The 278,254-nt window shown below is 41.9% G+C and overlaps 6 protein-coding genes and 3 long non-coding RNA genes across 19 annotated transcripts in view; 6 read left to right on the top strand and 3 right to left on the bottom strand.

Annotated features, from left to right (window-relative positions):
- Positions 1-6,845: 6,845 nt before the first annotated feature.
- Positions 6,846-8,923, top strand: LOC127059748 (uncharacterized). The gene is made up of 2 exons (XR_007777879.1): positions 6,846-7,082; positions 8,630-8,923. It is a non-coding gene; the product is annotated as an uncharacterized LOC127059748 (long non-coding RNA).
- Positions 8,924-53,891: 44,968 nt separating this feature from the next.
- On the top strand, positions 53,892-54,405 carry LOC127059226 (uncharacterized). The gene is made up of 2 exons (XR_007776848.1): positions 53,892-54,064; positions 54,222-54,405. It is a non-coding gene; the product is annotated as an uncharacterized LOC127059226 (long non-coding RNA).
- Positions 54,406-55,301: 896 nt separating this feature from the next.
- AGPAT3 (1-acylglycerol-3-phosphate O-acyltransferase 3) lies at positions 55,302-141,669 on the top strand. Of its 9 annotated transcripts, none has more exons than XM_050970814.1 (11): positions 55,802-55,939; positions 83,943-84,014; positions 93,657-93,777; positions 124,841-125,067; positions 130,475-130,644; positions 130,832-130,993; positions 132,463-132,616; positions 133,018-133,120; positions 135,448-135,523; positions 137,662-137,860; positions 138,532-141,669. In XM_050970814.1, exons 4-11 carry the CDS (start codon positions 124,890-124,892, stop codon positions 138,618-138,620), a joined length of 1,131 nt encoding a protein of 376 aa, XP_050826771.1. In that variant the 5' UTR covers positions 55,802-55,939; positions 83,943-84,014; positions 93,657-93,777; positions 124,841-124,889; the 3' UTR covers positions 138,621-141,669. The 9 variants fall into 9 exon arrangements, with proteins under 9 accessions (XP_018769003.1, XP_030090070.1, XP_050826796.1 ...); XM_018913454.3 differs by lacking the exon at positions 55,802-55,939 and adding an exon at positions 72,994-73,257; XM_018913455.3 differs by lacking the exon at positions 55,802-55,939 and adding an exon at positions 73,281-73,377.
- On the bottom strand, positions 137,111-157,186 carry LOC115484833 (uncharacterized). The gene is made up of 2 exons (XR_007776847.1): positions 144,166-157,186; positions 137,111-137,302 (listed from the first exon to the last, which is right to left on the bottom strand). It is a non-coding gene; the product is annotated as an uncharacterized LOC115484833 (long non-coding RNA).
- A 1,775-nt stretch (positions 157,187-158,961) lies between these two features.
- TRAPPC10 (trafficking protein particle complex subunit 10) lies at positions 158,962-196,636 on the top strand. Its single transcript, XM_009089592.4, has 23 exons — positions 158,962-159,161; positions 168,429-168,510; positions 169,198-169,333; positions 170,421-170,617; positions 171,917-172,112; positions 173,248-173,359; positions 174,364-174,611; positions 176,830-176,976; positions 178,374-178,488; positions 178,990-179,066; positions 180,951-181,042; positions 182,157-182,297; positions 183,188-183,300; positions 184,300-184,814; positions 187,227-187,368; positions 188,626-188,784; positions 189,427-189,656; positions 190,226-190,326; positions 190,684-190,810; positions 191,519-191,689; positions 193,053-193,230; positions 193,600-193,794; positions 194,573-196,636. The coding sequence occupies exons 1-23, from the start codon at positions 159,083-159,085 to the stop codon at positions 194,809-194,811; spliced, it is 3,792 nt and encodes a 1,263-aa protein (XP_009087840.1). The 5' UTR covers positions 158,962-159,082; the 3' UTR covers positions 194,812-196,636.
- Positions 196,637-198,619: 1,983 nt separating this feature from the next.
- On the top strand, positions 198,620-214,261 carry PWP2 (PWP2 small subunit processome component). The gene is made up of 21 exons (XM_009089593.4): positions 198,620-198,707; positions 198,819-198,931; positions 199,649-199,743; positions 200,082-200,181; positions 200,663-200,806; positions 201,223-201,358; positions 201,794-202,014; positions 202,483-202,626; positions 203,341-203,411; positions 204,135-204,271; positions 205,360-205,508; positions 206,123-206,270; positions 207,298-207,448; positions 207,802-207,982; positions 208,939-209,086; positions 210,002-210,110; positions 210,410-210,475; positions 210,637-210,855; positions 211,928-212,078; positions 213,143-213,217; positions 213,367-214,261. The coding sequence occupies exons 1-21, from the start codon at positions 198,690-198,692 to the stop codon at positions 213,524-213,526; spliced, it is 2,736 nt and encodes a 911-aa protein (XP_009087841.1). The 5' UTR covers positions 198,620-198,689; the 3' UTR covers positions 213,527-214,261.
- A 705-nt stretch (positions 214,262-214,966) lies between these two features.
- On the top strand, positions 214,967-223,000 carry GATD3 (glutamine amidotransferase class 1 domain containing 3). The gene is made up of 7 exons (XM_009089594.4): positions 214,967-215,264; positions 218,418-218,470; positions 219,108-219,221; positions 219,559-219,678; positions 220,843-220,935; positions 221,261-221,417; positions 222,031-223,000. Exons 1-7 carry the CDS (start codon positions 215,151-215,153, stop codon positions 222,157-222,159), a joined length of 780 nt encoding a protein of 259 aa, XP_009087842.1. The 5' UTR covers positions 214,967-215,150; the 3' UTR covers positions 222,160-223,000.
- Positions 223,001-229,901: 6,901 nt separating this feature from the next.
- LOC108961930 (V-set domain containing T-cell activation inhibitor 1-like) lies at positions 229,902-262,377 on the bottom strand. 3 transcript variants are annotated; one of them, XM_018913463.3, is made up of 8 exons: positions 262,206-262,369; positions 259,684-259,807; positions 242,926-243,076; positions 242,227-242,303; positions 241,752-241,804; positions 235,823-236,164; positions 234,658-234,693; positions 229,902-231,549 (listed from the first exon to the last, which is right to left on the bottom strand). In XM_018913463.3, exons 4-8 carry the CDS (start codon positions 242,232-242,234, stop codon positions 231,446-231,448), a joined length of 543 nt encoding a protein of 180 aa, XP_018769008.2. In that variant the 5' UTR covers positions 242,235-242,303; positions 242,926-243,076; positions 259,684-259,807; positions 262,206-262,369; the 3' UTR covers positions 229,902-231,445. The 3 variants fall into 3 exon arrangements, with proteins under 3 accessions (XP_018769008.2, XP_018769007.2, XP_050837232.1); XM_018913462.3 differs by lacking the exon at positions 242,926-243,076; XM_050981275.1 differs by lacking the exons at positions 229,902-231,549; positions 242,926-243,076 and adding an exon at positions 231,557-233,823 and having other exon boundaries at positions 262,206-262,377.
- A 12,519-nt stretch (positions 262,378-274,896) lies between these two features.
- Positions 274,897-278,254, bottom strand: part of ICOSLG (inducible T cell costimulator ligand) — a 15,118-nt gene continuing 11,760 nt past the window's right edge. Inside the window, exon 7 of the mRNA XM_018913468.3 lies at positions 274,897-277,033. Coding sequence (XP_018769013.2) covers positions 277,023-277,033 — 11 coding nt within the window. The 3' untranslated portion in view covers positions 274,897-277,022. The remainder of the gene's footprint in view (positions 277,034-278,254) is intronic.

The following is a 278,254-nucleotide window of genomic DNA, read 5'->3' as shown; positions in this document are numbered from 1 at the left end:
AGTCAGGTGGCTGTAATATAGTAGGGATAGTACAACCCCACCAGCCCTGGACAAACTGAATAACTTAATAAAAGATGCCTTTTTAAGTAATATTTTTTTAGTGCTGAATTGTTAAACAAAGAAATATTTATGAGCAAACTTTCTATGTACTTAAAGTTTGTGTGGTGCTTTGTACTGACTAGGTGGACCTGTTATCTGTTTACACATCTTAAATGATTGTCCTTGAGGTGTGTGTAGTAATTCAACTATTTCTGTGCCAGAAAAACAGTGAATTTCTGTGTAATAGCAAATGATTTAATTTCTGATGAAACTGTAGGCTTTCTAGTGTTTGTGTATTTTTCTGGTTGGCCATTACAAGTTGTATCCTTCCTGCAGTAAGGCTTCTACCTTGTAGAGAGAGGCAATAGGATGGTAGATAACCATTGTTTAAAAAGAAAACCCTAAATATTGCTACCTTATCCACTTTAAAATCAGGTAAGCTTTGTAGCACAAGCCTGGAATTTTGCACTGGAAAGAAGTTTCAAATACATCTAGGTTAGGTTAAAAATTGGGGATGGGTTTGTTTATTTAACTAAATAAGACAGGGAGGTCTTAAAAGTGCTTAATAGCAAAATGGACAAGCCAAGAGATGGAACAAGAATGGCTTGTTCCATTGTATGGAGCTGACCAAGCAAATTCACAGCTTGTGCTAAACCTGTGCACAGACTGCTGAATAGACAAAGATTTTTTCCTTGTAGTTTGTAATAATGTGAAGAATTTCAGTTGTTTGTTTTGAATTCAGATTCATAAATACCTTTCAGGAGATCTGAGTTTCTGATAAAATCCCATTCAGTCAAAAGGCAAAGCTGCTCACAGGGTTCAAAACCAGAGCAGGATTTTTTCATCTTGCTAAGCATAGTGAGTCTTTTGTTTCTTATGGCTGGGAGACCAGGGCTAAAGCACAACTGTCCAGATTAATTTTTTTGATTGAACTTCAGGGTCTTTGTAAAAAGCATAAGGGTCTTCATCATAAAGGAGTTTTTGGAGCATTGTCCTATGATAAATGTCATTACCTACCAGAGCAGTTGATGATTTGGCAAAACTGAGCATCACTTGTTATGTCCCTTTTAATTTAACATGGCAGCATCCTCACCACTCTTGTGAATAAATCACCACTGCAAAAAGTAGAGGCGAATTTATCCTGAGTTTTTCTCCCAAGAGTTCCCAATTTCTGGATGTGTTAAAAAAGAAGCACTTCTGCTTTGCTAAGTTAGCAGTAGAAATGTCACTGACATGAATAATGCATTGCTGAGGGAGGCTGTGGCAGGGAACAGCAGTGCTGGGGGTTTGTTGTGCCTGGCTTTCCTCCCCTGGGAATCTGTGGGTGCAGTGTCCCTGTGGTGGTGGCAGAGGGACTGTTTTGCCTGCATCCTCCTGTGGGGGAAATGTGGAGGAGTTGCTCTGAGCTGAGGTTGCTGTGGAGCTGTTGGGTTTGTTGGGCAGTGCTGTCCCAAGGCTGTGGTTCAGCACAGCTCTTTGTGCTCCCAGAAGCTCCTGGTGTTCAGCCCCCTGCTTTCCTGGACAGGCTGTAATTCCCTTAGATTTCTTCTGCAGGCCATGGAGAGCCAGGAAACTCTGGAAGTGCATTATTCAGATGATTCAGGCTTGGCTTTTGTGCTTTTGGAAAAAAAGCACAAAAGAGAGAATTATCAGCTGCTGTGGTAGATCTAACTCGTCCATCTCAGCTACACCACAAAACTGTGCCCTGACCTTCCTCTCCCATCATCTCTGCTGCCCCTGATTTGCCTCTCCTCATAACAAGGACATCAGGGACCTAAAATCAATGGGGAATTCATCCAGTCAAAACTCCTGAAGTTTAAATCTTCTTTAGTTCCCTTAACCTCTTCATGCTGGGAACAGAAGAGTGCCCATGCTGCTGCTAGAGAGGGTCTGGGACAATGCAGCTGCTCAAAAGGAGGGAGAGTGGAGTTGCCTCTCCCTGGCAGTGAGGTGCTGGCTGAGCAGGACCTAATTGCAGAGCTGCATGGTTAATGGTAGAGGAAAGAAATCTTTGTGAGTGAAGTACTTGAAAGAAGAGCTGGTGATTCAGTAATCAGTTTGGTGTTCTCAATCCATCTCATCCCCTGTGTAGCAAAAATATTATAGTACTAAAAAATTTGGTGTGGCTGTTCTTAATGATCTGTGTGGTGCTTGTGCCTAGCAGAGCAGGAAATAGCAATGAATAAATCAGTGCTCTAAAGAGGGAATGTAATGGGGAGATCCAGGTGGAGAAAATGTCCAGTTTGGTTTCACAGCACTTGGATGGTGTCAGAGTTGTCCAGGTCTGCCTCTTTTCCTTCCCACCCCCTTTAAGCAAGGAGAAAATGACATCAATAAATCTATAAATAAATAAGGGCAGTTACCTGAGAATTTATGTGGCATTAGTATTCATTTTCAGTGGCAGGTTGATAAGGCTTTCCATCCCAGAGGTCTCTAGTTCACAGGGGCTTTCAGAGGTGTGATGGAGCCTGTCACAGCTGGCTTGGAGCACAGTCCTTGGGACACAGCTGTGACAGATGGCATTGGGATGCCACCTGCAGGCTCTCCTGTCGTGCACTTGGTACAGCCCGTGCCTGGCAGGTGCTAGGTGTGAATTCATGCCTTGGTAGGGAGGAAACTCAGGCTTGCTGCTGGAGCTGCAGTGATGGGAGGAAACCCTGGAGAATTCAGCACCATCCAGTGACCCTGCCATTTGCTGTCAGTGTTTGTTGGTGCAGTGCATCCCCTCTCAGTGTTGCTTTCTTTCTGGGAGGTGGGAGATTGGCAGCCCATACACTGCTTTAACTTGCTTTTATCTGGCTGAATGTGGAAAACTAATGGAGATTGTTAAAAATGGAGGGGAGGGGTAGCTATGAATTTGCCTAGGACCTATGTGAGTAGAGAAAAATGAGATTTGTCTCTAATTCAGAATAATTCAGTATTGACCATTGAGTGCCATGTCTTCAATGGGCAGTAGCACCTGGAAGAGGCCAATATTTAGGGTTTTTGCCCAAAGCACATTTAGCCCTGCTCTACTGTTTAGTGAAAACACCCAGTGCAGATGCCACCAGAGCCTCATCTCATGGAGTAATGCTGTAATAAAGAATGTGGTTTTCTTGTGCAAGTCTTGACCTCTTCTTATGAAAATAACACACAACTCAGTATTTTCATGGTGTATAAGTGAAATGTAATTTTTTTTTTCAATAAAATACATTTCCTTTCCTAAACATGGGTCTCTGTTTTTTCCCTTGGTGATGTTTCTCTTTCAACTCTAATGGAGCTTTGGCTTTTTGTGTCTTCTGAAGCCTGACCTTGCATGATTTCTTTTTCCTGTTGAGCTCCATGAGGAGTTCCCTGTTCAGCCAAGCTGGCCTCCATGTGCTTGACTCAAGCCTCAGTGGATTAGTCTGCTCCAGTGGTTCTAAAAGGTGGTTCCTAAAGTCTGACCTACACTTGTGGGCTCCCTAAACCCTCAGAAGGAGATTTTGAGTGTGCTCCATTAAAACAGCTCCTTGCATAGCCTAAAATTTGCTCTCCTGCACTCCAGGGTAGCAACTCTGCTGTCCTTTTTTCTCATTACACTGAATATTTTTCTCATTACACTCAACATTTTATACTCTGTCATTTTGCTGTGGCCATGGCAGCCACAAACCACCAATCCCCCAAAAGTCCTGTGCTAGCCACAGAGAGCAAGCCTAGGAGGGCATCTTTGCCATTGTCTCACTGAGTGTCTGTGATAAGAACTTACCTCCTACAAAAGTCAGGAATTTCCAAGATCTGGTCATCTTGGGAGAATGACATTCTCAGCTGATGTCTGGGAAGTTGAAATCTTCCACAGGGATAAAGGTCCAGAAGCTTCTCCTAAGTGCCTATAGAACAACTCATTGATGCTGGGCCATCAGTAATGAACACCCACTGCAAATTTCCTGTCTTTTCCATCCCCCCAATCCCCACTGCAAGGCTCTGAAACACATCATCCCAAACTGCAACCTCATCACATCTCCATGAACTGCAACCTCATCACAACCTCTCCCTTACACCTCTCCTGAGCCTCTACCCTCCATCCCAGCATTCCCAACGTGGGACACATTCCAAGTCTCACCAAAACAAAATATCAGAGCTCTGGGAGCTGCCCAGTGCTTCCACTTTATCTGGTTTTTTCTCCCATTTCTCATACAAACAGCAGCTGGGGAAGGATCTGAAAAAATTTGAATATTTTAGGGGAAAGTGCTGAAGCTGCTCCCTCTTCACAGCCCTGTGAGAATGAGCAGTTAAGGCACTCAAAGAGCCACTTTTGTCAGAGGTGTTGGCAAGAAGCAGGTTTTAATATGAATTTATGAGAGTGCAACTTTTATTAGAGTTCAGTGGCAAAGGGAACTCTATTACTTAGGCCATGGATGAAGCACATGTAAGAAAATCAGATTAGAGTCAATTTAGAATGATTTACACAGAGACCAGAGATGCAAAGGGTAAGGGGGTAAAAGATATGGATACAAAAAGATAAGGGTGCAGAGAGGGTTAGCAACTCTTAATCATCAACTAATTTAACACTAAAAAAGTGGCTCAATAGGATTAGCTACAATTATAACAGTGACTTAATTACAGATCCATGATAACATAATCAATTCACATGGGTGCACACAGGCAAAGAGATGCATACATGAGGTTTTATACAGAGATGTGCACAGAGCTCCATCCATCTGTATGGATGCTCAGGGCTCCATCCATCCAGTCTGGAAATGTCCAAGGCCAGGCTGGATGAGGCTCTGAGCAACCTGGTCTGGTGAAAGATGTCCCTGCCCATGGCAAGGGGTTGGAACTAGATGATATTTGAGATCACTTCCAACCCTAACCATTCTGTGGTTCTATAGTGTCTGTATCTCTCTATATCTGAATTTTTCTACATACCCCAGGGGGTCTGTGAAAAAAAAAAAAAAAAAAAAAAAGGAATGTCTCCTGAAAAAAAGGAGTTCACTGGGGCAGCCAGGTCTTTCACTGGGGCAGCTGGGAGAGCTGAGGATCAGGAGCTGGGTGAGAAACACTGCTCTTGCTGTCCCCTTGGGACAGGGTTGAGTGGTGCCGTGGTGATGCAGAGACCAGACAGCCAGGGGGAGCAAAATGTACGGAGGAAAAGACTCATGAGGTGGGTGTGACTCCGGGGAGAATTTTTGGATGTAACTCAGCTTCTGAACAGGGAGTTTACCTGCTACAGAAAGGCCCATTTTGCCTTTGAGCTCTGCATGCCCTGGTCATGCCCCAGGAGTGCTGCTGAGGATGGAAGGGGCTGGGTGCTCACATTCCCTGTCCCAGCCATGGACTGTGACTGCCCAAAGGCCCATTGAGCAGTCTGGTTACCCCCTGGGGCTTCTTTTCACCCCTCTTTTCCTTTGATAAATAAGTTTAGTTGCAAATACAACAGAAGATCATTACAGGCCACATAACCAAGAGGAATTTCAGTGAAATAACAAAAGCTGCTACCACCTTCCTATCCCATTGTCCCCCCCAAAGACTATCCTGAATAATAAGCATAAAGGCTGAACAGAAGGGTAATAGAGGAGGTTGGCAGTCTTTTGATTCGAGCTGAATTATGAGTCAGGTCCCACAAATGGCTGCAGGAGGGCTGGAAAGCCACAGCATTATTCATAATGCTCATTAGCTGCCTGCTAGGACAAAGGCAATTAAATCTGCTGTCAGCAATACCTCAGCTGCAGGGAAACCAGGGAGGGATTTAACATCCCCCTTCACTGGTACCAGCATCCAGCATTTCACACCTGGGTCCTGGCTGATGATGCAGCATCAACACTTTCAGGTGCCTTCTTCAGCCTGCCTCCTCCAGCTGGAGTTTTTGTGCTCTGCTAGTCACCAACAAGGCTGCTTGAGTGCAAAACCCAACTCTATTAATGCTAGTAAAAGCTGAGCTTTGTGTTTAATATTTAAATGACAGTTTGCTAAATCACTACTACAAAAAACCCAGGTGCCCTTATCAGTAAGAGCAAACACACTCAAATAATCTAAGGCACACTTTTAGAGGTCACCTGTGTTATTCCCTGGATCTGAATAATTCTTTAGTACTCTCGAGGCTTTTTCACCACCTTGACACAATTCAGGTTCTTGCAGCAGACAGTTAAGCAGCACTGGCTGCAGCAGAGGTGCCTTGGATGGGTCAGGGTGGCAGGGGTAGGGACAGACACAGTTTTCAGGTGTGTGGTGAAATTTCCACCTACTTCTGGCTAAATACACGTGGTTCAAAGCAGCTGAGGGGGTGGGTTCAGAGCTCTCCCTTTGGCTGCCAAGGAAGCTCACAGTGAGCTGTTTCAAGGAGCTGATCCTGCTGGAAACCACAGCTAGCCAAAAATGGGATTGCTTTTCACCTGGATCCGTTTCCTGAGGCACCAGACTGCCAGGAATAGAGCAGGGGCAAAGGGCTGGAAGGAGGGCACAGATAGTTAAGAAATTGCCTGGGGCCTTGTAAAGACAGACAGTGAGATCCTCAGTTCATACAGACAGATAAATGAGGTTTAGGAGTGGGTTGTTTCTCTTGGTACCAGGGACATGGGGATTTTGGAATGATTCTGGAGGAGGGAGGTGCCTTGTTCCCCAGCCCTGCCTTTGGGGAATCTTCTGAGAGAGTCTGGGTGGAGCTGATTTACCCCACCACACTCCACAGGGATTGTTTTATTGCCTGTCAAGGGCTTCCTGCAGAGAGAGGAAGGCACGAAGTAACAATGGTGACTAGTTAGGAAATGGTGCAGCTGCTGATTTGTGAGATCAGCAGGAAATGTCTGACATCACCTTGGCCACGCTGAAGAGCTCTGATGGTCAAACCTGGGCTAAGCAGCCCTGCAGAGCACCGGGCAGGGGAATGGATTCCCTGTCCTGTCCTAAGTACTCCAGGGAGAGGGAGCTGCTCTCTCTCTGCTCCCCCTCCCCAGAGACCCCCAGGAACCCCCCAAAACCTGGGCTGCTCTTCCCCCCTTTGAGCTGGGGGTGCTCCTCACTGCCTGAGCTGGAGGGGTGTGGATAAACCCAAGAGGTGCCTACTTGGAAACCCAGAATTGTTGAAGGTGAGTGGGAAAAACCTTTTGAAACAAGGGCATGGTGCACAGGAAATGTGCAGGAGAATATCCACAATGTTAATTGGACAAAAATGGAAAAAGAAGAAGAAAAGGTAGTTTTAAATGGAAAGAAAAGTCCGAACTTTGTTTTCAAATGTTCAAAATAAAGTTACCTTTATTGTGGTGTATTTAATGTAGAACATTTTTTTTTTAAATTTATTGTAAATAAAAAATATTTATTTATATTATTTACATTAATTATATATTATTAATTAATAAAATAAGCATTTATTAATAATAGTGATTTATAATTAGTTATACATTTATTCATAAATTTATAATTGTTTATTATAATAGTAATTTATAATTATGATAATATTTATGATTTATTATTTCATGTTAAAATTTTTTTGTTTATTTCAAAGCTGTAAAAAAATGCAGGGGAGCTATTTGCATTTTTCTGGTCTATCATGGTAGTGCTGCACTCCCTCCAGGCACCCCAGCTGGGCAACTCTTCCAAAGCAAAGCAGGGCAGTGCAGTTTTTTCCCTCCTGGTTAAGAATGGTCATCCCCAGGCCAACCCAACCTACCCTTTCTCCCTTCCTCCCAACGTCTCTCACAAACATTTGAACTGAAGCTGGTGAGTTTTTCCCTGAGAAGAGAATGACTTTTCCCACCATAAGAGAAAATTGCCCCAGCTGACTGAGGAAGCTGCCCCAGACTAAACAAAATCAATCTTAAAATGGACAATTGTCACTGTAATAAATATCACAGAATAATGAGGTTGGAAGAGACCTCTAAGACCATCGAGTCCACCCTATGCCCTAACACCTCAACTAGACTATAGCACCAAGTGCCATGTCCAAGCTTTTTTAAACACATCCAGAGATGGTGATTCTACCACCTCCCTGGGAAGAGCATTCCAGCACTTTATCATTCTTTCTCTGAAGAATTTTTTCCTGATATCCAACCTGTACCTTCCCTGACATAGAAAGTGTCCTCTAATGCAGAAACACAGGACAAATCAGAATAAAGCAAAGGGCTTCCCTCCTTTTGAGAAATCTCCCTCGAGTCTCTCTATCAGATATGACCTTGCTGAGCACAGCTGCACAAAGCTTCAGCCCCATGGGAAATCCCAGCTCCTGGTGGTGCTGCTGTGGCAGGCTGGGGATGCTCATCTCTCCCCAGGGTGCTGGCTACTCAATAATTCCAGGCTGTGCTTCAGCAATTAATGGGCCTTTTCCTAAAGTGCTGATTTTGGGGACACAGGACAGTCCTGGGTGCTGTCCTGAGCACAGGAGCTGCAGCATAGAATGAGAGAAGTTGGCTCTTGGAAAGCTCTTTTATCCTTTTTGCATCCCTAAGTGACATTTTTACTTAGGTGCTACAGAGCCCATGGGGGCTTGCCAAAGGCTAAGGAAAGGCTGAGAGAGATCTGCAAAGTGGCTCTAAAATTAGGGGACTCAACCCAAAGCATTACCTCAATAATTATAAATTGATTTTGGTCTTGATTTATTACTAAATGACTGGGGTTTTCTTCATCATTTTTCTGGAAGGCTCTTACCCCACCTCAGAATTGTGAGGTCAGCCTGGGAAAATCTTTTATAACCCCTGGGAAGGGAAGATGGAGCAGCCAGAAATGATCCCAATTTACATCATCTTGCCAGTGCCTGTGTGAGCACTTGGGAGTTTCTTCACAGATCCTTGTTGTTACTTTGATGATGAAATCACCCAAACCTCAGCTTTGCTGAAACTAACCCTGACAAGCTTCAACAAACAAAGCCAAAGGGAGTTGAAGATTGGATATCTGGGATCTTAAATTTATGACCTTTCAAAAATGTTGGAGTAACCAGAAGATGGAGAAGAGATAAGGGCCTGAAAAGTTGGAAACTCCCTGTTTGAGAGGAAGCTGATGAAAGGACTAAAGAATGTGGGCCAGATTAGCATGAAGAGCAAGAGATCAGGACACCTCTTGGAGCTCTCCAACCCTCAGGTTTTCATACTCAGAGGATGGCCATCCAAACTGACAAAGGCTGGAATGAAATTCCTCATTCCTCAAAGCTCCACCCTCACCCATTGAGAAATACCAAGAGATTTGAAGTATTTAACTGAACTCAAAGGGGATTTTTTAACAGGAATACCTTTATATTATATCTATATCTATATCTATATCTATATCTATATCTATATCTATATCTATATCTATATCTATATCTATATATAATTATATTATTATATATATTATATATAATATAATCCTTCATACATATATTTCTCTTTTTTTTTTTTTTCCTTTGTGTGTGTGCATGTGCTAATTGATTGAAATCCCTATAGCAGGTATAGTATAAACATTGGGATTTCAGATCTATAATTAAATCACTGTTGTGACTATAGTAAATCCTATTGATTCCCTCCATAAATGTTTAGTCAATGATTAAGTGCTGCTAAATAAAGTTTTTTAGATAAAAACTATTGATGAAGTCTGAGGCTAAGGTTGGACCTAGCTCACCTAAGCTTTATCAGGAGTTTAGAGGGTAAAGGAGTGTCCTTTCTGAGCAATGGGAAGGTTGCCTTTGACCTTTTGCATCTTCAATCAATGTGTAAATCATTCTAAGTCAATTTAAACTCAATTTTCCTTTGTGTGCTTCATCAGTGTAGTAAGTAATAGAGTGACCCTGGCCATCAGATTTTGTTAAGCCCCACTTTTACAAATTCATATTTAACCTACTTCTGCCAATACCTTTGATGGTGAAACCTCGAGCAACCTGAAACCACAAATGCATAACAAATCAGCAGAGTGGGCAGGATGGCAAGTGATATCCCTGATTCCTTACAAAAGCATGGAAGGAATCCAAGTCCTGAACCCTCAGGAGAGTGCACTTGTGATGGCTGGCATGACTGGGAAGCTGTGGAAGAACACCTGAAGGTGGCCAGGGATCACATACAGGAGGGAAATGGAATTGTTGGTAAAATGTTGGGCAGCCACCCAACAGCTGCTTGGCAGTTCCTGAAGGATGATAATAAAAGGGAAGAGGAGCTAAAGGAAGAAATGGAAGGCAGGAAAGCAGCTGAGTTATCACTGTCTTTAAAAACTGGGCAGAAGTAAACAGGGAGAAAAGGAGAAAAAAATGAAAAGTTGGAAGGAAGGTTTGAGGTGATGAATGTGCAGGGTCCTGATCCCCCACACACTGCAGAGATTAGAGAAATAACATCCCCTGAAGAATGGATGGAAGAATGCAGGAGCACCCTGACAGTAATAACATGAGGGAAGACTGAACATGGAGCCAAACTCAGAATAAAACCAGGAGAAACTCCAGGAGCTTGGGGTGGAGTGGGAGAATCAGAGCCCAAACCCCACCCCATTCCATCTGATAACAAGCAGGGTGACATCCTGCTTGGGCTGGTGGAACAGATAAGCTGGAGAGGAGAGCACATGAAATCCTTGAGTGAGCTCCCACAGCTGGTCCAAATGCTGCCTGAATCCAGGCTGTGCATGCTATTCCCTCTTGATATTCCCATTTCAGCAACTGTGGATCCTGACATGCTAAAGGCAATAATTAACAGCCCCTGCTGTACTCAAACCTTAACTCAGAGGCCCATGTTTGCTTCTTTCTCATCCTTTGTGGGATTGTTTGGCAGCAAAAAAACTCCAATCCAATGTTCAGCACAGCCTTTCCCTCATTCCTGAGATTCCCTAGGTTTGTTACCTTCTCCAGTAAGAGCCCCCAATGATGTAATAAAATCCCAGAGGGTCTCAAGAGTATTAGACGGTTACAGAAAAGGGAAAAGAATTGCAAGTCATGTTCCCTGAGCTTTGCTTCTATCTGTCAATAGAGAGCAGCATTAATGCAGCTCATTGTCCTTGTAATGTTGATATAGCCTGAATTTAAATCTGAATTTTTATATTCCTGCCCTCCCATGGCCACCCTTCAGCTTTGCCAGGGCAAGTGGGTGTATTTGGGGGCAGGGATTTAAAACCCTGTTGCCAAGCAGGTGCCCTGATGTGTGCTGCAGCTTCTCCAGCCTCAGAGGGGTCCCTGACTTCTCTCTTTGTGCAATCACCTTTGCCTGTTGAGGATGCATTTGTTGTCAGGCAGTGGTAATTCCTATGAGGAGCATTTAGATCTTGTTCTCCTTGAGTCACCACCATCCAATTTACTGTAATTCTTTAATACATTCCTGAAATTTCTTATTTGACATTCTCCACATACTCCTCTCTGTGTCCCAGCACTCATCACTTCTAATTCAGTGACATTTATTTGCCTTCCCTGCTTTGGGGAAAACACAGTGAAAACAGAGAGAAGTAAAGGCTCTGTGAGATGCCACATTTTTTCCCCCATTGTCATTTTGAATTAAAAAATAGCCACAGGGCAAAGAAATGGTGATTTCTAATTTAGTAGTAATTTGCTAAGGAACAAAAAATAGTAATTGGTGCTGTTAAATGTTAAATTTGTTATCTGTTTAATTACTGTTAGCTGGGTTTCTTGAGGACTTCATTATCTAAACATCTGGCTTTAGAGATGCAATTCTTAAGGTCTCAGATGCTTCCTGCAATTATCTGGCTATGACTGAAACTCATTAGCATATCCCGATAATCAGAGCGAGGCAAGTCAATTCCTTCTGTTCTGCAAAGCCTGAATGATTGATGCGTTATCTGGGCAAAGGACCACAGGGTGGGAGCACTCCCTGCCTGCCATGGGACACACATTGCTATTTGCTCCTTATCCTAACACAGTGCTGGGCTGCAGCTCAGGCAGGCTCCCAGCCTCTCCCAGGGCAGCCCAGGATCTAACCTGCAGTGTAAGATTAGCTACTTTCATCAAACCTCTCCAAATCTAGGCATTTTAATCACCCTTCCCTCAGATCTCCAACGTGCATGATGGATGAGCTTTATTTCTGGAGTCTGCACCAACTCATCCCATCACTTCCTGCCTGGAGAAGATGGGGCAGTGTTGGATACATTGGGGAATGAAAGGTCAGGTTTAATTTCTGCTTCTCCATCATTTCACCTGGTTCTCTTGCAAGGAAAAGGCGCTTTCTCAGTCACATTCCCTGCAGGGTCAGGTCACCATTTCAAGGCTCTTCTTTTGCATTGCTGTGCTCAGCCCAAGGGGCTGGGGAGTGCTGTGAGCCCAAACCAGCTCTGGGAGGCTTCTGGCACCCTGAGTGTTACTGACAGGCTTTGAAGCAAGAAATCCTTGGTAGCCTGAGCAGACACAGCCCAGCTGTCAGGGCTGGCTCACCTTCTGCTGGTGAGACTGTTTGTGTGCTGCTCTCCCTGCTTCATCTTCACTAGTGGAGCTGCTAATTACCTCCTGCCACTTGTTATCCTGGAAATCCTGACACCTTTCCCACCTGTCTTTTGGAAGTGTGGTTTTGGGGGGGTATAGTGAGAGACCATTTTGACATCCCAAGGACGATTTGACCCTAAATTAATTAAAAGTACTTTCAACTCTGCCCCCATTTTAGCAGATTTCCAATATACTTTAACGACCTACACCCTCTAATGATAATTTCCCCTAAGATTTAATTTACTGGAGGAACTTCCTTCAGAATGCTAATATGGACAGAAGAGAAGAGAACAGCTTCTAATCTGTTCATTAGCAGCAGCAATCAGTGGTAGGTAGCACAGGCCACTGCTCTGCCTCTTGATGCATGTGCTCATTAACAGGGGAGAGCTTAGACTTTCAGTATTCAGTGTTGTTATAGGCTGGATGGCTTCCTGACTTGGAATTCAAACCCTGTTATCATCCAGGGTTAACTGGCCAGACTGGGTCTGGTCCTCTTGATGGGCTTAGTTAAGGGAAATGTTGAGAATTCCAACCTCAACATTCTGCAGAACTGTTTTTAACTGAGTGTTTTTTGGAGGTAGGGATGTGTAAGTGTATGTACATGCAGATGTGCAAAGGGGTTGAACAAGCTTTTGTGACCCAAGGAACAGAACTCCCAGCTAGAGGAGATTTAGCAGGAAAACTTGATGATTTCTCCATCAAAGCAGGACTTTGTGTGGATTTGTTAAGAAATAAACTCACATCAAAGTCATCTGATGCTGGTCTGCCTCTCTCTCACCTAGAATAGTATAAACATCTCATTTGATCAAAAAGGACAGCAGATGGAAAAAATAACCTGGAGTGTTGGATATCCAACAGTCTGCTTTATTCAGTGATGAAAGCCCAAGCCTTTCCCATGATATCAGTCAGAGGAATAATGCAGAGGCAATGATACACCCACATCCAGGAGGGCTTCTTCAGCCAGCTGAGGATGGTGACTATCGCTGAGTGATTCAGGATTCAGCTGGGGGAAAGGCTGCCTTTTACAAAAAAATTATCTTTCCCAACCAAGGATTGCCTCTTCCCCCACAAATCTGCAGGAGATTTTTTCCCAAGGTGCTCTGAACTCTTGCTGTGAGAGCACAGACTGGGCACCGAGTGCCTGAGGGGAAAAAAGGGAATCCATTGTCACTGGAAATTTTCTTACCTTGTGAGAAATTAGCTGGACTTAAAATACCCAATGAAGCTGCCATGAAATCTGAAGCATTTATCACAAGAGCTCATTTTTTTATACCCCAGGCACTTTGAAATGAAAAGATTAAAGTAAAAGGTTTTGTTACATAAAATGAAGAGCTCTTTCATAACTGGTTTCAAGGTACAGCAGCTATGTTGGAAGAGCCATGGTGGGTTCCTCTTTTCCTTTTTGCCTAGTAGGAACCCTGATGACCCAGCCCTGGCTCCATGGAAAGTGGATGTCCCACCCTGCTCCTGCTGGCATCCCTGGGAGCCACAGTCCCCCACCATAGGGTGACCTGCAGCTTGTCTGCAAGCACAGACCCGTGACTCCAGCTGATCCAAAACCATCCTTCTTTTTATATCCCCTGCTTCCACACTCTTGACAGAGCCCTGCCAACCACCAGGGCTTTGTTTACCTGCCAGAAACCTCCTGTCCCTGCCAAGCTGCCCACAATGAGCTTTGGAGGCTGAGCCTGCCAGTGGTGCCTCGGGCACAGCCGCAGAGGCAGTGCCACAAAAACCTTTTGGCAGCTTTTACAGCAGGACAGCCTGGGCAGCTTCCAAATGCCTTTTTCTATGACCTCTGGAATGTTTAATGACAGGTCTTCTCATCAGTGTGCACCAATATGGGCTTTTTCCCTGGTGTTTTTTTTTTTTTCTTTATAAGCCCAGCCCGTGTGTTTGCTCTCAGAGCAAAGCATAAAAATGCAGAAGCCCACGGATGGCTGCTCACTAGGAAATGCAAAGGCTTGACCAAAACTGCTTCTACCTCTGCCCCCATCCCCTCCCCAACCCACCCTTCTCCCCTTCTATGCCCCAGTGGCTACTGAGGCTGCCAAAGCTGCAATGCTCAAGGCTGTGCCCAGACCTGCTCTGAATATCTCCCAAAGATTGGCATTTCCAGAAACTTCCCGAGGAACCTTTCCTGCACTCCACTGCATTTCACCTGGATGTGATTAGCAACATCTTTCTGTCCTCTGGACTAAAAGGGGCAATTCCCTTCCCTCCCAGGCCAGACTTTAAACACCTGAGGGGTTTTACATCTCTGCTTGCCTAGGCTAGAGACCTCAGAGAGTCCTCATCAACCCCTGCTTACTCTCCTGACCTTTCTCTGCTTATTTCTGCAGTCTCACACATTCTGCCTTCCTAATGAAGTGCTGCCTCTGGAGAAGGAGCTGTCATCATCAGGCCATTCACAGGGGACACCTCCCTCCCCTTTTCCCAGGGAATGCCCCTGCAGAGCATCTCCAGTGGATGTGAATGAGCAGAGTTTATGGCAGTTCAAGCCCCAGCCTCAGACACAAAAGGCTTTGTTCATCACTTTGCCAGGTGGCACAAACCTGATGCACTTCTATTCCTATTTTTTCCCTTGTTTTTCATTCCCCCCCCCCCCCCACCTTCTGGTTTCCTAAAAGCATCTGTCTTAAGACAGAGGTGCTTTTAGCTTGCTAAAGGCTGGCTGGATTTTTGATTTTTTTTTTTTTTCCTACCTGGAAATGAAATGTTGGTGCTATTATAATCTGCTGTGGAAATCTGCCATTGGATTCAGTGGGGCCAGAATGTTGAGCTGTATTTTATTATGGTTGAGGTATTTCAATGTACAAAATGATTTTTCTTTTGGTGGAGAGCTAGCTAAGTGAAACAAAACAAATCATGTTCTTTAAAAAGTGAACTGGTCTTGTGTGCATATGTGGTGCATATTGGAGAGCTCATCTTTCAAATGTACTGTAACTTCAAGCTGATTTTATATATGTTATATACTATTTTTATAAATTCACATTTGGCACTCCTGGGGGATAACCAGAACAAAAGGTAATTGTTCTCCTAAGATTAAAAATGTGTATCTCAGGAGAAGTTTTTGCAATACATTTAAAAGAAGAAGAAAAAAAAAAGAATGTCAAAACAAAATGTAAAATCAAATTACCATTTCAAAACCGTTTCCTAATTTCTGATTCAATAGCAGCACTTTCTTGTTTTCTCAAGGAGAGGATTTGATCAGGAAACTCTGCCTGAGTGTCTGTGGCCACAGCTGCACAAAACTGACTTGTGTCAATGGATGCTTGTCTAAACAATGAAAGATCAAAACTGACTGACCAGGTACAGAAATCTTTGTATAATGGACTGAGAAAATTCTACAAATTATCAGAATTTGTAGCTATTTTCTGATACTCCTTTCCATTACTAAAATATGTAGCAAGGTGAATGGAGGCCATTTGCATTTCAAATGACTTCCAGAAAATTCCTCTGCTGCTGTTTGGAAAAAAACCCTGAAGGTTCCCAGACTGCTAAAAGCAAACCCAGGGCCTGAGTCCCTGGAGCAAACAGCAAGCTCCAGCAGCTATCAGCAAACAAAGCCTGAGAAAATAACCTGTTTGCCAGACTTTCTCTGAGATCCATCTCTTTTATCTCAGGTAGGAAGTCAAGGAACACGTGAGCAGAGGCAGTGAGTCACCCTCACTGACACTGGTGGTTCTCATCCATCCTTTGGGGCACTCATTGATCTTGCACTGAGGGAAAGGCTACACAAGTACTGCTCTCCAATTTTCCAGAGCTATTCCTCTGACACCTTTCCCCAGCACTGAAATCAATGGAGTAGCTGCAGATAAATATGCCTGAAGAAATTTAAAAGTCAGGAGGAGGGCTGCACAATACATTTAAATCAGCTCTTTTTTGCCATTAAACCCCGAGGTGAAGGAAACAATCATTTGGTATCCTGTGTTTCCTTGCTGTGCTCCTTGGTGGGCAGCAGGCAGGAGGAACAAGGCTGTTTTTTCATCAGCACAGAGCTCAGCAAGTGTTGAACCAGTCTTGTATTAAAATAGCTGCAGGTTATTTCCCACACAGATCCTTTCTCCAGGCTTGGACCCACACTGGGTTCTGTAAATGGATGAATTATTCCCTCTGTCCCGTGGCTGTGCACAGGGAGCCAGGTCATTCATGCCTTTTACTCAGGGAAGCAGGATTTGTCCTGTTCCCTGGGAAATGATGTCTCATGGTAAGAACCATCTCTTTCCTATGGCTGTGCTGGTTTGGGCTGGGGGAGAGTTGATTTTCTCTGTGTTTTGGGTTTGTGCTGGAGGCAGTGGTGACAGCACAGGGCTGTTTCAGCTGCTGCTGAGCAGCTCTCACACAGAGCCAAGGCCTTTTCTGCCCCTCAGCCCAGCGAGGAGAGGGGAGGGGACACAGCCCTGACCCCAGAGATGTCCCACACTGTGGGAGCATCGGGGGTAGGATGGTCAGGATGGATGGAGATGAGAGATCTCTGCAGCCAGGGCTTGGAACTTGGGGTTTATTGCAAAGGGCCTGGGGGCAGGGCCCTGCTGGGAGCTGCCAGCCACAGCTCGGAGCAGGCCCGAGAGTGGAGAGGGGGAGAGAGGATGAGAGGGTAAAAGGGTAAGAGCATAAGGGAGTAACAAAGGTAAGAGAGTAAGGTTCCCGTTACAATACCATAAATCTTCTTCTGTGCTGAATATTCTAATTTTCACCAGCCAATCCAGTACAAGATACAAATCCTACAGCATTTACATACAGCCTATAACAATCATTACATGACCATACTGTGTTACATTTTAAACCATAAAAACTCCTCTTTGGGCCCCTTCTGCTAAGCTAGCAGTGTCTGCTCTGACCCTTGGAGCTGTCTGCAAGCAGAGGGTGTTGTTTCATCCAAAGGGGATTACCTTCAGCCAGCCACACCATTGTTTTCCAGTTGTTCAGTAACTAAGGGATCTCAGAGCTTGCTTTCATTTCAATCTCACTTATAGTTTCTATATTCTCAAAATCAGACAATCATATTTATAAGGCTTTCCTGTTTCACCTTCCCCAACCCCACAGCATAGGGGGCCATGACTAGCACAGGGGGAGAAGGAGGAAGGAGTGGTTAATTTGTCTTCCCAAGTCACTGTTGGGTGTCACTGCACTGTGATGGAGCCCTGAACTCCTGCCTGCCACGGCAAGTGGGGAATGGATTTTGTGCTTTGCTTTGTTTTCCTGAGCAGCTTTTCCTGTTGTACTGTCTTTATCTCAACCCAGGAGTTTTCTCTCTGCTACCCTTCTTATTTTCTCCCCCATCCCTGTGGATTCTTTTGTTACTTTTTTTTTTCCTAAATTCAGGATTAAATGTGTGAGAAGGTGTTTCTTGTTTGGACTCACATGTTTATTCGTTCTCCTCTATATTACAGTCTCACAAACTGTGAGTTCTATATAACTTCAATAACAAACTACAAAATGGAGACATATTTCTCTCTCTACAAGGCTTTTTAAAGATAAGTTGTTTAACTAAGAAATTAAACTTAAATTATTTTTACTTTTACTCAATAACTACTCATGGTTCACAATGCGGACTTTTTAATCTAATTACACAATATTACTTAAACCCATGGAGAAAAAGGTGAAGAAGGAGGACTAGTTTCTGTCTTAAAACTTCTACTTTGCTTTATATTTTACTATATTCTAAAACCTTAAACTCTAAGTTTTCTACCATGTGGTATTACACACTTCTATTTAAACTCCACACCCACAATCCCAGTTCTGTAATTCAATTTTGGTAGTTTTCTCCATGGCCTCAGGTCAAATGCAGTGTTCTCTTGGGGGTCAGTGCCTGGCAGCACAGAAAGCCCAAAATTCTCAGCTGCCAGGGTTCCAACACATCCCATCTCAGGAGAGTGAGCAGGTGGCTGTTTTGGGGCTGCAACAGACTCCACAATTCCTCCTCAATGTGACTTTTGTCCCTGGTAAGACACAAAGAAAACACCCTTGACACTAAATCCCAGCAGCAGGCAGTGCCTGGCACTCACTGCAAGCCCTTACAGTGTAGCTCACACTCTCTTTTAAATTACTGAATACTGACTACAACACTTAAAAGTAGGGAGAAAAACATGGGAGTATCATGGTTTTTGTCCCTACAGTGCCTAGTGGTTTTTTGCCCTAATGGTACCCACCTTCAGGTCCTCTCTTTCCTATCCAAATTTTGAGGCACTTAAGCAGGGTTCCCATCATGACCAGCCTAACAGGTGCATTCCTACAGAGCAACCTGCTTGTCTGCATTTCCCTCTTCTCCCTCAGGGAGTGCTGACTGGTAAATTCAAAATCATTGCTTTTTCTTTCTTTTCCTTCTCCCTCTTTTCTACCTCCTGATGCAGCACAGGGGGCCTGGGGCAGGGACCACAATTCAATCTCCATCCTCTGCTGTTCATGCCTTGTGTCTAGGTTTAAAAAGACAGCTGTTTGCTAAAGGAAGGCAGGAGCCTCCCCTGAAATGGAAAATGTTAACCCCCCCCCCCAGATTACTATAATTTTGAAACTAAAAGGCTCTTAGGCAAAGATATGGGGGTAGGAATGACAGTTCCTCACTAGGAAAACTAAAAATACAAATGTAGTGGTACAAACATCAACAAAAAATCACTGCCAGAGTCAGAGCATGCCCTGGCCCCCTGTGGGTCAGGGTGGTGGCACAGTCCCATCCCAGGGGGGCTCAGAGTGGTGGCACAGTCCCATCCCAGGGGGGCTCAGGCTGGTGGCACAGTCCCATCCCAGGGGGGCTCAGGGTGGTGGCACAGTCCCATCCCAGGGGGGCTCAGCCCTCCTGCAGTGCCAGCTGTGGTTCTGCTGGAGCAGGGATCCTGCACAAGGGGGGAGTTTTCCTCTGGAGCTCCAGGGCTGCTGGGAATTCCCTCTGGGAATGCAGGGCAGCAGAAAGCTGCTCCTCTGGGAATGCAGGGGGCAAAGGCTGCTGGGCTGTTCCCAGGGCAGGTTGGATCCAGGTAGGAATGCTTGGCTCCTCCCCTGGCCGGAGCATCTCCCATGGGATGGTGGAATTTGATCAGCCCTGCAGGGACACTCCCTGGCCATGGACAGCAGAGATCTCCTGGAGGGAGGATGGGCTGTGGGAGAGATAAAGAACAAACTGCCCCAGGAACAGCAGAGAACTGACCCAGCTCTGACAGATGGTGATAGAGCACACACCCCCATTTCCAACCTGAGACACCATGCCTTTGTGACAGGGCATTTGTAACAAGAGGGAAAGGAAAGGAATTTATCCCCTCGGTGAAAATAAGAGAACAAGATAAATAAGGACAGCACAAGAGTGGAGCTTTGACTGTCCTGGCTTCTGGGCATCTGGGAGTGTCTTTTCAGAGGAAATCTGTTTCTGAAAGGGGGAAACTGTACAGGAGTGTGGGAATAACTATCTCCAGTAGAAATACTCATTTCATTTGATAAACCTTTTATTTTTCAGGAATTTTGGGAGGGAGGGGTGGGAGGAAGAGGAGGTGTGCTCTGTGTGCTGATAGGATGGTTTCCAGTATCTGCACTGTATGATTCTTCCCAGGTGAGGACAGTGTTATGGTCATGGCATGCAAGCCAGGCACTCAGGGACTGACCAAGAAAGATTCCTGCTGCAGATGCTGCATGTGTGTCTTTGCATTCCTTGGAGGATCACAGTCAATTCCTCCAGTCAAAGCTGGAGAATGTCAGTGATATATTATTAAAAATCACTTGTGATTCTACTAAAATCACTTGTGCTCTACTAAAAAGTATTTTGGCTCTTTATCCTTCTGGGACGCTCGCCTCCACCCTTCATTTTGGTTTTTTTTTTGTTTTGTTTTTTGTTTTGTTTTGTTTTTTTTTTCCCCTAGCTTATTGGTTTGCCAATTTTCTGTTAAAAAAATAAAAAAAGAGAGGGAGAAAAAGAAGTTGAAAGCTAAAGCTGTGAGTTTCAGTTAACTGGACAAAACAATTGTTTATCCCTACTCTTTAGCAAGGTTCAAAGAATTCAATACAATATATTATATTGAATGTATTAAATACAAAATATTCAATACAATATTCAAAGAATTGAGTGAGGAGGGCATTAAGTGAGGTATGTGGAGGTGATGGGTAAATGGTTTCTCACTTCTTTTTATTTTTAAGTACTAAAATGCACCTGGAATACAAACATTCCAAAGGAGGGTCTCAGGAAATGACCTTGGGAAATTTGAGATGGGCACAGGTACATTCAATAATGAATGAAAATTCATGTTCTTGTTTGTGCTCTTTCTTGGGAATTGAGATGGGAAGGGATCTGTAAGAATAGCTGGAATACAGATAACACTGGTAACTTGTTTAACTAAATTAATGCAGGCATGGAATAAGAAGGCATTGATTTCAAAATTTCATAGTTGAAATCATCACATCTTTGCATATGTTTTATATCCCCTGAGTCACTCCTATTCTTCAAGCACACTAGTAAATTAAAAATCCTCCAAATCTGTGCAAAGTCTGCTTCAGTCTGGGGAAGATGTAGGAAGAAGAGGAATGAGGAAGGGAGAAGAAAAGGCCTGGGATAACATCCAGAACTATTTGGCTACAGGATTCTCCATCTGCAAAAGGAAGAAAAATGTCCTTCCAAAGTGAATAGCACACAAAATGCTGAATGAAGTGAGCATAAGAGGCTCTCTCAGATTAACAATTATTTGGTGAAAGGAGTCAGATTTTTCTGGGCTGGAGTGAGCTGGAATGCTAAAAAAGCCTGTTGCCAAATATTACATCTGGAAACTGCTGCTGAGTATTTTGTGGTGATCTTTACTAAGGTTCCATGGCAAGCTGCCTTCTGCTGTGAAGACTGGGATGCTCCCCAAAAACTGACTCTAAAAAGATGAATTCCAATGCTCACAGTCAGGTTTGGGGGTGCTCTGGGCACTGAAAGTAGGAGAAAAACAGTAGTTGTCCTGATAGTGAAGATACAGCTGTATTTTATCCTCCAAGACATGCTGGACATGGTGCTGCTGAGCAACTGGTTTGCACAGTTTGCACACTGGGGGTGTTTTTTGTGTGCACTTTTCCCACCCTAGAAAACACCAACATTGCAAAAAAAAAAAAAAAAAAAAAAAAAAAAGTGAATATACCCTAAATCACAGAGTTTACAGCCAAGCTCATTGCCTTTGAGACAGGTCAGTTCTATGGATGAAAAGTCAGAAGCAGCAAGTTATGTTTCTCCTTGGTATGTGTTACTGCCCCTCATCAGGATCTGCTGCTTTTCTCTGAGGAGCAAGATGATAAAATGAAGCTGTCCCCAGGCTTTTATTCACAAAGCTCTGTTCTGCTTTCAGTTGTGTCTCAAAGCCTGGGGTATGGATAAGAAAGAATTCCTGCCTTTCTCAGAGCTCTCCTTAGTTTTATTTAAACAATGAAGTTTCAGGCGCTGCCACAGCAGCTGCCCTGGCCCCATGCACCATCTCTAGGGCTGTGCAAGGAAGTGAGGAGGGAAAAGGGGAGGAAAAGGAGATTTCTGAAGCAGCTGCCTTGGCCTGGCTCCCCATCAGCTGCTCTTGGCAGCCTTCAGATGGGCTCAGCCTTCATGGAGAGCAAGAACTGGAGAGCAGAGTCTGAGCCAAAACCAAGGGGACAGGTCTCTGTTTGCATTGCAGGGTTTGGACAAAGCATCCTTTATCTCAGAAAAGCCTTGGGGTGAAACATGCCCCCCACTAAGGGGCAGGCAGAGCAAAGGCTGCAGGATTGTGTGTTCTGGCCAGCTTCCCCTCACAGCTCTGCTGAGACTCAGAGGCTGTGGCAGAACTGCTGCAATTGGTGCACTCTTGAAACTGGAGAGGCTATAAATAGCCAGAGCTTGAAGTGGAGGTCATGTCAGAGTTGGGGTTTCTTTTTCAGTGCTACTTGTGATGCATAGAATGCTAATTTGTCTGGAAAAACAATATTATTTGGTCAGAGAGTTCAGTAATTGCAGTGTACTGCCTTACCTTTCTCTACCCCCATCTAAAAATCTCTTTCTCCCCCTTTCCCCTGACTTGTTGATATGGATCAGCTGCCTATTCCAGGTGGAGGAAGTATCTACTTTATGTTTGTCTTCTGTGCCCCAAGTGGGTCCTTCCCTTGCCTCTTCCTTTGTTGATGCTCTGTCACTTGGGGTGATTTCAATGGTTCATGCTCCCCTCACAACCACAGCTATGATGCAAAGCTATGAGACTTAAATATATTGATGCATTTTGGTGTGTATTTTTATTTAATCAGCCTTCTGATTTTTATTTCCTCAAAGGCTTGTAACATTTTTTTCCAGGCTTTAATCATTCATTTCAGTAAAGTGAAGGTTTGACTTCTCTCTTTCCCTTTGTGTTACTTACAGGATTTGTTGTGTTCATGGTGCCTCCCACCTCTCATTGATGGACTCTCAAAAGTGCATGATAAGAGCCATGAGGTGCCTCAAATACATCCCTTGGTGGCCCCAGAACTGCTTTGTCTTCTCCTAGCCTGGCTTCTCTTTCCTCTGCCAGCATATTCATCCTGCCTCCCACCAATCCCAGTTAATCTTTTTGCTCCTGTATAATACAGTGAAAGGGCAAAGAAAAATCAATGAGAAAGTTTTCACAAGCTAATTTAAGCAAATCAGTAAATCAGATGAGAGTCTCAGCAAGGCAGTGAGTAAAGCATTTAACAGACTGTATGAGCTTTTTCTCCTGAATTAAAAACTAATGGGAAATAATAACTGGAAGACTCTAAATTATCTGTACTTACGTCTGGCCATAAAAATGAAGATGTGAAGGAGCCTCTTTACAAGGCACCAGGGAGGATGATGGCTTGGGAAGGAAAGTTAAAACATCTTCCTACAATTAAACAACCCCCTCAGCACAAGAGCTGGGACAAGCCCCTCTCTGGGGCTGAAATTTCACCACAGGAGAGAGGGCAGCTCTGGAGCCTGGAGCAAGCCCTGCTTGTTGTGGTCTCCAGGAGTTCCCTCAGCAGATTTGTTCTGTGCTGGCAGAAAGTCCCCCACCCAAAGCCATGGCTGGGCTGTGGGTCACACACATCCATGGGAGCTCTGAGCTGGAATCCTCCCAGGGAGTGGATTTTCTTCATGGAGCTATTTCTCTTTTAGGATGGGTGGGATGAGACAAAGTCAGCTCCTTTATTTCTCCCCCTTCTTCCCTCTTTCTCCCCGTTATTTTTTACTCTATAAAAGTCAGTAATTTCAGAGCTGTGGAGGTCACAGAAGTGTCTGGGCCTGAAGGAGGAATCGTTTCATTACTGGAGGGTGAAACAAGTGTTAAGGTGCAGGTTCAGCTCCTCTGTCTCCATAAAAAACTGCTTTATTGCCAGCTTCTGAGATTTTGAATGAAATTTTATGAGTCACGATACTTGCTGGTAGACATTACCTAATCTCAGTAGTTTATAAACTCACATCCCTTCATGTGGTTTTTTTCCCCCATAACTCTCCTCACAATAAGGAGCCATGCCCAGGAAACACACACAAATGTGTTCTGCAAAGTCTCTTTAGCCAAAAATGGACTGGACAATGAGCACATAACTGGACTTCAGGGATGATTTTCAGATTTGTTTGGTGGCCTTCTCTCATCCTGTGTGTGACCGTGGGGCAGCACCTGCCTGGAGGGGACATTGTGCTCTCAGCTGGGTGGGATGTGACCACAGCAGGGCCAGCTCTGACTGCTGCTGCTGCTGCTCCTCCTGAGCAGAACAACCACATCACTCGTGTGGTTCAACCACCCTGAGCTCTTGCTGAGTTTCTCAGGGCCTTCTGCATCCCAGGCTGAGTTTGGTGAAGGCCAGCTGAGGAGCTGCATGATTTAAAGAGCGTTATGTGTTGCAGTGCGCTGACCCGTAAAAAAACCTCAATTCTTCACAGTTTGCAAACTTGGCTGGGGGAGGAGGAGGGGGAGGCTGCCATTATTATCTGGTGTTTATTCAACCCCCATTGTGGTGGGCTTTGGGTCAGGGGGAGGGTCACTGCTGTGGTGGTGGCAGGGAAGGTGAATAATTGGTGACAACAGCGTGAGCAGGCTGACACAGGGGCGAGAGGCGACAGATGGTGCACAAAACAAGTTCCTGCTGTTGGATTGAGAGTAATCTGTTAAAGTCTGTAAGGTTTGCTGTCTAAGGGTAAATAATATGTTTTTACCTTGGGGCAATGAGTTCTGGCAGGATAGCAAGTGCTGTGTGATCATGTCTCTGATGTTAAGTGGGGTTCCTGGGATGTTTAATCCTTTTTATTTTTCAGTGACCCAACTCCAGAGAGATTTTCTGACTGAGCAGGCACTCTGACTCCTGTTTAGCATGATGACCTGTCAAACCATCAGCTCTCCAGCTCTGCTCATGTCCCTGTCGTGCATCTGCCAGCTTTTCAAGGCTTTGTTGCTGGGAGCACAGACCTCAGGGGTGCAGCTCTACTTTGTGAGCAGGTTTTCATTAGCAGCCCATTTTAAGGATAAAGCATGAGCTGTATCCTGGCTTTGCTTGGTTTGCTTCCTGAAATGACTGATTTTGCCCTGTTCTGTGCTACTTAATTAATAAGTTACTTCATTAATAAGTAACTTAAGTAATAAGTAACAGCACAAAAGTGTAACAGCTCACACTGCAGGAGCCAGGCACTGGCAGAATGCTCCCCAGCTTTTTTTAGGTATCCATGACCAAACATCCTGTAGCTCTCTCAATTTACCTGAAGATCTTTCCTGACCATATACAATGCTCATTAACATTCTTATTTTCAAAAAAAAAACCCAAAAAAACCCCAAAAAACCCCCCAAAAAAACACAACTCAAAAAACCAGCAGCAACTAAAAAAGATGGGGCTGAAGCTGATTAATTTAATGAGAGCCACAGCAAGGGGCAACCATGAGTTTAAAAAACCCAAATACTGATTATCAAAGCCAAGAACAAATAAATGCCAGCTTTTCTATAAAGCTAGAAGTACAAAATATAAATGGCTAGAGGCTCAAAATTAAAATGGATAGACTTTTAAATTAAGTTGTTGATGCAATGGACATACCAGAAACTTAGAAAACAAGCTGAGCCATGGGATAGCAGTTGTAGGCTGAAACTGATAAAGAAATTGCAGATTATGTTGTGCTAGTCTGTGTTTTAAAAAGGCTTGGCATCAAACCAGGTAAATAAGTCATCTGTGGCACACAGGTAATGAAGAATCCCTGTGGTTTGAAATAATGTGCCTAAGAGGGAGGACAGAGGGATGCTCTCAGCCACCTGACCAGGCTGGTGACCTTGACTGAGAAATGGCAAGGGCGATGAGAAAGTGGGAAATGGCAGAAAACAAAGGAGATTGGAGGTCTCAGTGCTGCCCTGCAGAGTGGGTAAAGGTTATGAGAAAGGATGAGGCAGAGATTATATTGGCAGATGCCATAAAAAAGTGCTTTTTGCAGCACCTGAATAGGGAATACAGCAGAGTTAAATCAGTCCCTGGTTCTGACCGAGCCATGAGCAGAGAATGGCTGGGGGCAGGTGTCACCCAAACATCTGAGCAGGGTGACCACAGCACACTCAAAATGCAGCACGTTCATAGGAAACAAAAAATCCCACAAAGACCCCAGTGCAGAGCTTCAGAAATGAAAAAAATGTGGAAATGAGAAAACATTTTAGAGATCAACTGCACAGTTAAAAAAAAGTAAATTGCATGCAGGTGCCATAGACACTTACTGACACTGGGAGTTCAGAGTAGGGATGTGCTTTGTGTTCAAAAAATACTTTCAAAGTGAAAAGCAAAGTAAAAGAAACCACAGGAAAAGAGTTACTCTACAAAATAGAGGGGAAGGTACAAATGACTAAAATAGAAGAGAATACATGTTCTGGGAAAGGAAATGTAAAAGCATAAAGAAGCAATGGGTAATGAAAAGGTTCTTGCTAGCAGCACACTAAATGCATTTAAGTAATAATAAGAGAATTTTCAAACATGTCAGAAACAGAAGGTCACAGTTAGAAACTCAGTATAGCTGATAAATGATCAAAGTGAAAAGGAAGGCAGAGCAATAGCAGGAATGCCAAATGGGTTATTTGTCCTGGTGTTTGTTCCCATTTAGGAGGTCAATGGAGTTGCCACACTGAAAACTTTAATTGGGCAAGTCTCATGAAAGGTCTCAAACTGAAATGACATTAAAAGCCTTTTTAAAACAAACCACTAAAACAGATAACAACAGATCAACAGGACCAGATGGCACTCATGCAGGAGCTTCAGAGCAGCTCTGATATGAAATTGCCAAACTATTAACTGTGGTGAATAACCTACTGCTGAAATTTGCTTTGCTTAAATTAGCCTCAAGGTCAGAGGAAGTGAGACACGTGATGCCCACTCCTGAAAAGGTCCCTAGTAGAACCCAAACAACTTTATAGACATAACCTTGATTTTCATTTTAGAGAAGAATTTTTTTCTTTTTAAATTTGTTAGAAAAATTATGAAAATTAAAATTAGTGGGCATATGGAGAAATACAAAATAATGAAGAAGAGTCAGCACAGCTTGGAAACCACAACTCATAAATCTGTTGTTAAGGGGGTTTTTTGAGATCAGCATGCACATAGATGAAGTTGGTGCAGTAAACTCCATGTACTTGGAAACCTCAAATCTTCTGGTGAAGTCCCTTCCTTAAATAAACCAAGTTTTCTTTAGGATGAAGGTTGTCTTGTGGACTAGCAACCAGTTTAAAGACAGGAAACTAAGGGCAGGAAGACCTGTCAGCTGCACAACAGGACAATGTCACCACCAGGGTCACTCAGGGACGTGTGGTGGCCACGTGGCAGCTCCATGTACTCAAAAGTGACCTGAAAAATTATTGGAGGTGACAAATCTTGCCCAAAACTTTCAGTGACTTGGAGTAATCAAAATGAAAACTAATTGTAAAGAGTTACAGACAGATCTCACAGTGCTGGATAGCTTGGGAATAAAATAATGGATGGCAGTTTTGTCAAGTAGGAGGAGTAGACTCAATTTAGGGCACGTAACTCTATGTGCACAGTGGTGGGCCCTGAGGAATTGCCACTGAAGGAAACCATCTTGGTGCTCAAGAAAGTGTCAGCTAAACCCACAGCAGCTGTCAAAAAGGTAAATGGATAATTAAAAAGCAGCAGGAAAGAAATGAGGGAGTGAAGTGGGATGTTTTGCCATTCTGCAGACCCACAATGTGCTATCACTTTGAGAGGTTCACGTTGGGCTGCTCATGGCTCTGCAGGAAAGATGTCAGGGGAACCAGAAAAATCAGAGAAAAAAGGGGCAGAGCTGGTAAAAGCTTTGAAGCAATTGCTGTATGAGTAGAAATGAAAAAGACAGGGAGAGTTCTGACAGAGACAGCTGAGAGAGGAGGTATCACAGGGGATGTGAAATCAAAGACAGAGATGTGATAAGGAGCCATCCCCTGCTCTGCCTGTACTTGGCAGCTGAATCACTCAGTGCTGCTGCCCCTTCCCAGGGCTGTGGGTGGTTTGTCAGCCCTGTGCCCTGAACAAGGGGGAGCAGCCACTCCTGTCCCTGCACTCAGTGCATCCCACCCCAACAAATTTACACCATCATTCCCAGCAGCACCTCAAAGGTCATTTCTTTTCCCCTCTCTTCTTTTTTTTCCTCTTCTTGCAATTCAGTGGTGCTTTAACTGGGGCTGTTGAGTTGTGAAGAGCACTGTGACCACCTCAAAGTCATGGCTCACAGGGTCACCACTGATTTTCCTGCATATTTTCAGTCCCATTTCTGCCTGAGGAGAGGACATTTTTTCTAAGGAAGAGATTTCAACTACTCACAGTATTTCCATTACAATATTTGCTGCAGGTTGTCTCCAGAATGGGAGATATTTTTGTTTGTTCTGTTAAGGTTCAGTGATTTATGACTCTTATTAAGCAAGAACAGTAATGTGAAATCCTGTTTAAGCAGAGTGTCTGATAGCATTTGTGGTCATTAGATGCTACCTTGTGTAGTCTTGAAAGGGCTTTTTTCATGCTGATTTTTTTTTTTTCTGTTCAGTAACATTTTATTTGTGCTACCTCAGCCTCCTGAAATCAGATGAAGATTTCCATAGCTGGAAGGGATGAAGCATTGTTGTGTGAACAAAACAGATTTGAGCAGTTTGGTCTAGTGGAAAGTGTCCCTGCCCATGGCAGGGGGGATGGAATGAGATGATCATTAAGGTCCCTTCTATCCTAAATCATCCCCTCTCTGTCCTTATTTCCCTTTACTCTGAAAAGAGCCTTACTCATTCAGGACTCTGTTCAGATCAGCACGACTCTGTGGGGGTGGAGACTCAGTTCAGCTCAAGGAAAGGCAGATTTGTTCCTCTTAGAAGTCATGTCCAGGTCCAAACTCAGATTTTCAGCAATTGAGTGATGCTGACACTTTTGATTGAGGCAAATCTTGGGCCCACAGAGTGCTGTGTGCATGATGAGAGGAGTAAGGAGCAATCAGAAACAGATGGGTTCCCAAGATACACTGCAAGTTATCCTTTTAACCAAGTTTGATTTGAATTCTCAAATTCCAGTGCAGCCTCTTAAGAGCTCTGTGACTTCAGATGTATCCAGATGTAAAAACTGTGGGATGCCCAGAATCAAAAATAAGTCTGACAAAGAGATTTTCCTCCAATAGTTCTGTGAGTGAATTACACACTCACACACTGAGTGTGAGTGTGTAATTCCACACTGATCTTTATTGTTTGTATGATTTCCTCTCAGAGAAGTTATGAATCATTATGATGTATTAATATGATAAGAAGTAGAACTAGAGGACCTTAAACCTAATATGTAAAACATAGAGAACTCTGAATAAAAAGTAGTTGTAGAGAAAAGGGGCAAACAATTCCGTTTCAGATTAAGCTATATCACCTTAAGGATGCAGGGAAGTGTTAGAATAAATTCTGGGGCCTTGCTGGAGAAGTTCCAAGGAATAAATATCCCCAGGTTTAGACCTGGATGAAGCCAATTCTTTCCCTAGGATTGTATGTATTCATACTACTGAGAGCTGTTGCTAACCTGACAGATTAAGGTACATGTTGGTAATTGTTGTAGGATCCAGATATTCTGGGAACAGAAAATCAATCTGTTATTTCCCATACAGCTACTGAACAAATTGTGTAGATACATTAAAATTTTGATTTGGTGAAAGATAAGAATATTATAATACACTAGTTCAAGAAATTAACTTTGGATCAAGTGATTTCATCAAACTAAATGAAAGGAATAACAGGCTTATCAACAATGCTTTTGATTTTAAAGGGCAAATCTTTGTGAAGTTGGCTGTCATGGTGTGCTCAAAAGCTCAGTTGAAGAGTGGCCTTTGAAAGTTTTTGCATCTTTTATTTCATGACCATGGGGAATTTGGATCTGAGTAAATGGGGAAAGGAGTTTAGGAAAAGGCTCAGGTCAGCAGGAGAGGATAACAGCCAAATGGCCAAGAACCAAGCTGAGATAGATATTGCAAAGGATATTAATAAAAATAGTTAAAAAAACCCAAACAAACAACAAACCAAACAAACAAAACCCAGAAAAAACCCCAATATTAAATATTTTTGGCATCAGTGAAGTGAAGAAGTGAGTCTGTCATTGGTGAGGGCAGGATGGAAATAAATGCAGCCACTTTGTCACCAAAAAGAGACAAATATTTTGCTTTTTGTTCTCAGAACCAGTGAGGTATGCAGAGAAGACTAAAGGGAGCAGAAGACTCTAATTTCTCAGATGAAAGCCAGTTAGAAGTTGCTCAGCCTGCTTATTTCCATAAAATGCTGGCAACAGTGGTGTCTGAGGTGGGTGAAGAAGTTGCACAAATTCTGAACATTCCACCTCAAGGCAAAGGCAAACAATAAGAAATTATCTGACCCTACAGTGCACAGGACCTGAGGAGGTTCAATGCAGCAGGGCTGGGTTGAAGGGGGAGCTGGGATGCTTTTAGAAGTGGTTTTGGAGGCTGGAAGAATTTCTTCCAAGAGCCATAGGCTTTGAGAGCCTAGTGCTCCAGGAATCCTCTCTGCAAGAGTCTAAAAACTATGCAGAAATATTTTATCATTGCTTCACATTTCATGATTTTTTTTTCAGCAGTCTCTGGAGAATAAATAGGTGTCAGAACAGGGGCCACACCACAGGGGTCACCACCAATCCCTAAGAGCATTTACAGCATGAGGCTTTATGGTTTGCATTCATGTTGGGAAATGTGATAACACAGCTTTTTCCCTTCCCAGAGGGGAGGAAAGCAACCCCAGTGTTTGGCTTTGACTGGATCAGGCTGATCCTGCTGGGTCTCAGGGTTCCTGCCTGGTGTCCCTCTCACTGGGTGTTACCCAGCTCAGCAGGATCTTGAAATGTTTCTGTTGTTCCATAATATGCAGCAGTACCATACATGATTTGCCTCTGCTCTGGTTTTTGGGGATTTTTAAAATCTAAATGATAAGGCTAATAAGGCTAGTCCCTCTGCCCCATGCCAAAGATGTTCCTTTTCTAGGCTTTAGTTAATTCCTGATGCATTTTAAAGACAAAATTATCTGTAATGGAGAAAACACTCAGAGGTTATGTAATGAGTCTCTCTTAATTTTCCTTTACCTGAAGAAAAAACCCTTATCTTCTCTACAGAGAATATAATTTTGCAAAAAATAGTGACTTTTCTAAGGTGCCAGTTTAACTGATCACAGAGGAAACCCAGAAGTTTTCTGTGATGGTGATGAGAGCTGGAGCAGCCAAGTACTCATTTTCTTCAGAGAATTGTGTATGGCTTGCACAGGTTCATCCTGAGAAATATTCTGATAGTCTCAATGTTCAAACTGTGAAATGGCCAAATTGTATAAATCAGTGGTTTCGGACAAGGTCACTGGTGGGTGATAAAAGGTGCTGTGATTGAGTGGGTTTGGTTTATTTAAAGTCAAATAAAACATGCACACACACCCCCATGTCTTTTAGGAAGTGGAAAAAACAGTGGGGAAAAGAGAAACAGGCACATTTTAGTTTTGCTAGAAATGAAAGATCCTGCCCAGGTGCTTGTTTGGTTTTTCATTGTTTGGTTGGGTTTTTTCTTCCCAGAAAGTGAAGAAGACTTTTAATTAAAAAATATTGAGCAACACCTGGGTGAGTCTCCAGTGAGAGAAAACTGATTTGGTTTGCAAATTAATGTGGAATATTCTGTTGCTCAGTGTAGCACATGGAGAGCAGGGAGGCAGAGCATGTTTGTGTCATGGACTTTTAATGTCACTGACCCTCTGCCATGCAGATTTTCCTGCAGACCACCTGTGATTTCTACAATAGCAAAGCCACCAACAACTCAGCTGCAGGAAGCATTCTACATCCAGACTTCTCCCATTTAGCATCCAAATGTTGCTTGGCAGTTAAAAAAAAATAAAAATAAAGAAACAAAACCCAATCCCTCAGACACAGAAGATGTCTCTCATTGTATCAGCAAGCCCACATTGTGTCTCTGATATTTGGAACAAGCAACTTCCTCTTGTGTGGGTTTGCTAACACATGGTGTGCAACAGTTGCAAGAAATAAAATATCTGTGCTATTATTCCAGAAATGTGAGTGCTGCAAGGATGATTTTCTCTTTTGTGGTTCAGAGGAGTTCTCACCTTCTAAAAATTATTGGAGAAGCACAAAGATTTTTTTTTTCCTTCCATACAACAGGAATAATATGTGAGGGAAGAAGATCTCAGTTTAGCCAGAAGCATAAGAGCTACCAGAGATGATTGCCTGGTCCAGAGTGACAATATGGATGATGAGAACTCAGTAACTTTATTGAGTAGCTGAACTATTCCATAATTTACACGGGTTCAGATAAAAGGAGGTAGAAGTGCCTTCAGTTTGCTGAGGCATTATTGGCCAAGTTGAGCCCTGGATATACCCTGGTTCTATAATATTTATCAACCTTTTCTTCTGAAGTGATGTATTATCACAGATACACATAAATATTTGAGATTAAATGTGAAAGTTGCCATTTTTTCAGGAATGTCTATCATTGTTGTGATAGAAATGCTCCTCTTCTTCTGAGCAGAGACAGGAATTTTCAAGGCCAGAACTTGTTCCTACAAAGCCCCTGGCAATAAAGCCATAAACCATTTCTTGCTGACTACTGTGAACCAGAAGTTTGCACTTACACAACCTTTCCCTCCACCAGGCTGCTCACATTTCTGCAAGCTCATGCTGGTTGCAGACCAAACAGCAGCTGAATTATTTGTCTCTTCTTACCAAAGGGGCGGCAGATGGGTGAAACAATCACAAAGCAAGCCTGGGAAAATCTACACAATCACAAAACAAATCTGGGGAAAAAGGAGGAATCAAATCAGGAGACTTTTCCCCTGCTCCTAGTATTTTAATTTTAATTTTAATGAAGCTGCAGCACAGATGTAGAGCTTAACATCCCCTAGCAGGCACACAAATAAGGATTTGCACAGGTGATTTTCTGCCTGGACTTTGGCTCATGTCCTCAGTGTTGTACTCCACTGGGCAGGAAGAGGAACCCTCAGCTTAAGTTTACAGGTAGGGCAGGAAACTGCAAGGTCCCAAATTAGTCATGGAAGTCTTCAAGAGGACAGGGAAGGATGGGGAGATGGCATCGTTCCAGCAAAAAGAGGAGAAAGGTGGTAAATTCTGGATCATCCAAGGGCAGGAGGGAAGAGGGAAAGAGCCATGAGGGACCCAGGGAGCTGTGGGTTACTCTGGTGAGCAGCAGGGCACAGAACAGTGGATTTTTACACTTTTGAGCTCTGCTAAGTACCTTTGCCCTGCTCCAGCTGTGCCATGACTCTAACTCCTTCCTTGTAAAAACACTTTCATGACTTGCATTAAGATATGGGGGGATGCCCAGCAAGGTGGAAGTTGTGTCTCTAAAGGCTCTGAATTTCCACTTCCTGAAGAACAGAGAAGAGCCACTGAATCTATGATTACACTGTACCCATTAAGTGGAGGAAAATAACTGATAACCAGATAAATGGGATTCATGTCTTACATGAATGGAATATTGGAAATGACATTAAGCATTAGTAACAGTCAGGTCAAAACAGAGAAGGCACTGAACATAAGAAGGGACTCTGCAGAAGTGCTTGTTTTGAAGGCAAGAAGAGAAGGTTTCAGAGGGATTTGACAGGCCACAGCCTGATGCTTCAGTCATCCTGATGGAATTCTGGCTTCTTGCTGCTCTGTTTTTTGCTGCTGTCACCAGATGGGGAATGGGAAGTGCTTAGGAGAAAAGGAACAGTTAGGAGAAAAGGATCAGTTACCCCATTTCTGTGACACTTCCCCAGCACAGTGTCTGTAGCTGGGATCAGGGAGGAGGAGCAGGAACAAGGGACACAGCTCACCCATTCCAGTAGAGCAGCAGGAGAAGGAGGAAGAGAAGACCTGGAAGATGTGAGAGGTGGATTTGGAAATCCACCAACTGTTAAACCCTTTCCACCTGCTCAGCTACTTCAAAAAGAAGATAAAGATAAGTGCTGATGAAAAAAATCAGCTGGTAAATGCAATCCTTTCAGGAGCACATAAAACTATGAGTGAGGGGGCTGAGCTGTGAGCAGATCAGGTCTCAGAGCTATGAACCTTTTTATTTGTTTGTCTCCACACTTTCAGGTGCATGAAACCAGAGCAGCAGAGCCCAGAGTGATGTCTGAGGGAGATGAGAGACACAGGCAGCTCCTCTTCATTGGTGATGGCCAGTTGGGTCAGAATGGGCCTTTAATACCTTTTAGAAGCCAGAAATTATGGCCAGCAATTTTTTTGCCTCAGAATTTTGCTCATTTAATCCTTCATGACTGTTAGCAAAACCTGCTGTGCTTTGTCTGTGCTTCCCTATTTTGGGATCCTTGGAGGTACCTGTAATCTTGCTGCCCTCCTCCTATGGGATCTGCTGTTGGGGAACCATCCCAGCTGTGCCTTTATCTGAGCACAGACCTTCTGCTCTTGGCATAAACATCTTCATTAATGTATCACAGCTATCTGTCTGACCTTGGGTACTGGCAGAGGCTGCTCTTTTAACCTTTGTTTTGCTGGGTTTTTTTCTGGTGATTTCAGACACCCATTTCCATTCGTGCTTCATTCTAACCAGACTTATTCCTGTTACAAATCTCCATGTAGGAATAACTTCTCCTTGGTGGCAGACATGCTGTGTACACTTGGCTTCCCTACCACTTCCCAGCAGATATTTTAAGATGTCCCTGGGCTTCTTGTATTTTGTGTGAGGTTTTTGGTTTTGGGTTTTATTTGTTTGCTTCTTTTGTTGGTTGATTTTTTTCCCCTGGTCAAGGATTATCACCTCCATTTCAAGCAGTGATTGCAGTGGCCCCTACCCTAAATTCAGGGCCCATCAGACAAATTACTTCCTAGAAGTGGTGCTGGTTTAAGCATTACTGCCATGAGCTCTGATTCTCCCATGCCTACCCCCATTTTGCCTTTTTTTTTTCCCTGCAGTCAGATCAGCTTCCAGTTTCTGTCTTTCACAAGGCTGTGAGGACACTTGAGCCAGCCCTGCCTGAGGGGCTGTTACAAAAGGACAGACATCACATCAAGGGCAGCTTGTGCAACCATGGCCTCAGAGGTCTGGCAGGTTTTTGCTATGGACACTGGAGCTTTTTAGCACAAAGGAGAGCAAGAGAGGCAAAAGAAAGCCAGAGAGATTGGCTACATGATGTCCCACAGCCCTGGGCCTTGGGGCTGCCCCGTTGTACCACCATAACAGCAAAAACCCTACTGCTTTCTCCACAGGTCTCCCAAAGACCATGAGATCACACTTGTATGCCAGTTTCCCCCTCAAAACCGACCAGTTTTGCCCAAATTTGAGAGGTGTGTTGAAGACATAGAGATAGTCAAGTTCCCATGTGTGTCCTCCTGTGGGAAAGACTGCAGCCTGTGCTGGCAGCCCCTGGGTCTGTTTGACCTTGGGAGGATCAGTCTGTGGTCAGATGGCCAAACAGTCAGCACAGCTGTGGCCACCACAGGAACTGCCCCTGGTACGTGGGAAGAGGTTGGAGGTAGGATGAGCACATCCCTGGGATGCAGTGATGAGATTGTGAGGTACATGGGAAGAGGTTGGAGGTAGGATGAGCACATCCCTGGGATGCAGTGATGAGGAGATTGTGAGGGATGCTGGAGAAATCAGAAAACAAGTATTCACCTTTTCAGGAGATAAGGGAAGGTAGAAGGGGATACTGTGTGAAGAGTAGAGAGAAAAGATGTAGGATTCAAGGCCATAGGAAACTGAGCTTCCTCAGCTCAGCTTCTCTCAGAGCAGGGTTCATTTTCCTTAATGTCAGCTCAGGGAGCTGCAGCAACACAGCCTGGGCCTCATTGAGGATGGTGACTCAGAAGCACATTGAAATGGAGGTGTTTGATCTCTAACATCACCAAGGTTTATCCACATGTGTGGAGCACCATGTCCTCAGTGGCCACACCAGGTGCCAATATCCAAATCTGAGTACCAGTTGGTTTGACCACAAACCCCCAAAAAACTCACTTCCTTTTCAAACCAAGGCACTCCACCCTTTGCCTTGGAGAACACACATTTCTAAAATTATTACCAAAATTCCATTAAACATACTTCTACTCAAAACAATAACTCACTAAACTTCTATCTCTAGATTTTCATTATCAATCTACTTTAACTTAGTACATGATTTGCTTCTATTCTTCTTTGATCTGTCTCACAGTTTTATTTTATCACTTGTCTAAAATTTGATTCCCGGTCAGGGAACCAAAAATGTCATGGTTTGATGCTGGTGCAATGCCAGTGCTCTCATGAAAATATATTCTCCTTAATGTCTGCTGTGACATGTGACCAGAAATAGAGCAAAGCAGGTTCTAACTTAGGAATAGAGGGAAAAAACTTTATTAACCTACAATATGTAAAAGAAACACACACACAGAACTCAAAATCAAAACCTTCTTAAAACATTCTTCCTCCCTCCACCAAATTTCTAACACAGCACAGTGAGACAAAACTTTGGATTCTCAATTAAGTTACTACTCTTCAGATAACCAACTCTCAGTTCATCACCACTTTTCAGATAATCAGTTCTCAGTTCATTTAGAAGCTTGTCTTGCCAGGGCTTGTGCAGGACAGGGTGGGTATAGAACTACCACTAACACACCTTCACAAGAAAGGAGTGATGAGATTGTGGTGTCTGTTGAAGAGCACAAATTATCTTAAGGAGAGCAGCCTTGAAGCCTTCCAAGAAAGCTGGAGAGGGATTTTTCACAAGAGCATGGAGTGATAGGACAAAGTGGGGATGACCTTAAGATGAAAGAGGGAAGTTTAGATCAGGTATTAGGAAGAAATTGTTTGCTGTGAGGGTGGCGAGGCCCTGGCACAGGTTGCCCAGAGAGGTTCTGGACAGGTCATTTTTGCAAAGATTGAGTGTCACTGTGGGTTGTCATTCAGCCTCCACTCAAACATTTCCACTGTTGGTAGTTGTTTTCTTCAATGAGTTATTGATTCACTATCAGCAGCACAAATTAATGCTGCAGTTTTGGAGATGAATGACCTGCTGAGAGTTAGAGTCAAGTTTTCTGCAGTTTGAAGTTTTTTGCTGCCAACAGGATGCACAGAGAGACATTTTACAAATATATAGAACATGATACATTGCCTGCACAGATTAACTGGTCTCCAGGTATCAAAAATATTTACATTTCTTATTGGCACTGTTGTGTTTTTATGACATCCTGCTCAATCTTTATAGCCTCACAGCAATTACTGTCACTGCTTTAGAGTTGAGGCTAATGAAATTCATGTGGTGGCCTCCACCACATATAACTCACCACAAAATTAAGCTAGATGTTTATGGAGTTATACCATCAGTGCTGTAAATAAGCAGAAATTGGAATGTGCACATGTATTTTGCCAAACTAGGTGAATTAACTCATTAGAAAAAAGGAAAAAAAATCAGTTAACCAGTTAGAGAAATTAATGCAAAATTATTTTAGTGCAAAACAGGTAAAGTGTAGAAGTGTAATCTTACTAATTACAGCTGCAATGCTTGCAGTTCAGGAGGGGTTTCTAGTTTGTTACTCAAATTTGGGAATATCTGCCACAGGACAGTTACCATCACAGATGAGCAAAAGATGATCATATATCATCCTGACATCCATCAGTTTTGCAGTTTGATAACTTTGGTGCCCTCTGGAGTTCTCTGATTCCAATAGTCCTTCAGTATCTCTTGGCATGAGGATGAACTATACCCTGTTGGAGTTTTTTATTTCTAGTCCCAGTGCAAGATCTTCTTTTTGGATTAACAAAGTCCCGTGTGGTTTTTACTCTCAATGTATCAGAAAACCTCCCTCTCAACACAGCGGTGTGACAGTAGGGGGGAGGCTGGTTTCCTGGGCATCAGAGATAAGACACCAGATGCACTTGTAGGAAGAGTCCAATGTTTTTAGAAGCAGGTCCATGTGCAGCCTAAACAAAACTGAGACTTGTGACCATCAAGCATAAAACCAAAAGTCAAGCCAAGGTTTGTTTGGATTTGGGTCGAGTATCTCTGGAAAAGAGGAGACACCAACAATATCCCACCTTCGGATTGCTTTGCCTTCACTCAGTCCCACAGAGGCAGTGGAGAATTATTATTGACTTCTGTAAGGCTATGGTTGTACCTGGAAAATTTATCCAAATTATAAGGTTTCTGCAGTAAATAGTAATACTAAATAAAAATAAATGGTCCCTGCCCTTTTTGGCTTTTGTATTTCAAAGCTACTTTGCAAAGGAGGGAAATAATATGCAGCTATAGCAAAACTAAAGAAAAAAATCCCTCAACAATGAAATTGTTCAGATATATATTTTCCTTTCCTCTTGAGACTATATCTGAAAAGCAAAGCAGGGAAATTCTCTGAAAAGCCTTGAATAAAAGCCGCTTTTAAAGCAGAATCCTCCATAAGGATCTACTGAGTTGTAGGCAGTGAAACCCATATTACCCTCAGAAGAAATGTCAGAGTAACCCCTTCATAGCTATTTAGCCCTCCCAATTCCACCCTCTCTGCCAGACTATGAGTGAGCACCTTATGCCAGGCATGTTAAACTCTAATGTGTGACTCTGCAACCCAACAACAGGCTTACATGAATATTATGAAATTATTATTTACATTGCAGTAATTCCCAGCTACTCCAGTCGAGAGCAGAGCCCCCATAGTGCTGCTCAATTGTAGACTGAAGTTCTATTTAAGCCCTGGAGAGCAGCTTTCTAAAGCTGAAAAGAGAGTCCCTGCTGCTGTACAGAAGGAAGTTTAATTGCCTTCTGCTTGGGTGTGCTGCATTGTCCCTGCTGAGGGCACAGCCCAGAGGAAGGGAAAATAATCCAGAGCAAGGATGAATCCAAAGGCTTGGGCTGCTTCTGGGCACCAGCCAAGTGCATATCCCCATCCTTTTAATATGCTACAGCAATCTCATCCCACATCAGCCCCCATTCCTGTGTGTCCTCCTTGGACCTCCTTCCTGAGGGTTCAGGTTGACCTTTAAAGGTCCCTTCCCACCCAAGCTGCTCCATGATGCTGCAGCTGCCCCTCATGGGTTCATGGGCAGCCCTCTCTTTATCCATCAGCTTCCAAATGCAAGCTCTCCTACCAAGGCCTCCTCCAAACAGGTCTCTGTGCCTTGCCCACAGTGGGAACCTTCTCCGGCTGATCCCTTTCCCACCAGAGCTCCTTCCAGCTGGGATTTTCTGGCAGCTGGGGCAGAGGTTCCCAAATCCCTGAGAAAGAATGGCTCATACCTGTGGAAGCCCAGGGCACCAGGAATATTTCTCTGTCTGCTCTGGGGTGCCCTGGCCCCCAGGGCAGCTCTGACTTTGACCCTCATCCATGGAGAAAGTTTAACAGACTTCAAGACAGACTGGAATCCACAAAAGTGTGAAATAGATTATAGAGAGCAGTGTAGGTGTGTCACTGGGTGAGAAATTGAGGGTTTGGGGTTTTTAGTGTGTTGTGGATGGAAGCAAGATGGAGGGCACAGGGTGTGGTCCTGGGTTTCTTCTTCACCTTTCTCCTCCTTCTCCATGGGTTTGGGTGGCATTTTGTAATTGGGCAGAAAAGTCCCCATTGCAGCTCTGTGGGATCAGTTATTGGGTTAAAAGGGAAAATAATCCAGGTGTCAGTTCTTCATTGGATAGTTTAGTCTTAAAAGCCCTTGGAACAAGAGATTGTTGGCCATTTTGTGCCTTCTATTGAAAAGCTGCCAAACTCCCAGCAGTGAGACTGTTTTCACTGATAAGAAATAATAAACACCTGAGTCTGAACATGAGTTACTGTCTCAAGTGCCTTCAATCCAGACCCAGAGAAACCCACAGCTGGGACCACCACACATACCCTAACAGCAGCGTGCTCTAGTGACATCCAAGAGAAAGGGATGGTGCTTGGGGCAAGATTTGGGGCAGTGAGCAGGGAGCAACTTGTCCTCATCAGCAGGGATTGCTGCAAATCACCTGTTAATTGTGCTGAATGAAAAGCAAATACCATGAAGGTGTTGCCCAACTGGCTCTTATCCTGGGAATCACAGCATTTTTAACTGAGACAGAAAAGGGGAAGTTTGACTTCACTTTCCCCCAACCCCTCAAATTCCAAAGAGCTCAGACATGACTGCTTCCACAAGCAGTAACCCCACAGTTTAAATGACAAGTTAAAGCTCCAGGGTTCAGCAGTCAAGGGCTGCTTAGAAGCACCATAGTGCTTGATTTTCATTCATGTGAGCTTTGCAAATGGAACTGGTAGAAATGTCTTATTCCCTCTTCTCTCCTTGGCTGTTGAAGCATAATGCTGTAAGCTGACTGGTTTGATGCAATTCTGGGAGATGAGGAAAGAAGATATGTTAGAAAATATCCCAAAATACAGCAGAGTGTACTAGGGTAGAAAATTAGCTTCAGTCTGATACAATGTTCCTTCTCAAAATCTGACTGCGATCACATTTTTGTCTGAATTTGTGAAAAGTGCATCATTTTTATCTTCCTAGGTGGCACAACAGCAGTTTCACTACAGTCTCAGCAACCCTGCAAAATCCTAGCCATGCTTTTGGCGCTGCTGCTGCTTGCTGTGGCTCACACAAGAGCTCTTCCACCAGTGTTCTTCACAATCAAAGTCAAAAATAATTCTCTCTAAAGAGAAAAAGATGTTGTCACATAGGAAGAGATTTAATTAAGCAATGGGGATTTATTTTGTTTTGTTTCATCTTTTTTTTCTTACTTTTTTTTTTTTTTTTTTACTTTAGAGATTTGCTTGGAGAAACATCTTTTGTACACAGTTTTCCTGGGGGCAAATTACTGCACTTAATTTGATTTTAAACCTTGCTACACAATCAATAACACCTCAAGTCTGGAAGCAAATCTCATGGAGAGTGACGTTAACCTGAGATTTCAGATCAGTTTCCCTAAAATTCAGATGTGAAATTCTTCTTACCCCCAAAAATCCCAAATAAAAGCAGTTTGCTTTTGACGTAAACCATGTTAAAAAGGCGGCTATTTATGTTTGTTAGAAGTGACCAAACTCTGCTGCTGTTCTGAAAAACTGCAAAAATAAGGTGTGGAAATAACCCAAGGAATTCTCTCCATGTCTTGGTAGTTTTATATGTGGGCATTAAATTCATATCCCAGTGATGGTCACTCATGTTTGCCCAAACCATTGGGCTCCAGACTCTGTAGCAAAGTTCTTCTACCTGCCTTGGGTGGAGAGGGAGAATAGGAGCAGAAATGGTCTTTTACTGGATCTCTGTCCTGATTTTTAAAATTAAGGCAGGTCCCAGAGAGGTTCCCACCGTGACTGGGCAGTGCTATTGCTCCATCTCAGTGGGTGACAGCATCATCCACAGGAGTCCAAAGATGTGTTCATTTATACCAGGACTGGATTAAGCTTCCTTCCTCTGAAACTCTTATTTTTCTAAACCACCAGATGTGGAGCTTTTAGAATTCTCTTCACTCTCTGTCCAATTTCATCAAAATTCTCTTAGCACTCACATTATGGTCTGTTTAGCCCAGACTGTCAATTCGTGACTGGTAGAAATCTGGAAGCAATTCTTGCTTAGTGTAAAATGCCAGGCTTAAATCCAAGATTTGATGGATGTGACAGTTAATTTCAACTACAGATATTTCTCTTTGTCATGTGAATAATTTCAGTTTCTTTCTGTTTATATATACTTGAGAAAAATCTCTCCAGAACATTGTCATTTTACTGGTGCTGGTCTGCATAGCTCTGGGTCTTTTTCTCACACACATTTGTGGTTTCAAAGTGAGGATTCCATGAGGATGCCATGGTAAGGGGCTACCATTGTTTCAACAAGCAGTTCCCACCAAAATTTACTCCTTTAACTTGTGATACATCCTGCTAAGCACCTTGAAAAGATGAGTTTGCACAAAAGAGGGATTTGCAGATTATAAATAACATGGAGTTTTGATTCTGTAGGGAAATCATCCCTACAACACAATCCACTTTCCCAAAAATCTTGTTTAAACCACTTATTTTGGGGGAACCCCCACTTTAAAACCCCAACGAACCAACAAAGAAACATAACCTTTGTGGCTTTTTAGTTTTAAGATTATCAGAAGTGGGAAATCTACTATTCTATTGCTACAGCTTCCTAATGGATTCAAGAAATGGGAATTCAGCATTAGCACAGCTTGGAAATAGTTACCTATCCTCACATTTCAGACTTTGCATGTCATTTTTAGTTTGAGTTTATAGCTTCATCTAGACAATCGGACTTTTTTGTTTGGTAGGTGGAAGAGCCCTCACTGATCAGATTTCTGCTCCCCTGCAGGTAGATATTTACAGCCTATTATATAATTATCCCTCTCTCCTTGTTCAGCTAAATAGGCTGAGCTACTTAAGAAATCCCAAATCTCATTTATTACCCCAGTCATCAAGAGCTGATTTATAGAAAATGAGACATTTTTCCTGTCATGTCCTTGGTGCCTTGGTTAAATTTCTCTTCAGACATGAATTTATGCTAACCCAATGCCTGTTTGATGGTTCTTCTTTGCCATTTGCCATTAGGTTTCTGTCTGCATGCAAGCTGGAGCTTTAGAACTGAATCCTTCACTTGCTAGGTGTGCATGGCTTCCAGAGCTTGTGGCTGCCTGCACTCCTGTTCCTGATTCAGAAATTATTTTTATTCAGTGCCTCTAAACTGGTCAAAATCCCGAAATTTTGTAAATGTCATGTGAGACTGCTGGTGGTGTGCACCAGTGCAGCTTGGGAGGCTGTATGGAAGACTTACCCCATGAGGCTCAGCCCCAGGAGAGGGAGAGCAGGACCTCTGTGGTCCCTGTGTTTGTCTTGGGAAGGAAATTGGTTTTCTTATTCACAGAGTGAGCTTTGCAACACCAATCACCTCTCCTGGGTGGTGAGATTGCTGTTTTGAAAGGAGTTGTGACTGCCCCAAGGTTTCCCTTGAGCCATCAACAGTTTTATCCCATTCCACTCTCCCCTCTTTTTGATCAAATGTATCATCAGTTTTTATTTTCTTCCTAATAATGACTTCTGTGCAGAATTCCCCAGACCACCTCAGCATGTGGGCCTCTGGTCACCCCCACCACAAAAAACCACCACCTTGTCCCCTTGGCTGCCAAGGCCACCTCCCTGCCCTCCTCTCTTTGAGATTCATTCCTCTGCACCTTGAATTTGGGAGGACGTTGGTGCTTAGAAAGGATCCTCTGCCCTTCCAATTAATGGGGACTTTGTCTTGATTTCAACTTGTGGGTGAATTTAGGGAAATGGCAACAAAACTGCAATATACTGTGTAGATTTACTGTAAATATTTTTGTATCTTTTCTGACATATTATAGGATTTAACACTACCATGCAAAGTCCTTAATGTACACAAAATGGAGAAGAAAGAAAGGGAGGAGGGGGAAAATTTTCTCTGGGGAGAGTTGTACTGGAGAGCTCCTCGGAGCTGCCTCCTGCACAGCCTGTGCTGTGTCATGGCAAGGCAGAGATTAGAGCTGCCACTGCTTGACACAGCTGCACAAACACAGCCAAATCAGAGCCCTGATTGCATCAGTTTCACTTAATTCCATTTCTGATTTAGGGGAAGAGGAAGCAACATGAACATGACATTCCCTTCCTCTCTCTGACAAGGCAATTACACTGAACTAAGCTTTCCTAAGACCTGTCTTAATTGTTTTCTGGCTGTATTGCTGGGTTTTAGTTGGTTTGGTTTTGTTTGGTTTGGGTTTTTTTTCCTGGACAGTAGCTGCCCTTAAACTCTCGACTTAATAAATTCAGACTACTCTGAACAGCAGATTTTGCAAGCAGCAGCTGTAAAATTTAATGCTGCAAAGGCAATAGTTAAGTCTGTCTATCTGTTATGATCATAAATGCTTATGATCTTAAGACAGTGAGGATAAAAACCCTTTCATTCAAGATTGCAGGAATATTCCCTTATCTTGGTGACATTTAAAAGCAGAACTTAAGGAAAACTCCTCTCTTCTGTGTCATCTGATGGTGATGGCCAGAAACTCCTGACACAGGTACAGCACTTGATAGTCCAACATTGCTGCTGAACCTTTGAAAACCTATTAAAAACCCAAACCCAAGCCACACAAGCCTGCTGCTCCTCCTAATCACAGTCAATGCCAAGGAGCAAGTTTGAGAAAAAAGCAGCTAAAGGAAGATAAAGGAAGGGAAAAAACAAACCCTTCCATGCAGACATCCATGGTTAGAGTGTCTGTATCCCCCCTTCCCAATAAACAAGGGCATTCTGTATGGACTGGAGACAGGGCCAAGGCTGTGGGGCACTGCTGGGGGACACAATCCAGCTGGCAGCAGCTGGAAATGAAAGGCAGGGTGGGCTCAGCACACTGAACATCCTTGAGTTGATGCCTTATGGAGGCTGACCTAGAACAGGGGCTGGACAGAGCTAATGAATAAAGCAGGGATTTATTAAAAGGATTTCCTCCATGGATCCACCTTGGGCAGCACCAGAGCCCAGCCAGGGCTGCACCCAAGATGGCCCAAAATGGCCCCAAAATGCCCGGCCGGGCACGGGGTCTCTCCCTGGGATCAGCTCTGCTCCATTCCCACCTTGCAGTTCATTGTCCCAGCCCAGCTTTAGCCCAGGCAGTCCCACCCTGCTTGTTTTTCTCTCTCCAGCCCACAGGGTTTGTGCTCCTGGGCTGAGATTTGGCTCATTTGTCCTTGGTGCCCAGCTGGAGCAGGAATTGTTTTGTCTCCCTGCTCTGTGCACAGAGCTCACCATCCCATAATATGAAGCCCAGACCCACACACTAAAGCAGCACAGAATCTGAAACATAGAAAAGGTGAAACCTGAGGCACCAGAGTGAATTTAGGATTGCCTTTCCATTTACCCAGTGAGACTGCCCCAAGAGGGAGACGTGGGAGGATTTACTTAGAAGTCACTCAAAAGGCACAAGAGGCATTTTTTCAGGCACAGACGCCTCACTGTGCTTTACAATCAAATAATTAACACCCACTAAAACCTAGAAAGATTGTTTACCTTCCTCTAACCAAGTTCAGAGGTAGGTAAATAAAAATTGAGATGCTGGTGTGCATCAGTCACTGATTTAAAGACTGCTACCACAGCAGAACCCTGGAGTCCTGAGCAATTAAAACCAAAGGAAAATTACAGAAAGCAGAGTAGATTTATTTTTAAAGTCTCCAAGGAGTAACAGAAAACATTCCTTTTGTTAAATATGTCTTAAATTTAAAGCAAGGCAAATAATCCATACTTATAACAGCCTACCTTGGGATCTTTTTGCCTTCTTCTTTCTCCCTCTTGGCATAATTTGAGCTGCTCTCATGCCTTCTAATGAGCTGTCTCCCAGTTGGAAATGGCAACTTTTATGGTTTTTCCCAAAACCCCATCTTCAGACTGTCTTGTGAAACACTCTAATCATCAGTACTTGTTCTGTAAGCTGCGTGGTGGGTGGGATATATTGTAAGGAGGCAATATCCTGTTGATTGGAAAAAAAGAAAAATCAAGATATTAATTTCTGCTCTCTTCCTTTTTCATACTTTCAGTTAGTCCTATGACTGGAAAGCTGGTCTGCACACTCAGGCAATAAATGCATGCTGATCTATGACATAAGGATTTTTTGTTGTTTCAGGTTCCAAACTAGAAGGATTTTCTTCTCCTTTGTGTTTTGTTGTCACTTAAATACATATTTTTTCTCTCCTGAACAGTAACTGGGCAGCTGAGAGTCAGGCAAAATGTACCTGCACATTTTCAGGGCTGTGTGTCTGTCTGTATCCTATCATTACATTTCAACAGCTAGAGTTTTAAAAGCTCTGCTGTGGGGAATATTCCCTTTTCAAGTTCTGTATGAGGAAAAAAAAGCCCTTTCTTATAGGCAAAAGTTTTTCATGGATTGGAAATTGTAGTACCAATGAATTCTAATTTTGAATCCACAGTCACTTCAATCATCACTTAAGTGGTTGGATATTCACTGATTTATATACTCAAGCTTTTTTCTTGGCCCTTCATCCATTTGCTATTTTCATTTGGAGAAGTTGGTTATTATTGCATTAAAGCCATTAAAACAGGTTGCTTTGCAATCATATATAATTTTACACTGTCAGCCATTTTTCTTGTAAACAAGATCTGTGTATGTACTTACTAAATTAATTACCTGCTCTAACTTACATTTATCCAAATGCTGAATGTTTGCATTCCTAATGTGCTGAGTGATCTAATGACAGTAAAAAAAAAAATTAGTTTGATATGAATTCATGCCAAGCACTTTTGATAAAGAATAAAACTGAAAAATATGTGGGAAGTCAATATTTCGCATCTGTGATTTATTTGCCTAGAACCTTCTCTGGTACCTGCCTACATTAAAATTATTAGACAAACAAATTATTCCTCACTCTCTTCCTCTAACTTAAAAGCTTCAGAAAGTATTTTTCAGATATTCTGACTGCTCAAGTAATTGGACTTTTTCATATTTTTAAAATTTTCCAAGACTTTATTCAGCTACCAGGTAAGAAAATCATTCAACTACACTTATTGTAGAACTGAACAGCTGCTGATTTTAATATTTTGCAGGTATTCACATTTTTTACCTGTTTTATGTTGTGAGGACATGGAATTCTGTTGAGATGACAATACAACTGCAGCAAAGCCAGAGCACTCTGCTTCTTTCTCTCTTTAAAGGTCATGCAGCCAGTGAGACAAGTTTGGAAATATCATCTTGGTACCACTGAAGGCAGAAAATTCTAGAGATGTTTTTTGGAGACATCCATATTTTTAGGCTTGTTTTAGATATAACCACCTTCTCTTTGTAGCAGTCTATCAGTTAGTAATTAATGTATTTATGGCAACCTCCTCCCATCACTGACAAATGTATTTGGTGCAAAAATGCTTGAGCTTCACATAGTTATAGTTAGAAGATAAAGTTGCAATGCAAGTACCAATATTCATTGATTAAATGCACCACAAGCAAATGGAGTATTACTCTTTCTTGATGAATGCCCATTATGTACATTGCAAGACACTACTATGACACAAGATGCATAATTCCAGCAATATTGTTGATTTTCTTCTCCTCCAAACTTTATTTGAAAATAACCAGTGCACACACTTCACAGCTGTCCCCAGATTCTCACTTGCAAGCACCCATTCCAGGCACACTGGTGACTGCTGTGGGGCAAAAGGTGTCTGGAGTTAATCCCTGTCTCCTGGCTCTCCCTGCACCCAGTTTGGCACAGGCAAGAGTCATTGCACTGAGATGTGGGAATGCCACAGTTCCTAGTGGGAACTGCCCTGATACCCAGACCTGCAAGAAGTCTGTCAGTAGCAGGGCTCCCAAGGCTCTGCTGACTGCAGAAACACCTAAAACACATACAAGCTGTGGCTCATCCCAAAAACCACTCATCAGGGTACTTGTATTACTGTTATTATTATAATTATTGCTGTCAGGGAGTTTTGCCCAAGATTGTGTTTCAGGAAAACAAGAAGAAAGCAGCAGCAGTTTCCCAATATTCCAGTGCAGCACAGCTCTGCTGAATCCAAGGCTTCTGTGTCTTCAGTGAGGCTTGATTTGGTCCCCCATCCTGGAGAATGTGTGAAGCAGCACATCTGTGTGTGTCTCCTGTGCTGATTTCAGGAGCTCAGTTTCCTCTCAGTGGTTTCTGGTGAGGTTCCATGTCTGGGACAGTGATCTTTGCCATGCAGCTTCTCACTAGAATCTTCTCCATTCTTAAGTGATGATTTGATGAATCCTGGATTGTAAATAGGGCTATACAACAAAGGTCTTTGTTCTCAGACCATGTGTCTTGCAGAACAGGAATTTCCTTTGCTTCTTGCAGTGCCTTTATTGGTATCTCCTGGCAGTTATCAAAAGCCATGTGAAATCTACCACTTCCCTTCTGGAGTGCTAATACACTTCTGGAAGATCTGCACAAATCCACTCATGCTTTTGATTTGATTCAGTTTGTACTGCACAGAGATTTCCTGGGATGGTTTCAGCTGGCCTCCTGTTCTCTTCTGTCTGTCCTTCCCCTCACAGTGATTCACAGGGTGTTACTAGAGAAGTCAGCTCTTTGCCATGATGCTGCTCTGCTCAAAAATCTATTGCCTCTGTGTTGCTTTGTGTTTGCTTGGTTTGAGCTCTGAAATGTCAGCTATGTTTTTACCAACAGATTTATCCATAGCAAACATTTTCCAAACAAGTTATCTGAAAGTAATTTTTTTTTCTGGCTTAACAAGGATGTTTGGTAGTTCCTCAAATTCATTCTCTCATTTACAATGGGAAGTGTTTCTTCCATCAGTATATATAAATACTGACTTATATATATATGATTTCACAAAGGCATAAGTCTCATTGTCAAGTCCGTCACAGTTCTTGCCCTTGGATTAATGGATATCCTATTTCTGACCAGAAAAATGTTTGCATTAAGGGCCATATCTTAATCTAGACTCCAGACTAACAGTCCCACTCTTAGTTTGCTATCATGACCTCTTCATTCTCAGTGTATACATGGGAGAAAGCACAATCACAACATGCTTTTACAGCCCTGATCTCTCATAGGAAACTTGGGAAGCACCAATTGTTCATTTCCTTTCCAGCAGATTCCTTCACTTGGGCACTTGGTCACTGTGCATTACACTTAACAGCACTTGAATAATCCTTAGCTCTTTCAAATATGGTTGCTTTGGGGGTTTTGTTTTGTTTTTTGGTTTTTTTTTTTTTTTTTTCTTTTCCATTTGAGAGGAGACAGGCTGCTTCATATGATGATGTACTTGGATGTGCCTCAGACTCTCTGTCAGTAATTGCTGCTTTTCTCTTCTGACACAAATACATCCAAACATTTCTTCCCAACTGTAGATGTGCTGAAGCACTGCTGATGACACCAAATCTGCCATTCCCAGCTCTGGCAAGTCCAGGCTGTAACGTGATGGTGGAACTGGCATTTCTCCAAACTTGCATTTTGTGAATGTAGATTTTGAAGCAGCAATACATCAGCCATGGGATTTCCAAGGCTGTGTGAATGACAGATACCTTCCATGCTCTTGTAGGGAGGGATGTCCACTGGCTCCTTTCTCTTCTCCTCTTATCCACAGAAATGTGACAATAACACTGAAATCTGCAATAAAATATGAGGAAAAATGCACCACTCTGCAAAACAGAGCATGAGTAACAGATGTACAGACCAAACAGACAGCGTGACATTCCATTTTCATTTCATTGTGTGGGGAAAATTACTCATGCATAGAGATTAACACATAGAGAAAACCATACAGATAAGCCTGACTAAGAGAAATGTTGCCACAACCTGGTTTTGTGGACACTTAATGTAATAACTAGTTGTTATAACTTAATGTAATAACTAATAAGCCCTCACCTGAGCTTGGGGGCTTATCTATACCTGTACCTACAACATGAATTGATGGCAGAAATAGGGGCTGTTTTTCCTCTTGGGTATTTTGTCACAATTCCAGTCTGACTCCAGAAGCATCATCAAACCACACCTGAGAAAACAAGGAGTCAGGCCCATAAATCAGAGATTGTAAACAATGATGGCAGATAATATTGGACAATCATCTCTGGCCTCATTCATTCATTAATAAATCAACAGAGATTTATGGTGCAGACTGCAGCACCACTAAATCTTTGCCCTTTTAAAACCATGTTTATTGAGTTTTAGGCTGGCAAAGCAATCGATTACTCCAGAAAAGCATTTTGAAGTAAATCAAAACCATGATGGGGAAGCACATCCCCTTCCATGTAACAGCAGCTCACTGAACTACAAATGCTTCCAAAAACTGGGAAAAAAGCAACTTCTGCCTCACAGAGGTAAGCAATCAAGTTTTCATCTATATTAGGGATCTGGCACGATGCAGTCTTTTATCTTTTTGTGGTTTACATGTTTATACATAACAGGGCAGCCTGCCAGCAGCTCTGGCCAAAAGAGAAGAGAGAGTTTAGCTTAGTTCTGAGTGAGGAGGCTTTTATTGGAGCAGTGCATGGAATAGGTGTGCTGGTTTGTCAACACTCAGCTGTAAATCTGGAGGCACTGCCTGCAGTGCTGACCAGCACCATAAGCACAGCAAAACCCAGCAGTGTGGGAGTGCCTCTGGCCAGCAAGGTGCTGGGGCTGGCAGAGAACCTTTCCTGATGCATTCCCAAAGCTGAGGGACCTAATTTGCACTCACATGTTGGCCCAGGTCCACCATTCTGGCAATGCAATGGGAAACCAATTGACCAAGCTTCCAGGATGACTTTAGAGACTCAAACAGCGTCAAATCAATTTCCTGTGTCGGGGGTAAACACCAGGAAATTCAGAATTAAGAATCCCCAGTGAACTTCCTTCTGTTTCCTTGACCACATGTGTTAAGTGGGGTTTTCATTACACCATCCTGCTTCTCTGTATAGATATTTTCTATAGATGAACTCTTTTTTACTCTGTGATCTGGGGACTGTGCACAGCTCATGATCTGTCAGAAGGTGGGTGATGGAACAGGACACTAAAACTCTGGATCAAACCTACATGCATGCAAGCAAGAAAATCAGTTCATTAAAGGAAACCAAGTAAAGAGTCACTCAAAGCTGAACCAAAGGCTTTCTACTGGTAAATTAAAACCTTCATGGGTGCATTTCAAGACTCCTTCATTTTATCTGAAGCGGTTATGTAGCTCCTGGGCCAGAAAAATGAGCACTGGGCTAAGTGATCTCCAGGGTCCCTTCCAGACCCAGGCTTCTGCAGCCACACAATGCAGCATGTGCTGGATTCATTTCCCCCTCAGCATCTTAACTACAGCCGTTTGCACTCCCTGGGCTGCCTGTGTTATCAGTGGGAAACAGGCCTGGCTGGGACAGTGAGCCCTGATCAGGCTCCTGAGGCTGAAAATAAACTTCTGAGAGAGGGGGTGAATAAATACTGCTAAGAGGAGTTAAACAAAAATAGTGTTTTTCCTGTATTTCCTCAGATTCATTTATGTATAGGATTGTGATTCTGCTTCCTCTGTATAGAAAAGCTCCTACTAACATTAATGAGTACTTTTTTTCCTTAAAAAGATGTACAAAACACAGCCCCTAGACTACAGGCAAAAATATGCAATTTCAGTATAAATCAAGAGTGCTTGGTTCAGCTCCAAGTGCTGCGTGAGAAGAACAGAACTAAAATTCACCTCAGGGCATCCAAAGACAACAAATGAAATTTGGAGAGAAACTGTAGGGATTGTAGTTACAGCAAAATGTCTAGTGTGTGTTTGTATTGGGCAAGGTTTTGTTCTTCCCTGAGCAGCATGACCTATTTCCCAGCATCATGTGATTTTTGTATTGGAAGACTCTTCTGTAAAGAAATAGAATTAATTTTCCAGTGGAAAAGAGACAATACTGATTTTCTTTACTTCTTTCCAATGAAGCAGTTTAACATGACATTACTTTTTATTTACCTTTCTAAACTTCATCACCCTTTTAAATGATACAGACAAGTAAAGCACATGCACATACTTATCTGTTGCTGCCAAGACATTTTTTCATTAAGATTTCATTCAAAGAAATGTACAAGGTATCAGGAAAATCCAAATTAAACTACACTAGGATTTAATATGATTTAAAGTCCATTTCCAACCACAGTAGCAGCTAAGCACTTAGGCCTCTAAAGTGCACAAAAGGAATTTAAGCTGCCTTCCACACCTCCCACCTCACAGAGGGGCCTCAGCTTCCTGCTTTAATTCTGCTTAGTTGCCTGAAGTTTTCTAAACTCTGCACACAGAGATGAAAATCTAGGGATGTCACCTCTGGCTAAAATCATCTGGCACTCCTAAAACAGGAATTCCTGTGTGCCAGTCTCATAAGCAACTCTGTCAGACTTTCGGAGTCCATTCCTAATTGAGCTAACACTAAATCTGAGAGGACAGAAAGAGAAAAAAAACCAAGCATATATATAACAGAGACATCTGGAAGGGAACTGTTTATACAAACTCAACAGCTTTTGAAAAGCTGGGCCCTTGAAGTGTACACAGGCACTCCAAATCAGCAGTCCCTTCTGAAATGCCCTCTATATATGTATTTTTAGCTTGCAGCTTCTTTATTTCTAGTAATTTCTTCTACCATACTGGAAGCCTTTGTAATTATGGTGACAGGACTTTTTTTAATGCTTAACTCAAAAATGGCCAAATGAAAGCTGACTACACTTTCCCAAAGGACAAAACCAAAAAGTTTTATTAAGAAATTTCAGCTCTAACAGCAGTGAGTTTTGAGGTAGATGGTAGAGAGCTGTGCTCATGTACAGATTTCTCATTTGTCATTAAAAACAACACAAGCCTGCCAGGAACATAGCAAAACATGGAATTTTGCAGCAATGAGTGGAAAGCAATGCTGAACATTTGGCAAGCTAAGCAGTTAGGTTGGATTTAAAGCATTAACCACTTCAGGAGATGAATTCTGGCTTTCTCCATCTTTTGTATCACATGCACAATAATGCATTGTGTCAGCCTGTGCTTTTTCTTGGGACCTCCAATTAATTGGAGCTTAAATTTAGGGCAGGATGTGTCAACACTAGAAAATGAGTGTTGTTGCTGTTGTGCTTCACACATGTGACCAAAGCTGTGCAGCTGTGCTTGTGGAACACCCCTGAATTTTTAAGAATAGATGAGACCCAGTCCAGTGTCAGCTTTAACTCTCCTTGACCCTTCAGCAGCTCGTGTAGGACCTGCTGTACCAATATTCAAGTGGATACCTGGATTGCCTGGATTCTGCTCACTCCAGAAGGGAACTGGGGCTTCTCTGCACTTGACTGGAAACGAGGAGCTGCCTTTGCACCAGGGTGTTGAACATGCCCTAGACACAGCTCAGGAATGAAAACTAATATGAAAACCTTCTCCAGTGATTTCTAACCTAAAACTTGGTTTGAGAAGCCAGAATGACATCTGGGGAGGGAGGGGTTCTAGCAGGTGAAATGGGTACTAAGAGAGTCTCTTCAGGTAGAAAGAAAATTTGCTTCTGATTATATTCACACTTTCAGAAAAATTGACAGGGGAAGATCTGTGCAGGAGACTTCTTTCCAGGATACCCTGCAGACTTGTTGGGGTTCTGTGAAATAGCTGCTTCACTCATGCTCTTAACACATCAAAGTAGTTAAAATCTACTTAAGGGGATTTTGCTCAGTTGAAAAGGTTGGTAGTGCTTTATTTGAAGTCTTGCTATATGCACACAGCAAACTCCTCTGTGGAAGAGTTTATTTTAATCCTGGAGATGATAATGGATGAATATCAGGACAGCTGCTCTCAGTTTCACCCCAGAGGTAATGGCCAGAACTTCAGAGAGCTATCTTAAGTGCTAAGAAAGAGAAGATCTCATTTGCCAGGAGACGTCAGAACACAGCAGAGCAGGAATATGGCAACTCATTTCTTGGCAAACTTTGTAAGTGCTACCTTTGGGGATTTCTAAAAAGCTATTAAAGTTGTTCCTGGGTTCACCATTTTTATTTCTAAACTTTAAAATTGCTTCTTTTTTCTTTTTTTTTCTTTATCTGTCTTATGCTAAAATACCCTGTGAATGCATCATCCTTTCAGGTTTTAGTTTTGATCATTTGATTTTTATGTGCACAACACTCTCACTGGACACAATAAGCACTGCAAAGTAGGACTGCCAGTATGTAATAATATAGGGAATTTATACTTTGCTGTAGTTAAAATTTGGGCAGACCAGAAACAGGTCAGGCAAGCTTGTCATCCTGTTGGTGATACAATCTGAGTATTTTTCTGACTGAAGAATTACATCATGCTCCCTTTCTGCAGTCAAACTGCCATGAGCTACTTCTATGAGATCATTTCTCTGAATGAGCTACTTCTTACCTGGAAAAAGTTTTGTGAGGTACACTAAAATTCACACAGAGAAAAAAAAAAATGAAGCTCTACTCTATGAGCATGCTTCTCCAAACACAAAAGTTGCAGAAAAAAATGAGCTGCAAATACTTGTGTGGAAAACAAAGACAAAGAGGAGGCTCAGGACTTGAGAGGAACTGCCTTTGTCCTGTCTCCATTCCATGGGAGGACTGAAATACACCTGTGATGTTCCCCAGGAAGCCAGGGAGGCTGCTGGAATTCATGGCAGCTTCCTGTAAAGCCACATCAGCACAGGAGATCAGCCAAAGGGTTTGTGGTTGGCCACGGCAGTGTGGGCTGAGCAGCATGACATGAGGCTGAGCAGAACTGCCAGGAGGAGGCTGTGCTGGAGGACAGAGAGGGAAGGAAAAGCAACACACCCACCTGACCTAAGGGCAGAAATCTCTGCCTCCTACTACAACTGGAAACCAGCTGAGAGTTCTGGGATGGCAGTAAAGGCACAGCAATAAAGGGATTTAATGGCACTTCAGGTAAACACAGAACATAAATATTTAGATATTCCTTGTGTGTACTTTTCTAAAGTAGCTTGAGTTATGATGTTCTGAATGTCATATATCACAGGCAAAAGAGGGAGGACATTTGGAACCTAAACCACAGTTAAATCCACTTTTTTTTTTTTTTATATAGGTCTGCCATAGCTGCTGAAGGTAACATTTGCTTTATTGTGAAGATTCAGAGAACAGTATGACCCTCTCTTTCCATGTTACTGCCTAATGTTAATCTCAAAATTTGTATTCTGGAAATATCTTTCAGAGGTAATCAACACATGTGATCTTGAATAAAAAGCTTTACGAGCTGCAAGCACTCACCATCTTGGAGATTGTACCTAATTATTTAGTGGCATTAGTAAGGTGTTTGAAGGATAACGCTAGGAACTGGTATTTTAAAATGTTGTTCTGATTAAACTTTCTTTTTTCTTTTCTTTTGTTCTTTTCTTATTTTCTTTCCCCCCCCCCCCTTTTTTTAAGGAAAGGTTTTGGCTTCCAAGCTTTGACACTTGCCATGCTGCATCCAAGAAAGCAGAGAAAGACCTCCCTATCTCAACTCATTATTGCCCATAAAAACCTCTTCATGCTGAATTTCTCTGGCCAGGACAGACCCTACACGTAATCCCGTCACACCCTGAAGAGAACGAGTATGAGTCCAAACAAAACCATCATGTTTTAACACTTACTCTGCAAAACGGAACGAACTTGTACAGCCTTTGATGTGTTCCGACCTGCCCCTTTATGTTTATGTATAGGAACAAAAAGGCACCGTCAGTCTCTTGGTGTCACATTTGCACCAACCAAATAGCCCAGGTGAGATCCTGCTCCTTTCATGGAGCGCTCCCACCACACCCGGTTCTCGGCAAGGCACGATTTACACCGTGCGGAGCGTCCGCAACCGAGCCCCCATCCCTCCATCGCTTCTCCTCCACCCGCCCAGGGATTGTGCCACTTTTTAACACCGCTACGTGTCCGTTTTCTGCCTCACTGAGACTTTCCGTCACCGATCCCCCACGGCTCCATCTCCGCCTTTCCCCACACACATCCCCCGCGCCCGGGAGCTTCGCCCACCCCAGCCGGCTCCCGCCCGCTCCCTCCCAGCCCCGCGGGGCGGCTGCGGCGGGGCCGGGCCCTTGGGCACCTCCCTCCCTCCTTCCCTGCCTGCCTGCCCGCATCCCTCCCTCCTTCCCTCCCTCCCTGCGTGCCGCGGGATGCGCTGCCGGGCGGGCGGGCGCACACGGACCGCGCTCCCCGGGCGCAGCGGCGGGAGCCAGAGCCATGTCTCCGGTGAGCGGCACGGGGCGAGCGGTGGGGCCGCGGGAGAGCCGCTCTCCCATCCCCAGGGCTGGGTAATGTCCCCACAGCCGCCACCGGCACGGCGGAGCGCGGGGTGATGGGCGCGGTGCGGGCGCAGGGGGGGCGGCTCCGCCGCATCGCGTCCCGCTGCGGCGCGGGCAGCGCGGAGCCCCGGCCGGGCGCTGCGGGGCGGAGCCGCGCCGGGCGGGAGGAGCGGCGGCGGCGGTGGCCGCTGCCGCCCCCGCTATCTGACCCGACCTTCCCCCTCTCCTCCTCCGCCCCCCGGCTCTCCTGCCCCCAGCGGCCCGGGAGGAACTGAACCATCGCCGCACAGGAAGTAGCGGCTGCGGGGAACGGCGGCAGCGACAGCCGGGGCTGCCGCACTCAATGAGCGACGCTCCCGCAGCCGCCCGCCCCGCTCGCCCCTTCCCCGCCTCCCGAGGGCAGCGGCGCCGAGCCAGCCCGCCGCCGCCGGGGGTTGGAGGCTGAAGCGGGCAGAGGCAGCTCCGACTCTCCCCGAGGAGGAGGAGGCGGCGGAGGAGGCGGCGGCGGGGACTGCAGGTTGGTGCCGCTCGCCGGCGAGGCGCGGGTACCGGGATGCAGGGGGAGGCGGGCGGCGAACCCTCGGCGGCCGGGGCAGCATCCCCGCCCGGCGGTGCCGCACGCCTGGGGCTCGGCCGGGAGCCCCTTCGGAAAGGCCCCGGCGCACCGCCCCCGCTGCGGCGGCTCGGAAGGAGCCGCGGCGGGCCCAGCCCGGCTCGGTCCGGCGGTGCCGGTGCCGCCGGCGGGGGCAGCGCTTTGTGCGCCGGCGGGCGGTACCCGGCGCGGGGGGACGGCGGCGGTGCGGGGAAGGGCGCGCTGGTCCCGGCTGGAACCCATCCTGCCCATCCCGGGTGAGATGGACGCCGTCCCGGGAGGCGCAGGCTGGCCGCTCGCTGCCGGGAGGAGGGCGGCTGGGATCCCCGCCGAGTGCGATGGATGATGGATGGACGGACAAAAAGTGGGAGAGCGGTTTAAAACAAAAAGAAAGAAAGAAAGAAAGCCCGTTTTGGAAGAGCCGGGCTGTGCCTGGGCGCCCGGCTTGCGAGTGCAAAATGGAGAAGAGCAAATCCTATTGATCTGAGAGAGGCAACCAAATGGGATGCTGTTGTGCCTGGATTCTGTTCAGAGGATGCTGATGGATATATTAAGGTGTTAGCCTAATGTGTAGGCATCTAAATAAATAAGCCCGCTGATTATCCCCTTAGAGCTTTTAATACACTGTATTCTGATGGAAATTTTTTGTGTTGAGATGGTTACCTCTTTGATGCCACACTTCTATGTTCTTCCCCTCCAGTATTTTTTCCTCTTTTAGTCTTCATATTTCCTCGTTGATTAGGCAGAGAGCCTGTGTGGTATGAGAAAGGAAAGTGTCAGAGTTTCCAAGAATCTTGCTGCTTATTCAAAGCAGCATAATATAATCTCATTAGCTCATCGTGTTATCTTACTCATTAATTTCAAGGCCACAATAAACTTCATGGCCTTTCCCTCTGTCCTGCTCTGAGGGAAACAGGCTGGAGTCCAAGATGGCATGTTTGCTGTCAGTGGATTGCTGATGTGCCAAGCGTGTTTGGGAGCAGAGTGGTAAAGCTCTCTTCTTGACTTGGCTCTGTTTCTCTTGTGATGACGCTCTTCACTTGAGACTGTGCTTGAACCACAGGTCATTTAGGTGAAGTTCAATGTAATCTCATATGTATGTGTTTTTTTTTTTTCAAGTTTGATACTGCAAGCAGTAGAACTTGTACGGTTTCCATTAATTTTCTTGCAAGACTGCAGCTGTGTAGGAGATGATGAAGTTAACTGGAGTTGTAGTTGAGCACTGGCCTGTTACAGGACTGACTCCTTGTGCTGTGAACAGTTTTGACCCCTGGATTTTAAACGTAAATGTTCTATTATTTCCTATATCTTTCACAGGAGCCTTGGCTTTTGGTTCCCTTCTGTGTACTCTAGTCTTCTTTCCCTTTCATGTCTCTTGTTACTGAGATTATGCTCATTACTTTCAGTGTGGTTTTCAGCCTTTTCTAAGAGCAGCTTTATGTACTCTTAAGAAAGTCTCATTATCTCTTTCTTGCCTGATTCCCACCTTCACCTCTCCACCCTTATAAACACTGTTAATTGGAGAAAGCAGGACAGAGAACAGTTGGTCTCCAAATATAGCTGGAATTCAACAAGCACAGGAAAAAAACCTGACCAGATTGTCCCCGCTGAGCATGATAAAAATGGCAGGACCACTTATCAAAACTTTATAGTGCTGTTTAACAATGCACTGCAGATAGCTCTGCTGAGAGTGCTCAGGTTGTGCCTGACAAGGGCTGAAATCAGAACGGGCTTTAGTTGAGGTAATGTTAGACAGAAAAAAAAGAATGTTATTTTCTCTTCCCCTTGTGGTTTCTTTTATCTCCAAAGAGGTGCATTAACAAACTGGACAAAATTCCACTTACAATTACAGGGAACTCTCCTAGCACAAAGTATATGTTCTTTTCCCAGCCAAAGCTAGAGCTTTCTGCTTTGTGTTAATCTTCTTACAAAATGAAATTATTGCATAGTCTTGTGCGGCCTTCATTATTTTTTTTCCTTTCTGCCTCTGTTAGCAGAAAGATGCATTGTTTTCAAATCCTAAATGGTGATTTGTTTACTTACAAAACTGTTGCAGAATAATTGGATTTGAGGCTTACATTTTGTGGGAAACCAGTGTGAATAAAGTATTGCTGTTAACTGCAATGAGTTCTGTTAACTGCAATGAGTTCACCTGTTCTAAATTTATGATAGCCATAAATTTTGGGACGCTGCTTCTACACTGCAAATTAAAAAAAAAAAAAAAAAAAAACAGGTTGCATTCAGTCTTGCTGCTTTGGCTTATGAGAACATAATTCTTAATAAGAATGACCAGGGTACTGATGAAGAAACTTAATTATCATCTGCACTGGTTAAAAGTGTCCTGTTCTTTCACTGGGCTTTTTAGTGCTCATGGTTGGTTAGTGCATGCATAGGCTGGTTATAGTCAGTGCCTGAACAAAGACCAGGTGTCTTGGCAATTGGTACCTGGAGTGCTGGGAGATAAAGAGCAAAAGAAATGACAAAACCCAAAGAGAACCTAGGACTTGTTTGTTTCTCAGACTGTTCTACTACCCTCTGGTGCAGAGACATCAGTAATAAGTACTCTCTGTCTAGACTTGCAATCCACGTTAGGGCCAGGGAGCTCTTGCTTGTGGGTAGCCCTTAACAAGTAATTGATAACATTTTTTATTACCAAAATGAAAAGGAAGGGAATAGAGAGATATTTCAAGGCGTTATCCAAATTTTTTCTCTACCATGATATTAACCAAGATAAAATAAGAAAAAGAAGCACTAATCCCCAGGCCTGTGCTGCATGCTTGATGAAGATACTCTTAAATGTGTTGCATGAAAATCAGTTTGACATCTGATGCAGGATCCTGGTCGGATTCCAGGCGTGAGTCAGCACCTAAGTTAGGGACTGATTATCACTAGGACACCTGTGGGAAAAATCAAGATAATCTAGGAAGTGTTTAATTTGCTGGTGTACCAAACTTGGTTTATTAATTGCAGAGGTCCAAATTTCAAATTGTTAAAGAGGAAGTGAACCCTTGCTTATGTATTTTTTTTGGATGCCTCCGAAGTCAGTATATATTTATGACTTATCTGTAACATTTCCTTGTGCCTGTGAGTCTGGACACATTTAGGAGTATGCAAGACATGACAGTGATAAGAAGATGAACACTTAGGTGGGTGACACACAAGTCATAGCAAAGATGAAAGACATATTTGTCTTTTCTGTAAAGACCAATCTACAAGTGCTGCCGTTGGATCCAGTCCTTTGCAGCAGCTCTGCCTTCTGCTGTGCATGTATTTGCAGCTGTCTGACCAGCACAACTGTGCTGGATGGGACATTTGTTTAGGGAATCAGGAGACTTGGGTTTTGTTCTTGTCCAAATGAGTATGCAGTGTTACTAGAAAGAACTGAGAGCCTATGGGGCTCTTTTGCAGATAAACCCAAGTAAAATCCAAATAGTTTTAGGAGTTCAGTGCATTGACCAAGGAATTGCTGGGTGGCAATTACAGTGAAGATTTCTGGGCCTTTTCCCTGGAGGGTATTGAAATAAATCACAGCTGAGGGTACCTGAGGATACTTTGCACTGGACTGATGGGCAGAGGAGACAATCAGAGTGACCTTTTTGTTTTGTGAAGGGTCAATGTTGTCTTGCACCTTGAACTTTCCACAGTTGTTGACCTCCATAAGACAATCCTGGGGAAAGCAGGAACTGGTAGTACATCTTGCTGTTGGTGAAACAGCCCAGTTGCTCCTGATGCTTTTTTCTGTCGCTCTCTTTTTTTTTTTTTTTTTTTTTTTTTTTTTTTTTTAGTTTTTTCTTTTCCGCAAGCCCTTGTGGCTGTTCTGAGGCATGCAACTTTAGGGAGAGCAAGCATGTAATTTTGGGCTTGTTTCTCCCCTGGGAATTGGGGAACTTGGGACCCAGGCTCTGTGAGACTTGCTACTGCAATGCTGCATTTTTTGTGCACCCAGAGGTGTCGGTTCCTCTGTAGAGAGCCAGCATGAAATAAAGAGAAAAGCTTTCTGTTCCCTCTTGGATGAGGAATGAAAGCTGGTGAGCTGACTAGTCTTCATATTGTCATTTCTCTTGCAGTAGTATCAATAATGTGGTGTTTACTTCCCAAACAAAAGATGTGGTTTGTGTCCCAAAGAGCTGAAAGATCATTTGAAGCTTGGTGTAGTAGAAATCAGTAATTTTCTCTGCCAAAATGGCTTGTGCCCTGGGTTGCAACTTTGTTGCCTAATTGTGTGATAACTGCTGGAGTTTCAGACTGCTCAGGAAAAAAAAAAAAAGAAAGAAAATGCTTATCCTTGAAGTAGATGTTGATTTCCCTGTATTTTATGAGAAAGAAAAGGCATATAGATTCCTTATACATTTGGACTGAAATGGTTAAAGTTTTCCGTAGCAGTGAGGTGGATCCAAGTGTATTGCAGAATGTTTAGAATCCAACAGCTCCTGTGTATTCAGGGAAAAACAAACCTATTTAAACTGCTACAGTGTTCTGCATCAGTGTTGAGAGCTATTTAATGGTCAGGTGTAAGCAGTGTGACATTGGACTCTCTGTGTGTAACAGCTCTTCTCCATGCAGACTTTCTCATTTGCTGTAAATGAAATGAGATTTCAGTGACATTTTTAGTTCCTTTTCTTCTCCTCTTGTTGTTCTTGTGTGTTAGCATTGCTTAGGTAATTATAGTGTGATTGCTAGAAGCCCTGACAGCCTAAACTGAGTTCTTTGTAAAAAACATGGTGTTTCCCTTAATTAAGAGAGACTAGAAACAGCACCTGAATCTATTAATTAAATAGTCAAAATTGATACCTATTTAGGATATATTAGCAAGCAAAACAAAATACATTTCTGACTAAAATGTTGCCCAGAGTAAATGAGCTACTGTGAGGCACTTTTTTTTTTTTTTGGTGAAGAAAAATAATCTATTGATGCTGCAACTGTCACACATGCACAGTCATGCAAAATTCATGTGAGATAGTTCCCAGTTCTATGGTACTGAGAACAATAGCCACTATTTCTTCTTCAAAGCTCTTCAGAGATGTTAAATAATCCTTGTGACAACCCTATGAAGTGGGTATTGTAGTAATTTTGTATGGATGGCAAAACAATTAATGGGCATTGTCTCCAGCTGTACTGAGAAAGTGGAATTTGCACTTGGCCTGCTGCTGGAACTCCTGCTTGTGGGAGCAAAGGGTGGGTGAGCCTGTCCTGCTGCCTCTTCTTCTGTCTGATCTGTGCTGATGGAAACAATCTGCAGATGCTGTGGTCATCAGCATGAAGGTGTGTAGGTCAGGGTGGAGCAGGCATGCCCTGGTGAAGGATGGATTTAGCTCGTTCTGAATTATTCTGACCACGTCACTGGCATCACTTCTTGGAGGAGAGGTGTGTGGAGCTGTTGGCTGTGTTGTGATCTGGAGTGTCCATCTGGATGTGAAAGTTGGGTTGCTCAGACTGGCTCCAGAGCACAAGTTCCCTCATCTGTGGGATGAGAATCTGGCCAGACACTTCCCACTGGGGCCTTGACAGCCTGGGCTTGCTTAGTGTGACTTGAGGGTGGTCTCCTAATTTCCTTTTGATCTGAAAAGGGTGCAGATCCCACTGTTCCCTCTGCTGCATGAACACCCGCTCTGTCTGCCAGCTGAAGGAGGTCTGGATAACCACTGTGAAAAATGCCTATTTTATGATTGGCTTTTTGCAAACATTAAAATGAATATTATGTGTGTTAAGTCAGAAAGTTATGCTGTATTAATTTGCTTAAGTAGAGTGATAAATATAGTTTTAGGTTATAACATAAGGTTAAAATAGAAACTATGCTATGTAAGATACTGTTTTTCAAGAAGGGACTTGCAGTGAGATAGCAGCCCCAGGACACCTAAATCTTTCAGAGAAAAATAATTCATTGCCCCATTATCAGAAGAAATGAACTTCTTCCTGCCTCACTCAACCCTGAAGACACCGTCAGGATTAAGAGGAAGAAGCTGACACTGAGCAGACAGCATCCTGTGTGTGAATGGAATTTATGCATCGTGTATGAATATGCAACAGGCTGTTGCTTTTAAGGGTTAATCCTCTGTTAACGTGGGTCCTTTCTTGGGCTTATGCTGCCCAGAAAGAGGTACCCAGACTGTCTGTAACTCTTTGTTTTTATTGTCTCCTATTGTCCTAATCCAAATTGTCCGAATTATTACTACTCTAATTAGATTGCTATTTTAATAGCCATTTTATTATCATTAAACTTTTACAATTTTAAAAACAAGTGATTGGCGTTTTTCACACCAGGACATCAGTTCTGTTTGGGTCAGCCCAGTGTCACAGCTTTCCTGTGCAGCCTGGCTGTGGCTGCTGAGATACTTGTGTCTCCTCTTTTCCTCCACCAGCTCTGCCTGCTACCCTTCCAGGAGTTATAAATGCCACAGCAGATGGCTTGGGGAGGCAGTGTCTGTAATTACTGCTGCAAGATTCCCCGAAGCTTGACTCTGCACAAAGAACACTTTTTTCCCCCTTGGAGATTCAAAGTTCTCGTACTTCAAATGCAGATTTGGTCTTTTCAGGGGAACATGATGGAGGAAATGTGTGATTTATATGCTGGTTCAAAAGAAGCCTGTCTTTCCTCTTGACATAATTCATATCATGCTTTAGTGTTAGCAGTTTTCAGTCTTCTCTTGCTAGATCAGCTCTCATTTTCTTGCTAGTGATATGGGCTACATTGCTTATGGACCCAAGTTTTGGTAACAGCTGACATACTGCTAAATAACACAACCATAATTTGTTTATTTGGTGGAAAGGTAACCTTCCAGCAGGTTTCAGTGTGGATGTTGTTCTCCCCTCTGAGCAGGGATGTGCAGCTCTAGGTTTGACACCTTTTTAATGCCTAATGCTAGAGCTCATCTCCCAGTTGACTGACCCAAGGTTATGCTGCTAAAGACCCAAGTGTCTTCTTTTCTGTTGACTCCTTGCTCCAGATACCCTTCTGAAGTCTTGATCTCCTTACCAGTGTGTCTGAGCTGAATTTTCTCCTCTTGCATCACTCTGATGCTGATGGCTCTTGGGTTATTAACTATGTAGCTAGTCAGGTTTGAATTATAAGAGGGCTGAAGTGAAAGGGAAAGAAAGGTTTTCATTTCCTGAGGTCAGTGAGGAGGCTGTGACCCAAATCACCCCCTGAGCAATGTTTTTTCCTTCTGGTGGTTACAGCAGAGGTGGTGCCTTGGGTTCCTCAGACAGCTTCCTGTGGTTACTCATAGTACAGAGGGTTGGAGCCCCTCTCTTTCTAAGGAGCACAGGAGTCTCCTCTCTGAGTTTGGTTTTTTTTTTAACTTGCTTTGTTTTTAAAGTACATTTGCTTAAATGTATAAGTAGCAATGGGACTTAGGTCCAGATTGCAGATTGTTATTGATCTCAGTTTTCAGTGAAATATCATCACTGGGATCATGGGATTGAGGTGGCTTTTGTGTTTTGAGGATTTTTATCTTGGCCACCCCATGGCAAGGGGACAGGGCCATGCCTTTTTGCAGTCTCTGCTCACAACTAACTCTTCTGAAACTTGTAAATGGTTTTCATCTTGAATTTGCCTGTGGTATTGCTCTTACTTGTGGAGAAGGCAACTATATGTAAATAGATGTATATCATATTTAGCTAGCACTGTAGCAAAGATGTTGTTTATATAATCTTTTAGGAATTGAGATGGCCTAATCTGAAATACCATGTGCTTTGAGTAACTCAGTTTGGTTTTTATTGTCTCGAGTTGTTTCTGTCAGTAGAAGCTGAACTGCCTGGCCTAACACTCCAGCTGCATTTTTTCCCCAGTGTCCTCTGTGTTGGTACAAGATCTATTTCTGCCAAACACTGCTGATTCCTTTCAAGCTTTCCTGCCCAAATATTCATTGGAAAGCACTCAGTGAGCCCTCTCCCTCTGCCTGCTCTGCAAAGACTGAGTTTGCATTCATTCCCTAACAGCAGTGATGTCTTAAGCTGAGCTTAAGGGCAGCAGCAGAGAAGTGCCTTGGCTGCAGATCACTGGGTGCTGGGCAGCAGCAGAGTCACAGTGTGCTTGCCCTGGTCCTCTGCTCTTCCCTGACCATCAGGGGCTGTCTGCTGCCAGAGATGTGTCATGAGGTGGGGTGGACCTCAGCTCTGACCTGCTACAGATGTGCTTGTTTGCTGCTTGGGTCCTGCTCAGCCCCCAGAAAAGGCATTCAGCCTCACCTTTAAAAACTGGTTAAAAATGGCATTGCTTCAGCTTGTTTGTTGCAGCTGGAGCTGTGAATTGAGAACCATCACTTATGGCAAAGGTTTTTGGAGCATAGAGTCCAAAAATGAAGACAAGTCCATTAAAAATGTATGTTTATGGTGTTAGATGTGTACTGCTGCTGGCAATCTCTCCTGAGTGCAGCTCTGCCTATACCAAAACCCTCTTGATGCTTTTTTTTTTTTTAACTTTGAAGCTTTTGCCAACAACTTTCCATTGAGAAGTTTCATTTTTGTGTGTGTACTGTAGTTTTTTCCCAGTGTATTCCAGTGCACTGCTGAAGTGATGTGTTGGCTCTTCAGAAGCAACGTCTGGCTGGAGAGTAAGAGCTGACCCAAGTGGTGGTGATGAGTCCAGGGGCACTCACAACATCACCTCAGTTACACTTCACAGTAAAAACCAGGTGGACTCTGATCATCTTTGAGATAACAGGACTGCTGTATGCAACCCGCTATGAACCTTACTTCATTCAGGTAATGAGCATTTACCTTTCTCTACAGCAAAAGCAAGTGGTATAATCCTTTCTTTTGTCTTGTACTGTTTGTATTTCATCATTTTTTAATGTCCTAAACCTTAAACATTTTCTAACATTTTCTATTTCTGCAGTGATCTCAATGTTTGTTGGTAGATCTGGTCTGGAGGTTGAACCTTTGGTTTTCCTTCAAGGCACTGAAAGGTGCAAAGGCTGTACTTTACATCCATCTACACTAACTCTTCCAATTCTAAACCTGTCCTGATGGCTCCCAGAGGAAGCTGTAAACTGCTGGGAAGGGTTATCTGTGGGTAACTTGGCTTGCTGGGCCTGAGAGAGGAGGAGGAGGATGTGGTTTTGTTTGAGGGAAGTCAGCAGAATCTTTACTGCACTTGGCATTGCATATGAAACTAGCACTGGTTGCTCTTCACACCATTGCTGCTGTGAAGGAAGGCACATCCTTTGAGAACATGATTGGGTTCATAATGGCAGTGAGGACTTCCTTCTCAGTGAAAGAACATCCAAAAGAATGTGGTTTCACATTGGTTTAACAGGCATTTCCTCTGTTGATTTATTTAAATAAAATTTAGCCTAGATGGCTTTTTTAATTGAATGTTTAAGCAAGCTGAAAGCAGGCATTTTACTGTCTCTCTCTAATTTGTGCTGATCCATGGTTTAGCATAATTATTTTTTAATGCCCTTTTTTAAAGTGTAGTGCCCTCATCCTCCTGACCCTCTTCATTCAAGAAGTGGATTTAATTTGGAAATGTCTGTTGTATTGCTGCCCTGTGGCAGGGAGGTGTGTGGGAGGGGTGGGCTTGGTAGAAAAAAAAAAGTCTGCTGGCTTTTAAAGAGATGGGTTCAGGCCAAAAAGCATTAAGAATGGTCTGAGGCATACTGTGGTGTTTGTAAGCTGCCTTTTTGAACTTCATGAATTTAGTTCTAAATGTGAACCTTGCAGCATTGCACAGATGCCTTGGTTTTACTGGGTGACCTAAAATAACCAACTTAGTTTTTCCTCCCTTTTCCCCCCCTCCATTCCTCTCACAGGCCTGTCCTTTCTTGTTGGCCAGCATTAACTATCCTGGATCCTTAAAGAGGAAACAGAGCCATGTTCCTCTCTTTTGAGGTTTCTGCCTGATCCAGTGTGTGGAATGGTGGAGTTCTCCTGGGCAGGGGGATTTTGTCACTGAGCAGATAAAACTGGCTCCCTCCTGCCTTCTTGGCTCCTTGCTCTTCCCAGTGCAGTAGGAATACCAACACTGGAAAAAAAAGGTTGGCACCATCACTTACAGTGGCATTACCATTTAGTCTGGAATGTAGGAGTCTGCTGGTACTCTTGAACCCTCCCTTTGAATAAAATTAATCACAAAAGCCTCAATTTTTGGTGATACTATTGCCTGCATTCATTTGTGCTTCTGTATTTACTCTGGAGGCTTTTCTTTAACACAGCAAGGTTAGCAAAACTTCTAAAGGGGAAAAAAGCTCTAGGCTGTCTTGTGTTCCTACCAAATACCTGTTTTCAAAATAACCAGAAATGTAGAGCTTCCACTTAGCAGTTGGAGACTTGAATGTGGGTCAAGATGCCCAAGAACCCCAAAGCCTTCCTTTCTCTCTGACTCCAAAAGAAATAAATCAAGCACCCCATATGAGGGTGCACACACACACACTTGCAAAATGTTTCTCCTTGGTATGAGCTGGACTGTGGCATGCAGCTGAAGGCACCTTTTCCTGTGGACCAAGCTGTATCAAAAACTGAGTGGGAAAAAAAAATCACAGAGATGTCTAGAAAACATTAATAAAGAGAAGGTTTAAAGAATCAAGATGGTTATTCATAGAGAACACCTGAAAGCCTGCTGCAGGAGCAGAAGGAAGTGAACTGCTGTCTGTGCCTGCTGTAGAAAGGACAAGTTAGGGATTTAAGATGCAGAATGGAGAGCTGCAGAACTTTGGAAGAAACTTTCTGTTGCCAAGCAGGAGTTGTAAAATTGATATTGCCGGAACTCAAAAAGAAAAGATCCTGGCAGATGCTGGGGAAGAGTTGGGGTTTGGTGTTTCTTCACTGGCTACTGGAGTGCCTGGTCCCTGGTGGGAAATGAGCCCTTATGAGATATGGCAAGGGGCAGGGGAGATCCAAAGAATGTGAGCTCTGGCCTTCCCTGCTCATCACTTATGTTGCTGTGCAAAATAAAGCTAGGAGAGGGTGGGGGGCAAGAAATTAGTAGTCATGATGAAGAGAAATAAAAGGTGATGGAGAAGCTTTGCTGTCAAAGGTTGGGGACAGCTGGGTTAGGTGACTTATGGAAATCTCCTTTAGCTGCACACTCTGAAATTTTATATTGGTAGAGACTTGTGTTCCAACCCTGTTCCACTCTTGAAACCTCACGTGCTGTGAATTCCAGCACAGGGCAACACTGACCTCACTGTCAGATCAAATGACCCTGGGAAGGATATTGGTATTTTTAATTTGCTTTCAAGTGCTCCTTTCAGATAGGGGCTGCTTCTTATCTTCCTCTCTGAGAACGTGAAGCAATTCACTTCCATGGAGAACGTGGAACAAAGCCTTGAAGGTGGTGACCTTGGAGAGCAGCCTCAAAACAGGTGCACCAGAAAGACCATAGTGCCTTTGGCTTGCAATTTTTTTCAGCCTTTGGGCTCTCAGTGAGTTTCTGTGGCACAGTTACTTCCTGATGACCAGCCAAAGGAGAGTTGTAACTACCAGGATTCCATGGAGGGCACTGAACAAAAGCTGAAAGGCTGGGGAAGTGCCTGCAGAATTTAAATGCAGGTGCTGCTTCTCTCTACAGCACAGTCCTGCTTGCCTTTTTGGTATTGCAGCCATTGCACAAAGCTGGTGGGTGCTGAAGGAGTTTTGCAGAGCCATAAGCACTGAATTAAAATCTGAGTCAAGTTCCTGGCTCCCTGCACCAGCGAACGCTTCGCTAGCAAGCATCTGAGATGAAGTACCAGAAAATTTATGGACTGTGATGGTCTGTCACTCTGTGTGAGCTGAAAAGAAATACCATCCAGCTTCCTGAATTGATTTCTTTGGTGCGTGGTGAGCCTAGAATTATTTGGCAGGACATATGGTCTCTGTGTGTTGGTAAAACACAGGCGATCTGGGAAGCTCCATGCAAGGAAGTGCAAGTGGAGCATCTTGTCCTTGGAGTTCTCTTCCCAGCAATGACCAGCATGTCACCTTGGCAGTGCTGAGCTCCCATCAGCTGTGTCTTAATAAAGCATCAAAAATGTGTGTATCTCTAGTGTAAATGAGGCACAACTTGGGTCTTGACCACAAGGAAATTCAGTTTTCCTGTTGCTGGCTATAGGGCCTGTGCCTGCAGAGAACAGGCAGAACTAAGATAAACTGAGCCTCTGTTTAGTAACTCAGTAGCTGTTGGGGCAATCTGTAATTTGCTGGCTTACAAAATACCAGATGCTCTTCTGAGAGGGGACCCCTGCTGTGTTTCTACCCTAATTCCAGGACAACATTAAGCTGGGGTTCTGTCCACTGGAAGCCTTTTGGGTGTTATAGTGAGGTAAATGGACCTTCCACCTCGAAAGTCTGTCTTTTGCAGATAATGCAGTGTTTGGAGTTCACAAATCTTGTGGAATGACACATATGAGAGAGGGTATGAGCAGCAGAAAGCCAGTTACCTGCACTCCACAGTACATGTTTGCTCTGGATAACCAGTGAGTCTCCATTAGCTGTGTGCTTCTAAACCTGCAAATAGTGGTTACACAAATTAAAATCCCCACTACACTGGTACAGGTCCTCTCTGCAGGAGTGTCTGGCTGACAACAATATATTTAACAAGTTCCAGCAGCATCAAGAAAATACAACCTGATTACAAATTGTTTTTTTTTTTTTTTCCTGGACTGAGATTTTTTGCTTGAAATTTTAACTTGCATGTCTTCTAGAGAGGGGTGGATCTTCTCAGACAGGTGAAACCGTGCATCTCCAACTTATCTTGGTATAATTTTCTCTTGTTCACCTCCTCCTCCTTTTCTTCATTGCTTCATCCCACTTATTGTGGGTTTTGTCAGGGTCCTTTTTTAGGCATTTAGAGTCAGTTGCCAAATTACAGTAACAAGCAGGTAAGTTTAATGCTGCACAGCGTGACAGATGCAGTAATTGTACTAGCAACACTTCATCTTTGTGGGTTTCATTTTTGTCCTTCCAGTATACTCAGATCAAGTTTTCTTCAGGTTGCTTTCCTGTACCTCTGACCATTTTTTGGTGCAAATTGTGTGTGGGGGAAAGAGGAAGAGGATGAAGGGGGTGAAAACGGCCTTGATTCCTGTTTTTTCTTGGGTTTAACATTTATGTTGCCATGAGGTGGGGGCTGCTGTTCTCTTCCAAGTCCATCTGTAGGCAACCAGCAGACTTGAATGTAGCAGGTCCACATTTGGGCAGCCACTGCTGTTTTTTCAGCTGTGAATTAATCCAGCAGGTCTAGGGGGTGGAGGAGAGGAATGTGTCGGGGAGATGCTGTGCAGCATTATCTGTTCAACCTGTTGCTTTCTGGGACTCCTGTTGCCTGTCTTGTTCTAAATTCCTGTGGCCCATCTCTCCTGGCCTTGCTTCCTTGGGATCTGTCACATCTTGAATATGCTGTTTGTCAAATCATATATTTTCTCCACTAGGAATTCATGGAGTTATTTCTGCTGCTTTTTCCCCCTGTGTCCCACCGGGGCACTTGGTGCTGCTTTGTCAAAGGCCAAGAGGCTCTTACAGCCATTTAAGAGCTGCTGCCCATTTTTTAGGATGCATTATCTCTTCCTTTTTTTTGGGAGTCCTAGTTTTCTGCCTCGGGTCTGGACACAGTCCTAATTTATGTAGAAATCCTATCTTGAAACTTGTTCAGTTGTTAACTTATCACAGGCAGCTTTGCAGTTCCTGTGCTGGAAGTGAGAGTTTCTGCATGTGGAGGGGGCTGTGCTAAGCACTAAAGATTTTGGTTATGTTGGCCGGTTCTTGACTGCTGCTTTTTTAGTTCTTTAATGAGAGGGTATTTTGGGAGGAAGAATGTAATCAGGTCAAAAATCACATTTCAGTCAGGGCTGATTCATTTTGTATGGGCATGTTTTGGTTGCTGGGCACTGCTCACAATAGAAGTCAGAAGAATTGGGAGTGTTCAAACTAATTTTTGTTTGGTCTTTCCCGTTGTCATTGATTGGCTTTCCTGACATGGTTTCATTTCAGAGTTCAGAACACTAATTTCTTTTTTGTATCAAATGTACTTTTGACTAACAGAAATGTGTTGGGGAAAGTAATAAAGCCCAAAGGGGAACAAAACCATTTCCTCTTGGCATAGTGTTTTTTCTATAGATTAGACATGGACATATTTTGTTTTGATCTGTTTCATTGCTAGCATGAACTTGAAATTTAGATTCTTGCCACTGAGCAGAGTAAACATATAAAGCATTCAAGTACATTAAGGCAGAGTATTTGGAGTCTACAAGATGTCACCTTTGTTCACCATATCATGGTGGTTCCCATTAGCAATCATTGTGGCCTTGGAGAGCAGGATGGCTCTGTGAGCTTAGAAAACACTTTACAAAAGCATGAAGTATATCAGGTAGTTAATATCTGTAATGTCTGATATCTAAAACCTGGAGGGGATCTGAGTTCATAATGTATGCTTTTTCATATTGGAACTTGATTGATTTTGTTTTTTCTTAAGAGAGAGAGAAACTGCCATGATCTCTCACAAAGTAATAAAGGGAAATCGTGTTATAAATCCCTTGATGTGTTGTGAAAGCCTAGACCTTTCCTGTTGTTACCTTCTCTTTTCCTCCTTTGCAGCTCAGGTTTTTATTATGTGCTCTTTCTCTCATGGTCACTATTCTCAAAAGTTTATTCAGATAGACTCATACCAGGCAAAATATTAAAAATATTTACACTGAGACAGCAGCTTTTTCCTGCACACTGAAATCATGTGTCCATCCACCAAATGAACTGTCTGGAAAGGAACAGGAGACCAGGCTGGTTCTAAATTATTATCTCTGCTTTAATTAAATGTTGTAGAGGCTTGTCTAGCTGAACATCTAATGTCCCTTTAGGTAGTTTAGAGCATTTTTCCTGGCCTGGAGCCACCACTCTCAAAGGGCATTGGCTTCCCAATGGTCTAGTGTGGCATCTGCCAGTCCTGTGTGGATGTGTGTTGGAAACATCTAAAAACATCTCTTGGTGCTATGTTTAGAAACCCAGATGTCTTCCATAAATGTTGGTTAGAAGTTCAAGGAGCAACTTTTCTCTGCCCTTTAACCTAGAAGCCTTTTCCTCAGCCATCTTTTCATCTCCCTGCCTCCCTGTGTGTGTTCAAAGCCAAATGCTTTAAGTTCCAATATGCAAATACACCCACAGGTCAGTGCATGAATTCAGTTTGAGATTATTTGACTGTCTTGAAGATGTGATTTCATGGCTGTAAGACTCTAAAATCACTCTGAAATTAAGGTCTCTGAGTAATCTATAATAAAGGAACATTGCAAAAATGCAGGTGCATAGGAATAGGAGTACTCTGCCTTGAAAGATAGATACTTATGGAACTGCAAGTGCTGTATGCCTTAGTATTTTCATTATTGTTGTGATCAAGTTTTTTATTATGCATTAAGCAGTTTATAGGCAGCTGAGCAATGCCTATAAAAGTGCTTGCTTACTGTCTGCCCTGTTTCTGGCCCCCAGTGTTATCCCCATTTCAATTAAATAGAATCCCTCTGCTATGATCAAGGCAGAAGGAATAAGGTAGTGATTGGTATGGTGAGATTTCCTCCCCCCCATACTTTCCCACTCTCTTTTAACCCCATACTTCCAAACTAAACACTGTGTGATAGCTTTGTGGTAGCTGTGATGGTCTGAAGAAACAAAATAAAACAATTCCAGTGATTAGCATCTTCAGAAAAATATTTGTCCTGTGAAGAGAGAAGTCATTCCCTAGCAAAAATTACTTGCACCTCTGTGCTTTCCACTCCTCTGTTATCCAGAGGACAAAACTCTGATAAATGTTTACGTCCTTTTGATTTCAGGATTCCTACATGTCCTGAATGAAGTTGCTTTTTTATTTTTAATTTTATCACCATTCCTAAAGAGTGATTTGGACTTACAAAAGGGGTAAACTGTTGCAAACTGCCTTAGAACAAAAAATATGACAACCATCCTGAGCTGTGGAAAGAAAGATGAGTGTAAGTAGTAGGGAAAATTGGGGTAAGGTTCAAGGAGTCTCTGAATGTTGTTATTCTTGTTGTCTGAATACCTCTCAGATGTTAAGGTGCTGCAGGTTACTTGGTCACTAAGACTCTGGTGTGTTATGACTCCTCTTATATAGGTCTATATAGGTTTAGTATTTTAGTAAGTATTTTGAGTTTAGTATTTTGAGTAAGTATTTCCTGTTTTTGAAAAACCCTTCTGGGAGGCAAGGCATAGAATAAAAGGGGAGAAGTTGGGGGGGGCAAGTTACATATATATTTCTTTTGTATTAGTATTTTTTATATGTCCAAGAGAAAGACAGGAGCCAAGTTGGCTGTTTTTAAGAATCAAGTGCTAAGCAGAGCTTTAAACCCAGAAATTACTAACCAAAAATGTTCCCTGCAGATCAGTAACTCGTGCCCATCTCTCTAGTGACCAGCATTTAAAATGATGGTCACTAGAGAGATGGGCACAAGTTAAAATCCAGGTTATTGCACTGCTGAAAGTAAATATTCTTTCCTTTAAAGTGCATCATATGCTCATTGCAGTAGTGGTTAATGTGCCTGATTTCAGAAGGCATTCTGCTTATTTTTACCTAATTTTCTTTGTCTAAAATTCAGCCACTACTTTGAATATGGGTCAAAACATAATCTGTTTGCCAGTATCTACATTGAAAAAGAGTCTCACAGCAGTGTGTTATAGAATTTTTATGTGTAAGTAATCTGTAGTTCGTGCTTTCTTAATTTTTCAAATGATGTTTCAGGGTTGTAATGAAATGCTGCTCTGTGGTGTGACCAATCACTGGCAGCAGGGTTGATAAAGATTGCAGGGGGTGGATTTAGCTTGGGAAGGAGGTGACAGCTGAGCCTGCAGCACTGTGGTTAGGGCTGGGCAGTGGGGCAGGACACAGAGTTGAAAAGCCAATTCTGGCTCTTGGCAAAATGCACTCGTGAGGAATCATAACCCTTCCTTGTGACCGAAAAAAAAAACTTGTCAGAGGTCCAGAGGGCAGCTGTGTGTTTGCTTTACCTGTGCCCTTTGGCCTGGTTGTGTGCCATTTCCAAGGGTATTTATATTTTAAGCAACATGAGATTGCAGCTGGGCCCGTGAAGGACGAGAGGGGCGGTTTGCATGTGTGCTCAGAACTCACTGGCTGTTCCTCCCTGAGCCTGCCCTGCAGTGACTCCCTCATCTTCTGACCTGCAGCTGGACACATCTGGAGACAGCAGGCTATGCAGGCAGCCATAGCTTGTGCTGGGGATACTGTGGGGCACTTCCTTGGTGAAAGATCCTGGATTTAGGAGAGGGCATGAAGGTGGAGCTGGCCATCCCTCTGGGGCACTGAACCTGAGGTGAGCTCTGGTGAGCTGTGTGAGCAGAAGGTGTTGGTGAGGCCAGGGAAGCTGCTCCTCTGGCTGTGCCTGAATTCCTCCTGTGGTTCCTCTCTCCTGGAGCAGCTTTTCCTGCAGTGGGTAAGCTGGGGTGGTTCCTGTGGATCTCTGCCACAGCAGGTCTTTGGTGGGAAGAATGGGGCACCTCATTTCTGAGCTTGCTAGAAGTGGTTTGGGATTTGAGATTTCAAGGTGACGATTGTGCTGGAGGGCAAAGTGAAGTTGGGAACCCGTTAAAGAAAAGCTGTAATCACAGAATCATAGAATGTTGGGTTGAAAGGGATCTTAAAGCTGGTCTTGTTCCAAACCCTCCTGCCATGGGCAGGGACTCCTCCTGCTAGGCCAGGTTGCTCCAAGCCCCATCCAACCTGGATTTGAAAACTTCCAGGGCATCCACAACCCCCCTGTTCCAGTGTCTGACCACCCTCACAGTAATGAATTTCTGCCTCATATCTAACCTAAATTTTTCCTCTTTCAGTTTATACTGGTCACTTGTCCTGTCACTACAATTCCCCTACATGTCATCTCTAGAATGTGTATGAGGTCTTAATCTGTTTATTACTGAATGTGCTCTACTTGGGATGTTCTGTCAGCATGGAATTTTTTTTTCCATGTGCCAGTAAATATTTTAACCTTTAGTTACTAATACTGTTTTATGGATCCCTGAAATAGCAATTACTTTTTAAATTTCTCATCCACTTAGGAAAAGTTGTCTTTACTTAGGTATTTCTGTTCCCTCTGAGGATAATAAGGAGACATCTTTTGCTTTCTATGTGGAAATAAATGAATGTGATAGATGTAGAGAGGCACCTCACTTCTTTTTAATTTCTTTGTGTAGGAAGTGGCTCTACTGTTCCATTTTAGAGTCTTGTTGCACCTGAAAAATGAGAGTCAGGGAAAACTTAACCCTGTACTCAGGCTGACAAGGAGGTGTGAAAAGAGGCTACTGAAATGTGGATGCAGTTGAGTCTTTTTGGTGGAGCTTGAAGGCAGTCAGTCTTACTGCAGGACCCAGATCTGTCAAATTTAAATGACAAGGAGAAATCTGATTTTTTGGGATTTGACTGTTCATTTTTTTTCCCCCATTGCCTTTCTTTGTGTTTAGAAATTTTATACAGAGAATGGGAAATAAAACCCAACTTGCTTATTTGGGTAGTGTTAGTTTCCTATGGTCAAATGTTGTGATTTCTTTTTTTTCCCCTTTGAATTTAAAACTTTAAAATCCATGCTGTGAAATGGATGTGGAAAGCAGTAGGTAGATTAAAAATGAGTACACTTAAACACAAATAATGGAGCTCCCAGGAGCAGAGAGACTGGAAGCACAGGGAGAGAGGCACATGGGAGAAGGAATAAATCTCTTTGACTGTGCTGCTGAATGCTCAGAAGTCTTTCTGCATGTGGTGTGAGTAAATTGCCAGCTGTCTGTAGTGCTCAGGAATAATTATTCCCTTCTCCTTGAGTCATTCTGGAGTAATTCAAGTCTATCTGTACATGAGCAGGGCTTTTTTCTGCTTCTGATGCCTCCAGAGTGAGCACTGCTTGGCACCACTCTGTTCAGTGTGAGGCTCACTGAGCTGATCCAGGGCAGTATTGCACCAGTTGCAAAGAGACTCTGTAGGATTGATGGGAGGCAAAACATATTTTGAATATGTCTGCTTATTGCAGGGACTTTTGTCTTTTGGGTTTTGTTTTTTTAGTGGGTTTTTGTTTGTTTGTTTGTTTGTTTTTTGTTCTGCTTTGTTTTCCTCCGTGGGTGAAGCAAATAGGTGGAAGCAAAAGAGAATGTAGTAAAGCTGCCTGCTTTTACTTCCTTAAGACTTTGAGCAGACTAATTTTCCCTAAGTTAGTTTGTGCCTGTGGCTTTTTGTGTGCATGTGATGCTGTGTGCATTTTCTGCCTTTCTCTGCCTGAGACAGGGCTTAGCTCCTGTAAGCTTTTATGCAGTGTTTATCCACTCTGAAGTTTTTGTGTTTTGCTGGATGTGATTTTTAGAGCAAAGGCAGAAGTAAACTTGGATCTGGTGAGGGAATTGATCCCTCTGTCCTGCACCCCTTGGAAGTTGCCATCCTGTGCCTGGCAGAAGTGAGAGGAGCCTGCTGTGCTGCCCTAAATAAACTTTCTTGCTGTGTTCAGGGAGGCTGATTGGTTTCATTGATAGAGCTGTAAACGAGACAAACCAGCCTGCTTTGAAGCCTCTGTGCCTAATGAATCAGTCAGGATGTTTTGATCTGTCCTGTACAGTTTTCCACCTGAGCTACTGTTGACTATAAAGACCTGCACTCACACCATTATGTGGCAAACCCTTTGAATTTGGTTGTTACTGGATCCTGTAGCTGTTGCTTAAAGAAGGCAGTAGAATGAGCCTGGCTGGGCAGTCCCTTGCTTTTGTGTCCCTGTTCCTGGTGTCCCCTTTCCCTCTGCATAGATCACAATGCCTGCACACATCTGATCCCCCCCCAGAGCTGGTGTCCAGGTAAAGTTTCGCTGCTTTCCCTTGTCACGGAGTTAAAAAAAGTGAATGAACAACAGCTGTATTGATCAGGGCAGCATGGAGAGGAATAAAGTGAGTTTAAAAGAGCATCTGCTCCCATATTTTGCTTGGAACAGGGGATTTGCCACCCAGAAGAGTCAGGGTGAATATGTAGCATTTTTCTGGCTTATTGTCATGTGGCATTGTGTACTGACAGCTCAGCTCAACACTGGTCAGTGTGTTGCATGGCCAGCTGGACCCAGGCTCCCTGTCTCTGGTACAGGAAATTTTGTGCTTGGAAAAGTCATCCTTGAAATACTGAGTGATCTGAAAGAAAAAGCAAATAAAGTTGTCATCTTTTCCCTCATGGCGCCTGCTTGCCCTGCTCCAGCCCTAGAACTGTTTTCTTTCTCAGAATTGTTTTCTCTTATTCCATTTATTTTCTCCCACACATCTTCTACTAAAAGAAATCCACTTACTGCATACCTACTTTTAGTTTATCTTTTTAGGCTGCTTTTACTCATTCTTCCTCATTATCAGTATGGTTTCTTTGTTTCCTTCTGTATTTTTTGCGTACTTTCTCTTACTTTCTTTTCCTTCCCCCTTTTCATTCCCTGATCCCTTTGCAGAGCCTCCCCTTGGCTACTCAAGTCACAGGCCAAAATTAGAGGGTGTAGGAATTATCCCAGGTATGAACCCATTTCTCATAAATCTGTGTGCAAACTGTAATTTCTCTCCAAGGAAAGCTTCCAAACTTGATTTAAAAAATTTTTGGTTACAGAGACTATCCTGGCTTTTGGGAATTTGTTCCAGGGGATGCTGGCCTTTGCTGAAGTATTTGGCTTGTGACCTCTTTGTTTTTTAGTTTCATCCAGCATCTTTGTTCACTCACGTTGCTTCTCCTGCCTCTCCAATGGAGTTTTCTTTATTTGCTCTTCTACCCCTCACTCAAGAACTGCCCCAAAACCTCATGTGCATGTTTTCCTCTTCACCATTTCTTCAGGACCTATTTTTTATGCCTTTTGGGTAGAGTTGCTAACTGGTTTGAAAGCTGTTGAGTGAATACTAGAAGACTGTTAGTATGGTTCTACTCTTCAGGCTGACTTTAGAGGAAGCAATCTCAAGTCCTGAGTCTCACCAGGCTGAGGAATTTGCTGTGTATGTAGAGCCCTCCCTTAGTTTTCAGTGGCTCAGCATTTATAATTAAAAAAAAAAATCTGCTGCTTTACTTTTCCAGGTCCCTGTCAAGAAGGCTTTTTTGGGGGAAAGTAGACCTTTTGGTCACATGGAAAAAAACTCATGAAAAAACTAGCAGGACTCCTTCACTGCACTCTTTTTTTTTACAGTCCTGATAGGCAGTGTCACAGTTGTATTTGTATTACAACAGTAAGGCCTTGTTTGCTTTAAGCCCTGTGTTTTGCAGGACTGGAAATAAGTCCTTGAGGCTGTTGGTTTCTCAATTCATGAAGGTGGTGCTGGAAGATATTTGAGGAGAACAAGTGGTTTTTTACCACCCTTCAGTTTGACAGTCAGACCAAGGCTTTTCTGTGGAAAACGGGTGCTTGCCTTGGAAAGGTCAAGTATGTGTTCAAATAACAGAGTGCAGGAACAGAAAACCCTTTCAGAGCAGGTGTCCAGAGATACAACAGAAGTTATCTGCTTGCTCTTATTATACCTGTCACCAGAGAAATCTGGTGAATGAGTCTTCAGTTTCCAGCAGGAGAAATAAGTTACAGTGAACAATAAGAGGCCCATGGGGAGTGCCCAAGGCATCGTCTTTCACACAGACTGAAAGCTCTTTTCTTCTGTGCAGGAAAAGAACAAATAAGGAAAACATTAGTCTGCTACTGATGGGACACATGTGAAGCATTAGGATAAATTATAAGGTCGAGTTACTTGCAGTTCTCTGAAGTTAGATCCTTATCTCTGTGCTGACAGAATTGAGAGAAGGTTTTTGTTTTACTTCCAAGAAAAAGGAGAGGACCAGTCAGTCTGGCACAAGAATATTAACCCACTTCTGTTCCTCAAAGTATAAAAATTGCTTAGTGGAACAGATTGAGTTGTGTGAAGATTCCCTTGGAGAACATGTACATTTGCAGTTGTAATTTTCTGTTACATGCTTCATAGAATCATCAATAGCATCTTGGAATGGGAGGGACTGGAAGGGGAGCTTGAAGATCATCTCATTCCTACACCCCTGCCATGAGCAAGGACACCTTTCACTAGACCAGGTTGCTCAGGGCCCCATCCAACCTGGCCTTGAACACTTCCAGGGATGGTTTTTGCCTTCACATGGAGAGGAGGACATTGAACTGCTGATTCTGCATCCCTTTCCTGTAGGAGCCTCTCCTGGAGATGTTTTTGCTATGGAAGTGAGCATGTATAGGGTATAGAGGCCCTACCTGGTGCTTTGTACTCTTGTTTTATTCTGAGGATTTTTAAGGGTTTTATAAAATAATTTTATAGAAAAGACTTGAATTTAATTTTGCATTGAACCTTATGAAAGATTAGTGAGTGAAGTTAACAGGACTGACTTAAGGCCAGTGCACCTCAAGGTGCTGTAAAAACTGTCCTCAAACTTGTACAGGTTTCATGAAATACAGATGTGGGCATGTGACAAACTCATCACTTTTGGGTGCACACAACTGCAGTCCTTTCAAGGACAGAATCATGGATATGTGTTTCCCTTGATATTTGCCATGTGTTACAGAATATTTTCTATCTTGTTATTACTTGCATGTGCAGTACCAAGAGCCTTGGCTTTTGCTGTGCCAGCACTTTGGAGTTGGAACGCCTGTGAATTTCCTAAGGGAATGTGCTTGTTCCTTTCATGCTGGAGGATGTGCTCGGCTGGGGATGAGGATTTTGGCCAAGAACACTGCACCAAAATGTTCCCCACATGATGGGCTGCTTCTGCATCCAATTCAGCAGCTGTTTCCTTGTATTGCTGTCTTCTGCAGTACTGTCCTCTGCCAATTCTCCCTTTTCTCCCTAAGGAGAATGCACACTGGAGAGCTGATTCATCAGCCCAGTGAAGAGCTGTGCTCAAATTAGTCCTTTCCCCAGGCTTCAGAGTATTGTTCAGACATGAACAGGAATGGATGGCACTAGGTATGAGTGTACAGCTCTGGTAAGGATTTATCCTATGTGCTTCTGAGGGTCTTGTTATCCCATTTGGAAGTAGAGGTGTTTCTGTCCCCTTCTGCAGGCAGCTGCAGATCTGCTTAGTCTGTTCCCTACCCTGACCTTTTTTATTCTTTTAATCCCTGTCCCCCCAGTTTGGCTGTTCTCTGTTGTCCAACCCCTGTAAGAGAAGTGAACTGTGTGATAAAGAGATATATTCCTTTTGTTCTGCTGCTGGTTCTTCTCTAATTGGGCAGCCAACACTGAGGGTTTACATCTCAGTGCTGATAATGTGAGTGCATGAGAGATCTGCTTTCTCTCAGATTTCAGTGGCTCAGTGCTTCTGGCTGGAGAATAGGCCAGCATCTATTACAGATAGAGCAGGAGCAGAGAAAGCAAAGAAACAGAACAAGAAATTACTGAAAAATTCTTTCAGTCTCTAAGATATTCATAAAGATTTGGGATTTCCCACACACACTTGAGTTAAAATATTGCTCCTCACGTTGCTAATGTCAGGATGAGCCTGGATGTAAGGAAACCTTTCCTCTCTCCTTTGATACCTCCTTTCTGTAGGTTCTGGGTACTTCTCCAGAATTGTGGAGGCAGGGGGAGTCAGGGTAGGAGATATCTTCAGAGCATGTCTGAAGCAGTGGGAGTTGGTGATGCTTCATGGCAAGTTGTAGAAGGGAGGTGCTTGGAAAGCAGTGGTTATTGAAGCTCTTGGTGGTGTTACTTGCTGCAGTGGCTCTGGTTGCTCTGGGACACAAGAAGACAACTCTGTTAAAAAAAAAAAAAAGGTCAAAAAAAAGATTTTAAGGACTAGCTCTTTGACATCCACCCTGCTTAGACCCTATTAGCTTACCCTCTGACTTGTTTTTGACCAAATTTGGCCTTCTGGCCTTTCTTGTAGCAGCACTGGTCAAGCTAAGAGTAGAACTTTGGGGAGCAGTGGCTGCATTGCCTGGCAGGGTGCGTGCCACAGTGGAGTCCTGCCCTTGCCTTGAGCTCCTCATGTGCCTTGTGAATCAGCACAGAGTCCACTGAAGAAGAAACTGCCTTCTACAGCAATTTGCCCTGAGCCCATGGGATTCATGTCCTGAGAGGCTGGTTAATACTGGCTCTGTGTGTGATAACCTCTGGGTGTTTGAATGTCATGCTTGGAGGAGGAAGGGGAGAAAATACAACCACGTGAAATGTTCAGACTCAGGGTATTGCTCAAACTGGAAATCAAAGGACTGTGTGGTGTGCTTTTCTGTCTTTATCAGTAGTTCAAATAGACATGCTAATCCCTTTTTTTTCTAGTAGCTGTGGGGTTTATAACCACAGTGAGAAAGGCACATATTGTAAAGAAGATTGAAAAAAAAAATTTGCAAATTTACCTGTCCATCTGAAGCAGAAGTTTATAAAGACAAGCAAACCCCCAAGCAACAGAACTGTACTGCAGTATGGCACATAATTCTCATAATGCTTTTTAGCAGAAGTCCTCTCCTCCCCTCAGTGCCAATGCTGGCCTTTGGCTAGGATCTTGGACCTGTTCTCTGGGGATTTTTTTCCACACAGGAGAGGATCTCTTTGCTAGGGGAGCTGAGTGGCTGTATCTGCTTTGATCCAGTGTGCAGTATGAGCAGGCCAGGAGATCAGATTTCAGTTTTACTTGCTTTATCTTCTTCATGTTCTTTGCATTTGAGGTATCCTACTCCCTCGACTGACCATCCTTCCTGGGCATGTGCTGCAGAGCTCTCTGAGGAAACCTGTCCCCTGGATCTCTGCTCCTTGGACTGTTGCTCCAGGAAGTGTCAAATTATCCTCTTCCCCATTGAAGCTACAGTGTCATTTCACTGATAGTGGTGGCTGTGTAAGCCTTTTCTGAGAACAAACTTTATTTCTCTTCCTGCTCACTTGAGTGAGCTATGGAACCTGCTGCCCTAATTCTCACTTGATTATTGAGATTAGGGTGGTGTCAGGGGGTGGGTGTTTTTCACCATCAGGTCTCCAGAAGCTCACCCAAAAGACCAGGGTCTCCCCTTTTTGCACATCCTGTTGTTTGGGGAAGACAGAAAAGGAGCTTTCTCACAAGTTTTGCAGCTGCTTTTTTTCTTGTCTGGTAAAGAAGTTTGATCCAGCTGGATGCCATTCCTCTCAATGTGTGAAATGATAAGGAGCAGGCACAGAGTTTTGCTGTGAGAAGAGGCAGAGTCAAAGCCTTCTTCCACCCTGTGGTGTCCTTGAAGGGAACTTTAGCAGATCAGGCCTTGCTCAAGAGAGCAACTGTCACCTGTAAAGTCTCATGAACCTCAGTCCTTAGAAGAAGCTGATGTGGGGTGAACAAGTCTGGTCTGGGTGTAGTTATGGTCAAGGTTTCCAAGGATGTCTTCCAGACTTTTACCACCATGTAGTGGGAGTTTTCACCAAGGTAACCTGGGCCTTTGCCTTCTGTGGATCCCCAGGCAGCGTGAGCAGTATTGATTCCAGCCTGGGGCCTTGACCAGGCCCACTGCCACATAAACACTGGGGGCAGTTCTTTGCTAGTCCTGCTGACTCAGGCCATGGAAAGGAATTTCCAGTCCAGGACCTCATGTCTTGCCTGATGGTGGTGACACCTTCTGCCTGGTTCTGCCTGCACAAAAGGCTGGATGCAAATATCTGCAGGGCCCTGGGAGTCACGGGTGGCTGCTGTGGACACTGAGGAGGTAATTTCAGCCTCACACATCTGCTCCAAAAAGTTGGAATCCCCAGCATGGGTCTCATCTAAGACACTTGTCACAAAGGAAAACCATTGTGATCAGTGTCTTGGAATGGATGTAGTGGAACAGGGGAACAAAACTTTGTGCCATGACTTCGTGTGTGAGCACTGATGAATAAAAAGCAAGAGATGGATCCTGAATCTACCTAACCTGCTCTCCCCACATTTTCATGCCTGTGCATGCACATGTGTGTGCACACTCACCTTTTGTTCCTTTTGATTATCCTATAGAGCATTTTGCTGGTCCTCCAACCCTTTGGATCCTCCTCATTTCCAGGTTTGTGCCTCCTGTCCCCTTCCTTGAGGAGCCCTCAAGGGGACTGGGCTTCAGGGCATTGAGACACTGCTCTTGGAGAGGTGTCTCTGCTTTGCTGGGCTGGGGAAGGGAAGGCAAATTTAGCAAAACCTCTGTTAGCTGTTGCCATCTCAAGGGAAGGAGTTGCTGAGGGAAGGCAGTGGTGCCTAGAGTTTTTAGGACTAGGATTACCAGGAGATGTAACAAACCACCCAGGTGTCCCATATCCCAGGTGTGCCTTTGGGGGATTTAGGCCAAGCTTATTTGGAAGGCACTATAAACCAATAGACCATGCTTCTGTGCTCATCTTTGTCTTGGGAAAGGACATTTTGAAGCAGAATGATACAAAATAAAGCTGAAAATAGTGGTGGTGTTCAGCAGTGATGAGGAAGATGACAGAAGGCAGGGCAAATATTGAGGAAAAAACAGTGACACAAGAGTCTGGATGGAGGGGCCTCAGTGGAAGGCAAAGCAGATCACAAAGGATTGAGAGCTGCAGAAATGGTGGTTAACATCAAATATAAAAGTGCATTACTTATAAAAGTGTAAAGGGAGCTACTTAGCCCTCTGTTTAGCTACTGCCTTTGATGCTGGCTGTGTCTGGACTTGGATGTGTTCTTGCTGGACTTCCCTTGTTGCTTTTTTCACCTTGCTTTTTCCATAGCAGGGGCAGGTGCCAGAGGTCATGTTGCAGTCTTAATTCCTCTGAAATAAGTTATTTTTGTTCCTTTGTGTGCTCATGGCTGGAGTGACCCCCTCAGTTTTTTGTGTCCTTGGGAGATTTGTGTTTGTGGCCTGTGTTGAGGAACCAGCTCAGGTTGGAGGGTGTCTGCTCAGAGGAGCACATCAGGGAGCTGAGCAGGATGTGTGAGCAGCTGTAATTCCAAATGGCTTATACCTGGCTGTGTGTTGGCTTTTCAGTGCACAGGTTGTATGTGGTCAGTTTGACACCCAAGTACTAAAAAAATCCACAGAACAGCCAAGTTTGGGCGTAAAGAGGAAAAGTGAAGATTGCCAAGAGGCAAACCCCATTTCATTCGCAGTGCAGGTTTCTGAACAAACTTCTCTTGACGTGCTTGTTCTGGAATTTAATCCATTTTGAAAAAGGGATTATGTCATTCACAGAAGATAGACAAACTGCCTCAGAATTTTCATGGGAGCTAAATAACTTTTAATCTAGGAAATAAGAATAAATTGGATGTGCTGCTTTATCCACAGATGAACTTTCTTTAAGCAAAACTAACTTCATTTTGCTTAGTTTTTTGTTTGTTGTTTGTTTTTAATAATCAGGATAAAAAGCATCTGATTTCTCACTGAGGTTTTGCATGCTTCTGCTTTATTGCTTTGGGGTATTTTACAGTGATAAAGAAACTATTTTTTTATTAGTAGAGGAGGAGAAACAGTGAGGGAATTGCCTTTTTTGGTGAATTTTATGTTGCTAGGAGAACAGGATCGTTGAATTCAAACTAGATATTTTCTTCTCTTCAGTTTTCTGCAGAAGGCTAAAATGAAATCACAGCTGCATGGGAAACATTTTAATCAGTAGGGAAAATATTTCACAACAAGATAGAGTTAGGTGGGTTTGCTCAGTTAAAAGCTTTCAGAACAGTTTGTTTTTAAATTAACCTGGAGTCATTCTGGCTTCCATAGTGCAACAGTTACTTAGTGCAAGGTCTTTGTAGACAAATATACAAAGGTCACTCTGAGATAGAGGTAATTAGGGCATGTATGTTTTTAACTTCCAAAGTGTAATGTTTTTTGAAGATCCATACTTTTACCTTGTGGAAAATCTGTGACTTGGGTGATTTGCACTGCATGAAGGTAGTAATAACCTGCCACTGACCAAACCTATTTATCTGATATCAGTGTGTGTGCTGAGCATGGTTTCATACTCTGGAGTCCCTCAACCATCTGTTGTTTACCCTGGGATTGGAGAGCTGTCTGTGTGCAGGTAATGCCACTTGGTAAAATACTTGAAGGGCACAGCTGAGTGATGGAACATGTCTGTCTTATAGGTAGGGAGTACCTGAAAGGAAAACACAGTTCTTCAAGGTCAGAGGAGAGAGGTTTCAAGTTAACACACAGAGGTATGTATTGGCTTTACCCACCCCATCCCAACTCCTGCTGTTTCAATGGGTGTGTTGAGAGATCTAGCATAATACAAAAATCTAAAATAGCTGTGACTAGATAACAGCTATCTTTCTAGAGCAGCAAATTAAAATCCTGTTGGCTTTAAAATGCAAGTTTTCTTCCCAGTTTTGTTAATGTAAGACCCTGTCTTAAACTATTTTCTTCTTTTTGTGAAAGTTTACTGCAACTAGCTTCCTTGACACAGTTCTCCTTTTCCTGTCCATTTGACATATCACTTCCCACCCAAATAAGCCACACCACATCTTTGATTAACTGTATCTTGGAAATAAATCTTCAGCTGATGTGCATAAGATCAGAGACACAAGGTTATTGGGGTAAATATATTGGAGGTAGAGGGACAGGAGTCTTTAGGACAAGAAGGTAAAAGCTATAAGGGAAGAGGATAAGGAAGAAATTAAGTAGTTTTTTATAGTTTGAGTATTTGTATGAGCTGAGCTGCTGCTCTTCCTGCTAACTTAAGGGTTTGTTGAAGTATGGTGTGTCCTGGAGTTTGGAGTTGTGGTTTGTGTTGTTTTTAACAGGAAATTTACAAGGTATCTTGAGGGGTTTTTTTTGGGGGAGTTGGACAATTAGAAATACTTGAAAGTGGCAGTTTTCAAGCTTCAGTCTGAAGAGTGGCATGTAATCAGAATGACAGATTATACTGAGGAGTTGGCTTTCTGTGTGGATGGGTTGGGTTTTGGGTTTGGGTTGTTTTAAGCATTTCTTTGGAAGTGAGGAAGCATTGTTCTGTGTGCTGTGTGTACCTTTAATCTTGTGTGTTTGAAGGGGTGGTGTGATGTACTTGTTGCAGTGCCCAGTAGCCAGGTGTCATAAAGCAGACTTCCCAGTAGGGTGTATTTTATGGCAATGCTTCATCAGAGATTGTGCTTCTTTTAGAAAGACATAAAGGAATAAATATAGAACAACTCAGATGCTAAAAATAACCACTTGCATTGACGTCTGCTTTTTTTTTTTTCCCTTTAATAGAGACCTTTTGGATATTTAGCAAGATGCATCATATCTGCTCAGAATCCTTTTGGCTCCAGTGATGTCTTGAGGGACAGACAAATCAGCTGATCTTAGAAAATAGCTTATCTTGGTTTGATTGAAGAGTGCAGTGTGGGAATAGAGCAGATGCTGAGGAAGAGACTTGATGTGGGTAATGGAATGAGAAGCTGGTTTAATTACTGCAGCTGTAGAAGCTGGGCATTTATGATCTCGAAGGTTACGAGACTGCTCAGCTCTTGTGTTTATGGGGAAAAAAAGGATACTAAACACTTCAGTCAAACCCTGAGATATGTAATGGATCTCACTGAAAAGATGGTTCCTTGATAGGAAAGCTGCTTTTATTGAATGGCTTCAGCTACAGTCTGGGATATAGTAATTCTGGCATCCTTTTAACTGTGAGATGAGGGAATGAATAATCTTCCACAAAGTTTCTAATCCTAGAAGCTGAGATTTTCATAGCAGGAGGATGACTTACTTGAGAATCCAGTAATTCTCAGTTTGCAGATGACCTGCTGTGGACATGATTCCTTGCACATACCTGGCCACTTGATTCTGTTCCAAATAGGGACCTTTGATCTGTAGTGTGAGAGTGAGCTGGTGAATCAGTTAACACTTGTAAATCAGTTTAAGATTAGATTATTACTTCAGTGCCCTTTGAAATGTAGGAATTCAGTGCCAGGCTCCTTTATTTACAAACTGTGCAGACATTTCAGTATCCACAAACCCTGAGATCAGCCCAGGCTCACCCCCATGGCCTGGTGCTGTTGGGGGTGGGGGGTGTGGTGCAGGGGGGATGAGGGCTCAGGTGTTTTGGGCATCTCACAGGTTTTGTGCAGCATCAGACAGATGCTGGTTTATGGTGATTGGAGCAGACCATTCCAGGGCTACAATCTGCTCATCCAAACCCTTCCTCCATGGCTGAGCTCAGAGCACATCCCTCTACCTTCCCAGGGGGGTTGCTGTGGCTGCTTCTCCCTTTGAACTTGAGAGCAGGGCAGATGTAAACTGCAGTTTAGACATAAAAATAGCCAGCACCTGCTTCAGTCAGGCTGGGCTGAGCTGGGGCCCAGCCAGCCTGGCTGGCCAGGCAGAGGGGTCTGGTGAGGATTTCTGTGCCTGTCACAGGTGGAGTGGTGTGGCCATGGGGAGGAGCATGGACAGACCCTTGGCAGAGCTGCTCCCTGGGCTCTGCAGGATTAATGAAACACCCATGCTGTGTCACCCTTTGATCACAAGTATTTTTTTGTCTCCTCAGCTGTATGCTCTTCTGTTTGACTTGGTTTCTTCCCCCCACCTCCCTGCTTTTAACCAAATTTACTCTCTCGTTGTGTTTGACCAAGGAAGGGCCGTGTAAAGAGAATGCTTCCTCCTAGGAATTAATTACATTGTTATTTTAGATTGCAAGCCTTGTCAGGCTTCTGGAAATCTAATATTTATGTATATTTCTGGTTAATTAAAAATGCTATTAAAAAACTTTCTTTGTATAAAAAAGAAAAAAGATGGTTCAGAACTCCAAGTCCCCCCACAGAAGATGAGCTAGGCCTTCTCCACCTCCTGTTAGCTCTATTGAAGATTGTATTTTGAATTTTCTATCGTTATTTTATTGTTAGACACTGTTCCCTGGTATGAGTGTGAGTATCTACACTATGAGTATGCAGATGTATAATTTTTCTAAGAGCCTGAAGAGGTGATGCATTCAAAATTATCATCTCATTCACTATGAAATTACTTCACCCATAACAAAGAATAATATTATTTTTCTCAGGATAGAGGTGTATTAAACTTTTTTTTTCCTTGCTTTGTCCTGGAATGAGATATGAAATCAAATGCAGCTTGTTTCACTGTTGCCTCTTCAGATCTTACCTGCAGCAGTTCAGAATTTTAAAGGTTTCTTTAAAAGACTTGTTCCTTCTTAGTGCAGAATGCTAAGGACAGGGAGCAACCTTCATTAGTTTAAGTGCTTTATAATAGATTTTATATCTAAAGTGCACTTCATTAAAGTTCTTAACTAGATTGCCATTCTAGAACCTTTTAATTTCACTCGAACTTGAATTAGGAATAGTGAATAAACAAATATTGGTGGTTAGTTCAATCTAACCAGGGGAATAGAGGAGGAGGAGGATCCCTGAGCTTCACACAGGTTTGTGCCCAGTGAGTGTCTCTTGGATGATGTCCAGGGTGAGGTGGATGACAGTGAGGCAGACCAGGGACAGTGCTGGGGGATATTTTTAGCCAAGCCTGCTTGACTTGTGACCCTGGTGACAGCCTCTTGCTAAAGGGGGCTGTAAGTAGGCTGGGAAGGGGTGTGGGTGAGCTCAAGGTGATGTGAGTCTGGCATGCTGAGATGTACAGGTGGCTGAGAGTTTTAATGCTGATGTCACTGACACGTCACCTACAGATTTTCATTTTGGAACTTTGCAGATTAAAAGCTGGTAAAGGAAAGATATTTCTGCCAAAGATTCCCTGCAGTTCTTTAATCCCATGAGACAGCTCCTTCCTGTTACCTTTGCCTGTGAGTTCCTAAGGAAATTATTAATTTGGAGTAACTGGAAAATCTGCTTGTGGAAGATCAGAGCATGAAAGTTAATGATCAATTGCTTCTTGTTACTGGGTAATTATGAAGAATTTTTTTTTCCTCCTGACTGAAGTCCACTTAAAGACCTTCAGCTCTAAAAGCTACCTATAAATCTATTGCACACCAAAGAAAACATCACAGCATTAGGAGAAAAGCTGATGCAGCACCTGGGGGCAGTTTAGGGACCCTCAGCCCCAGGGTTTGAGGCAGGGCACAAAATGAAGGTGGCAGAGACCACTGTAGTGAAAGGGATGTGCTGCTCAGCCAGAGGAAATGATGAGGAAGGATAGAAGCCAGAGGAAGGATGTTTGCAACTGATATTTTTGTTTGTTTGTTATTTAAGAAAAAGTAAAAGAGGAGGAGAAATTAGTAAATTAAGCTTTCCCCTTACTCTGCAGATCCCTCCTGTGTATGTGTCCCACACTCACTCCACTCAGGTCTCTCTCTCAGTAGTATTTCAATGCTGATTACAGCACCTCTCCTTGTTTCTGTGCTTTGCATAGCTCTGTGCTCTGCTATTGCCATAAACATTTTCTATAATGGGCTTATTCTAGACAAAAGAGTATTCCAGTGTTTAAAAGAAAAAAGTAAATCTTAGGATTACTCTGAAAGTGACAGACATTATATACTGCAATAAGGAAAAAAAAAAGTGTACAATTAGTGGGCATTTAAAAAAATAATTTAGGTTCTTTCTCAGAGTCTATTTCTTCCCAGAAGTCAGTTTAGGCAACGCTTATGGATGAGCTTGCATCAACATTCAAGATTTATTCACTCTTTAAATTTAAACACAAGGAAATGCAGAAACCTTGGCTAAGCCTGCTCAAATTCCCCTCTTACACTTACTCTCTTATGCTGTTTGTCATGTAGGCCTTTAATCAGGGATAAGTCATGGGAAAACCTCAGAAGTAACCAGGCTGCAAGAAACTGCAAGGCTGTAAGAATTTACTCTTGGGACTAAACCTGTCTGGACTGAAACTGGGATTAGATTTCCCAGGACAGGGCACACTACACTTGGTTCAAAGATGTTCTGCCCTGGTTGCTTAGGGCAGCTGTGTGTTTTCCAGCTTCATTTGCACGTGGCCATGGTTTCCTGTCCTGTATTTGAAATTCTCTCCCATTTGAAACTCAGAGTGAGATGAAGGTTTCCAGCACTGCAGTGCTCTACTGAGTTAACCTGCCCAGGACTTACCCTGATTCTGGGTTCTAGCAATAGGAGAATTACAGGCTCTTTCACCAAGAATAATTCAACCTTTCCAAGCTGGACCAGAGTTGTATCAAACCTGCTGCAATGACCTCAGACATCACCTCCTCCAGGTGTTGCCAACCACTGCAGAGAGGACCATGTGCAGCTGCTTCAACTCCTGCAGTTCACAGCTGGAAAATTACAGAGCAGTTTGCCTATAAAAAATGAATGATGATAAGAACCCACCTCCATCAGGGGGTTAAAGTGACACTGTGCTGTGGATTGGAGCAGCTGAGGTGAGTGCTATGGAGCAGTGATCCCTGGCAGAAGGCTGGGATGGACAAGAGAGGGCAGTAATGTTTTAGGCTGCCACAGCTGAACCTGCTCCAGGATGTTTATCCATCAGAGCCCTGGCTCCACATGGTTAGGGACAGAGTTAGATGAAACTGATGGGCTGCTGGAGCTCAGGTTCTCCTGATGAGTGAACACAGAACTTTGTGGAATTATGAGGTCACAGATATAGTCATCCATTTCATTCTTGCTTGTCTTTGAGAGAAGCTCAAAACTGAAGGGTTTTGTTGCAAGTTGTAATGGAAAATGAATAGCTTTGTTTGCTGAAGAAGTCTAATTTCCATCTTGGAAAGGAGAGAATTTGTCTGCCATTGGTCCATCTAGGTCAGTAGTCTGGTTTATAATGGATTTCCCTACTAAAGGATTTACAGTCAATGCAGTGGCTGGTATTTGTTCTGTTATTTCTGTGTCATTCAGGTTTCCAGTTCTCTTTTCTCTCTACTTACACTACCTCTGACAGCTGTGGCAAGAAGGTTCACAGGTCAGTTATGGGTTATGAGGGGGGAAACCACTTCTGATTGTTTGTTGTACACCCATCATAACTTACTGACATCCTCTCTGGTTTCCTGCTGTGAGTGAAGACTTATTTTTCTGAAAGTGCCTTCAAGTCAATAATTTCCAGTTATCTTTAGGGCAGTGTTTTGTTTTTAGAGGCTCTCTTTCTGGGAGGTGATATCAGGTCATAGTTGTAGGATGGTAACAGGAATGAATTTCTGGAAGTCATTCTGTTAGTGATGGATGATTCCATAAGACATGGAAAGAGGGGCATGCTATGAAAGCTCTGCTAGGGAGAAATTCAGCTTGTGATTAAAAATAAATTATCATTTCTCCCCCTTTTCCCCCTGACATTAGTCCATCAATATCAGGTTATTATATAGAAGATGGCCTTTGGAGATGAAACCAAGCTGGGGAACCAGGGATTTAAAGATATTGATGCTTCCTGTAGTGAGGAAGAAAGCTGACCAGAAAATACTTTCAGTAGTTTTAATAAATTATTTAAGAATAAGGAAAGAAGGGGTGGAGGAAATAAAAGGGAATGAAATGTTCTCCTTGTGAGATGGTGCTGAAGATAGAGTTGTGAATGGCCACTTTAGAGTCTTGTATGCCTTGATTGTTGGAGCACTGAGAATATTTTCAAAGCTGTGGTATCACAAAGTAGCTAATGGAAACATGGGTTTGAAGGTCATGTTGAATTCAGTACAAGGTACTGTGCAAGAAAGAAACTGTGTGTTTAAGTGCATGCACATTTATATTTAATTGCAGGACTTTTTTGAAATGGAAAAATACTTGTGTGTGTATGCTTGAATGTGATTCTCATCCTCAATGTACTGCCTAATTCTGTTTGTTCCATTTTAGAAGACATCAGAAAAGCAATATGATACAGCTTGCAGTGTCTAGTACATAGTGTTATATATATATATATATATATATATATATATATATATATATATCTATCAGTACTTTTTTTTTCAAACTGAGAAAGGTGAGGATCTCAAATGGGAAGAGCTTCTCTCTCATTCTTTGGAGGTACCTCTTAGCCAGCAGCAGTACAATAAACAGTGCCAGATCAAAACTTGCTTTCAGATCCTGTTCTCTTGCATAACACTGCTGTGCTTCAGTCTTGAACCAGAAATTATTCTCTTACCAGTTGCACTCTTTAATTCTGGGAACTTTGACCTCGGTTTTTTCAGTTTAACTAAAATGTCTGCATGAGAGTTGCTGTACACAGGCAGTGAAAAAGGCAAAGATCCTTTTGATAGCCCATGGAGGAAGTTTTCAAGAATTGCTTCAAGACCAGAGAATGTGCTTGTTCCAAGGGACAGCTCATCTTGTGTTGCATTGGTTTTAAGGATTCCTTAGTTGTGGGATGATGGGAAGCAGGGTGAGATACTGCTCCTGACTTGCTGAGCTTTTTTAATGAACACTTTTTATTGCCATAGTTGCATGTGTGGATTTTAATGAAAACAAAATGGCTAATGTTATTATTTTAAATGTAACAGTGTTTGTTGTATAAGTATGCAGGAATGTTATGGTAATTTTTTATGCTTTAGCCTGTAAGCTAGCTTTTCCCCAGCTCTGTAATTCACAGTATCACCTTCCCCACCAGCACTGACAACTGAACCACCTGCTTTTGGTGATACTTTCATAGACCCTTTGATAAATATTTAGATGGAACAGCTACAAAACCAGTCAGAGCTAAAGAAAGCTGGTAATTTGTCATAATAGGATTTCCTTAAGCATGTAGGTTTATTGTCCCCAAAAACTTTTCCCAGAGATTTGCTGTTCTCAGGGGTTCAGGCCTGAACTTACTCTTGACCAGCTGATACCTGTTTGCTCTGGTTTCAGCAGCCTTTTTTGCCTGAAGTGGTTTATTTCCCTTCCTAGAGATTGTCTTTACTGTTTCATGGGGAATAATTGTATCCCAATCCTGTGGCTCCATTCTTCATGGCCGTGGTGCCTGTGGTGTTAACACCTCAATGCACCTTCATGTTCAGATTGCTTCCCAGCTTTGTTATCAGCTGCCAAAATTACTCTTTCTTTTGTATGCAAGCCATTAATCAGTTAAAAATGAACCAGGAGATTGATTGTCACTGTTTGTCTTTCCATCAGTTACTTCCAAGAAGCCTGCAGATTTTTCTTTCTGTGCTGTCAGGAAACATCTCTTTTGGGCAGAATCTACTGCTGTCATAATTCCTCTGTCTCAGAGTTCACACTTTTAATGTGATACCACATGGAAAAGTATGTTTGTTAAATATCCAGATAGCTGAGACTTACTTGTATTTATTTTAAACACACTCCAAATAACCAACCTGTCTTGTTATGATCTCCTTGTAGTTTCATGTTCTGATTCTTCTTTGTCAGTCTTTGCTGAAATCTAATGTGCTGTTGATGAGTTCTGTAGCCTTTCTTACATGTGGCAAGTCAAACTGGTTTGTGAAAGTACTGGCACTAAAATTTTGAAATAAATCTGCATCTTCTGCATTTTTAGGGATTTGAGTATAGTTGACTTTTAATTGAGTGAACAGTTGCATGTGTTGGTTTTGTTGGATGATTTAGAAAGCAAAAAGTTGCAAAAAGCACTGTGTGTTTTTCAAATATTTGCCTGGTCATGTCTTCCTTCACTTTAGTGGCAGTGGTGGGAGGTGATGCCCTTCCAAAAGCCAGGAAATGTGTTTTGACATAAAACTGGCCTTGGACAATGTCCCAGCCTGGATGGATGGCATTAACTGTCTGCAGGACAAAAGCTGAGCTGGGTGGGTAGGAGTGTCCAGGGTAGCTGGTGTTTCCTGGTGCAGTTTGATTTCTACAGCACAGTTTTATCTGAAGTAGGTTGGAATAGAGCAGTTTTCCAATGGCATCATGTCCAGGGTCAGTATGCACAGTATGAACCTACCTGCCTGGTCCCTGCTCTGTTCCTCTGCTAACACTGTCACAGAATTCTTTAAGTGTCTGAATGTTTTATCACTGGTTACATCCTGTGGCAGGTACCTGCTGGGCATCCTGATCAAACATTTATATTTGCAGACTTTGCAAATATATTCTGGTTAAAATAAGTTATAAATGAAGTGATCCATGTGAGAGGAGCACTCTTTGTTCCAACAACTTGCTAGAGGAGTGGTGGGTTATAGAAATGCTTTATGTTGGCTTTTCTGATACATTAACTTGCTGGGCACATGTTTGGAGAACTTTTTTTTTTTTCAAAGGAAAAATGGGTTTGCAGTCTGGTAAATCTTGAGTGTCTTCGGGGCTTTTCTCATTTTTGAAGTTTGGGTTGTAGATTTCTGCATGAAACTTTCATGGTGTGAGGCTTGTGAAATTAGATAACATGCTTTAAACAAGCCACCTCTGGGTAAAGTACATCTCTAATTACAGAGACTAAATTATGTGGAAAGTGAGCTTGTGTCTGAAGTAAATCTCCAGTTCAGTAATCTAAAATTAAATAATGATTAGCTTAATTGCTTGAGGATCATAAAAAACACTCTTAATAAAATATAGGGATTAATTGTGTGTTCTCAGAGGAGATAATTGCTTCTGCTTCATTTTCAGTAACTTCTCTCAAGACAGGGTTTGGAGGTAAGAGAAATAAAATCACCTTTTGTTATGCTGATTAGTAAAGCCAGGAAAAGTAGGCTAGTTCTTATGTATGCAAGCCCTTGCTGCTGTCTGAATAGAAGCTGCAATGTCACTATTAGTGGCAAATTTAGAACACTTGCTTTTAATTTCATTGATATGTGCCAGTTAGTCCCTTTGAAAGCAATAGTACTTGGTACCTGTGGAGCTGAGTGTAGTAATATATATGTGGAGAAGGATCAAGTAGGGGTTTTTTTCTTCAGAGAAAGGAAAAAGACTGATAATTTTACTAAGAAGTGTTTGGGTTATTCATTACCTGGGTTGTCAGCTGCTTGTTTGCATTGCTTTTTGTTTCTAAACAAAATACTTTTACCTTCATTCACTGGAGAATGTCTTTTTTGCTTATAGGCAAATGAGAAAGCAAATCTCTTGAGACATAAGCAGTGGTACTTCCCTGGAGGGAGGAGATGGGGATTCTCCTGTTGCTCTGAGTGTTGCCAGGCGCCAGAAGTGGTCCCCAGTGGTGGTGGTAAGAAAGAAATCTTCCCCCACATTTCTGTATTTGTGTTTTGTCTGTAGCAATATGCTTTTGGTGGGAGGGTGGGGGGAAATGGGTGTGCAAATCCTGTTCTTTTGATAGAGCTGCATGAACTCCTGGGAGAGGTGTCAGATGTGTCCCACTCAGAGAACTTTAGTTTAGGAATGAAATCAGCACTTGACCTTGTTGCTGCTGCTGTCTCATGTATGCTGTATCTGCTGGTGATCATTGAAGCAGAGATTTAACCACAAATAAACCTCCCTGGGACTCTAGAAATACTTATTTGTGTCCTCCTTCCTTAAATGTAGAAGAAGGGGAACTATGTCCTTATAGTCCTTGAAGGACCTCCTTTATGGGGTTCATAGAAATCACATCAATGCTGACTGGGGTCATCCTAGGCTGCCTTTCATCTGAGCACCTTGACATCTCATCCAGTAACTGGCTCTGAAAATGTTAAGTATCTCAGCAATCTTCCTACTTTTTGCCTTTTTCTGTACTCTGTCCTACAAACAGTGACAGGGAAAGTGGAAAGCTGCTGAGACCCTGCTGACACAGCAGTAGAACAGTTTTTTTCAGGACAGGATCTTAAAACCTGTGGTTACTGTCAGATGTTAACATTTTCATGATGATCTCTGATACCCTGCCCCTTCAGGGGCTATTAGTAGATTTTTTTTTTTGTAAGAAAATAATTTAATCTTGGTGCTTTTGCAAAGACTTGAATTATTGCTTTGGTGTTCTATCACCTTTCAAGGTCTATTGTAGGACATGTCGTCTCCCTAAAAATGGTAATTTCTGTGAGATATTTCTCAGAGCTATGTTTCATAAAGCAGCACATTCTGGAACAGCCACAGTCTGTGTTCAGGGCATGTACTGACCCTGTGCAAAGTTGCATCCCTTTAAAGATGCACATTTTCCTGCTGTAGAGGAAGTGAAAGCATTGATCCCAGTCATTAGGTGGGCAAATAGACACTTCCTGCAAGCCCAAAATATCCTTGGGTCAAAAATTTTACCCCCAAAAATTAGCTATTGCAGCTGAAGCTGGCTGACTGCCTGCAGCTTTGGTGTGTGGAGGGACACCCAGTAGTTGATTCATGAAAGTAGCCTTGTCCCCGTGTCATGGGGACCAGCTGCTTTCAAAACTGGTTGTGTCAAATGTTTTTGCCTGTTCTTGTTGACACTGGTGTAGGAGCAATGCCCCAGAAACACAAGAAAGCCCTTTTTTATCTAGTTGCTGTTTTGTAGGATACTTTTCAACTTACATGGCTGCAATCTTTGTGTATAAAGCTTGAAAAGGCCATTGATGGGTTACTGAGAAGCTAAAATATGCTGGGGTGGGAGGGAGCAAGATTTTGGATTGTGACAGATAGTGACAGTTGAATTCTCAAGCTGTGCTTCTGTTCAGAGAAGAGAAAATCTGAGTTTCTCATACCCAGCCTGCAGGGTGCCAGGCCTGTTACCTGTGTGGTGCTGCCTGGGTGTCTTGTCTTGGGTCACTAGAACCTGAAATGAGGAATAATCTGGAAATGAAATGTTCTGAGTGAAATGAATGGCCATGCTGGAAGCTGCATGGATTGAATAACCCCCTGAGTAATTCCTTCAGCCTTCACTTTCTTGATTGTCACCCAGATGATGAGAGGGCTGGAACACCTCCACTGTGAGGAAAGGTTGAGAGAATTGGGATTGTTCAGTCTGGAATAGAGAAGGTGTCCTTATTGTGGCCTTCCAGTGCCTAAAGAGAGCTGGAAAGAGAAAGAAAGATGGAGAGAGACTATCTAAAGGGCCTGGAGTGACAGGACAAGAGGGAATGGCTTCAAACTGAGAGGGAGCAGGGTTAGATCAGATATTGGCAAGAAATTCTTCCCCCTGAGGGTGGTGAGACCCTGTGAGGGTGCCCAGAGAAGCTGTGACTGTCCCATCCCAAGTGTTCAAGACCAGGTTGGATGGGGCTCTGAGCAAGCTGGGATAAAGGCAGGGGTCCCTGCCCATGGCAGGGGAGATGGAACTGGATGATCTTCAAGGTTACTTCCAGCCCAAACCGTTCTGTGGTTCTGTGGTCTGTCATCTGCTGCTGTTGTCTTTATTGTGTGTCTTACTGGGGGGGGATTTGTCTTCAGACCTGTCAGTGTTATAATTTGTAGAAATTGCTGGAAAAGTCAATTTTTATGAAAACTTAGTTGGGACCACAAAGAGGAAAACAAAGTGATCTTTGGATTCATCAGGCTAGACCTGAGAGCAGCTCACAAAAGCAGTCATGGCAGTCACAGTTTGAAGAGTTTCTACAGTTCAGGCAAGGTGAAATGTAAATTAAATTGGAAGACCAGTTACAGACCCTGTTTTCATATTTAATTTACCAGGGTAGAGGCTGTGGTGAGGTTTCAAAGCCTGTAAGACAGGCCTCTCCACTGGCAGAGTGATGCTCTGAAAAGCTGCTCCCAGAGGATGATCCCTGCTGTTAGTCTGGTGTGGTTTGGTTTTCAGGCAGTCTGCACAACTTACAGAAGTAATGTTTTCTCCTATCTGTTTCTAATAAATAGGCACTGAGTTGTTGCACCTTTAATTTGGAGGAAGGGAGCATGACAGTGTTTTTTTTTTTCTGTAGCACTCACTTTTACTCTTCAAAAACTGCACCCCATTAAGCTTGGAGCCTCTTTCCTAAGGAAAGCCAGCCTTGCTGAACAATGCTGGATATGTTTATGGCTGGAACCCAGCACTGTTCAGCCATGCCAGGGTGGTCACTGCTCTGGGCCAGCACAGGATCCACTTCTAGCTGGGGGTATCTGCTAGTGGAGCTCAAGGGCTAGGCTTGATCTCCTGGGGATGTTTATTTTGAGAAGAACAAAGTAATCCAAACTGAAAGTGCTTTCTTAGAAGCCATAATGGCATTTACTTTTTCATAATTGTTTTGAAAATGTCATAGTTGCTGTGGGAGCAATTGTTTTCACATGTGGAAGTTGTGAAGGCCACACATTCAGGACCTTTGGCAGTACTTTCCAAAGCAGCAGAAGGCACAGTTTTAAATACAAATACTGTCACAGTATGTGCTTCAGGACAATATTACTGTGCCTTAGCAGCAAGGCCACTTTTGATTCAAGGCTTCATTTGCCCAATCTCTGTACCTATCTCTTCCACTGGAAAGAGCCTCCCTTTTCTTCTTGGTTGTGGTGTTCAAGTTTTGTTGTAGTTGATATGGAGACAAAGCAACACACTCCATTTTCAGAAGGCTTCAAACAGTTTTTATTCTAGCATGCCTGCTTTTTGTACATTCTTACAAAACTCAAAAGTTTACACTTTACTCATTGGTCACGAGAGACAAACAAAGTGCTTGCTGGAATAGGCAGTTGCAGGTTTCTCTTATTTATCTTTCTTGGTTTCTATGTCAATGACCTTGGTAGAAAATTCTTTCAGGGGTAAACATGGATCCTCTTATCAAACTTCTCTCTGGCTCACAGAAGTCGCTGTAAAACCTCTTCCACAAAGTTTAATGAGATAAGTGATGCACAAGAGACTGAGACTGAGGAGTTAAAGATTGCACAACCAAGTTGTGATTGCAAAGGGCTGATAAGGAACACCCTCTAAAAGCTGAACAAGCCCCCTCCTGTGGGATGTATGAAAAGGACAGAGGGAAGAGGCTCAGGGCAGTGTGAGCTGGAGATGTGGCTGCTGGGTCCTTGTGTCACTGCAGGACCTGGCTGTGCTGGGGCGTTTTGCAGGTCCCTTCTGGATGCTCTTTGCCATGGCTTTGTGAGCTGTCAACTTGTTCAGTTCAAAGTCATCTGGATACTTTGGATCCATGTTGCAAGATGGGAACAAAATGCCTAAGCATCACAGCTCTTTTTCCTGTGCTGAAGATATAATAATGCCTCTTATTACTGTCCTGTGTGCCCTGGGTTAACTGTTCCCTAATGTCTATTGAAATTACCTACTTTATAAAATACAAAACACCTCAAAACCCAACCCAAACCTCAACAAAAAATGTCAGACCCAAAAGTTTAGCTTAAGATATATCTTGTTGGTAGAGATGTGGGATGAGTAATAACTGTATAGGCAGTTATACAAGCAAACCTTGAGGACGTGCTGACCTTAAGCTTGAGTTTAGAGTGAGCCTGTAGTAGTGCCTGGGAAGAGAGGCTTATGAGCAGTCAGTCAAACTAGGCATAGAAAAAGCTCCCAGTTGCCTGGAAGTAATGAACTTACTGACAGTAAAATACTTCTGATTAAGGCAGTGAAGTTTCAATTATTCCAGTTATTTAGAAATCTGGTTTATTACAGTTAAGGTAAAAAGAATTTAAATAGAACTAATAAAAAGTAGTTCATGTTTAATGGGCTTAAAAGTGAACAAAATCTGCAGATTCAAGAAGTAATTATGCATTGCTGAGTAAATTGCATGAAGTTTCTTGTTCTATGTCTTGATTGGGGAAATATTGATTCTTTTAGATTAGTTCTGGTACATAGACCAGGCTGCTTGTTTGTTTATTTTAAATTAAGCTAGTCTGGTTTGCTGGATTCATTGTCTGTAAATGTGTCCTATATTAACACATTGCATTGAACTGCAGGCAGTTTGTAATACCCTTGAATATCTGATTTTTTGGGCATATAATTGCAGATGAACTGAGGGTTATTCTGGCAGATAAAAATGAATCATAAGAGCATAAATGCTACTTCTCAAACTGCTACTCAGCCTGACTGAGGAGCTTTTGTAAAGCAGTGCCAAGCTAGCAGTGGTGACATCCATAATTCCAGTTTGGCACATAGGGTCTTTTGAATATGAAGCTTTGGTACAGTAAACACCTCTCTTTACTAATTAGCTTCTAATTTTTCAAGTGATGGGGAGCAGTTTTTGACTTGGCAGTCAAACTGTTCAGAAATGCTGCAAGCTCCAAGAGAAATGGATGCTCACTTTTATATCAGTAATTTCACATTCTGCATTTCTTCCAGGACTTTATAACTGTTCCAGCAGGAAATCTCTGCTTTGGTGATTTTTTTTTGTCTCTGACAGAAGTGGAAGGAATACAGAGGAATGTATGGAGATGTAGAAACTTCACTCAGGCAGCTGTTCACCTGACTGGGGTCGTGATCACTGAGAGATCTCCTCTGGTCACATTAGTGTCAGTATTTGTGGCACCTCTAGGACTGAAGAAGTACTCACGGTGGCAGAATATTTGAATATCCTTTTGTCTGGGTCTGTCAGAGCCAGTTTAACATGAGACCATGATAAAGAGAGCATCTGTGAAAACTCCCAGAGTTTCACTATAAGCTGTGTTATTGTCTAAACGTTGCTGGTGGAGGGCAAGTGTGACTTTCTAGTGGGCCAATCATTCCTGGGATTCCTGCAGCCCTCAGTGAAAGGGTATTTAGGTCACGTCTCTCTCAAATATTGCATTAAAAGGCCACTGTTTAGAAGAAGCTGAACAAGGGACATTGAATCGTGACAGGGCTGACCACTCATGGATTTGTGATCTTTGTTGGCAGCATATTTCAAAGACTCTGTGTGTTACCAAAGAAGGGTCCCCTGCTCTCTAGAATCCAGATGGCCTAAATTAACTATATTTGCTGCTAGAGGCCTATTTAGCAATAGAATGCTAAAGCCACCCAGGAGATGGGAGATACTAAGAAAAGGTGAGAGCTGTAGATATTTCTTTTCAGGTTTTTGTCTGATGTGGATTTTAAAGACAGAAGGCATGTTTAGAGAGTGGCTGCTGTTTATTTTCCCAGCTGAATGGCCAACAAAAGCCTGAATTTGCACAATGTGCAGCCTTCCCACTTACAAGTTAATTTTTTTTTTTAATTGTGAGCTACTGCATTTGTAAAGAATTTTGGTTGTAATTTATAAAGATTTCACCACAAGCAAAAACGCACATTTATGCAGTTCAGCTTTGTGTTCAAAATGTGATCTTCAAATTCACACAGGAGAAAGGTCTTTTTTCTTTTATGGTGACTTGTTTGGGGGTTTGAGGGTTTTTTATTGTTGGGTGAAGAGGTCAGTGTAAAGGTTGTGTGGTGAGTTGCTGCTGCCAGTATTAGTACAGAGACCAGAAGGGGCTGGTGTGATCTTGACAGAAAACACAGAACAATAAAACTTTGTTCAGCATATATTTGTTTTTGCTATCAGTCTGCTTGCTAAGTCTGGTCTGTGTTTTTAGGAAGATACCTGCTTTTGTGTATATGCAAAAACAGATCTGACCACAGGGGTAATTATGGATTCAGGCTGATAACAGCCTTGTGCAGTATTTGTCAGTGAAATAATCCAAAAGAAGAACAGATGTCTTATTCAGGAATGAACACACTGCTGTTGGCAGTCAGGGTGACATCCAAGAGAGGAGAAGTTGGATCCCATAGAAGGAGGAAGGGGATGATGTGGGTCCCTGCCCTGCTGTACAGCTCTTCCTTTCTTGCTTTTCCCCCCTTTGGGCTGTGATAGCAGATGCACAGCTCTGTATGAGCAGTGTGAATGCACTGAGCAGGATCCAGCTCCCCACCCACTGTCATTCAGGCTGCCAGTTCAGCTCACTGAACTTTCTGAGAAACTGTTGGCTTGTGTGCCTGCTGCATTTTCATAATTCACCTATTTGTTCTTGACTGCAGAACAGTGGGTTTTATCTGAAGCTGCCTCAGTGACAGTAACTCAGCAGAACCCAAATTCGGTGTTTGGTTTTTTTGCTTCTTTGTCTCCCTTGTGATGAAGATCTGAAACATCTGGATTTGGAAGAATGATGACTTTTGTATTCCCTCACTCCTCATATGGCTTCTGTCTCCCTCCAGGCTCAAACCATGGAAAATGTCATGGTGAAAAAAATGAAAATTTATAGACATTTTATGTATATAAAATGTATAGACAAGGTGTCTTTGTCCATGTGACAAATGTCAGCCTGGTGACAGGAGGCTAGTTGGTCTTTATCACTTGTCACAGATCTGTCAGGAAGACTGGGGACTGTAAAGTCAAAATTGCATGGCATACATTCTGCTTCTCAGTTCTAGAGCTGCCTTTCTTCATTGCTGGTAAGCTATGAGCAGTTCCTGGTTTGGAGGTGCATTTGTAGGTGAGATCATGCAAATGCTCCTCTGGGGATTTTTTAGGTTTAGTATGGCAGGGCACTGGCAGGGGAAAACTTTCCTTCTGTCTCTCTTTGGTCTTGCAGCTGTGATTCCCACAGCTTGTGAATAGCTTAGGTGTCACCTGAGGCCTTTGCTTTACCCTGTCCCTCTTACTTATTAATCATAAAAATAATAAATAATCCTATTTAATCTTTTCCAGCCAGGCAGTACAGCTTGTGGTAGCAAACTCTGGAGCAGAGGCATAAATGAACAAAGGGGGTGTGCTGAGCCCTGCTCTGTCTCCAAGCTGGCTCTCAGGAAGTGGTGGCTTTTCCTCTGGACACATGGATTCAGGGGGTGGTGGCTTTGTCTCTGGACACATGGATTCAGGAAGTGGTGGCTTTGTCTCTGGACACATGGATTCAGGAAGTGGTGGCTTTGTCTCTGGACACATGGATTCAGGGGGTGGTGGCTTTGCTACCAGACAGCCCCAGGAGCTTTCCTGCTCCAACCTATTCACTGGCATCAGAGATCCTGCATTACTATGGATCAGAGAGCAAATCACACTGCTCCTCTTCTGCAGAAGGCAGTGTTTAATACCTGAAATTTAAAGCAGCTCAGCACTTCTTGTAAGACAGTTTCCATTTCTTGCCAATTAGTGCTCAGTACTTCAAAGGGAAGCTTTGAACCTGGGCAGGGGCTTGCAGGCATGAATACTGTGCTTGCTGAGACTGTGTAGCAGCAGTCAGAGCTTCTTCTTGCTCAGCCACAGCACATTTGCATGCAGACAGATGTCTCCTTGCTAGCTCTCTGTCATGTGTTTGAGGCTTAATTTTTTTTTCTTGCATAGTTTTTCATCCAGAAAGCAAAGTATTTCTTTTTCCCTATAACATCTCACAGGTGAGACTCTTTTGTTTATCCTTTCTTTTACATCCCTGTTTTAACAAGTGATAGGCCTGTGCCACAAAGCATTTTCCAGATTGACCCAATCTGTCTAGCAGGTGGCTCCCTAGGTTTCACAGCTTGGAGTGTAAATGCATTTAAGACTCCTGAAGTTTCTTTTGTAGTTTATTTTTTTCTGAATACAAAGGATGAATTCCCATTTGTCTTGAAAATTCAACCACTTGGAGTGAAGAGGAGCATTTTATATAGTCTTAGAGATGAGTAGACATTACTGAGGTTTTTTTCTTAATAATCAGAGACTAAGATTGGCAGCATTTTGTAATTACATAACATTGATCTATTTTATACATTGCAAGAGGCCTATTACTCAAATAATTTTGTACTAATAGGGCTTCTGTTAGATAACTCCTTTTCTATTTGTTATGTAAGGGCTGGTATTATAGAATTGCTGTTTGAATACCAGCACTATAATTTTAGAATAGCTTTTATCATAGAAATACCAAGTAAGCCTTGTTCCAAATATAGGCAATTATTCCAATATCATAATTATTTTTTTTTCCAAATGAAGACTCTTGATAATTGCTACTTTGGGTTCTGTTTTCATTATAAAACCATGATGCTGTCCTGTGCCCAGTCATAATCCATTATGTGCATTTTCTGTAATGAGTGTTGTGCATTGGAAAAGTATTGATTAGCAGTCCTGGAAACTGGTGATTGAGCTTCACCTATGAAAACACTGCAAGTGCCAGTTTAGTGACTCTGCATGTCTGAAACCCTCCTGTCATCTTTGAACTGTGTTTCTGTTTGTCTCTTGGGCTTTGGGGTTTATTTTGATGCTTTTTGATATAACCCAGTTTCTGCAATTGAGAACTGAAGCAGTGTGACCAATCTCAAAATGAGATTGGGGAACAAAATCAGTAAAAATTCCTTTGGAGCCCCCAGAAACTGATTATTCCTAAGCAAGGAATTTAAGGCTTGCTTCCTAAGCAAGCCATCTCCTTCATTGACAAAGATGTAGATAGTAGTAAGACTTTTACCTTGGAGTCACTTGAGAAATGGGGTTGAGCTGTAGGTGAGGTTGCAAAAGGTTTTACAAGAGCCCTGGACTTTGTGCAGGATATAAGAGGACAGGAGGACCTATTGACTTGGTGCATGGAGAGCACCTGAAATTTTCCTTTATTTCATGAATGCTGTGGTGCTTCTATCCTGGTTTCCACTAGACCCTTACTCACCACACTTTCTGGAGGATGTTGTATTTAATTTGTGTGTGCTTTAAACTCAGAGGCAGCTTTTACATTCTTATCCTACCCAGCTCTGCTAAATCAGATAGAAGTTCCTATTTGTCTGTAACTTTAACATTCACAGCCTCCAGCCTCCTTTTTTTTATTTTTTCTTTTTTCTTTCCCCTTTTTGGCCAAATAATTCCAAGCATTGTCTGTTCTTTGAATGTAAAAACGTTCTTACTTGTTTCATCTTAAGTGATTTTGTGCTGCCTCTTTCAACTTTATTGAAATCTTCTGATATGACTCTACCTCCAGGGCAGCCAGGGTTTTAAGAAGATCTTACACCATGACTTTGCTCTCTTTAGTGCTGTTGCTAAAGTTTAGTCAAAAAATGGGAGTGTCAGGGGCCTGTGGCTACCACTTAAAATTTTTTTTTTTTTGTATCTAAGCTAGATTTTGATTGGATTTTGGTTCTTTAGAGGCTCAACTCTGACCAGGTGAATTGTGCTGCATCTTCACAGAGGGCTGTGTTCATAAATAGGAATCACTCTGCAGTCCAGCTGTTGTGTCCTGGTACAGATGTGCCCTCAAGTCTCTCTTTACCTGGACTGTCCATATTATGCAGCAGAGCATCTGGATGGGGCTGATGCCTTGTAAAGGCTGATCTAGAACAGAGGATGGAGCTAAAGAATGAAGTAGGGATTCATTAAGAGGCCTCAATAGATCCACCTTGGGCAGCACAACCCAAAATGGCCACAAAATGGACAACAGGTCATGGGGTCTCTCACTTCTATAAGTTCTGTTCCATTTGCATATTGGAGCTAATTGTCTAATTATAGCTTTTGGTTATGAAGTCCCATTCTTCTTTTTTCTGTCTTTGGTCCACATTGTTTGTGCTCTTGGGCCTGAGATCTGGATCATTTGTCCTTGATGTCCAGCTAGAGCAGGAATTGTTTTGTCTCCCTACTCTGTGCAGAGAGCTCACCATCCTCTAATATGAATTCTAGACTTACACACTAAAGCAGCACAGAATCTGAACCATAGAAAAGCTAAACCTGAGGCATCAGGGCCCTGAATTTTACCCCATCAGCACCATGTTCCTGCACCGGGTGTAGCTGCTGCCACCTCCTTTCTCCCCTCTCCAGGCTCCCATATCTCCTTTTTGTTAACCAGACTCCTGGACTGTGCCTGCTCCGGCCTTCCAAAAGCCCTGATTTTGGAGCAGGGAGAAGAGAAAGGAAACATCATTGTCATCTCTTGGGTTCTGTGATGGGAGGTTCCTTTGTGCTGAAATCTAGATTTTGTTAAAATCTTTCCTCAGGTCCTGCAGACACAAAAAGTGTCGAGTGGCCGTGCTGAGCACACGCACGACCACGGGAGCGAATCCGGTCGATTGTAGCCTGGTAATTTCCTGTAAGGAGCTTACTGGATTAGAGCAAAGGCTTGGCTTGCCAGCAACACCACCTGACTGTAATATTTATTGAGCAGTATTACCTGTTTTAAATATTAGTCCACTTCTGCCCCATTCATGCCTTCATTCTTGAGGTGAGAGGGGCTTTTTTAGTTCAGTGGCTTACAAAGCCATGTAGTAGAGAGGACACCCAGCTGATTTTTCGGGCTGCTGAGCAGGCAGTTTTAGTAGCTGAAGCACTTCCAGATTTACCTCGATGTGCTTTTGTCACCATAATCCCTCCTCCATGTCAAGACTGATTCGCTTTCCTAGCCAAGATTCACATCGTGCGTTTTTGCTGTTCCATTTCTTCTCCTTTGTGTTTGTTTGTCTGTCTATTAATCAATAACAAATTGGGAAGATGTTGGTAAACCAGTCAAGTATATGCTTGTTAGCTGGAGTCTGCACTACACTGATTGTCCTGGCTTTAGCCTATTACTTGTATTGGTAAGTTGGATTTTTGTACTGCTGCTGTGCTGGTGGTGGCTTGTCCTTTAAAATGCTTCCTTGGGGTGAGCTGGTGAGTGGTGGTAATTTTTGAAGTGCTCTGGAAGGCTGGTGTGTACTTACTGATGTGTGGCTGGGGTAGATACCTTCCCTGATTTGCTCTGGTGCCCTTATTACTTGTTATGGGACTCGGTTTTGTTGCCTTCTGAGTTTTTTGTGTTTTTATTCAGTTGAGAGCATAGTGGCTAAGGATGCCACTTGGGCAAGGTGGTGACTGTGTATTTCCAGCCTTTATAGAGCCCTTTCAATCTTTATTTTGTGCTCCTAGTGTTCTCACAGCTGTCTCTCAGCACATAATACAAAAATTAGGCTGACATGCTCCCGATATATTAGGGTGTTTATGGGACACATATATCTTCAGCATGGAAAAGGGATGTTTCAGGCAGGTGAAAATGAAGATTCTGCCCCTTGGGGGTGAGCAGCACTTGGAGGGTGGTGGCTGGGAGCAGCAGAGCAGGAGCCCACACGTGCCTGGGTGTTTTGACTGGGTTTGGGAAGGGTAGGAGCAGGGCAGGGCTGCCCTACATTTCTGGGCTGGCCTTGTTTCTCTGTGTCTCCACATATGTCCAAGATGTTCAGCCAAAAGAAGTCTTGAAACTATTTAGAACCTACTCTGGAGCAAACAGTGACTTTTAGAAATGCAATCTGTTGACTGGCTTTAGTGAAAAAAGACACATCAGCTGTAAAAGGAAAAGCTTGCTGGAGTTGGAATTAATACGCCTGTGCCTGGAGAACTTTCCAAGGAGTATGACATTGCTGGGAACAAGTTTCCAGCATGACACATGAGTTTGTTTGTTTGTTTAATAAAGTGTTTAAAAAACAAAAGAAATGAAAATCTATGTAGGATCATCTTGGTTTTACTTTGCCAAGTTTTTCCTCCAGGCAGTTATGCAGTTATGCCTGTACTATTTACAAGCCTACAATCCTCTGTGTGTGTGTGTGTATGCCCACAATTGTAATATTAATGAGTTTATTTACATTTAAGCTTTACAGTGATTCTCTGCAGATATGTAAACTCTCAGCTATGTAGTGTGGCAGCTCAAATTAAAATGTGTGTGATTACTAGTCCCTGTAATCCTCAAAATGTGAAACAAAACAGATATGTGTAAGTAATTTTACAGTTTCAATGTTAAAATCAGGAAACCTAGAGCTTAAGGACATCTATAGCTGCCCTGCTAAATGTTATTTTAACAAAAGAAAGTTCATGTGGTAAGTACATACATGAACCCAGTGTAGTTTTTAATAAATCCTACATATCTTAACTCAGTATTGGGGTGTGCCTCTGACAGCACATGTGTGATGTGTGCCTCTGACAGCAGTTAGATTTTGTACTGATGCAAATACAAATTTGCACGCATTATGCATACAGAATAACATGCACACATCTCTTAGAATTCATTCCTTCCCCTTATTTTGTTCCCTCTTAAAATTCTTGACTTGAATCCAGGTCAAATCTGGTTTGCAGGAGAGATTACAATTCTGCACAGAGCAGGAATTAGCTGGTATTAGGTCAGATCCTCTTCTTCGACAACCTCAAGGTTCAGGAGAAAATTAATTACATTACCTGCTTGTTTGTGAGAAGAGAGCTGATTCAAACCTCTTGATTAGATGTAGATGAAACTTAATGCAAGTACCTTACAGCATTTTTTTGCCTTTGTTGGTTTGGGTATTTTTAACTCTTTAGTTTGTTGTTGCTTAAAGAAAGCTGACTTTGATAAATATTTTAGTTCATTAATTTTTAATGTAAGTCTGCCCTGTAGGAAGTAGCTAGAAAGACTAATTATTTCCTTTTTCTTCTTAAATATGTTAGTTTGGCTGCTGCAATTCCCTTGGAATATCCTCAGATGGAACTGGGGGGATTAAGATCAGAGATCACCAGTTCAGCAGGGAATCAACCTTGAATATTGAGAGATTAACTCGGGGTTGTTTTTTTTTTTTTTTTTCTGTAATTCCATCTGATCTTTTGCCTCTCCTGGGTTGGAGCACCCTTATTAACTTGCTGGACCAGATGCATTTTGGTCACTTTCTGGGCTAAATTTAATTTGTCCTCTCTAAGGAATTCATCTAAGAAGTGAATATTCTTTGTTCCACTGGAACTTGTGGCACCCTCCAGGCTGGGGCTCCCTTGCTGCATTTCTCATGCAATATCACCCCAAGCCTTGGAAATCAGCATGTCTCTTCTGCTTCCCCCCCAAGGAAAAAAAAAAAACCAAAACAGAAAGAGGAAGATAAATATGCATTTCTTGGATATGTGAAGGCTGGTACTCAGGCAGTGGTGAAAGGGTGAGGGACCACCAGAGTCTCAAAGTTACAGGCAGCTGTGTAGGGAATAATCCAGAGGGTTCCCCATTACCCAGCCACATCCCTGCATGCAGGCTCTTTCTGATACCAGGTGTGAATCCTCACAGGATACACTCAGCAATCCAGTAGTGCACAACCAAAGTAGACAGAAATTATAACAGCATTAGACATCACATTTTGTTCTTTGCTCAGTCATTGCCACTTCAGAGAGTTTGTTTGGTTAAATTCTCTCCACCACATGAGCCCCTAAAAGAATTGTACTTTTTCACCAATCAAGAAGTCTCTTAGCCCATAAATAATGGATTATCATTCTGTGTAGGCTTGTCATCACTTAATATATAGGATAAGCTCATAAGAATAATTTTTCATTTTTTTGGTGTGTTTTAATTGACCATTTCCGAGCTACAAAATATTTGAAACAAATGCTTTTCCTTTCTTTTTCCCCTGCTGCCAAATCTGCCTTCTGTTTCAGCTTCTGGCCACCAAAGCAACCTGGAATATTAACATGTATTTAGGGTGATTAATTGGTGTACTTTCTATTAGAAGTGAAGGCAATTTGACACAGTGATTTGACCTCATTCCTAGAGCTACCTTGTTACTTGAGTGAGGTGCCCAAATGCCTGAACTTGCCACGAATACTTTGATTTTATTTATGCACCTTAAGAGCAAAATAATTCAGATCACAACATTTTGGCTACTGATGTATTTTGTGCTGCAACAGATTAATGTTTTTTGAGAAGGGACACCTATGCTAGACTTCTAGTTTTAATGAACTACATAATTTCACTACTCCATGTTTTGTTGGTTTGTTTTTGGTTTTTTGTAGGGTCTTTGTTTGGGTTTTTTTTTTTTTTTGTTGTTGGTTTTTTGGGGGGTTTGTGGTTTGGGGTTTTTTTTGGGGGGGGTTTTGCTTATTGACTGAAGTGGTGCTTTGCTCTCTCTTTCTAGTGTTTGAAGCAGTAGTTTAGCACATGATGTCTGTCTTCACTTGGATTTTATTAGCAATTCCTACAATGGTGTTTTTGGACTGAATGTGTTATCTGTTATTTCAGCCACAATAATTTGGAGGTTCCTAATTTCTATGTGCTGGGGGAGTGATGCACAGACAATGGGGCCAGGTTGTTTCCATGGGAAGCCCCTGGCCATGGGAATGGTTTGGAGCTCTGGGAAGTGCAGTGTAAACACTAAACTGGTGAAATGTGAGCACTGAGCCCATTCCTGTCACGTTAGGGCTGGGTTTGTGATATCTGTCATCTGTGCATAATGTACCCATAATCTAGCAGCCCGTGCTTGAAATATAACTGTGTTTGTGTAAAAGCCACTGCGTGCTCTGCTGCTTTATTTAGGCAGCTTAGAGTGAAGCACTGAGCTGATAGGTGTCCTACATTGACTGAGTAGTTGTCTATGAGATAAATGCCTGGAGATTAAAGCAGCCTGTGCCTTCCCAGCACACCCGTAGCACCAAACCACGCACTTTGAGGAGTGTAGAGTATTCCTCTAAATCAGGAGTTTGCTGAGAAGTTGGAGCTCTGAGCAGTGTTCTCAATGTGGATTTCAGGGGGGTTGTTTCTGTGCTGTGGCTGCTGCTTGTGGAAAATAAGGAAACCTTGACTATCTAAAAGCTCATTACCCAAAGAATTCCGTGGCCATGCCCACATGCCTAAACCATGAATTTATCTGGGCTAACATAGCATTGCTGTGTCTTTAAATGTGATTAGCTGAAGAGGCAGACTTGAGCTTGGCAGACTTTTCAGCCTGCTTTGCTATGGAAATAAAACTTATTGTTGTCCTGTTCAAATCTCTCTCTTCAGTGATATGTTTTAAACTCATGGAGGAATTTCCAGACACACTTAGCTGGTGAGTGTCTATGAGGCTGTCTCCAAAATAACTGGAATACAATCATGGAAATATCCTGGGAGAGGAGAAAGGGGCTGCTAAGAGCCTGTTATGACAAAGCTGGATGTTCTTTGCTACCCATGTCTCTACATGGATGTGAGCACTGTCAACACTAAAATCTAAGTTCATAAGGAGCCAGGCTTTTGGAATGACATGCTAAATTCCATTCTCTGGCAGGCAGCTCTCTAAGCTACTTAAGCTCTTCTCTGCAGCCAAAGCCATTGTTATCCTGGAACTAAACAGAGATTCCTATATATGGGTCTGAGTTGGAGGTTAGATAAAACATGAGATGTTAAAGGCTGGAGGAAAGGCTGGAAGAGCAGCTGTTGATACTGCACAGGCTGCTTTTTCCTTTTGAACACAAACCAGGTTGACCTCAGGGACTTGGCTGATCCAACCATGCAGTGGTTGCTCTGCCACAGACCTCTGGCCCAGAGAGGCAGCAGTTCCCCTTCCACTGAGGATGTGCAGCAGCGCAGTTCCCCAGGCATTTGGTCCCCCATGGCTGATTTGCTTGCCCTTTGAAAACAAATGATGTCAGACTGCAATGTGAGAGAGATGTGATTTAGTGCTGTGAAATCTGGAAGACACCCTGAGAGACACCCATCATTTCAATGCTGGCAAAGGGATTAAAAGGAGCAAAATAAATGTAAGTAATATGTAAACTTAGGTCTGCCTTAAGAAGGATGAATGTGTTTCAAATCACATCTTAGATTTAGCTGGTAGAGTTAAAAATGAATCTCTGACTGAGTTACCTGGTGGGGTGTGTCTGTACTGCAGCTGTGGGATGTGATAAGTTTTAGAGGGCTGAAATGCTTGTAATAGTAGCCATGACAACATAAAGCTTATTGCAGGCTGCAAAAAACACCTGGGAAGTGGAGTGAAAACTCAGGCAGTTTGGACTTAATTATTATTGCACCATGTGCAATGCCTGCCTTCCTGTACAGCCCACTGATGACATTTCAAGGAGAGAGGTCTCAGGATGGCTTCACATGGTCAAGTGAGAGATCTGAGCATCTTTTTTTGAATGGAGGTTGTCATTGTGGGCTTGTCATTAAAAAAAAAAAAATCAAACATAGGATATAATTGGGTGGGTGTGATTTGAGTATGAGGCAGCTTTCAGCCAAGCTTATTTCAGAAATAGGTTGGTTTGCTTAGGGCTGTGTCCAGTTGGGTTTTGAAAATGTCCAAAGATGGCATTTCCTCAGCCTCTTTGCACTCAACTTGTTGCAGTGCTGAACCCACTGTTCTGTGTTGGTAACACAGCTGGCAGTAATATAAATTGGTGTCATCTTTTAAAGAGAATCTTATTAGTCTGTGTCCAGAAGGGAATGATGAGTCACTTTTTCCAGATGTGGCTGGTGGGACAGGCCATTTGAAAATGCAAACATCTGAAGTTTGGTAGACTTTGAAACTGAAGTAAACCTGGGAGAAGCCTGTGGGTTTTCCTTTTTTGGTGGCCCTTTTTTGCCTGGAGAGATTCAAACCAATGCAGGTGTCCATGGTTTGGCCTCGTTTGTGTTAAGTGCTGATTTCTCACCCTGCAATAGGAGTGTGCCAGGAAACAGATGCTATCAGCAGCTGGAGTCATTCCCTTTCTCCTGTTTGTCCTATAGTTTGAAATAGATATTCACCTGTAATTGTTTGAAGATGCTTTCCCTCAGATCCCTGTCATAAATGTATTCTTTTTGCTTTTACACAGTCCAATACATTGATAAAACCTGAAGGTGAAAGCAAAACTTTGATCTGTAGCAAAGATCATAAAGTGCTTGTAGGAGCTGTCATCCAGGGAAGGATTAAGATCAGCTGTGTACATGGGAGCAGGTAGGATGGCAAAAATGAGTACATTAACACAGAGGAGAGGAGGAAAGTTTGCAGAGAAAACTGATTAGAAATGAAGGTATGAAATGTCAGGAAAAAAATAATGTTCTTAAAATATAATAGCCTTGTTCTAGACTTCTTTTGAAAAGAAAACAGAAAACATGACTGGGGAAGTGACCTGTAATATCAGAAAAATTAATGGGTACTTGAGTTCTTGTGAAATTACTGTAGAAATAAAACTTGCAAACCATGAAGATACTGTTTTGTGTCTTGAGTTCAGAAATAGCATCAAATGCTCTTTACTAAATAGACTATCTTTCTACTTGGTGCACATATTGCCATGGTGAGGGGAGAATTAAAACCAAATTGTTTGTTCTCGAGAGATCAGTAATAGAAGCTACAATTCTGAAAATAGATGTTTACGTGGAGAAGGAGATGCAGCAAGGATATTTTAGGTTTACTACCCTCTTGATATGTCTGGGAAGTTTTTGGATTAGCTGGTGATTGCTCTGCTTGTCCAGTGGGAGCAGGTCTGGTGGAAGGAAGCTGATGAGCAGGGCAGAGCTGCACCAGGGTGTGTGTGTGGGGATGGATGCAGCTTCCTTCTGTGCTCAGTGGATTGGGAGACAAATAGCCCAGTTCAGAGGGGTTTTTCTGGGAGCTAGTAAGCTCATCTTGTCTGACTAAATCCAAGTGTTAGAGTGGTTATGGTTATTAATATAATACCCTGTGTCTGGGCCATAATAGTAGTTAGCATCAGATTGATGGTGTCAGGACACCAGATTGTCATTTTACTCAGTGGATTCAGCAAGTAGGGGAAAAAATAAAGTCAGGAGGGTTTCTTCTGAGGTATAAATAACTCCTGTAGTTGCATCTAGTGAGGGGAGGAATATAGCATGCTGAATATTCTGGCATGGAGGTGGAGAGTGATGGATGGAAGACTTGTTTATGTTGTGGATTCAGAGGGGAGCATGGTCTGTACTCCTCCTCAGTTTCTCAGCTCTTAAACCATGTTCATTTATCTTCCCCTTTCTCTTCACCTGAGCAATTGTGAATCAGGTTTGGGCCCCTTGCTCCACAGGGGAAGTTGCTGTTTTGCAGGAGGTTTGGCTGTCCCTGTGCACTTCTTGGATTTAATTTACTGGTGATGTTGGTAGTGGCAGCCCCATGGGTCAGGTTTTCAGTTCAGCAGTTGTGAGGCTCACTTTGGAAATTGTTCCTTCATCCAGGGGAGTGACTCCAGGGCACACCTGGAGCTGTGCAGTCTGGTCTTTGGGAGAAACCACACACCCATCTGGAAACAGGCAGCATTTTCTAAAAGATGCCTTTCTGTAAAATATTTAACTGCTTTAAAGCCATTATATTGGCTTTGTGGTGTTACGAACTTTATTGGGGCAACCTGGAAAAAAATCCAGTATAATTTACTGCGTCTAATTAATTTGTTGTGTTCCATTTAATCTGGTTGCTCCATAGCTCTGCTCTGGCCACTTGCTGTCAGCGAAACTCTGTCTTCAACAAGAGTGGCAAAACTGAAACTTTTTGCAACCTGGGAGGTGTGCAAAGCAGAGCAGGTGACTCAGGAAAGGGCACTTCACCAAATTTGCTGTCAAATTGAAAATTCCTGCATAGAAATACAGAAATGCTGAAGTTAGAAATGCTAAAGTTTCTCTCTGAAATAGTTGTATTTCAGCCTGGTTTGTTTGGTTTGGTTTGAGTTTGTCTTTTTTAACAAAGAAAACTTTTTTTACCTGATTAAACTTCAGAATTTGGGACCTAATGAGAGGTTTAATTACCAGATACAAGGCAGGTGTTAATCTCAAATTAGAAATTAGGAGTCAAGGTGATGGCATATTATCTAAGCATGTTACTCTTGAACTATTTCCTAGTATTTTTCCCACAGTGTTCAATTAATGCTTTAAAAGTGTCATTATCAGAGTCTAGACATAAATCTGGCTAAATCCTGTTTTATGGTGCCAGTTGTAATTGTGGTAGCTTCAGGTTTTTGTATTCATAAAAATGCATTTTCACCCATGAAGTCAAACCATCAGTCTTAATAACTTCAGAAAGAATGAAAGGCTTTGGAAAGATATTGAATTACTGTGAAAATCCACTCTGGGTAGTATTCTTCTCACTAAAGAGCAGCCAGAATGTAAGGGAGGAAACAAGACCTAAGTGCCAAGGAGAGTCTGGCTGCTTTAAAATTCAGAGACCTCATTTTCTCCCACCTGCTTTTTATTCATAGATTGCAAGAGGCTCTTTTTTTTTCAATTCCCAGTTGGGTTTTCAACTTTGAATGAACTAGTTGAAATGAAGAAAATACTCACTACACCTGCTAGCTCTATCAAAACCAGAAGTAATTAAGGCAAAAAGTCTTTCTTTGCAAGAGAAATGGAAAATGCTTACATTTGAGGGGGAAAATGTCAGTATCAGCATTTGCTCCATGGGAAACGCTGAAAATAATAAAGCTGCTAGATGCAGAATGTGATTTCCTGGTGGTTAAATCTTGACATGATTTCCAGTCAGGGGGTGCAAAAGCCCTGAGTTCTTCCATTCATCATATAGAAGAACTGCAGAAACTACAGCTCCACTACTTGTGGATACATGGTTGTAGTTTTGGTCTCTTTTTCATTTAGCGAGTTGTTTGGTTTTTTCGTGTTGTGTTGTGTTGTTTTGTTTTTTTAATCAAACTAAAATCCTGGATTGTATTTTTGACCCACAATATGTACTTTATTGCTGTTTTTTTTCCCACCATCATGTCAAGTGGAGGGGAAAGTTGCAGCTCCTCCTGGCCTGTCGGAACCATGGGAATTGTGTCAGCATCCAGCCTGGTCAGGGTTTCACAATACTCAAGGTGTTTGTGCAGAAACAACAGTGACCTGCATGGGGAATAAAAATGGAGAAACAAAATATGTATCACATTTTTTGCATTTGAGAAGTTAAGCTCAGGGCAGGAGTTTGTTCCAGTTGAGAACTGGGAAGAATTGCTTCCTTTTGTCTGTCCTTTTTGCACAAGTGTGATTAAAATGTTCATCTTAACTTTCTTACTACTCTCTACTGGTTGATCTATGCATGGACTTAACAGGACAAATTCAACTGGAAGCAATCACTTTTGTGAGGAGGGAAGAGATTTGATGCTCTTGCCACATTGCTTGTGAAAAAGAAACATCAATGCTTCTGTCCAAATGCAAATTGTATCACAGATTTGTGGGATTGCTGACACAGTGTAGCACTTACAAAGGTGCTCAGAGTGCAGCAGGATGGAATAAATGATGAGCTGATTTGAGAAGAGCATTGATTATGGCCAGCCATAACTATGGCATTACTTTTCAATCATGAGATCCATGCTCTCCTGGTTTCCATTTCCCACCCTTTCTCTGATTACAGTGCTGATTTTCTAAAGGTAATTTCTTTCCAAATACCAGCATAACTACTGGGTTAACATGAAGTTCCTTCAGGCCTACAGTTCCTATCCTGGAAATTGCTGGACCTCAGCACGTTTTTGTATCTGTGTGTATATTGATATATGAGCAAAGTGATTTTCAAATTCAGGGATTTCTGCCCCTGTTAGTGAGACCTGCCTTTGGCTGAGGGCATTGTTTGGTGTGTCAGTACAGTGCTACCTACTGAGTCTGTGAGATCCCCACAGTACCCACACTGTGAGCGCTACACATGTCTGAAATTGGTCATTCCCTCCACCCTACTCCTTCCAGGGATAAACATTGCTTCCTGCTCCCTCACCCACAGCTCCAGAAACCTCCAAGGCACACCAGTGTGGTGCTGAACACAAACTGGTCAGTCTTGGCTGCAGCGAGCAACAGGAGCACAAGTGGACAATCAACAGGTCCCTCTGGGGATGTTTTACATCTGCAACATCCTAAAGCTGTGTGTTGTCACTAAGGAAAGGATTTCCTTTCCCTAAATACCCATGCCTTGGCTACAGCTTTGGGAGTGGGAAGCATGCAAAACTCTGTGGTTATTGGAGATTTGTTGGCTTGTTTTTCACGATGAGCATTCAAAACTGCTTAAATGTCTTGTGGTGCTGCTGGTGGTGATTTTGTTCTCTGCAAGTGCAGCATGAAATGATGTGTGGGCTGTGCAGGGAGCTCCAGCTGGCTCCTGGCTCTGCCAGGTATCTCTCCCTTTCTGTACAGGGTTAAAGGGGGGCATTGTGTTTGCCAAAGGTGCTCTGCTTGCTTCTCCAGCCAGGATTTTCAGCTGGAATGCTGTGTACAGTTCTTGTGCCCCCAGCACAAGGAGGGCATGGAACTCCTCCACAGAGGAGGCCACAAAGTTCATAGGAGAACTGGAGCACCTTCCCTCTGGAGACAGGATGAGAGATTTGGGGCTGTTCAGCCAAGAGCAGGAGGAGAAGAGAAGGTTGTGTGGAGGCTTCAGAACAGCTTCCAGGATCTGAAGAGGCCTGCATGAAGTCAGAGAGGAACTGGAGTGACAGAACATGGGGAATAACTTCAAACTGGAAGAGAGTAGGGCTAGATTAGATGTTGGGAAGAAATTCTTCCCTGTGAGGGTGGTGAGGCCCTGGCACAGGTTGCCTAGAGAAGCCCCATCCTAGGAGATGTCCAAGGCCAGGTTGGACAGGGCTTGAAGCAACCTGGGGTAGTGGAAGGTGAACCTGCCCATGGCAGGGGGTGGAATGAGATGAGCTTCAAAGTGCCTTCCAACCCAAACCATCCTGTGATTCTGTGATGACCTTTCTTATTTATCTCTGGTGAGTGAACTGTCTGAGGAAAGAAAGGGAGTGTTCAATAGCAGGACTATCCCAGTGCTGCCATAATCTGCCCAGCTTTACCTCAGGCAGGACACCCTGCCATTGTGCTTGGGGTGAGATTCCAGAGAGCTCAGTTGCCAGGACTGAAAATATTTGCCTGTCCTTTAAAGAAGTGCAGTGGACCTCCAGGACCTGCTGGAGTGTGCTGAGTTTTCCAAGAGCTTCTCCCAGCCTGCTTTTGCTCTCAGAGCAAGCTGGAAACTTGACAGTTGTTCAGAACTTGGGGTTGACACACAACCTGAGCACCAGGTGGGCAGGCAGTGCCTGCAGACTGCCCACAGTGATGGGATGGGCTCAGGTCCACTGTGGCACAAGCAGGGCTCTTGCTCAGGCTGGGAAGGTGTTGGTGTGTGTAAAAGAGGAGAGTCTGACACAAGGGAAGGAATAGGGAATTAAGGAGCTAGCAAGGATTAACATCCTGCTTCTCCCTTGAGGGAGTTTTATCCAGAGTGGCAAGTGGGGAGAGTAGCTGGCACCAAGCAAACAAGGCCAGGGAGTAGTTTAAAAGTTCCCAAGAGGAGGAACAAGGCTGGCAAAAGGTGTTTGACAGCCATTCCTGAGTGAGTCACGCTAAGCTGTCTGTCTGGAGCCAGGAGGAATTTGCAAAGCTGAATAATTGTTCCTATTTATTTCTTAAAATATACAGAATATGACATGTTCTAGCTCGTGCATCTCAGTGTAAATGTCTTGCAGTGGGCTGATATTTTCCCCTGGTTTTAATCCTTTTTCCTTAGAAATTGCAGTCTTGCTTATCTTCTGCTGCTCCATCCTGCTGTGTCTTGCTGTGCTGGTGGGAGCATGGATCCCCCTGCCTTGGCTCATGTCTCGTGCCTTCCACTAAAGATGAAACCAGGAGTAATCTGTGTCTACCTGATTTTGGTCTTCAAAATCAGGCTAATTATGTGGTTGTGTGGTTTGTAGAACAATGTAAGTTACAGGGTGTTTATTTTTCCCCCTGATAGCAAGCAGGTAAAAGAAAACTTGAGCTCAAATGCTTGCAGTTGGGTAAACCTTGGTGATCACTAATATTCAAGTTTGGGACAAGATTTGTTAAGGCTGAGTTCTGCAAGAACTTCTGTAAATATGCATGTACACACAAAACCCATCTGAATCTGTGAGAAATGAAGCAAACTTGCCAAATTCACAATTATTATCTAATCTAAATTTAATAGCAATTAAGGTTTTGTAATTATAGTTCTAAGAAAAAACTAATTCTGCATTGCTCATACTGAAACAAAAGTGTGAGACTGCAGACTTCAGGATGACAAATGTGTGTATCCAGGGGAGAGGCAGCACACAAACACCAACCAGAAGTTGTAAGTGACATACTCTAATAGAAACTATTGTAAGTTTATTAAAACATAAGGCAGTGATCGTCTTCCTGAAGTAAAAACAAGTTGTGGGAGTGCCTTCCCTGGAAAGCTCCATGCAGGGCCCTGTGGTGCCTTGTGAGAATGGGAGGCTGTTTTGTGGGAAAAGTGATGTCAGCCTGCTTTGGTGAGACTCAGCCATGGCATCAAAGTTATCTGAGCTGGTTTTACCCAGGGAACTCGTGACAGAATGTCCCTGTTGTGAACAGAAAATCCCTATGAAAATACCATCATTTTCTTTGTCAATAAAGAGATGCTCGCAGTGAGAGAAATACTGCAAGGAGTTTTGCTTCCTTGTGGGGGTTGCCATGCAGCCAGCAGATTTCTAAGCAAGTCAGGGTTCATTTTGGTTACCCAGTCCATTTGTTCAAATAGAGGCAATGTTAAGTGAAGGGTATATGCTAGAAGAAATTGAATTTGTGCACACTTGCTCTCTCTTTTTTTGTGCCAAGTCTGATACAAGGAAATGGTCGAAATTAAATTTGGAAAACAGCCATTTTAATATTGCTGGTGTTTTCAGCTGTAATATTGTAGCAGAAGTTAGAGAAAATATAATTTCATCTGTAATGGTGGCACAGGCACAGTGCTTTTTGCAGCTGTTGAGGAGGTTCAGTCATGTCAGTAACATTACATTTAAGGCAGGGAAGAGGGAAATCTGTCCCTCAGTGCAGTGATGTGTAGTATTGAGAGCTTGTTTTTTCCCTTCTGGCTGCACTGAGTTGTTTGAATACTTTTCTTTGCTTTGTTGTTATATTCTGTGATCTTCTCACTACAAAATGCAAGTTAAACAACTGGTTATCCTGGTATTTTTTCTAAGAGCAACCTGTATCTTGAAGATAAGAATGAAATGTAAAACTTCTCATTAAGTCTAATTCTATGTGCCCATGAAATGATCATGAATGTCAGAGCCATATGCACAGCTTCTTTTCTTTCTGTCTTTTTTTATTTATTTTTTAAGCCTCAAAGTATTAGCATCTCATCAGCATGAGGAGTCAAACCAAAGGCTTTTTATTTGATGGAAATAGTCTTATCAAAAATCTCTACAGATACTGAGCCAAACCTATTGATATGAGTGGAAGTTTCTGTGGCTTGAATGCCTTCAGATCAAGCCCAAAGTAAGGAATATGTTTCAGAAGGTAGTGGTGATAATCTTTCACTCTTGGCCTTTTCTGGAAATGGGCTGTGGTGCTGTTTCAAGCCAAGATGGACAACATTTCAAGGAATGAGTTTTCATCTGATTTCATGGTTGTACCGTTTTTTTCTTTTTGAGATCTCATTCCTACTTCTTACAACTCAAAACCAAACTTACATCTCTGTGACTTCAGTTTAGCTTAAGCTTCTTTTCCATACCCTTCAATTTTAAAAATTCATGACAAGCAGGATTTTTAATGAACTCTGAATCAGCCTTGCACCTCACTGAGGCACGTTCAGGGAAATTAGACTTATATTGTGTGAGAAACTAAGATAATCTTTCTGTCATGCTTAGGTTTAAAAGGCTGGGTCTGTAGTAGATAGTTTGTAATGCTGTGTGGGATGCAATTGAGTAGCTGTCTATTTTTACAGCTTATCTGGAGAATCCCTGGTACAGACTGTTCAAATGGGTACCAAAACTGTTGTTATACCTTATTTGCTTATTTGCTTATTCTCTCTGACTCACTGCTGTTGATCTAACCTCTGTTTTCCAGCCTACTCAGACACCTGTGGTTGCCAGTGCTGGTTCTAAAATAAATGAGGCCTGAGTGGAGATTGCTTTTAGTGGTGGCTTGGCAGAGGGCAGGAGTCCTGGGATGCTTTTTTAAAGTCTGGGGCAAAGCCCTGGGTAAATACTCTCTCCATGGGTTTTGTGTGGCTTCTGCATCAAGGGGGTCAGGCTCCCAAATTCCTCATCCCAGAAGGAGATGTGGTCCAGTGCAGGAAGTGGGAGCCCATCAAGAACCTGTTGTCTTCCTGAATATTTTCCTATTTTCTATGAATATTTCATTTAGTTTTTAAAAGCTGGATAGCCACTGCACTTCTGTCTTTGAGCTAGAAGAGTGTTGTGTATTCTTCAAGGAAAAATTATCTCTTAGTGGTAACTGATTACTTCTAAGCATTAATCATTAGTATAAGATGATCAACATATTTTTGTGTGGAATGTCCCAGAAATGTCCAGAAAATAACTTGCTGCCCCAATGTGGTAACGTGGTGTTTGTGAAGGATTCTAAAATAACCAGATTGGGATCTGTACTTTTATTGATCTGACAGAGAAGTATAGGCAGGGCCACTGGAAGCTGTCCCTCATATCTCTGCCCTGACTCTTGAGTAGCTGCTGAGTATTCTTGGGGTTTCTGATCTCAGGAGAGGTGAGGGAACAGACACTTAGACTGGTGATTTTCATGCTTTTGAAAGAGAAGTAGCCTGAGTTGGGTCATCAGAAAAGTTAGAAGGGTAGAAAGTACACTCAGAAAAAGCCATTTTCTTGAGCTCCTGGTTTCTGCTGCTTTTATCTGTCCCCATACTCATGACGCAGCTCATGCAACAGGTAGATCTCACTTTGAATAAAAAATATATTTTATTTTCTGTGTGTGTTTTTGATGAGCAGTGTTTGTAGGATTCTGAAAAATCATCAGGAAACTCTTGATGGGCATCAAAATACCCTTTTTTGTACTGCTTCTGACTTGCAACATCATTTACCCTTCCTCACAGGCAGGCTTTGCCAAGTTTATACAGACATCAAGGAGGCTTAGAAAGCTTCATTTGAAAAATACAGGATGTAAAAATGTGGTGGTAAAAGGTAAAATTCAGTGATCTAAAAGTTTCACTCATTTCTCAAGTAGCAAAAGTAGGTAAAATACCAGATTTCAGGGTGGAGACAAGATTTCAGGGCAAAAGATATCTGTAATTGGTTTCATGGGTGGAGGAAAATATGGCACAGCAGAGATGGCAAAAACATGTTCAGAAAAACTGAAGGCAAAGTCATGAAGGTGTAAATACTGCCTGCCACAGTTTTTGTTGTTGACAAGCAACAACACTGGCTTGAATTAATTAATTCTCACTGGCTTGGAATACTAGGATCAGTGGACCAGTTTCTAATTTCATGCTCATATTCATGCAAACATCATGAACTTCAGAGGCATTGCACATGCATGACAGCAAGAAATTAATTAAAATCTGGAGTTCAAACTGAATATATTGTCTTACAGAATGATTAGTGGCTTAATTTTTAATTTTGAGTTCACAAATAGCTATGTGCCATTAAATGCTGTAATGTGCACATTGTGCATTTGACTGATTCCTTAATGAATGCAGTCACACTTCTTTGTCATTCTCCCTTCTAATGGCTTTGAACTTGGTGACAAATTCCAGTGACATTTGGCAGAGGTAGAAGTCTCCAGGAAGTTTAATCATTAGGACTTCGATGAATGTAGAAATCTGGGTCAAAGAGAACAGTTATATTCTGACTTCTGCTGAGGGGCACGTTGTATCTTTTGGAAGCCAGAGGATCCATGTGAACATGGGGCTTCAAGACACAGCTCTGTCCTCGGATCCAGGACTGAGCCACTGGCCAAGGCTGAGCCCATCAGAGATGGTGGTACCACCTCTGCGGTAGTGTACTGAAGAAGGAAGGTGGGAAAGAACTCCACAGCAGAAATTGTGGCCAGAGAGAGGAGTGTGAATATGTGGGAGAAGCCCAGGAGGTTCCAAGGTCAGTGCAGAAGGAGGGGCAGGAGGTGCTCCTGGCACTGGAGATTCCCCTGCAGACCCTGTCGAGGCAGCTGTGCCCCTGCAGCCCATGGAGATCCATGGGGATGCAGAGATCTACCTGCAGCCCCTGGAGGAGCCCACATGAGAGCCTGAAGAAGGCTGTGGCCCTGTGGGAAGCCCAGGCTGGAGCAGGTTTGCTGGCAGGAGTTGTGGCCCTGCAAGGGACCCACTCTGGGGCAGCCTGCTCCTGAAGGAGTTCACCCCATGGAAAGGAACCAGGCTGGAGCAGCTGGTGGAGAACTCATACTGGAGAAGTCCATGGAGGACTGTCTCCTGTGGGGAGGGACTGCCCTCTGGAGCAGGGGAAGTGTGTGAGAAGTTCTCTCTCTGAGGAAGAAGAAGCAGAGATGAGTAATGGACTGACCACAGCCCCATTCCCTGTCCCCATGCACTGCTGGGTGAGAGGAAATACAGAAAATCAGGAAGTTGAGCCCAACAAAAAAGGGAGGGGTTGGGAGAAAGTGTTTTGAGATCTGGTTTTATTTCTCATTACCATACTGTGATTTGATTGGTAATAAATTGAGCTGATTTCCCCACATCAAGTCTGTTCTGCCCATGACAGTAATTGGTGAGTGATTTGTCCCTGTCCTTACCTTCACACACAAGCCATTTGTTGTGTTTTCCCTGTCCAGGTGAGCAGGGGAGGGATAGAGCAGCACCAGTGGTGGGCACCAGTCCTCCAGCCAGGGTCAGCTCACCACACCAAGACATTTTTCTCCTGGCCCTTTTATCAAGAGGCACAGAAATAAGGGAGAGAGCCCTGGAGGATGCAAAGCATTGAAGAACTTTTTAATCAGAGCAGATAGATCAAGGCTGGATTGGGCTCTGGGCAACCTGGTCTAGTGGGAGGTGTCCCTGCCCGTGGTGTGGGGGTTGGAAGTTGGTGATATTTAATGCTTCTTCCAACCCAAATCATTCTCTGATCCTGTGAAAGCAGGAAGAGTACTAGAACTCCCCACAGTTCTCAGTGTGGCTGTTCAGGAGGAAATGAAGGTTTGGTGGTGAAAGGTCAATGCTGGGAAGTGACAGTGTTTCCTCCTTTAAGGAAAACAAGGACGAAAATAAGATTTTACCAGCAGGTCTTTAAAAAAGCAGATGATACGGACAGGTTAAAAAAAAAAGGAAATAGTTCTTTGCTGTCTTAGACTGGGGCAGCTGTTTACTTCCTAGATACTTCACTAAGCTGATCTTAATACATACAAATGCAGAAGTGGTGTTTTTCCTTGTTTCAGCAAATTCTGATTTCCCCATCCTCCCCGACCCTGACCCTGGGATACAACAAAACAGCTGCTGACCACCTTTTGCCTGCTGTCCTGTCCTTAAGTTTCCTGGCTGTCCTACATGGGCAGGGATGCAGAAAACAAAATAATTCCTAGATTAAGGTTAACTTCTAATGATCTTAAAAGTCAAGTACAGTTAAGTGAGGGATTGTCAAAACAGAGACTGGCAGGTTCTGTATCCAGCAGTGAAACTGGAAGGATCAGACAACAACAGGACCAGAGGAAGTGGTCTCAAGCTGTGCAAGGAAGGCTCAGATTGGACATCAGGAGGAATTTCTTCATGGAAGGTGTTGTTAAGCATTGAAACTGCCTGGGGGAATGGTGGAGTTGCCGTTCCTGGAGGTGTTCAAGAAGTGACTGATGTGAGATTAAGGGCTGTGGTTTAGTTGATAAGGTAATGGTTGGTCAAAGATGGGACTCAGTGATCCTGGAGGGCTTTTCCAACCTTAATGATTCTATGGTGCCCAGCATGTGGGGCAGGATGCTGGTGCAAGAGTGAGAAATCCTGTTTTCCATGTCCAGCAAAGCTGGAGAAACCGTCTTGCTGCTGTGTAAGGAGGGACGTGTCCTTTGGGGTCTGTAAAACAGCAGCGTCCTTAATGAAGAGACAAACACCAGCCACAGACTCTGCTCAGAGCCAGGAGCTGTGGAAGTGGAGCCAAACCATTTGATTTGAGGATGGATAAAACCTGACGTTCCTGTTTCTCCTTATGCCATTTGTGTGCTTTGTGCCCCTGTCTGAGAGGGGCCAGGCTGTGTGGAAGAAGGCGGTAAGTGCTGCTCTAATGACTGTCACAGATAAAATCATGTTGGAAGAGCTTCCAGGATCCTCATGTCCAGCCTTTGAATGGTTTGACACTGGACACAGTCATCAGCAAAGCTGCTTGCATGTGGCTCTGCAGAGGGCAAGCAAGAACTCAAGAAATAGCTTGCAGAAGTGGAGGGAATTGTTCTTTTCTTGTTTGTTGGAACTGGCTTTTGAGATACACCAGATGAAGAGAATGACTCTTGGAAGTGAAGAACTTGGTGTTTAATGTTTGGCAGTGTTTATTAGAGCGTGCCAGTGGAAAAGACAAACAAGCCCAGTGCTAGGGAGGCACTGGATGCCACAGCTGCCTCCCACATGACAGTGTGTGAACATGGTGTGGTGTTTTGGCTGTGTGAGACAACTGCTGCCTTTTGGGGAGGGAAGAGGAAGGAGGGCTCCACTTGTTCCTTTTCAAACAGAAGTCTTTGCTTCTGTTCTGTTCTTCTTTAAGAACAGCTGTTCTTAAAGTAATTTATCAGTGGAAGAAATGTTTCTTTCATCCTTACAGAAAAACACTGGGAGAATTTAGATTATTTAGCATGAGCTCCAGTACTATTCATCTTGCTTTGCTTTGCTTTCTGTGGTAGGCACAATACTGGCTGTGTTCAACCAGGCTTTTTTTTTGCCTCTCTTATGTGCCTCTGAAGTGGGTAGGTTACTAATGATGCAAATGGATGTTAATTGTGCAAAAACTAGACACTGTGTGCCTTGAGAGACTGTACCTGATTGGCAGAAGAGAGGATAGAAAACAAGCTTTCACAATAAAATTGCTGTAGAGTTTTATAAATTGCAGCACACCATAAGCAGGTGGTGAGTGAATATTATTTTATTCTTCACAGCTGTCAGGGACTTCATTTTCAGACAGTGGGTCCACATCACCTTGGGGTGCCTGGTTTGTCAAAAGTATTTGTTTCCATCTACTGCCTGATCTGGTCATTTGCCACACTTGCAAAAACTGAGCATGGAAACCATCAGCAAGCTGTGGCTGTGGCAGAAAATCAGGGTCAAGCTTTTATTTTTTGGGTGAGACCTCGAGGCTGTGGTTTCCAGTACCCAACAGGTCAAACAGGCCAGTGCTGGATATTGAGGGGTTTGCAATAAACTCAGTTTGGTGGCTTGGTAAATAGAGTTTGTTGGGATAATTTTGTGCTGGCAGGATTTATATTGGATCAGGCTTGTCTAAGCTCCTGTGGCATTCTGCTGGTTCAGACCTTGCCAGTCTTTCTGCACCTGGTATAAATATGGCACTTGCTCAGAGTTAAGTGCTAATTTGGTGGGATCAAGATTCTACACCAATGCCCTTCCAGATCAAGTTTGTACTGCTACATAGCCTAAAGCCTTTTTATAATTTTATATTTTCCCCCACACTAACTGGTATATTTGATCACAGAACTGTGGTTTGACAAGGTGAGAAGTTATTAAACCTGCTCCAGCTTGGATTTTGAGTGTGGGAATACCTCATTTCCATTTCCATGCCTTAATGTTGGCCAGACTGATGGTGTGTGTGACCAACCCTGCTGTTTGCAGGGTGAGGCTCCTGTTCAGGACAGCATCCCTAAAGACAGAGCCCCTGTTTGCCCACTGCTCACTGTGAGTGCAGGGCTCTGTGTTCCCCCCAGCATTAACTCCCAATTATGTGGTATGTGTTTGAAGAGAGGTGTGAGATTAGTGTCTTCAACGAACAATAATCTTCCTGGTGGGCTGTAAATTGTAAATAATGATTCCTTCCTATTTTGGGCAGGGATTTGCACTCTGACCAGTTTATTGTGTGAAGACCTGCATGAAGCAGTCTTGGAGAGCACTGTGTTTATTGGGTTGGGTTCCTCTTGATGAATGAGCCTGGACTGTTTCAGGGCTTTTGCTTTGTCCTTCCTCAGAGCTTGCAAATCCACTCCATTTGACTCTTTTGTTGTTTTTTTTCCTGTTTCAGGACAGTTATTCTGAGTGACGGCCCTTGCACACGCTTCTGAGTGGTTATCATGGGCTTCATTGCCTTCCTGAAGACCCAGTTCATAGTTCACCTCCTCATTGGGTTCGTCTTTGTTGTCAGTGGACTGATCATTAACTTCATCCAACTATGCACGCTGCTCCTCTGGCCCATCAACAAGCAGCTCTATCGCCGAGTGAACTGTCGCCTTGCCTATTCCCTGTGGAGCCGTGAGTATGATGGGATGGGATGGGATGGGATGGGATGGGATGGGATGGGATGGGATGGGATGGGATGGGATGGGATGGGATGGGATGGGATGGGATGGGATGGGATGGGATGGGATGGGATGGGATGGGATGGGATGGGATGGGATGGGATGGGATGGGATGGGATGGGATGGGATGGGATGGGGCTTTTCTTGGTTTTTCCTTTGTTAACCAAAAGAAATATATATATATAAATATATATGTATCAATGCAGGACGAACCCCAGCCAGGAAATAACATGCTGTCACTGTGATATTTTTTGAAAAATCCCTTCACCAGCATTTCTTCTGCTGGGAAGCTTTAGCTTCTCCATGTTTTGCTGCTCTGGAAGGCGGTCTGGAGATTGTTTATCCAAACATGTGAATTGCTTTTACTTTATGACCAATCACCATCAGCTGTGTTGGACTCTGAGTAGTCAGTCACAAGCTTTCATTTTCATTCTTATTAAGCCTTCTGATGTATCCTTTCTCTTTCTTTAGTATAGTTTTAGTACAGCATTCTTTTAATATAATATCATAATAAATCAGCCTTCTGAGAACAAGGAGTCAAAGTATCATCTCTCACCTTGTCCTGGGAACCCTCACAAACACCACAAATGTCCAGTGACTCCATGATTCAGAAGGCTGAACAAATGCTTCATTAAGTTATATTATATTATATTATATTATATTATATTATATTATATTATATTATATTATATAGATTATATTATATTATATTATATTATATTATATTATATTATATTATATTATATTATATTATATTATATTATATTATATTATATTATATTATATTATATTATATTATATTATATATTTACTAAACTGAACTAAAACTATACTAAAGAATTAGTATAGTTTACAGGCAGTCACAACACAGCTCTGACCTAAATGGTCAATTAGTCCAAAACAGCCATCACCAGTGTCCAATTAACAAATCCCTTTTGGGTTAACAGTCTCCATAACACATTCCACATGTGCCAAACAACAGATGCAGCCAGTAGAGATAAGAATTATTTTTCTTCTTCTCTGAGCTTTCTCACTGCCTTCCCCAGGAAAAATCCTGGGGAAGTTGTGTCTGCTGCTCTCTGTGAAGAGAGCTGCAGCCACATATGCACATGTATCTGTTTGCACACAGGGATGAGAGAAATGGTAAGTCAGATGTAGATTTTTTCAGAGCCGGTCAAAACAGCATTTTTTTTTCTGGAATAATGGGAAATCACACAGAAGTCAAGGGTCTAAAGTGTGTTGTCACTCTGTCATTCAAAAAAGTGGAAAGTAAAGCTCCTCTGCACCTCCAACCTTATCTGGACTGATAGGACTTGTTACTTGTGTCTCAGTGCCATCTTCATCCAGTATCAGCAGCTGTGCTAAGGGACCCTTGTGAGACTGGCTCAGGTACTGAGCATGTGAGCAGTATCGATCATGTAGGAGCCCAGGTTTATTGTGGGGGCTGCAGAGGGAGAGGTCTGTTCTAAAGTATCTCATGTAGATGTGTCTGCAGCTGAACTGTGTGACAAACTTCAGAATCCACTTACACCCTTCAATGTCCATGTGTGAGGCCAGGGTCTCCTTTTGTGAGCATTTTTTCAGTGGTTCTTCTGCCCATGGATCAGCTCTGTACTGAGTGCAGCTTCTTCTCCTCTGTCAGAGCTTTGCAAAACTTCCTCCCTGTGGAAGCCTTCTTCTCACAGAGCTGGATTTCTGAAAATGTTTAGAGTGTTTAGGAGGCTCCTCAGCCCAAATGTCACCTCCTGTTTCAGCAGTGAATCACCTAATTGGTTTCCATTCTCCATCCCTTCGCAGTATGCATGGCCACTTACCTTAGTGCTCAGCTCAGCATCCAACTCCCACTTTGGGTAAATGAGTCACCAGAATGAGCACTGAAATTGCACTTCAGCAGTCCACTGACAGGCACCCACATTTTATAAATCATCCATGTGAAGTATCACCAACAAAAACTCTCTGAGGTGTCTGGTTCAGTCTCTTTATAAGCTTGTTGTTCTTGCCTTTACTGTGCTTTTTGTCCTGCCTACTGAGAAGTGCAGGAGAGAGGAAATTAAATAGACTACCAAGCAAATTGTCAGGAAAAAAAGGTATTGTAGTAGGAGAGCTTAGTAGAAACTTCAAAATTAGTTTGGTTGGATGAGAGTGGGGACATATAGGAGTTTTTATTTTTAATTTGCTTGTAAGAAATTCTTTGTGCTTTTAATAATATAGAATCTGATCTCACACTAAAAACTATTGCTGCATTAATAGTTAAGGTTTTCTGAGGATAGGAGCTGCTTGCTCCTCTAAGGGTTTAGGCTCAGCCCCTAGTTAGCATTGTGCATTAAAAAAAAAAACCCCATACTTTAAATGCTGCTGTCTTACATCCTCTAAACACTGGAAATAGCCCACACCATTGTTCAAAGAGGTTTGGAGAAGCTGACTAGATAATTGGTTGTACATAGGATAACCCCTAGTGTGTAGCCTGTTATAAATTAACATCTTGGGAAATTAAACTATGAAAATCAATGTAAATGTTATGTGGGATTGCAGAGAGCTGATGGCCTGTAATGGAAGAGCTGCCAGAATATGCTCTTCAATTGTGATTTATAGCAATTTAGGTAAGCTGTGTAAATGCAGTAACTCCAGTGTTGCCATTCATAATGGAATATATTTCAGCATGGAGAAGCCTTTTGGCCAGGAACCTGTAGGTTGGTGCTGTGCCCTGGATGCTATGTTTTGCTCACTTTCTCCAAGCTGTTGGTGGTTTTAGGCTGAGGGTCTGTAAGAGAAGCTGCTCTGCCCAGCTGGCAGAGGATCAGTGCAGGGAGGGATACAGAGGTGATCCTGTGTGTGGCTCTGTACTGAAAACCAGGCTCTGTTCTTACTGTAGCTCCTCTCAAATACATAAAGCCCAGCTTCTATCTCTCTTCTCTCTAGAGAGACTCTATCCAATGTTCCTGACAGACATTTGGGGAAGGAAGCCTCTCAGGCTCTGGCCCCAACATAAACCTATAAATTGATGACAGGTAGTCTGTACTTGCAGCTCTCCCACATCAGCTCCTTTCAGATGAATCACACCCTTGGAGAGTGCAGCATGTTTGGGTTAGTCCTGTTGCAAAAATAACCTCTCAAATGTTGGTACTTCCAACGGAGGGATGTGCTGTGCCCCTTGCTTGCTTTGTTTCTGGGGGGCTTGTGAGGCTGTAAATGCACCTGCTTTGGTGTGTGGGACCCCCAGCTGCAGCAAGGGGTTGATGCCAGGTGTTGCTCATTCCCTACATGAAATGTCCTGGGCAGTGCAAGTGTTGCCATTCCTTCATTCAGAAGGATTTCTTGTGTAGCGTTGATAGGATCAGTGCCACGCAAAGGAGCTGTAACCCACACACTGAAAAAAGGAAATGAGCCCACTCCTGTTTATAATTGCATCATTTGTCAGCACACTTGTTAAGGACAATCTGCTTCCTCATGTTAATCCTTTGGCTTGTCAACCCTTCTCTCTCAGTATGAACTCTGGCAAATCCTCCACTGTTTTAGGGAGGAAGGTTCTGCAGAAAGTCACATCCACACTGGCCTCTGCAGATTTTTTTTTTTCCTGATTTTGAAGAAGAAACACATCCAGGTGATTATCATTTTTATAAGGAAAATGTAGCAGGTACTGGAGATGTTCCTCCTTGGTACACAGTCAGCAATGGAAAGGGAAAATGGCTCAGAGTACCACGATGTGTTTGGTACCACTGCTCCATTCTCCTGGCCACCGGCTTGGAAGGTGATCTGAGGACACTCTTGCTGTCCTCTTTCCCCTTTTACTGAGCCAGGGTAACCAGAGAAAGGAAGGTGAGTGAACACAAAACGTGCAAAGCTGGGAAGCAGTGATAAAAACCTGTACCTGGTGTGAAGGAACAAGACAATTCTGTCTTTCCTCTGCCATATTTCCAGTTGACTGGAGTTAAGCTCTCTTGGCCAGCAAGGTACATAACTTTGTCATACCTCCAAAGTGATAGAAAGTGATACAGGAAAATAACCTGGTGGGTGAGTAAGTGGTCATGAGTGAAAAAAACAGTGCTAGGTGAGCTCTGTACCCTCAGCACACCAGGACTGGTTTTTCCCATTACTCACCCAAATCCTGTGTTTGCCTTCTCTCTGGTGTGGTGCAAGATTGGATCCCCAACTCCTGTTTGGCAGTATGGATATATGGCCTTGTCTGATCCCACTGATCAGAAACCCTTCTGCAGGAAGATGCTGCCCTGTTTGGCAAAACCAGAAACTCCCAATGGGAAGCTGAAAAATCTCCTGGCAGAGCCTGATAGAGGGAACAGAGGGGGAACCTGCAGGTGTAGTCACGTGGGAAGGGTTGGACTCTTTTTAACTACCATATTTGTGCAACCACATTTTTGTTTCAACCATATCTCATTGAAATTAAAAAATACCAATAACTACAGTTTGCAGGGAAGCAAATCTTCCTACTGGGAGGATGAACTATTCTCATACTTTTTATAGTTGTCCCATGATGCAAGCAGTGCCTTCCATCTGCCTCGATGTACTGAAATGAGGGAAATAAGCTAACCATAGCAACTACAGTCAGTGCATGCTGAATTTAAGTGGAAGGGGGTTTTATGATGGAAAAAGGGAAGGTGGAAAATAAAAAAGGGTAACAAATGTTCAGGGTGGAATAAGAGTTGCTGTGATACTTTAAAGTTGGAGTAAACGGAGGGGAAAAGGCTCATTCTTTTGCACTAAAAGAAGGACAAAATTTACCACTCCTGTTTTTGCCCAGGTATTTTGATAAATTAGCTCAGTTTTCTGCTGTTTTTAACTCTGTGTTGATGATCATAATGCAGAACAATTAAAGCCCTGTGTTTTAATATTAAAATCTATCACAGAAGATCTATGTCACTGCATCCCTTTAAAAGACCTTTTTTGGTCTGTTTACCTCCATAAGGCTTGTTTCATGTGGAGTAAAAACATTAGGCTGCATCTATGCATAATTTCTATTCCACCTGGGAGGAACTGTGCTCATTTAGTGGAGCAATCAACAGCTCCACTGTCTGTTTTCAGGCATAAAAGTCTTCAGGCCTTTTTTCCAGTGGTCATCAAATTTTGCATTTGTAATGCAATGCCCAGACTTGTCACTGGTAAAAACTTGCTGAATTATCCATAATGCATATGTCTGGTGCCCTAAATACTGCTTAGGGATGGTAATATGGTGTGGTCTGTACCTTTCCAAGCTTCTGTTTCATCTCTGCTGGGTGGGCTTGGGAAGGTGATGGTGTTGGGAGTCAGGAGAGGCTGGGCAGTGAATGGGGCTGAGGAGGAAACTCTAAATGCTTTCTGTGAGGGGTACCCCTAACTCCTCTCTTCACCTTCATCATGTTTGCTAGAGTTGGTAATGCTGCTGGAATGGTGGTCAGGCACAGAGTGCACCCTGTTCTCAGACGAGGCCACGGTAAAAACCTTTGGGAAGGAACATGTCATCATCATCCTGAACCACAACTTTGAGATCGACTTCCTGTGCGGCTGGACAATGACGGAGCGCTTTGGAGTGCTGGGGGTATGTGGGCCATGAGCTTTCCCTTCCTCTGCAGGGTGGCAGATCTGCTTAAAAACCATCTATAAACAGTTTCTTTGCATTTAAGTTCCCAGATCCAACTCCATCATCTTAGCTTTAATGTGTTTCACCTCGTTGCACAAATCAGCAAATGACATTTTTGGATTGTCACTTTCATTTTCTCTCCAAGAGTTCCAAAGTTCTTGCCAAGAGAGAGCTGCTCTATGTGCCCCTAATTGGCTGGACGTGGTACTTCCTTGAGATTGTTTTCTGCAAAAGGAAGTGGGAAGAGGACAGAGATACAGTCATTGAGGGATTGAAACGTTTGTCTGATTATCCTGAATATATGTGGGTAAGTGTTGATTCTCTCCTCTGCTGTTGGCTGCTGGAAGTGAAGCAGTGACAGACTGGTGCCTGTGGCTTTGTGTGTCAGGAGAAGGTGTGCTCACTTCCAGCAGTTGTCATGGAAAAGCCATGCTCTGTTTCAGGAGGTTTTTGGGATATGCTGGTAGAAAAGTGCTATTTGCCTGTTGGTAAGGGAAGCCTTTGGGAAACAGTTCAGAAGCTTGAATAATTTATAAATCAGGCTTGTGTGAGACTCACGATTCTGTCCAAACTTATTTTTGCCTATTTCAAAAAAAACCTTATATTTGATTGCTGCACCTGTATAACATTTTCTCAGGTAGGCCGAAAAGACACATCAATAAAAAAGTCTTTTTTAGAGAAGTGAGAGAATTTGACTGCACAGGCCATGGATTTTGATAGAAAGTTCCCGTTAGTGTGTTCTTTGATCTGTCTTTTTGGGAAACCTGCAAATCTGAAATTGCAGGTTTCCCAAAAAGACTCTGTGAGAACATATGGCAAGCTTATATCTGCTTCTGCAGTTACATTTTTTCCTTTTTATTTTGACATTATTTAAAATCAAGGGTAAAACATCTCTGTTTCATTGTGTGCAATGCTGTTAAACTTCACTGCAGCAGCACAGTGGTGTAATCAACCCATTAACCTTCTCAGAGCTTTGAATGCAAAGGTTTTGATAAATTCTCAATTTTGCTTTTATAGCAGCACATGTAATGTACAATTATTTGGCTCATAAAACATTAAGAGGCTTTTTATGCATTTTAAGTGAGTTTTCAGTATTATCCAGTACAGCTTGTTAAAATGAATAGTGAAACATTAAGCCTTAACTAGAATATTGTGAATGCATTGTAACTTTTTACCATTACAAAGATAGAAAAAAGTAAGAATCTGGAGAATGTATTTTAAGCTACTTAATTGCTTGTATATTTAGATATGAATTATATTGAATATATCTTTCTGATGAGTGTGGGAAAGAAAAGAAAAAACAGAATAAACCCTACCAATTGGAAAATCTCACAATTGAACTTGAGCTTCAAATCTATACATTTTAATGATTTTACAACTGAGAACCAAGGACGAGTCTCTAGGGAAAACAACTAGAAAATATAAGTGCAAAATGTACTTAGCATTGATTATTTAAATCAAGACTTCCTGCTTGATAATTGAAATCATGATTAAAATTGACTTGAGTGGATCAACTTCCTAATTTCTGTGCATTCTAAATGCCACAATTAGGGCTGTCTTTCTGTCACCTTAAATTTGGTACAAGTGTTGTTAAATGTAAAGGTAATGGTAAATGAGCTGGGAGTTGGTGCTTATGCCTAATACTTGGTGAAGAGATGAGACAACTGAAGTGTGTGCAAATGTATGTTTATCTTGGACATATTTTCAGTATACTGCTGGATTTCTTTTGATATCTCAAGATATCCTTGGGGTTTTTTTTGCTTTTGTCTTGCACAGTTTCTGCTGTACTGTGAAGGAACTCGTTTCACAGAGACCAAGCACCGCATCAGTATGGAAGTAGCTGAATCCAAGGGGTTGCCTAAACTGAAATACCACCTGTTGCCCAGAACCAAAGGTTTCACCACTGCTGTCCAGTGTCTCAGGGGAACAGGTACTGCCAAGCTTTGCAGCACTTGTAATGTGTTGTTTAGCACCAGCATAGCCTGCTCTGTTGTTGGTTACAATTAGTGAGCTGGCAGTAATGAGGAATCCAGCATGTCAGTTGGTAATTTGTAAATTGCCACAGAACTGTCAGATACCAGTCTTAAGAAATACTAAAAACCTTTTTATGTTGCTTAGTTCATCAAGTCATCTGGTGTTTTACAGATCTGGGAGTGTCAGGGGGCTGGTGCAGATAAATGTGATGTGTAAACACAGAATAGTGGAGGACTCTGACACATCATAAATGCATGGCTTGCACAAGGCTCTGTTGCTGTCTCAGGCAAGGATGCCAGAAGGTGCTTGCTAGAATTGCTGCTATAACAGCCCTGTTTTATTTTTTTTTCCCAACAGTTTCAGCAGTGTATGATGTAACACTAAATTTCAGAGGAAACAAGAACCCATCTTTATTAGGAATTCTTTATGGAAAGAAATATGAAGCAGATATGTGTGTAAGGTGAGCATTTACTGATGGAGGTGAGCCATAAGATGCATAGTTTAGCATGTTGAAGTGTATTCAGATTTTACAGGGTGATTTCCTTTCCTTGTCCTTCAGCTTCAGTGGTCCCTTGTAGTAAGAAGTCTAAAGCTCCCTTACATGCCAGTTTCTCTCCCTCACTCACATGGTTTGATCAGCAGATTAAAAATTTAAAAATGCTGAAATTCAGACATCCTGTGAATGAGGTGGGACATTGCTCACATTCCTCCCTGTTCCTTTGCCTCAAAGAGTAGCTGTTAACAGCTAACCCCATGCAGCATGTACACATTTGCATGCACACACACCTCTTCTCTTTCTTGCTTTCTCCTTGCTGCCTTCTGCTTCAAAGGCTTCCTTGTGATCATAAAAACTACCAATCCTGTTGAGTTTCTTCTTTTCCCTTTTATGTTTGTACCTGAGACATGACCTGGTTATTCTTTAGACAGTTTGCTTCTGCTTCTCTGGGGGATTCCCCCACCCTTTGGAAAACATTGCTGTATTCTGGTCATGAGGTTGATGCTTGGTTTTTAAAAGTTAAAAAAAAAAAAAAAAAAGAAAAAGCCTTTTTACTTCCCCCCACACCTTTCCCCTCTGGCTTTCGGTCTGTGTGTTGCTGCAACATCCACAACATTTTAGTTTCTCGGCTGAAAAGATGACTGTGGATCTGTCCATGGAGAGGTGGAGTTGCTCATTTGCAAGGGGTTTCATTTTCACTATTTACACTTGCCAAACATATTCCTGATGAGGAAAGTGAGCAGACAATTTGCCAGCCAGCAAAATAGCTGGTCAGGCAGTTCCAACTGTAATTCCACACTGATGGCAAGTGCATGTAGGATATCTAGCTGGATCTGAGGTGCACATGCATGGATGCACGTCTGTATAATTATTAATTATACACTGAACTGTGGCAGCCTTCAGTTAAATATCCTTTTTTGCTAATAGAGGTGCAATTTTCTTTCATTTCTTGGAGGGGTAATGGGAGGAAAGAAGAGAAATGTAGTTTTCAATAGAGTTAGAAGAGGTTTGGGTTTGTAAAAGTCTGTTGAGGATGATGTTGCCAAGTAAAATTACTAATTGTACCCTGCAAATGGCTGTGCTTAGATTAACAATATGTTTGTGGATGGAATGAATATTCTCAAGGTGCTTTTCTACATTTTTTCTCTGTTTTGGGGAAGAAGCTATGAGAATAAGGAGACAGTTTTTACAGATGTTTTGCTGAAAATGGAGCATGTCCTTGTTGTGCTAACAGACTTACTGTAGCTCAGAGAAGGGAAGAACATAAGCTCTTGTTCTCGTATGTGCAGACATAGTTACCTGTGCAGAGGTAAGCAGCTTAGCTCTGCAGTGGATCCAGTCTTTATCCTGACTGCCTCCAGAGGAAATAATCAGGAAGTCACCAAAAGTGATTGCTGTGAGTCCCCTCTAGTGGTGACAGCAACACCAAGGTGACTTCACCAGAAAGCTTTCAGCAAATGACTTTTCACTGAGCTTTTATTGAGCATTATTTATATGAATTGAGCAGCTTCTCTTGTTAGAGCTCATGTAAGTAAATAGGCCAGATCTGGTGTTCAGTTGGCTTATGGGATGCAGAAATCATTAGAAATGTGTTAGAACAAATTCACAGAATCATAGAGGGGCTGGGCTTGGAAGGGTCTAGAAAACAGAAGAGTGCAGGGGAATGGTTGGCTCTTCACCACTATAGAGAGGCTCTGACAAGGCACCTATTCTCAGTGAGGTCAGGTCAGGGCTGGCACTGGGCAAAATTGTTACCCCCAGAACTGTGTGCCTCAGTCTGTGAGGCTGCAGAGGCAAGGAGGGGCAAGTGCAGTCACTGTAGATGGTATTAAGTGAATGTTTAGTTGCCTCTCCCATTGCTTCCAAAATAAGGTTTTCCCTACCAGAATGCAACCAACAATTACCCTTGGGTTTTCCACTTGCTTTTCTTTTCCCAGCTTCGAATGCCTCAGTCTGAGCTCACTGGAAATCAGCCAGTGGTGGATCTGGTAAAGGAGGAACGGTGTTTGAATGGGAAAGATGATTTTACTGATGTGCTCTGAAACTGACAGGAGCTTGTACAGTTTCTTTTGTCTAAATTAGCACCCAATTCCCAACCTAAAACCTCAGATTTTAAGTCCCAGTTCTCTGTGTTTAAGACTTCTGCCATCAGTGACACTATTGCCTGTGATTTCCGCCCTTTGCTGAATGGAAGATCTTCCCTAGGAGAGGCATAAAACCAAATACCTGGATTTTCCCTTAATTCTTTTTTTTTTGGTCTTTCCATTTTTTTAATCTCTCTACTAAACTAGGAGATTTCCTCTGGAAGATATCCCTCAAGATGAAAAGGAAGCTGCAAACTGGCTTCATAAACTCTACCAGGAAAAGGTAAATAGCTTTACTTTCTTTTGTGCCTTTTGGGACTTTCACAGGGGAGTGTATTAAGGCAGTGAGTAATACACACTCTTGCACTGGATGGAGAGGATATTATGTATAACTAGGCAGCCATCCCTCTAAGTGCTAGAAGGAGCAGGACTGAGGAGCCCCTTGGCAGCAGAGGGCTGGATAGTGAGGTCTCAAATTGCCAGGAAGCACAATAGAATTCAGAGATATGCCTGAGCTGTGGAAGACTAATAGCAATCCAGTGTCTTTTTACATCTTTCAGCACTTGGATCTCTGTCATGCATTTCTAAAGGCTCCATTTTCCCTGTGGGTGTTTTTAGGCACTTGAGAAGAGTGATAACTGTCTGTCAGGGACAGCCGGTCCCAGCTTTCAGCTGCAATTGTTCTTTGCTTTCATTTTTCTTCCACTGTCACTTTCCTTCTGCCTCCTGCTAATACTTCTGCAGTGTTGTGTGACATGGGACAGACAGTCCCTGGAATCTGCTGCCATGGACTGATAAAACATGTGCCCAGCATGCCTTCAGATGGCTCAGAGCTTTTCCTTGTGTCATTTCTTTTTCTAACCTTAGATGGTTAGAAAAATCCATTTTTCTCAACCACAGATTTAACACTTCTGTGGGGAGTAGGAGAGAGCTGTAATTGTTGTCCAGCCCTAAGTGGTGGATTATTGAACTTGAAAAGTGTATCTTGATTTCTGTGTTGCTGCTCTTTTGGGAAGACAGCAGAGCACAGAAAGGTAAAGTATCCTGGGCTTTCCCCAGCTATGATGACCTGTGCTGCAGCATTGCCAGGCTTATGCTCAATCTCTAGGTAGGCAACAAATTGTTCTGAATTTCTTTATATTTGTTTCAACCTAATTTGTTTGAATATCTGAACTCTGATTTAGTTAAGGAGAGAGGTTGTCTTACAAAGAGCAGTAGCTCATCATCTTTTCCCCCCACCTCCCCTTAGCAGGTCTATAAAACCCAAGAGTCTTGGAGGTTGAGAAAGGCTTCTAAGAACAGAGAGTCCAACTGTCAACCCAGCACCAGCACCATGTTCACCACTAAACCATGTCAAGTGCCAAATCCATAGGGTTTTTTTGAACACTTCCAGGGATGATGACTCCACCAGTTCCCTGGACAGTCTTACTGTTTTATGACCCTTTCCATGAATTTTTTTTTTCCTAATGTACAGCCTAACCCCTGGTGCAATGTGACACCATTTCCTCTCATCCCTCCTGGTGTTGGCTGTACCTCTGTTCAACTTTGTTGTGAGTTGTTGACAGGGAGGTATTGCTTATGGACAGGAGTATTATACATATTGATCTTAGTGTTAGCAATACTTTGTAACTGGAATCCTCTCATTCCATTTATTGCAATGACTTTGTAACTGGAATCCTCTTCACGCACAGAGGATGTGTCCTCCAAAGGCTGATTTTGGCAAGGAATGTCTTGCACTTCTCAGTCCTTTGTAAGGGAAATTTAAAAAGTAAGAAATAAAAATAAGAAATAGCCGGATTTGAGCCATCAATGGTAATGGCTTGGAAACCTTAAAGAACAACCTTACAGACTGAGGGAAGGTGGTGGGTACCTTGTTCCTTTGAATGGTCTGTTCCAGGATTGCACCTCTGCAGGCTCAGCTTGGGATGCAGTGGCTCTGTTGCAGGGTTGGGATTAGGGCTGGTGTGGTGCTGTCTCTGGTCTCAGCTCATTCCTTGTCCTCCCCTCCTGGCTGTCCGTACAGAATTTTTCTGCTGTGCTTTGCTGAATCATGCTGACCTTTCTGGAAGTAAAAACAGGAAGGAAGAGAACCCAGCTAAGAGGGTTGGTAGTGTCTGAACTAGTCTCTGGTCTGAAGCTGCCCTAAATTCTTAAGCAATTAACAGGCAAGATGAAGGTATTTGGTAGTGGAGAGGACAATAAGGTTTCAGATTTTGATGGTGCCAAAATTGCCTTCAGAAGGCTTAAAGGTCATGTGGATGGTCAACAGAAATGCCCAAATAAGTGACAGCAGCTTCAGTTGGATGCTGTGGACTCTTGATGAGTTTGTAGCACAGATACTGTCCTGGATGTTGTCCTGGAGCTGACTAATCTTGGGCTGCTTGGTGCAAGCATTATAAACCTGTTTTCTGTTTCCCCCAGGATGCTTTGCAAGAGATGTATAATCAGGAAGGTGTATTTCCTGGCAAGCAGTTTAAACCTCCTAGGAGACCATGGACTCTCCTAAACTTTCTTTTTTGGGCCACAGTTCTCCTCTCTCCTCTCTTCACATTTGGCTTTGGAGTTTTTGCAAGTGGATCACCTCTCCTTATCCTTGCATTCCTGGGACTTGTAGGAGCAGGTAATAAAAGCAGAGAAGATGCTAAGCCCAGTGTGACACAGAACAGGAGCCTTTACCTCCAATAAGTTCTGTGTGTTAATTAATGAGAATGGGGCTTGCAGGAAAATATTTGGAGCTCACTCATTAGTCTTTCTGTTGTACAGCATTTTTATTGTTTCAAAAGATTTAATCTGGGCAAATTTGCCTTCATATCTTAAACAGAAACTGTAGTAGTAGCAGGTGAGTCTTGTAGCCCATTATTATGGGCTGAAGGGTGTCTGAAGGAAAAAATACTTTCACCGGACAACTTGTCTGTGAATTTAAAAAAAAACCCAAAAAAACAAACAAAACCACCAGTACAAACAAAAAATACATAAATACCACCAAATTCCCCCCCCCCCAGCCCCGCAACAAAAAAACCCTAACAATCAAAGAAGGAGAAGGGGGAGGGGATATGCTTCAGTGTTCATGCTACATGTACTGTTAATCAAGAGAAGCAGTAATTATATTTTTAAATCTGGATTGTCCCTTTCCTTGAGTGTCATTTGACCTGTGATCCCTGTGCAGCCTCGTACAGCACACTGTTGGTCACTGCTGACGTGGGGATTGGGTTCTGCTCATGCTTACATGTAACTTCCTGGATGCTTGGACTGGTTTTAATGTGCCTTTCATTTCTCTGTTATATTTTAAAGCTTCCTTTGGAGTTCGTAGACTGATAGGAGTAACTGAAATAGAAAAAGGCTCCAGCTATGGCAACCAGGAATTCAAGAAAAAGGAATAACTGACGGCTGCAGTTCAGCACATGTAACCAGACTATGGTATCCGATTAACTTCAGTTAAAAAACAACAACAAACACTTAGAAACTATCTTTTTCTTAATAACTGATGACTAATATTAATGAATAAAACTTGAGCCAAGAATGAAGAAGTTGGAGGCATCGACTGAAGAGAATGCACCAACCTTCTGCCAGTTCAAGGATTACTGTAGTCAAGCTGTGGGAGAAAATCTGGGGTGGGGTGGAAGAAGAAACTAATTTTTCTTGCTTTGTTGGGGGACTTGGGGTGGGGAAGAAAAGAGGGCATTGGCCATGGCCACGTGTATCTTCAGATGACTGAAAACTGGTTTCTGTCAAGAGCACTACACTCACTTTTACCACAGGAGCCATTGAATGTTTCCTTTTGCTAAAGCCAACGTAACATTTATTGATTTCCAGCTTCTCTTACTAATGAGCCAGGAAAAAACACCCTCCTTAAATGAATTGACAGGTGTTCATTGGGTTAGAGTCTTTTTGGCTGTTTTGTCATGGCTACAGATGAAATCCTGTTTGTATGTTACACTGACACTTTTTATTTTCAGGCAACATCTTAAGACTTCTGTAACACAGGAGACAGTGGAGTTTGGAAGCAGTGTGTTATCCATCAGCACATCCCATAAAACAGATCCACTAGGATAACACTCTCATCCTATCTCCTGCTAACTGCTCAAGGCTGTTTAATTGCAAAATATTACTTCAGTCTTGAGTGCTGTTTGCCCTGTTTCACATCAAACATGTTCCATAATTTTGAATCTGCTTGGGTCTGTTTGAATTTTTGTTTGTTTTTTTTTTTTAATTAGTGGCTGGCCGTGGGATTTAGAGTTGTGCAAAGAAGGAATTTTTTTCAATTCTCCTTTTATTTCTGTTTGCATCTCTCATTACCAAAGTCCAGTTCAGCCAACCTCTCTCAGTAAACTGGGAGGCAGCACTAGAAATCAGCACAATAGTTTTCAAAATGTCTTCTTTTGTAAAAAAATGTGAAAAGAAGAGGGCTTTAGCAGTCAAATTTAGAATGCTGGTATCTCTTGAACTTCTAATGAGAGTTTCAGCACAGATTGAGATGGGGCCAGGACTTTACCCTGTGTCAGGATAGGGTGTACTGCTCTTTTGACTTGGTCATGCTTTAGATGTTCATGTGAAGTTTTTTGCAAGGTGAGCTGTGCTGTTGAAGCATTAGAAAGAGTATAAGGTCTCTTCAGGGATTTTAAGTATCTTTAGTTTTGCTTGTTGCCATTTTGGTCTTTTTCACTGAAAATTAGAGCTCAGAATCATGTTTGTACCTGTCTCCCTTTTTTCCTTTCTTCCTTTCCTTTTTTTACAAACGCACATTTGGAGGTTTCTGTAGGTTGTTGCTATATGCATAGCTGGGGAATTATTTGCAAACAGATGGTAACTATACCTGTATGTTCAAGTCTGAAGGTCACAATCTGCATTTGGCTGCTCGCAGAAGTGGGTGAAATGAGTTGCAGATCTACAGCTGAGGGCAGAAGCTAACCCTCAGGGTCTGTATCTTTAACCCAGCTGCCACTAGAATATTTATCTCACTTTTGTAAAGAGCAGATTTTATCAAAGCACTGGTTGTTGTTTTCATCTTTGCTCCAGTAACCAAGATAAGAGAGTAATAATTTACCTTCTTTCTGAATTTGCTCTTAACTGTTGGAATGTAACCTCTTCTCCCACACAGGTTTTTCTGTTTTCAAACACTGGAAGAGCAATTTTGTAACTTAGAAAAATATTTCACTTGGGGTCATTAATCACTTGTTCTGTCATGCACTTGATTTTTATTTGTGGTCTTTTCAACAAGAGCATTTGAAGGCTGACCTGAGTTCTGTCTGTCTCCTGTTAGACTCCACCTTGCTGAATCCTTGTACCCAGACCCCCAACGTTAGTGTGTCATCTTTGCCCCCTCAATAAATCCTCCCTAAGAGAGGGGCTGCAAATCTGTTGCAAATGTTAGTGGAATTTGAAATATGCTTTGGGAACTGAGGAGAGCAGGACCTAGCCATAACTCTGTTTTCCTTGATGGATGTTTTTGAAATTTTTCTTCAAATACAGTCAGACATCCAAATGCTGATAAAGTTAATTCTGGCTTTTCCCTGTTTTTAACCAGAGGACTGAGAACAGTGGGGGGGTTCTTTTTTTTTTTTTCCTTTTTTTTTTTCTTCTTAAGTAATTCAGTAATGGGTATAGTTCTTGCTTCCTAGAAAGATGTTACAAATGCTGTATACTTGCTTCCTGAAGATGATATTGAGTATATATAAATTGTACTGGCTTAGCAGAAGAGGCTTGCTAAGCAGGCTGACCACTGACTATGTTTTATACTTACATTTTGAGCAGTATATTAATGGGCATGACGAGAATTTCACAAAATAAATCCCTTCTTAATGCTGAGAAGAGGGGAGCTGCTTAGAGGAGAAAGGAATTAATAGCCTTTCTCTTTACAGGATCCTTGTCTCCTCTTAGTGCATGTAACTCCCTATTCAGGATCATGGGATTAGTGCATGTACATCAAGGGGAGAATAATCAACATTTCATATTTTCTTATCATAACTTATTGGTCATGCTTTCTTTTTGAAAATATAATAAATACATCATCAGATACTTAAATTTTGCTTTTCTAAACAGGCATATCAGTAACCACTTGAAAAACTGAAACCTACAGCAGTGCACAAAGCAGTACAAAACCAACACAAATCTCTTCATTTTGAATTTTATCTCTCAAATAGGGGTTTTTATACTCACGCGCGCACACGTACACAATGTATCAATTAAAATGACTGGAAATAGCTGAAGTTAATGTCACTAATGAAGATTGGCAGGTGGATTGGATTGGAAAAGTGAACATAGATTTTATATCATATTTTCTTCTGGTTTAATAGAGCATAGCTTGTATATTTGACTACCAAGCCCTTTAAGAGCAATAATAAACAAAAATGTATCATGTTTTTTGTCTTTTGCTTTTCAACCATGCTAGGTTTAATAAACTTACAGCTGTGGGAGTGTTTTTTCTCTCCATCTTTCAGAATTTTCATTTATTGCTTATTTGTTTGGAGTAAATAGAGTTTTCCAGTATGGACTTGCAAGCTGACTGCCATGGAGTTCAGCATTGACTCCGAAGAGGAATGGTTCTCAGACTAACATGGACAGATGATAAATGTGTGCTCTTGGCCTTGGCAGCACTTGTCATTGTCACCAACAGCAATGATGCTGCACCCAAGTAGGATTTGCAGTTCCAGAGAAGCATCACATTGACCTACATCTGAGAACCTGGTGAGAGAGCTTGGGGACTGCTGGCCACGTGGCATCTCTGAGTTAGGAAGGCACAAAGAGCTGATGCTGAAGAAGGATGTGGTATCCAGAGGCCTTGGCTCGGTAGGATTACAGTTCTCTCTTGCTCATCCTGGGCTGAATGTGCTCTTGCAATTGACTTTGCATCACTGAGCAAAATACCTGTCTCTGGCACAAAGAGCATGGGCAATGTTCCTTTGTTCTGCTTTAACTTATCTTGAAGGGCTCTACTCTTAACTGCTGACCAATGAATCTGACTGCTGCCTGTGTCCTAATTGCCTGGTATTCACAGGAAAAGTGGGTGTGACTGCTCACTTCCACGTAGTACCTCTTGTCTTCATCACTGATGTCTGTATATTTGCTCACTTGTATCTTCTGCAGATGGTTTGGTTACAACCTCTTAGCAGGAACTTGGAGTTCTCCAGTTCAGCCAGTCCTACAGCAGTTGTCCCATATGGCTGGGGTCTTCTCTTCCTGAATTTTGTAACTGGTTGACACCTCTAGGTCTGAAGTGACAGGGTTGTGTTTGTGTTACATGATAATGCAACTTTGCTGCTTCAAAGCAAAACTTTTAGCAGGGAAAAGAAGAGGCCTCCCTCACACAGGCCCTCCCTACCTGGCAACAGGTCCCTCTGGTGAAAGGGAGTTGGGACAAGGTTTTTACTAAGAGTTGGAATAATGAGAAAGCAAGGGAGTCACTGTCCATGGGATATTTGCTGAAAGTACTGTTTCTGTCTTGGGACTACCCCAAAGCCTGGTTTTGCTTCATGTACCTTTCGAAGAAATGTGGGGTTGGAGGCTTTTAATAATGCTGACTTGACACTACACAGAGTGTTTCAGATTGAAGACACAATCTGATGTATTTTGGCATCTTGGAGAAGTATTTGCTAAGAATCTTAAAGCCAGACTTGGGCAGACTTCACCCAAGTGTTTCAGGCAGATGCTGGAGGCCAACACAGATCAAAGTGAAGAACGCGTTCATTGATCTCCTTTGAAGATGGGATGCAGAGGATAGCTCACAGCATCTCCTGGATGCCATGTGCTTCTGTGCCCTGGTGTGAGGTTCTGATTCCCAGCAGATGATTGCTGCAAGTTCTGCAGTGTGCCTGCACAGAGAAGCTCATCCCTGTGATGGGAATGCTGAATTGGTACTCCCACCCAGTGTGTCACAGCTGCTTGTTCCCATATTCCTGAACCTTCTGATCATAACAGGTGGTGCTCCAGGGCTGCTGGTGCTGAGTGAAGCTGGGATTTGAAGCAGGTGACAGCCCTGCTGGGAGCTGTGAGGGAGAAGGAACACAGCAAGGTGCATCGCTGGGAGGAGCAGGAGCACTGACAGGTTCGGCCAAATTCTTGTTCTGAGGAAACTGAGTGATCACCAGGAGCTTTGCAAAGCAGAGACAACTGTGTGAGAGGCAAGCTCTGACTAATGTGGATGTGAGACCTCTGTGTAACAACTTACAAAATAAGCCTTGCCATGTTCACTTGATTTGGGTCAGAATTCCTCCTGAGGGCTTGTTTCAGATGGGGACTCTCATTCTACCCTGTTTGTCTTTAAGGCTGGTTTATGTGATTGTCTCTGCAGCAAGATGCTTGCAGGCTGTTGGTTGTGTGTTATTCACCTGCTGTGGTTTGGAGTGAGAACATTCTGGAAGTCAGCATTACAGGGTCTGTGCCATGTGTGTTAGCCACCAGAAAAAGTCTTGAAAATATTTCATACTTCAGAGTTGGGAAGACATGGGATTGGCATCTAAGACAAATGTGTTTCTCTGATCCTTGGCCTCTCTAGGCTTGCTGTGTTTCTTAAAATGTTATACCTGTAGTTACCTGCCACTGTTCAGTTTTTGAAACTATAAAGAAAGATTTTTTGTGCACTTTCACTGTTGAGAGCACTTGAGTGCAGATAGTCTATTTCTATAAACCACTAGCAGAAGCAGCATTTTATCTTTTTAGGAGAAAAGTGTATTTTAAAATTAGACACTTCAGCAGCAATCAGAATATGATAGTACTTTTAAAATTTAAATTAAAAGTATTCCTTAATGTGGGGGCTACCACTACCAATTTTCAGTCTTACACAACTTTTTTCATTTTGGCCAGCCTGCATTCTCAAGGAAAACACTGAGTTACAAATTACTAAAATACAATATGCGAAGGAAGAGTAGGTAGCAGAGCCTAATCAGGAATTAAATTTTACACCCCAAGGCATGAGCGGGTTCTGTGTACCTCCTTTATTCCGTGCATGTGCATCTGTGCAGAGAACCAAGCTGTGTCCCTTCGTGTCCCTTCGCTTCAGCTGTGTCTGAGCTGTCCCTTGTGACATCTGAATGCTGAACTCGTCTGAACGCCCGGCGGCCGCTGCCGGCCGGCGCCTCGCTCACTCCTCAGATCACCAGCAAGTACTGTAGCTTTAATCCAAACCTTCTCTCCGAGGAAAATCACCCTCCTTGAGCTGATTGATGTGTTGCAAACCTGTCATTTGGAGGGAAGTGTAAGTCACCAGATGATCATTATTAGCCAAATAACGAGTAATAAAACTGTATACAGGGTATGCATTTACTGTGCATGTGTATATATTTTTGTACATTTTTATAATTGTTTCCTACACTTGATTTTATGATGTTCAGAAGTATGTCTGAATCTGGTGAAAAACAAGAAGCTATTAAGAAAACCTGACCCTGTCACCTACTGTAGTTTTTACAGAGAACTGTGCCCAAACAAACACGCAGATTTACAGTGCTATGCAAATTTTACTTTGTAAGTTGTCTCTTAAATTTTGCTTAAGTAGTTTATGCTGTTTTTACTGGGCTTTCAGAAAAAGATGAACGCAAAAGCCTCGTCTTGTAAAATAAAATAGCTTTGGCTGTGTGAAAGTACTGTATATTAGAATCTCATTCAGTCTTTCAGTTGTTTATTTAACTGTATGTGATTTTGTACATACCACGAAGGAATACAGGGGGTTTAATTGTGCTTGAATGAAATAGTGACTGCCCAGCATCTGGCTTTTTTCCAAGTGTTTGTTGAGCAGCCCATAATGTAGCTGGGAGATCTGCATCCTTTTCCTACTTACCACTCTGGTCTTTGTAACTAAACATGTACTAAGGGCCATTTTCTTTTTGCTTCGGTTGGTTTCATTTCCATTGATGCTTTTTGGTCTCAGTCCTGCAAACTGACCCATGTGAGTGCCACATGTCTGCAGCAATTACCTGGATGGATCATTTTGTGGGGATGGGAGGCAAAAACGAGGTTAACCCAATGTGCATTCCCTGCACAAGGCCAGTCCTTGAGAACTGTAGAGGGATGGTTCACTACTGAGGCACTTAAAGCAGCAATGTATAAAGTTTTTCATGGCTCCTCCAAAAGATCAGAATAAGGAAGGAGGTATCTTCCTTTCCTGAAGAATCCTCCAAAGTAACCCCAAAGCTAAGTTGAGACTGCAGCAAGGTAGGGTGGCTGTAGCAGACATGCTGTAGATTAAACCAATTTTTCAAATCTGACATCTTAAAAGTTTTTATTTTTCACTAGAAGATAAAGCACTTCCTCTGGTGTACTCCAACATCGTACACTGTCTCTGTCTCCTGGACCATCAGCTCTTCTGTAATCTATGTGATCCTTTAGCAAATGACATTTGTGTCACAATATCACATTTCTGGGTCATCTTTTTGCTACCCTGCAAGGATTGGGTTCTTGGTTTCTCCTGTAGGTTTTCTCTTTCCTGATCTGTTCCCCTTTGAACAGTCTAGGTTGGGCTGAGCTGCCTTAAAGTGACAGATGAATGGTGTCATGTGTCTGTGTGGGAGGACCTATTTTTTGTGGAGAGGATGGGCTTCCATTCTAAGTGTATGCAGGCAGGAACTTTTTTATCTTCCTTGTGAGTTCTCATGAATAGAGCTTTTCTTACCTCAGTGCCTCTATTGGATCTCCCTGGATCCATAATTCATTTTTAAGGATGATGATTTTGATCTGGAACGAAGCAGTGTCAGACATCACAACCACACCTGTAAGAAGCAGCCAGCAGTGGGGGTTATGGGCAAGGGGAGGTCAGTGGGGCAGTGTGGCACTGCAGTGTTTGACAGCCAGCACTGTGTAAGGGAGCTGTAGAAAGGGAACGTTTGCTCCATGGATGAAGGCACAGGGAATGTTGTTAGGTGGTTTGTTTCTGTGCTAAGCAGTCCACATGACAGTGACCTTCAGGCTGTGGGAGCTTCTTACACACCCTCTCTTTAAGTTGCAAACACCATTGGAGGCTGCTTATGGTGGTGGCATTTTCTGTATGTACTTCCATCTCACTAATTCCACTCTTTTTCTTCCAACACTGCGTTAATGTATTTGGGAAAACGGCCTGGAATTCCATAAAAGCAATGCTGTGTTCTCAAAACCAGATACAATCAGCTGCTGCCTGGGAGCAAGTTCATAGTTCAGATGTGCCACCCTACTGAGTGCTATGTTGGACAGAGGGTTTTTGGGGCGAGGAACACGATGCACTTTCTACATGCTTCTAAAACTGGAATCCATTCCTGACAAGCTTGACAGAGTGCCTCTGTGAAACAAAACTTTGTGTAACAGGATTTTGTAGGTAGATAAATGTTAGAAGCTGTGGTGTGGGTTAACAAAATAATCTTCTGGATTTCATCACATCCTATATTTATTTATATGTCAGAGTCCAGTGCTCTCTGCCCATGTTCTTTTAACCATCCCACATATGAAAGGGATAATGTTTAATTCCCCCTCTCCTCGTGTGACTGGGGGAAGTATTCAGACCACCAGTTGATCCAGCTCTTTCTTGGCAGCTGTTGATCTGAACCAAAGGCCACCCCTGGTCCCTGTTGTGCAGAGCTGAAGTCAGTTTGCAGTGCCGCAGCTGTGGTGTGCCACACCCCACAGCAAGGGACCTTGGCAGGCCAGAGAGGTGGGGCTGGTGGGAACTTTATGAAGTTCGACAAAGTGAAGTACAAGGTCCTGCACCTGCGTTGGGACAATCCCAGACACACCTACAGGTTGGGTGGGGAAGGGATTGAAAACAGCCCTGCAGAGAAAGACCTGGGTTGATAGCTGAGGAAAAACTCAACATGAACTGGCAGTGAGCACTCACAGCCCAGAAACCAACCTTGTCCTGGCTTACATCAAAAGGAACATGGGCAGCAGGTCCAAGGAGGAGATTCTCCACCTCTACTCTGCTCTGGTGAGACCCCACCTGCAGTGCTGTGTCCAGTTCTCATGTCCCAAACAAAAGATGTAGAATGGTTGGAACAAGTCCAGAGGAGGCACAACGTTGCTAAGAGGACGGGAGCACCTCGCCTTTGAAGACAGGCTGGGAAAGCTGTGGCTGTTCAGCCAGAAGAAGAGAAGGTTGTGTGGAGACCTCAGAGCACCTTGCAGAGTCTGAAGGGGCTACAGGGAAGCTGTAGAAGGACTCTTTGTCTGGAATTGCAGTGACAGGACAGGGGGAAATGGGTACAAACAGAAAGGGGAGAAATTGAGGTCAGCAATAGAAAGAAATTCTTTACTGTGAGGGTGGTGAGGACCTGGCACAGGTTGTCCAGGAATGTTGTGGATGCCCCAGCCCTGGCAGTGTTCCAGGCAAGTTTGGATAAGGCTTGAACAACCTGGTCTAGTGGGAGCCTCATCATCAGAACTGGATGATCTTTAAGGTCCATTCCAACCTCTTAAAATTCTATGATTCCATTATTCATCCCCCACACACTCACCACCACTAATCTCTACTGAGCCTTCTCTACTGCTAGGGGTTACAAAAATAACATATGATACCAACACATTACATGACATCCGTGCACATATGGAAGTCCCCTATACTGCCAACATCACCATGTCCTGCTGTGATTAAGGTTTCTGCCAAAGGGACAGTGCTGCTATCATGAGGCTGCTGGGGCTGGAGCTGTAGTTGTGACACCTGAGCTGACAGGGCTGGAGTAGGCATTTCTGCTCTCCACTGGAAAGACAAAGCACATTTCCTTCCTGAAGCAATTGCTAGAGAGCAGAGTGCCAAAAGCAGGTGTCCCTGTGCCACCTGTGGTCACTGCCTCTGTGCAGACATGGCATGTGACTGATGGGATACAGAGAGCTCACTCTGAGGACAGGTTCTTTTACTTTGTTGTGACTTGCGGTGTGAAAATGAACTGCCTTTGTTTTTCATCTTGCTGATGTCAGGCAACATGTGCAAAAGCCAAATTCAGCACTCGCCTAGTTGTGACATCTCTTTTTTTTCACTTTAATGAAGTTACAAGTAGTTCAGTGCTAGTGGTTGCTCCATTTATAAGGAAGATCAGTAGAAGAAAGAAACTAATTCGTTTAGGAACACATACAAATCTCCTCCTACCTTTGCTGCAATGAAATATTTTCAGGAAAATGCTAATTCTTGTTTGCTTCCTATCAGGTCAGAGCTCCTTGTCAAAGGTTGAAGACTGCTGCCCTTTGTGCAGCAAAGCTGCTTTGTAGGCGATAAAAGTAGGGTCCACTCTGCCACAGAGCTGAACCAATCCCCTGAAGCTCCCTAGGAGAAAATCCTTCTCTCTGATGTTACTCCTCTCTTCACACAACTGCTGCAAGTGTTGTGTTTGACCAAACAAGGCTGACTTCTTTCAGGCATTTCTTTCTCCCAGCTGTGAAAGGCTTTACTTTAAGCAATTGCACAAAACTGAAGTATAGGGAAAACATAATTTATGCTGGATGGGCAGGCAAAACTCTTTCTGTTTTGCTTTTTTTCTTCTCATGTTTCACCTAGAACATAATCATGTAATTTCCATAATTTGCAACGTTTTATGGCAAAATTCTGATTTTTAAAAAAAAATATTTCTGTTCTGTTATTTAAAAATTTGAACGTTTTCAGTACAGAGCATTTATTGGAATTATAATGGCATAATCTGCCAGAAGGATGCCCTGCTTCCTCTCTGTCAGCAGGTAGGTTCAGAGCAAGATTCTAACTGAATACAGTAAAAGAGTTTACATGGCAAATCCCATATTTCTTTTCTGATTAATTTAAGGATGGAAAAGACCTTGAACTGTTAAATGCTTTTATGAAAAAACTTTTGAATATTCTTCAGCTGTGAAGACACAAGACACAACCCTGTGCTGCAGACAGGAACTCTGTATTTTTGGGGAGGGAAGCTTGCTCACACCAGAGTTAGTTCCCCTGCTAGATGGGAACAAAGAGACTACATCCCCCCAGCACCCCTGGCCCAGAACTCCAGTAAGATTAGAAAGGCAGGCAAGGGAAACCTGCAAATTTGTTATTTCCTGAGAGTGTGCACTCTTTTGCTGGCAGCCATGCAGGAAGGCAGCTGGCCTATCTAAATTAAGTACTGCACATAATGGAACATAAATTATTGCTGTTAACTCCAAAGCGATAACGTGGTTAGGGAGAACAAATTACAGGGAAGCAATATGGGGGGTTTTGCTTAACTCTCAAAGGGATCTCAGTAGAGTAACCTCTGGGGCTAATGTTAGGTCTGGGAATTTTACAGGCACTAATAGGATTAGGCACATGACTTCCTTTTCAGTCTGATGGGAGTCAGGGTTTAATGTCCTTGGGCTTCTCAGAGATTTCAGCACAGGTTCAGAAGTGTCACCCAAACAATCAGTACACACAGATTTTCCCTTCTGTGTCCCCCAAACAAGGAGATTTGCTATTCCACCCATCAGAAGGGTCAAGGGCCTTGTACTTGGCGTGCAACCTGTGACTAAACAGTACTCACTCAAGATACAAAACAAAACATCGTAACTATATAGCACCTTTACAAAAATGAAATATCAGAATTCTGTTGTTCCACTTGCAAGAGGAAACCTCACTTCTCAACAGCTCACTGAGGAGGGTTCAAGCTTGGTTTTACTCTGCTTCAGTTCGGGTGCTCAAGCTGAGGCTCTCTACCTTTGTGTGTTCAGGCACAGCTGAAAAGGACTAACAAGGTGTTAAGAGCAGTGAAGGTTTGTTTGCAGTGCTGCTACAGGACCTGGATCTGAGCAGCATCATCTCTTTGAAATATTTGCTGCTGTATTATTTGGGGATCAGAGCAAGAATTGATAAGAGATTTCATTGTCCTTTCTCTCCCATCAATGATGTATTTTGTTTTACAGCTGTCTCAGTAGCTTTATTCCCAAGAGTACCAGGGTCTAATAGGATCAAAGCCTGGAATAGAAACCTGTAGTGGAAATATCCTTTGTGGCCTGAATGTCTTTATGATCTCAAAACCTACACTACTGTTGAGTCTCTGGTTGTTTAACTGTCTTCCTTGTCCATGAAATCACACACACCCTGTCAATTTAACTCTCTGAGAGGGTCCTGCTGTTATGGCAGGATACAAAAATAAAAAGAAGTATTCTGAAGGGGAGGATTCTCATCAGAATATTAACTTCTGTGCTTATTATGGATGGCTTTCTGGGCCTCTTCTTCAGACTTCATTATTCTTGTAGTACTTCAATTTTGCCACCCAGGGAGGACCTGCCCAAGATAAGCTTGCAAGGGAATCTAATTTCTAATTAATAATGCATTTTAATTTAACATCTAATAATTTTACATTCTAATTTGGAATTGAGCTTTCCCTTGATGAATGTAGAGAAGAGTATTTAATATTGGTGTAATTCACTCTTAAGATTTCCTCCTTCCTTATTCCCACCAGTTTTACATTATCCCTTGGACATGTGTGAGCTCTTCCTCAGGCTGGTGTGAGGGGCAGAGATTAAACAATCATCCTTAGACAATCTTTAGAATAGATTCTTACTGTCTAGAAAATTGAATTAGAAATTTTATGGTCTCATTCTTACCAACTTCAGTACTCTTCAGAAGCTACTCCTAAGAAGGATGATAAATGAAGTAACAATCCAGAACTACTATGATATGTTTGTACAAAAGCATAATTACTAAAGGTGTATTTTAATAATGTTTACTGTAATGTGTTTTTTAAAGTGACCACACATTTACATTCCTAATCGTGTAGTAAGCAGAAATTAATAGAAATTAAGATATTGTGGAGGAAAGGGTTTTCAGTCCCCAGCTGAGAGAGTCCAGGTGCAGACTGCAGAGTACAGCTGATAAATGAACAGTGAATTATCTTGTGAGCTGGGAGCAGGGAGCTCTCTGGCTGTGCACAGGTTAAATACACCATGCTCCCTCCAGGCCCTCATGGCAGACCAGGACAGGTTTCCTGTGTCTGGTGATGAAATCACCTTGCTAGTGGTGGTACCAAAGCCCCTGCAGGTGAGTTGTGCATGGAAACATCCCATGGGGGTGTCCCTTTACCTCCCCCTTTCCCAAAGAACAGCCAGTGTTCAAATGTTTATCTTCCTGTGCATCTAACTCCTCTCAGATAGGGTAACTTTCCAGACAAACAACCCTTTTCTTCTAAGGTCTCCAGTCTCAAGAGGAAGTTCAGAATTATGTTGGTATGTGACTGCCCTGGGACTCTATCTTGGGCTCTCTGCCACCCATACTCGTGGCATAAATGAGAATGAAACTCCTGACACAAACCTCTCTCATGAGTGAGGAGAATTGATTTCCATTTTCACACAGTTTGAGCTGATGTTCTCATGACAGCTACCACAGCTCCATGCTCAGCAGGGCTGGATTTCAGGGAAAAGATGGGTGCTCAGGGAGCAGAGGCAGGTGATACAGAGAAATAGCATCCATTTCTCTAAAAACCAGGGAGAGTGCTGGATGCTCTCAGTTTGACTCTTGCTGTTCAAGACCTGCTAATTAGCCCTGTGCCTCCCTGCTGGCAGATGAAATGTTTCTGTTTTGCAGCTCGGATCTAGCCTGAAAATAGTCCAGAGCTGCAGGAACTCCTGGGGCTTGAGGGCCTTCTCTGCCTGCTGGCACCTGACCTTGTTTCTGCCCATACTGGTTGAAAAGTTGTTTGGATTTCAGGGGGCTGTGAAAGGCTCTGAGATCACTGCACTATTTCTAGTTAGTTACTAAACATGTTTGAGTGGCTTGGGAAATGGATCTAAATGACATGTTGGGGGAGAAGAAAAGCAGGCAAGGACAGTGGTAGCTCAGCTGCAGATTGAATTCCTCTGGTCTTCAGAATTAGCTTGGAGTAAGGGCTGTCATGTCTGCTTTTTCCTCTTTCTTTTATGTGGTTCATGTGCTACAGGGGGAGCAAGAGCAGTTGCTGACACCATTAGACATGTAAGATTAACATCCTGGTAATGATGTTTATACTTTCCTACTCAAAATTTCACACTTTGAACTTGTTCCTCTTTACTAAGGTGAGTTGGTGTGTTTGTAACACACTCAGCACTTGATCTGAGTCCAAATGCCTTTCTCATGCCTGCAAGGTAGAGCTGCTCTGATAACTCAAATGCACTGCCTTTTTGTGGCATCCTCCCTGGATGAGTAGGATTTTAAGAATTATTCAAAGCAAACTGTTTGTTGGAGGAGGAAAGTCTGTCTCAAGGTGTGCTGGAAGAGAGGCATTGCCAGGAAAGGAGGTTTCTTAGAGTCCCAGAAGGCACAGACTGGTGTTGAAAGGGTTGTGAAGATTATGCTGGACAAATAGTAAGGGACTGATTCTCCCTTCCAGGCCAGCATCTCTTCCTCCTCCTTGCTCCAGCTGCTCTGCCCTGGCTTGCTGGCCAGCATTTCTGTAGACTCCTTTCTTAAATATTTTCAGCATTTCTATGATTTCTCTCTTTTTCTCTCCCCTTTTAAAGGCTCTTCACTTTTCCTGACCGTTCTTGAAGGGCTTTGATTGCACATTTCAATTTTGAAATGGTTTTTCCCTCTGGTTTGTCTGTGGTCATTTAGAGGTTTCAGAACAGGGACACACAGCAGCTCTTCCTCTGCATTCCCATATTTTCCTAACTCTGGTAATTTGCAACAGCTCACAATACACAGCAGATTCTGCTGCAGAAATCTACGGATGGAATGAAAATACTCTTGAATAGTGCTTCTACTGAAATAGGTTCCCCATGCTGGTTTTATTGCTATTAAATACATTTCTGTCAAAGACTAATTCCCAACAATATGAAATAAAAAGCTAGAATTCTGGTTATTTTGTATCACTAATGATTTGTGGCTGACATATTAATTCAAAAAGGTGGCTTTTGAAGTACTCATTTTTAAAAAAAGAATTTACAATCTTATAAAATTATTTTCCCAAATATAAAAATCTTGTCATTTTTTCCTGTTTCTGCAGGTGGCTGTGATTTCATGAAATTAGTTAATTAAAAACAGAATTCCCTCAGTTAAACTTTCTGTGCTTTTTGGTGATAGTTTTCTGACTGCTGCCACAAGTCAAAGTAAAAACACAAAATTATGCATTTGCTTCTCTCTTGACTCCTTGAATAATTCTTCCTTTGGGGAAGTAAAGTTTCCATCACTAATTTTGTAAAACTTAGTTACAGTTACTATGTTGATTTATTTTTAATCCCAAACACTGTATAGAGTGATGGTCATCTCAGTGGAAACCCATGGACTTCCATATCCATTTCTCCCTAAACATTAATTACCAAAACTGTCAAAGGAAAATGTAAGAAATCCCTACAAGCAAAGATTTATCCTTTAACCCCACTGGAAAAATTTGTTTGAAGTTTCCCCAGAGGTGAAAGTTAAAGCTCAACCTGAAAAGAGAGGCTTTCTCTAGAAATTCCTTCAGTTTTTCATTCCAAACCTTGCTACTGTTGAACATTCAAATATTCATCTTCCCCATAAAGTTTCTGTAATCATTTTCAGGTCAGACAGAACTTAAAACTTTGGTAAAGAAGCACACCTATAAGCTCTCTTCTACCACTCCACCCAGGACTGTCCATCTACAGGCTCAGTTTTAAGTAGTGGTGACAATATGTCAAAGTCTGGATATTATTTCATGAATATCTCTGGTATAATCCTACACTAAGTCATCACAGGGAAGCAAACATGATCTGTTAAATGAGATTATTGTAAAAATAAGCAGACCTGGACACTCTTCTCCTCCAGCAAGTAGGTTATGATAGGCAAGACATTGTGAGGGGACTTTACTGGGCCAGCTGACCCCAACTGGTCAAAGGGCTTTTCCTTACATACAATACAGGGCCACAGTCATCAGTAAAAACTGCAACAGAGAAAGGGAAACTTCTGGCTTCTAATGTGGCTCCTGCTTGGAGAATGGCTGCTCTGCGTGTGGGAGGTGGTGAGTGATTTCCTTTGCTTCATTTCTGTCTCTTTCCTTCACCTAATAAACTGTTTTTATCTCAAACCACGTGCTTTCCCATTCCTGTTCTTCTTTTCTTCCCTAGTCCCGCTGGGCATGGGAGAGTGAGTGTTTGGGTGGCTGCTGTCCAGGCTCAACCCACTACATCCAGCAGAAATGTTAGAGTCTGGTCAGATATTGAGAGTATAAAGATAAAATTTTTCGTGGCAAATCTTTACTTGGATTTTATATGAATGAGAAGCTACAAGAAATTCATGACTGCTATTACTAGCAAATCCTGTGATCCTAGGATCTACCATGATACCCCTGGGCCCTGGTTATCTTACAGTCAGGTAACACTGGAGAAGGGAAATCAAACTGTTCTGTAGACACTGCTGGTTTTGTCTTCATCCTGACTGAAACCTGGCATAAGAATTTTACTTCCTCCTATCAAACCTTTGCTGGCTGGTGATCGTTTCCTTTCAACACCATTCTTTCTGTTTATCTTTTCTCTCTCTGCCTCTCCAAAACAGGATGGTTGTCATAATTTTCAAACTCAGCAGGAACATTTTCAAATGTGGATTTTCCCCTGTAATGGACATTGCATCAAAACATAAGGCAATTAGGGATACATTTAAAGTGCTTTCCTTTCATTTTCCTGCTGCTTAAATATTTGAAAGAAATTCACCAAGAGTTGTCCCAGTAGAGACCTGAAGACAGACATAATATTTTAGGATTTAATGTTATAACAAAGAGCCAGGATTTAATTAACCTTTTTGCTCTTTGGGAGACCTGAGACATGAGATCCAGTTCTTCAAAAAACCACTGCAGCTTCTCTTGCAGTTACTGAGCTCATTAATCTCTGTGATATGGTTCTTAAGGATACAGCTATGTTCCATTTTGATCAAATGCCAAATATTTTACAATTTTAAATTCCTTGTCCTGCCTTGCAGAGTACATAATTTAAACAAAACAGTAACAGAAAAGGAGCTAGGGAAAAAAAGAAAGAAATGGAAATTCAGGAGCAGAAAAAGGTGTGGGATATGCTGACTTCCTCTGTTTGCCTGACACCCTTGTCACTGCGTTGGTTTGTTCACATAAAATATGATAGGACAGTGAGAAATTTAACCCTTGGTTTACATTAACCACCACATAATATAGACAAATAGCACCTCTGAAACCAGTCTCTTCCTCTGAAACAATTCCCACCTTTCAAGTCAGACTTCATTCCTCCTCTAGGAGGGAGAACTCCCAAAAGCCACAGAAACTGCCCATGAAGCTAGCCTAACTCAAACCCAGCCAGGTAGTACTGATGGGACTACCTGGTGGCAGTGGCTATTGGGTGTATAAATCTCTAAATTATCAATAAGAAGGAACATCACAGAAAAAAAACTGTGCAAAATGTTGATGGGAGACAATTTTGAATTCTGTAAAAATGCTATTGCAGAGAGAAGCTGTGAACTGAGGGAGAAATGACGAGGCTGCACAGAGTGCTCAGACAAAGTGAAAGTTTTAAGAGACACCAACTCCTGCTAATGAAACAGTTAATGAAGTGCAGTTAAACCCAGCGAGAGTGATGTACAGAGTCTGGCTGTGGAAATATAATGAGTTCATGTGCCTTGTTTTGGGAGAGAGTCTGTTTTTCTGAGGTTGTTTGTCCTGCTAGAGCCCTGTTCCTGTAAACACCCCAGAGTGCTGATGGTGTGTGCTATGGGCCTGCTCCATCAGCACACCTCTGCTCTGTCCAGAGGCCAGGCTGTGGAGTAGGGATGAGAAGAAAGGCTGCTGTGCCCTTCTGTTCCACACCAACCTGAAATCCACATGAAAATGAGATGCATAGACTTGGAAGCCAGGAAACTCTTCCTGGTTTAATAATATACATGCAGCCTTTCCATCCAGTCATACAAATGGCTCTTAGATTAATCTGCTCCTTTATACTGTGCCTTAAAGTCAAGATCCATCCCAGAGGTGACCTACTTGGGCACTAAGCCTGTGGCTGGAATAGAAATGATAATGCTGATACGTAAAAGCACTTGTACAGGCTCTGCCTGGCCATCAGCTACCTCAAATTCAGCTCCTCCTCTTTACTGACTCCTCATTCAAAGTGCAGGCATCGTTCTGCCCTGCTAATGTGGCAACAGAAAAATTTAAGGCACCTGATACCCAGCAATCTGAAATGGTGAAGAGAATCTGCTTGGCTAAAGAGACTGATTGGTAGGCAAGAATTAAATTTTATCTTGCCATGCATGAGAGGTTGAAAAATTGGAGTGAACTGTAGCACCACAGTGGCCTGGTGTCTGTAATGATTAGTTTTGTGGATATAAAACTAATATTCACTTAAGACATGTAATGATTTCTAGTGGAGACAGAGAGTATTTAGCTGGTGTATAGGTAAAAGGAAAACAAAATTCTAGTTACCCTTCAAGAGGTCCCTTTTTCCCTTTTCCACATTTTCCCCAGAAGGAAAATTCCATCCATTCACTTCAAAATGCAAGACAGAACCAGAAAATTGTTGAAGTCCCAATTTCCTGGCTATAAAAGACCTACTTTTCCCATCAGAGACCAATTTCACTTTCTTGTCAAACTGACTTTCAAGTATTTTTGGCAATTAAACACCTGAGACACAATGAAAAGTTGTTTTCCTGAGTCTTCTTGCCTGTGTTAATGAGCCTGTCTTGTTTTTTGGGAGGGAGAAGATGGCTTAGGAATAAACCACAAATGGAGATGTATTTGCTTCACTTGCTACCAAAACAGCAAGCAGGGCTAGGACAGGGCTTTTCTTTTGGTTGGTTTGTTTGTTTTTAATAGAAGCAGCAACACTGCAACATAAAAACTATAGAGGAAATTGAATTGTTTATCAAATTGTATAGTTAATAAAATGTTAATCCCAATGAACTATTTGTCTTATCTCTAATCTCTGAGAAAAGGGGATAAATACATTTGACTTGGGCTTACCTGTTTCCCTCCCTGTGCTGTTCAGGACCATTTGACAGATGCACAAAATTACTTGGCCATCTGAATTACTTAGGAGCTTACTGGGAGGAATTTTTAATTTTTTATAAGTGCATAAAGAGTGTTTTTTCATTTCTGTTTCAGTGAATAATTTTTGCCATACACTTTTACTGTAAAACAGTGTTTAAGTGCTGACATTTTAAAAATAAAATTGTACTATATGTCTTGACTGTCACAGCACTAAAAAATGTTTGTGTCCATCTGCTCACCTAAACCTGAAAATCAGATTTAAAAATTTTATTGCGCTATATAAGATTCTTAAAATTTGACTCTGCCAAGGAAACAAGTTACAACCAAGGTGAAAGCGAATTTCTGAGCAAATGTTGGTGAAAATATTCAAATAGGAAATAATCAATAATTCCCCCAGTACAATGGTAGAGATAAAATTGGAAGTATTTTATTAAGGGATTAAATATGTTACAAGGATGCTGTAATTTTTTTTGAATCAACATTATAAGTCCAGAAAATAGGATCAAGGTTTTACTGAAAGAAAATTCTAAACAAATTGACTTCTGTGAATATTTGAACACCCAAATCACCTGAGCACAATGTCACGGTGAAATAAAAAAAGATGATTAATTCACAGATTATTTATAGTCCTACCTGAGGTGACATTTGGCTTTACACATGTACACAGTGTTTTCCATTTTTTACCCCTTATGGTAGGCTACTTTCAATATGTTCTTCTAGATCTTACTCACTTTTATTTGAGCCAGTAAGTGCAAACCCTCTAAGTTTAGGATTCTCGATTCTGCAGAAAAAGAAACTGCAGATGACCAAGGTGAACAGCAGATTAATTTAAAATAAAGGAATAGCATTTCAGTCTAAAGTAAAACAAGGGTCAATTTTATGGTTCTAATACCACTAATTAGACCCAACAGAAGTGTAATGGAGTGTTATTATCTCTATGCATTTAAAAGCCTACATAATAAACCATTAAACTTCAAGGGCCATATTCACTTATATATTTTAAGTCAATGGAAAATATGATCCGTAATGCACTTACTCCCACTGAGCTAACCAGGAACAGCCATGGGAATGACACATCAGGCCCACGAAGTCCTTTGGTGCCCATGAAGTCCACCAAAGACTCACAGAACTCCTGAAACGAATTTAAATAATATTCATTTTAATAAAGAGCATCTCTTTTATGAGGAAAGCCTGCGGGAGCAGGGCCTGTTTAGTCTAGACAAGGCTGAGATCTCACCCATACATATAAATATCTCCCAGGAGGGTGCCAAGAGGATGGTGCCAGACTCCTCAGTGGTGTCCAGCGGCAGGACAAGAAGCAATGGGTATAAACTAAACCACGAGAAGTTTCACCCCTACACAAGGAGGAACTTCTTCCCATTGAGGCTGGCAGAGCTCTGGAAGAGCTGCCCAGGGAGGGTGTGGAGCCTCCCTCTCTGGAGACATTCCAGACCCATCCGGACACGTTCCCGTGTCACCTGCTCTGGGTGACCCTGCCTGAGGGGGACTGAGCGAGCTCCGGAGGTCACTGAGAGATCTCCAGAAGTCACTGAGCGATCTCCAGAGGTCACTCCAACCCCGACCATTCCGTGACTCACGCCGGCTGTCACCGCTCAGGGCGGCCCGGGGGCTCTGCCCCTCAGGCGTCTCGGGCCGTCCCTCAGGGGCAGCCCCGCCCCGGCTCCCCGCGGCTGCCGGGGGCGGCAGGCCGGCACCCTCCTCCCCGTCCCCGGGCCGCGCTTCCCCTTCATTCACCGCCGCATTCCCCCTTTTCCGGGTTCCCCGGCGGCGGCGCTCCCCGGAAGCGGTAATGCCTGCCCGGTGATCCAGGAAGCGGATGAGCCTCTCCCGCCCGCCTTCCCCTCCGGAGCGGCGCTGCGGGGACGCGGGGAAGGGGGGGGGGGGAGGCGGGGGGGGGGGGCGGCAGCGGCGGCACCACCCCCGCTCCGGCCCGGCTTGTCCGTCCCGTCCCAGCCCCCGGCGGTGTTTCCATGGCGCCGGGCGGGCGGGGGAGCCGGGGCTGACGACCCCGCCCGCTCATGGACCCCGCCGAGGAGGAGGAGGGCAGGGAGAAGCCCCCCGTGATCTACACCATGGAGAACAAGCCCATCGTGACCTGTGAGTGTCCCCGCCGCTGCTGCTCTCGGGGCTGGGGGTCCGGCCGGTGTCCCCGGCGGGCCCGGGGGGAGGCAGGAGCCGGTGGCTGGTTTTGGGGGGCTCCCGCAGCTCCGGGTGGGGACAGGGCGCCTGCGAAAGGGATCTGATGGCGGGGTTTGCCTCTTCACTGCTCCCCCCCCTTTCTGATGCTAGTGGGCAAACTTGGGGTTGTTTCTGTAGTAAATAACAAGCCGAATATCGTGCTCAGAGGTGTTTAGGGGAAGAGGGTAGAATATGAGAATAAATGGTGAACCCCAAACTTCCTGCCAGCGAGCTCTGTGTGGCTTTGCTGGTGCTAAGAGAAGTTGCGAGGAGGCATCCTCTGCGGCGATCCCACTGATGCCTGCCCACTGACATTACACTTTAATCTTAAACTGCTTTGGTTCCATCCCTGGGAAGGTTTAGTTAACTAAAACGGGATCTCCTGCTTCCAGCTGTGAATTAGTTCTTTCAGGTATCAGAGACAGGCAGGTGGTCCTGATGTAAAAACGTGATCCCTCCTGCTCTTACAGGTATAGAGGGGTGCACTCAAAGTTCTCTTAAAACAAGCACGTGGACTAGGCTGGGCCTTAGGAAGCATTTCTTTAACGGGAGAGGGGTCAAGCAATGGAAGAGGCTCCTTAGAGAGGTGTCTAAGTCTGTCCCAATTCTGTCAGTGTCTAAGAGATATTTGGACAGTGCCCTTAACGTTCTGTAACTTTTGGTCAGCCCTGAAGTGGGCATGTGGTTGGACCAGACGATCCTGGTAGGTTCCTTCCAACTGGAATAGTCTTTTTTATTCTAACTACATCCATAATGTTGTTAATAAAAAGGTAAAGGGAATGAGATCAGCAAAGAGAATTCTGCTTTTTCTTTTTTAACAAAAGGTAGCCAGTGGCTGGTCTTAGAAAGAAGTATCTCTGCTGATGATGTAACAAAATACATATTTGCATTTTATCACTGGTACACTAGGAATGCTTTATGTGCCTGTGAAATAGAAACTTGTTTCACAGTTCTGTGTGGTCTTATTATAGAGTAAGCATTTATTGGTGATTAAGGTCTTAGACCTTACTTAGAAAAAGTATCCATCTGTAACCTTGTAGCTGTATAATTGTGGAACTCTGTGTGTATATATTTTGTCCAGACTATTTTAGAAATGTGCTTTTTTCTGTCTTAAACTTTTTCTCCTTTTTTTGAATGCAGTTCATAAGCTGAAGTGAACAGGATCTGTACTGAATCTTCTCTACTCACCTATTTCAAGAATTTTGAAATCCATTTCACTTCAGATTTAAAGTCAGAAAAAATGTGTATATCAGAAACATATGGAGGATATAGTTGCTGGTGCTAATGCTACTGTTCAGGCTGTGGGAGCATGCCTTTTAGATTTTCTGGCTTTATGTGTATTCAGCATTGGAGATTCTCTATGTGTGTGGCAGGGGGACTTGGTGGTGCAGGTCAGTCTGCACTGTTCCTGTGTGATTTAAGTAACATTTTAGTCTGTTGAAGTACACAGAATTTTACCTCTGGGTAAAATCTTGGGGTTTTTCTTAGTGGGTGCTGAAAAGAACTCTGGTCTCTGTACAAGGGAATTTTCAAACTTCCAAGCACGAAATTTAACCAGGTTTCAATCAAGCCCAGTTGTCTGATATTGAAGACAGTATTAATTTTATGTGGTGAGTTAGCATACATTATGGTTGTAAAATGTTTTGTTCTTATCCCCATCCAGTATGGTAGCAGCAGACTTAAAAATGAGATAGGAGGTGAGCATTATGTGTCACTTGTATGCCTCACTCCTGGATTGAGGAAATAATTTCTGTTGCCCTGGACAAGCACAACAGTAATATCTTTATGGGTATGGACTGGAATGGCTTGGTCTGAGACAGCCTAATTCAGGAGTTAAAGTTAATTCAGCAAAAGTGCTCAGAGTTTAACTCTCTGGTGAATGTAGTACAGGTGACTTGCTACATTTTAAACCATAACATTTGATTGCAATGGGGAATGCATTTTACTGTAACTGCTTTAGTTTCTCTTCTTCTCTGTTCAGAGAAGTGGAGTATTTAGAGACTGTAGTGTTTCAAGTAAGTGCATTCACCAATAGTGACTTACTTGAAGGGAAGCTCCTCTGAGCATTGTATTGCCAGAGATTTACAGAGAGGTGAGGCTTGGCCTTCCAGGGAGAGGATTGACTAGGTGTTGGGTTGTTGCAAAACACATTAAAAGCCATGGTGTTACAAACACAACAAAGAGAGTTTATCTTTTGTCTGTGGTTCCAATTTCAGGCAGTTGGAGTTGTCTGGGATAAGTGTCCCACCCAGGAGGGGCACATGGGGTCAAAACAGACTGTGAGAGGATGGCTGGGTTCTGATGTGTGAAGTAAGAGTGAAGGTGAAATGAGGGTGCTTTTCAGAACAGAAGTATTTCCTTTTGCGACAAGATTCAGATGAATCTCTGTCAGGTCAGCTTTTGCATCATGAAATAATTCCTGTTAACTCTTAGGGTTTGTTCTTAATTAGAAAGAACTGAAGAGGGAGTTTTGTTCCTAGTGAAACTTCTTTTCAACGTTGTGCCTACCAGAGTTGTTTTGTAAACTAAAGTTTTTACCCACTTGAAATAAATTTGACAGTGCTCTGAAAGGAATGCTACTTTGGTAAAGAGAATTATGCTTTCAAGTCAATGAGTTAGTCTATATTCTAACAGTAGTTATTTGCTATATTGGCACAACCCTGAATTCAGCACCCTGTGTACAGGCTTTGGCCTATGGGAAGAAATGGCAGGTTCCATGTGTCTTGGACATCTGATGCCAGTTGCAAATGCAGTTTTTGTCAGTACCTTTTTCATGTTGGTGCTGTAATTTGATTACTTTGCCCTCCGAAGCTGTGTGTAAGTGAATTAGCCTTGTTTTTATTGTGTTTGCCTCACTGGAAACACCTGAAGTTTTAACAGAGAGTTTTTAGATTCATAGAATATGGCAAGGCATGACAAACTTCTGGAGACCCTTTCTCTAAGCATGCAGACAACCATATTTTCCAAGTATGGGAAAAGCAGTATATTCACCGAAAGCTGCTGTTCCTTTATGTGTTTTCCCTTTCCTCAGTATGGCAGCACCCCTGAGTGTTAAATCACTCTTGTCAGGTAGGACTGAGTGCCATGATGACTCAATTCCAAATTAATTTGAGCCATATTTTTTACACTGTCAGTCCTACTAGATTGCAAAGCCGCTGGGGAATTTCGCTGTCCAGCTGTGGTTCTGCTCTCTCTGGCAGGTTACTTTGTAAACTCTCAACTCATTTGTAGCAGTTTATCTGCATTGCCACCGGACCTGGAAAGCTTACAAAGTGTTTTGAGTCATCTTAATGCTTTCTCACTCCTGTAGAAGGATTATTTTTAGCTTCATTAATTTTTTTTTTTTTTGTTTTTTTTCAGAGGCAAGTTGAGTGTTTGCATCAAACATCTTGAACTTCAATAGTTTTTGTAAAATGTTGACTTTACAAAATCTCTAAGCCAGTGCAGCTTGCTTTCCTAGGAAACCCAAACAATGTTGTTTTCTTCTCAGGAATCCTATTTAAAACTTTGAGAAAGTCTTTGGAGCTTCAATATTATGTTGTTGCGCATATATATCAGCCAAAGAACTCATCCTTATGTAGCTGATTTGCACTTAAATTATTAGCTCTATCCATATGAAGAGGAGGCTGGAGACTAAAGGCAATTCTGAAAAATGAAGTAATTATTAGGTTTTTCGGAGCTTTTCTAACAAGTTGTTCTTTTGTAATTATCTTCATGCAGTTGTGGAATATTCCATTATCAGCTCATAGTATCTATTTATATTGTCTTCTGTCTGTTTATATTGTGTGCTTGCATGTTTGCTGTCACTGTCAATAATCTTTTTTAGCATTAGGGACTCTGTGTATAATCTTTGGAGAGAATGGTGTGCATCATTTTTATCTGGTCCATGTTCAGAATGTGCTGTGATACAGCAATAGAAAAACCATCAGCAAATGCTTTGTAGGCCCAAGAAGAGAAAATGTTTGCAATTATCTACAGCAGGAACAGAAAGATTAATAAAAGTAAGGGGTAAGGAGCGAAAGGGAAGAATTTTGCATCTTTTTGTAGTGAAAATAAATACTTGCAGTTAAGAATATTGTTCTGGGACTAGAGGAGCTTGATTCAAAAGTTCTTCTGTTACTTGTAAATAGATGTAATAAAAAGATGTGCCAGCAAGAAGCAGGATGTAGCCCAAGTGATTAGAGTGATTTGCTGCTAGTGAGACCATTTAACAGCTATATCCTATAAATTCATTTCCCCTGTTCTCAACCAGAACTCCTGCCTGCATTGTAAGTCATCACTGTTGTGTAGCTGATACATTGTTCTGTGCTTAAATATTAAACATTTGTCATGAGAAGAAATGGCATATTCTTGTTAGTTTAAACCTGTTTTAGAGATTCAGAAGTGCAGCAGTGGAGTTTTGCTAAAAGGATTTTCTTCTAGTGAATCAGCTATAGTTTTTATATAGCAATTTAGCTGTGTTTTGTTTTGGTTTTTAGACCTCTTTTGAGTATGAATTTGAGTTAGGAGAGAAGAGGACCTTTAAAATATGTAAATATAAAAACCTCACCAAAACTTCAGGTAAATCCACTTCTTACATGCTAGTGATTTAAGGAAAAAGATTCATAGTAGAACTTTTTACTAGTGGAAAAGTAAGTGGGGTCAGAAGGCTTAGCTGTGAGTGATACTTGGAGATAAAACCCAAACGGAACTACACCAAAGTGTAGTCTTGGCTCTGCGTTCTTTTAAAGGTATTCAAAGCCTTTTATCTCAGTTGACTGGGCTTGTCATTGGTATCAAAGGAAAATATTTGTCTTCTTTAGTCATCTGACCTCAGGAGTTTTTGTTTTAAACAGCCTGTGTAGTTAGTGGGTTAGGGTAATTTCCTCTAGAGAAAAAAAAAATCACTTTGATGTATGTAGATACTATAGTGACAAAGTCTCTAAGCATCTAAGAAGTTTGGAAATTGTTAGGAAAAAATATATTGGGGGTTTTGGTGGTTTTAGGCCGGCATGAACCTAAAAAATGTCATTATTTTATGGTTCTTTGGTATTAGACAGCTGCTACAAAGAATGCATGTTCCCCTTGGAAGTCCTGGTTAGGTGGTCATTCTGGTTTTCACTGTTCCTGTATAAATTTAGAGTAGAACAAGTGTCCTAGATAGTGAAAGGGGAAAGGGAGGAAGGCTGCACTGATTTGATCTACCAAAATGTCAGGAAGAAAGACAAGGAGGAAAGAATCACAGAATTGTTTGGATTGGAAAAGACTTTAAAGATTGTCCTGTTCCAAACCCCTGCCATGAACAGGGACACCTTCCACTCTCCCAGGTTGCTCCAAGCCCTGTCCAGCCTGACCTTGAACACTTCTCAGGGATGAGGCAGCCAGAGCTTCTCTGGGCACCCTGTGCCAGGGCCTGCCCAACCTCACATGGAAGAATTTCATCCTGATGTTCAAATCTACCCTCTTTCAAGAAGCTGCTGCCTCTTGTTCTGACACTCCAGGCCCTTGTACAAAGTCCCTCGCCAACTCTCTTGGAGGCCCCTTAGGCACTGGAAGGGACTCTGAAGTCTCTTCTCCAGGCTGAACAAGCCCCTCTCTCAGCCTCTTTCCATAGCAGAGGTGCCCCAGCACTCTGAGCATCTTTGTGTCCCTCCTCTGGTCCCACTCCAACTGGTTTATCTTGTTCTCATGTTGGGGATGCCAGGGTTGGAGGCAGCTCTGCAGGTGGGGTCTCACCTGAGTGGGGCACAGGGGCAGAATTCCCCCCTCCCCTGCTGCCCACGGTGCTTTGGATGCAGCCCAGGACACTTTTGGCTTTCTGGGCTCTCAGTGCACGTGGCCTGGCCATGTTGAGCTCCTCCTCAACCAACACCCCCAGTTCCTTCTCCTCAGAGCTGCTCTCGATCCATTCTCCACCCACAGCAGGGGAAGTGTTTAGATAAGTGCCAAAGGCCCTACCCTTTGAACTTTGTCATGTAGAAAGAAAGGAAACAGGTGCTTTGTTCTTCTCTTTCTCCTGGGGTATTTCTTTTTAACATATATCACTTGAACATTACTGCTTTCTGTATTTGTGTGTTACCACTTAATGTGCAGAAGCACCCTGTATTTGGTGTGGTATCATTGAAAGAGTCTCTGTGTTCTTTCTGTATTTGTGGGCTGTCTGTTGACATCCAGGTGGGGAGTAGATTAATTCAGGCATACATGGTTTAAAAGCTGAGGTAGGTGTTCCAGGAGGTTGTCAGACTCTAATGTTACTCCCTAGTTATCATCTCTGTGAGGTATTTCAGTCTTATTTGCTAGTAGGTTCTGAAATATGAAAACCCTTCTCTAGAAGGCTTCTTGATTTTAATTATGATAGGATTCCAGAATTACTTTTCCTTCCCATATATGCACATCCTTCCTTGTCCCTTTCAGTTGTGTCTGATAATCATTTACGCTCTGGCCCCATTACTGACAGCCATAGCATGGTTTGGCTTGGATCTTAGTGTTGAGACCAGTCCACTGAAATGAATTTGATACGGTTGAGTCATCATTTTTTTTTTTTTTTTTTTTTTCTCTCTTTTTCCAAGACACCTCAAACAAAACAACCTCCTCACCAACTCGCAAAAAATGACAAAAAGTCCTACAACAAAATCTTTGAAGTAATTCTCAGACTTTTGTGCAGGCTCTTTGGGGTTTGCTCTAAGTTTGAATTCTAGGGTTACTTGGGGCTTTGGAATGTTTCATTCTAAATTCATAGAATTCAGTAAGATGCAAGCAGAAATTCCTGTAGTGGTATTGTTTGTATTTTATCCTTTATTTCTTCTTTATTTTCCATCTTACTGGTTTTCCTTTTTTTTTTTTTTTTTTTTTTAATATTTTGGAAAGTAGATCATAAATATACCAGCTACTGAGGCATCAGAGGCATATATACATAGAGAAGAGAATGAGACTTCTGCCACACTTGGGGTCTGTTGAGCTGTAGGAATCTTGTTCAACAACACTCCAGAAACAGTGATCTTTTGGGACTTTCTATTCTCTTATTTCTACAGGTTGTGCTCTTGTCTCTCTGCAATGAAGTGCTCCCCTCCCTCCCTGCAGCCCAGCAGCACCCAGTTCAACTGTCAGATGCACAGTTTATTGTGCATCTGACAACCCTAACAATTCCTTGCTATACTTACTGGTATCAGTGCTGGTCCTGTGTCAGTGCTGCGCTGGTGTTGCCTGCTGATATCTTCATTTTACTGTTCCTGGCTTGATCAGCTCAAACATGCTGATTACAGTAGATACAGGGTCCAGTTGAGCAGAACATGAAATGTTGCAGCCCTTTGGGTGTGTGAAATACGTGGTAGCAGCTTTGGTCTGTGTTCAAAGACAGCCAGTGTATTTCACATTGAAGGTCTGTTCTCACTTTTCTTCTCATCCTAGAGGGCTGTGTTGCCTTGATCATAAAACACATTCTTCTGTGTATTTGATATGCCCTCAAAACCAATGCAGGAGGAAAAGCTGACTGGTTTTAAAATGAATATACCTGTTTTAAACTGATAATGTGATGTGTCTGTCTGAATAGCAGGGTGCTTTCACATTATCCTTTAGTTCCTCTGTATTCAGTAGTAGTCCTTTTTACTTAAGATGTTGAATTCTAGATTATTTTTGTGGCAGTGTAGAAAAATTACTTTGCTATACTCCAGAGATAAAATATGTGGCTTGTTCTTTCCAGCAGATTTTGAGCTCTCATTTTGATGTGGTCATCGTGCTGCTGCTAAGTCACTAAGCCATGTTTCACTCTCTGTGGGCAGTAATGAGTTGCAAATCAATAGACTGTTCTCAGCTTGGCTCACAGAGGTGTAGCTTGGTATAAAACAGCATTAACACTATGACTAACACTTGTTTCAGTATTCATTCAGGGCATTTGTTTGTGGTCTTAAATAGCATGTGGTATGGTACACTTAATTCAGATGGCATGAAGGTGAAGGATCAAGCATAAGGTTCTTTTCTGGAGAGACAGGACTAAAGTACTAATTGTTTTTGTTTTGTTTTTTAGCTATTTTATGAAATTGCATTGTTGAATAATAGCTAATGTGGTCAGACATCAGAAAAGCTGGTTTTGTTTGTTCTTAATCAGACTCTTAAACTTTAATTTTTTAATATACTTTATTGTGTGGTGATAGAATTCTGCTAGTGCTGGTAATCAAAATGCTATATGGGAGAATAATAATATAGATAAGAAAATTGGGGAGAATGGACTGGAAAAGTATTTCTAAGATGAGCTTAAGAATGTTAAAGGAAGGTGGAGGCAATGCCTGACTTTGTGCCTGGATGTGAGACTGGGGGGTGGGAGGGAGAAGAAAGGATGTCAGGTATTTCTGCAGTTTCCAGTTCCACAGGAAGGGGAGAAGGTCTTCCTGTTCTGGTGTGCAGAATGATTGTGAAAAGAAAAACCACCAGGAAGTAGCAGAATTGGCTGTAAGGCTGTTAAAATCTTAATTAATGTCTTGTCCTTGTCATATCCTCCCTGAACCTAAGAGAATTGAGGAATTATGTTGAAAGGTTACTGGTAATACATTTTTTTTTCATGTGGTAAACACTGCATTTTGTTCTGACTTGTATCTAAGTAGCTCCTGCAGTGGTGTTGTATTTAATGTCGTTGTTTGGGACCTGCACTGTGTTAACAGACCTCGTGTTTCTGCAGAACAGTGGGGTAGTCAGGGAGGTGTTTTGTAGTAACAGCAGTCCCAGCAAATAAGGAGAGAGGAATCATATCCAGTAAAACACAGAACATGTGCTAAACCAAATTTTCTCAGTGTAGGCCCAGCTACAGAATTATGGGAACCACTCTCTACCCTGTCTTCTGGTTTGGGAAGTCTAAATTCTAGAAGATTTTTAAATACACTTTTTTTTTCCTTTTTTCTTTTACCAATGACTCCAGCTAAGGAGCTGTTTGTTTTGTTTTTGGAGTTGGACCAGCTTTATGATACTCTCTTTGGTATATAGATTATGTGGCTCTGTGGAAAATCACAATAAGAGGTTTGTAACAGTGTCTGCTTAAAAGTGTTGTATTAGGTCTTGAGAGTGATTTAAAAAAATCTAGTTCAGTGCTGGACTCCAGTTTCCACATAGCAGACAAAATTAAATATTCTGAATAACAGCAGACCATTAGTAGAATAGCATATTAATATACATTCTATAATTTGCACATGCTAATATATTAATGCCTTTCATTTTCAGGTGCTGGAGATCAGAATTTATTTACTTCCTTGTATCCTACACTTTCTCAGCAGCTTCCTAGAGAACCCATGGAATGGAGGAGGTAAACTTACATTTTATTTTGTGATTCTGTTTCAATGTCTCGTTTTGACCTGGGTAAATGTGTATTTGTTGTGTTCTGAGGAGCTCTTACGATAAATTGAGTTGAACAGAGCAACTGACTTGAAGAAATTGGAGAAATTAGATAATCAAAGTGAATGTTGTGCATTTCAGGATGATCTTTTCAAACCTTCAGCTTAGCCTAAAAAAAAAAGATAGTAATCCTGTGTTTCTCTTCCTGATTTTGTGGTTTGTGGGTTTGTCTTGGTGTGCTTTGATGTATTTAGGCTGCTGTGTTCTGAAAGTGGTATGCTTTCTTCTCAATGAGAATATAGGTAGAAATCACAGGGATTTAGATGCATTTCCCCTCAGAAATGCATTTAATATATTTGGATGTTTTGTGATTGGAAAAAATTTTTGGGGAATTCTCTTATTTAGTATTTTCAACTTGTCCGAGAGATACAGAAAATCTTTTACTGAAAGAAAGCTGAAGAGCTTCTAACTGCTGTTCTTCAAAAAGGAGCTTTTTTCTCATTTCAAGCAATACCAAATTTTATTTGACTTTATACCAACTGCAGTGAGTGTAGTTTGTGGGTTTCCAGTGCCAGAGTATTACAGTTTATTTCTCTTCCCCACAACACATGTTCATTTTTCTAGTCTGTCCACTAATTTCAGTTTTTAAACTCTGTAGGTCTTACGGCCGTGCTCCGAAGATGATTCACCTGGAATCCAACTTTGTTCAGTTTAAAGAGGAGCTACTACCCAAAGAGGGGAATAAAGCCCTTTTGACTTTTCCCTTCCTTCATATTTATTGGACAGAATGTTGCGTAAGTACTCGGAAAAACTCAAATTTAAAAATGAAATTGTTCACATAAGCATGAAAAACAAATGAAAATAACAGCACAAGCAGAAAGTCAAACCAATGAAGTCTGGGTTGCATAATCATCCATACCTGATATATTGCTTGAAACAAAACTTAGCTTGAGCATTTCTTGCCACGAGCAGTATCTTTTTGTAATGCTACTTGACACTAAGAGGACAGGCATTTGAATAACCTGTTTTCAGTGCTTTGTCACAAAACTCCCCAGGATCTTACAGTGATACTGCAGTGGCACAGTGCACTTTCTTTGTAACCCAGAAATGTGGCCAGGGTAGTTCAGTTCTGATCTGTTGGTGCTCTGAAATCTAAAGATACATTTTTTTTCTTTAGTTCCATCTTCTGTGTGTGTCAGGTACTGGTGGATATCAGCAATTTAACCAGGCAAGATTTGGAATGTCTTAATCCTGTTTATCTCCAGCTCACTGCCTTTTGGTTTGCCTCTGTTGTGAATTAATTATCCACTTGAAGGACACAGGTGACATCTGATCTGTGACCAGTCAAAAAGAATCCAGAACAGCCTTAAGAATTACCTGTATTTATCTGTGTAACACCAATCCAGAAGCAAAATAATTGAAAACAATGCTTCTGCTTTTTTTAAAAAATCATTTTTATGAAAAAGCTTTTGAACGGGTTGAGATTTGAGCAGTGCAGAAGGTGGAAATATCACACTTCTGTCACTATGTGAGAATAAACAGTTCAGCTTTGTAATTTCAAGCATGTTTTTATTGTAAAGCTCCAGAAGGTGTAAAATAAGAGCTTAAATGATGTTTAAAAGTCTTAATTTGAGTCATCTAAAGAATGATAATGCACCAACTACTGTATTTGCTATTAACTAAAATACTGGAAATGAATTAAATTGAAAGACTAGAATTTTACTATGCTTTACCTAATTTGATTTTTTTCAGTAAGTGAACTTACTGTCACTAATTCCATTTGATATATCTTTCTGTTTGCCTTCTTTTGGAACAAAACTTGCCTTTTGAAATTGTTCAGAATGTCTGTTTGATTTGATGATTCACCACTTCTCATCCCAGGACACGGAAGTGTACAAAACCACAGTCAAGGATGACATCACCAAGTGGCAGAACGTTCTCAAAGCTCACAGCTCAGTGGACTGGCTGATTGTGGTGGTTGAGAGTGATGCCAAGAAAAAGAACAAAACCAATATCCTTCCCCGAACCTCTATAGTAGATAAAATAAGGAATGACTTCTGCAACAAGCAAAGTGACAGGTGAGCATTCTTGGGCTTTCAAACATTTTCATCTTTTGACCAGTGTGCTGATTTATAAAGCTACATGTACAAGACATTCCTTGCTCATTTAAAGACTTCCCTTGATGTCCAGCATTCGCACTGGTGGCTCTGTAAGATTTGTGCTTTGAAGGAGGCTGGCACAAAGAATAAAGGGAGAAATTTTATTTTCAGTTTTTCTGGATTTGAGGCAGCTTTGAAATGTGTGTCAAACAGATTTCAAGTATCTCCTCCTGGCTTAGAGAGGTTTAAGGGGAACAGTGTGATGTTAATCAGCTTTTAGACCTTCAGGTTTTTTTGTTTGCTTAGGTGCTTGCAAAAGTCTTACCAGAGTTGCAGGTAGTGGGAGTGAGGTGAGTGGGGAATATGAATTATTTTTTGCCATTGTACTTTCTGCTGTTCACTTAATCAACTTTCCACTCTGAGATAATTGACATAAGGCCAGTTTGTTCAGATGTTTTCATTCTAAGGAAATAGTAATGAGTGTATGAAACTGTTCTTGCTGTTCTTGCAACAAAATAGGATTTTCTAACCAGAAAAAGTGTTTTAATTGGATGAGAGATTTTCCTGTCTTTAGAGATATCATTAGTTTTTTGGATGTTAATAAATTTTGATAGAAAAACTGAGGAAGTAAGATGTTCTAAAAAAGTTGATTTATTTGTAAATTAATGGGATCTTTTTATTTTCTGAGAAAGGGAGAGGAAGTTTTAGCACATAGGATGTGTAAAACCAGATAGAAATATTTCAAGAATCTATTATGGATGATTATTTCAAGTGAGTTAGGAAAGGCTGACTATATATGATCTAACAGATCCCGATATGTATTTTGTATAATCTTTACCAGGAGTAGCTATATTTGCTCTTCTGCTAATTTGTATTGCTAGGCAGACTTTTCTTTTCTAGGTTAGCTACAGCATTGCTTATATTTAAGTAGTTAGAATAATGTATCCATTATTTGCTTAAAAAAAAAAAAAAGGCTTTAGAGTGCTCATTCTGGGTAAAACACTTAACTCTTCTCATAAACTATATCACATGACAAAGTTTTCTAAAAGCTACCAAGCCCCAACCAGAAAAAAAAAACAACCTAAAACCCCAACATGGCCGCCTCCAAACAAACAAGCATAACCCTTATCTTGTTTTTTTTCCCTCTGATTAATGTGGAATGAAAAACTAAATCTTGTTCATTCTGAATTTGTCAGGAATGCACAGTATTCAGCTAGGCATTTATATGTGCATTATGTGTTTTCCTCCTCAAATAGAATTTTATCAATCTCTTTACAGATGTGTGGTACTTTCTGACCCTTTGAAAGACTCTTCCCGTTCTCAGGAATCTTGGAATGCCTTCCTGACCAAACTCAGGACATTGCTTCTCATGTCCTTTACCAAAAACTTAGGCAAGTTTGAAGATGACATGAGGACTCTGAGAGAGAAAAGGACTGAGCCAGGGTGGAGCTTCTGCGAGTATTTCATGGTCCAGGTAAGAGTCTCTTGATATTGAAGAAGAACTCAAGAAGAAAACCCTTGAGTCCTAGTTTTAAAAATGGTGCTTTTTTTGTTGTGGTTGGATTTCTGGTCCTTTTAATGTTCTGATCATTGTTTGAGGGCTGTGGCAGGAATTATGGAGACTGGTTTAAAAGCAGCATTTTTGGATCCTGTTTGCAGCAGGTTTGAGATACCTTTTAATACAGTTAATGCAGTAATACAGTTTCCTGCTGTTAAAAAAACAGAATCTCTTCAGGCTTGTCAAAATTTTATGAACCCCAATTGAAGCAAATGAATTGCATGTAAAAAGTGTTTTAGTAGTTGATCTTGAATTTGGGGTAAATGTCCCATTACTGTGCATACACACTCAAACTCACAATTGGTATTTAATATGAATGCTGCTGTTTTCTTTCTTCAGATTGTTATCAGTATTTATGGAGGTGATGTTTAGAAAAGTGTCTATTTTGAAGTAATCTATATAGAGAGTGCCATGAATTCTATTTTTTATGTACTTATAAATAGAGTTTTGTTTTAGCTTGTTTAGAGAAAAGCAAGAACCTCTTGTTTGATACAAGTCAATATCTTGATTCCTTTGGAATTTTCTGGTCCCTGTACAATGCTGATCTCTACTCCACTGCACCCTCGTGTCTCCTTTGACTGCATGTGCTGTCTTTTGCATAGGATATAGCTTATTTTGAGGCCATTTCAACTTAGCAGTTTGGCTTTGTGTACAAAAACCCCATTTATGATGCACTGCAGTTGATGGCTTCATGGTGTATACTGAGAGGAAATAATCAGTACTATTATGGGAGATGAGTCTTCAGCATTTATTCATTTATTTATTTTAAATTCAAACTTTTAATAGATCTATGAGCAATATCTTGTAGTGAATCAGGATCTGGATACACATCAGAATTTACTGGCAGAGCTGTATGATTTAATCTTTTGTGGACCTCCCTGTGTTGGGAAGAAATCTGCTCCAATGACAGGTTTTTCTTATATGTGTGAAATGAACATTAGAAAAAGTAGTTCCTGGAGCTCTGTGGATGGATAAGGACTGAGGACAGGCTCTAATACCAGACGTGAATAATGTCAATAACATGTTCCCTGTATTTCTTGTGTGCCAAAAGGAAGAGCTGGCCTTTGTCTTTGAGATGCTGCAGCAGTTTGAGGATGCCCTGGTGCAGTATGATGAGCTGGATGCCTTGTTCTCTCAGTACGTTGTCAACTTTGGGGCTGGTGGTAAGTGTCTGAAAATGTGAAATAAATGTTGACTACATGAATTCCTTCACTGTGCTGAGCAGCCCTGTGCTTTGGGCAGTCCCAGGGAGGCTGCACCAGGCAGTTTGTGCTCTTGTTTTGTGCTGTGTATAAACACAAGTGTCCATCAGTTACAGTCTTACCAAAATTTTGTTTCTTGTCTGTGAGGCTTAGAAGCAATTTTTAATGAAAACCAGTGTTTTGCTCTAATGGGATGATTGTTACAACCAGAGCCCTGAACTATGAAATGACACAAGTATTGATCTGGCTGAGATACAGCTGCTGTTTTTACAGCTTACTGCTAGGTTTTTCAGTAAAGAGCTTCCTGGAAAAGTGCATTCAGTGTTGCCTCAAATTGCACAAGATGTTTGGTAATCACTGCAAAACTTAATAGAAATAGGTGCTTAATCTGCGCTACAGAAGATTTAACTTCATTTTCAAGAAAAAATACTGTGCAAGAAGTATCAAATAGCTTTAAACTGTTTTAATGAGCTAAAGCACATGCTGTTATATAACAGCTTTAATCAGATATGTTTTATGAATCTGGTGAAAATATAGTGCAGGAGTAATTGCAGTGAAATAGATTTGTGTTGACTGAACCCAATGCACTACCTAGAAGTGGGGGCACATTCATCCATGATGGCTGAGTGAGAAATACTTAAGCAAATAAAGCTTGTTTGTTTTGAATTTCAGGTAGGCTTAATTGCTAATAAATAAATTAGAGACTGGTTGCTGCTATACTGATAACAAACATACAATGAAGGCAAAATGCCTATGGGAAATGAATGTGAAATTCAGTTATCTTACCTCGCTGTGGAAGTTTTGGTGGTTTTTGGGTTTGCTTTTTGAAGCTAAGACATTAAGTCATTTATCCACATGATAAACTTGGGAAAGGACTAAGGCAGCTCATAGCCTCTGGAGAGAGGATGAAGAGGCTTTCCTAGAAAGCAGTGGTTGATTCTTGGACATTAACTTTGTTTACTTAGATGGTGCAAACTGGCTGACGTTTTTTTGCCAGCCAGTGAGGAGCTGGAATGGTTTAATTCTGCGGAAGCCAATAGACATGGAGAAGAGAGAGCTGATCCAGAACCAAGAGGCGACGCTGCTGGACCTGCGCAGTTACCTGTTCTCCCGGCAGTGCACCTTGTTAATCTTCCTGCAGAGGCCATGGGAGGTTTCCCAGCGAGCACTGGAGCTTCTTCACAACTGTGTGCAGGAGCTTAAGCTGTTGGAAGTGAGTCAGTGTCATCTGTTCCATTATGTGAATTGTTTCATCCAGTGATGATCTGTGGCATTCACATTCTCTGAAAAAATCCCTTTGCCCAGGATTTTTCTCCTGGGAAGCTGAGAAGCCTCAGAGAAAAGGAAAACAATTCTTCTCTCATTTGCTTCTCCTGTGTTGTGCTCATGTGGAATGTGTGGAGATTGTTTACCCACAGGTGATTGTTCCATTGGATTCTGGTATGAGTTGTTTTCACTCATTGGCCAATCAGGGCCAAGCTGTGTCAGGACTCTGGAAAGAGTCACGAGTTTTCATTATTATCCTTTTAGCATTCTGTAAGTATCCTGTCTGTATTCTTTACTATAGTATAGTATAGTATAGTATTCTATAATATAATATAGTAATAAATTAGCCTTCTGAGAACATGGAGTCAGATTCATCATTCCTGCCTTTGTCAGGGCAATTCCCAGCAAATACAATCATGACCTAAGGAGATCTCTCAAGTTTAGCGGTCAGTGACCAGCATTCAATAAGGGCTGGGCTGGGAGTTACCAAAATGATGCTATAATATCAATTGTGCTGCAGCTGTTTGTGTCATCATGAGGATGTCTTTGGGAAGAAATTTGGAGACATCACATCTGGGAACCAAATCTGTTCCGTTAAAGTGTTTTAGTCTTCACCTGGAAAGTTATTGTCTAAACTGGTAGTCATTTGCCTGCTTCTTTCATGGATTTATTACCAATCTGTTGAACTGTAGCTCCCATAATTTAGATCTATGGCAGTGTTGTATTGGAGGAAACAAGGCAGAGTGGTTATTATGCTGTTATGCGGGCTTATCCTCTATAACAAAAAGAAGAGATTATTTCTGAATATCACTTTGTGGCTTAGCCATGTCCTCATCCCATGGGTACTCTGTTAGTTTTATCTGTGCCATTATAACAGCAGCTGCTAACTTTTGCCTGTCTGACATCGTTGTAGTAAGTTCCATCTGTTCATCTGCATTTAAAAGCTGCAAATCTCCTTCAGATGCTTTCCTGACACCTTCATGTGTTCTCAAACTAATGTGTAATTCCCAAAGATAGTATTATTTGTGTGTGCATTTTGTGGTTTTGTTTTTTTTTATTTCCAACCTTTAGCCTTCTAGATCTCTGAAGGCATTTCCTACAGTTCCCCTTTTGCTGCACCCCAGGTCTGTCCTGTGCCCCCAGTGTTTGGAGTTTTCCTCTGCACTCTCTCTTATTTCTGCTGTTCCAGTCTTGCTGTGGTGATCCAAACTGAATGCAGTGTTCTGACTGTGAGACAGTGACACTTTAATGTGCACAGCTTGTACTTATCCCTGTTGGAATCCTTTTTCTTAATACAGGCAAACCGCTTAACATGGCTTGACACCACTGAACACACAGCAGAAATCTAAACTACTCTCTTCTTAGGATCTTTGTATTCCTGAAAATTCTTTCAGAATTCAGATCTTTGTTATTTCTCGGAGTTCATTGTGCTCATGCTTTGGACTTTCTTATCCCATTAGTCACTTAGTTTATTATGGGTTTTAGGACTTCCATAGTCTTTCTAAAAGGAACATTTTTGCATTATCATGAACAGGATTTTGAAACACCTTTATTGTGTCTATATTCCATGTCTTTAGTTATGCTCATCTTTATCTAAATTCTTCAAAATATTTTAGTATTAGACTCTCTTGTCTTTCTCTGTCTTTCTTGTTTTGTGTTCCTTTGCTTGTTTTCATCTCCATTTTTTAATTAATTGTCCATGAGAGATTTCTTATCCTTCAATGAATAAGCTTATTTTTGTGAAGGTATCTTAGAGACTAATTTGTTTTCTTCAGGTTTTTAGCACTTCTTTATACTTTTCATTTCAGTCTCATTTAGAACTGATGTCTCCTTAGGAAAGTAGTAGTCTATTTACAGAAATTTTTCCTAGCTCTCTTTTCCTTAAGCTGAGTTTTGAGACTTCTGGAATTTTTCCAAGACCTATTACTCTTCCTTTCCTTCTCTTTCATCTTGATGAATGTATCAGCTCTAGTTAATATGTCTCATGAACTAATATGTATAAATTATTCAGGAGGCAGCAAGAGTTGGGCTGTGCTTTGTGTATTCTGAGAGTAAACTCTTCCAAGTGGTTTTGCTGTGTTGTATCAAGAAAAGTACTTTTGCTGAAGTATTTTCTCATCTGATGATGGTTGATTTCCTAGTTAATTTTATCTGTTCATCTCCAGGTCTCAGTTCCTCCTGGAGCTTTGGATTGCTGGGTGTTTTTGAGTTGCTTGGAAGTATTACAAAGAATAGAAGGCTGCTGTGATAGAGCTCAAATAGATGCAAATGTTTCCCACACAGTTGGCCTGTGGAGCTATGCCACAGAGAAGGTGAGTGAATGATGTGTTGGGGTAGTGGTATTACAATGTTGAAACAGAATATTTGTTTCCCTGGAACAGATTTGTCCTTTTTATTGTGGAATTTAATACTGGGTTCTGTATATTGTCTTGAGTTTAGTCTGCATGAGACATCCATGTTTCAAGTTCCACTTACTCTGTCCCTATGAGAGAGGTGATGTTTGAGATTACTGCTGCTTTTCACTGCTGAAAAACATTTTAGAAAGAAGGTCAACTCCAGAAACTATTGACATAGTCTACTGTGGTATCTGGATGTTTTTGAAGACCAACATATTTTGAAGACTCACCCTTTTGTTTGCATAGTCTGTAGAATATTTGCTCTTTATTTTAATTATAGTTTGCTCATGTTTCAGTAGACTTAATAATCCTCTAATTGAGCCCTTAAGGTCCTTGTTTTATTACAAAAGCAAGGAAATGAAATTTCACCTTGAAGAGTTATTGCTAAAAAAAATGAGGGGGGTGGAGGTCAGAATAAAGGAAGCAAAGAATTGTTTAAAATGGCAATTGGTGCATCAGATTCTTCCCATAATCCTTACATGTTTCTAGGGAAAATAAAATCCATCATGAGCTGGAAATGTTCTTCCCTTCCATCATGTTTCTAACACAAAGGGTAAAAGGAAGAATTTTAGGATAATGAGTAGCAGCAAGGTGAAATTGACTGAATGAAGAAATTTAGCAACTAAATTGCTAAATTAACAAAATTAAGTGGAGTTTAAAATAAATAAAAAAAAAAGATTAATGTCCATCCCCATTTTTATGTGACAAGCTGAGGCTTACCTCAGTAGTTGATTGAGTTTTCCAAGTAAATTAACCAAATGGCCAATAGGTGAGAGCTTCTTTAAGACAATATTCTGGGTGTTGAGCCACCAGCTGCTGTCTAGAAGGGGTTTTATGGTAGTTAACACTGTTAGCTGTGCTAATCTCTTTTTCAGGAAGGTTTTCATCTGAATACAAAACTTCAGGTGAATTTGCAAGCTGCCTAATCACTGTACTGCAGACTTGCCTGCTTTTCTTGATTATGGAATTTTCAAAAAATACAGACACAGCTATTAGAAATAATGTTTGGTCATAACTGCTGAACATCTCAAGCTTTGTGTTTGTGTTGAAAACCACAAGGATTTATTCAGATTATGTGTTGTGCATGTAGGGATCTGTGTGTGTAGGCACAAGTTCCAATATTTGAGTCAGTAACTTATATACAATTTAATTCCTTAATGAGTTACTTTATACTTTGAGAATAACAGTTAATTTTGAGATCCTATAAGCAGCATAATATGAAAGCAATGAAAATGGAACAATGTAATAGAATAAGAGAAGTTTTATATTGATTTTACAGCCTATTGAAAGCAAGCATCTGGCTTCTCTTACAGTTAAAATCTCTGGGTTACCTGTGTGGACTTGTGTCAGAGAAGGGACCCAATTCAGAAGACCTTAACAGGACTGTGGATCTGTTAGCAGGGCTGGGAGCAGAACGCCCTGAAACAGGTACTGCCAGGAGTGGTGCCATTCCTTCAGTAGCTGCCATTGTCTGAAATGCACAGCATACAAGTACATCAGTAATACAAATTTTTAAGTATCCCTACATATGCCCACACATTGATAGAACTTTATCTCTTGCAAGTTCTTTTCATGCCTATTTAGTATTTCAAACTACCAGTGCATCTCCTTACTGTTGCAAGTATAAGTTTTTCCATCAATGCTCCACTTATCAGCATTTAGGTGATTGGTCTTGAACAGCACTGGATTTGAATTAAGGTCTTAATGCTTTCAGACAAATATGTAATATAAAATTATAGGAAAAACAAATGGAGCATCCTTGATTGTGTGCAGATAGATAACCTGCCCCTGCAGGAGCTGCAAAGTGATATTAGTTTATAGTTTTCTCTCCACTTTCTACTGGAGAAAAAGCAGGGAATGGATGTGGGGGGTGCTGTTCTCAGAATGAATGTTTATAAGTAACACCTCTTGTCCTGCTTTTTTCCAAAGCCAATGCATCACAGAGCCCTTACAAGAAACTCAAAGAGGCCTTATCATCTGTAGAAGCTTTTGAAAAACACTACTTAGTAAGTATGAGTCTTGGCTATTTATATTAGTTTTGTGTATGTTTGCACTGTAGATTAAATAGGGCCAGGGTTTTCAAACCTGAGAAGAAACATTGAGAACATAAATTTGTATTTCCATGTTTTGGTATCAAAGGTTATTTCTTGCACACTGAATGCATCAAGGCTGATTTGTTTAACAGCTGGAACCCTGTAGGAGCCCCAAGTTTCAAATATTTGCATTAACTTTAATATTTACAGTTATGAGCTGGAGTTTATTATCTATGGGTAGGTATACTTAGATATTAAAAAAGCCAATGTCATGGCTGTCATGTTCTGCTATCCCAAACTCAGAATTAACTGACTCTTTCCCAGAAGAATATTGATGTGTGAATTCAGCTTCCTTTTAAATGGGCTGGGCTTGCATTTTGCAATGAGTATTACATGATTAAAGTTATACTGTTGATTTTTTTTTTAATAGATATAAATTGTGGGACATCTGTGGATAATAGGGTTGTACCTGGCATAGATTGATGCACAATGAGGATTCTAATATTGTGCATCTTTATTTCCTGACAGCTCCCCAGCTGTGGAGCCATTGTAATGATTTCAGTTTTTTTTATTTTGCTGGTTTTCTTTTTCAAATAGAAGATTGTTAAATAAAACAAAAAACTCTTGACTGTCACAAGAATGTGTTTGATTTTTTGAGGGCTTGGTTTGACAGTTTTTGTTGGGTTTTTTTGGTTTGGTGGTTTTTTTTCAAACCAGTTTTGCTTGGGTTTTTTTTTTTTTTCCTTAAATAATTTTCCTTTACAATTTCTCATATTTGCATATGGCCAATAAGGTTTCCTGGAGAAAACCTGAAGGAAAATTGAATACTTTTTTTGAAATATGGAAACTATGTGATACTCAATATTTCAAAGTTTTATCAAAAGAAAAAGTCTCAAAACATTTTGTCTGAAGATACTGGGTTTCACTTTTATTCTTCATTTATTTATAGGATTAGCTGTGTAGCTGGATCAGAATTAAAATCTTGAGAATTGCCAGCTTGTCTTACCTCTTCAGTTCCAACTTGTACCTGAAGATCTCTGCTAAGCTCAGAAGTAACTTCCTAAATTTAAGAAACTAAGTGGGATCTCTAGTGTTTGCCAGAAGAATTGCCATTTCTCTTTTTATTTATGACTGCACTTTTATGCAGTGGAAATTCAGATATCAGATACTCTCTAAAACTACACTTTTCTGTGTAGCTGTCATGTAAATATATACATTTTATGTGTACCTATATTTAATCTTTTCCTGTATTCAGTGGACAAGAACACAGAATTAGTTAAAATTCACTGACACACCTAAGATAATTTATTTGCATTAAAAAAAATCTTTTCAGTTTGAAGCCATTCCCCTTTATCCTGTCATGATGGGATGTAATTTTTTATATTTTTACATATCTGGCCAGAGATTATTATGGACTTTTGAAAGAATTTGGATGGTTGAACACAGCGTGTTTGTTGTAACTGCTAATTTTGTGAGAAAGGTTTGCTGCTGTTATTAAAGCTTAAGGCAAGGGGAGGAAGGTGACACTGGGGCACTGTGGCTGCATTGGAGATTAAAGCTTAAAGATGAGGGATAAACTTCAAATTGGGAATGCAAGAAAAATTCCTTTAAGGCACTCTTGTGAAAATAATTATTCTGACTATAACTTAACTTTCACAGATCTGGGATGTGACCAGCTGCAGGAGCAGTGAAGGTGACCTGTTACAAACTGCTGTGTATTTTTTGCACAGGGCAAATGTGAATCTTTCTGGGCATTTTGTTGCAGTAACTTGGTCTCTGGCTGTGAGTTTGTGTGAAATAATCCTACAGCTGCCAAAAATACATAAAGCTCATAATGGTTTATTTTCTTTTCTACAGGATCTGTCCCATGCCACCATTGAAATGTACACAAACATTGGAAGAATTCGCTCAGCTAAGCTTGTGGGAAAGGACTTGGCAGAGTTTTATATGTAAATGACTCTTTAAAATGTCCTAAATGTATTGCCTTTGAAAAGGTTGAAAATTATCCCTGAGGAAGATATGCTATAATTCAACAGGAATTTTAAAAAGTATTTTTTAAAATGTAAACAAATCCTATTTCAGGCTGTATTTCAGGGGAAAAAAAAAATTAGCAATCTCTTTTATCAAACCTTAATTCTCACCTCATGATTTTGTACTCTTACCTTTAACTGCTCTGTGTTCTTTAGCTTGATCCTTTCTTCTTCTGGGGAGAAAAAGCTGGGAAAGATAGCTGTAAACTTTGAAACAAGTCAGAGGCCTCCTTAGCAAGCAGACTACAGTAAATGCAGTTGTTACCTTAACTACATATATGAGCTGCATCTATCTAAAAAAAGCCAGGAAACATGTCTTTGGAGAATAATCCATTTAATGTTTGAGGTTATCATTGCAAAGTGATTCTTTCCCCTCCTGTGAAACAGTGATTTTATTCCTGATTTCCATTTTTTTTTTGTTTGTTTTTATCCCTGCTGTTCAAATCCACTGTGAAAACCTCCTGCATTTTTCAGTGTCATTTTTTTTTTCTCATTTAGAAGAATTTGGGAGTCATAAGTGGGGTTTTTTTGAAAATATGTTGGGGCTTGCTTCCCACCAATATTCACTTGAACAGTCTGATCTCCACATTGCAACAGATTCTCCTAAATTAACTTAAATTTTCACCAGAGGGAGTAATGTTAGATTTAAAGACTGCCATGGAACTGCTGTGTGGTGATAAAATTTTCATTGAAGTATTCTTCTGCTTTAAAATTTTTGAGTAAGCAAATTTTTAGTTAACTGTCGGAAGCTTTGGGTGGCTTTTGTTTCATTTGTGGGGGGTTCCTTCACCTCTTTTGCTCTGACTTGGGGTAGATCTGCATATGGAATAATGACATTAATTGCATTTCTACTAGCTGAAGTGAATTGCAATAAGGAAGGCCCATATGTAGATCTATTACCAGAAAATTCAATATCATAATGGTTCACTGCAGTTTGTTCCTCCCCCATCAGCACTTTGAGTAAAGATGCAGAGAGTTTTCCTGGCTGCAAAGGTTTTTATATTGCTCTGTGCTCATTTTTTCATTTTCCAAGGAGGAAGAAAGGTCCCCAGAAGGCAGAGGTGTATCTTCAAGGAGCACTGAAAACCTACCTTGCTGAGGGCTGGGCACTGCTGGTCACACACACGAGGAAGCAGCTGGCTGAGTGTCAGAAGCAGCTTGGGCAGATAGAAAAGTATCCTCTAAAAGGCAGAGCTGGAGCAATCAAGACAGGAAAAATGATGCTTGGGATTCTTTTTCTGACATATCTCTAACTTTTATTTAACAGTAAAGGCTGCCAGACATTCTGAGTCTGAGCTGAGACAGCTGAGTGATTTGATACCATGGAGTATTTTGGGGGTTGTTCTGTTGTTTTTTTGTTGGTTCATGTTCTTTTGGAACAAGACACATTATACATGTCAGCCTCCTTTGCAAATTTATTATTAGATAAAACAATGAAAGCTTTTCTAGATTTGAGCTACAGTGTTTACAAAATATCCTCACATCACTTTTAAACACTCTTAAATTTTTCTGCTTCAGTGCAAATGCTCATAAGGAATCTGAGCCAGTAATATTGCATTCTTTGCTAAATATTCAAGTGATCCTTTATATCTCCTGCACTTAAAATTTTAAAGAATGTCTTGTGACTTAGGTTTGGTAAGTGGTGCTGTAACAGCTGGCAGATTCTCAGCCAGGTAAATTGGAATAAAATAGAATACTCAAGATTATTTAGTGCTAAATGTTGGCCAGCGTGATGCAAGACACTGTGTCTTTACTTGCACTCTGCATGGATTATTGTCAAATAATGAATTTTCTATGCTCATGAATCTTTTTAGATGAGGCAAGATTGCACTGGTTAATTATGGATCATATTTGTAGTAGATCTGCTACAGAAATATTGAAATTCTGCAATACTCTCAGATGATGGTAAATCTTCCATTTTTTCTTTTCTAGTGGAAAAGTGTAGAGATGATAACAGCAGGTCTTGTCTCTAAAGCTCAGATAAGCAGTACTTGAATGTCTTGTTTTCAGTCACTATTTGTAATTATTGTGGGTTTCTATCTCCTGTTTCCTTAACTTCAGTAGTTATCTCCAAACAAGCAGCCTTTTAGCTGGTGATAATCACTTAACAGAAGAGGAACGCAAAAGATTTTGCCAAGAAATACTAGATTTTACCAATCAGCAAGCAGAGAACCAAGGTGAGTCTGGGTTCTGAAACTTCAGCTTCTCCAGTCTGGTGTTTCCTAAAGGTAGATGGGGAGGCTTTTTCTGATTAGGTTCATTATTTTGTGTATAATTTCTAAACTTGTGTTTTCCAAAACATTTATAAATCTCTAATGAAGAATAGTCAAAGATGAAAGGGTAATTAACATTTTCATCCAGAATACTGCAAAGTCTTTGTTTTCCTTCAGTTATGTTTCTTTGCTTTAACAGCCCATAATTTATTGTGTATTGAGTTTTCTCAGTTCCTAACCTATCTTTGTCTTTCAGTGCTGGCATGCAAGTGGCAGCTCTGTGATGGTACATCCTGGATTTTGATGTTAGATCTGTGCCCATCCACTTGCAGTTTATTATTTTGTCCATCCTGTTTCCTCTCTTTATTCTTCATGCTGCTTTAGTAATATCTTCTTATCAGATATTAATCATAATTAAGAATTATACGGAATAGTTCCTGTAGGTCTGAACACTGCTTATTTTTATGCAGAATTTTTTTCTTAATGATTTGACGTACCATAAGTAATATGTTACTTTTGACTTGATTCTTAATTAATATTAGGTACTGCCTTAGAGTTGTTTTTGGAACGTAGAAACGAGAATGAAAACCCCCTGGACAGCAGAGCTGTTGGCTCAAGGCACCAGCCTTATTATTAGTTTCTTAGACTTGTGCAAGCTCTGGTCATTTAATGCTACTGTGTTCTGTAGTAGTGAAATGTTCAACTTCTGCTTGAACAATCTTTCTCAATTCAGTTGTTTTTAATAGCCTGGAAATTGAAATTGTAGCCTAAGTAAAACAAATCTGAGTGACTTTTAACACTCATGCAAGATAAAAAATTGGAAAGCAGTGATTTGTTGTGAAATGATTCATTGTTGAAAAGTTGTTGATCATTCAATTCCAGTGACTGAATTTTTAAGAGAAAAATTTTGCTGATCTCCAGCAGCACTGGAGAATAATAAAATCCCTGTTTTTATCTTTGCAGGTCAAAAGGTTATATTGCCTATGCACTCCTTTGCCCAGCTGAAAACTCTGCATTTTGACCCTCCAAATGCTGTTGTCCACGTGGGTGGAAAGCTGTCCATCGAGTTGACTTTGCTGAGCCAAATGCCCATCCCTGTCCAGGTGGACCAGGTTGCCATCCACGTTCACTTCAGCATCGAGAAGAACAGCTACAGGAAAACAGCCGAGTGGCTCACCAAGCACAAAACTTCCAACGGGGTCATCAGCTTCCCTAGTGAAATTGCAGGCTTGCCTTTGTCCAGAAACAGCCTGCCAGCACTGGAGCTGGCTGAAATGTACGAGAGGAGCCCCTCGGACAACTCGTTGAACACAGCAGGAATCATCTGCAAGAACGCGCACATGCTGCTGCGGCGGCAGGAGAGCAGCAGCTCCCTGGACGTGCCCTCGGGGCTCACTTTGGAAGATGGGGCTCATGTCCTGAAGTGCAACAACTTGACTCTGGAACCAGGGGACAATAAAATAACGTTCAATATTCAGGTATGTTTTTGTAGCTGGGTGGTTGTAGCACTCATGACAGAGAAACTAGAAATGCTGGCTGAGGAAGAGCGTGGTGCTGGTGAGTGGTGCCTGCTATTGTATATACAGGTATTGCTTCCTGTCACTCTTGGATCACCCATTCCCCTTGCAGCTTTTTGTTGTTCTCCACCATCATTTCCCTTGAAAGGATGCTGCTGTGTTTATGCTAAAATATACTGATGACTCTTCTACTTGAAATCATTTGAGTCAGCCTTCCTAAGCCTATTTTAAACATCTTGACTATTGCTGCCAAAAATTGAACTGATAAATTCATATACCATATGATGTACTGCTCATGAAGTCTGCCTATGCTGTTGAAATTATTCAGAATAACATCTAAAAGATTTAACGTGAATTATTTTCTAGCCCTTCAGTAAGTGATTGTGTGATTAAATTTGGTTGGCAGCCTTTTCTCCTCTGCAGAAGGTGGTAGAATAATTTTTCACTTGGGGGATGTAGTAAACCTACCTGCAATAAATTGAGATCAGCTACAAGTATTTTAATTTAGCAGATGTTAGAATTAAAGTTGTCCCAATTAGTCATCATCCAAGTTAACTATCTTATTAGTTACTAGTTATCATCTGTGGAATGGCAGTGCAGTCATTTGAACTACCTACTGACCTAATTTCTGAGGTTTCTTTTCCTTTCAAAGGATTGGGACAGGTTAATGAGATTTGGACCAGAGGCCTTGGAGGCTGGAAATGCCATTTCTGTAAAATGAATTCACATATATGTAAAAGTCAATTTCAGATGAAGGAGCATTACTAGAAGAAAGCTGTTAGGGACTACACTGAGCTGGCATTTGGGGTTAGTGGGATCAGGATGCAATTGGGAACACCAGGAGAAGACATGGATGAAAAGCTAGATAGAGCTCTGCTTTAAATTTGTCTGGTTCTGCTGTGAATTTGGTGGCCACTGGAGGGTGGACAGCCTTACTTTTATAACTTTGCTATTTTCCCAACCTTCCTTTCAAGAAAAGAATTTTGCATGGGAAGACTGCTCAGTGTGAATCCCACAGTATAGTTGTTTAAGGCATGATTTACCTGTCCTTAAAGGGAAAATCTGAGCATGTTATAATTCTAATGGTGTTTTATTTGATAAAGCAATGAAAGCTTCTCTAGATTTAAACGGCAGTATTTACAAAATATTTACTAAAAATACATTATCATTGTAGTAATACACTGTGTCACTTTTACTGGATTACACAGAGGACAGAAACTGCTGACAACTTGTTTTCTGGATTTTCTTAAAGTAATGCTTAATTGCACCACTTCTGCAGGAAGAGGAATGACTGTGCTTCTATGACCCAGAGGGAGTTTGATCATTTCTGTACACCTTACACTGATGATTAACATTATTTATGCTGACAGTGATCTCTAGTTTTTTCCAAGCCTCAAAAGAGATTAGAAAGCATTGTATAAATTCTTTAGACCAATATTCCCATCCCATGCTAAGATTTGAAGTATGTGTATGTTATGTATTACTTTACTCATGCTTTTCTGGTTTTTTAGGGCTAAAATGTAGTGACTTTAATGTCAGAATGCATAATACTGAATTTCAGTCTGGATTTGCCATAAATAAGTGCATGAGGTTTGATTGTTGAGTTGGTACAGCTTTTCTCCATAACTTGTAGATTTACTTAATTATACCCAGCATTGCTATTTATGTATTACACTTGGAAAGTGGCACATGAAAAAAGGAAAACATTTCCCATTCCCTAGCAGTCCCTAAGAGAAAATAGAATAAAGAATAAATAAACTAGAAGCTGTTACAGATTTGCTTTTGTTTTTAATCTTATGGAGAAACATTCAGAATGCCATTACTCAGGATATGGGAAGAGTTGGAAATTAAATATGTATGTGTTACTTTCTTGTAAACATTGACTCAGTGTGTGTGGGGGGGAGTGTGTGAAATCAGTAGCTGGAGCTGAAAGCTCTGCCTTATATAAATGCTGTGGGATTTTATAATTGTTTTTATGAATTAGCCAGATAAGCACAAGTGTTGTTTAGGTACTTAATAATATTTTTTCATGTATGTTGCACTTTGGCGGGAACCAACCAACAAACAAGGAAAAACACACCCCAAAGTAAGAAACTGACAGCATAGCTGCTACATTAGTTATCCTGATTTTTTAGTACTGGTTAATTATGATGTTTTCTCTTGTATCAGACAGCACTAGTGGGGCAAAAAGTGCTCATTTGTGTAAATCTTGTCATTTATTCAGAAAACTGAGTTTTCTAAAATCTGCAGTTTTAACTTACAAACCCAGTGTACCTGATAAAAATGGGATGGAAACATGCTGTTCTTTAGCAGAGGGCTTCTTCTAGAAGTATTTTCTTAAACTTAAAAAAATTCAAATGTTTTTCTTCTAAGGCCAAAGAACCTGGGACATACACACTCAGGCAGCTGTGCACTTCAGTGGGAAAGGTGCAGTTTGTCCTTCTTCACATCTACCCCATCGTGCAGTACGATGTGTACTCCCAGGAGCCCCAGCTCAAAGTGGAGCCCATGACTGGTAGGTGCAGTGGCTGTGCTGAAGCTGCTTTGATGATTCCTCTTGTGCTCCTGTGAGACAAGAGAAAGCATCTCATGGCTTCAATATTAGTCAGTTTGCCTTACTCTGCCTTGTGGGTCTAAAATACAGCCTTGCTTTTTGAGTTATCCATCATCATGTCCTGTCAGTGATGGCCCATTTTGGACAAGTGACTCCAGTGCTTGGCTCTGGACACAGTGTCACTTTTGAGCCTTGATTTGAACATGCATTGTCACTGAAATATCAGGTGGGATTTGAGCTGCCACACTGACTAGAAGTGAATATTTACATTTGTAATTGACTGAGCTCCTTATTGGTTGTGATCACAGGATCAGTTAGTTAGGCTGGAAAAGACCTCTGGGATCGAGTCCAGCCTATGGCCAAACACCACCTTGTCACCCAGACCATGGCACTGAGTGCCACATCCAGTCTTCCCTTTAAATACATCCAGGGACAGTGTCCATCTCCTTGGGCAGTCTATTCCAATGTGTATTCTCCCTTTTTGTGGAGATATTCCTCCAAACTTAATGCTGGAGTCCCTTTGATATTTACAAGAAATAAGTAAGAAATGGGATTCTCTGCTAGAGAGGATATAAACTTATTACAAATGAATACTGAATGCATCCATTGGTTTCAGGGACAGCTAAACACTAGTTGTTGTACTGTTTATTAGAGTGTATATATGGAAGATAATAGTGATTTGTTTTCAGGTTACTGAGTGTGGCAGCTGAGGAGTTAATATGAATTTTGTGCTGTCTTCCCAGGTTGCAGTGTGTGGCTAAGGAAAGGCAGGCATATTGGGCATATATCAAACTAGGGACCCCTGTGAAACTGATAGCTGTGATTCTGTGTGCACACTGGCACTCTTGTGCTGATCATGTAAATACAGCACGTGGGTATGACTGGAATCACAGGTGTGAAAATACAGAGCTGTCTGCAACCTGGAGAACTTCAAAAGCTTAGTAAATTCTTTGGGGTTATTGTATTTCACTGAAATCTCTGCTAGATAGACAGCTCATCTAAGCCATCCAAGATGCAGAGGGTGTGAGCTCTCAGGTTGCAACATGGAACATGTGGGTTCTCCACAAGTTGCATCTGAGCTGGGTTTAATGTGTCCCACAACACCAAAACCCCAGACTTGTAAGTTACCCCAGTGTGTGACCAACTGTCTGCTAACAAGGCTTAGTGCATTGTAACCACGTGCTGGAATCTGTTAACAATTCCTGCTCTGTCCTCCAGAAAGCCTTTTGGCTGGCATTCCCCAGAAGGTGAAGTTCACAGTGACCACGGGTCACTACAGCATGAAGAGTGGGGACACTCTGCAGCTGAGCAATGCCGATGCCATGCCCATCCTGTACCACCCTGAGAGCAAGGCTGTGATCTACTCCAACACCAGGGGTAAGCCAGGAACTGGAAAGGAATCATCTCTAAAAGGCTGACAAGTTCAGTCATCCTGAAGCTTTGTACTTAGAGCATTAAGAACACTGACACTGTTTGTCAATTGTCATTATTAAGAACAATTTTAGGGATTTACAACTTCAGTCTCAAATTTTTACCCTCAAAGTAATAGTATGAACTTTGACAAGCATAGTTTGACAATTTTACTTCCATTGATGAAATCCAGAAGGCACGTGAAACTGCTGCTTGTGTGTCCAAGGTTGCTTGAAGTGAAATAATGAGACTTAACAAGGTGCTTTCACTTTGTAAAAACTAGAGTAAGTGTTATATGATGGGCTAAAGTAGCTCTTTAGCTGGTTTGAAGTTTGTTGTTAAATTGTCCTCTCAGTTCTTTCCTGAACATTAGGAGCCTTTTATTACATGGAATGTGGTGGTTAACTTCCTGCAGTTAAAGAAGGATAGAGCATTACTCCTGGGAAGTTAAATATTTAACACACGCAGATTATAGCTGGTTTGAAGAGGTTACTGTGGAGTTTTTTTAACATGGTTTCTCATTGCTGTTTTGCAAACATTGCTAGGAAGTAGTTATGGCACCAGATACTTTTTAATATTTTCTTTTTATCCCATTCTACACATCTATAGAAAAGATTTCAGAGTCATCATTAAGGATTCAGTCTTCTGAGAAGATCACAAGCATCAGCTTGCCAGTGACCCCTGCTTACCATGTGATTGAATTCGAACTAGAAGTCATGTATTTGCCATCAGCCACAGAATCTGCAGTGGGGAAGGAAAATACTACAAATAAAGAAAATCACAGAAAGAACAAAGAGAAGCAGAAACAGGACAACTGCATGGCTACTGTTGATCAAAAAGTAAGATGTAGTTTAACTTTTTTACTATGAAATGTATTTGATTGCAAGGGTAAACACTTCACAAAATAGAAGTGGTAGTGAGGGGGAACTTGCTTGTTTGGAACTTATTTTCTTTCAAAAGACATACATGCAAAAATCATGCCAAATGTTAAAATGTAAAGCAATTGTAAGTGTAAGCAGAAATATACACTGTTGTTAATAAATTTCTTACAGCAGTTTATTTGATACTGACCTTTACCGGGGTAAAGTTGTCAGAGATGCCATTGGTGTCCTTTTTTTTCTTCTATTCCCCTTCCTTTTTTTATAGTCTTTAGAACTTGGTATGTCAGTTCCTGGAGGAAAAGCTGCTTTGAGATTTCATATCCCACTCACAGGCAAACAAAAACCTGTTCTTTTTTTCAGATTATATTTTACATACTGATTTTTAAAAAATGTTTATTTCTTCCTCTCCTGAATGCATTAGCTATAGACACTTATGAGAAAAGTTTCACTTAGAAAGGAGAAGAAAAGCAAAATCATTGTGCCAAAGACCACTGGAAATAAGAACTGTGTTCCTTTTTTTCCTTTAGGTGACCATTGATTGTCCTTGGTCGATTTACTCCACTATTATTGCATTAACATTCTGCATACCCTTTAATGCCAAGCATTCCTTGTTATCAGCTGGCAAACGGTAATGTACTCATTATTTATTTATTGTTTCTTTCTTATTACAAAATATGGAGCTGTATGAGGTTTCATAACTCTTATTTATTGCAGCTTTTTTTGTTTTTATATATATATAAGTTGGGCTTTTACTCTCTTCCCTGTGGAAGCTTGTGCATTTCCTTTCGTGTTCTTTCATGACAATAAAACAAATTTGTGGTTTTGGACATAAGACCACAGGATAAACCCAGTTATCCTGTTTGTGTGTAGTTCTTTGGTTTTGTTTATTGTGAAAGAGGATGTTTTACAGCCTTGTTTTATGGACATGGACTCTTCCAATGTAACTCTTCAGTTTTTATTGAAAAAATTGTGTCGCATTTTTCAGGAAATATGTTCAAGTCTGCGTACAGAATTTGTCAGAACTCTGTTTCCAGCTTTCAGACTACAGCCTAAAAAATTCTGCTGAGTGTACAGATTTGCAGCTGGTACCTCTCAACCCTGCATCTCAACAGGTAAAATTCACTTGCAGATTTATGCAATTCATTCATCTTATGCTTTTGCATAAGTTGCATAAGGTTGCGGTTTGTCATTGGGTTTTAGGAAAAAAAAAAGTCAGGTAGAGACAGATTTCCAATTGAATACAGCTGTAAACCAGTTCAGTTGGAGAAGTTTCTTACCACAGAATTATAGAATGGTTTGGGTTGGAAGGGCTTGTGAAGATGATCATGTTTCAACCCCCTGCCCTGGACTGGGGATTGAAACACCTTCCACTAGACCAGGATGATCAGAGCCCCATCCAACCTGGCCTTGAACACTTCCAGGGATGGGGTATCCACAAGTTCCCTGGGCAATCTTGAAGTTTCTTTCAGCCTTGTCTGAACATGTTAAATTGTTCATTCTCAGTGCCTATACTAATAATTTTGTTAAATTTGACTTTTGATTAAAATATTTTAAAATATGAAATTGAACTTCACTGAATGTGAAGTGTTTCCTCTTAAAACATTTGATTCTGACAGTGAAATGGATCCTTCCTTTTAAAAAGATGTGCATTGTGAAAAAGATTCACTGTTAGTCATTTTGTTCCATATTTCCCTAATGATTTATTGAGTTTGTTTCTGTAAACTGTACCAATGTCAGAACAGACAAACGTATTCATGTGTGCATTTCCTCTTCTTTCTCAGAGGAAGGAAGCAGCTAACACTCTAAACACTCTCTTTCAGGTCGTGTACAGTAAGCAATCAATATTCTTTGTATGGGAATTGAAGTGGACAAAAGAGCTTCCTCTCTCCTTGCAGTGCCTGTTTTCAGTCAGCTTTTGTCCAGCTACCTCTGAAGAACAGTCTCTTATCTTGAAGCCGTTCACTTACGAATTCCAAGTGGAAAATTTTTTTGTAAGTACTCTTCTAAGTTATAGGGTAGCATATCTTAACTGAATATGGTTTCCTAATAAGTGAAAAGGGAAAAACAAGAAATATATATCATGAGGTTGATACCTACTTAGGTTCATTGGAAAGTCATTTTGTGAGTCACAGAGCTGTTAGCCTGATGTGATGTAGTGGAATCATATCCTTGCCACAGAAATGTGGTGAGGGCTGTAACACTTGTGCTGAATTGTGTTCCATTTTTTACTGTATTTGCCTTCCTGGGTTGGTGCCATGGAGATTGTCTGCAGCTTACTGAGCTGCTTTTTCCCTGCTGGCTTAAGACTGTGCTCTCCAAAGCAAACTGCAATTTCCAGAATATCTTTGCTATTGAAAGCATCTGAGTAGTTTTTTGCAGTGCTTGAGATGAGCTCCTCTAATGAAATATTTAGGGTTCTTTAGGCCCCTGAAATATTCTTCTTCCCCTTTATGGACAAACTTTTTTTTTCCTTTGATCAGCTAGGAAACTCATAAGCTAGGTAGAATTCCTTTAATAGGAAGTTTTATCAACATTATTCAATCTCATCTCTAAACTCAGTGTTCCCCTTTGTGATTCTTGGGTAAAAAGCAGCATCATGAGAAGACTCTTGTTTTTTAAATCCTTTTGTCTGTTTTCAGTGTTTTCTACCTGCTTGTTGCAAACTGGCATTGAGCAACATTTCAGGTGTGTGTTTGCCTACTGCCATGTAACGAGCATTTTTGGCACCTCTATCAGCATCTTTTTGGAGTTTTTAAAGACCACTACCTGTGTGAAACAGTGGGGGTTTTCTGGTAGAAATTAAATTTTGTAGGAATTAAAAATCAGTTCTTTGATGTGGGCACTGTTATTCCAGGCACTATGACAGGAGGAGGGATGAAATAGTTCTGTATTACTCAGAATCTGAGTGATGTGTCTGTAAAGGGAGGAGCTAAAAAACTGATAAAAAATGTTTAAGTAGTAAGATTGGTGTCCATTTAGGAGCATTGAAAGGCTGTGTTAAAGTACAGAAGTGAAGGAAAAATTATATTTTCACTGCTGTTATCAAATATAGATTGACGCAAATTTGATTTGTTCTAGTGGAAGGTGTCTTTGCCCATGGCATGTGGGTTGGAACCAGATAATCTTTAAGTCCTTACTATTGCACAGCATTCCAGGATTTCATGTTCTATGATTTTATTAAACTGAGCAAGACAATGAAGTGAACATTACTTATAAGTGATTCTTCCATTAGGAAGATTTAACAGGATGTGTCTGTTAGTGTAAAGTTGGTACTGTACCCACTGTCCAGTTCAATTTAAACACAAATAAAACTCCCCTTTTTCCTTGATAACAGCACTGTTTTCTTCCTGACAGACATTGTACCATGTGAAAACTGAAATCTTCCCACCCTTGGATGCAGAGTACTGTAAAACAGGCTCACTCTGCTCCTTAGAGGTGTCCATCACCCGGCTTGTTGAGCTCTCTGAGGTTGACAGAGACGAAGCATTAACAGAATCAGATGGATATTGCACAACAAAACTTATGTATGAAGGTAAGACTATTTTTCTTAAGCATTTTAATAAATTTCCTCCTATTTTTTTCTTGACAATAACATTTGCCAGACTTGCTATGGCATAAATTCCTTTATTGTGGGTACAGCTGCTTAGTACAGCAGTTTTCATTTTGCTAAACTGGGAATATTTTATTTTCCTCACATTAATCTGCCTTCCAGTGGAGTAGAAATGTTCTTCAGACTGGATGGATACATGCTTGAGCCCCAACTGTGGTCCCTTCTGTGTAGGGCTGTTTTCTTACCTTGCACAGCTCTTCACACATAAGAGCTGGTGGGCTTTTAGATGTTGCTAAAATGCAGATTTTCAAAGTGCTCTAAAACTATAGTGTTTTCTCTTTATTCTTGCAGTTGTTGACAACAGTAGTAACTGGGCAGTCTGTGGAAAAAGCTCTGGAGTGATTTCTATGCCTGTAGCACCTCGAGCAACTCACAAAGTGCACATGGAAGTGATGCCACTGTTTGCTGGGCATCTGCCTTTCCCTGATGTCAGATTGTTTAAATACCTCCCTCACCATTCTGCTCACTCCATGCAGCTTGATGCTGGTAAGGCCAGTTTGAGCACGTGGCTACTTACAGAAATTACTCTGCTTTTCCTGTGTTCTTGTGTAAAGAGAAAAGCAAAGCAAGAAATACACTGACAATCTATGGACCAGGTACTCACAGGTGTCTTTGCTACCTTCACTCACAGTCCTAAACTGAGCTTGCTCTAAGGGGAACTTTGAATTTGGGTTGTCACCTAAATCTCTGAGGAGCGATAATAAATGCACTGTTCTCTTATATTTCCTTTAAATATTAGTATGTAAATCAGTTGTCACTGGATTTATAATCAAGTGAAAACTGTTTGATAACCCTCTAATCCTGCAGTTCCATTTTCTCTAAATGGTGTGTGTCTTCATTAGCTTTGAGACATTTTCAAGGGATTAAATGTGAAATAAAAGAACTGCTGAAAATGTGGGCCATTCAGTTAGATGCAGAGTTTAAATTACCACAGCTATGTAGAGTATTTATCTGTACTGAGTAGTCCCAGAGCTGCAGTGAAAATTCACTCACAGAAGCAACATATCTTTTGTCAATGGACTGCCAGTGTGCATCCTTCTAGCTTGTGACAAGTGTGAGGTCATGCTATTGAAATTTTCCTTCTAAACCAGTATAATTCACTCTGTTACATCTGGAGCTGGCCAAAAGTGTGCACATACTGTTACCTCAGCAGAGATGACCAATAACTGTGAACATGTGTTAAGCTGACTGTCAGAGCTCTGAAATTACCTTTTAGACTTAGTTAGTAGAATTAAGCTCTATTTTTTCCTTTGTTTTCAAACAGATAGCTGGATTGAAAACGATAACCTATCTGTGGACAAGAATGTGGATGAGCAGGCTGACAGCAGCAGCATCAGGAGCAGGGGGAGCCTGCATTCCACAGCCAGTGGGGAGCACAAGGGTCTGCCCATGCCCCGGCTCCAGCCCTTCTCCCCAGGCCAGGTCTTCAACAGCAGCACAGGGATGCAAATCCTGGTCATTCCCAGCAAGGACGACCATGTTCTGGAGGTCAACGTCACGTGACAGCTCGGAGTGGAGACCAGGAACCCCTTAGGAACTGGATTTGAAAGCACTTTATGGGATAATGACCTGCTCAGTCCTCGTTGCAACATAACTCCAAGGAGACCTGTGGCACCCCGCGTGTACTGGCCATGGAAGCACCAGACAATTGTATCAATTTAAATGTACAGTGAGGCTTGTGTCAGCTAGTTTATATTGCCACTTTAGTATGTTTTGTGTCAGCTATTGGGTTTTCTTCCTGCAGTCACATCCCTGCATCACAACAACCAACACAGGGCAACAAAAAGCAAAAAATCCAAATCTTTGGACCACTTCTTTATTTTTGTTGGGCAGCTGAGAGATTTATTTCATGCTTCCTACATATTTAGAATGTAGAGTTGGATGATGTAATTATCCAAATCTTGAATTTTTATGTAATAATTTACAGGCTTTTCCACACATGTGCCAGAAACATAATGGAGCATACAACAACACATTCACTGGTGTAACAATTGCTTTTCTGGTTTGCTTTTATTTTGTTTGTTTGATCATTGTTAATTCCTGCCATTGCAATTTTATATTAAACTTCCATCATTTGCATACTTAGATGCATGGAAGAGCTACTGCTATAAACAATCTTAACTGAACAAAATTCCTTAATTTTCTGAGGCTTTCTCCTTCACAGAGTAGACACTGTGATGTCACATATTATATGATTTTTTTTTTCAGGGGGTGGGCTTTGGGTTATCCTCTTGCATATTTCTTACCAAAGAAAGATATTGATAGAATTTAATAATAAATTATTTGGCTTATTGAGTTCCCGGATTAATTTCTTTTATTACCATTTCCAAGTGGCTTGGTTTGCTGCCCCAATTTTTAAGTTGGGGCAAAAATTTCAGTATGATGTGATACTTGAACAGTCAACCTTTCATCATAAAGGCTTAGTGTAATTATTACTGATTAGAGGCCAGACTTGTGCATTCATGATGAAAGAAGGAGGTTGGTTTGATACAGGAAAGCTTGCAGATGTAGAATAATCGTGAAGCAAAGTTAAAACATGTAACTTAAAGAATTTCATTATTTATATCTGAAATGTAAATACAAAAAATGTAAAAAAAAAAAAGTGTAATTTTTGTGAATGTTGCAAATTCACCTGTGACTGGAAAAATTACAACTTCTTCTGATGTCCTGCTTCTGATATTGAAACTTGTGCATTTAATGTGAGAATGACCTTTTCTACTTGCAGATCTATAATGGTGCGTTGTCAACAGACTCCACAGAGGAAACAGTCCCATGTCAAACACTTGTCAGCAAAACTAAAGTGAGGAGCTGCTCATTAGACAAACTCATTGTTATTATTTTCTTTTCTTCTGCTAAATTACAAAGGGGAAATAAAAAACAAACCCTCTTTCCAAAAAGAACCACAAATAAGTTGAAAAATGAATAGGCACCCTGCACTGGTCTAAGCATTTTACTTTAATTTTATTTTTTATTTAAAAATTCTAATTAGATGTATAAAGTAGACCTGCTAGCTGAAAATGTTCTTATTATGCATCTTCTTTCTGTGAAGGAATGCCCTTTCTCTGTGGAAATCATACCATTTTATTCTGGATAAAACCCAAAGCATCATTTAGTGCGAATGACTGCTGGGATTCTTTGACTGGAAAAGGTAACAAGTTAGTGACTTTGACACTGCAGGTATTATTAATTCCATTTTCATGGTTTGCTATTAAATCATTTTTCACATTGTTCTGTAATATACTGTTAGATTAAACACATTGTACTAAGATTGTTTAATGAAATTGTAAGCGTTACAGTTCTAAATATACATGTTTTAAAAAGAAATCAACTTCTCTGCTGCTGTGAATTGTTTGGTCTGGAGGAGTGATTGCTTCATGTTTTAACCAAAGCTGCTTTTGTCTGTCAAAAATCAGATTTATTACCTGGTGTGCAATTACGTAGACATTGATTTGTTATTTCAGAGTTGCACAAGCCTGGAGTCTCCACAGTATCCCACAAATCCAGCACACCCCTCCAGATTATTCCTGCTGTCATTTATACACAGAAATTCAGTGTTGGCCACCCCCCACTTACAGCCCCTCTATTATGAATGGTTAATAATTTCCACAAAAATTGTGTAACCCCAGCTGATTTTTATGCGTCCTTCAGGGAAGGGTCTAGGTGGTCAGGTAGATCAGATACTATTATAATAATTTTAGTATTATAATAATAAAAACTTGGTTTTAATAATTATCATTATAATATTATTAATTATTATAATAATCATATAATCAGTTATGGGATACCTGGACCTGAGTCTTTTGCCAAGTTAGCAGCCTATGCATAAGACAAATTCATATCTTGATTTACTGCATCCTTAAAGCTCACTACTACCAGGATATCCATAACTAAGGGACACTGCTCTCTGTACCAAGGATTAATTCTCCTTCCTTGCTGATTAGGCTTGGAAGTATACAAAGATCAGCCATCAAAGAACATCCTGACTTAAGTAAATTTTGATATATTCCATATTTTGCCACACTAACCCCTGTGAGTGATTATCCAAGGACCCAGCTGAAGGAGCATAGACAGTAAGGATTTCATGGATTGCTAAGCCTCAAACAACAATAACCATTCAAATGGGAAATACCAAGGTAGGGCTGCAGCTTTCAGGTGCCAGTTTTGCTGTTCAGGTCCACGGTGCCCACACAAGCCCCAGTGTGGGTGCAGAAGAGGGGTCATGGAGCAGGTACATCCAAGAGAGGGAGGGGGATTGAGACCACCAAGGACCCCAAAGCAGCCCCTGACACCTTCTGAAACTCCCTCTGTAGGTGCTGCGTGCCCCAGTCTTGTGTCAGACATGAAGAATTCCCTTCCTGGGGAGGGATCTGGGTGTTCCAGTGCTAATCTGACTGTACATAACCCCAGAAACTTTTTGGTTTATGGGCCCCCATCCCCAAAGGATCGAGACTGTGACCATCTCTCTGACCAAGGGACATCAAAATGCCAACACTCAAGTCTCATCACGAGATCCATGGGTGGTGTTATATTTCCACTATCTACTCTTACCCATTCCTTCCCTTTCTTTCTTTTCCTCCCGTATTTTCTTTGTGATATTTTTACACTTTTATTGCAAAGAATCAAACTGGCCACCACCAAGCATCCTTTCCACTGCAATAAAACTGCTTTAAAAGAAACCTCTCACATCTATACACTCGGCATTCAGTGTTGTTGCACTCTAATTACAGAATCACAGAATAGTCAGGGTTGGAGTGACCTCGGATCAGCCAGTCCACCTCCTGCCAAGGCAGGGTCACCCAGAGCAGTGACACACAGCACATCCAGGTGGGTCTGCAATGTCTCCAGAGAGGGAACTCTGTGTCCTCCCTGGGCAACTGTTCCAGAGCTCTGCCACCTTCAATATTAACAAATTCTTCCTCATGTCGAGTTGAAACTCCTTGTGTTTTATTTTACAGCCACTGCTCCTCATTCTGAGGCTGGCCACCACCGAAAAGAGTCCGGCACCATCCTCTGAAACCCACCTAGGATATATTTACATGGACTGCTGACGTCTCTCAGCCCTCTCTTCTCCAGAATAAACAGGCTCAGCTCTCACAGTCACTCCAAGGCATTTACTAAAAAGTAAAAATACCGTAATATAGTTACTAAAAAGAACCAGAGCTCAACTGGTGGGAAGCTGGGGAGGGCCCAGAGCGGCGGAGGGTGCCGATGGGGAAGGGCACACAGGGCGGTGCCACAGCCCGGGAGCGGCGGCCTGTAGCAGCCGTCTCTCTCCCTTTCCCCTCCCTTTCCCCTCCCTCTCTCCTCCCTTCCTTCCCTTCCCCTCGTTCCCGCCCCTCGGTGCCGCAGTTCCGCGGTCCCGCTCCCCACGTGTGGCCGCCATGCGCTTCGCGTACCGGGTGAGCGCGGGCCGGGGGGCAGCCCCCGATCCCCGGCATCATCTCCCCATCACCTTCCCCCGATCCCCCTCTCCGCAGCCCCTCTAACCCTGCCCTTTCCTGCCCCCGCAGTTCTCCGGCCTGCTGGGCACCGTGTATCGCCGCGGCAACCTCAGCTTCACCCGCGATGGCAACTCCCTGCTCAGCCCCGTCGGCAACAGGATCTCCCTCTTCGACCTCAAGAAGTGAGAGCGGCGAGGGGCGGGGAGGGCCTGGCGCTGCCAGCGCGGGGGTTTCGGGGGGAATAAAGCTCTGAGGACGTTTTGGAGCCCGACCCACGGGGCTCTCCGGGATGCTCGGCCTCCCAAAATATCCTGCAAAGCGTCTGCTGTAGCATTCAAAGATAGAAGCCTGCCTAGTGGAGTAGCTGTCTCGGTGTTGTGCGGGAACACCCGTGTGGAGAATAGCAGAGGGATTACGTAAAGGTGTATTTCAGAAGGAAAAAAAAATAAAAGGGAAGATAGATTTGTGTTTGATTTAGTTGTATGGTTTCTTTGCGTACTTCTGTCTTGTGTATAGTAAGGATTAGAGCATCATCAGCCTTCCCTGTGTGCCAGAGTTGTGATCGATGCTCCCTGTGCCTGTGTTCCAGTCAGGAGCCTGGAATTATAATTCTGTTGTGTAGAATTACAGACCATCCTGGAGCCTGGAATTATAATTCTGTTCTGTCGAAATTCAGACCATCCTGGACTGGAATGATTATCGTGTCCAACTCCTGGCCCTGCACAGAACAACCCACCTAGTTGGTGCTCATGGGGTTGTGACAGCTAAACAAAGTTGTTGGGGTTTTACATTTAATTTTGTCTATGGCCTTAAACAGAGGTACCAAACTATATTTCACTGACACTGATGTTCTTCCTGCATTCCTGTCCCCATTTTACTGTTCTGTGTTTTTGTTGCAGTAACAAGTGTGAGACGTTGCCCTTGGCTACACGGCTCAATATTGTGTGCGTGGGGCTCTCTCCAGATGGAAGCCTTGCCATTCTAATTGATGAAGGTACTTGCTCAAAGAGACATCTGTTTTGTAAAATAATTCAGTAAAAATGCAGCCTTGAGAGGAGGAAATCTGTTGGGTATTCAGCCTTAACACCAAATTCGAAGTAGTCTGCTTTAGAAATTGCATTATAATTTTTGGGTAAGGTGTCTTTATTTACAGAACTTAAAAATAACTTGCGTGCCTCATAATTTGGACTGTATTTTTTTAAATTTAATAATATTAAGCATACTGTCTTGAAAAGCTTTCCCCCCTCCTCTTTAAGAAAAGAAGGTTTGCTAGGATTATGGTTTCTTTGGGAACTCACTTATTCTCATGATCCTTTTTTTCTGCCCTTGCAGAGGGAGCTGCCTTGCTTGTGAGTTTGATTGGGAAATGTGTGATACATCAGTTTTATTTTCACAAGCCAGTTCACAGTGTCAGCTTTTCCCCTGATGGCAAGTAAGTAAAGAGTGCATGCTTCAGAACAAAACAGCAGGAATTGCCCCATAAACTAGTTGTGATTATGGAGTCATCCTAACCAATCTGGGAATGTTTCCTATTCATGAGTGAGGGGAGATCTTGAGCTGATCAGGGTCACTTTGTAAAATTGAGAGAGGAAGAAAAGAAGGAAAGCAAAGCCTTGGAAATAGAATATCCTGGTTTGAGTGTTTGAATTTTCCTTCTGTTTTGGGGCTTTGAGAATAAGAATTTCATTTTTCAACTTCAGTGATTTTACTGAAGGTTTTCTCTTTTATAATGCTTAAGTTGGGGGATAATATCAATCTGCAAATACTTTGTTTTTTGTTCCAAAGCTATCATTTTTTAATTGTTTCAGTAGTGCAGGAACCTCTTTATTATTGTATTGCAGTCTGTACTGAGCAGTTGTTTGCTTTATCAGCTTTGTGTGCAATTATGTCTTTTTCCCCCCTTCTTATGCCAGGAAATTTGTGGTTACAAAAGACAATCTTGCTTACCTGTACCATGCTCCTGGGAAGAAAAGAGAATTTAATGCATTTGTTCTGGACAAAACCTACTATGGCCCATATGATGAAACAACTTGTATTGACTGGACTGATGATTCCAAGTGAGTTGTTAAACTGAAGCAATGTTTACCTGCACGTCTTGATATTTATATGCACATTGCAGTCTCATTTGCTTTCCTTTGAAGTGTTGTACTAGCTTTAGAAGTTCTGTCTTTAATTAAAAAATGCAATTAGGCAGACCAGAAAGTATAAAAAATGGGAATCAATAGTGGATTCTTGCTTGAAAATGCATAGTAATTCATAAAAGGAATTATATATTCATACCTAGGAATGTGAGCAGGATTGACCTTTTGAATGTGTTTTAGCCCCTTCTACCTCTGCTACAGTCACCAAGCACAGTTTACAACACTTGTTTGTAAAATTAAAGTGTTGACTGATGGATTTGAGCTCAGAACATTCTCCACCCAGGGAAGAGTTTTGCAGTCCAGTGCTCTAATTTTCTATTTTTCTTTTGCAGGTGCTTTGCAGTGGGGAGCAAGGACATGTCTACGTGGGTGTTTGGAGCAGAACGATGGGCAAACCTAATCTACTACTCTCTTGGAGGCCATAAGGATGTCATAGTTGCCTGTTTTTTTGAAGAGAACAGCCTAGATGTATGTATAATCACACAACACACTTGAATTGTAATATTAAGACAGTGGAAACAGAACCTTATCTTTAGGTGACTGTTTTGACGATATCTCAGAATTTAGAAAACACAGAAGCGTCTCTTGATTGCTCTGCCATAATTATGTGTTTAAATTTGCTCACCCAAAACATTATGGTTTTAAATATGAAAAAATGATGTAGCTTAGCTGTAATGCTGACTGGTTATCAAGTTGCCTTTGGTCCTTGCAAAATTTTTCTGAGGGCAGGTAAATAATTCACCAGTTCTCAGGACAAGTAAAACTCCCACTTCAAAGCACCTTGGATTCTATCCTGAGACTAGAATGCACACTTGCTAACCCTTCTGCAGGTCCATATTCATATTTTTGCAGAGCACAGAGCGTGGATTTTGGACAATAATAATTTGTGTGTTTGTATTCTAGCTGTACACAATTAGCCAGGATGCAGCTCTGTGTGTGTGGCAGTGTGACACTGAGCTGGATGGTTTGAAGCCCATGCCCCCTAAAGATGCAGCAAAGGAAAAGAAGGCAGAAGAAGATGATGAAGAGCTGCTTGAAGAGCCCAAGGGTGAAGAAATTCATGGGAAAGCTGATCCAAGTGAGCAAGACACTAGAAATAAAGTTAAATATTCACGTGTTGCAAAGTAAGTGGTTTTCAGTTATCAAAAATCAAAGTTGTGATGGGGATTTATTGTACTGGTTTTTTTTAAATCTGTTATAACTTATAAAGCAGTATCAAACTATCCAGGATTTAGAAATTTACTGCAGAATCCCATTTTAAGTAGTTCTAGTAGAACTCCTGTCTGTCTTACCCTGGTTATATGAGGGGCACTGCCTTTCACCTTCAGAATAACAAGTGTAATTTTAACAATATAAGAAATAGTGACTCATGGTATGCTGTTGTTTGGAACTCAGAAATTGTAAATGGTATCTTTACTACAGCACCCTCTCTAAGTCTGGAGGGTTTGGTTTCATGCCAAAAAGGGTTGGTTGACTTCAGGAGATGACATAAAGGTGGCTCCTTAGCCTCTTTGGTGAGCTGCTTGGAGATGCAGCTCTAACAACATCCTGTTCTTCAGCATTCACCTTTTTTCTTGTTTCTTGGGTGCCAGGTATTTTTTCAATAAAGAAGGAGATTTTAATAACCTGACAGCTGCAGCCTATCACAAGAAAACACACCTTTTAGTCACTGGTTTTGCCTCTGGAGTCTTTCACCTCCATGAGCTTCCAGATTTCAATCTGATCCACTCCTTGAGGTGAGCCATGGGGTTGTCACTTTATTTGGTTTGGTTTTTGTGGGGGAAGGGAATAGGTTTTTTTTGCAGGGGTTTTATGTTTGTTTGATTGAGAACACATCATGTTAAGGAGTGAAGGATGAAGAAAAAAGAGCACAAAAACTTTAAAACATGACTGTCTGTTTAATACTGTAATTTCTGAAAAGGCAGAACCATAAATTTATGTAATAAATGCCATATAATTCCATTACTTATTCTGGAAAAGTGCGGCCTGAGTAAGAAAAGTACTCAGGAGTTCCTGGTTGTTCGCTAGACTTCTTTAACTCTGTCCATTTTAATATTTTCAGTTTCTTTGTAGAAAATATTAGCTGGAAAGTTCTGCATATGTAAAATTATCTGTAAATTGTGTCTAAATTGAGAAATCAGATCAGATTCTTTTCCATAACTCCACAAGTTCCATGTGCAAAAAAGCCCCTGTTTTATTTTCTTAAACTTGGGTAGTTTTACTCTGTTGGCAAATACGTCTTTGGGATGCAGATATTCTGCCTTCATTCTGAATAAGGAATGTTTGATGGTTTGGAGTGGAACAAAGGAATGAATTTTGTGGGTTTTGATGTTACAGTGGTACAGAAGTTCAGTAAAACAATCAAACAACTTGCTTGAGCAGCGTTAATAAATATTAGACTTGAAGTTTTATCACACAAGTTTGTTTATTGGTTAATTTTTTTACTTCAGTATTTCAGACCAAAGGATAGCTTCTATTTCTATCAACTGCACTGGTGACTGGATTGCCTTTGGATGTTCAGGTTTGTCAGATTATTTTTTTGGTCTGTATTCATGGGAAAAATAAGGAATGTAGTGGGCATGAGGCCCAAATTCCTCTTGCTAGTTTGACTCCAGATGTTAAATAATTGATACTCTTATATCTGTGGTGTCTAGCTATAGTAAAAAAAATATCACTAATGAATGTCCCACAGAATTCTGATGATCCAGGAAAGTATTTTGCTCATACAGGGAAAAATACATATTTTATTTAGGAAAGCTCATAACAGAGTTAGGGAGAGCCCAGATCCCTCGTAGTTAATTTCTGCTTTTATTCTGAGCTGTTCTCTCTTTCTTTGCCACATGTCACTGTTGGCATTTTACAAACCTGCCTGGATGTTCCAGCATTCCCACCCTGTCCATAATGGTTTGCATGAAACCCAAAATTTTACTCTTGTATGCAGCCCTGCTTTTCTTTTCAGTTTATTTATCAACTGGTTGATAGCATTACTGTTGAAGTATTGAAAACATTATTCCAAGTAACAGCTTGTGGAGGAAATATTTTGGGGAAATTGCCTTGAAGTTAGAAAAGGAAAAAGCTCTTATTAGGACTGAAAGATGCAGAATTCAACCTGTCTGCATTAATCTTTGGTTTGGGGTGTTTTTTTTTTTTTTTCTTGACATTGCTTGCCCCACTGTGTGTTTTGTGGCTTGCATTTGCAGGGTCCCTGTGTTGGTGCCTGTGGTTAATCCTGCTGTTCTTACAGGTCTGGGTCAGCTCCTGGTGTGGGAGTGGCAGAGCGAGTCCTACGTGCTGAAGCAGCAGGGCCATTTCAACAGCATGGTTTCCTTGGCATATTCTCCAGATGGACAGTACATAGTAACTGGAGGGGAAGATGGCAAAGTAAGTGAGGCAGTATTGCTGGAATGTGAATTTTAATAATGTTCTAAGCAGCTTGACTTTCCATTCTATGTAGAAACCTCTGTTACTGTAATTGATACATATTTTTATTACTATAAAGTCATACATTTTTATCCTCTCTTTCCATAAATGTTTTGATTTTTCTCTCTAGAGTATATATATTTTGCTTTGTTACTACCTGTGGCTGTAAATTGCATCACTTATGCTTTCTAGCAGGTGATTTTTTAATTACTGCAGGTCCCATCACCATAAATGCAAAAATAACTAATTCATCAATGTTAATTTATTTATGGTCTCATGATATCTTGGGATGAATGAATTTCAGCCACACAACTTCTTGCCCTTTTAATAATTGTTTTTTGATATGAAATTAATTTCAAATTATTTATGCAAGTGCCATTTTTTTTTGTTAAAATGTGCCATTCCAGAAGCTTGTTATTTAAGAGAAAAATTAACTTCTCATGGATGACTTGCATTAAAATTATAGGCTGTGTGTACAGGTACTTTTATTTTAAAAGGTATTTTGCCACAATGTCTTGATACATAAATGGGACAAGAGTAGTAGCTGATGTCCTGTTAAAACTTAAATGTCAGAAAAAGATCTGCCACTTCGTGGTTTCTGCCATTCAGGATGAAAATGGGCCAAAACTGAGAAGTCTCAAACTGCAGAAAGCTAAACGCATAACATTTTTGTTCAGGGAAAAAAACCGTAACAGCTGGAATATCATCTCAGTTGTAACTTCTGTAATGACTTTAGAGTTGGTTTCGAATTTGACACCTGTCTTATTTGACAGTATAAGTTTGGAAGCTCAGAATGCTCACCAAGTGTTACTTTCCTTTATTAACTTTGTTTCAACATTGTCTGTGTCCACTTAGATTTTTATGTTGCAAATATGTCTTAAGAGGTTTAATGATAAGGTGTCGCTTCTTGAGTGCTATTGCTGAAAGTCTTTTATGCTGTTGCAGAGTTCTATAATTAGGCTGTCTTTACTCTGTTGCTGCCTTACTCTTATTTTCTCTCTTTACTGATGATGGAGATTCTAAGAAGTCTTTTCTTGTCTGTCCTGCAGGTGAAAGTGTGGAACACTTCAAGCAGCTTTTGTTTTGTCACCTTTACAGAACACAACAGTGGTGTAACTGCTGTAACTTTCACTTCCACTGGTTATGTTGTCCTGAGTGCTTCCCTGGATGGAACAGTGCGTGCCTTTGATCTGCACAGGTAACTCTGCATGAAAGCTTTCATGTCTCATTTAGTCCTCAGCTTTCACACTCCCCCCAAAATACAGCAAATTGCTGATTGCTTGTTTGAAGTCTCATTAAGGTGAGCAGCACTGCCTTACTGGTTTTTGGTTCAGCCTTTGATTTAAATTTAGATAGTTATTAGGAATGCTCTTACTCCATCCAGTTTCTGTGAAGAAAATTCTGGAAGAATTTTCCTCAGAGAAGCTGGAAATACAGGAAAATCATTGTCTGGCTTTACTCACATGGGGAGAAGGCACTTGCCTAACAACACTTTCCACAGTGTAATACAGCTGTGCACAGAGCTGGGTGGGTAAACAAGCCCATGTTTCTAAAAATTTGACAATGCTATTTAATAGAAGAAAGCTCCTCAGAGTATTTTTGTCTCCTACTTCTGCAGAGTTTTTCATACTTCTTTTGGATCTTGCAGTCATGCTGAGGCATCGCATCTAATTTTATACAAAGAATATTTTTTCTGTACATAGCTTAGAAGTCTTTACAAAACAAATGAACTCCTTTTGTAAATAAACTTGTTAAACACACATTTAAATCTATGTAAAGTGTTCTCAAAATTTATTTTCACCTCCTCAACAGGTACCGGAATTTCCGTACCTTTACCTCTCCACGACCAAGTCAGTTCTCCTGTTTAGCTGTGGACTCCAGTGGTGAGATTGTGGCAGCTGGTTCCCAGGATTCCTTTGAAATATTCATCTGGTCAATGCAGAGTGGGAGGCTGCTGGATGTAAGGACCCAGAGTGTTGGGAGGGCTTGAATTTAACCCTGTGTGGAGTGTGGTGATACTCAGCAACTTTGGGTTTAGTAGGGGGGGTCAGTACAACATTAAGTGTTTTGTTATAATTATGTTCAAAACTTGGAGCTACACTGCGTTGCTCTCAGCATATTTTTTTTTTTTAATTTATTGGATGGAGCTCACCCTGAATTTGTGTGGGAAATAGTTGTTAAAATTTCTGAGTAATGAGCTCTTTCTAGTGATGAAGTAACAGCAGTGTTGCTGAGCTAACACATGGGCATGAAAGTCTTTTCCTCCTTGTTCAGAGATGTTATTTTCCACATATTTTCTGCAGGTAATAGTTGCTGTATTAAGACTGATACAGATTTCATTAAGGGTTTTGGTGGAGCAGAGCAGGGGCGTGATTTTTCAATGATTTTTTCAATTCTTAAGCATTCCTGTACATCTTGTACAAGTAGAAGAGCTCAGTGACTCACGTATTTAATTTGGCACAGCTATGGAATACAGATCACTTCAGTAACTCAGGATGTACTTGACTAGATCTCCAGAGTTTTGAGTTTAGTTTCTTTCTTTGATGTTTTTTTGGAGGAGTAGGACCTCCATGAAATGAAAATCTCTGTTACTCTTATTCTCAATTTTTTATTTTTGTTTTTATTCTGAAGTGTTCAGCTGCAGGAGATAGTGAATTCTCAGAACAATGACTTGGTTTTTCACAATTGGTCTTACTGTTTTGAAAGGAGGGAGGAAAATGGCACACTGCATCCCTAAAGTGTGTGCATAGAAGTGGTTGTAGATGCCTATATAGTGGTAAAACTTCAGGGATTTTTTTTAAAACTTGTGAAAATAAAAAGTTGAGAATCACTGGTGTTTATCATGGCCTGTGTCCAAAAGTGATCTCAAATGTGTGTGGACAAGTCAGGCATGGTTTATTTGCTGTATCTGGAGTTTACTGAATGCAGACTACACAGATTTCAGTTTCTTTCACCTAATTCCAGGTTATTCTTTCTTCTCTTCTTAGGTCTTAGCAGGTCATGAGGGGCCCATCAGCAGCTTGTCCTTTAATCCAATGAAGTGTGTTCTAGCCAGTGCCTCTTGGGATAAGACTGTAAAATTATGGGATATGTTGGACAGCTGGAGAACTAAGGAGACATTAATAATTAACTCAGATGGTAATTTTTGTTTCATTTCTCATCTTTTATCAAATATAAAAGTAATATAGAAAATATGTTAATAACAACAGAACATGTCAAATACAGAGAGACTCATTCATGGAAATGGAAATCAGAAGTTCAGATACTTCACTCTTGTACATGGTTAACAGTGCAATAAATACTTTAATTCTAACTTAGCATTATAATTAGCTAAACATTTGTATATTGTCCACAGGAAAAAGTACAGTCATACTTTTACTTTTTGCTCTTAAACTTTTTCTAATAGCTGAGATAAGATCCTAGAAAAATTAAGGGTGTTTTCTTAGAAAAGTATCTGAGTGCATTTTTAACTATTGTTAATTTCTTTGCAGTTCTTGTTGTTGCCTTCCGTCCCGATGGCAGGGAGCTGGCAGTTGCTGCTTTGAATGGCCAGATAACATTTTGGGATCATGACAATGCAGTGCAGACTGGCTCCATTGAGGGCAGGCACGATCTGCAGATGGGGAGGAAGGAGCTGGATAAAATAACTGCCAAGCAGGCAGCCAAGGGCAAGTACGTCCAGGGGGCTGCAGTGACAGGAGTGTGCCATGCTGGCTTCCTTTTGAGTTGTTTTTCATTTGTTTTCTACATGAAGATTGCAGAGTGCATCTACTGTTCAGATGTTCCTGATTCTGGTGTTGGATGTTAAAAGCCTGCCTGACATGTAGATGCTTCCCTTTTGTAGTTGGCTGTGTTCTCTCACTGATCAGCATCATTCTGAGCATGTGTTCTTTCTCATCTGTTAGGAACCTGGGTAGCCAACATAATATTAAGCTTCTCAGGCCAAGGTGTTAATTTGCTATGGGTGAGGTTTTTTAGTAGATATCTTTCTTCAGAAATACTAGTGTACAACCATTAGTATGTAGAAACTATTATAATTTTTTAAAGAAGGTAGTTAAAGTATGGGGTTTATTACCTGTGGCTATGCATGTGAAATGATGTTTAAAAGCCAGTTGAATTTGTGTGCTCTCAGAAAGTATATCAAAGAAATGTTTTATTCTCTTTCTTCCCTTTTTTTTCCCATATTGCTTTCACTCAAAATAAAAAAAAAAAAACAAAACAAAACCCAATAACTTTTTGGAAAAAAGTTTGGGAAAAAACCAGTATTTTTTGCTGGTGAGCTCTCAACCATGTCGTTCAAACATGCCATGGCATTGGTTTTTCTGTAGCTCTTCTGAATGTTTTTTAGTGTCATGCATAATGTAGTTGAGAGCTCATTGACTGAGCTATGACTCAGGTTCAGAAGTATGGAAGTATTTCATAAAGCTGTTGAAGTTCTACATTGTCTGTGATTCACAGTAAAGCACCAAATGCTTTGTAGTAAAGGTGTGTGTGAAGTACATACTGTGTGAATGAAGATCTCCACTTTTACCATGGAGTGATTATTTTCTGAGTCTTTACATTGTATTCATATCTTTTAGCTCAGATGTGAAAGTGAAAATAAACTGTTTTCCCTTTTTCTTTACCAGATCTTTTACAACTCTGTGCTATTCAGCAGATGGTCAGTCTATTCTGGCAGGTGGATTGTCAAAATTTGTCTGTATATATAATGTCAAGGAACAGATTCTTATGAAAAAATTCGAAATTTCATGCAACCATTCTTTAGATGCAATGGAGGTACGTAAACACAGGAATCTTTTTAAAATTTTCTCACCCCCACATGACTTTGGTTTTGATATAACATCTCATTAAGAGTCATTCATGAATGTTTTTTAAAGAATGGGTTTATTTTTGTGCAGGAGAGGGGAAGGAAATATTCCTCTTGGAACAGAATGAATTCCTGAAACTCTTTCCAGCTTTTTATTGTGCTTGTGTTGAATGGGCAGAACTCTCAAGCATACTGAGTTAGTTGGCACTAGACTTAAAATGGAAGTGAAAATTTAAATTACCAACCTTTTGTACTAAGCTAACTCCCCAGGTGTCAGTTTGTGTTAGCAAAGAAATGAAGGATTTTTTTTTGTGGACACAGAACAACATCACTGACCTTTATAAACTCTGTTTCTGAATATTGCCAAATGCCAAATTAAATTTCTTCAAAAGTAAAGTGAATTATGAAAAACATCAGAAGGAAAAAAAAATTCTAGTAGCCGTTTTCGCCATCCCCTTACCAGGAAGAATGAGTATTGTTCATGTCAGGCTGTATCTGACTGTGGTTCCAAGTATCCTTTGTCAGCAGTGGTCTGTGAGCTGGTGTAGCTCAACATCTGCCTTGAAAGAAAGTTAACAAGCTGAAACAGGATCCTGAAGGGGATGGATATTCAGAAAGAGGGACCAGGGAGGTCCCTGAAATCTCACTTACATTGTGAAGTCCCTAAAATCTCATTTGCAGTGTTCTGACCACACAGCCCTTGCATTAGCACAATACAGTTATGCGACCTGCAGGACAGAAAGAGTAGGGCTGCAGCTGAGGAAGCAAACAGTGCATGTCTGGAGTAGAACAAAGTTATAATAATGTGAAAGCACAGTCTAAGCTGAGCTCTGCTGTTTGAGAAGAGATTCAGTGCAGTGAATGGAACTTGCATGTTTTTCCAGGAGTACTTAGATCGTAGAAAAATGACTGAATTTGGCAGCATGGCTCTGATTGATGAAGGCGGTGGAGGTGACGAAGGTGTTGCCATCCCTCTTCCTGGAGTAAAAAGAGGTATGGCTTTGGCTTTTCTCTCTTTGTTTCTACTTTTATGTGCACTGGAACCTTTGACACAGGTAAGAAGGGTTTGACTTGTTTAGCTCAATTTTAACATCAGGATTACAAAATTTGGTCCCACCACTTAAGCTGTAGGATCTCTTGAACATAGACTGTGCCTTCCTTACGCAGTCTTTAATTCTGCCAGGTTTTACCATGCTGCACATTATTTAATGGTAACATCATAATCAGGAGTTGGTAATTAGACTTTGAACTTGTGGTGAATCTGTTAAATCACTTCCAAATATCTCTTTTAGGTGACATGAGCTATCGACACTTTAAACCAGAAATAAGGGTGACTTGTGTGCGATTCTGTCCTACAGGTTAGTATCAACAGTTTATTTAGGATTTTTTTTTATTCCATATAAAGAATGGAATTTCCATTTCCATGTGAAAGAATAGAGTACTGGAGGGTTATCCTTACTCTTCTGTTTCCATTCTGGAACACCGCTCTTTGTTGTTAAATATTGTTATTTTCTTTTAGGACGAAGCTGGGCAGCCACCACCACAGAGGGCCTCCTGCTCTATTCACTGGACTCCGGGCTAATTTTTGATCCTTTTGAGCTGGATATTGATGTCACACCCAGCAATATCCACAAAACACTGAGTCAGAAGGAATATACTGTGGCTATTGTCATGGCCTTCAAGCTGAATGAAAAGAAATTAATTCAGGAGGTGATAGAGGCTGTCCCTAGCAGTGAAGGTGAGTGGATCTGCCATGAAACTGGGCTGAGCTAGCTGTAAACAGATGTGTGCAAGCCAAAACAAGTTGGGGTGTAAAAGTAGACTTTTTAGTGTTAATTTATGTTTTAATTTTACCCATCTACTTCATGCTCATTTAGTGACTTGTCAGCATGGAATTTGATCAGGCCTAGAGGTGCAGACAGAGTTTTTGGATTTCTGGGAAGCAGCTGATATTGGAGGGGCACATCAAGTTTAACCTGAGTTAGTTCTATGTATGTGTGGTGAAGACCATTACCAGGAGCAAGGATGTAATCATTAGGAAAGTGATGAATCTTGTCTGTTGAGCACTTGTGGCACTACATCAGGAGTACTGTGCCTGGTTCTTGGACTGACAGCACAAGACATTGATGCTCCAGAACATCTGGTGGAGAGCTTGGAAAATGATTGGAAGGCCAGAGTACAACTGAGGAGAGGCTGTTGTAATCCACTGTTAACAGGATGATTGTGTGCCTCTTTCTTAAGCAAAACCTCTTTTTGAGAGTGGGTTATATATAATGAGGTCATTTAGTTATATTTAAGATTAGTTTGGATGCTTCTAAATAGTGTTTCTTTATGCTGTGCTGTTGCTGACAACATTCAGACATTTCCTGTGTGGGCAGGTGACTTTGCTGTCTTTTCAAGTATCACTGCCTCTGATTGTTGTGTATAACTAGTTCCACCATGTACAGAAATTTGGGTGAAGTCAGGAGCAGCAACAAAAAAGTCTCTTACTTTAGAAAGAGGAGAAAAGGGTGGAAGTAAAAATTCTGAAGAGCTGCTGAGGAGAGTACTCTGCTAGGAGAAAGAACTTGGAAAGGGAGGAGTTAATTTCATGCTTTTAAATACAGTAGTGTTTGGAAGATTCAAAGGAGGAACATCTGTCCTCTGAGAGATTGTGGTACTGTACCCTGAAATACAGCACTAAATACCCACCACTTGCCAAAATGCTGCTTTCTTCTCCTTCCCCCTATGTTTTCCTGTGGTCTCTTTCATGTTATTCCACATAGTAACTCTACTGAATGTTAATGGGTTTTTTTTTCCTTTTTGCACAGTTGATGTTGTCTGCTCATCACTGCCAGACCTGTATGTGGAGAAGTTACTGGAGTTCCTGGCCTCAGCATTTGAGACCTCTTGTCACTTGGAGTTCTATCTTATTTGGGCTCATAAGTTGCTTATGCTGCATGGACAGAAGCTGAAAACAAGGTGAGATCCTGTGAAAGTCAAAATGCTGACAAGGATATTAAAATTAAAAACCTGTCAGTTTAAGGCTTTTACCTAACATTTACTGACATTCTGGATAATGCACTACAATTAGAACACTTCGGTTTTACAACTTCTCTATGATAAAAGTTACAGTTTGGACTTGATCTTAAAGGTCTAAAAAGATTCTAAAAAGTGTGTGTGGCAGAATTAGAATATGTTACTGGATTTGTGAAGATACATTGCAGAAACATTTTTCAAATGCAACAGGTAAAACTTGCTTGAATTCCTTAGACAATAACTGCAGAATGATTTCAAGAGTGACAGCAAGATTTTGGCAGTTGTGTTTTTAAACATTTATGCATCTTAAATGTAACTGAAAGGTGATGTGCAGGTATTGATTGCATTTTTACAGACCTAGCTGGTAGTACTCTGCCTTCCTACATAGTACTTCAGAACTACACAGATCTGGTCTGTGAATGATATTCAGCCCATCCCTAATATGGAATTTTTAGACCTCTAGGAACAAAACCAGGCAAATTTACAAATTTAAAATGGGCTAAATGAAAGGTAATCTGAGAAGGAGTCCTGCAATTTAAAAAACAGTGCATTGTGTACCTCTTCCCTTGCTTCAACATGGATATTAATGTTTTAGTTACTGAAATGACTGGAACAAACTCTCCTTTGTTTCTGCTAAAGTAGAAGAGGGCAATTTAAAACGAACTCCCCCTTGTTCAGAAAGTTTTGTAGTATCTGAAAGGAACTGTCATTGCTGCAGCAAGCAGAATTAGCTCTTCAAGATGCAGTTGGACATAAGAAAAAATATTTCTCACAATATATTACTTGTACTTGTATATTACTTGTATATATTACATTGCTTGTGTAATGATTACACTTGTACTGAGTGTAGTCATTGTGGGCAGAGTCTAAATCAGAGATTAGGATTATCTTAAAAAGTTGGCATTGAAGTTGGCATGCTTGTTAGACTCTTGAGGGTATAGACAAGTTCTAGATTTCCATATGTAAACATGAACTGCACTGCAAATTGCATGTTTTCTCCATCCAAGGTCAGTGAAGCTGCTCCCTGTGATTCAGTTCCTCCAGAAGAGCATCCAGCGTCACTTTGAAGATGTTTCAAAACTGTATGTATTGTTACACTTGAAAGTCCAAATCAAAAACCTGGAGTGATTTGGGGGATGGCAGTGTGCTGTTAAAACTTTTGAGACAGCCTTCTTTTAGAGTTGTTTTTATTTTAGGAGGGAAAACAACGTTTTCCTATTTATTTTTACAGCTGTGAGTGGAACATTTACAACATCAAATACGCCTTGGCCATTTCCCAGCAGCGGGGCATGAAACGTCCAGCAGAGGAAACACCAGGAGATGAAGAAGAATTGGATTCTGACAGTGATTATCTTATGCAAGAAGCTCATAAGGATAATTTGAGTTCCTAATTGCTCCTTGTGAGAGGGAGAAAACCTCAGACAGTATTTTATGCAGTGGTATTCACTGAGAATGAGTGGCCCTCATAGTGGCATCAGTTCCTAACAGTGTGATGGAGTTCTCTGGGAGGTAGTGATGGAAATGTGGGATATGCCATGGATGGCACTTGGCCTATTTCCTGTACCATTTGGCTATAAGCTGGACAGCACTGATCTCTTGATTAACTGATTTATATTTTTTTAAACCGGATTTCAAGTAAGAAAACAAAAAAGTGTTCTAGGGAAGTTAGAAGTACAACTGGAAGTATTCTTCATTAAAAATACCTTGCACATTAACTATTGTGAATTTTATAGTGCAGGCTTGTCCTACACTCAATTCTGAATTTTAAAAAGGATAGAAAAAATTTTTTAATTGGAAATGTACTGGTCTCAACATGTTTTAAATGTTCTTTTACGTGGATTTAATATGTACATATTTCTGGAACACTGTTTTCTTAGTTCTGTAACCTCCAAACCTGATGAGATTTCAATTATGAGGGAAAATGAGGACCCATCGCAGCAGCAGTTGGAGAAAATTCATGGGGCTTTACAGCTTGTGTCAAGGTTTGCTTGACAGCTGTGAGATACTGTAGTGAAAATTTGTTTGGACATTACCAACTCAATAATGTAACTTAAACTGTAAGAGAATGTGTTACAAATGTAATGGCTTCTTGGATTTTTTGATTAAAAAAAAAATTCTTTTTTTGATGAAGGCCCTTTTGTGTCTTTTTTAAAATGTTGCTTATTAACACATTAAAACCTGAAACTTTTGATTCCCTCTGTTTTTGTGAATTGATGGGAGAATTGGGTAATAAGAGCAGGGACCTGAATACAAAGAATTGTGTTTGTCCTTGTAGTACTTTGAAGCCATATGCTGAAGGAGCTTTTAATGAAGATACTACAAATATTACCAATGATCCAGAACTGATTTTCTCAGCATATTCTGCTCTTCTGAATTTGTTTTATGGGGTTTTAAATATTAAAGGTAACTGCCATGAGGTCTCCCCTCTGTCTCCTCCAGCTGAACAGACCAAGTGCTCTCCACATGCCTTCTCCTCAATTCCTTCACCATCTTCACTGCCTTCCTCTGGACACTCTGATGGTTTAATACCTTTCTTTTCAGCCTTTCATTCCCCAGTCTGCCCGTATATCCAGGATTGTCCTATCCCAGGTGCAGAATCCAGCACTTTCCCAATGTTCATACAGATGGTGATTGCCCATCTCTCTGATTTAGCAAGGTCTCTCTGCAGGCCCTCCGTGCCCTCAAGGGACCCAACAACTCCTCTCAGTTTTGCACCGTCTGCCAACTTGTTTATTTTCCCTCTGTAACATCCGCACCGTTATCTTTTCACCCTCAGTCCCCTTCCCGCCGCTGCCATTCCCGATAAATGAGGGCCGGGAAGGGAACAAGGGCCCGCGGCTCCCGGCCCTGAGGTGGCCCCTCCCCGCCTCCAGGGGGCGCCGCCGCCGGCGCCGCCAAGGGCGCAGCGGCCTCGGGGCACGGCCATCCCGGTTCCCGTGGGCCTCCCCGCTCCCCTTCCCGGCTCCCCTGCTCCGGCTTCCCGGCTCCTCCGCCTCCGCTGCCCCCCAGTCAGCCATGCTGACCTCCCGAGGCCCGGCCCTGTGCACGGCGCTGCGCCGAGCAGCGCCCGGCGGCCTCGCTTCCTTCCACTCCTCCGCCCGGCGCTGCCGCGCCGCCCGTGTCGCTGTGGTGAGTAATGGAGGAGTGCGGGGGCCGGGGCAGCGCTGAGGAGAAGCGTTTGTTTGTTTGTTTGTTTATTTGTTTGTTTTTCCACTGTCTGGCTCTCCACAGCCATCCTCGGCCCTGCAGCTGGGGTCGCTCCGGCAGTGGGGTCGGTGCAGGGGAGGGCTCGGCGGGCCGGCGGCCTGGGCAAGCCTCGCCTGCTGGCTGCGACAGCTGGAAACCCCTGAGAGACGCTGAATTTGAGAAGAAAGAGCTGCTTGCAGTTCAGAAACTTGGAGGAAGCCAGACCAGGAGTGGGAAACATGTAAAAATTGGCGTCTGTGTAGTTGTTGTTATGATGGAGTTTATTCGGGGAGAACCACGGAATCCCAGGATGGGTCAGGCTGGAAGGGAGCACGGTGGGTCACCAGGTCCAGGCTCCCTGCTCCAGCCAGCCCAGAGCACTGGCACAGGGCTGTATCTCGACGGTTCTGGAATATCTTCAGTGAGGGACACTCCATACCCTCCTTGTTGTGAAAAACGCCAATCAGTTGTTTTTAAAATTTTAAAAGTTTAATCGTAATAAAATGGTTATAAAAATAGTAATATAATTAGAGTAATAAAAATTTGAACAACTGAGATTAGGACAATACGAGACAATAAAAACAAAGAGTTACAGACAGTCTGGGTACCTTTTCTGGGCAAAATAAGGCCCAAAAGGACCCACGTTAACAGAGGATTAACCCTTAAAAGCAACAGCCTGTTGCATATTCATACACGATGCATAAATTCCATTCAAACAAAGCATTCTGGTCAGTGTCAGCTTCTTCCTCTTAGCCCTAACAGCAAATTCAGGGCTGAGTGAGGCAGGAAGAAGTTCATTTCTTCTGATAATTGGGCAGTAAATTCTCTCTCTGAAAGATTTAGGTGTCCTGTGGCTGCTATCGCACTGTGAGTCCTTTCTTGAAAAAAGTATCTTACATAGCATAGTTTCTATTTTAACCTTATGTTATAACCTAAAACTATATTTAACACACTACTTAAGAAAATTAATAAAGCATAACTTTCTAACATAACACACATAGTATTCATTTTAATACTTGTGAAAAGCCAATCATAAAATACGCATTTTTCACACTTGTCAATCTGTCCCAGTGCTCAGTCACTGCACTGGAAAGAAATTCTTCCTCATGTTCAGGTAGAACTTCCTTTGCATTAGTTTATGCCCATTCCTCTTGTCCCATTGCTTGGCACCTCCAAGCAGAGCCTGGTCCATCCTCTGTCTCCCCCCATTTAGATATTTGTACACATTAATGAAATCTCAGTCCTCTCGTCTTGAAGCTGAACAGCTCCCTCAGCCTTTCCTTGTAAGAGAGATTCCACACTCATCCTCACTGCCCTCCACTGAACCCACTCCAGGAGCTCCATGTCTCCTTTGTACTGAGGAACCCAGGAGGATTTGACTTGAAATAGTTTATGGTGTTACTGGGTGAGGTACTGGCAGTGAATATATTTAAACTGAGTTATGCTATTTGTCAGGAAGGGGGTAAAACATTTTACAAACACAGGAAAAAGCAAGGAGGTGGCTACAGATTGCTAAAGAAAAATACAGGCTGTAGATGGTGTCACAAATGGATAACAGTTTTGGAACTCAGTGGACAGTCTGAAGCTCAAGCATAGTCTAGACAGCATTAAACATAAAGGAAGAAGGCACTACCTGCATAAAGAAATCTGGGGCAGAATTGTTTTGGGAAAGTGCAGAATGCTGGTCCAAATGGCTAAAAAATAACAGGAATGCTGTCATTTTAGCAAGTCACAGCTTTTTAAGATAGAGCTAGGAAAGGAATTTTGATTTTTGACATTAGTGATGTAAATTTTTGACTGTGGTAAAAGACAGATCTATTATCAAGCAGGTACTGAAATAACAGAAGAGTTTATATTTAGAAGAGTTTGCAATAATGATGTTACAGTATTTTGGTTTCACTGAGTTTCAGAAAAATGTTAGAAGTGTTGCTCACAGAGCATAACCCTAGCACAGTTGTTTGTCTCTTTATTCAGTCTATGCTAAATGAAAGATAAGACAAAAAGTTACAAAGCAAAAGGCAGCTCTTAAATATCAGAATAGGATTAACATGGACAGAAGAACATTCATATAACTTGCACATTTGGTGAAGTGATGGTGATATTTGGTGAAGTGCTGCCCAGGATAGCAGACACCTGGTATTGTGAGTGGAAAGTCCCTTAAAGTCTGACATTACTAGATAAGACTTTTTCAGTTGTGAGTTTCTGTTCATGTGTCTATGTTTAAAACTCTCAAAACAAAAAACCTGAGGGAAAACTAGAATGGAAAAGATTAAAGTAAAAAAAAAAATTGACTTGCTAACAGGATTTTTTTCCTTTCAGAACAAACAGCCAAACAAAAAGCCCCAAAAAAGTTCACCTATGTACTTTCAGGATCTAGATAAACCTTTGGACGTTTTTTGTTTTGTTTCAGTCTTACAATGGCTTTTAGGAAAAAAAAAAGTTTTTTATCTTTCTACTTTATTAGATTCTCCACCCACACAAGGGTAGCTGACTGCTTTGTGCTTTTTTGTTCTCCAGTGTGTATAAACAAATTAAAAGTATTATTTCCACAGAGTTAAAGAGAAGTATGGCTAATATGGCATAACTGTATTACTGCAATAAAGGTGATCTAGCTGTTGATCTCTGATGCAGATGCTGAGGTAAAATATAGCAGCAGGTAAAGTAGTTTATTTTAGGTGCCACCTCAGAGTGCATTTCTGTTCCTCTTCTGATGGATGTGCACCTGGATGAGGAAGTGTTTCACATGGATGTGGACACTGCAGCAGAGAGATGAATGACACTCAGAACAACCCACTGTGTGCTCAATAAAAGCATTCCTAAGGGTAACATATCAGGTTATTAACTGTGGTATAAATGTATCAGCCAGGAAATAAATAGTGGTTATTTCTGAGCCCTGTGATGGGTTGCTATAAATAGGAAATGCCATTTCTTCTGTGTGTCAAGTGGTGACACCAGTGCTAATAGCATGGTGTTCACTGGCATTGTAAGAGCTTGCTTTTAAATTGTTTGTTAACTATTTTTTTAAATCTTACTTTGTGAAAGATCCTGTGGAGAGTTTTGTGTCACCTGCAATGCTCTGTTATTTTCTCCCTGCAGGTCCTGTCTGGCTGTGGTGTCTATGATGGCACAGAAATCCACGAGGCATCAGCGTGAGTTGCGTTTTGGGAGTGTGGGCTCCACAAAAGTCTCCATTACATTGCAGCAGTTTGTTGAATTTAATTTTGCTGTCTCTGGCCATCAGAATTACCCTGAGAGATGAATGATGAAGCTTTCTCACAGTTTTCTCACAGCCTGATTGTGAGCTCAGGCAGCATTCTTGCAGAGCTCAGTGACTGTCCAAAGATGCAGCACTATGCATGCGATGCCAGAACAATGAGTCTGAGAGAGACTCTCTTCAGAAACAGGAATTCAGAGTTCCAGATTCAATCTCAGGAGAGTCAAATACAGACTTAATTTCAGAACCACTCGAGTTTCCGTTCCTGGGGCTAAATCTGACAGCAGAATTGTTAATGCTTAAGTGGAATTAACTCTTACTGTGAACTAATAAGAGATGTGTCACCTAGACCTAGATTAAATGTTAATGACTATGTTAATTTTGAGATTCTTCCATAACTCCTGGGGACTTGGAGAAAGGAAGCTTTTGTTTTTCTTGGTTGCCTGCTTTGTTAGGATGTGTGTTTTTCCTCATCTTTCAAAGTCAGTTGGTGGAATATTTGTAGCAGGTTTAGGGGTCAGATGAAGCCTCTCCCTTAAAGTTTTCTGCATGTTGTATCTCTGCGTTTGCAGTGTCCTGGTTCACCTGAGCCGTGGGGGAGCTGAGGTTCAGATGTATGCTCCAGATGTCCCTCAGATGCATGTCATTGACCACAGTAAAGGGCAGCCAGCTGAAGCTGAGTCAAGGTAAGTCTGTGATGTGTTAGGCTTTCTTCAGATGTAGCAGCCTGTAATGGCTCTTGTAGCACTTGGCTGAATGCCTTCAGTAGCTTTATGCCAGCTGTGGTGGTTTTCTTGGAGAGAAGATATTACATGAGTGTTGTGGACTTGATTATATACAGTCTGTCAGTGCCTGTGTTTCCCAGCAGGAGCATTTCAGAACCATCAATAGCTTCACTTACTAAATACCAATGTTCTTGCTTCCTCCCTTCCTCACCCTCCTCTTCCTCTGCAATACTTTATTTACTCTGTTCTGTGTGCAAATGCTTAATTAATCACATTGTTTTATTTCTGGTTCTTCAAGGAATGTTTTAGTGGAATCTGCCAGAATTGCTCGTGGTAAAATCTCAAGCCTGGCTAAGCTCACTACAGCAGAGCACGATGCTGTGATATTCCCTGGTGGATTCGGAGCTGCCAAAAACTTGTGAGTGCCAACTAAACGTCAGATTCCTCAACTAAATATTCATAATTAACTATGCATAATCAAGCTGGCAGAGAGAAGGCTTTGGGGTGATCTAATTACAGCCTTTCAGTACTTGAAGGAAACATGCAGAAAAGATGGAAAGAGACTTTTTACAAGGGTCTGGTGTAATGGTACAAGAGGCAATGGCTTCAAACTGAAAGAAAGTAGGTGTAGATGAGATACTAAGCAGCAGCTGCCTGCTGTGAGGATAGTGAGGCACTGGAACAGGTTGTCCAGAGAATCTGTGGATGCCCCATGCCTGGCAATGTTCAGAGCCAGTTGGATGGAGCTTGGAACAACCTGGCCAAGAGGGAGTTTTCCCTGCTTATAGCAGAGAGATTGGAATGAGATGATCTTTAAGGTCCCTTCCAGCACAAACCATTCTGTCATTCTATGAACTAAGATTCACACAATAAAATCCATAAATGGCCTTATTTACTACATATGTAACTCCTAATTAATAAGGATAACTCCTTTCAAAGTCTTGTCATTGTCTTGTTTTAAATTCTCTTTCAATGTTGATAAGAAGTCAAGACTTCATATATTCCATAAAAAGTCCTTTTTCCTCCCCCTAGTGGTGTTTATTTTTGGGTCTGAGGGAGGTGAAGGTAAAACTTAAATGGTTTCAGGCGCTTGTAGTGTAATTATTCTGTTTCTTCCTCTCTGCCTACCAAAAAATCCCTTGTTGCTTTATAATTATAAAACAACTGACTCAGGAAAAAAAAGGAAACAGAAAGAGTTAGCCATGTGGAATACTGATTTTCTTGCTATTGAGATGCTTTTTTGCTGGCTTGGAGAAACGTGAATGTTACTTCCCATTTCTTCTTACATATTTTTCTTCTTTGAAAAGATTGCTGTTCAACTTCTGGTAATCCTAGAAAGCTGATTTGATGATTCTCTTATTAAGATGTTTTTATTAAGTAAGGGACTTTCTGGCAGACCAAAGCCTTAGAAAAGAGACATTTTGGTTAAAGCATTGATGATCATCTACAGAGGGTTTTTAACCAGTTTTTTAGTAGCTGTTAAGTTTGGTATGGCCCTTTGGAGCCAGTTTCACAGCAGACAGGTAAATACCTCTGTTTGTAGGTTTATACTGAGCTTTGTGTAAGTTTCTTGTTGTGACAGATCTACCTTTGCTGTTGATGGGAAGGATTGCAAGGTGAACAGAGAAGTTGAGCGAGTCCTGAAAGACTTCCACAAAGCAGGCAAACCTATTGGGTACGTATGTGAGTTGGATGGCATTTGTTTGAAAGTGTGAGCATGGAGACAACCTGTGTCTTGTTGAAATGTGCAGCTGTTGTTGTTAGAACTGGAGAAAGGATCTTCTGTTTTGTATCATTTGCAGCCTATGTTTTATATTTGTTTTTCTAGATTTGTGTATGTTGGTGTTTGTCAAAGGAGAAGCTGGGGAAATGCTGAGAGGAAGTTGCCTTGTGATGTATCTCAGATTTTCAAGGCTGTGTTCATTTGAATCATGTCAGTTGTGAGGAAGTTCTGGAATAGTGGTGTTGTAGAATTGCTCTTACAGTTCCTTCTGTTGCAGCCTGTGCTGCATTTCCCCAGTGCTGGCAGCAAAGGTGCTCTCTGGTGCTGAGGTAACTGTGGGCCACGAAGAAGAGGAAGGGGGCAAGTGGCCCTATGCTGGGACTGCAGGAGCCATCAAAGAGCTGGGAGCAAAACACTGTGTGAAAGATGTAACCATATCCTTTCCTGGTAATTTCCATGTTGGGAGACAATTTAGAAATGTGTCATTAAAATCTGTGCTTTTCCACATAGATTTTGATGGGAACATGCAGCGGGTAGCAGATAGCAGTGGTGCTGTGGAGCATTAGAAACTCCTCTGTACACAGAGCTATTGCTGTGTAACTAGTGCTGTGTAACTACACACTGGGAGTTAGTTGTTCTCAGTCAGCTCCCTTGGGCACCCAGTAACACACCAAGGGCTGAATGAATTTGCACATAAAACTGGTGTGGGTTATATACAGCTGGTCAGTCCTCTTTGAGATTTTTATTCTTTTCCTGGAGTCTTATGCTGCAGACTGTACTCAGAGACATTTTACTATCATCAGTGAATTTTGTAGGTTTTCTGGTGTTTCTGGGTGTTTCCACAGATCTCTCATGCAGCATTTGTACTTCTGGCAAAAAATACCTTGTCATAGCTTGGATTATAGGTTGCAGCTGTCTTTACAGCTGGATGGTATACCATATTTGGAGGAAGTTTTATAGGATAGTGGAACTGTGAGGTTTTCTCAGTGCTGGTTCATTTTGCAGGCAGCATTTGCAAGTGCTGTGTCTTCCTTAACTCCTTTTTACGAAGCTCACGTGGATACAAAAAATAAGGTGGTGACCACGCCAGCATTTATGTGTGAAACAGCATTACACCATATCTTTGATGGCATTGGGGCAATGGTAAAAAATGTGCTAAAATTAACTGGCAAATAAAATCAGAAATGTTTAAATTTAGGGTGTGGTATCAAACATATCACGGACCAATGGAGACCTTTGCACGTGCTTGTCCTGCTTACACTCTAGTGAATGCTGATACAAAGCTGATTGATTCCCAGCTGCAGGATTTTCCATGCCTTTTTGAGAGAGGGGCATTGCAGAGGACAAGGAGCCTGGCACAGAGGATTTTCTTGATCTTTTCTGTCTGGAGAGAGCTGGCTGGATGTGTTCTGAAACAAATTCTTCCCAACACACCAGTGTCAAACCAGTTATAAGGAGGGAAAAGAGACTCAAGGCTCTTTCAGAAGCTGGGGGCAGATGTGTTGTAGGATTTGGCACATGGCAACATATCTAGTGGATGAAGAATGGGAGTAGAGGAATGATGGTTCAAGGTGTCTAAGCTCAGGCCTGTGTCTGGGAACTAACAGCCAGGGTCATCTGTTGAGGGAAAAGACATCTCCCACATCTTAATTTAACTTGGTATTAATGAAAAGATTTTGTTAAATTTCAAAGAATCCTACTTTCACAAAGTCATTCTGAACACCAGTCAGCAGCAGGACACAACTGCCACCACAGCAGCACTTTGAAAAACTCATCCATTGGCCCATTGTAGTTTTAAAAGGTCTTGAAATTAAGAAGAAAACAATATCCGCTGACGTGACGCACAACTCTTAAGGACAGCACCCCTGTTAAAGCAGTTGTATGACAAGTAGTGAATGGAAAAAACATTCTCAAATTATCCTAACTTCCTCTGCTTTAGGGCAATAAAGCTTTTTCCAAAGGAGTATTATTGAATGTCTGGAATAATGATGTATAAATAAATTAATTTCTGCCTTTATCTTATCCTTGTCCTTTCACTTTTGTTTGGGAGCTGCCTTTGATAACTTACACTGGTTGGTACATTTTAGCAGTTCTTCTCCTTTTCAATTCACCAATTTTGTATATTTTTTCCAAATAGAATTCAGCAGAATCTTCTCCACCTCTTCCAAGTTTTCTGTCACCTTTCTATTGAGCAGGACACAACATTTCTCAAATCCAAACAAACAAAAAAGCAAAATGACACCTGTTACTTTGGGTTAAAGTTTCTCTTCCATGACAGACTTGCTGAAGTGAACCCATATTTTCAAGGGAGAATTGTAGGTTTCATAAATGAATTTACAAGCCTTAGATTGAGTTGGTGTATGGCAGATGCTATTTGTGGGTGAACACTTGCCAGGGATGGGGGTGGCATTTTTTTATTGGGGCAAGTGAAGAGAAGCCTTGAGTGTGAGTGTTGGGTAGGCTGAGCTTGCTCAGTCAGGGTTCAGGAAATAAGCATTTTTGCTTCTGGGGCCTCCTAATGATTATTTTTTTGTCACTAAAAGAAAAAAAAAACACATCTGGATTTAGAAGACTGGGATTTGTTCTTCAGTGCTGGCACTCTTTTCTTGGGAGATTTCAGAGATTGCCTGAGCAGATCACCAACTCCAGTCAGGTTACAAAGGAATCATACACAGACACCAAGTCATTGTGGAAGTAGGCATGGTTCATAAAGTGAATTTTGAACATTTCTTTGAAACCTTTTTTGCTTATGCATCAGATTCTTCATGAAATTTTCAGCATCAATTTGGTAAGAAATAGAATTTAAAACACTGCCCCTAAATATTTCAGTGCAAAAACACCCCTTCATGAGCTTTGCTTGTACAAAGTGGATAGTTTTAGGATCAATTTTATTCAGAGAAGCTTAGCAGAGGATAGGAGGCCATTGCTCATATAAAATGCAATAACATTTTAAAATGAATGTGTTTCCCACATCTGCAGGAGGCTTAAAGGAAACTTAGTAACAGAATATCAGACAAAAATGGTGTTGAAATCCCCAGGGTAGAAGAACAGCTGATGTGCCTGTGTTAACAGCACCTCCCTCAGCTGCAAGAACTCAGCTCTGGGTTAAACCTTCCCATGAACTCCCTCACCACAGCAGGGCTGAGGGCTGGAATTAAGGTTTCTCTTGTCTACAGTTCCTAGTAAGTGAAGCTGTGGTGGCACAAAGCTTCCTTAGATGCTGAATCTTCAGATTCAGGTGCCCTGAGAAAAAAGATGATCTTTTGAAGAAGTTGCTGTTACTATCAGCCAGCAGCTGTGGGAAGTTGGTGGTTGGATCATCCAGATGGTGCCTCTTTAAAACAGTTCTCAACTCTCTTTACCCTTCTTTTTAAATTTCTCTGAATTTAGAGACAATGTGGCTTTTTAAGGGAGAAAGAATCATGCACCAGAATTGCCTTTCATTTTTAAAATTCTCTCTAATTTCCCAGTAATGTGCTGACCAGAAACCTCTAATAGACACAGTTTTCAAGGGTTTGGTGGTGTGGGTTTTTTTGGTTGTGTTTGTTAAGTGGTTTTTGTTTTAGTTTTCGTCTTTTTTATCAGAAGAAAGTTGTTTAACTGTGGTGGAAGATGTAGGATTTTCATCTTGGCCTTCAGCCTGTGTAAATTTGGAGGGAAATTCCATGTGCATTTAGAGAGGATTATTACAGATTTTTCCGCAACGCTGGGATTTTCCTTTCCTTCAGTAGGGTAGATTGGATCTGGTGAGGGGTTATTAATCATAACTCCTGTCCACTTCAGCCAAGTGGACAGGAGTTATGATTAATATGTTTTGCTAAATGCTACCAGAAATAAGAAGTGTAAGAGGTTTCTTGAAGCCTCCACCAGGAGTCATGCAATACCTGGCTTATGGATTCCTGACATTTCTTATCTTTGGGAAGCATTTAAGAGCTTTTTTCTGCTGAAAGGGAGTTGTAATAATTGTGTTCCTGCTCGGGTTGCTTTTCTAGTGCTTGCAGGATTAATTTGCAGGGGTGGGAGGAGCTGCTGCCTCAGCTGTGATTCTCCTTTTGCCTCATTGAAGGTTACACACAAACCCCATTTTGTGAAAGGTTTCTCTGCTGGTGGTTGCAGCGTTCACAAATTTGGCAGCAGTGCTTTTCTCTTCTAAAAGCAGAAATGAGAGTCGGGGTTTGAGAAGCCCGTTTTGTTTTTTACCCTTTGGTTTGTGGCTGCAAGAGACACTTTTTTTTGGGGAATAAAAAGCCAGCAGAGGGCACTTGGTGAACAACGTTCTGTGCAGGGTTCCATTTACCCAGGGACGATATTCCAGCTGTGTGATAGCTGCAATGTGGGACAGTTATATAGGACAGGTTTTAGGACATTTTGGATCCATATGGAGAATAAAACAAATATTTCTTCCTCGTAGCTTCAGGATAATAGCTAGGACATCCAATTCCATTGCAATGAATGCATTCATCCTGCTGTGTTGTTAAGATTAATTTCTTCAGCACAGTTATTTATCCCTCTGAAAATATAGTAGCAAATACACATCAATTAAGCTCTAGCCCCTTCCTGTGATACAAATATATGGGAAAAAACATGTAGTATGAAGTCATAAAGGTACACAGTGAGGTTTGGGGGTTTTAATAGGGATTTTTTTGTTTTCTTTTGTTTTCTTGTTTGGGTTTTATTTAAACACTAGTGGTGTTATGGCCAACGTGACTGAAAATGAAGATTTGTCAGGAAGGACTTTTATCAGGTCTAGAGATATCCCTGGAAGGAAACACACTGTTCCTTGAAGTGTCTGTGGCTCTGCAAGCTAGCAGTACTTCATCTGTGTGAGATATGCACTTAGTTATAATTTTTTTCAGAGTGGGAACTTAAATAATTCTCCACCTGCAAATAGTTAAGAGTTGCCTTCTTTCCAGGGCTTGAGTCTTTTGTTTGACCTGGTTTTCTTCTTCCTTTGGCTTCAAATGCTCGAAGGGAAGCTTGCTTATTGAATGGGAGATCCTTAACCCTCAGGAGAATTGAGGAGCTGATGTTTGGTTATTTTCTCCAGAGTGATTCCAGTGGTGACCAACATCTCTGCAGAAAGAGAGAGAGAGGGGAAGAGAAGGGGCTAAACTGGGACTATCCCAAAAGCTGAAACAGAAGTTGCAGTGAGGATTGCAGCACCCATAGCCACGCGATTTCCTGCTGCATATTTAAAAATAATCGCCTTCCTTGCTTGTTTTCAGTATTTTTCAGTACTCTATTCAACTTCTGCGTGTCAGGCTATGGAATGACTGCCCTCAGGCTTAGCTGAATTAATGGTGAAAATTCCAGTCTAGTGGAAGGTGTCCCTGCCCATGGCAGGGGGTTGGAAATGAAAGATCTTTAAGGCCCTTTCCAACCCAAAGCATTATAAGATTTTATGAATCTGCATCAAATGTGTCTCCATTAATTTCTTGCTAATGTTCTCTATGGGTCATTTCTCCCACATGAAACTAAAGGGAGTTGACAGAGGAAAGCATTAACCAGTTAATCTGACCTTGCTTTAAACTGAGAAAAACATGATCAAGCTAACTCCTGGTTGTCTCTTACCAGTGTCACTGCCAAATATTGAAAAAAAATTAAATGGCTTTTACAGCCATTCTTTGGCAATAATAATGTCCAAAGACCTCTTAAAAATTTCTTTAATGTAACATATTATCAGCCAAATGCTCCTGCCATATGGAATATGTAGGTGTGGGCCACTGCAAGTAAGAGAAGTGGAGATTACTCCTTAAATGTGTGAATTGTTTTTGTGCTCCTTAATTTTCAAAGTGATCCCTCTCGTTCCAAATGAAACTCTGGAAGACACAAGAACTGTGTGCTCCTCACATTCTGCACAGTGAGGGAACCTTCAAGGCAGACACCTCCTGTGTCATCACCCAGACAAGGAAGGACAACTCAAGGTCAGCTGGTCACTCAAACCTTCACTTGCAGAAAATTGGAATGGTGGTTGTAGATAACCACTGGGAATAGCATGAAGTACAGCTCTGGGAAAATATAATAAACAGGGACAATTAAACACCCCAAGTGCTGCTGCAAATCTGAGTCATAAAAAAGGAGAGTTGTAAACAACATTTAGATGTCACCCAGGCTCTTCTGTAGTCACACAGCTCACACTTGTTAGTAGTGGAGGAGCTCACACAGCACAGGGCAGCACGCAGCAATAATTAAATTTAAAACCTGATGGATGATACAACAAAGAAATAAATTTTATTTTCCCAACAATAGCACAATATGTGGACTCAAGTATAAAAAGTTTATGCCACGTGAAGCATTTTAAAAAACATGAAAGCATCAGAGTCTTATTCACATCATGGCTTTACAAATCAGTTTTAATGGGCTTGATTTACAGGGGATAATGTACTAACACCAATTATTTTCAGTAACTTTTCAGAGCAGCCAAAAAAATTGAGTTCTACAATTTTTTGGGTAAAGTTGGTAGAAATTAAATAGTATATAATCCAGCTCATATATTTATACTGGGCCTATTGCTAACACCTTTTAGTTCCATATGCATTACACTGGATGTGTCTGTGTTCTTGTGCAGCTATTACAAGGGGTTTGTTTTCAAAATATACCCTGAGAGTGAATACATTAGTTCATTTACATAATTGGACTTCTAATATGATGCTGATAGAATAAATGCCCAATACTGTGTAAAGCAGTCGCTAGGAAGTTTCTCCTGGTTTTGGCACAAAATAAACCCAAAACAAAGTGAGGAATCTTCACTCAGGCTTTTGATCTGTCAACAATGTCAGCTGGAAAAAATTGCACTGCTTTAGCTTTTTCCCCCTAAACCAGGAATGACTCTTTTCCAGCACTGCACAGGGATGGTGTTGGGGAGCTCCCTGAATTTATAGAAATACTTTGAGCTGCCTGCATCAAAAGGCCTTTGTATGGCTGGTCACTGGGAAAATGAGATTTCTGCATTAGTGTCTTCTGTGCTTAAACCAATTGGGAAGTTTGCCTCCCTTCTGTGCTATAAAAGGATTTGGTTTAGGGCTGAAATTGCAGGGTTGCTTTAGCCATGCAGGTGTTACTGAAATGGATTTCCTTGTGTTTTAGTTTTCTTCTCCTTTGTTGGAGAGCATTATGAGAAAAAGGCAGCAGAAGTCCTCTTTTTATTCCAGCAATAAAGGTGCATCTGGGCTGGGAGCACAAGAAGGACCCTGTGCTACCACTCTGGATTCCTTAAATGCAATATTAAGACTATTTGCATATTTGCTTTTGCAATTTACATAACCTATTTACATAACAGTTTACATTACAAACCAATTTACATTACATCTTCAGTGACCTATCAGTACCTGATCCTCTGGGTCCTTGCAGCTCAGTTCTTGCTGCTGCCCTTGCACCACTCATGCCCTGGCTTGGTCTCTCTTTCTCATCTCTGGCCAAGAAGGCTACTAAAGCAATTTTGGCAGGCAAAAAAGATTGCCATCAGTAGGTGTAATAATTTGGAAAATGCCAAATCCTTCTCCTCTCCCCCCTCATCTTCATTTGTTTGCTCCAGATCCTCATTCTTAAAATTCTTGCTATTAAGGAAACAGGAACTGCTTGGCCTGTGTTCTTATGCCATATCCTGAGTGTATCACATGTAGGGATACATTCCTGATAGTCCTTTCTTCTCAAAGAGTGAGATAGAAAAAGAATTTAGAAAAAAAGAAGAGAAAATGATGTAATTAAAAACTAGGTGTGGGAATATTTTTTTTCTGGTTGGGGTTTTTTTGTCTGTTTGTTTTTTGCTGTTTCAGCTTTCTTTTGTGACTCTTGTCAAATGTCTTTCCATACTCAAGAAGTATGGAAACACTTTTCACCTTTTTAATTCCATGTAAAAGTGGAAAAAAATGCAGTTCTTAGTATAGGCTAAATCAGCATTCACACAGTGCCTGTTGATCTAGAAGGGATGAAAGGCAGGGCTGTGTGACTGATGTGGGGAGGGAAAGGGGAGGAATTGGGGGAGAGGGAGAGGTTTTAGATGTCTTATGTACAGTGTAACTAGAACATGCCTGGCATGAGATATAAACCCAAAATCTGGCCATAGTTTAGAAGAGAAAGGCTAAGAGAAAAGGTTTAAGGAAAAGGAAAAGTCTAAAGGGAAAGGAGGGAAGGATATCGTTAAAGGAAGAAGACACCCAAGTTTCACCAACATCTAAAAAAAAAAAATCCATCTGCACTGGCTAAAAGATGTGACCTTGTCTTTTTTGATGTGGCCATCAGTGCTATGATTAAGGAATTTTATAATTCCGTCTGGATTGTTGCTACATACAGCATGATGTGGGAATGCAATTAGCACAGCTAGAGCAAATTATTCCAGGATGTGCTGTTTCGACATCCCTTTGCCTTGTGACACCATTTGCAAAGAGGAATGTTTGCTTCTAAAATGCACTGGCTCCTGGTTTGTTTCCAAGTGTGACAAGGTTTGAGGTCCTTGCTCCTAACAGACAGGTTTTCCCCTGGCAGCCCTCTGGTCAGGGGCACTGCTGGTGAGGGAATTTGTCTCTAGTCTCTCTGCCTGCTGATCCATCAGAGCCATGTCTGGACACGTGCCAGGCCTGTGTCCTCACATACAGCTGGCACCAAAATGTTGAGATTGCTGGATGTGTAGATGTGGCTCTGAGGAACATGGTTCAATGGTGGACTTGGCAGTGCTGAGTTCATTGTTGGACTCAATGATCTTTTCCAGCCTCAGCTATTCTGGGATTCTACAATTCCTGAGAAATGCTGGGCTGCTTAAGTGGCTATCAGGTTTTTAGAGGTCATGGAGTCTTTGAGATGAGGCAATCAGACCAGACTTTTAGGGACAACAAAACCACACAGATGTCACCTTTTAAACCTTCTAGTTGCAGAGGAACCTCTCTAACTGTAGGGAACAACTGAAATACAAATAAAGAACTCTTACAGACCAAGCAATTGCTCTCATCAGGGTTTTTGGTTTTATTTCAGGTTTTTATATGTAATCAAATTGCGTCTTGAAAAATACACAAACTCTGAGACAAACACTTGGAGGATGGGACACAAAAAAACAGTCACCATATGTACAACTATTACAATTAAATCTTTCTGTGCTGTTGGACCCCAGCTGTTCCACTGAGCTGCTCTGTACTCAGGGTAGCCAAATATCAGCTGAGCTTCACTGCAGCACCAGCACAGGCCACGTGTGGGATTTTGTTTCTCTTCCCCACCATGGGGAAAAGGCCTTTAGTTAAGAAATTCAAAGGTAAATGTCTCCTCCACATCCATTTTAAGCTCTGATTTATTCTGTCCCTTCCTTGCAAAAACAATCTTGTCTCTCCAATGGAAAAAAAAGGTGCAACTGTTCCAAATCAGAGTGACTTTGTGTGCATCCTCGTGAGTCATTCCCCCTGCCCGAGGGCTCAGTGTGTTCAGTCTCTGCTGCTCACCAGCTCTGTCCTCTGGATGCTTTTTGGTTGGGAAGCAGGGTAGTTGCAGTTCTGGCCTGGAAAAAACTTCTGCACTCCTCGACCCTGTTTGTATGCAGGATCCTTTGGACCCAAGTTTTGCACAGGACACCTCTGCTACCTGAACTGGATATTTCTAGAAATAAACCCATTTAGTTTGCATAGGTATAGTTACAATTATTCTGATGAGTTTTTAAATATTTTTTCCCCTCCAAAGGTACTGTTTTTAAAGAAGTAACATTGTCACAGTAATGTTTTCTCATTGCACAGTTCCAGCTTAGGAATCCAGCTTTGCCATATTTCATGACAGAAAAAGATAATGCTGAATTCAGCCTTCTGAATTTTTTGGCTTATTTAGCTGTGGATGTTATAGTAATACATCACTTCCTTCCTCTATATGGATATTTTATGAACTTCTACCCTACTTCTCAGTCAGCTTCACCCTTCTGCTGAAGAAATACTACATTTCTTGTGGAGAAAAAGGGTTCTTCCTCATAGCCCATGACGCTTAGGAGTGAAAACAGAAGCTGAAGTTCCACAGAATCAAGTTTCACAAGTTTTCCATCCTTACATTTCAGACAATGGGAGTGTCTTCCTACTTCCAGTTTTTGTCTGACACAGAGAGTAGTTACTCCCACTCCTCCTTTCAGTTGTCTTGAAGGACAGCAGATGAAAGGCAAAAGATCTCACTGGGATCAGCTATAACCTGATCCTGGAGTTTTGTGAGCCTTTTCTCCTGTCTTTAAAGCAAACCCACACAATCCAAAATAAATTGTATCTCCTGGTAGCACTAAAACTGGACTCCAAGAAACAAATGCAAAAGCAGACTTGCCACCTCAGAGTTTTGCTGCCCTTGGTTTTGTGGAACACCAGAATGTGGGACATAAACACCCAATGCTTGGTCTGTTCTCAGCTCTTGGTGCTCTGGAGCAGGTGTCACACTGACCCCACAGACCTGTCCTGCCCAGAAAGCTCCTCTGGTGAGGAGAACTTCCCAAAGACAAGGTTGCCTTCCCCTGTTACAAGTGCCAAAGCCCCAGGGGGACCAGGAGGAGGAAGGAGAGGGGAAGCACAGCCAGACTTGGCACATCCATGGGGCTTCCGGAGGGAATCTGGTTCTGCTCTGAAAAATTGAAAAAGAGAAAGTCAGCATGTACGTGATGGCTTGACAAAAAAAGTGTATTAGAAGTTTGCATGACACATTTTTCATGAGTGCATCGATGGAGGATTATTTTTAAAACAATGGATTTTGACTCATTTTCATAATTCTCCTTTTTTGTGTCTATACAAAGTCCAGACAAAAAGGTCTCAAGGTACTGGGACAAATAAATTTTTCTTTTTCACAGAAAAGGTGCAGAAACTCAGCAGCAATAATTGTAACTTTTCTGGATGACTGAGAATCAGTCTTTAATCTTTGTTTAAAATTCTGACAGAAAAGCAACAACCAGCCAGCTGTTTATGGGGAGTTGGCTCTGCCCATGGCAGGGGGGTGGGAACTGTGGCATCTTTGAGATGCCTTCCAGCCCAAGCCATTCTATGATTTTAGGATGAAAATACATTTTCATTCTTCCTACTCAGGGCCTGAGGAGATGTTTTGATAAAGAGTCCATAAATAATGGTAATAAATATAAAAAACTCTAGGTCACACACACTTTAGGTGGTAGCAGCACTGTGGGTCACTCTTGGTACAAAACCCACAACGTGGCCAAAGGGCACAAATTACCCTTGGCACAGGTGGTGCCTTCAACCTGTGCTGGATGTAGTACACAAATAAAAAGAGATTTTCAACCCCTGACTTAAAAAGAAGAGAGTTTTTTTCTATAAGTATTCCAAGTCCATCTCTGTGAAGAACAGGCTGTATATTGGTTTTTATATTCCTGAGGGCTGTTCCTGTTGCTGTGGGATCAGCTGTCAGTATCTCACTGGAGTTAATTTATCTCTAGCCAGGGTGCTTCCCCCTGTTCCTGGAAGGAGTTTGTGATGTGAATGTGCAGAGAGCAAGTAAATATCAGGTAGTCCTCAGCATGCTTTGAAATAAATGTAGGGGTGTAACAACAAGACTCCTGGCCTTTTGTGTCTTCTCCCAGCCCCAGGCCCTTTCATTTTCCCCAGGAAAATTGTTAAACTAGTAGCTGGGGGCAATAACCCATGCAGCAAACAAACAGATGTGTAGCCATAGTGAAACAGATGAAAATTGTTTCTGCTTGACGTAAAAATAGTATTTGTTGATCTGGTTGTGAAGTGTGAGAACTGTTTCTGTATACAATGCCTTTGTTCTCAGCAGATCATTTTTTAATTTTCCTAAGTCCCTTCTGAAATAACAGCTAATATAAAACAGATTCCCTTTCTCTCTTGCTTAAGAAATTGCTGAAAATAAAAAAAAAAAAAAGGGGGGGAGCTGTGGCTGATGATTGTCTTTAAAAGAAGTTAACAACAGGAAATATATTTTCCTTTTTTGTAAAAAATTACACTTAAAAAGTTAGGCTTTTGTTCTTTCCTCATCCCCAAGTTCCTCAAAATCCTACAGTACAAGAACCTTCAGGTGTCAAAGGTGGATGTTTCAGTTTGTACTCCTAAAGTGAAACACTCCCCTTGTGTTTCAATAGTTTATTTTCTTCCTCAATGAAAATGCCTTTTCATTATTAGAAATAGTTTATATTTAGGGGTAGTTGTCAGAAAGGTTTTGGCTGAGTCAAACATATGTACAACTATCCCATTTAAATACAACCCACTTACATTTGGTTTTGAGAGTTTTCTACTGCTTCTGCATTAAGAAGTTTGACCCTCAATATTTCCTGATTTCTTGTGGAAGGTAACAGCTGAAGATATTCTAATTCCTGTTCTATTTGTTTTTATAAAGTAATGTGAAAGCATATGATACCATCTTGAATTTAACTTCATGTTTTTAAAGGCCTTCAGGCCAGCTAGGCTACCTAGATTAGGTCTAAAAATTAATATTTCGTGTATTTTTTCAAGCTGTTTTTTGCTTGTCAGGCACAACAACTGTTGGGGTTGTTTTTTTCCTTCTGTGTGATCATGAGATAAAACACTGAAAATTTCTCTTTCTTAGTTTCTATTTGAGTTTATGGAAGCTTAATCTGTCTGTAATGTCATAGTGTGGCCGAACTTATCACATTAAATGTAATATAATAATTACTAAGTAAAGGATCATATCTTTCAGCCCCACTGAATAAAATAAAAACTACTGCTCTTGATTTTATATGACAAAGTATTACATGTTTAATGCCAATTTAAGATTTTGTAGCACTAATAAGAATCATTTGTCTTGCAAGGAAGAATTTTAGGAAAGAACTTACTGACAATGGAAGCTGAACATCCCTTCTGCATTGAGTTCACTCCAGAAGTGTTTACAAATGACCTTTGTGTAGTTACTGGTCTGCAATGAATAAAGCTGGATAATAACATCTGCACTATACTGCAATATTGCCTTTGGATGAAATCTGTCTTAATTTCTCAGAAGAGCTTATGTGGCATCATTAATCATGTTTTTGTTTTTCATATTTATTACCAAAAGGACCCCCCAGACCTCTTGACCTTGTACCTGGCAGTGTAACTTTAGAACTACCTGAGAGGAAGTGGTAGCTGGGTGGGGGTTGATCTCTTCTGCCATAGCTCAAATGAAAGGATGAGAGGAAATGGCCTTAAATTATGTCAGGGGACATTCAGATCAGATATTAGAAAAAGAAATCACTGAGAGAGTGGTTGGAGGCATTGGAATTCAGTGCCCAGGGAGGTGGTGAAATCCCTGTCTTTGGAACTGCTCAAGAGGCCCCTGGATGTGGCACCTGGGGACATGGTTTAGGTTGGTGATGGTGGGGCTGGATGACCTTGCAGGTGTCTCACAGCCTTGATGATCCTGTGGTTATTTCACAGCAAGGTAATTTACAAAGGCCTTAACTCCCAGAGTGGAGTGGCTTCTGTGTTCCTTGCTTTTTAGTGGTTTTATGGTGCCCATACGGGTGAGTGTCTTTAGGGACTTGAGACTCCTGGCCCTTCAGCCTCCTTCTCCCTGCAGTTCAGGTCTGTCTCAGTGCTGGAGATGTTTTTCCCTGTCTGGGACAGCTGCATTTTGCCAGGCTTAGTGAGGGAGAACAAGCACCCCAAGTTTATTGGACTTTCTCTGTTCAGCACATTTTGCCAATCTTGCAAATACAAAATAAAGCACAGGATAATCACCCAGACACTTGTAAGTTAAGGAGTGTTGCCTTACCAGAAGGGGAAGGTGGCTCCTCAATCCTAGGCAGAGCTGGGAAAAAACCCCACAATAATCAAGGTTAATTGTTGAAACCTAGAACTTTTCCTCTTTTTCTGATTATTGATCTAAGGGTTAATGTTATTTTTTTTGTCAAACAAACTGAAAGTTTAAGTATGATCACAGGATAATATCAAAGACACCTTACTGCTCCCAAAATTTAGATGATAGAAACATTTTGATTCTGCATTTTCAAAACATCTTTTTTTTAATTTTGAAAACATTTTTACTTCAAAATTTTTTGAACAAATGTTATTTCACATTACATTTTGAAAAAAATTTCTCCCAAGAATTAAGTGCATTAAAAGAAAGATATTAAAAGGTTTGTATTATTTGAAAATAATTTTTTTTCTATTTTAAGCAGAAGTAAATCTGTGTGGTTGAGTATAATGAAAATTTCCAGGTGATTTATTCAAGCAAGACACCTTAAAAATGTATGATTTGTTTTGATGTGTATCCTTTATTTTTTTGATTTTCTGTTTCAGTTGGTCAGCTGGTCAAACTCAGTGTCTCATCCTTCTGGTTTCTATGCTTGTAGGTAGCTCAAACATGTTTGCCATTATTCAAACATGTATCATGGTCTCACTCATTTTCCTAAGGAGGAAAAATAACAATTCTTGTTGCATCTGTCCAGCCATGCCACCAGAGCCACATCTTCCAGCTGCAAGGGAAAAGGAAAGCAGCAACTGGCTGTCCTTCCTCTGAAAGGGTCTGTGACCTGGACTTTGCATCCAATTGCCAGAGATTAAACTTCTGCTTCACAAACCCACGTGCAAACAGTGAAATGAACTCTGCTGTTCCTCAGGGAACAGTGGATCAGGGACAGTACAAACCCATAAATAACCAGATGCTTAAATTTGGGAGCATTATTCCTTAATGTCTCCTCAAAGGGAGGATGAAGAGGCAGGTGCCTTGCCTTTAGGAGTCCTGAAGTGCTGAAGCTGAACAAAAAGGATTTATCTTTTCTTTCTCACATATTCTTTTAACAAAAGCAAGGAACAGAATGAAACTGAGTGAAAAATTGCTTTAAAAATTGAAGTAATCCCTCTCAATGGCTGCATACAGCTTATCAACAAGAAATGGTGCCCTCGACTCCCTCCTCTGTACTAAAAAAAAATCTTACCTGATACATTGAGTTTAATTGTAAATTTCTTTGTTTGATGGTTCTCAGTCTGTCTGTAGATGCAGGAATATTCAGCATTATCCCCTAACTGGACATTGGAGATCTTTAAGGAAAGGTTGCCATGCTTCATCTGGTCCAGAAAAAGACTGGTTCTGCCATGGAACTTTTCATCCTGGCCCTCCAGTGAATCCTGCCCATTCTGAAAGAAGTGCACCAGCTGCTTGGTGCCAATCTGCCAGTAGAGCCTTGACTTGGAAAGGGTCAGCTCTCCAGGAGGGGTGGTGGTGCAAGGCAGAACCACAGTTTCTCCAACAAATGCATGGCACGTGGTGTCCAGCTGACCTGGAACAAAGCCCAGACAGTTTCATCAGCGTGCAGCAGAGACAGTGGCACCAGGCTTCCTATAACTTGGCTTCACCACATCATTATTGCCACTCTCCCTCCCAAATTCTCCTGTTTCCAGCCAGGAGGGTCATGTATGCTCAGAGCCCAGCCAGATGTGCAGCAGTGTGGAAACCCAGGGCACCAGAAATATTTCTCTGTCTGCTCTCTTCTGACCCCCAGGGCAGAACTGACTTTGACCCTCATCCATGGAGAAAGTTTCCCAGACTTCAAGATAGACTGGAATCCACAGAAGTGTGCAATAGATTATAGAGAGCAGTGTGGGTGTGTCACTGGGTGAGAAATTGAGGTTTTGGGGTTTTTAGTGTGTTGTGGATGGAAGCAAGATGGAGGGCACAGGGTGTGGTCCTGGGTTTCTTCTTCACCTTCTTCTTCTTCCTCCTTTTCCATGGGTTTGGGTGGGATTTTGTAATTGGGCAGAAAAGTCCCCATGGCAGCTCTGTGGGATCAGTTATTGGGGTAAAAGGGAAAATAATCCAGGTGTCAGCTCTTAATTGGGTAGTTCAGTCTTAAAAGACCTTGTACCAAGAGATTGTTGGGCATTTTGTGCCATCTAATGAAAAGTTGCAGAACTCACAGCAGTGAGACTGTTTTACTGATAAGAAATAATAAACACCTGAGTCTGAACATGAACTACTGTCTCAAGTGCCTTCAATCCAGACCCAGAGAAACCCACAAGTGGTACAAACAACAGCAGGATAGATGTTGATATGTGCAAGTTGCCTCCACTTTGGAAGTTTGGTTTTTGCTTGAGATTATTTCCACTTGTCCCCTTAGCTGGTAATTTTTCTTCCAGCCTTTGGGAATCTCAGTCTTTGGGTTTAAGTGTCTGATTTGACTTTAATTAATAGGTCAGTCCACAAGAGGAAAAGGGGATGCAGGGAAGTGGTGGTGGGCAGATATGATGAAACAAGTTCTGGTTTTGTAGGAAGTTTGGCTGAAAAAGGAGAAGTGTGAAAACAGTGCTAGACCAGGAGAAAAATCCTGGATGAATTTGGTCTCCCACAAGTCCCATTATTTGGCTACCAGATCATGATTCACAACTTTTAATCAATGTGCTGGGGCTCCCATCCCCCTTCCCCTGCAAAATCCTGCAGTGGGTCTGACAGAAAAGAGCTTTTTTCTGCAGGTCTGGCTTGGTGCACTCTTGCTGATCCCTGTCTGGTGGTGTCTCATACTCTTTGGTGTTAATTTCCAGCAGCCAGAAAGAAGAGTCTGTCATTCCCACTTGAGATAAATGGTTTTCCAAGACCTTGGGGACACTTGGTGGATGTCCCTGATATCAGCAGAGGTGTTACCAGCCTTCCCAACCAATTTTAGCCAAAAGGCATGATGAAGGTATCCTGCAGATGGGCAAACAGGGACACAGGCAGGGCAGGCAGCCAGCTGCACCCCACTTACACACACTGTTCATTTAATTACTTTGGTGCCAATTATTTCTATAAATCCTTCCAAGTTAGCTGAAAGCATACTGAAGCTGGCAAAAATGGGTGAGGCTGCCAATATCAGGTAGGACAATTCCTATCAGATTGTAGTGCCACCTTTTCTAGGGTAGACTGGTTAATGAAGAAGGTTTTTATGCATTTATAAAGCATGAACAACTAGGTATTTCCAGCACAGAATGTGGGCTTAAATTATCACTCTGACCAAACCTGTTGCATAAAATAATATTATAATTTGAATGCAGATTAATTAATTTGGATGAAAAAATTATTCCCAGCATGGAGCAGAACAAAAGCAGTGTGAGTCTGTAAGTGCACCAAAAAGAAAAGCTAAAATTCACTGTGAAACAACTCCATCTGCTTCCATGGCCAAAGTTTTGTGAAGCATAGGGGGCAAGTAATTGGACTCAATATTGAAATAAATATTCTCAGTTGCAGTGGGGTCACTCCTGTGTTCCTGGCTTGCATCAGCTCTCTGCATATGTCAGGCTAAAGACCAAAGACAGTCCCAGTTTCCCCTTGAAGCAGTGACATCAGCCATGGCTCAGCTTGTCACATGCTCAGGCCTCTGTTTCCATATCAATCAGCCTTTTTTGGTGTCACACTGTGTTTATCCAGACACGAAAGCAGAAGGAAAAGCACAATCCAGACAGCCGAAACTGGGAGCCAAGTAAATGTCTTCAGTTATGACTCTGTCACCACACATCTGCTTTTCTTTGGTTTTCAGAGTTTTCAGCTGAAAATCCCAGCCCAGTTTGCCCAACAATGTCAGCTTTTAGCTGAAAAAAACCACATATCCCAAGACTTTTCCTGGTTAGTGGTGGAAGGAGAATCCCTTTGTTGTGTGGAGAGCTGAGCCTTTTGGTCATTATGCTTTGGCCATGACAAAAAATTCCTCACAGGGTGATTTTGGGAACAGGCTGCCCAGGGAAGTGGTGGAATCACCAACCCTGGAGGTGTTCAAGGAAGGACTGGACATGGCACTCAGGGCCATGGTCTGGTTGACAAGGTGGTGTTTGGTCATAGGTTGGACCAGCTGATCTCAGAGGTCTTTTCCAACCTCATTGATTCTGTGGTTCTGTAATTTTCAGAATGTATCAGGTGCTGGCCAGGGTTTGCTTCTCAAAGGGCACTTGAGTTATAACAAAGCTCAGCCTCCCCTGTACTGTGCCCCTCCTGCCCCAGCATGTGTCACCCTGCAAGCCCCAGGCCCTGCAATAAGTGACACCAGGCAGGGCCATCAGCTGTCCCCAGCACACCTCAAGGGGCCACTGCTGGATGAAGGAGGGGATGGAGCAGCCTGAGCCCCTTCCCTGAGCTATTGGGGCCTGGGGAACTGAGAATTTAAAATTTTCTGTTCTGAAAGGACAGACCCTCAAGAGAACACTGCATTTGACCTGAGGCCGTGGAGAAAGCTTCCAAAATGGAATGACAGAACTGGGATTGTGGGTGTGTAGTTTGAATAGAAGTGTGTAATATCACAGGGTGGAAAACTTAGAGTTTAAGGGTTTAGAATATACTAATAGATATTGTGGTGTTTGCTGGGGTCCCCAGGACAAGGTGAGAGATGAGAAATCTGACTCCATGTTCTCAGAAGGCTGATTTATTATTTTATGATATAATATTATATTAAAGAATACTATACTAAAACTATACTAAAGAAAGAGAAGGACAGAGACAGAAGGCTTATCAAGAATGAATTATAAAAACTTGTGACTGACTCCTCAGAGTCCAACACAGCTGATGGTGATTGGTCATTAAGCAAAAACAATTCACATGGAACCAATGAAACATGCACCTGTTGGTAAACAATGTCCAGACCACATCCCAAAGCAGCAAACACAAGAGAAGCAATCAGATAATTATTGTTTTCATTTCTCTCTGAGGCTTCTCAGCTTCCCAGGAGAAGAAATCCTGGAAAAGGGATTTTTCAGAAAATATGACAGTGACAATATATAAAGCTAAGCTGGAGGTTTTAGGGCAGAGGCTGCTCCTTCTTCACCTTCTGCATGAGTTTGGGTGGTATTTTGTAATTGGACAGAAAAGTCTGCATTGTGGGACATGAGTGATTAGTTATTGGGTTAAAAATAAAAATAATTTAGGTGTCATTTCTTAATTGGACAGTTTTTCCTTAAAAGACCTCGTAGAGAGATAGATACAGGGCTATTTTGAAGCTTGTTAGTAGAATGCTGTAGAACTCACAACTTGTAAGATTGTAATATAGATAAGAAATAATAAACATTTGAGCCAGAGCACAGAATACCATCTCTAGCACTTTCATCCTGACCCTGAGAGGGAAAGGCTGCACTCAGCAGTGTCCCCAGGGCAAGGCCACGTGGGAAAGCAGATTGTGGTTCTGGCTGACCCTGACCATGCTCAGGAAACCACAGCAGGAGAGGAGTGTGCCTGAGGCTGCTGCAGAGGGTTGGCAGCAGGGGAAGAAAGGAGCCTCCAGAGGAGGAGGGAGAGAGACTTTCCTGGTGGGAAAAGTCCTGTCTGCAGGGTGCTGTGAGGAGAGAGAGTGCTTGCAATGCATGGTGTTGCACTTGGATGAAGAGAAGATGATAAAGAGAGCTTGTAGTTCTCTTCAGAAGAATGGACAATAAGGATTTTCCTAATGAGCAAAGGAGGGAGGAAGGGTGTGGGTCCTACCTCCTGGCTGTGCACTCCTGTACATTTGATAGTGGTTTTGGAAGTGCACCTATTTCCTCTTGATTCTTTTTCTGAAGGTGGAGGACACCAGTATTTAGCATTTCTGAGCTATACCCATTCCCTCTCCTCCACAATGTGGTGTACAAACCTTGTAATGCTCCTGAGGACTCTACAAACACCCACAGGGCTCAGCCCTCCCTGCTTCCACTGGGTAAAATCAGGGCAGAAGGAGGCAAAAAAGGAGGCACTGCTGAAGATAAGATGGCTGGGATAAGAGCAGGAGACTGAACTCTGCTGTAAGGAGTTATTTAATCAGCCCACAGCTGCAAGAAGTCTTTTGTAGATGGGGAGAAAAGACTTTTGAGGGTAAGTCGAGTCCTTATAGAAGCCAGTCTGGAGAAGAAGAGTAAAGCCCTCCTGAAGGCTGGTGCTGCTGGTAGAGCTTCCCACTGAGGCTGTTGCTGCAGCAGGAGATGTGGAAGCAGGGAGCTTCCTGGCCAGAAAACTGAAGTAGGTGTGGTGGCAGTTGCTGCTGAGGTGTGTAAATCAGGATTAATAGTGCTCATCTTACCTATCAAGTAAGCTTTGTGCATGGAAGGGGCAGTTCTCCATCTTGGAGAAGATGAATGTTGTCACACAGCTTTCACTTGCAGTTGTGAGGCTTGGATGGAAAGTGGGATGAGTTTATTTTGTGGATTAAAAAAAAATAAATACGTGTTTTAAATACTGCTGGACTATTTAAGCCTTTTAAGATGAAGTTGAATGTGGCAATTTAGCCAACCTGCAAGAGTCCTGTAATAAGAAAACCCCCCTGCTTCAGCAACTGAAGTGTTGTGCAGGAAAGCTCATGAAGCTTGGGCTTTTCTGTTCTCCCTTGTTTTCCAGGTGAAGTGTAGCATCCTTAACCATCACAGTGTCTGGCAAATGTGAGGCTTTTCTGGGCAAACAGAGGAGTCCTGACCACACACAGAGGTCTTACTACTGCTGTATTTAAACATCAATAAGGAAACTGCATCTTGTATAAAATTCTCTCAACGACATGTACTAGTATATCCTTTTCATAGGGAAATGGTATCTAATTCATGTCATGTCAGAAAGTCAACTCTCCTAGAGCTAAGCAGATGCAAGATGGTTTGGGGTTGTAAAGGATGACATTCCAAGTAATCTTTAATATTATTAAAATGATGGGGTACTTTTAAGGATAGGATAAACTTTATAGGTAAAGGTTTATGGGTCTGAAACACCCTAAATTTGAAAACCACTTCTTTTGGATACAGAAGTTTATCTGTACTTGCAAACCTTGGATTGAGATGAAATATATGCAAAGCAATGCATTCATTTGTTCTGTTTTGCTCCAAGATTCTGCTTGCAGCTTGTGTGTTTGCATGTAAATGCCTCTGCACATTCCTAGGTGTGCACTATGGAATATTTACCTCTGGGCAGAGATGCAAGCAGTAAGCAGGCAACCATCCAGAGAGCAGTCTCCCTAATGAGAAGGAGAGAGAGGAGAGAGAGGTCAAAGGCTTTGTTAGAATGCTAGAGTGGAGATCAAAGACCTTTCCTCTGGTGTAATTTATGCCATCTTTCCCAGCTCCCTCATCTGTGAAGGTAATTTGGATATGAAGCTGGGTGGGTTACAAACCCTGGCTTGTTTTGCCATCTAGTCTTGGTGTGGGTTTTATCTCCTGCCTGTAGAGCTGAGGTTTCTCAGTGTTCATGATGGGACAAGGCTTCATTTGCCAACACCAGACCTTACTTCCCTCTTGCCTTCACATACAGACAGTGTTAATTCCATCTGTGTAGTCATAGTTTGATCTTGAGATTATTTTCTGTTGGTAACTAAATGAAATCCCTTCTGCTCCCAAATTCCTTCAGCTCCTTCACAGCCCAAGGAAAAGCATAACTTACCATTTCATTTTTGTGCCTCCCAGCCCTTGGGAATCTGTCAGGAGATTCACCAGACACTTCAGCTGCTACTTGTGTCTCTGCAAAAGAGTGAAAGGCTCTTAATTTTTGTTAGAAGTGTTCCTTATAAGAGAGAATAGTTTATTTACTGGTGCTTCATTTGCTGTTTTCTTTCACTTTGTGTATGTAAAACACAGGGTATTGTATAATTTTTGGGTATATATAATTTACAGTCTGTGTTTGTAAATTCACTGTGGGGGTTTTTTTTGTTTGTTTTTTTTGGTTTTTGTTTGTTTGGGTTTTTTGCACACACTCTTGCAATACAAAGAATGTGTTTTCCTGTGTAGGTCGGATGTGAGTCACAAGCCCTGCACTGACTAGCTCTCAGCCCAGTGAAGGGATTTTTGTTCTGCAGCCAGCTGAGAGCCAATAAAGTGGAGAAACCTGATGGGGTTTGTATTTATCAGGAGGTGTAGGCACCATCCTACAAACTGCTAAATGCCACCAAAACTGCACATCTCCCAACAAAGTAATGAGCCTGTAAGGAAAATGAAAGTATTTTCTCTGAGGAGGATTTTAAATCAGGTACTTTCTCAGGAAAAAATACCAAAATGGAGCAGAAGTGGAGATGGGAATGAATGTGGACTCTGGGCTTCCCTTTGCCATCCTCATAGGATCTCATAGATTAAAGAGTACAAATACCTGAGTGATTGTTCCTCTCTGTGTGCTCAGAGATGATTCTGATGGTGCAAGCAGTGGTTTGGCCAAGGTTCTCTTCCCACTGAGGAAGCTCTGTGTGGGGAAGGTGCTGGTGCTGTTCTCCTGCCTGTTGTTCCTGCCACAGTGTGGCTTCCTGGGGAGAGCAAGACCTGGATTTGTGTTCTTCCCTCTCTCCTCATGGCCAAGCCCTGCTTATGAGCTGTTCAGCAGCCCCTTCCTGATACTCAGTGCAAACCATCTGCCATCCTTGGCTTCTCTGATGTTAACAGAATGTCCTGCCTGTCTCTGCTGGACTCCCATGGTTGCCTCCCTCCCCACTGGAAGAGGTTTTGAGCAAGGGTTTACATTTATGGGAGCTTATTCCGTATTTCTTTCCTTTCTGCCTACTGGTTGTCAATGAAACTGAGCCACTGATGGTCACTCCTATGACAGAAAAGGCCTCTGAGATAATCTAGCCTTTGTCAGCCAGACCAGAGTGCCAAGTCCAGTTGTTCCATTCCTCATAAAGCTGCCAAAATTCCAGCAGCAAACTTGTTCTGCTGGACCAGGGCTCCTGAGCAGCCTCTCCTGCCAGCAGCAGTGAGGTCTCTGGCCATGCTGAGGGTGTGCTGAGCTGGTGCTCTGTGGTACTGTGGCCATGTCCACTCTCTCTGTACATACAGGTGGTCCTTAGGATTATCTCCATATTCAGAAACAGCTACACATTTTGGCATGTGTGGCCAGCTAACAGGCCTTTTTAGAGGTGCAGTGGCAGCAGACAGGAATGACTCACAAGGCAGAGCTCCTGAAAGTTGTATCATTCTGCTGGAGCATCAGTCCTTTTCTGACAGTTTTCATTCTGACTCCAGGAAAACCAGGGTGGTTGTTCCAGCATAGCTGGTTTGTTTGTGTCCCTGCCTTTGGCTGGCTTCCTCCCACGGAGTCCCTGTGGAGTTTCTGGTTCTCAGAAATGCCTCTTTGGAGGTTTTGGATGGGGGGGTGACTGAGATCAGAGTTAAACACCAAATTGTGTCTGAGTTGTGCATGTTGGGCTCTCTTGCCATCCACGTGCTGGTGTAACTTCCCTTCTGGAGTTAAGCTTGCACATAAAGACAGCAGTGCAGGTCTTTTTTAAGGAAGCAGAATTGAACCACAGGAATGCTTCAGATGGTCTAGCTGGAGCACCTGACCCTCAATTTAGCTTAATTCAGTGCTGTTTAGTTGAAATAACATTTCTTTCTGGTTTGAGCTGACTTAACTTGATGCTCCTAGTACCCCAAAGGAGAGATCTGTTCCTGTCTGTTCAGTTGAGCTGGTGTAAGATGTTTCATGCAACATGTACATAAACAAACATGAACACTTACATGAAATATCAAATAGAAACTGTTTTTTTCTCATTTTCCATTTCTGATTTAAATGATAGGGAAGTTTGGAAACTAACAGTGTTTTCTTTGAAATTTCTTTCAAATTTAAAATTTGACCCATTTATTGATCATTTAAATCAGCTGTAGGAATTACCTAGGACTTTTTCTTTTCCCAGAGGTTAAAATAATTAACAGAGTAAGGCTTTGCAATGAATAATCACTTCCTGAAGAATTCAAATGCTAATTAGTAACTCTTTAACATGCTAACCTATCTGAAATAACTAAGGCATTGTGTGCAATTAAAATATATTAATAAATTGTAAAATGTAAGATTAACTTGTAAAGCATATGATTAATTTGTAAAATTATGATCTTCTTGACAATCTTTGTCACCCAACTTTTATGTTACATGTGCAAGGCCACGTATTGAGCACACTAGCTCAGCCTGCATTAAAATTAAATTAATCAAGTAGAGAAGCAACCAAATGTTCCCAGTAGAATAGCAGGGCTTTGTGTCCCAAAGCAAATGGATTCCAATTGTCCCTTTCCAGTGCAGGAGGGATGGGGTGAGAAAGGGTCTAAATGCTGCTGCCAAAGTTACAATGCTCTTGGGAGCACTAAAACTCTTCCTGTGTGGTGACCACAGAGTGTGACACTGATATCAAAGTGGTTGTGAGCTAAGTGGGCAGGACAAACTGAAGGAACTGATTTGCTTTTTCAGCTCTTCCACTTCCCCTGGCACCATCCAGCACTGGGCACTGAATGAATGGCTGTGCAAGGAGGAGCAGGCACCAGCAGTAGTTCTGAAAGGATTAGCCAAAATCACCCAGCAGATGAATGAAGGCTGCTGCCAAGGTGGAAACTTCTCATTGTGCACCTGGCAAGGCTTGGTAGCCTAGTCACTGGTAATTTTTTCAAGTATGTTTTTTATTCCACTCCCTCCCTTGCATACCTTTGGCTTTTTGAGATTTATGCAAAGTGGTGCTTGTAGGAAGTGGGGGGAGACACCTTTCTCCATGACTTTGTGAAATCCTGAGTGCACCTGAGCTGAAAAATGCCACCTTGCTATTCCTTACCCACATCAAGGCAATTTTCTGTCATTTCTTCAAATGCCCTCCTCTCACGCAACCACAGTACCAGTCCTATTGTCTTTATTAAAAGTCATTAGTTAATAGAAAGCTAATGAGTGAGTTTGCAAGTGGAAATTACACTCTGGTTTCTTAGAGAAAGTTTTATGATGCAACAGCCTGTACTGAAACTGGGTGATTACTTCTGGTCTCATCTGAAAGCAACCTATAAACAACATGAGGCATCATTTACAGGCCTGTCCTGTAATTAGTTCAAGGAGAGAATCTTGGAGAGGGATACATGCTGATACATAGTCAAAAACAACAGTGGCTTCCTCTTCAAGGATTCTAGGTTTTCAAATTGCCCTAACTTGAAAGCAATCCTCTGGAAGTTTGTGAGTGGTGGCAGGGAGTGTTTCTGTAGCCACCCTTGTGGCTCAAGGCAGTGGGAAGGAATGTCCTCTGCTTCCTTGGGGGACTGCCTGGGGCTTCAGGCTGCAAAATGTGCTGTGGTGACAGCTGAGTCTTGGATTGGCATCCTTATCTTCAGGTGCCCTGCTGTGGGTGCCTGGCCTGGTTTTCACATTTGTTTCTTCTAGCAAACTTTATGCAGTTGTAATTCTCTGAATTTCCCTTATCTGCTGTGCACTGGGTACTCTGTGCTGCAGTCACACCAGCCCAGCTGTGGAGGTGGTGGGTGGGGTGCTGCCTTTGGGCTTTCCTGTGTTTCCCCACGCTGCTGGAATTCCCCATTGCCTGTTTAAGGCTTGTTGTGGGCCACAAACAGGCTCTGGGGACTGAAAGATTATCAAAGGCATTTCTGATCTGAAAAGATTTTCCTTCTGGGAATAATGAATGAATGGGTGATGGTGCATGGTTTGCTCCTGGTGGAAAGCTGTAGAATCAAAGAATCTTTAAAGTTGGAAAAGTCCTTTAAGTCCCTCAAGTCCAACTGTCAATCCAGCACCTGTGTTCACCACTGCTGTGTTCACCACTAAACCATGCCCTCAAGTGCCACCTCTACATATTTTCTGACCACTTCCACAGATAGTGACTCCATCATTTCCCTGGGCAGCCTGTTCCAGTGCTTTACAACCCTTAAATTTTCTCCTGATATGTAATCTAAACCTCCCCTGGTGCAACTTGAGGCCACTTCTGGTCCTGTCACTTGTTGTCTGACCCCTGCCTGGCTACAGCCTGCTTCAGATAACTGTAGAGAGTGATAAGGCTTTCCCTGAGCCTTCTGTTCTTCAGGCTGGACATCCTCAGCTGCTCCTCACCACACTTGTGCTCCAGACCCTTTCCCACTCCTGTTCCCCCTTGTTTGCTCACTGTACCACATACAGGTCCTGCAGCAGGAGCTCAGAGCCTCCCTGGCTTTTAAATAAACAGCTTTGGTAAAGAGGAATTTCTCTCTATGTATGGAAATAAAATGAGTAGGGAAAACAGGAATTTCAGTTTATGATGGATCAGTTTCCAGAATTCAAACATAAATAAACATCTTCCCAAAGGTTTGAAGGGAAATAGCAAAACTCTAGAGATGTCTGGCCAAAACCAGACTGTGTGTGACCTCTCACATTTAGCAGGCTGGAAGCCTTGGGAAACTAGACTGTGTTCTTGATTTCAGAGCAGCCATTCTGAATAGCTCTCAGACTAAACTGAAGTAGTCTGTGGCTTTGTAAAATGGGAAGAGTTTGATGGCTCAGGGGACTGATGCTAAAAGTGGCATGTTTCATTTCAAGTTTCAGGGGGAAGGAAGCACGCTCTTGGTATGCAAGTGAACAGAATTCAACCCCGAGCAAATGATGCTACAGTCTTGTGGGTGCTTGGTGGTTTCATGTTAAGTGTGGTCTGATTGCATGCTCAGACAGCCAAGATCCATGGCATCCATATTTCCAGCTGTTATTTTTGAGAAATGTTGTGTCTGCCTTCTGCTTGATTGCCTTGTGTGAAGGCAAATCCAAGAATGAGAAGGATTTTTGTGCGATTCCAGAGGGATGTTGTGTCTCTGCTGCCTTTGGGGTCAGTGTTAGGCAGTTTGGCATGACATCTGCCTGTAATTTTCAGTAGAGGGCCCTCATCCCATTCTCTTAAGACATGTTTTATCCTCTGTGTGAGACAACTTTTGAGCATTTACCTTTTCAAGAGAAGGCTGCTGCTCTATGGCAGGGCAGTGCCTTCCACTTGCTTTCTTCCTGTTGCAAAGACTCTTGGCAAAGGGAGGGATTCCTTCCCTCTAAATCCCTAGCAAGTGTTCCCAGCCCCACCTATCCCTGTCCTGAGTGTCCTAAGCCCTCCTGGGACTGAGTTCTGCAGATCTGACACTGTGACACCTCAGGAAGCACAGCCTAAGCATCATAAGTGTGTGTGTGTATATATATATATATATATACACATATATGTATGTATGTATCCATCCCCTCCTTGACTCTTGTGCTCATGGCTGAGATTTATTCCTTGTGACTAATGGTGGGTGGTGGTATTATGCCCTTTGATGAAGCTTCTGGAATGAGACAAAAAAGCCATGGTTCCTTTTTGTAAAGTCCTTCTGACAGCTCCCACAAAAGTTCTTTTTCTCAATTCCTTTTTTCCTTTCTGAGAGTTTCCACTGCTCTTTATCTTCCAGTTCCAACAAAATCTATTTTTTTCCTCTTTTGGTGAATAAATTATTCTTCTCAAGAATAAAGAGCTCTTCTTTCAAGAGATTACAGTTATGTGAAAAAGGCATAGGTGTGTGAGGCTTTACCTTTTAGGAAACTGTAGCCCTAAAGAAGTAGCTCCCAAGTGCCAATGCAGAAAGAGACAAGGATTCATTCAGCTGAATCTATGTTATGTATTTTTTCTTATTTTGGAGGCAGTTCCTGCCAGAACATCTGCTTCTAGTACTCTCTGTATAATGTTTTTTTTTAGTGTTGTTTAACCTACAGAGGTATTGTAGGCTAGAATGTTAACATAGAAATAAGGATTTAATTTCTTTTCTTCACTGGGGTCTTTTTTTCCTCTGGCATCTGTTCAAACTAACCCTTAAATCAGTGATATTACCTGACTCTGGAGTACTCAACAGCCAAGCTGATTCTTAGATGAAATTATGTGAAGAGTCCTGAAGGCATTATTAATTTAACTGATATCAGTGAAAATGTTTGGATTAATACAACCCTGACCAATACTAATACTTCTAAAGTGGATGATCTGGAGATGTAAAAAGGAGAGCTGGTTTTGAAGTGATGATCCAGTCTGGGTGACTAGCATCACTTCGGAGCAGAGAGCTCCACTTCTGTGCAAGTGTGCCATGACCTCTGAAATGATTACTTAGCCTTCTTACTGACTGGATGTGTGTGGGGTTCTTGCTAGATACAAACTGGGGAGAAACTTATTGGAGTAGAAGATGGGTGAAATAAAAATTCCTCACTACCCTTCCTCTGCCTTCCACACATTAATTATGTATTAATTATGTCAAAAGGTAAGAATTCCTGAATGCAGCTCCTCATAAGACAGATACAGGCAAGAAGGACCAAAAGGGATTGAAATATGTGGGATGTTCTTGCATAGTATGGGTGTGGCTGGCAGGTATTTTGCCTTGCTTTTTCTCATGGCCTTTCCCTCTCATTGCAGTTACTACTTGCCTTAAAGGGCTTGGTGCCACCTAGATTAGAGATTCCCTAAGTGAAATAATTATGTCTTGTTAAAAATGAGGATGGTTGCCTAATCCTGTTGTTAGTCTGTTACTCGCAGAAACCTCCCTACACTGGAATACCTTCACCTAGTTTAAATTTCTGCAAATAGCTTGCAGCTCCAATATTCAGTGGGCTGAGCTCCTCTGCTTGCATGGAAATCACACAATTATCTGAGCTCTTCCTATGTTACTAAGCTCCCACAGAGGGACAAGGAACATGCACAGCTAGATGTGAACAAGGCTGGTTCAGGCTTCTTGGAAAAACAGAGTCAAGAGGGTATTGCTGCCTGAAATGATGGCAAGGGCAAGGAAAACTCAGAGAGGATGGAACTTGAAAGTAATTGACTTACTGAACACCCAAGGCCAGGATGGATGGGGCTCTGAGCACCCCAGTCTAGTGGAAGATGTTCCTGCCCATGGAGAGGGGCTGGAATGAGAGGACCTTTAGGATCCCTTAAAACCCAGCCCATCCTATGAACAGTATTGAGCTGCTAAGATTGTAAAGCTCCAAAATGATCCATTTTAAAAGTGTGGTTTTTTTTTTTCCTGTCCAGTCAGCAGCTGTCTTTCACACAGAGCCAGGATTATAAAACTCCCTTGGTAAATGTTATCAGCTCAAGGAAGGAAAGAGGAAAACTCCCTCCCTTGGAAGTTTTGTTTTCAGGTAGTGGAGAGAGCCTAAACAAAAGGGAGAGGGAGAAAGGGAAAATCTGGGGGAATTTCTTAGGAAGCAGAAGAGAAACTATTTCAGGCTCAAGAGACTGCTTTGATCTGACAGAATAGTCAATAAAATGACTTTATTACTTTTTTTTGATGCCTTATATAGGAGGAAGTGTAACACACAAATGCCAGAGAATTTCTATTCTCCAAAATGACTTTCCAGCCCATTACTGTGAGAGCAGGGGAAAATCCTGACATACAGATGTTTATTTTTGCTAGCAAGAAGCTCCAGGATTACCAGTTTCTTTTCCTTATTGTGATTCTTCTCTTCCCTTAGCTATTTTTATTTTATAATATCTCAAAAAGAGGTTCTTTCTACAAGATGTGGTTGTTAGTGATACATATAACAATCCCACCAAGGCTCAGCAGTCAATTTTTTTTTTCCTCTATCAGACCTGTTAGGAAAATATATCTCATCCCTGACTTGTAATGCCAAAATAATTGTACTTATATTTCCTATCAGACAAGAAGAGGAAGAAACTTGGACCAAGTTCAGAAAGTGGTTTTGTTCTACAGGAGGGAGTTAAGTATTCATCAAGAAATTGATGAGCCCGACAGGTAAATGAGGCTAATTAGCAGCCTGTGCTGTTGAAGCTGCTGCACTGGATGTGGAAGTGCTGTGAATGGGGGTCTGAAAATGTAAGTTCAGGGTGCCAGGGTGAGAGGAGAGAAAGAAACTGAGATTAATCAAGGCTGCTGTAACTTTTGTTGGCTCTTCCCTGGAGGATGATGTTCACTTGGGGCTGACCTGAGAGTCCCTTGCTGGAGGTTTGCACACCTGGAAGATAAACCCTGACAACAGCTCCTCTGAGCAACAGAAACCACCTCAGTCACATCCAGTGATTTTCAGCTACTAAATGCAGTTTGAACATGTTTATGAGCAACTGTTCATCATAAAGTTTTTACAGACCTGGAACAAATCCTGGGGCCAATCAATGATAATAATTAGCTCACTGATGTCAGAGCTAAGGAATCAAAAGCAGCTGGTCTCTGCCTGAGCTGGTCTCTCAAGGAGCATTGCTCTCTTAAAGTAAAAGTGAAGGTGTCTGGGTTTGATTTGAGGTTTGTTTTCTCACAGTTCTTGTAAGCAGACCTGCAGCTGCACTTTGTGAGAACTCTTCAAGGAGAGAGGAGCTCTTTATAGAATAACTTTTCCCAAGTGATTCATAGCATGTATCCAGCACCTCTGGTGTGCTGCTGAATTATCTCTGATACTTCTGCAGGTTCCTTGGAACCTTTTTTTATGCAAGGAAAAAAACAGATGTGTAAATAATTAAGAAATGGAAAAGCTGTTCCCTTCTCCAGGAGCCCAACTTGGCTTTTTCCATTGTTGCTCATTGTAAAGCTTAAAGCATTAATGGAATACTTTGTACTAGTTGAAGGATGGACTCCTTGTGGTTCCAGGACTCTTGAACCAGTGACAAAAATAAGGCTGAGAGTTGCCAAATATTGCAGGCTTAAACCTGACCCCCTCTTCCCCATGGAATTGCTTTCCCAACCCCTGCTTTTTGAAAATATTTATGAAGCTGAAGCCTACAGAGTCTTTTAAACCTAGCTGCTCTGGTGCTGGAGCAGAAAGCTTCCAGTTGCGTGGCTGTGTTACAGCCATGGAAATAATAATGTCCAATTAACTTCTGTTTGTCAGAGATATGAACAGGGTCCTAAGCACAGGCCCTTAAAAATGCCTGTAAGCACTTCATGCTTCTTTTGCTAATCTGAAAATAATTGTTCCAAGTGCAGAACAGTCATACAGAGATGTTTTGCCCTGGTGCTGAAGGACTGTAGACTTTTGGTTTCATAGTTGAGGTGGATGTATTTTAGAAGAAAATGTCTGAAACAGTCAAATTTGTAAATAGGAGAAGGAAGAGTGGGGATCATAAGGACTTCCTGCAGGCCCCATGCTCTGGAATGTTTCCTCAATGTTCTTAAAGCTTTCAGATCTTTTTAATGCCCAGTTCAGATTTAGTTGAGCCAAATGATTTTCTATCTGGAACACCCATCTCTCAAGCATTGTGTAAGCGTGATCAGATCTTGCCTCATTCTTGTCCCACCAGCAAGAGAGCAATTTCTGTTATTAGTGCAGTAGCATTAACAGCACTTTTTTACCCCTGACTGTAATCACAGCCACACAGGGAGGTGCTGGCTGCTTTTCAAAGTAAAAGGCTTGGGATTTGGAAGCAAAGCAAGGAACTCCTCCTTTCTTTTGAACCTCTCTGAAAGACCACTTTTGTTTACTTCCTACTTAGGTGTTTCTGCTCAGAACCATGGCATGAGAGTGAGGTGGCATCTTCCCTCCTACCCTTTTCTGACCACAGTGCCCTGTTCTTCCCATGGTTGTGTGCATGTAAATTAATTTTCATAGTACCTGCTCTCTCCTTTAGGTCTATGTGGGGACCTGCTGAAATTTGTTTCATTATTATCTGTGTGTCTTGGTGGGGAAGGGCTGTGTGTTACTTCTGCTTTTTCTGTGGTGGTTCAGTGCCTTGGTTTTCCTGTTGGAGACTGTAGGACTTCAGCAGGACTTTTTTTTTTAATGATCTTTTAAATGAAAGCTGTACTTGGTTGAAGTGTTTCTCTTCTAGAACTGGAAGATGACCAACAGCTCTGGTTTTAAAAATTCAAACCAGCTTCTCCCATTCTAGCTCTGCCCTTTCCCCCAGTGGACAGTAAAAGGTCTCTTCCCTCAGGAGAAAGCAAAGGAACAGTGTAAGAAGGAAGCCACAATTTCTTATGCTGTCACCTTTCTTATTGCAATTTCTTTCTGTGTCTTCCCTTTCATATTGCAAATCAGCTCTTGCAAGCCCTTATCTGGGGTAACTAGGAGAGAGAATAGAAAATCCAGCTACAGCAGCATTACAGATGGATGAATTTAGAATTGAGAGATAGCAGCAGTTGACATAGAAACGTTTTGCACTGGGTGTTGTATTCCCTAATGGACTGTGTCAGGGGAAGGCAAGCTGTTGTTCCATAACTGCTGTGAGAAAAGTGCACAGAAGTGCACAGGGCAGATTCCAGGCTCTCTGCTGTCTCCTGATGTTAATGCTTTTGCCCTCTAACACAAATTCTCTGGACTCAAGAGCTAACCTTACAGAACTGTCTTTTCTCTTGCCTTGAGAAGATAATCTCTTTGGAGTTTTTAATTCTTTTTTATTTTTGCAAGATTTGTTAAAGGGCTAAAGGGATGTTGGGGGGAGGAGGAGGAACTAAGCAGGTGTTTTGCTTTATCCCACAAAACCCTACTCTTCTTAAGAAACCAGGTTGTGAACTGTTAATTACATCTTTGTGCAATTGGCTGGTGCTGATCTTTGAGTTGTGATAGAAAGTTAAGCCAGTCCTTGAACTTAACAACTGAAGATCACCACCCAATACGTAAATTTGTTATAGCTTCCAAGAACTAGGGGAGGATATAAGTCCTAAAAGTTACTGACTTTTTAAAGTCTTTAGTTTGCTCTTCTAAGGTGAAATGGTTCAGTGAAAAGGGAGCTCTGGTAATGAACTGTCTCATTGCTTCAGAGGATGCTTATTTTGGTTGTAGCCACATAACCCTCTCAGCAGTGAGTATGCTTAATGACAGAGAGTCCTGAAAGTAGGACACAGCTGAAGGCAGGCTGGAGAATGAATATCTGAAAGCAGCCAGATAGTATCAGGCTAATGAATTCTGCCCAGATGTCCTGTGTTGCAATAGCATCTGGTGGTCACTTGGTAGTGGACAGAAGGGTCATTCTGTGGGCTTTGGTGGAGGTCCCTTTAGCTATGGCCCTGGGCCCAAACAAAGTACCTTAGCAGTGAGTCACTGGATCAACTGTGTGAGATTTGTTTTCTAAAGGAAACTTGCTGGTTATGCAGGCTGCTGCATCTATAGCAGGGGAGCAGCACATGGTGGCTGCTGTCTTGTCTTTTTTGCAGTCTAGAGTGCACCAAAAGAAATCTTTCTCGGTGTCAGAGATGCCAAACAGCATCTCTTTTAGATGCTTATGCTGTTTGGAGCATGTTGGTAAGCAATGATTTGAAAAGAAAGAGCAGCAGTTTGTGCAGAACCACAAGGCTTCATGCTATGGAAGATCAGCCCAACCTTTGTGGTTCTACACTTTCAATGCAGGAAATCCCCCTGTGAAAGTTTTAGGTGAACTTTGTTTTGCAGCCTATTTTCAACTAGCCCTGAAGTGGAAGTTGAGGGTGTGAAATGCACAACCCACATAAGGCTTGAAAATTCAGCAGAGCATTGCACTGACCCACAGCTGGGTCTTTGGAACTTGCCTTCCCCAAAAGGACTGAGCCCTTCCCTTTCCAAAACAGCAACATTTACCTTCACCAGTGCTGTTGAGAGATCTTGACAGTGCCCTGGCTGAAGCACTGCTTGTGTGACATCTCCTGCTCCCAACACCCATCCTTACTCCCCTTGAACTCGTGCTCTTTCCTTTCCACTGACCAACACCCTGTGAAATATCTTCTGATGCTGTTTCACAGCAGATGTTTTTTATTTTTTTTGTCCCCTAGGATGATCCAGTACCTGCTTCTGCAATGGCAGGAAAAGGTTGTAGCTCAGCAGTTGTGATCTGGTATCTCCTGGGTAGCTGCAGGAGCTGTTTCAGTGCCACAGACACAAATCTCCTCTGCACAGTAGCAAGTGCCTGTGGCTCATCTGCTTTGGCACCCTCTGAACTCTTGGCTGGAGTTTTGCACAAGTGATGAGGTTTTGCATCACCTAGATAACAACAGTTCTTTGGGAATCCAGGAAAATGTGGGTTGGAGCACTACAGTGATTCTGTCTGTGCTGGTGATTTTGGAAACACTGTTAAATACTTGTATTATATGGCAGCTAATTGCTGGTTGGGTGCATGATGTGCCTTGGAGCAAAAAGGGCAGAAAGATGCACTGCTTGTTCTAGCCATGTCAAAAATCAAGGGGGTGTGTGAGTGGAAATCTCTAATATCACCTTAGAACTCTGAATCCTTGGCTGTCTTCTCCTGGGATATCAGAGAAGCAATGAGGCCATCCATAACTGAGCAGGTGGTTATGGCTGTGTAGTGCCAGGGCCAGCCTTCTCAACTGTTTCTCTGCTCACATTTCCTTGAGTGATGACAAAAACATTGATCATCCAAGCTGTGGTAACTTTTAAACTGGTTACTCTCAAGTTCCTCTCATATTCTCTGCTTTAGTGATCTCCTAAGGTGTAAATAGACCTAAATCAGAGACAGGATCTCAGCTTTCTCTCATATCACTCTCACTGAGAACACCAGTGGACAGCCCTGTTTTCTGGGAAAGCAAGGTGTGTAAAGTATCAGCTGAAGGAATTGTGTTTCTATATATGTGAGAGATCATTGTTTATGTCTGAGTCTCTCTAGTTAAGAATGCCTGCTGCACTTTCCTTAGAAAAAAATACCTTCCTTTATTCTGTTCTTGCACAAAATGTTTAAAATCATAGGCCAAATACCTTATTATTTATCCACGTGCAGGGTAGAGGCAGGACCATATCTGGCTGGCCATTTTGGCATCTGGATGCCACTTTGGCATCTCGTAGTATGCTCTGGATATTTTGTTTGGATGGAAGGCATCTCCTTATTTGCATGTCTTAAAGCACTTTTCAGTGTGTTTCCAATACACTGAAAGTGTATGAGAGTCAAACTCTCATAAAACACAATATTATTATTCAATGCACAGCTGTTGCTACCAAAGTAAACAATTGATTTTTCTGCTTTGCCATCAGATTCTGGGGGAGTAGGCACTCCTGGGTGGTGTCTAACAAAGCTGTAGCCAGGAGGATTTTTGTCATTGCTATGTTCTAGACAGATGTAGCAGCTATTACTCTAGACAGATGTAGCAACTGAGTGGGTCTTCCCAGTTTCCACATCTGGTCTGTCTGAATTCACATCCTCTCTTGTTATCATCTCTTCATGAAAACCCATTATTTCAATGAGCCCAAAGCTTGAGTTCTGAGTATTTGTGGTAAGAGATGGGCAGACTTGGGCCTTTAGAAATGACTAAACTTGAGGTGAAAACCACAGAGACACTTTGATTTGGAAAGGCAGGACTCCTTCTCCAAATTGTCTTTGCTTATTGGTAAAAGGAGCTGATGCACTCAATGGGAACTTGAGGTGATTGATCCTTAATAGGAATGTGACAGTGACCTACTTCTTCCCCAAACTGCATCTCATCACTTCAGCTGGGGAGGAGTGCTGGGTGGGACTTCTGTGCAACCTACTGCATCCCTAACTCTGGAAGGAAAAAGGATGTGGTGTCCTCAGATGGGAAAGCACCAAGTGCTAATTGATTAGCTATGGCACTGTGCATATTTTACAGGCTGCTGCCAAACATCTGGAGGCCTCATTATAATGCAGGCAAACAAAGAATTGTTTGGCTCTCTAGAGCACTATGAAATGCCATTAGACATTAAACACTACAGCTGCCCTTTCTGCAGACACAAATGTCCATTTGTGAGAATATGGAATTAATGGAAGTTGGGTTTTTTCCCCTCCCCTTGCTGACACATTTGTGGAAAGGTAACTAGTACTTATTTGGTGTGATTTGACCTGTGCTTTAACTGACAGCTGTCAAACAAAGTAATAGCTTCTGGGTTCAGCCCAAGGGAGAAATGATTTGTAGGAAGCACTCAAGGTATGTGAAGTTTACATGACCTAGTTTTGAAGCACTTCCTCAGAGCACTCACAGAAATCTTCTCTAGATGTTAACATGCTGATCCCACATTTGTGGTTCAGAGCCCTTACATTCCTGTCCTGCTACCAGATGGGATTTGAAGAGCCTTGTTAAGTTTGTCTCTTTCAAAGCCCCGGATTGTGAGGAACTCAGAGCTGACCTTGGTGCTTCTAGAACTGTTTATTTAGAGGACTGAACTAAGAGTGTTACATGTTGGCCTTTTTATAATCACTCAAGCTGTAAACCATCATTTGAGAGATTGAATTGGCAGCTGAAGGACAGTGAACACCTCAGAGCAGCTCTGAAACACAACACAGATTTCAGAAATTGAAGCAATCCTATTTCTATGCAGTTTTTTAGGGATGACAAAATGTCTGGGCCTTGCAGCCCTGTTCAGGAGCCACCTGAGATGAAATACCTGCCCTGGCCTGACCTGAGCAAGACTTGGGGTGTCTGATCCAAGATGAAATACCTGCCCTGGCCTGACCTAAGCAAGACCTGAGGTGTCTCTGATCCACACCTGGTAGGGAGTCAGTGGTGGCCTTGCCATGATTTGTGTTACCTCCCTGAGCTCTGTCTCTTACAGCTGCTTCATCCCAAAATCCCTGCATTTTATGGCCTGCAAATGCAAGGCACACTGGAGCTGAAGTTTCCATTTACCCTTGGAGATAACCCTTGACACGAGGGCTGTTTCTGGCTGGGAACGTGTTCATGCATCTCTCAACACAGAGTAGGAGAAAATAGGAGCCTAGTCAATAAAACTGTCTTTTAACCAAGGCTATCTAAGTTTGATGCTCCTCTCCTTTCTGAGGTGTGGGGCACATCTGTGGCTGGAATTTGCCAACCATGCCAAGCCAGCAAAGCTGCACTGACTGGGATCAGCTCCTGCATCTGCATTGAGTTGCTCAGCTTCAGTGAAAGCAGCATTTGGAAAACACCTGTCATAAAATGGTTTCATTCCGTGACCACCATGAAAATTGTAGCCACTGTGAGGTTCTCAAAAGGTGAAATTAACTGTGTGGAGGATAATCTTTGAGGACAGAAGTTTCCCATGAGGAAACTCGAAGATCCCCTAGACAGACCTACCATTCAGCCCTGCTAGCTCTTTAATTAGGTGGTTTGAGACTCTGAAGGTTTCATCCAGGTTCTCATGCAGCTCTATCCTGGTGTAATAAAAGGAGTTTGTCCTCAGCAGGGCACTGTTGCTTTCCTTGGCTTTAATAGATTCCAAGTATGGGCCCAAGCAATGTTTATGGAATTAGGCTTCCCCAGGGTGCACTTACTGGATGGATGACAACACTCCAGTACAAATCAACACACTCTTTGCTGCTTCATGCCTCTGTGGTGAGTGAAGAAATGGGGGAGGAGGTAGAAAAATGTGTTACAGCACAGGGACTTACATGAGTCTTAGGGATGAAATGGAATTAAATTCTGACCTCTGACTCTCTAGCTTGGCATGGCTGTCCTGTAGAAGGGACCTTTCCCGGAAAATCTTTTAGCTCTAAAGCTTTTAATTTATGCCCCTGCTCCCTTTCCCAGCAGAGGATTTAAAAAGTGCGAGAGATGCAACACTACATGGGGACCCCAGGGAGCTTTCATTCCCATCCTCACATGCCATTGCAGAATTTCTTGTCGAGAAAAAAATCTTTTCTCATCTTAAACAAATCATTCTGTAATAGAATATTGATTTGTTATAGAAGACAGTTGAAGCTCTGATAGATTCTACTCTGTAAATCCTATCACTGTGGGCCTTTAGATTCAAACAGGGTCTTGCTTTGCTTTCAAAAATCTCAGTGAAATATAAGTGTAGGGCTACCTATAGTGCTAGAAAACTTGGCTTGCAGCCTGAGTCTTCAGGAGCATCACTGTGAGTGAGTGAGGAGTGTATGGGAGTGAATTGACCATGGAATGGCCCTTGCTGGGATCTGTGATAGAGCTGGAAAAGTGGTGACACTCCTGTCTCCATTTCTTCTCACCTTGTGTGTTTCTCAAATGCTTCTGGGCATCTCCCTTTTTCCCTTCATCATTGCTACTGCTGTTTAAAGAGAATGTCATCCTCTGGATAATACATTGCATTTGGACAAGAAGAACAACCAAGTTTACGCTGGTCTACTTCAAAGAGGTAGTATATGGAGTTCTTCCCTTTCCTGATGTCAGGAAAGTATGCTCTTCCCTTTCCTGATGTCAGAATAAATCACTCCTCTTTGGAGATACAATGGGAAGGATCTGCTTGGCTCTAGCTCTGGTCTGTGGTGACAGCAATCATTGGCCTGGCAAGACTACTGATAAAGAAGCTGAAAGCAATTTTGCTTTTACAAAAAAAAATTCTGGTTCAGAGCTTAAGCACATGCCAATGTAGAGCATGGGGTGCTCAAATGTTAGAAGAGAAGCCAGAGCTGGAGATTACACTTAAATGCACTTAGCTGAGAAAAGTGTTTGGACTGTACAATTAATTAATTACATTCATAAACTGATGGGAGGCCAAAGGAAAAAAAAATCAAGCAAACAGCATCTCCTTAGTCTCATTTAGTGTGCTCTTTTCAGCAGCCTTGCAAGGAAATTGTAAGTGGAATAAAATAATATGGAAAATGGCATTGTAACATATGTACAAAGTGGTGTGAGAGGAAAATGCATGCAAAACTAAGCTGTGGAAATAATTTTAAAAATTAGAACCCTATAGATTAAAACCCATAATAGTTATCTAGATCAATAATTCACCTTTTTTTCCCACCCTTCCCATTCTGTAATAAAGTTGCATTTTTCAACTACACCAAGAAAAAGCTGGATGACACCACTGACCAGTGTTCTTTTTTTATAGAACAGAACTTAATTTGGAGGGAAACTTTGGGTATTGGAGTGGTGCCATTAACAACTGCCCTTCAGCACGTGGAGTTCGTGCCCCTGCAATGCTGCACTAGGACAGCAGCACTTCTCCAGCTCCTGTTGGCACAGGCACCTCTGCACCACACCTTGCTCTGGGGTTAGGGTTTGCCTCAAGGTATTGAGGTGCTGTTTTAAAAACACGTGATGTGATTTCAGATGTGACCTGAACTCAATGAATGGAAGTCTCTGAGGCTGCTTTGGAAAATATGACAGCACATACACTCACAATGATACCCATCCCCAAATGCTCCTGAAAATGATCAGTGCTCAACAAGCACGCACCCTGAGGTGTGGTCAAGTGTGTGTGTGTATTTAATGACTTTTTAATGTAGCAGAAAAGTATCTCATTGCTCAGAGGACAGTTTATAGGATTTTCCTCTCCTCCCCTTATTTCTCTCACCTGTTGTTGAAGCAAAGCTCAGTCATGGACATGTCCCAGCACCTGGACTGTCACCTCTGGTGGCTGCTTAGGGAGGCTCAGCTTCCATAGGAGGCACTTGCTTTGTCCTGAGAGGGAGGGAAGGCTGTAACAGAGTTCAGAAAAGGAAAGTGAGAAGGGTGTGAGAGAAAACCAGCTAAACTCTTTCAAAGGATTCTTAAGTACTCATCACAGAAGCATAGAATGATTTGGAAGTGACCCTGAAAGATCATCTTCTTCCAACCCCCCCTGCCATGGGCAAGGACATCTTCTACTACACCAGAGACACATCCAATCTGGCTGGGATGCTTCCAAGGATGGGGCATCCACAATTTCTCTGGGAAACCCATTTTAGTGCCTCACCACTCTCACAGTAAATAATTTTTTCCTTATGTGCAACCTACATTTACCCTTTTTCAGTTTAAATTGTTGTCCTTTGTCCTGTCACTACAGGCCTTGGTAAAAAGTCTCTTTTTTACCAGCCCCTGAAAGGGCCCTCTGAGGTCTCCACAGAGGCTTCTCCAGGCTGAACAACCTCAACTCTCCCTGCCTGTGTTCAGAGGAGAAGTGTTCTAGCACTGACTGGTTTTGTGGACTTATTCTGGGTCTGCTCCACCAGGTCTCTGTTTTATGTTAGCAGAAAACTGTAGATGGTATTTAAAATGGTAAGGTGGCAAAATCCAGAAGCCCCCTAAAGAATTGACTGCACCTGTGTATTGGCTTTTTTTTTTTTTTTTTTTTTTTTTTTTTTTTTTTTGTTGTTTTTTTCCCTTAAAGAATATGTATGTTTTTTCTTTTGTAGAGTGAAATGTTCTTTTCCCACCCATTCCTCACCTCCCACCAAACATTAAGTGGCTTTTCTGGGAATAAAATGTGCAGCACTAGTGACTTTTCTACCAAAAGATCAGTCTCCTGAGTGTAGTATATACTCATGCAACCTTTTTTTAGGGCTTTCCCAACTGGGGAAAGCCTAACAGAGTTTTTTTGTAATACTCATCTTGCCAAATATTCCAATAACCTGGTCTGTATTACAAGAAGAGCACTAGGAGCTGAAAATTTCCTGTCATCTCCTTTCCCTTTCCAGAAATAGATAAATAATTCCTCTGGAATGAAAAATCTGTGCTGATTTCCACCTTTGCACTACTTCCACTTGTGTTACCAAGATAAACTCCAAACAATGGCAAAGTTTTTGATTTAATGAGAACTGAAATCTATAGCTCTGTCATTTCACTTCTTCCTCAGGATTCACTTTTAGTCAACTGGTGAAACATTTCTATTTAGCTTTCCAAAAAGGCAAGATTCTCTAGCATGAGCTGGCTCTTGAGGGGGGTCTGAGTTCCAGGTTCACAGGGAAGAGGTGTGAGAAATTGATCTTTGTGCTATCTGCTGCTCTGTACTTTTCCCAGGTGTCTTTCTCCTACCTTCCTCTGTCCCTGCATTAGTTTGGTGGGTGCAGTCCCCTCGAAAGGCAGCAATGAGCCACCAAGAATAAAATTAGATTTTAAGATAGGAAAGTTGTTTTAAATGCCTTGTTATAGGGATTGGCTTGTACATCTATTGCTATGTAGGTTTTGTGGTTTGTTTTTTAAATAATCTAACATAAATCTGTCAAAATCAAGGCACCAGTTTTGTCTGGAGCCTATTTCTGCAACAGAATTTGGGTTGTTTTGTTTGTTTGTTTGTTTGTTTTTTTGGTTTTTTAAATTTTTTTTTTCCAAACTCCACTACCACCTGTAATAGAAACCACCGTGACTCAGTCTGGGAAAACCCTCCTGTGCAGTTGTTTGCCCTCTTTCTAGTCTTGTCGCTCTTACACTTGACTTCTTCACTACCTGCAGCCTGCACCCTGGGACCTTTTGCCTTCCCTTTTAGCTGCTGTTACTCTCTGCCACTTTGTGAACAGAGACCATTCAGAACATGAGGAGTTACCCAGAGCTCCCTTTCTGCCTGGATGTGGAATGTCTTGAGCCTTTGCTCTTGCTCAGGTGACATTCTGCGGCAGCAAGTGTGATTTGATAGTTTTCAGCCTGGTGTTTGTCCTCTGAATTTCACCAAACTGAGATTCAGTCAAACTGACCCTGTTCAGTCACTTCTGTCAGTGTGCCACTTTAATGGCTAAGGAAAAGCAAAAAGATAAGAGCAGAAATAGAGGCAAAGTAGCGCTCAGTGAGAAAATTAGTTGGAAATGCTTTTTGTTTTAGTGGTGGCCTCACTTTCCATTTTGCAGTTTAAACACACCCCAGCTGGGAGCCAGCTCAGGGGACAGCAGTTACACAGCTGGGAACCCCCTCAGTCTGGAGTTTTTCCTCTCTGGAAAGCTGTTGCTTATGACAAAGAAAAAAAACAACAAACCCCCAAACCTAATCCACACAGTTTCTTTTTCATTTTCCCCATGGAAACATCATCTGAAGCAAGTGCAAAAGACCTCAGCCAAACCCCACAGCCCAAATACTGCGATTTTAGCACTTTCTCATCCAAGATAGAAAACTTGATCTCTTGCTTACCTCTGTGGAGTCTCCCTGTGTCCCCTCTGCACGTGCTGAGATCCAGGCGTGCTGCTGCAAGGAGCTCCTGTGAATGAGGAAGTGCTGGAGCAGGGCAGGATGTCAGCAGTGACTCAGAGAAATCAGGGGCTGTTTCTCCAGCCAAGCTGAGGAATAAATGGAAATATTGTCAGCTCCCACCCAGAGCGTGTGCAGCTGATGCAGGATCTTGCAAACTACCAATAGAAAAAGCTCAGGATCCACCCCTGATCTTTTCCCAGAATTTAGCTGTTTAGGATAATGCAGCCTTCAGGTATTGCAGTCCTTCTAGGGGGACTGCCTACCTTTTGTCTTACAGTTAGACATTTCTTTGCATGAATGTGCTGCTTGAAAATGTTCAGAACAAGGATTCAGTGTTTCTGAAACAACTCTTGTCTCTCAGCTTAAGCAGGCACTTGAGACATTGCTTAGTTCTTTCTACTGAGGAAAAAAAAATAATTAAAAACCTTTTATCTTACATTACCATGAGTCAAAACTAATTGTATTTGGTTTCCTTCACAGCTGAGCACAGAAGCTACCCCTTGCAGTTTCTAAGCATGCCTTTCCAAACTCTACAGTGCCAAAAAAACCTGTTTCTTTTATTTGCTCTGCAATCAAACACTGCTTTTTCCCTGGCTCTCTGCTTTTGATCTGCAGGTACTGAGCAATATTTACCCCTTATGTTTTCAGCCAGCCATGGCAGAAGCCTTTCTTTTTCTCCTTTAGAGATCTTGCCTCTTGCTGAGCTGTGGGTCTGGCATGGCCTGCTGTTGCATTTCATAATGAAATTTATGTTTTCCTTTCAATGGGCATTTCTGCCAAGGGCATTTCTTCACTAGGGTGGCTTGTTTTGTTTTTTTTTTTTTTTTGCACATATTTAAATAATTGCACAATTCAGCAATTGTGGAAAAATATGTTTGGTGTATTCTGTTCAACACTTATTCAGACTGCTAGGTTCTGGGTAGTATCTCTTGCCCTGAATTGAATCCTTCTGACACCTCCCTTTGTTTGCTTTACAGATGTATACACACACTTCTTAATTCACTATTAGTGTTGAACTTTACATTATATAAACATGCTATAAAAGGCATACCTATACTCCTTCTCTGCTTGGATTAAGTAGAGAGCTTGCTATTTAGGCATGCTGGAAGACTTTAAATTTAAATATTAACATTTAACACTCATCCAAAAAAATACTTAAACTTTAGAATAAGCCTATTTTGTTTTTGCTACTTGTTTTTATTTGTTGGGTGTTTTTTCTGTTGTTGTTGCTTTGTTTTGTTTTTTGTTGTTAAGCTAGAAGTTAAATAATTGAAAAAAGTCTAGAAAATCATCTTTCATTATCCTAGAAAACAAACAAAGCCAGCCACTCTCTATTTAACTGTTTTAAAAGTAAGACAAGTCAGTCAGCTTCATGGTAGTATTTCAGCAATATGTAATTTCTCACTCAAATAGGGCTGTAATAGAGTTGCTCATTCTCTCCTGTGGCAGTGATAATCCAGAGTATTTCCTGAGACACTTCACTTTTGGAAAGCTTTGAATGTCTGATGCAACTCATATTTAGATGGGTGGAAGACAGAGCAGAGGAATAAACTTCTGAGTTTGTAGAAGTTATTTTCTCTCTAGCACTGAAACACAGAAGTGGAAGGCTTCCAATACTAGAATTCCTGATCAAGTACCAAAACCATCTATGGCTTCACTAATGTCAAAACAAAGTTATATTTGTGGGTTTTTTTTCCCCCTCATGCTCTTCTGAGAGCTACTCTTCTGAAAGATCCTAATCCTACTCTGAGAGCTCCTCTCACTACAGCAGAGGCATTGGCCAAGTTAACTCAGTTCCTGGAATCTGACTCAGAGGTGCCATGTCCTGCTCCAGGTAAAAAAAAAATCACTTCATAACAAAGTTTAAGGATGTGACCTTAATGCTTCATAGGCAAATTCCTTCTTTACGTGTTTTGAACAAGCCTGAATTTAAACTATCAGCTGAAGTAATTCCCCTGTGTGTCCATTGATTCCAACAGCCTTTTCCACTACATCCCTTTAAAGTCCTATGTCTTTAAACACAAGTTTTTCCTGTGTTTTGTCTTCCAAGTGCCCTGCCTGGTGATTAAGTGCCACCTAGCAAAAAAACTCCTGAGGATGGAAAGGCTACTGTGCTCCAGCTTTGTGCTTGGATACCCTCTGTGCCTTCCATTCTTTTCTCACATATTGCTGCCCTCCCATCTTGCAGGAGGAGATGGCAGGTATGGATCACTAATGTATTCTTTCAAAACCTCTCAGCTCTGGGGGTACCACTTGTGGGTTTCTCTGGGTCTGGAGTGAAGGCACTTGAGACAGTAGTTCATGTTCAGACTCAGGTGTTTATTATTTCTTATCAGTAAAACAGTCTCACTGCTATGAGTTCTGCAGCTTTTCATTAGAAGGCACAAAATGGCCACAATCTCTTGTTCCAAGGACTTTTAAGACCAAACCATCCAATGAAGAACTGACACTTGGATTATTTTTCCTTTTAACCCAATAACTGATCCCACAGAGCTGCAATGGGGACTTTCCTGCCCAATTACAAAATGCCACCCAAACCCATGGAGAAGGAGGAGGAAGAAGAAACCCAGGATCACACCCTGTGCCCTCCATCTTGCTTCCATCCACAACATACTAAAAACCCCAAAACCTCAGTTTCTCACCCAGTGACACACCTACACTGCTCTCTATAATCTATTTCACACTTCTGTGGATTCCAGTCTATCTTGAAGTCTGGGAAACTTTCTCCATGACTGAGGGTCAAAGTCAGAGCTGCCCTGGGGGTCAGGGCACCCCAGAGCAGACAGAGAAATATTCCTGGTGCCCTGGGTTTCCACACTCAGCATACAAAAATACAGGAGCCACAGACATCTGTGGTCATTTGATGGTCTGGATGGAGGCTGTGGGTCTGGTGGGCACAGCCCTACAGTTTTTACTCAATTTGATTTTCAGTGATATGTACAAAGGAGCCATACTGATCTGTGGTGACTGCTCACCAGGATAAACCTTTCCAGTGTGTGGTTGAACTTTAGTTTGGGTTGGTTTTTGCTGGGGATGATTTTTTTTCCCAGGCTCATCAATGTCTCGTGTGATAGAAGTGAGGTGCTGTGATTGCCCAGTGCTCCACTGTGCTATGCTGAGTGTAGTCAAACTTGGAAGAAAATTAAGACCTGGCAGCAGTGCAATACTGGCTTATAATTGTTTATCTTGACAGAAAGAAAAGACTGAAATAAATATTTTTCTCGTCCTAGCCTTCTTGTTCCTTCAACATTGTCCTATTAAACTTAGCATGGGTTGAGTGACCTGAAGGAGAGTATTGTCATGGCTGTAAGCTTTCAAAATCCAGTCATAATTTTTCCACAGTCACAGAGTGGTTGAGCTTGGAAGGGACCTCTGGAAGTGATCTCCTTCTGCTCCCCTGCTCAAGCCAGGCCACCTACTGGATCTTCAGACAGAGCCTCCTGTGTGTGGTCACTACTGAGGAGAGCCTGGCTCTGTCCTGCTGCCCCCTCCCTGGAGGCAATTCCATACTCTGATGGAATCCCACCTGAGCCTTCTCTGCCCCAGGCAGGAGAGCCCAAGCTCTCTCAGCTTTTCTTCACAGAAGTCATACTCCAGTCTCTTCATCAACTTTGTGGCCCTTCTCTCTCTCCCCTTTAGACTGATATTTTTATTGTGTGGGGGAGTCCAGAACCCCAGAAGTTGCCCTCATTAGTGCTGAGGAGAGGGAAGGGATCACCTCCCTCAGCCTGCAGGCAATATTTTGCCTAGTGCAGCTCAGCATGACTTTAACCTTCTTTGCCACAAGGATACAATGCTGACTTGTGGCTGACATGGATCCTTTTTCTTTCTCTTCTCCTCTACTTCTCTGGCACTGCTCACAACTGCCATCATCCACCAAGGATTATCCAGAGTGGCCTTGCAATGATATCTGCCAGCTCCCTCAGCACTCATTGGTGCATCCCATCAGAACCTTGAATGGATCAAATTCCAGGTGGATTTTGGCTTTTTTACCTGTGTTTCTGCATGCTCAGACAGTGTCTCTGTTCCTTCCATGTTACCCACCCCTGCTCCACCCTCTGCTCACTTTCTTTTGTGCCTGAGTTTTGTCAGGATCTCCTTATCCATCCATACAAGCCTCTTGGTATGTTTTTGCTTGGTTTTTTTTTTTCCCCTTCCTACACATTGCAATGAAACAAGAACAGAACAAAACCTTGTTGAGACAAGCTACCAAGCCAACACAAATCCTTAAGCTGGCTCACTTACTACAGGCCATTGTCTAATGTCATGTTGGTTTTCAGTCCCTGGGGCTCCTCACTTCAGTGTTTGGAGATGTTCACATGAGCAATCCCTTTGCCATGCTGCTTTTAGGGTGTATAAATGTGCTTTCTGCCTTCTATTTGCTATATCCTGCATGTTTGCTAAAAGGTTTCCAACTAAAGCAAAATACAGCCTGCTTTTCCACAGAACACAACTCCCTTTTTTTTACCAAACACAGCTGCCCACACATCTGCTAATTCAAACACTGAATCAGATGCTTTCCAAAATCAGAGCCAGACTGTTTTCATCACCTATAAGTGAATTGATGTAAGAATGAATAGCTTATATATTTTAATTTCCTGTATCTGGAACATAGACTTGCATTCAGCTAAGCACTGGTGCAGACTGGTCAAGGGACTTGTGTATTTGCATTTGGTGCTATTGTAGCACATTGTAACCTTGCAATATTCCTTTTCCTAGTTGTTTCATTTAATTTTCTAGTTATTTATTTCTCTTCTTGTGTTTGTTATCCAAATGGTTTCTAAGCCTGCTGGCAGAGTTCTCCAAAAAAGTGAATCTTTGTTGGCTGTTCATCTCACATTGGTGATCATAGCTGGTATTACTGATAAATGGGAGTTTTTCTCTTTGCCCTGCCCCCCATTTTGTTATCAGATTAACCAAATGATACAGACAATCTTAACCAAGCTCTCAGAAGGAAAATGCAAACTCCATTTGTCATTCTGAGCAGAAGACAGCAAAGTTGTTTGGGTAAGGCAGTACAGACCACCTGTATCCTGTCATGCTCATCTTCTCTACTTCCTGTTGATAAACCTTAATCCTTCTCCAGTTCAGGTGGAAACCAAGAGACTGTTCAAATTAGGCTAGTGAGCACCTGAATCTGTGTGCTTTATTTGTCATTTTGGATTTGGCTGCAGTGGGGCTTTCCAGCCCTGGTTGTGCCTGGTTTCCCTGGTTTCCACATATTTAGCCAATACCTTATGGGGTCAGGACTCTTATCCCAGGGTGAGGGCAGATGCAGACATATAAAAAATTAATGAGTTTTCATTCTGGCTTTTGAACCACTTGAGCAACTGTGGAAGACCTTTTATGGTGCAGCCATAGTAGCAAAAATTGAAGCAGTGTGTTCAACTGCAAAGGAAGAAGTGACAGCCAGCAGCATTTCTGCCCAAGAGATGTGTAAGTCCTGGCAATGGGGATGCTTGGCAGGAAATGTGTATCTGTTACTGAGGCCTAATGACCTGAACATGCCAGTAGGGATGGGAACAAAAATGCAGCCTGACAGTGAGAAAGGAACGAATGTGAAGCTGATTTTTGCTACTCCTTTTGTCAGTCTGATCCTTTAAATGATAAAGCTTTTGGGCCAATCAATTAGCTGTTTGTTTCTCTCTGCAGTCAGTTCCCCCCTTTTTTCAGGGTACCCTGCAGTGGGTGGCTGCCCCAGGGTTCAGGATCTCAGACACTCAAGGGAGGATTTGTATTTTTTCTGTAAAGGTGTTGATGGTTGTATTTGCCACAAGGCTTCTGGATTTTCCTAGGGAATAGCAGCAAGCACTGGGAGGTGTTGGAAATGTAATTTGCTCCATGTATGGTTGCTTTTCTCCCAGCATAAGCAGGACATAAAACAGACTATTTCAGTTGGGCAGGACCTGCTTTAATCAGGTGGGGGGAAGGCTCTGCTCAGCCTAGAAATGTGCAGGGAGCACACCCACCTTTTGAAAGGTATTTAAGATTCCAACCAGCTTATTTGCAACTATAATAGTATTTGGGGGTGAAGCTGGGTTCCTCTCTGGGCTTGTGAATTGTGTAAGCCAGGAACTGAGCAGAGCTACCTGGGGAAGGTTCAGCACAGTCCCAGCAATGCCACCTGCAGTCCTCCAGAGATGCAACTGCCTAGTAAGGCTATTTATAGGAGAGGTTCTTGCATTTCATGGCAGGGATACCATGAGATCCAAGAGCAAAAAAATCCTACAACTTGTTTTATGCTGTCAGAGCTTTGGTCTGTTGTGAAAAGTGCATAATGCTTGGCTCTACGCAGATATTTACTATATGTATTTTGCTGTATTAACATTTTAATAATATGATAAATGTAGTCATGTAGTCAAAAAGGTAACTTTTGTAGTTGAAATAGAATCTGTGTTATGTAGGATTTTTTTAGGACTTGCAGCGAGATAGCAGCCACAGGACACCTAAATCTTTCAGAGAAAAGGAATTTATTGCCCTCTTATCAGAAGAAACGAACTTCTTCCTGCCTTGAAGGCGCTGGGGGGTAAGAGGAAGAAGTTGACAATGACCAGACAGAATCCTTTGTTTGAATAGAATTTATGCATCATGTATGAAGTGTATGAATATGCAACAGGCTGTTGCTTTTAAGAGTTAATCCTCTGTTAACGTGGGTCCTTTTTCGGGCTTGTGCTGCCCAGAAAAGGTACCCTGACCGTTCATAACTCTTTGTTTTTGTTGTCTCATATTGTCCTAACCCAAATTGTCCAAATTATTATTACTCTAATGGTATTACTACTTTTATAACCATTTTATTACTATTAAACTTTTAAAATCTTTAAAACAAGTGATTGGCGTTTTTCACACTGTGCTATCTTGTGTGGGCTTTGTCAAGCCTGCTGTGTTCATTTCTGAACACAACTGCAGATCCAGCCACTCTTGCTATATTTTGTAGAGGGTTTTTTGTCTCTGGAGGGTTATGTGTTAATGTAAATGTTAGCAAGCAGTGAAAGTGCCCATTCTGCAGTTTTTATCTGCAGTCCTTTACCCTTGGCCTATCAGAAGTTGGTCTAATAGTGGGGAAATTGTTTAGTTCAGCAACACCTGCTGTGCTGTGAGTGTCCAAAGGCCCTTAAGGCAACACCTTCCTGTGGCTGTGACCCGCAGGGACTTTGTGATGGGAGAGGTATATAGCAGCAACCCTTCAGATCTCGGAACTCACATTAGTTAAAAATCAATATTTATTTCTAAATTTGGTGAGAGAAAGCACAATTTTTCCTAGTGTGAAGGTTCAGGCAGGCCCTAATAGATGTCTGTGTAATTAAGTTGTTGATGTTCTGTCAACCTGTGGGGAGCAGCTCCTGAAGAGGGCAAAAAATAGTCTGTGCTGTCTTGGCAGTGAACAGGGACATGAGCTTTGACATGTTGGGGTGCAAGAGACATAGGAATATCAGTCTTCCTCCCTGTGGCAGTACCAGCTGTGGGTTTCTTTGGGCCTGGATTGAAGGCACTTGAGACAGTAATTCCTGTTCAGACTCAGGTGTTTATTATTTCTTATCAGTGAAACAGTCTCACTGCTGGGAGTTCTGCAGCTTTTCATTAGAAGGCACAAAATGGCCAACAGTCTCTTGTTCCAAGGGCTTTTAAGACTGAACTATCCAATGAAGAACTGACACCTGGATTATTTTCCCTTTTACCCCAATAACTGATCCCAAAGAGCTGCAATGGGGACTTTTCTGCCCAATTACAAAATGCCACCCAAACCCATGGAGAAGGAGGAAGAAGAAGAAGCATGAAGAAGGAATCTAGGACCACATCCTGTGCCCTCCATCTTGCTTCCATACACAACACACTAAAAACCCCAAAACCTCAATTTCTCACCCAGTGACACACCTACACTGCTCTCTATAATCTATTTCACACTTTAGTGGATTCCAGTCTATCTTGAAGTCTGGGAAACTTTCTCTATGGATGAGGGTCAAAGTCAGAGCTGCCCTGGGGGCCAGGGCACCCCAGAGCAGACAAAGAAATATTCCCTGTGCCCTGGGCTTCCACACCTCCCCAAAACACAAACAGTCTGAATGAAAGCAGTGAAGTTCCAGTTGTGTTTGCATCCAGCGTGTGACAGTCCTGCCACTCAGACAAGGATGTTTTGGGAGCCACGTGCTTTCTTGCTTATCTCCTTGCAAAATTTGACCAGCATTTGGCACACTGCTGAGTTTCCCTTTCTCTCTGTTCAAATACTCTTTTGCTTTTGGCTGCTTTATGCTCACCTCTCAATTGTGCTGACTGCTTGCATGGAGCTTCCAGCTGAGATGGGATCTATCAGAGATTTGATGTACAAGTCCTTATTGCTAGGCTGGGTGCTCTGTCCCATCAGCTGGGAGTGCAGAGATTCAGATTATAGCTTGCTTTGGTGTAGTGAGAGATCAGTAAAATTGCTGGGCTGTAAAGCCAGGCCTGTGTAGGAGGGATTTAGGGTCCTTTGCCAGCTTCTCACCTGGTTTCTGCCTGGGTGCAAAAGGTCAGTGGTTCCCTCCTTGCTGTTTGCTGCAGCATTGCCTGGAGACTAAACCAAACAATTCCTTTCCTGTCCTGCGCTTCAACCACACCCCAAATCTTCTGAAAAATGTTCAGGCAGGGGCACACCTCTTGTGCCTGGGATCCCTCGTGGCTGTAGATGCTTGAGCCTGAGCACCTGTGACCTGGGAACACCAAAACCAGTTTTAATGCAAAAGTTGGTAAAGTATAAAATGGAGGGGTGTTTGATTATCTACTACTATTATCTACTACAAAGATTATCTACTACTGTTTCCCAAGACTTGAAGGTCCATTGATGCAATAGATGCAGCCACAGAATCTGGTGGATTCCTTTGGCCAAGTTTTCTGTTTCTGAGGAACCGTTGTTTGACTTTGTTTAGAAATAATTTTCTACCCAGATTATGTTGTGATTCAGTAGGAATTGCTCAAAAATGAAGCTGAGACACATTATTTGAAGCTGGTCTACAGTTGCCACATAGCCAAAAATGCTGATGAAAGGCATTGGCTCACTCTGTGCGTGCCTGAAATTTTTTTAGTTAATCATTCCAGCTGGACAGAGTGCATGTTTGGTAGCTCTTCTTTACATAGCTCTCTTAATAAAAATAAATTTAAAACCAATCAACTTCCCCCTCAAGCCTTTATCTCCTGAGGACTGGAAAATTGTCACTGGGCTGGAGCAGATTAAAATATTTTGGTTTTTTTCCCCCTCTTGCTTTCTTGTTCCTCCTCTCAGCCAGATCAAACCTGACCCATACAAAACAGCATGGGCAGGCAGCTCTCTGTCCCATGATAGTCCTGAAAAAATGCAACTTCAAAAAATAAACAGATAATCTGAAGTTAAGCAGAACAGGTGGGTGAAGTTTGGGGGTTACTTATTTATGTTTAATTATAAATTCTTTTAATTTTTCCTGCTCAAAGGAACTTATCCCTCAGCACTGGGGTGTGCCCAGAATTCCTAGTGGGATCCTCACCTGCTGAGAAGAGACCTGGCACCAAGGCTCACCCTGCCAGGGACCCCTGGAGACTCCCCTGTCTCCAAAGCCACTTCCTCAGCTTCTCCAGTTCTTCAGTTTCTGGGCATGCTTTCTGTGCCAGCTGCCAGGAGTGCAGGAGACCTTCCTGGGGTGGTGTCCCTCTGCCTCACCCTGTGTAGAATCAGTCAATGAAATCTCCTGGAAAGCGTGGGCGTTATCTGGCCAGCTCTCCTGCCTTGTTCACTAGGTCAGGAACCAGCACAGGGCTGGATTCTTCTCATGGTTTTGATAAGAGAATTCAATAACATCTCTTGAATAAGACAGAGCCTTCTGTGCTGCAGATACAGCCAGATGGAAATATGTCTTAGTCTTAGTTCTTGAGGGCAGGGAAAACCAAACCAAAAGCTTTGGAAAACCAGGTTTATGACAGGACTTGTAGTCCTTTGCTGACTGATCTGAGCTGGTTAATAAAACTTCCAACAAGGTGATAAAGATATTTCATGTTTGCCTACTGTCATAAAATTAGGTCAGACATTTTGCACCTCTATTCCATGACCTATTTTTAGTTACAGGAACTGATAACTGCAGTGGTGATGCATTGTAGAAGCTGGGTAGCTCAATAATGTAACTCTGATTGATAGAGAGATGAATTGAGAGGTGTAGAGCTGCTTCTAGTCCAGCATGATGCTGTGGAAAATTTGGTTTTGCAGGCAAATCTGATCTTGTCTCCAAACTGCAGTCTCAGCCCTGTAAGAGGGATGACATGTGACAGCACAGATCTGGCAGAAGAAATTAAGAAAACATTTGCAGTCACTCCCTGTCCCCATTATGGCTGTGTTACTGTTGCTTCTTACTGACCGATTATTTAAAGATTTCTAGTTTGAATGAGAGATATCTTTTTCCTCTTTCTAAATTTTTTTAGAGGTGATCATTCTTTTTTTTTTTTTTTTTTTTTTTGTGCAGTGTAATCCCATTCAGAATTAGCAAACAGCTTCTTTTGATTTATGATGTCTACTGGGGTGGAAGCTGCAAAAATGTAGACTTTCCAGTCCAGCAAGTGGAAAAAGGTCTCTGCAAGCTGGAGATAGGAGTGTAAGCACCAAGTCAGCTACAGGCAGCCTCGTGTGACTCTGAGCACGACTCTGTGTCCAGTTGTCCTAAGCAGCATTTCTTGGAATTACAGAAAAACAAATAAGTAATTTATTAGTAAAGTGTTGGGACCTATTTTGGGCAAGTTCAAAGGTCAGCCTAAGCATCCTTGATATATGAGCATCCATCCCTACGTAGCAGTTTTCTGTGCCAGACTGAAATGAGAGACAGACTCTTTCCTAACAATATGCAAACAAAGAGTTTGTGATTAACAGCAGTGTCACAAGCAGCTGCCAAGGGCTTGCATTGGACATCAAGGCAGCATGGTTCAGATGCAGTAATTGTGCTAAGTGGTGCTGATAACACAGGAAATGTTGGAAGCATTTTTCCTGTTGGAAGGTAATTGTACAAACTGACCTTTTGTCACCTAAGTGCATCCTGAGAGATGAATGGCACAGAAGTCACTGCTCTGTAATTCCCTGGGGCGCCAGATGCAGAGGAGATCACCTCAAAGGACATGTGGGGTGCCTTTTATAAACACAGGGTGGGTAAGTTGGGAAGGGACCACATTTGCTCATCCAGTCCAACCTCCCTGCTCACACAGAGTGCCCCAGAATGTGTTACTCAGGATTGTGTCCAGACAGCTTTTGAACATCTCCAGGGAAGATCTCCACAGTCTCTCTGGTCATCCTGTTCTAGTGCTCAGCCACCCTCAACAAAAAGTTCTTCCTCATTTTCAGGTGGAACTTTCTGTCCACCAGTTTCTGCCCATTCCTCTTGTCCCATGTCTCAGCCTGCTCCCTGCTCTGACCCCTCCCTGCAGACAATGGCAGACATGGCTCAAGTCCCCTCTCAGTTGTCTCTTCTTGGCTGAACAGACCCACCTCCCTCAGTGTTTCCTCATCACTGAGGTGCTCCAGTCCCCCCATCACCTTTGTACCCTTGTTCCAGACTTGCTCCAGGAGCTCCACAATAATCCTCAAGTGGGGACCAGATTGCAGTGATCCCATCCCATGTCAGATTACAATGATCCCATCCCATGTCAGATTACAATGATCCCATCCCATGTCATATCATATCATGGAGGAGGTGAAAGCCCTAATGCTCACCACATATTGAGAGGAAAAGTCCCAAGAGCCTAGCAGCTGTGGGGGTGTATTCTCCCTGTGGAGTTGGGCTGAACTCAATTGTTCTTTAGAGCAGTTTCTGCTCCTCTGGAAACGAGAGAGGTTAGAGAAATTACACTTGGGGGTAATGTTACCTTTTGTGCATGTTTGCTACAAATATGGGAAAAAATAATTTTGCAAGTTGGGAAAGCAACAAGTAAGTTTTCTTTGACATAGCCCAGCAGCTACTGAGAACAGATGCTGGAGTCAGGGTAGCTGAAAAAAGGCAATGCTTTTTTTGAGCAAAAGAGGTACTGCTGCTCTCACAGGTAAAAAGATTTTAATAGTGAATCTGACAACAGGACAGATGGATCCAGATCACTAAGTAGCAACACATGTTTTCTCTTGGGGCTTTCCACTTGTGGTTTACCAGCCATGCCACAACAAATGTCTTTCACTTTTCTGTGAAAGTGAGTCCATTTATTTGTCTTCCTCCAAAGCTGCATCAACTGTTGCTTTCCTGTGCATGTGTTTAAGTGAGTTGCTGTCTTTAATGAAGGCAAGCAGAGGGATGCTGGTGCTCCTTTTCCAGACTGGTCTGGGGGATTGCAATGAGCTGTTTCAGTTCTGGAAGCAGGAGTGTGTGCTGTACCTTTGCTTGGGGTTGTGAAGCTGGGTGAGAAAGGGATGAATCAGCCCAAGCTTAGTGCTGCCCTCGGGCTACTGCCTGGCTTTTGTGGAGTTCGTGGTGTTGTTCGAGGGATTTTGTTGTGTGAGCCAAAATAAAGCAAAGGTGGTCAGCTCTGTGTTGTGTTTGTCTCTCCTAATCTGAGGCCTTTGAAAAGGAGCACTGAGGGATGTGGCTAAAAGTAAAACTCACTTTGGGTGGAGGCAGTGGCTTGGGTTGACTTTTCTCTGTGTGTTGATAGATTGAGTCAAACATCAGAAGAATGAATAGACTTTATTTAAAATATAAACATGGCAAGTGAAGACAAAAACTGTTATTACTAAATGCCCAAGTCCTTTTGAATGGTAGCAACCAACTGTCATCTAGGATTTACTGACCTCCAGGAATAGCTGGAACCCCAAGCTAAATGAAAGCACAGATTTTGCAAGAAAAGGCTTTTGCATTTAGGTGTATCCATGAAGCAGCCCAGAAGAAAATCCAACCAGTCTAAATTTGTTTCAATATCATATTGCAGAGTGACTGCTAGGTCACTTCTTACATCTCTGAGCCATTACAGTTGCAGAATATAAAAGTGGAAAACTACTTGTAGGAAAGGCTTCTGTCAGGTACAGCAGCACCACAGGCTGCACAAAACAACTTCATGTGACAGATAAGAAGGAAATGTCTGCAGGACTTTTTCCCTGAAGCACTAGGAGATGGTTGCCCTGCACATCTGCACAGATGTTGTTCACATTTTTGAGGTGTCTGCAAGCTTTCTTCAAGCAAATTCCCTTTAGGGGTACACAGAAGACTAGATTTGGACTCAGAAAACATCTGATATCTGGATTCATGGGCATGAGAGAAGCACAGCTACTCAGCTGGGAGCCTCCCTGGGGGTATTGCTTTGACAAAAGATAACTGCTGCACTATTGCCAAATGGCCCTGCTTCCACGTGATGTGAGTACAACAGAATTTTCACTCAGCTGGGAATTGAAAGCTGATCTTGATATGAAAAATCAGTGTCTGAGCTCAGAGTTGCTACTGGAGTGCCTCTTACACACAGAGCAAGAACAAACAAGACTATGACTGATTCACAAAAATTACACAAATTTAGTCTAGCAACTGGTGCAGGAGAGGTCAAGTGTTTCCAGAGCTCAGTTTAAAATAACAATCTCCATCCCCCCGTGACAAGATGGAGAAACTGTCCGATCTGGGAAAGAGAGCTGGTAAAATTCCTCCTCCTTCAAAATTTCATATCCTCAGCAAAGTTTACTGATTTGCTATTTTCTGGCAGTCAGTTTGGCTGATTTGGGGCTGAAACAGCAAAGCACATGGACTGACACAAGGAAAAATACAGTTCTTGGTTTTCTGGACATTCATGGACAACACAATGATAGAATTTGGTTTTTGTTCTATTTTGTTTTGTTGGGTGTGTGCAAGGATGAGTTTAGTTTAAAACTTCAGTTTAAAATCCTCCCTGGAAGCCACAGGGAGGTGCTTAAATAAAGATTCAGTTGAATCAAGCAGAGCTCAACCACAGTTTTTGTTCCACCCTGAGAAGGGTAAGTCCAGGTAACATGGCATTCACATATAGCAGAGAGCACTATTTTTAACTGGTCAGATTTCCACAGCCTGGTCAGATTTTCTCACAGCTGGCTCCTGTTGAAAGTGGAAGTCCCCTTTTTGGTGGAATATTTGGTAAAAACCAAAATAATGCTGTCAAGGCTTAAAGAAGGCACCTTCCCTTATGATAACAAATTCAGTATTTGACCCCATTAGAGCAACTCCTGGTTTTGGAGGACTGGGTCAAAGTGCTCTGCCTGGTTCTGTACAGAGTAGCAGCTGGTGAAAAGAGACAATGAAAGGATTGTACTCTAGAGAGAAACATGGAAGAGGTCACAAATTTCACTTTGCAGAGCCCTTCAGTTTTCTCTCTTTGTTTCAGCTGCCTTTCTTCACACACAGAAGCCATCCTCAGGGTAAGGTGACAGCAGAACATCCCATGCTCCTGAAGGTGGCTGCTTCTGCTCCTGAGAGTCCTCAAGGATTGTGGTGAGAGACTGGACAGTCACCAGCTTCCAGTGGTCTGGCACAGAGCCCTGAGTCCCAGGCTTTCTGCTTCCCCAGTACAGGTGCCCAGATCAGTGACAATCACAGAGGACTGTCCAAAGTGCTGAGCTGGAGTGATGACACAACTGTTCTGTGGACACAGTCAGTGGCTGGAATGAAAATCCTGCAGATTTTCCTCTCTCTTGTGTTCTAGAAGCTTGGTTTTTTTTTAAGCTTTGCCATCTCTCTTGGCAGAAATCTGTCACTTGTATTACAAACAATGCTGCCACTGAGGGAGTGATGCTTCTCTTGACACATCTCCAGCTGCCCAAATTGTTGGCAGACCTTCCATTTAGGCAGGTGCTGTAAGAACAAAATAACTTATTTTTATAAAAAAAATAGACAAAGAAATAATCATTCCTATGTAACCAGTGGAACAAGCTGCAAAGCTATGGAAAAGATGCATTCATGCTGCTGAGAGAGAACTGACTGGGGAGAAATCCTGCCTGGATACCCAGGACACTGTGGGAGGGGCTTTCTCTCCTCATGCCACAGCCTGGAAGGGCCTCTCTGTGCAAGTGGAAAAATTGGCTTCCCTTGTGAAGGGATATCAGTGTCACCTTGGGTCCATTTAAAATTATTTCAGAGAATGAGATGTACAAACCCTCTCTGTGGCCAAGAGAAAACAGCTTCCTCTGGCTCCTTTCATATATTAGTTCAGAATTGCTCCAGCTCTGAATTTCTCCTCACCAGAGCTTCCTCCCCACTGACTGGAATGGGGATCTGGAGAGACTAATCCCACCAGGATGGACTCACTCTTCTTTGCAATCTGCCTTCCTCACAGTTTCCAAACTCTTTTTTGCCTTTGTAACAGCAAAGTTGGTTTCAGTAATCTCATTTTGGTTTGCAGTATTCAGGATTCTCACTGCCATGAAACAACCTGACCTCCTTCTTGGGGTGCCCTAAGCAGAAGTGCATTTACAGCAGTATTGAAAACAAAATGCTGTGGCAGAGCATCCCCCTGGATGCACCTCCCCAGGGCCTTACTCCCCATCCAGCACACACAACAGGATTGAAAATACCAAACAATTATTGAATTAGGCTAGAATTTCTCTTAGAGCCCATCTTTTGTGCTAAGGTAGTACCAGCTTTATTTCTAAATAATTCCTGACAGATACTGGTTTTCTCTTTTGTTAAGAAATCACAAAGAAGCAAACCTGGACTGATGGAGACTTGATAGCCTGGACAAACTCTGCCTCAATGCTCAACTACCATTTCCCTTGGACAATTTCTTCTAACATCTGGCTTAAATCTCCTTTGTTTAAGTCTGCTGTGCCTTAATTGCAGAGTCAGCTGGGTTAGCACAATAATTAACTTGTCCCATCCTCTCACAAGACTCTCTGAAGAGGGTTGTTGTTGTGTCCTTAATCAGCCTGGCCTTCTCAGCCTAAACAGACATGATCCATCTCTCACCAGAGATCACATTCCCTGGACCATTTTCATCTCTCTGGTATTGATCCAATTTGCCCATAAATTGGGATGCCCAAAACATGGCCCTCAGAGGTGGGACAGCTCCTGGCATCA

This window comes from Serinus canaria, chromosome 1, assembly GCF_022539315.1.
Source record: "Serinus canaria isolate serCan28SL12 chromosome 1, serCan2020, whole genome shotgun sequence".
In the NCBI taxonomy this organism is placed as follows: domain Eukaryota; kingdom Metazoa; phylum Chordata; class Aves; order Passeriformes; family Fringillidae; genus Serinus; species Serinus canaria.
The sequence above is the reverse complement of the archived record's forward strand: the minus strand, read 5'-3'. Positions and strand labels throughout refer to the sequence as shown.

Coding starts and splice junctions, on each gene's coding strand:
- AGPAT3 (XM_018913458.3), top strand. CDS start 124,890: ATGGGCTTCATTGCCTTCCTGAAGACCCAGTTCATAGTTCACCTCCTC. Junction 135,524..137,661: donor ATAAACTCTACCAGGAAAAG/GTAAATAGCTTT, acceptor TGTTTCCCCCAG/GATGCTTTGCAAGAGATGTA. Junction 137,861..138,531: donor CCTGGGACTTGTAGGAGCAG/GTAATAAAAGCA, acceptor TATATTTTAAAG/CTTCCTTTGGAGTTCGTAGA.
- PWP2 (XM_009089593.4), top strand. Junction 207,449..207,801: donor ATTAATAATTAACTCAGATG/GTAATTTTTGTT, acceptor ATTTCTTTGCAG/TTCTTGTTGTTGCCTTCCGT. Junction 210,476..210,636: donor TGTGCGATTCTGTCCTACAG/GTTAGTATCAAC, acceptor ATTTTCTTTTAG/GACGAAGCTGGGCAGCCACC.
- LOC108961930 (XM_018913463.3), bottom strand. Junction 236,165..241,751: donor GCTTGCATCTCTGCCCAGAG/GTAAATATTCCA, acceptor GCTTTGTTCCAG/GTCAGCTGGACACCACGTGC. Junction 234,694..235,822: donor AATTAAACTCAATGTATCAG/GTAAGATTTTTT, acceptor GTTTTTTCCCAG/CTCTGCCTAGGATTGAGGAG.
- GATD3 (XM_009089594.4), top strand. CDS start 215,151: ATGCTGACCTCCCGAGGCCCGGCCCTGTGCACGGCGCTGCGCCGAGCA. Junction 219,222..219,558: donor CCAGCTGAAGCTGAGTCAAG/GTAAGTCTGTGA, acceptor TGGTTCTTCAAG/GAATGTTTTAGTGGAATCTG. Junction 221,418..222,030: donor ACTGTGTGAAAGATGTAACC/ATATCCTTTCCT, acceptor ACTCCTTTTTAC/GAAGCTCACGTGGATACAAA.
- TRAPPC10 (XM_009089592.4), top strand. CDS start 159,083: ATGGACCCCGCCGAGGAGGAGGAGGGCAGGGAGAAGCCCCCCGTGATC. Junction 182,298..183,187: donor CAGCTTGGGCAGATAGAAAA/GTATCCTCTAAA, acceptor TAACTTCAGTAG/TTATCTCCAAACAAGCAGCC. Junction 184,815..187,226: donor AAATAACGTTCAATATTCAG/GTATGTTTTTGT, acceptor TTTTCTTCTAAG/GCCAAAGAACCTGGGACATA.